The sequence below is a fragment of the Mytilus edulis genome, chromosome 11 (assembly GCF_963676685.1).
Source record: "Mytilus edulis chromosome 11, xbMytEdul2.2, whole genome shotgun sequence".
Classification (NCBI taxonomy): Eukaryota; Metazoa; Mollusca; class Bivalvia; order Mytilida; family Mytilidae; genus Mytilus; species Mytilus edulis.
The window spans coordinates 54,425,564-54,713,921 of NC_092354.1; the positions used below are offsets into that span (position 1 = coordinate 54,425,564).

The 288,358-nt window shown below is 32.6% G+C and overlaps 7 protein-coding genes and 2 long non-coding RNA genes across 13 annotated transcripts in view; 5 read left to right on the forward strand and 4 right to left on the reverse strand.

Moving 5' to 3' along the window:
- LOC139495327 (zinc finger protein 112-like) overlaps positions 1 to 15,880 on the reverse strand; it is a 78,196-nt gene extending 62,316 nt beyond the window's left edge. Inside the window, exons 1-2 of the mRNA XM_071283633.1 lie at positions 15,739 to 15,880; positions 6,074 to 6,244 (exon numbers count right to left, since the gene is read on the reverse strand). Coding sequence (XP_071139734.1) covers positions 6,074 to 6,228 — 155 coding nt within the window. The 5' untranslated portion in view covers positions 6,229 to 6,244; positions 15,739 to 15,880. The remainder of the gene's footprint in view (positions 1 to 6,073; positions 6,245 to 15,738) is intronic.
- Positions 15,881 to 40,122: 24,242 nt separating this feature from the next.
- LOC139495821 (zinc finger protein 569-like) lies at positions 40,123 to 44,464 on the reverse strand. The gene has a single exon (XM_071284207.1). It carries the CDS (start codon positions 42,938 to 42,940, stop codon positions 41,342 to 41,344), a length of 1,599 nt encoding a protein of 532 aa, XP_071140308.1. The 5' UTR covers positions 42,941 to 44,464; the 3' UTR covers positions 40,123 to 41,341.
- A 10,597-nt stretch (positions 44,465 to 55,061) lies between these two features.
- Positions 55,062 to 103,267, forward strand: LOC139495328 (collagen alpha-1(IV) chain-like). Its single transcript, XM_071283635.1, has 43 exons — positions 55,062 to 55,164; positions 56,431 to 56,460; positions 57,323 to 57,346; positions 58,165 to 58,179; positions 58,927 to 59,222; positions 59,605 to 59,896; positions 60,488 to 60,589; positions 61,104 to 61,274; positions 61,817 to 62,158; positions 62,916 to 63,257; positions 63,886 to 64,335; positions 64,551 to 64,640; positions 65,335 to 65,586; positions 66,081 to 66,107; positions 67,017 to 67,106; positions 67,590 to 67,805; positions 68,021 to 68,146; positions 68,733 to 69,299; positions 70,268 to 70,438; positions 72,043 to 72,312; positions 72,485 to 72,535; positions 72,771 to 72,820; positions 73,098 to 73,278; positions 85,243 to 85,254; positions 86,252 to 86,550; positions 86,784 to 87,081; positions 87,764 to 87,862; positions 88,160 to 88,330; positions 88,777 to 89,118; positions 89,408 to 89,749; positions 90,548 to 90,997; positions 91,507 to 91,596; positions 91,909 to 92,160; positions 92,533 to 92,559; positions 93,054 to 93,143; positions 94,053 to 94,268; positions 94,619 to 94,744; positions 95,191 to 95,757; positions 96,547 to 96,717; positions 97,726 to 97,995; positions 99,531 to 99,566; positions 100,564 to 100,616; positions 103,092 to 103,267. The coding sequence occupies exons 1-43, from the start codon at positions 55,098 to 55,100 to the stop codon at positions 103,182 to 103,184; spliced, it is 8,226 nt and encodes a 2,741-aa protein (XP_071139736.1). The 5' UTR covers positions 55,062 to 55,097; the 3' UTR covers positions 103,185 to 103,267.
- Positions 103,268 to 105,538: 2,271 nt separating this feature from the next.
- On the forward strand, positions 105,539 to 183,945 carry LOC139495819 (CD109 antigen-like). 2 transcript variants are annotated; one of them, XM_071284204.1, is made up of 40 exons: positions 105,539 to 105,574; positions 108,728 to 108,816; positions 109,483 to 109,643; positions 110,527 to 110,552; positions 112,604 to 112,754; positions 113,627 to 113,697; positions 114,758 to 114,889; positions 115,162 to 115,201; positions 116,898 to 116,982; positions 117,330 to 117,453; positions 121,281 to 121,505; positions 122,204 to 122,431; positions 123,226 to 123,324; positions 124,297 to 124,359; positions 125,311 to 125,502; positions 127,494 to 127,643; positions 136,016 to 136,081; positions 137,418 to 137,472; positions 139,169 to 139,312; positions 140,557 to 140,700; positions 144,512 to 144,625; positions 147,045 to 147,177; positions 149,797 to 149,914; positions 151,488 to 151,601; positions 152,534 to 152,638; positions 154,073 to 154,201; positions 154,985 to 155,123; positions 155,921 to 156,097; positions 157,312 to 157,393; positions 157,663 to 157,813; positions 159,063 to 159,137; positions 161,330 to 161,504; positions 162,761 to 162,972; positions 168,494 to 168,640; positions 169,859 to 169,924; positions 170,292 to 170,401; positions 171,273 to 171,420; positions 172,355 to 172,457; positions 173,187 to 173,274; positions 183,826 to 183,945. In XM_071284204.1, the coding sequence occupies exons 2-40, from the start codon at positions 108,737 to 108,739 to the stop codon at positions 183,827 to 183,829; spliced, it is 4,626 nt and encodes a 1,541-aa protein (XP_071140305.1). In that variant the 5' UTR covers positions 105,539 to 105,574; positions 108,728 to 108,736; the 3' UTR covers positions 183,830 to 183,945. The 2 variants fall into 2 exon arrangements, with proteins under 2 accessions (XP_071140305.1, XP_071140306.1); XM_071284205.1 differs by lacking the exon at positions 105,539 to 105,574 and adding an exon at positions 107,952 to 108,024.
- Positions 183,946 to 191,030: 7,085 nt separating this feature from the next.
- LOC139495830 (uncharacterized) lies at positions 191,031 to 195,793 on the forward strand. The gene is made up of 3 exons (XM_071284217.1): positions 191,031 to 191,208; positions 194,202 to 194,318; positions 195,099 to 195,793. Exons 1-3 carry the CDS (start codon positions 191,143 to 191,145, stop codon positions 195,696 to 195,698), a joined length of 783 nt encoding a protein of 260 aa, XP_071140318.1. The 5' UTR covers positions 191,031 to 191,142; the 3' UTR covers positions 195,699 to 195,793.
- A 6,682-nt stretch (positions 195,794 to 202,475) lies between these two features.
- On the reverse strand, positions 202,476 to 203,679 carry LOC139494888 (uncharacterized). The gene is made up of 2 exons (XR_011657198.1): positions 203,597 to 203,679; positions 202,476 to 202,810 (listed from the first exon to the last, which is right to left on the reverse strand). It is a non-coding gene; the product is annotated as an uncharacterized lncRNA (long non-coding RNA).
- Positions 203,680 to 208,512: 4,833 nt separating this feature from the next.
- LOC139495817 (uncharacterized) lies at positions 208,513 to 214,962 on the forward strand. Of its 4 annotated transcripts, none has more exons than XM_071284199.1 (3): positions 208,513 to 209,241; positions 209,426 to 209,684; positions 213,167 to 214,962. In XM_071284199.1, exons 1-3 carry the CDS (start codon positions 209,203 to 209,205, stop codon positions 213,766 to 213,768), a joined length of 900 nt encoding a protein of 299 aa, XP_071140300.1. In that variant the 5' UTR covers positions 208,513 to 209,202; the 3' UTR covers positions 213,769 to 214,962. The 4 variants fall into 4 exon arrangements, with proteins under 4 accessions (XP_071140300.1, XP_071140302.1, XP_071140299.1 ...); XM_071284201.1 differs by having other exon boundaries at positions 208,513 to 208,725; XM_071284198.1 differs by having other exon boundaries at positions 208,513 to 208,725; positions 209,426 to 214,962.
- A 3,066-nt stretch (positions 214,963 to 218,028) lies between these two features.
- LOC139494889 (uncharacterized) lies at positions 218,029 to 233,152 on the forward strand. The gene is made up of 3 exons (XR_011657199.1): positions 218,029 to 218,238; positions 232,313 to 232,431; positions 232,913 to 233,152. It is a non-coding gene; the product is annotated as an uncharacterized lncRNA (long non-coding RNA).
- A 14,565-nt stretch (positions 233,153 to 247,717) lies between these two features.
- LOC139494385 (GTPase IMAP family member 8-like) overlaps positions 247,718 to 288,358 on the reverse strand; it is a 41,886-nt gene continuing 1,245 nt past the window's right edge. The window contains exons 3-11 of the mRNA XM_071282549.1: positions 288,111 to 288,167; positions 268,217 to 268,267; positions 267,095 to 267,145; positions 265,963 to 266,013; positions 263,692 to 263,742; positions 256,020 to 256,070; positions 252,119 to 253,138; positions 249,298 to 249,309; positions 247,718 to 248,343 (exon numbers count right to left, since the gene is read on the reverse strand). Of these exons, the coding sequence (XP_071138650.1) occupies positions 247,718 to 248,343; positions 249,298 to 249,309; positions 252,119 to 253,138; positions 256,020 to 256,070; positions 263,692 to 263,742; positions 265,963 to 266,013; positions 267,095 to 267,145; positions 268,217 to 268,267; positions 288,111 to 288,167 (1,970 nt within the window). The remainder of the gene's footprint in view (positions 248,344 to 249,297; positions 249,310 to 252,118; positions 253,139 to 256,019; positions 256,071 to 263,691; positions 263,743 to 265,962; positions 266,014 to 267,094; positions 267,146 to 268,216; positions 268,268 to 288,110; positions 288,168 to 288,358) is intronic.

Sequence of the window (288,358 nt, forward strand, 5' to 3'; positions counted from 1 at the left end):
GTTTTGGGTGTTCTTTATACTCGTAAAAGTATCTCATGGTTTGATGCACAAACGAATTCATGGCCGACACTCGGCTAACCCAGAGTTTGGTCGGTTAATCTATATTTAGTATGCGGCTATATCGGAGGTTGGTCTGCTAATCGGGTTGGCTAAATAGTTATCAAAGGTACCAGGATTATAATTTAGTACGCCAGACGGGCGTTTCGTCTACATTAGACTCATCAGTGACGCTCATATCAAAATATTTATAAAGCCAAACAAGTACAAAGTTGAAGAGCATTGAGGATCCAAAATTCCAAAAAGTTGTGCCAAATACGGCTAAGGTAATCTATGTCTGGGATAAGAAAATCCTTAGTTTTTTTCGAAAAATTCAAAGTTCTGTAAACAGGAAATTTATAAAATGACCACATTATTGATATGCATGTCAACACTTAATCGCTTAAGTGTTGACTACTGGGCTGGTGATACCCTCGGGGACGAAATGTCCACCAGCAGTGGCATCGACCCAGTGGTGTAAATAGTTATCAAAGGTACCAGGATTATAATTTAGTACGCCAGACGCGCGTTTCGTCTACATTAGACTCATCAGTGACGCTCATATCAAAATATTTATAAAGCCAAACAAGTACAAAGTTGAAGAGCATTAAGGATCCAAAATTCCAAAAAGTTGTGCTAAATACGGCTAAGGTAATCTATGCCTGGGATAAGAAAATCCTTAGTTTTTTTCGAAAAATTCAAAGTTTTGAAAACAGGAAATTTATAAAATGACCACATTATTGATATGCATGTCAACACTTAATCGCTTAAGTGTTGACTACTGGGCTGCTGATACCCTCGGGGACGAAACGTCCACCAGCAGTGGCATCGACCCAGTGGTGTAAATAGTTATCAAAGGTACCAGGATTATAATTTAGTACGCCAGACGCGCGTTTCGTCTACATTAGACTCATCAGTGACGCTCATATCAAAATATTTATAAAGCCAAACAAGTACAAAGTTGAAGAGCATTGAGGATCCAAAATTCCAAAAAGTTGTGCTAAATACGGCTAAGGTAATCTATGCCTGGGATAAGAAAATCCTTAGTTTTTTTCGAAAAATTCAAAGTTTTGTAAAAGGAAATTTATAAAATGACCACATTATTGATATGCATGTCAACACTTAATCGCTTAAGTGTTGACTACTGGGCTGGTGATACACTCGGGGACGAAACGTCCACCAGCAGCGGCATCGACCCAGTGGTGCAAATAGTTATCAAAGGTACCAGGATTATAATTTAGTACACCAGACGCGCGTTTCGTCTACATTAGACTCATCAGTGACGCTCATATCAAAATATTTATAAAGCCAAAATAGTACAAAGTTGAAGAGCATTGAGGATCCAAAATTTCAAAAAGTTGTGCTAAATACGGCTAAGGTAATCTATGCCTGGGATAAGAAAATCCTTAGTTTTTTTCGAAAAATTCAAAGTTTTGTAAAAGGAAATTTATAAAATGACCACATTATTGATTTGCATGTCAACACTTAATCGCTTAAGTGTTGACTATTGGGCTGGTGATACCCTCGGGGACGAAACGTCCACCAGCAGCGGCATCGACCCAGTGGTGTAAATAGTTATCAAAGGTACCAGGATTATAATTTAGTACGCCAGACGCGCGTTTCGTCTACATTAGACTCATCAGTGACGCTCATATCAAAATGTTTATAAAGCCAAACAAGTACAAAGTTGAAGAGCATTGAGGATCTAACATTCCAAAAAGATGTGCCAAATACGGCTAAGGTAATCTATGCCTGGGATAAGAAAATCCGTAGTTTTTTCGAAAAATTCAAAGTTTTGTAAACAGGAAATTTATAAAATGACCACATTTTTTATATGAACTTAATCGCTTAAGTGTTGACTACTGGGCTGGTGATACCCTCGGGGACGAAACGTCCACCAGCAATGGCATCGACCCAGTGGTGTAAATAGTTATCAAAGGTACCAGGATTATAATTTAGTACGCCAGACGCGCGTTTCGTCTACATTAGACTCATCAGTGACGCTCATATCAAAATGTTTATAAAGCCAAACAAGTACAAAGTTGAAGAGCATTGAGGATCTAACATTCCAAAAAGATGTGCCAAATACGGCTAAGGTAATCTATGCCTGGGATAAGAAAAATTCTTAGGTTTTTCGAAAAATTCAAAGTTTTGTAAACAGGAAATTTATAAAATGACCACATTATTGATATGCATGTCAACACTTCATCGCTTAAGTGTTGACTACTGGGCTGGTGATACCCTCGGGGACAAAACGTCCACCAGCAGTGGCATCGACCCAGTGGTGTAAATAGTTATCAAAGGTACCAGGATTATAATTTAGTACGCCAGACGCGCGTTTCGTCTACATTAAACTCATCAGTGACGCTCATATCAAAATATTTATAAAGCCAAACAAGTACAAAGTTGAAGAGCATTGAGGATCTAAAATTCCAAAAAGTTGTGCCAAATACGGCTAAGGTAATATATATAAAAAAGAAGATGTGGTATGATTGCCAATGAGACAACTATCCACAAAAGACCAAAATGACACAGACATTAACAACTCTAGGTCACCGTACGGCCTTCAACAATAAGCAAAGCCCATACCGCATAGTCAGCTATAATAGGCCCCGATAAGACAATGTAAAACAATTCAAACGAGTAAACTAACGGCCTTATTTATGTAAAAAAATGAACGAAAAACCAATATGTAACACATAAACAAACGACAACCACTGAATTACAGGCTCCTGACTTGGGACAGGCACATACATAAATAATGTGGCGGGGTTAAACATGTTAGCGGGATCCCAACCCTCCCCCTAACCTGGGACAGTGGTATAACAGTACAAAATAAGAACGAACTATAAAAATCAGTTGAAAAAGGCTTAACTCATCAGATGGACAAAACTACAAGTAGACGTGGCCGCGTACTGCCTGGGATAAGAAAATCCTTAGTTTTTTCGAAAAATTCAAAGTTTTGTAAAGAGGAAATTTATAAAATGACCACATTACTGATATGCATGTCAACACTTAATCGCTTAAGTGTTGACTACTGGGCTGCTGATACCCTCGTGGACGAAACGTCCACCAGCAGTTTCATAGACCCAGTGGTGTAAATAGTTATCAAAGGTACCAGGATTATAATTTAGTACGCCAGACGCGCGTTTCGTCTACATTAGACTCATCAGTGACGCTCATATCAAACTGTTTATAAAGCCAAACAAGTACAAAGTTGAAGAGCATTGAGGATCTAAAGTTCCAAAAAGATGTGCCAAATACGGCTAAGGTAATCTATGCCTGGGATAAGAAAATCCTTAGTTTTTTCGAAAAATTCAAAGTTTTGTAAACAGGAAATTTATAAAATGACCACATTATTGATATGCATGTCAACACTTAATCGCTTAAGTGTTGACTACTGGGCTGGTGATACCCTCGGGGACGAAACGTCCACCAGCAATGGCATCGACCCAGTGGTGTAAATAGTTATCAAAGGTACCAGGATTATAATTTAGTACGCCAGACGCGCGTTTCGTCTACATTAGACTCATCAGTGACGCTCATATCAAAATATTTATAAAGCCAAACAAGTACAAAGTTGAAGAGCATTGAGGATCCAAAATTCCAAAAAGTTGTGTCAAATACGGCTAAGGTAATCTATGCCTGGGATAAGAAAATTCTTAGGTTTTTCGAAAAATTCAAAGTTTTGTAAACAGGAAATTTATAAAATGACCACATTATTGATATGCATGTCAACACTTAATCGCTTAAGTGTTGACTACTGGGCTGGTGATACCCTCGGGGACGAAACGTCCACCAGCAGTGGCATCGACCCAGTGGTGTAAATAGTTATCAAAGGTATCAGGATTATAATTTAGTACGCCAGACGCGCGTTTCGTCTACATTAACTCATCAGTGACGCTCATATCAAAATATTTATAAAGCAAAACAAGTACAAAAGTGAAGAGCATTGAGGATCTAAAATTCCAAAAAGTTGTGCCAAATACGGCTAAGGTAATCTATATAAAAAGAAGATGTGGTATGATTGCCAATGAGACAACTATCCACAAAAGACCAAAATGACACAGACATTAACAACTCTAGGTCACCGTACGGCCTTCAACAATGAGCAAAGCCCATACCGCATAGTCAGCTATAATAGGCCCCGATAAGACAATGTAAAACAATTCAAACGAGTAAACTAACGGCCTTATTTATGTAAAAAAATGAACGAAAAACCAATATGTAACACATAAACAAACGACAACCACTGAATTACAGGCTCCTGACTTGGGACAGGCACATACATAAATAATGTGGCGGGGTTAAACATGTTAGCGGGATCCCAACCCTCCCCCTAACCTGGGACAGTGGTATAACAGTACAAAATAAGAACGAACTATAAAAATCAGTTGAAAAAGGCTTAACTCATTAGATGGACAAAACTACAAGTAGACGTGGCCGGGTACTGCCTGGGATAAGAAAATATAGTTTAACATGTGACTTTCCCTGAACGAATCAAATAAGTTAAAATATACGAATTAATAATACTGAGTAAGATAAATAAAATGTATAGAAAAGTGACATAACAATTTAAAGAATACAGAAATAAAACACTACCCCCAATTCGGATCATCATGGTATACACGAGAATCTGGATGGTGACGCAGAATATAGAATAGTAGATAAGGACAGTAGAGATTGATGCATTGCTAAAAAAGAGAGAAAAAATAATAATTGTTTAAGAATACAGACATGAAACACCCCTGGGTGTTGAAACAGTAACGGATTGCGATGTACTCATATTGGTGACGAATTCTAGAAGTTTACATGCGGACAACTGCAGTTCTCCTCTGCACTTATGTACAAAGGAACTAAACGGAATAAAATGAATTAAAACTTAAGTTAACAAAATGTAGCTGCGTTCGCTCCTTTCCATTTACTTCTTTAGAATGATCTGAAAACAACATATGATTAAATAAAAGAAGAAAAGAACTAATTGGATGATGCTGACGAATTAGGGGTTAACGTCCAGTGACAAATAGCATGTGCATATGAGAACGACAACACGTTATATGTACCCCTGTGTTGTATTAGAAAGACACTTTCAGTCGGATTTGAGAACGTGCTACTTTGAACAGATTAAAAAATTAAGGCTGATTGAAAACGTTGATATTAAATGCAGGCATATTCCAGCGGCCAATCCATATCATGCTATATTGAAGTGACACACCCTTCAATAAAATGCAAAGAAAGTCAAAATAAAAATGCTCTTACTAGAACGATACTGTTGCACCGTGTTGTCATTCTTTTTTTACTCAAGAACATGTCATTCTTTACTTTTTCAATGGGAAAATATAAATGTAGCAAAACTATTGCCGTTGCTAAATAACTCTTAACTGACACAATTTCAATTGTCCAACCCATTAACAGACTTTATTCCCATAATTTTCACTAAAACGTGGTGTTATTCACGTTATATTACAATTATGAAATATTTACTAATGTCAATTTATTTTATAGAACCAAAGTACTATTTTGTGTCCTTTTAATGATATCTAAAATTGTTTGTTTCGCCTTTTATTAAAAAATTGCTATGCGTATAAGTATAAATTACATACTTGCGCGACGCCTTTTAGTTTTACTGAGAACTGCGCAGACTATGAAATGTTTTTACAGGTGAAAAATATTCTATGATAGATATCACTTTGTCAGACGATTTTCTTTTCTTGATTTGGTTCTGATAACATGCCAAAAATCTGTATATTTGATAGAGTTTAACATAAAATTGTGCGTTTTACTCTTAACAGACGTATAACCAACCCGATAAACAGACCAATCGCCCATACAGCCGCATACTCAATATAGATTAACCGACCAATCTCTCGGTTAGCCGAGTGTCGGCCGTGGAATTGGTTAAACACGCTTTATGTAGGTCTTAACAATTCAATAAAGATTATTTTCCGGGAACGTCTCACTTATTAGACAGATATTTACATTTCAACTGATTGCTTTTATTTCAAATACTCACAAAACTTTTATTTCAAATACTCACAAAAGTGTTGTTGTATTTGGAATTCCAGACGGTACTGTCGTTAAGCTTTTATAGCTGCAATAATACTTCGATCCATAGCAATAACACGGTGTAGAACATCCAAAGACTGTACTTAGCATAACTGAGCATACTATTAAAAAAAATGTGTGGCGCATTGTCTCCTCAATACACCTACAATACAGCCATTGCATTATTACAAGCAAATAATGTTAACCAATCTTTTGAAATCAAACCAATTATGTTAAATATGATTTTTGAAATGCAATAACTTACAGTACTTGCAACCTTAGGCGTTACTATTTCAGCGATCAGTCAGCGGTCATCGATCAGTCACCGATCAGTCAAGTTCGCGTCAAACTCACGTCAGCAATCCGTCAGACTTATAGTAAAAGTAATTGACTGATCGGACTGATCGGACGGATAGTACCGATCGACCTTGATGACGGATTGCACTTTAATACGTCACATGATAAACTAATACAAATTACGGAATCTTAGTTTCGTTTAATCTAATTAAAATGGCGACTCTTGAAAATCGAACGTTCAATGATACATTTTGTTTATCAATTATTTAGCAAAGTTTTATGAATTGAAATGAAAAGAAATGTACAGATAAAACCTAAATTAAAATATCATCATTAAAGAATGGTCTTTTTCGTTTTATTTAGGTTATATATTTTCAAAACCGGCGAGTTCTAAAACGGCCGGTGTCTACATCGCGATTTTTATTTCATTATTTTCCAAACATTCTCGGGAAAAACAAAATGAAAGAATCAGTTATTGAAAAATGTAGTCTATTTTTTTTCAATATTTTTAATTTTTGTATCCTTTTTATATCATCATAAAATTCTTAAAAAAAAATCATAATCACGGACTTTCTATATTCTCGTCACAATCGAAGCATTTAAAATAACAAATTACAAAAATAACTGCTGTATTTTTTAACAAGAAATAGAAATAATTTTAAACAATGCAAACAACATTACATTATATTTTTCTGATAGTTTTTTTTTAACAAAATAGATATATAACTGCTCCTAAACAATAAAAAGTACAAAAATCAAATGTTGGTAAACATAAATATATTTCTTAAAAAGAAAGAAATAAGCAGATTTATTTTTGAATAATTCACATTTTCTACAAAAAACATATGAAAATCATTTATAACAACTGATTGCAATTGAAATTACAATAGTTTCCAATATGAGAAGAAATATTTGCATTTTTGCATACACGTACAAAAAAATAATATCTCTTTCCTTAAAGTAAACATAATTTATGAAGAACAACCAATCCTGATGGACAAAAAGTAATGCAATCATTTATTTTAAGTATTTTAAGTCTCATTACATCTCAATTCTAATTAGCAGACTTGTCTCAAGATGGTAAAATAACTGATTTCAAATAAGATAGTATCATCTTTAATAAAAAGAAGAATAATTTTGGTTATTTTAAACAATGCGAATAAAATTTTAGTATGATTTCTCTGACATTCCTTTAATTTTATGAACAAAAAAACTATTTTAAACTATAAAAAGTACAAAATCCAATGGCGGTCAATAATTTTCAGTAAAATGAAGAAATATTTGCATTTTAGGTAACGCGTACAAAAATTTAATATCTTTTTCCTTAAAGTAGGCATGTTTTATGAAGAACAGCCAATCCTGATGTACAAAAAGTACTGAAATCATATGACGGTTAATAATTTGTATCAAAATAAATCAACAACTGCATTCTTATTCCACAAAAATAAAAGTTTAAGTATTTTAATTCTCATTATATCTCAATTCTAATTAGTAGACTTGTCTCAAAATGGTAAAAATAACTGATTTCAAATAAAATAGTATCATTTTCGATAAAAAGAAGAATAAATTTGATTATTTTAAACAATGCGAACAAAACTTTAGTATGATTTTTCTGATATTATTCTAATTTTATGAAAAAAACTATTCTCAACTATAAAAAGTACAAAATTCCAATTGCGGTCAATAATTTTCAGTAAAATGAAGAAATATTTGCATTTTAGGCAACGCGTACAAAAATTTAATATTTTTTTCCATAGAGTAAGCATATTTTATGAAGAACGGCCAATCATGATGTACAAAAAGTACTGAAATCATGTGACGGTTATTATTTGTTTCAAAATAAATCAATAACTTCATTCTTATTCCACAAAAACAAAAGTATAAGTATTTTAATTCTCATAATATCTGAATTCTGATTAGAAGACTTGTCTCAAGATGGTAAAAATAACTGATTTCAAATAAAATAGTATCATTTTTGATAAAAAGAAGAATAATTTTGATTATTTTAAACAATGCGAACAAAATTTTAGTATGATTTCTATGACATTCCTTTAATTTTATGAACAAAAAAACTATTTTCAACTATAAAAAGTACAAAATCCAATGGCTGTCAATAATTTTCAGTAAAATGAAGAAATATTTGCATTTTATGTAACGCTTAAAAAAATTTAATATCTTTTTCCTTAAAGTAAGCATGTTTTTTGAAGAACAGCCAATCCTGATGTACAAAAAGTACTGAAATCATATGACGGTTAATAATTTGTATCAAAATAAATCAATAACTGCATTTTTATTCCACAAAAAATAAAAGTTTAAGTATTTTAATTCTCATTATATCTCAATTCTAATTAGAAGACTTGTCTCAAGATGGTAAAAATAACTGATTTCAAATAAAATAGTATCATTTTTGATAAAAAGAAGAATAATTTTGATTATTTTAAACAATGCGAACAAAATTTTAGTATGATTTTTCTGATATTATTTTAATTTTATGAATAAAAACTATTCTCAACTATAAAAAGTATAAAAATCCAATGGCGGCCAATAATTTTCAGTAAAATGAAACAATATTTGCATTTTAGGCAACGCGTACAAAAATTTAATATCTTTTTCCTAAAAGTAAGCATATTTTATGAAGAACAGCCAATCCTGATGTACAAAAAGTACTGAAATCATATGATGGTTAATAATTTGTATCAAAATAAATCAATAACTACATTCTTATTCCACAAAAACAAAAGTATAAGTATTTTAATTCTCATAATATCTGAATTCTGATTAGAAGACTTGTCTCAAGATGGTAAAAATAACTGATTTCAAATAAAATAGTATCATTTTTGATAAAAAGAAGAATAATTTTGATTATTTTAAACAATGCGAACAAAATTTTAGTATGATTTTTCTGATATTATTTTAATTTTATGAATAAAAACTATTCTCAACTATAAAAAGTATAAAAATCCAATGGCGGTCAATAATTTTCAGTAAAATGAAACAATATTTGCATTTTAGGCAACGCGTACAAAAATTTAATATCTTTTTCCTAAAAGTAAGCATATTTTATGAAGAACAGCCAATCCTGATGTACAAAAAGTACTGAAATCATATGACGGTTAATAATTTGTATCAAAATAAATCAATAACTACATTCTTATTCCACAAAAATAAAAATTTAAGTATTTTAATTCTCACTATATCTCAATTCTGATAGGAGACTTGTCTCTAGATGGTAAAAATAACTGATTTCAAATAAAATAGTATCATTTTTAATAAAAAGAAGAATAATTTTGGTTATTTTTAACAATGTGAATAAAATTTCAGTATGATTTCTCTGCCATTCTTTTAATTTTATGAAAAAAAACTATTCTCAACTATAATAAGTACAAAAATCCAATGGCGGTCAATAATTTTCAGTAAAATGAAGAAATATTTGCATTTTAGGCAACGCGTACAAAAATTTAATATCTTTTTCCTTAAAGTAAGATTATTTTATGAAGAACAGCCAATCATTATGTACAAAAAGTACTGAAATCATATGACAGTTAATAATATGCATCAAAATAAATCAATAACTACATACTTATTCCACAAAAATAAAAGTTTAAGTATTTTAATTCTCATTATATCTGAATTCTAATAAGAAGACTTGTCTCAAGATGGTAAAAATAACTGATTTCAAATAAAATAGTATCATTTTTGATAAAAAGAAGAAGAATTTTGATTATTTTAAACAATGCGAACAAAATTTTAGTATGATTTCTCTGACATTCCTTTAAATTTATGAACAAAAAAACTATTCTTAACTATAAAAAGTACAAAATCCAATGGCGGTCAATAATTTTCAGTAAAATGAAGAAATATTTGCATTTTAGGTAACGCGTACAAAAATTTAATATCTTTTTCCTTAAAGTAGGCATATTTTATGACGAACAGCCAATCCTGATGTACAAAAAGTACTGAAATCATATGATGGTTAATAATTTGCTTCAAAATAAATCAATAACTGCATTCTTATTCCACAAAAATAAAAGTTTAAGTATTTTAATTCTCATTATATCTCAATTCTAATTAGAAGACTTGTCTCAAAATGGTAAAAAATAACTGATAGCAAATCAAATAGTACAATATTTGATAAAAAGAATATTAATTTTGGTAATTCTAAACAATGGGAACAAACTTTTAATATCATTTCTTTGACATTCTTTTAATTTCATGAAAAAACAACCTATTCGAAACTATTAAAAGTTCAAAAATCCAATGGCGGTCAACAATAACCATTTTCGTAGAAATAAGTTCATGTTAACAGAGTCATATAATACAATTATGTATTATATGTCTCTGATGTTTATAATATTTAATACGAAAATATTAATCAACACAAACAATTTAACGCTCTAAGCATCTTATTCTGTTAAACTATTTTTACTTTTCTATTGCAACTAATTTTATTACAAATTATAACGTGTAAATTAAGGTGTCCTCGTAGAGGTCCGCGTTCATCGATTGTAAACACTGTGGAGTACAGTTTACATAAGAATTTTAAATATATACGTATCCGTCCGATCCGTGCATAAATTTAATTTACTGATCGATCGGTGACAGTTGTCAGGGTAACTCTCACATAGGTTATTTGACTTATCTGACGGATCCTATGGGTCACCGATCACCGATCACTCATCGATCAGTCAAACATCCGTCACCGATCATTCACCGATCAGTCAAGTTCACGTCAAACAGTAACGCCTAAGGTTGCAAGTACTGTAACTATTGAAAACATATGGAGTTGTTAGCTGAAACTATAACATAAAGACAGAAAACTGTTTCCTCCAGTTGCAAGCAAAAAACCTGTTATGTCGGTTTTGGTTTCTCACTCCATTCTGCCAAAATAATGAAACAACTATCATACATGTGGGAGGGTATGCTGGCAATACTAACTACCTTTAACTCTCCATTTTTTTCCGATAATGTCTTTACCAAGTCAGGACTGACAGTTGTTTTCCACTCGTTCCGTTGGTTGCTAAGGAATGGAGGTCGGTATTTCTGTTTTACTTTTTTATATGAGTATTTTCTAAGACAAGCGTCAGCGTAAACAATCAACTATACTTCAAATAGCATATTTGATATTGCTGTAGAATTCAAGATGTGGGCATACAGATTTTAAAAAAACCACGGTTCAAACTACCGCATGTAAATATTACCTTAGATGAACTTGACTATTCCTATTCAGCCATTTTTGGTCATGACGAATTTGAAGTGATCGGAAACATTTACATTTTTGGCTTAACATTTTGTGTTGGAGTGTTACTGATGAAGGGAATTAAAAAAAGCCCAGTAGTGAGAGCTTCGGTTCAAGTATGGTTTATAACTTAACGTTTTTAAATTCTATGCAATACAAATATACAAACTATTAAGAAGCTAAGGATCAAAGTCCATCAAGTAAATTTGACCATGTTGATCCTAGATAGATTTCGCTTTTTTTTTCCAGAAATCCAGAAAAAAACACTTCAAGCGCAGTTCATTTATGGGGGGTGTTATTTTCATTTCAGTCATAAATGCAAATACAGGTATCGAAATATAGGTCTGTATACCCCAGAATGGTATGTATGAAAAAAGATACAAAGATCTGATACATACGAATTTATACATTTAGTTTTAAATTGCAGTTATAAATCCATGGCGAATAAAAATATACGTATAGATTATAGAACTGTCTGCACCGTCTTGTTATGTGACACATATGGGCACAGATGCGCAATCCATTTCAGGTAGGCGGTAATGGAAGCCTTTTCCTCAATTCCTCCACTCATATCGTAAACTTGGATATGTATGAATACTCATTTCGAAGCTGAGACATTTTCACATATGTGGTTAAATTTTCGAGATACGAAGTGAGATTCATTATTCCGTAAATTAGCACACCTCGAAAATTCTTTTGTGATGTGGCTCCTCGAGGTAAAAAATCCCTTTTTCACACAATAAGTTCTTTGAAAATAAGTTCGTATCATACATTAATAACTCCATAGTTTTAACACATTTATTCTATGGTCCTCTACTCTCCAAGTCAGCACAAATGGTTAAGCTCAGTCACTTGTTAAAAATTGAAACATGTCCAATTTGACTTTTGAGTTCCTCAATTTCAGGCGCATTAGGGATATTGCCCCATATTGAAATCCATAGTTTTCTTTTTTGATCTTCGGTATGACTTTCTGAATACATTTGTGTATTTTTGTCTATTTCTGAAATAAAATAAATTATTACAGTACTATAAGGCATTGACCCTTTTATCGCTATATTCATTTAATACTTAATACAATGTGTAATTATGATTGATTTCTTCCAGTATACCTTCACAGGTCACAATATGGATGAACCTTCAATTACATTATACAGACCCTGTTAAAGCCCTTTCACATAATTCTATTTAAAAAAATGTGTTTTTTTTAATGTATTTCAGTAAAAACCCTTTATCAGTGAGAAATGCACATTATGTTTTAAAGTAAACATTATGACATTACACGTATTATAATGTCATTAAATAACGACCCATTAAAATAATGCTAAGCACAGTTTGCAGTGTTATATAAAAAACAGTTGTTGCAGGGTTTAACTCAAAATGTTGAGTCGAAAGGATCAGTAGCTAAGCATTTTTTTATAATATCAAGACATAGCGACAATTTTCATATTAGCATATTTTAACATTTTGATTTTAATTTCAAATTCATAAATACCATAAATGAACAATTTAGACCTTGCCTAATAAAACAAAATGCTAACCAGTAATTGAGAACTTTTTTAAAATCTCTAATTTGCCGTCTTAGGTTAAACTGGAATGATGTCTGAAACTGAAATAAGACAAAAAATTAATTAGTTGTGTTATCATTTCATTTAAATACAAACTTTATTATTGAGAGAAGAAAAATAAATTCTTCAAAGTTTTATCACAAAAAAAGAGAGATTCTTCTCCGTTTTAGCTGTACAACCTTCATTTTAACCTTTTTTATTAGGAGTAATCAGTAGTAGCTAAATAGCTGAATAGGTGAAGCATTTTGTTTTTAAAAGGTTTAACCCTCCCCTTTTTTCACTAAGAAAAGACACTATCTTGTGATTTATAATTACTGTGCATTAAAATATAGCAATTGGTGCTCTTCTTAAAATATGTTTGTCTGTTTATTTGCATGTTTTAGTGACCAGCTGCTAATTAATGTTGACTTACAATTTACCAATATTGAATGTTTCAATAAGAAGTTTATTCCTTTTTCAAGTCAATGACATGTGGATTTTAGCGTCTCATGTAAACAAAGATTGTTGTTGCCTCGTGCCCGTAATACTTTAAAACTGATTGCTGATCTTTATAAAAAATGTTAATCTAGAGCCAGCTGTGATACCTAGCAATTTATAAAAGACAACTAACCTTCATTTTCACAATTTTCTCTGGTGTACAAGATGCAATCATGCATAACACAGTCTAACAACTTCTAAAAAATCCTATACGTTGGGCACAGATGCGCAATTCATTTCAGGTAGGCAATAATGGTAGCCTTTTCCTCAAATCCTCTGCTCGTAAACTAGGATATGTATGATGGCTCATTTCGAAGCTGATACATTTTCACATAGTATGTGGTTAAATTGTCGGGGTACGAAGTGAGATTAATTATTCCGTAAATTAGCACACTATTAAATTATTTCATTGTGCGGCCCATCGATGTAAAAAAATCCCTTTTTTCACACAATAAGTTCTTTGAAAATTTAGTTCTTTGCATATATTAAATAACTCCACAGTTTTAACACATGTATACTATGCTCCTTTACTCTCCAAATCAGCACAAATGGCTAAGCTCATTCACTTGTTAAAAATTGAAACATGTTCAATATCACTACACAGATATATATTTTTTACGCACAACTTTTGAATTCCCCAATTTGAGGCGCATTAGGGATATTGACCCATATACCCGAAATGAGGATGCAAAAAAACACAAACTAAATATAATATACTCTAAACTTAAACATCAAATGAATAATTATCACATGAAAGTATATCCTTAAATTATCGAAATGAAAATAAGAAAAATTCGAGGTAAAGCTTAAGAAATGTTTTATCTTCTCATGTTTTCAGTTTATCATTGACTCGTATAAATATTAAGTCTGATATTAATTTGTTGCGTTTTTTGTTATCTTCTGAAAAATGAACTTGGCATTTCAAAATCCCAAATCTTATATTAAAATCCATTCAAAGAGAGAAAAAAAAACGCCAAAAGGAACACCTTACTGTTGATCTATGACATCTATATATGCTTTGAAGGTAAACTAATCATGATGACTCCCGTATAACATTCGATGAGAAGACCTTAACTTTATCTTTCATTACAGCTACTTCGAAAATTTAACACAAGGATATGAAAAATAAACATGTCTGTCTTCCTTCAAACAATAATTGAAGATTTACTGACTAAATCTCACTTTTATTAAATTTTGCAGTATAGGAATAATTGTTCCACATGATAAAACTAGTAAAATATTGTACAAATCGTAAAGTAATTATACTGTTTCTAGTTACGTTTTAAAACAGAAAATATCACTAAACTAGAAGTCCGAGAAGTCAATGACAACTAGCCATATAGAAAAAATTGAAAAATGTACACTTTTTAAGCATAAACCAACAGATGAGAGCAACATTATCAAGAACAAGAAAAAAAAATCTTGCACTATCATCAGTCGGAATTAAATAAATTGGAACACTGTTATGCATTTTACAAGACTAAGTTTGATCTGTAAAATTAGGTATTGTTCAAATTATTTTAGAAAAAAAGCAAGGAAGTCGGCTTTATTTTATTGGCAAATGTACAAAGACGATGTCACAAAAAGGACAAATTGTATCGTTACTGTGAGACCCCTAAACAGGATTATCTGTTAAAAAGTTAGAAAAAGACGATGTTTTTTTGTTTTTTTTATATTTGAACAAATTATGTTATGAACTTCCGATCATCACTTGTTTCGATAAATCGTAAAAACTATAAAGTTTTATTTGAATATTAAAATAAGGTGAAGAAGTTTGATTACCAAAAGGGAGATCCAAGGAACTATATGTCATTATTCGGCCTTTAACAATGAGAAAAACTAAAATCATATTGTGAACTATAAAAGACCGCGCCATGACACTATTCAAAACAGGTAAAACGTGAAAATGAAAGAACAGATTTAGATTAAAAACAACGACAACTTCATAAGTCATTCCTGTTAAAAGAATGTTCAACCCGCCCCTAAACAAGGACAGTTGTGCAACAGTTCAACATAACTACAATTTGTAAAAATCAGTTGGAAAGGGATAGACTAGACGTACCATTTCAAATGTGGACTTACCTCGGAAGATACTAGATAGTAATTCCTATAGCCTTTAAATAAATTTGAATATGTAGTTTCAATCGTTAAATTGGTTGCTTAAATACGGCGTACACTGCCACGGTTGCATGCTTTAAAATTTAATTGTTTATATAAAGATATGCATTCAAAAGATTAGATTAGATCATCAACACGGATATGTTTTATTTTAAATTAACGTGATCACATGAAAGCTTTTTATAGGATACCTTATTTGAGTATAAAATGCCTGTCCAAATGCAACCTAGGTCTGACATCACACTTTACATACTGGAAATGCACGTATTTATCCTACGATGAACACCAATCATAGAATATGCTATATTCAAATACAAAATAAGGGTAAACAATAATACCCTTACAAACACTCGTAATAAGAATCTGATAAAGATTTGGTACACTGAACTATTTAGGTACTTATTTTAAAGTAGAAGTGTTTGATTTCATATTTCAACTGATTTACAGACTTATCATATTCTTGACAATTCTGAAGTAAACAATTTGAGAGCCTACTTGATATACAGTATGCATTTGGTAAAGGTACTACATTAAGGCATTGTGCATCTTATCGGAAATGTAGTTTATCATAATTGAAATATAATGTGCCTTGATTTAAATTATGTAATATGCTAGTTATTTTAATTAATTTATTTTTCATTATGTCTATGTCCATAATAAAAGAATAAATTTCCAGTCGAAATACCAACAAGAGACAAAACGAAAAAACGTTCTTAACGAAAATTCACCCATTCTTAAAAAAAATAATGCCAATGAAACTATCACTGTGTCTTATGTCTCTCTTAAGCAGTAGAGATATAAAATATTCCTTTCACAATAGAAAACAGGTGCGAAATTGAAAAATTGTTAAATTATACAAACAAGAGATGTCACAATTTTTGAAAATGCTATATTTATTCATTTAAAAAAAATAATCAACTGAGTCATTTTTAATACACTTTAAAAATCAAATATGTATGAGTGATTTTATTTACTAAGTGTGTATTGATCAATTGTTTTTCAGTGTAAAGTTTGATTGAACTGAATTTAACACTACGACACCGGCAGTATAATGAGTCTTAGTGTTTAACTGGGGGTGCTATTTAGTTTAATCGGTCTTTAACCAGTCTTAAATCCTTGTCTGAAGTCGCTTTTTAATTTCAGCAAATGTAATTTATGTATAACTATAAATGTATCGAGTCATGCATTTCGTTACTTAAATTTAACTAAAACTTTTATAAAATGTTTTGATAGATACACATATTTATTTATGTTGTTTAGCTGTATTTCTAATTCTTATAATATCACATATAGATGGAGTATTTTATAGCGCCTGGTAGTTTAGATACGATTCCTTGTAAAACTCATTGATCCATTGAATAAACATCCTTAATAATTATCAATTGTACACCAAAGTAAAACTTTTAAATATTGTTCTATCGATTCTACCATTGATTTTGATTTTGGAAAATGAAAATTTACCTAAACATATACGGATATAAAATTATAATCATGAGTACTCGTAATCCTACATCCTGTTTACTTATATTTTGGCATTGCACACAGTTACGGTTTATCAGACTGTTTATGACGTTTTTACACTCATTTCGATGGATGTGTGTTCTTATTGATACTTTTGTCCTGGAGATCCTGACTAAGTTTTGTATGGGTGTAAACTAGCTTATAACTTATAAACCACACTTGCTTATATTCACATCACGTGTATAGTTTTCTCGTTTTCACTCATACAACATCTCCTTAATTTGTATGTATTAAATACATTCGAATGACATTAAGGGGATCTAATGTCTTCTCCCCATCATGTACGCTTCGTGTAGTTAATATGTGATGAAAGTAGTTATTTATCTTAAATAAATGAATCAACTATGGGTCAGGAGCCTGTAATTCAGTGGTTGTCGTTTGTTGATGTGTTACATAAAATTGAGAAAGGAAATGGGGAATGTGTCAAAGCGACAACAACCCGACCATATAGCAGACAACAGCCGAAGGCCACCAATGGGTCTTCAATGTAGCGAGAAACTCCCGAACCCTGAGGCGTCCTTCAGCTGGCTCCTAAAAAATATGTATACTAGTTCAGTGATAATGGACGTCATACTAAACTCCGAATTATACACAGGAAACTAAAATTAAAAATCATACAAGACTAACAATGGCAAGAGGCTCCTGACTTGGGACAGGCGCAACATTGCGGCGGGGTTAAACATGTTTTTGAGATCTCAACCCTCCCCCTATACCACTAGCCAATTTAGAAAAAAAAACAAACGTACTAATACGCACAGTAAAACTCAGTTTAAGAGAAGTCCGAGTCCGATGTCCGAATATGAAACAAAAGAAAATAAACAAATTGTTTGTTTTTCATTCATTTGTTTGTACATAAAGGCCGTTAGTTTTCTCGTTTGAATTGTTTTACATTTGTCATTTCGGGGCCTTTTATAGCTGACTAAGCGGTATTGGCTTTGCTTATAGTTGAAGGCCGTACGGTGACCTATAGTTATTAATTTCTGTGTCATTTGGTCTCTTGTGGAGAGTTGTCTCATTGGCAATCAAACCACATCTTCTTTTTTTATATTAACTATAAAAGGGGTTCCTCGCTGCTAAAACTCAGGATAGTAATATTGTTGTCAAATATATATGTTTCAATGATGTATAACATATACAAGTTATCGAAAATTAAGATAGGGCTTTAGGTTAGTTTTGAAAATGTATGTACATGAGACATATTAGCAATTGACATGGGAAGACATTGCTGAGTCGACGTACCCAGTATATGTACATGAGACATATTAACCATTGACATGGGAAGACGTTGCTGTGTCGACGTACCCAGTCTATGTACATGAGACATATTAACCATTTACATGGGAAGACGTTGCTGTGTCGACGTACCCAGTCTATGTACATGAGACATATTAACCATTGACATGGGAAGACGTTGCTGTGTGGACGTACTCAGTCTATGTACATGAGACATATTAACAATTGACATGGGCAGACGTTGCTGTGTCGACGTACCCAGTATATGTACATGAGACATATTAACAATTGACATGGGAAGACGTTGCTGTGTCGACGTACCCAGTCTATGTACATGAGACATATTAACCATTGACATGGGAAGACGTTACTGTGTCGACGTACCCAGTATATGTACATGAGACATATTAACAATTGACATGGGAAGACATTGCTGTGTCGACGTACCCAGTATAGATCCTCCTGGAGTTGATCATATTCCTGCAGTTTCTGTTTAGTTTTTGAACAGTATACATAGTAATGGTTGATATGGCAAGCAACTGAAAAAAGTGTGGAAGGGACTCTTTTCTTTATTATGATCTATCACTTAAAAACCTTTAGAAATTCAATATATAAGGTAGTTGCAATGTAGTTCATGTAATACCATTTTGGTGTGCCAAAGCATACTTTTCTCATTTTTAACCAGTTTTCCTATTTTTGCAATGTTTTACCTTATTTTATGGAAATATGAAGAGATACAAAAATTTGTATTTCAGTTTTTTTAGAAATACAAATTTTTGACCGAAAGGACAAGTGAGCTTATGCCATCACTTGGCGTCCGTCGTCTGTCGTCGTCGTCTGTCGTCGTAAACTATTTCAAGAATCTTCTCCTCTGAAACTACTGGGCCAAATACTTTCAAACTTTAACTGAATGTTCCTTAGGGTATCTAATTTATAAATTGTATCCGAAGTTTTGATCTATCAACAAACATGGTCGCCATTGCTAAAAATAGAACATAGGGGTCAAATGCAGTTTTTGGCTTATAACTCAAAAACCAAAGCATTTAGAGCAAATCTGACATGGGGGTAATATTGTTTATCAGGTCAAGATCTATCTGCCCTGAAATTTTCAGATGAATCAGACAACCCGTTGTTGGGTTGCTGCCCCTGAATTGGTAATTTTAAGGAAATTTTGCTGTTTTTGGTTATTATCTTGAATATTATTATAGATAGAGATAAACTGTAAACAGGAATAATGTTCAGCAAAGTAAGATTTACAAATAAGTCAACATGACGGAAATGGTCAGTTGACCCCTTTAGGAGTTATTGCCCTTTATAGTCAATTTTTAACCATTTTTCGTAAATCTTAGTAATCTTTTACAAAAATCTTCTCCTCTGAAACTACTGGGCCAAATACTTCCAAACTTTAACTGAATGTTCCTTAGGGTATCTAGTTTGTAAATTGTATCCGAAGTTGTGATCTATCAACAAACATGGTCGCCATTGCTAAAAATAGAACATAGGGGTCAAATGCAGTTTTTGGCTTATAACTCAAAAACCAAAGCATTTAGAGCAAATCTGACATGGGATAATATTGTTTATCAGGTCAAGATCTATCTGCCCTGAAATTTTCAGATGAATCAGACAACCTGTTGTTGGGTTACTGCCCCTGAATTGGTAATTTCAAAGAAATTTTGCTGTTTTTTGGTTATTATCTTGAATATTATTATAGATAGAGATAAACTGTAAACAGCAATAATGTTCAGCAAAGTAAGATTTACAAATAAGTCAACATGACGGAAATGGTCAGTTGACCCCTTTAGGAGTTATTGCCCTTTATAGTCAATTTTTAACCATTTTTCGTAAATCTTAGTCATCTTTTACAAAAATCGTCTCCTTTGTAACTACTGGGCCAAATACTTCCAAACTTTACCTGAATGTTCCTTAGGGTATTTAGTTTGTAAATTGTATCCGAAGTTATGATCTATCAACAAACATGGTCGCCATTGCTAAAAATAGAACATAGGGGTCAAATGCAGTTTTTGGCTTATAACTCAAAAACCAAAGCATTTAGAGCAAATCTGACGTTGGGTAATATTGTTTATCAGGTCAAGATCTATCTGCCCTGAAATTTTCAGATGAATCAGACAACCTGTTGTTGGGTTGCTGCCCCTGAATTGATAATTTTAAGGAAATTTTGCTGTTTTTGTTTATTATCTTGAATATAATTATAGATAGAAATAAACTGTAAACAGCAATAATGTTCAGCAAAGTCAGATCTTCAATTAAGTCAATTTGACCAAAATTGTCAATTGACCCCTTTAGGAGTTATTGCCCTTTAAAGACTTTTTTCACAATTTGTTCATAATGTTGACTTACTTTAAAAAATCTTCTCCTTTGAAACTGCTGTATCAATTTCAGCCAAACTTAGGCTAAATGAGTTTCAGAGTATCTAGTATAAATTTTATATTTTATTTCCTTGTATGTCAAGAAACATAGCTCCTATGGCTAAAATAGAACATAGGAGAAAATGATTATTTTTTTTGGCTTTTGAAGAAAATAGGACGATCCAAAAAACATTTAAATAAATTGAAAAGCCAAAATAATCATTGATGAGAGATTTAACCAAAAGAATTAAGGTGAGCGATTCAGGCTCTTGAGAGCCTCTTGTTAATACCAACATAGTTCTAGACTTTCAAAAAGGTAGTTGAGGCATAAGTGTTGTTTTCTGCTGGAGATTAATAATTGAAAACTGCTAGAAACAGGATTTTTTCCCATACATTCTATCGAAAATTCGCCTTATGAGCCCTTCTATTGATTTGAACTAAGTCAAATTCACAAAAAAATTATAAAAAAAAATTATTTTCCCAGTCAGTATGTTATACTGAGTTCGAAAAATATATTTTTTTTTTATTAAATTAAGGTGGGTTTCTTTTTGTTGAATACCCCTGCCTGGTGCTCTCTGGCATTGCTTCTTAATATATTTCAATATTTTCGATTGAAATAACTATTACAAAAAATAACGAGTTTTTCACACATTACAAAAATCAATATAGTTATTTTTAGAAAAATTACATTAAAGTTTCAAACTACGTTTATAGTATCTTTTTCAAAGTTGTTTGCCAGCTTAAATTGAAATATGAAGCGCTATCATATTTCATTTTTAAAATAATACCTACAAAAAGAAAATAATGGTAAAAGGTATTCATACAATAGTTTGTAAGGCTCGTGTAAATTGGTTTGTTTTCCTCTGTTCTGTTGGAAATTCACTATATCGAACTAACATGTTCTACATACCATCATCAAAGCTCAGTTCACTATTTCAAGAGCTCAAAAACACTTCCGTTATAAAAACAAATTTTTGGTAAGTTCACATATCTAAGCCAGAAAATTGGTAATATCATTAATGGTACCAATCTTACTTCACCAGATGCGCATTTCGACAATAAATGTCTCTACAGTAAAGCGCAAACCAGATGAACCGAAGCTGAAGAGTTCATCTGAAGAGCACACGGGTTTCTAACCCTTTCAAGATGCCCAAGGTTGTTGATGCTTTATCTTCTCTCTTTACAAAAAAAAAGTTGTCATACAGACAAAAGCTCAAACAATATAGTTTTGATATGCAGAATAAAATTGAGAATGGAAATGGGGAATGTGCCAAAGAGACAACAATCCGACCATAGAAAAAAACAACAGCAGAAGGTCACCAACAGGTCTTCAATGTAGCGAGAAATTCCCGCACCCGGAGGCGTCCTTCAGCTGGCCCTTAAACAAATATATACTAGTTCAGTGATAATGAACGCCATACTAATTTCCAAATTGTACACAAGAAACTAAAATTAAAATAATACAAGACTAACAAAGGCCAGAGGCTCCTGACTTGGGACAGGCGCAAAAATGCGGCGGGGTTAAACATGTTTATGAGATCTCAACCCTCCCCCTATACCTCTAGCCAATGTAGAAAAGTAAACGCATAACAAAACGTACATTAAAATTCAGTTCAAGAGAAGTCCGAGTCTGATGTCAGAAGATGTAACCAAAGAAAATAAACAAAATGACAATAATACATAAATAACAACAGACTACTGGTCTAAGGACACAGTTATCGTCCTTTGGTTTTCGTTGTTTACGAATATAGTCCCTAGGGTAAACAGTGTATAACTTGCATGTTTTATTTAATACACTTTCTCAATTTATTTCTTGATATTAAATGCATGAAATTTTAAGTAGGGGGATGTAATTACATGTTAAAAAAATTTGGGTGCTGAATCTTTATGTTAAGTAGTGATTTGGTCCAGTTCAAAAAGGTCAAATTTTATCACGTCTGAAGCTGTCAAACTGAATTTTACACCCCCTTAACACAGAATTGTCAATATTTTGAGTTAGAGCTGGTAGAAGTTTCTATAATTTTGATATTATTTGTCTCTCTGGTAGTACACTACACTGTAAAAATCTTTTTAAGAAAGAGCAGGTGCGATTTTTTAATTTGAATTTATTGTTTAAAAGAAATGCACTACGAAATAACTGAGTTCTCGGGCCTACTAGCAGTTAACTGACATGCCAGCTCCAGACTTCAACTAAACTGACTGAAAGATTATGATTTCATCATATGAACATCAGGCACAATCCTTCCCGTTAGGGGTTTAGTATCATACCATCATAACATATATGAAAAGAACATAACCCGTGTCATGCCAACAACTGTTTTTTGAATAAATGTGTTTAGTTCCGATGCAAAGACCCTATAAGTGAATCAATATGAACGCCAAAATATGCAATCTTTAATGACCTGACAACAGTATCGTAACTATATCCCTTCTTAATAAGTCTATTCAAAGGTTTTGTTAGTTTTTGAGGTGAATACTGACACCTTTGTGCTTTATAAAGAATATTTCCATAAAAAATTGGATGTGAAATACCTGAACGTATAAGAAGTCTGCATGTTGAGCTATATTTACGAATGATGTCCTTATACCGATGATAAAATTTAGTAAATGTTTTGACTAGTTTGTGATATCGAAAACCCTGGTGTAATAATTTTTCAGTAATACATAAATTTCTCTCGTTAAAATCTAAAACATTGTTACATACACGAGCGAATCGTACAAGTTGAGATATATAAACACCGTAAGATGGTGACAAAGGAACGTCACCATCTAAAAATGGATAATTAACGATAGGAAATGAAAAATCATCTCTTTTATCATAAATTTTAGTATTCAGCTTTCCATTAGTGATATAGATATCAAGATCGAGGAAAGAGCAGTGGTCATTGTTAGTATTAGCTTTATTTAAAGTAAGTTCAAAGGGATAAATTTCTTTAATATACATACTGAAGTCGTCATTATTGAGAGCCAAAATATCATCCAAATATCTAAAAGTGTTATTAAATTTGTTTATCAGATGTGAAGTCTTTATTTGGAATGTCTAGCTAGTATAAATTGAAATTCACAACAAAACTGAAAATCCCACATATACCTCCACAGTGAAATTTTCTCTCATGGGGATTGGATCTGGTGTAATTCTAGGCGCATGGTCATCGAAAGTTGTAAAATGGTTTAAAGTTCTTCTCTCGAGCGATGTCTTAAAAATCAAATTTGTGTGTACAGACGATTTTTAAAGGTGACAATTATTATGATATTGTTTGCTTAAACTATAAGGTATATATATATTATAATCTAATTATCCTTGCATCTTAAGTACATCTTAAATGATTCGATGGGTAAGTTGGAGGCCATTTGTTAATACACCATCATAGACTGATAACCTATAAATAGAATTCAAAATTGTATTGGTATCTATATATTAATTATATTTAGATCCATATGCCTGCAGCGGATCGAAATCCTAGTAATTTAAGCTTCAAATACTGTGTATGAAACAGACAAGTCATTAAAAAGCTTTCGTAATAAGCAAAAGTAACACTACCCCCGTGAAACTTCCTTTTCTTGGGGATTAGATCTGGTATAGCGGTTATCACCCCTCTGTCTGTCATGCTAGGCGCATGGTCGTCGATGGAGGTAAAAAAGGTCTGTCGAGAAATGACTTAAAAATCAAATATGTGTGTTCAAACAATTTCAATGGTAACAATTACTATGATATAGTTTAGTTTAACTATAAGGCCTATATATGTAAGACTCAGATCGACGTCCGGTCTCTAATCGACGTCCGTTCCTCAAATCGACGTCCAAATCTGACGTCACAATAAAATATCCATCCAAATCGACGGCCAATTTTATGCCTATCTAATCGACGTCCATTTTTTGACATTCTCTAATCGACGTCCGATTTTGAGCTTCTCTAATCAACAGCCGTTTTTGACACAGAATACAAAACTGAAGTGAACCGATAGTATATGAAACATTTAAACCTTTAAACATATTATGTTGTGATATTAATTTTTAAATTTTAGAGATTGGTATGATTTTCAGAGAGACAACTATACACAGAGTTCAATTAAAATGGATGTGAGCAATTATAAGTTATACGGCTTTCAACAATGATAAAAACCCATACCACAAAGGCTATGAAAGGCCACGACAGAAATAATGTAAACAATTCAAATAAGAAAATTAACGGTCTTCTTTATAAAATAATTACACCTTATCTAAGAATACTGGATTTTGATTGGTTGATTGCCAGTGTATTTTTCACCAATTTACTTTTATCTTATAAATATCGCTCATTTTTTAACGGCGCCGGGGTATATGGAAAAGAATATATGCCAGTTTTACCCTCTCTGCCGTGGTATTTGCCAAAAAATACTCTATCCGACTGGACGCTTGTAACGTCACGATCATCAAGGCGTTAACATTCGGTGTAATTAAAAAGATATATCATGTTAAGGAGGGTATTTGAGAAAAAAAGTCTTGAGAATGAATTTCCTTCGCCTTGCGGCTGGGGAAATTTACCATTTCCTCAACTGGTCTTTTTTGCAAGTACCCCTCCTTAACATGATATATCTGTTCAGAAATCCCGAAAAACAAATATGACAGACATAAACCATCAAAACCAATGCACTGCAGGTCCATACAGAATATGTCGGGGTTAAACATGTGAGTGAGCACCGCATTTAACCTAAAACAGTGGTGTAACAGCACAACATAAAACATAATGCCAATTTCTTGCGTTTACGTTTCACTCAGGTGTAAAACTCAAGAAATTTGTTGGAAAAAAACCCGAATTATAATATTCTCAAAACAATTGGTAACGTGCTTCTTTATTTTGTCTATTGTTGAAGACTGAATAAAGCTCCTAGATTTAGTTTGGTTTTCTTTGTCGTTTGGTTGCTTACTAATTGCCATACATGTACATGCATGTAATTTATTATTATGAATAGGAATGACACACTATTATGTGGATCAATTGATTAACTTTTTTCAAGATAAACATTAATATGCATGTTTTCTGGTTGAAGAAATGTATATGAAAAGTATGTATAATGTTTGAAAATTTAGTTGTCATAAGAACCCTACAAAAACATGTATATGTATAAGTGTAAATCAAGTCCATTAATTTATTATTTATTGATATTGAACATGGATTAAAGACGACCACAATCAACATCAATCGGACTTCGTTTTGGGCAATACATTACGTCCGATTAGAGTATAAAAATATTGGACGTCGATTTGAGAATGTGACGTCAGATTTGGACGTCGATTTGAGAAACGGACGTCGATTTGAGGAACGGACGTCGATTAGAGGCCGGACGTCGATCTGAGTCTAACATATATATATAGATAATTTAGCTGATCTGTAACAATAACATCTTCATGCCTTATATATCATGTACTGTAGTACGCCGCTAGATTAAAACTGACGAGGAAAGGTTACACACGGCCAGCGAAAGCTCTTTTATTGAGAGCCCAGGTGGTCGTGTGGTCTAGCGGGATGACTGCAGTGCAGGCGATTTGGTGTCACGATATAACAGTAGCAAGGGTTCGAATCCCGGCGAGGGAAGAACCAAAAATTTGCGAAAGCAAATTTACAGATCTAACATTGTTGGGTTGATGTTTAGACGAGTTGTATATAATATATATATATATATATACTTATAATATATATATATATATATATATATATATATATATATATATATATATATATTTTGATAAATAAAAAGTCCTTGGTACAGAAAATATAATTTAAAAGTAAAAAACACAAAAAATCACATCATAAATCGAACATTGTTTCTGTTAGCGCTTTCACCGCATCTCCAGCGGTTCATCAGACAGAATTCTGGAGATGCGGTGAAAGCGCTAACAGAAACAATGTTCGATTTATGATGTGATTTTTTGTGTTTTTTACTTTTAAATTATATATATATATATATATATATATATTATAAGTACGTCTGAGTCAGTGACAACTCTACAACAGAATTATCCATCGGATCGCCATCAATGATGGTGATACATGGCTGTGTACATTATGTATATACAACTCGTCTAAACATCAACCCAACAATGTTAGATCTGTAAATTTGCTTTCGCAATTTCTTGTTCTTCCCTCGGCGGAATTCAAACCCATGCTACTGTGATATCGTGACACCACATCGCCTGCACTGCAGCCGTCCCGCTAGACCACAAGACCACCTGGGCTCTACAAAAATAAAGCTTTCAGTGGCCGTGTGTTACCTTTCCTCGTCAGTTTTAATCTAGCGGCGTAGTACAGTACATAATATATAAGGCATGGATTGCGTTGGATAAAAACCGCAATTTTTTATACGTGTGCATGTAAAACAAATTTCGTTGTAGAAGGGTCTAAATACAGCACAAACAACATTTTCCAAAAGACTAAAAAAGTGAAAAAGTATATTTAAACAAAACTAATTTGACTAACAGGTCGAACAACTGATGTTCTTTAACCCTGCTGACTGCCATTGGCGATTGCCAAATAAAATTGATCACAAGATGTAACAAAATGGATCTTAATATAAATTTTATATTAAACAGAAAAAAATTAACTTGTGGCCACGATGTTATGCCACAAACATACGGTGTCAATATTTTTTTAGTACACCAGATCCGGATTTCGACAATAAATGTCTCTTCAGTGATGTTAGGGATCGAAACGGTATTTGGAAGGCCATATAAAAAGTACCCTCATTTTTAGAAAAAGTACCCTCATTTTTAGATAAACTCTTGAATTTTAAGAGTCAATATAGGATAAACGGATCATATAAACCGAAGGGAAAATATATATGAGTAAAAAAGAAAATATATATAAGTACGTCTGAGCCCGTGACAACTCTACAACAGATTTATCCATCGGATCACCAGCAGTGATGGTGATACATGGCTGTGTACATTATGTATATACAACTCGTCTAAACATCAACCCAACAATGTTAGATCTGTAAATTTGCTTTCGCAAATTTTTTGTTCATTCCTCGCCGGGATGCGAACCCATGCTACTGAGATATCGTGACACCAAATCGCCTGCACTGTAGCCGTCCCGCTAGACCACAAGACCACCTGGGCTTCATAGGCATTTTACAAATTGAGTATTTTTCATTAGGCATTTTGTAAAATGACTGAAATTTTTAGGCATTTTCTAAAATGCCTGGATGATTTAGGCATTTTACATTTGACTATTTTTTTCAGGCATTTTATAAAATGCCTGAAAAAATTGTAAGGCATTTTGTAAAAGACTCAAAATTTAACGACTAGAAATATCAATAAATAATTTTATTCTATCATTAGATATTGCATGAAATTTAAACAGTAAAAGCTTTATAATTGTAATTTAATCATTTACATAAACATTGAAGATGACAATTATTTGTTGCTACATGTAATGTTTGGATGACAGCGACTGTTACACATTTGTCCTGACTTTTTGCAAAGGCAACGTTTAGTGTTACATCTAGTCTTACCACTAGCACTACAGTCACATTTTGTTTAACCCTGACCATCACACAAAGAAACTTTACTGACAGCTTTTCTAAAGGATATTTCATTATTATAATTTACACAATGAATAGCAATAAAATTACTGTCTGATAGTTCAAACTGATTCCTGGTGTAAAGTCCACGTAGTATTCCTTCTTTAATTCCAAGTTTATAACCATGCTCCTCCTTTCCAGTAACAACAGTCATAAGGTTACGCGGGTCTCCTTTCCCTCGATCCACATGGGAAATTGCAAGTTATACATTTGCTCCAACATCCACCTCTGTTAAAACTCTTTCCGATAGATTTTTCATCCTGACAGCTTGTTTTGTCATTGAGTCTGATGCATGCTGTCTCTCATTTCTGATGACCGCTTCGTTTGAACACAGGTGACAAGTAATAGTATCAGATATGTTTCCTTTTGAACACAGCTTATGTATGTACTGTGCTCAAGTAGAACACTTGATATTCGAAAAATATTTTTTCACACACGGCACACACAAGAACATCTAATTCTGTTTCCTGAGTTTCAGATAGATTTAATGCTGCATTAAGCTGGCTTTCCTCGTCGAGTTCGTTTAGCTTATTAGAGCTTAACTCATTTGGCCTGTCATTGCTTATCTCATCTGGCTTATCAGAGCTTTGAAAATGCTGAATCAGATCTTCCTCAGTCTGTAAAGGACCAAGAATCTCTTGAGGTAGTGATGATGACGATAGTCCTATCTTAGCATCACAGCCAAACATTGCCTTGTATGGTGATCTGTTAAAACCAGAATGATGACTGTTGTTTTTTTTTCAAACTGAAAAAATTTCAACCCTATATTCCACTTTTTACTGTTGTTCTCTCTCATCCAGGTAACCAGCATGTCTTTGGTATCTGCATTTCCTCTTTCGACACTTCCTTGTGATTGACGATGTCGAGGTTTTCTATGAACTATTATACAATCTGTCCACATGTCTTTCAGTTCTTTGATATTATTGGCCGTAAATTCACGTCCGTTATCCGACTGCAGGATATGTGGGGCACCAAAAAGTAAAAATATATCAAGTAGCTGATAGGCAACTTCTGAGGCGTGCTTTGATGTAAGTGCTCGCAATATAGCAAACTTGTTCAGATGATCTTGATAATGCATGTTAAATCTGAAATCACCATCTCTCATAGACTGCATGTCTACTAGATCAACCTGAGCTCTACTGTTGAAGTCCTTACTTATCAACGTCTTAACAACTAGACTTTTACTGGCAATTTTCCTTTTTTTTTAGTTGACATTCTTCGCACATTTCTTTAAACAAATTGAGAGTATGCCTTGTCACATTCGCGTACTTCTTGTTGACCTCTTTTTACATTTTATCTCTTCCACCATGTCCAGTGTTCAAATGTGCTCTCATTATAATGCTGTATATTTCCTCTGCATATGCATAATATAGAATAGGATCTGTCAATGACTGTCGCTTTTTAATCAATTTTTCTACATCACCAGAGTGTAACACATCAAATCTGCAATTTCAAAGTATATGAATTTGTTAATTTTTCAATGGTGGCCTTATACAATTAGCTTAAAAAAATAATTTAGTAGCAGAAAAAAAGAAAGAAAAACAAAAAGTCTCAATGTGTTGTCAACTCAATTTTTATATGTGATCATGTACTTTTTTTACTTGACCATTTGTTAAAATGAGTACATCAATATTTTGCAAAATGAGCAATTCATAGGAGCCTTTAGATTTTCTTATCAACGCTTGTTATGAAAACTTTAAAATAAGTTACAGCTCAACAGAAGAAATGGACCTACCTCTGCATATGATAATAATCTGACGAATGTCCTTTAATCCAATCTTAATTTTGTTCAAAATAGTTTCATATTTTTCTCTGTTCCATATAATACTTTTCTAATTAGAATCAGAATTTTCAATTAATTTATTTTTAAATCTTTGTTCTGGTGTAAGGCCTACATACCCTTCTGCCATGATGAAAAGAAGATCATTAATGAAATACAGAGTGAGTAATTACTCAAAGTTGTTGCTCTATGGAGTTTCTAATTATAGACAATAAAACTAGTAAAACATAAAAACTTAACCTGCAGACTAGATTTATTAAGAATAATCTTAAATTTATTTTAAATTAATCAACACTTTTTTGTAGGTTTACAATATATTTCCATCATCTAATTCATGTATTGCATATTTACACAATTTGCCTGAAACAGGCCAGGCATTTTGTGTAATATTCATTTAAAATTTCAGGTATTTTACAAAATGACTAGGTTTTTTTAAGGCATTTTACAAAATGCCTGTCAACTTTAGGCATTTTCTAAAATGCCTAAAATTTCAGTCATTTTACAAAATGCCTAAATTTAAAAAATGCCTGTAACATATATAAATATAAGTCTTAAGGTTTTTGCAACGATACTGCTATAAGATAGTAATATACGGACAAGATGTAATTAAAAATATTTCTACTCAACAAATGGCCTTTTTCGGTGTCAATGTTTTTTTGGTTTTTTTTTATCAAATGCAATACCATAGGTCTTAATGTTTAAATATAACTCAGTAGTATAGTTTAATTTCAAACTATTGATTTGATCTGAAATCCGCTACTTCATATAACAACACAAAACTCAATACTATGCTGACGTGGCTGCGTACTTTTACATCCAAAAATAGCAAATGTAGTAATTCGTGTAAATATATATGAAATAATAGATGAACACCTCTATCAACGAAAAATTCTAGTACTTCCTGTTGATTCAATTTGGATGAACTACATTAAGTGTAATTTATCCAGAAGCTTTCCCGAACCACTCGCTGGCATCATTCCCGTGAATATTTTGTTCAATTACAAGGACTTTCATGCGGTTAAAGTCGTAAAGTTTGTGGTCCGACTGTCTGACCTGTTGGCTAAACAGAAGTGACTTCTTAGTGATAACACTCCTATAAAATTAAACTATAAAATATTTTGCAAAGTTACCAAATATGTTGGCGAGTCAAAGCAACCATTCCATAAACGTCTCCATGTTCATAGGAGTGATATCACTAAGACGCCACTCCTCTTAGTTAGCAAACATTTCAGGCAGTCGGACCAAAAACTAGACGACTTTAACCGCATGAAAATCCTAGTAATATGAAATTGTATGACAGACTGGTTTTCGGACTTATTAGTCAAAAACGTTTTCGTGAAGACTAAGTCACATACTAAATGTGGAGAGGTTAAACATATTTTTGAGCTCTCAACACTCCCATAAAATAGGACATTGGAACAAATGCACATCATTGAACTGATTAGTCAGAAAGGGTTGATTCATCAGATCGGTAATAAGCACACAAACAAATGATAAAAATACATAGAGTACTATTCTAAGTTACCGAAAGGCTAATTTCAGTAAATAAATCCCTGTTTTCCAAGACTAAACTTTCAAATGGTACATCTCAAGCAAACATTTGCTCCATCGTTTGACGTTAACATATCTCAGTAAATACGTTACGCTCGTGCATTTTCACACTATGCGGACTTCATTAACAGGGGTATGCTTCTTACACAAAAAACTGCTTCAACAGAGTTATGAGAAAGACAGAATGAAAACACGATATAAGTTTTAGGGTCACCATCACGAAATAAATGACCGATACGATATGTCGGTGTCTCAACCCACTAGCGTCATGTTTTCTCGGTCTTAGATCTTTAGATATCAGTAAAGTCGACTGATCTATTTATATGTTTATGGTATAAAAAAAAAAGAAAAAAAAGTAAATTAGGAAAAAAGGAATTGACACATTAAAAGTAATTTACAATTAATTCGCAAAACAAATATTTTTCATCGTTATCAACTGCCAGATGAACATGATGATAAATGTCTCCTTATTTCTTTTGATGTCTGCAAAATGGAATTAATCTGGCTTTCTGTGTATGAATGTACTTTGATTTATATTTAGAAGCGTGAAGAAGATATCTTTTCTTTAACATACGTCCAGTTAGTAATCTTATTTAAATCTCGAATTCTTCTAAATCATAGGCTACTATTCAAAGTATAACAAGTGCATACAACAAGTCATCGATCATGGCTTCATAATAACGTTAAAGGTATAATGTCTATTTAAAACTACCCCCATATGTAATTTATCCTCATATTAAAAAAATACAATTATGTAGTAAAATATTAAATAATTAACATTACTAACATAAATGTTTAAACGCTAAATTGTTTGTCGGAAGTATTCTATATAAGGTTCTCTAGGTACTCGTCTAAACATCAACCCAACAATGTTAGATCTGTAAATTTGCTTTCGCACAAAATGTTTTGTTCTTCCCTCGCCGGGATCCGAACCCATGCTACTGAGATATCGTGACACCAAATCGTCTGCACTATAGCCGTAACGCTAGACCACACGACCACCTGGGCTTCATAAAATGAAGCTTTCGATGGCCGGGTGTTACCTCTTCACGTCAGTTTTAATGTAGCGTCGTACTACAGTGCATGATATATAAGGCATGGAGATGTTATTTTTACAGATCAGCTAAATTATCTATAGTAAAGGATCCTACAAATTAATGTAAGATATATATATATATATAATATATATGTTTTTCCAATACGATTTTCATTCGCTAGCACTGAGTCATTACCTCTGCTGGTGAGATATTAGTCCAGAGTGTATCAACAACTCAGTAGTCAGTGCTTTAGTACAGATATGATTAATAGCAACTTTTCTTAACTTTTCCCTTGATTACCTTGAGAAATTATTAAGAAACATAAGGTTTTAACTCCCTCAGGCAAAGTTGACCTTATATGAATTTGGCTATTTTGAAGGTCCTTTTTGATCATATAACTAATATCATGTGTAGGTTTTGTACTTCGTTAGCTTTTAACTGTTTGGATTTGAGCGTTTATGATGACCGTTAATCCAGAAAATCGCTTCGGACGCACGAAATAAATAGTGTTCTTTTCATTTAAACATATAACTTACGTCCATTTAGTAATCTTGTATAGGTATTGAATGCTCATAAATCAAAGGCTAACTTAAAGCATATGTATATCATGTGCATGCAACAAATCATCAATCATGTCTCATAAATAACGTTAAAGGTTTGATGTATTTTTAGAACTATCCTCATATGTATTTATTATCAAATATCTAAAGTTATTATTTATTAAATTGTTAAAATTATAAACATAAAAGTTTAAATGCTAAATTGATTGTCGAAATTATTCTATATTAGGATCCTTAGGTACTTCATATATTTAATTTACCAATCCTTTAAAATGTTCATGGACGGCCGACTCTTATTATTCTTCAAAAAAAGAATCATTGTTTGAACGATTGCTGATATGATGCAAATAACTAGTAATGTGAAGATGAGAGCAGATTTTGATGAAGTTATTGTAAAATTTATGTGTGACTTCCTTCTTTATGTTTTATCATCTGTCTTGCTCCATTGATGTCCTGTGTTTGCTTGTTGTAATTGTCATCTAGATTACGACGATTCTCCACTTCCACTAAGTGTTAGTATCACTATAGACTACCTTGGTATAATGCAGCTAAAACTAAGTTATCGTGATGTTTCTACCGAAACAAGTATCACTATAGACTACCCTGGTATAATGATGCTAACACTAAGTTATCGTGATGTTTCTACCGAAACAAGTATCACTAAAGACTACCTTGGTATAATGAAGCTAAAACTAAGTTATCGTGATGCTTCTACAGACACACGTATCACCAGACTACCTTGGTATAATGAAGCTAAAACTAAGTTATCGTGATGCTTCTACAGACACACGTATCACCAGACTACCTTGGTATAATGATGCAGAAACTAAGTTATCGTGATGCTTCTACAGGAACAAGTATCACTATAGACTACCTTGGTATAATGATGCAGAAACTAAGTCATCGTGATGCTTATACAGGAACAAGTATCACTATATACTACCTTGGTATAATGATGCAGAAACTAAGTTATCGTGATGCTTATACAGGAACAAGTATCACTATATATTACCTTGGTATAATGAAGCTAAAACTAATTTATCGTGATGCTTCTACAGACACAAGTATCACCATAGACTACCTTGGTATAATGATGCTAAAACTAAGTTATCGTGATGCTTCTACAGACACAAGTATCACCATATACTACCTTGGTATAATGATGCTAAAACTAAAGTATCGTTATTTATCTACAGGAACAAGTATCACTATAGGCTACCTTGGTATAATGAAGCTCAAACTAAGTTATCGTGATGTATCTACAAAAAGATGTATCAGTATAGACTACCCTGGTTTAAATATAGTCTTAACATTGGCTACACTTAATCAGTATTTAGGAAATGTTTCGCACTTATTGTAATACGAAAACAATACTCAGCAATTTTTAACCGGATTTTTGTGACAAAAATGTCGGTTATTGATTTGGGGATGTACGGCGGGCGGCCGGGCGGTCGGGCGGGCGGGCGGCAATCAAATGTTGTCCATGCATTAACTCATGAACCGTTCAACCAAAGCTTTTAAAATTTTAATATGTTGTTACTGACAACTAAATGAAGGTCAAGTTCAATAATGGCGATTTTGACTTTTACCGTTCAGGAGTTATGGTTCTTGAAAGATTGAAAAATGGAGTTTCCAGTCGTGTCCGTGCATTTACGCATGAAGTGTTCTACCAAAGCTTTCCAAATTTTAATATGTTGTTACCGATGACAAAATGGAGGTCAGGTTCAATAATGACGATTTTGACTTTTACGGTTCAGCAGTTATGGTTCTTGAAAGATTGAAAAATGGAGTTTCCAGTCGTGTCCGTACATTTACGCATGAACTGTTTTACAAAAGCTTCCCAAATTTTAATATATTGTTACTGATGACAAAATGGAGGTCAAGTTCAATAATGACGATTTTGACTTTTACCGTTCAGGAGTTATGGTTCTTGAAAGATTGAAAAATGGTGTTTCCAGTCGTGTCCGTGCCTTTTCTCATAAACCATTCAACCAAAGCTTTTGAAATTTTTATATGTTGTTACTGATGACAAAATAGAGGTCAAGTTCAATAATGACGATTTTGACTTTTACCGTTCAGGAGTTATGGTTCTTGAAAGATCGTAAAATGGCGTTTCCATTCACGTTGTTGCATTTACTAATAAACCATTCAATCTAAGCTTTTCAAATTTTAATATGTTGATACTGACTACAAAATGGAGGTCAAATTTGATATTGACGATTTTCACTTTCAGCATTCATCAGTTATGGTTCTTGTGATATTGCCAGGACACACATAAATGTTAATAAATCCGGTTTGCTGTCGTTGTGACAGCCTCTTGTTATTCTTATAATCCCATTAAGAACAGAAAGTAAATTCATGTAGATTATGAATATTGTTTTTCATTCGAACCCCCCCCCCCCCCCCCCCCCCCCCGGTAAATCGATCCATTGTCACAAAAGCCTATGTCTACTTTTTAGGGAAAATCGATAATTAAATAGGGAAGCAGTATTTTGCAATATCAATCTCAAATATAGTACGATTAAACCTTAAATTAAAACTCAGTTTTAATTAAATAAACTCATCATAGATACCAGGACCAAATTTAGTATTTACGCCAGATGCGCGTTTCGTCTACAAAAGACTCAGCAGTGACGCTCGAATCCAAAAAAGTTAAAAAGGCCAAATGAAGTACGAAATTGAAGAGCATTGAGAACCAAAATTCCTAAAAGTTTTGCCAAATACAGCTAAGGTAATCTATGCCTGAGGTAGAAAAGCCTTAGTATTCAAAAATTCAAAAATTTGTAAACAGTAAATTTATAAATATAACCATATCAATGACAATTCATGTCAGCACAAAAAGTGAAAGATGGACTGCTAGTTTTTGTTGTATGTGTTTAAACCAAAGGGTCAAAATAAAAACCAACCATACAATCTACTTGAATTCGAATATGTAAATGATACATTTAAAATTAGTGTTTTTCTGTAAACTAACATTTATTCATTCAGTAAAAATGGAATTCGCTATTTTACTTTCTTGAAGACAAATTAGATATATTATTCTAAATTAAAATATAAAATTCAGATTTTGAACCACATGATCTTATCATTAAATTACGTAACTATCTTACATGAAATTTCCATTTGAATGATAACATAAAACCAGTCAAAAAATAATGACATTAAATATCAGAATATATTTATAGACGATACATACAATCCCTTTGATGTAATTTTCCTTTTTCACACTTCAATCAAAATAATGTCTTTTCTTTTATCATTCTAATTTTTAATGAAAAGTGTTTCTTATATATATGCAGTTCATCAACCATTTCACATACGTTTGAAAATCATTTAATAATTATTATACACTTGATAATCGTTCTTCAAATAACTTAATCACTTCGATTGCATCTACGGGGTCTGGAGACGTAATAACATTTTAATGTTGTTATAATAACTGCATATTTTACAGTTTGAACTTAGCAATAAGAATAAAGCAAAATGTGGGGCATATGTTAATGACGCAGCAAATCAGCGATGATGAAACATTACCGAATCTAAAGATGAATAAACAGTCTCGTTACCTGTAGGGTACACTTTGTAAAAACAGCTGTTTCATAAACTACGCCTCTTTTGAGGAGATGTAAAATATTCATAGATATTTTGTTTTGTTTACCTACTGGTTCCCAGATATGATCTCAAAAAAAAAAATGTAGGAACAATTTCCCTTATTTGTTGATTGATTGTTTCTTATTTATTTAACGTTCAATTGTGAGCTGTATTTACGAAGTGCAACCTACAGGTCACGATACTGTATATCGATCTCTAATGGTTTTACACTAGTCATTTTTGGGGCCCTTTATATCTTTCTGTTCGGTGTGAGCCAAGGCTCCGTGTTGAAGACCGTACTTTTACCTACAATGGTTTACTACTTTTATAAATTGTGACTTGGATGGCGAGTTGTCTCATTGGCACTCATACCACATCTTCTTATATCTAATTACATAGTAAAGTATGGGAATTTTATTTATGCGTTATATTTTTGTGATGATAAAACAAAGGATCTTATATCATTGTATTATGTATGTTGTATCTGATACCACAGGATATCTGTTTAGGAAAACGCCTCGTGAACAAAATAATCTGATCAAAGCAAATGACATGTTGTTGTTGTTCTGGATCTGTACTGCTTTGTATAGATTATTTCGTCCCCGAGGGTATCACCAGCCCAGTAGTCAGCATTTCGGTGTTGTCATGAATATCAATTATATGGTCATTTTTATAAATTTCCTGTTACAAAACTTTAGATTTTCTAAAAACTAAGGATTTTCTTATCCCACGAATAGCCGTATTTGGCACAACTTTTATATCACACACATGATGTTTATCTATATATGAGGGCTATCTCCAACATGTATTCCTATGTGTTTTTAAGTTGACAAGCCGACTAAACCCTTTACCAAATATCACATTAATGAATAATAAATTTATGAAATTATCTAGCACAAACATTAAATTGGTGACATTTATAACTACTGTTTGTTTCTGTAAAGTCTCATTCTCACTAATGCCTCTACCACATACATCACATTTATCATGTTTATAAGGTTTTCGCCAGTATGTGTTATATTGTGTCTATCTATATATAAATAACAACTCACACTTAACACCCCACCACATACATCACATTATAAGGTTTCCGCCAGTATGTGTTCTAATGTGTCTATCTATATATAAATAACAACTCACACTTAACACCCCACCTCATACATCACATTATAAGGTTTCCGCCAGTATGTGTTATATTGTGTCTATCTATATATAAATAACAACTCACACTTAACACCCCACCTCATACATCACATTATAAGGTTTCCGCCAGTATGTGTTCTAATGTGTCTATCTTTATATAAATAACAACTCACACTTAACACCCCACCTCATACATCACATTATAAGGTTTCCGCCAGTATGTGTTCTAATGTGTCTATCTATATATAAATAACAACTCGTACTTAACACCCCACCTCATACATCACATTATAAGGTTTCCGCCAGTATGTGTTATAATGTGTCTATCTATATATGTATAAGCAAAAATTACAACTCACACTAAAGCCTCTACCACATACATTATATTTATAAGGTTTTCGCCAGTATGTGTTCTAATGTGTCTATCTATATATAAATAACAACTCACACTTAACATCCCACCTCATACATCACATTACAAGGTTTCCGCCAGTATGTGTTCTAATGTGTCTATCTATATATAAATAACAACTCGTACTTAACACCCCACCTCATACATCACATTATAAGGTTTCCGCCAGTATGTGTTATATTGTGTCTATCTATATATAAATAACAACTCACACTTAACATCCCACCTCATACATCACATTATAAGGTTTCCGCCAGTATGTGTTCTAATGTGTCTATCTATATATAAATAACAACTCGTACTTAACACCCCACCTCATACATCACATTATAAGGTTTCCGCCAGTATGTGTTATAATGTGTCTATCTATATATGTATAAGCAAAAATTACAACTCACACTAAAGCCTCTACCACATACATTATATTTATAAGGTTTTCGCCAGTATGTGTTCTAATGTGTCTATCTATATATAAATAACAACTCGTACTTAACACCCCACCTCATACATCACATTATAAGGTTTCCGCCAGTATGTGTTATAATGTGTCTATCTATATATGTATAAGCAAAAATTACAACTCACACTAAAGCCTCTACCACATACATTATATTTATAAGGTTTTCGCCAGTATGTGTTCTAATGTGTCTATCTATATATAAATAACAACTCACACTTAACATCCCACCTCATTCATCACATTTATAAGGTTTCCGCCAGTATGTGTTATAATGTGTCTATCTATATATGTATAAGCAAAAATTACAACTCACACTAAACACCCCACCACATACATCATATTATAAGGTTTCCGCCAGTATGTGTGTTAAGGCAGCAACCATTTGATTTTCGGGGGGGGGGGGGGGGGGGGCTATGGGTTTTTTTTCTGGACAAATGTTTTTTTCGCCTGCGGCGAAAAACAATCTATTTTTTTCGCGACAAGTCGAAAACATTTTTTTTTTTCAATTTTAGCATTACATATAGTGGCAGCTGAGGGTAAAACAAACATTTTTTTTTCTCAGAATCAAAAACAAATAATTTTTTTTCTCCAAAAACTGGAAACAAACTTTTTTTTCCAAAAAAAAACCATAGCCCCCACAGAAAATGAAATGGTTGCTGTCTAATGTGTCGATCTATATATAATTAAATGTTACAACTCACACTTAACCTCCTACCACATACATCACATTAATTAGGTTTCCACCAGTATTTGTTTTAATGTATATATCTATATATAATTAACAACTCACACCTAACCACCACATACATCGCATTTACAAGATTTCCGCCAGTATGTGTTCTAATGTGTCTATCTATATATATAATTAAAAATTACAACTCACACTAAACATCCCACCACATGAATAAACAATTCATGGTTTATCTCAAATATATACAGATATATATGGATATATATAAAAGAAGATGTGGTATGATTGCCAATGAGACAACTGTCCACAAAAGACCAAAATGACACAGACATTAACGACTATAGGTCACCGTACGGCCTTCAACAATAAGCAAAGCCCATACTGCATAGTCAGCTATAAAAGGCCCCGATATGATAATGTAAATAAATTCAAACGAGAAAACCAAATACATGTATGTGCTTATGTTCTTACATTTACACAATCTTTATCAATGTTAACTGATGAATTAATTCTTTAAAACAAACATCTTTTTAACGAGTTTTGCCCAAGTTTGTATTCTACAAACATGCTAAAGTGTCTTTTTAAGTCACCAATTCCAATAAATTCTGCAACACATGCATTAAATTCCTGTGTATACATGTCTTGTAATGTGTCTCTGTAAATAACAAAGCCGATTTAAACTTTTACCACATATAATCTCATATATTTGTTATCATGTGTCTCTGCACATTTCTAATATAAATAAAACTGTGAACACCAACATCACAGTAATGAGATTTATCTCCTGTATGTGTTCTCATGTGTCCCTGTACATTTCTAATACATGTATAACTAAAACTTTTACCACCAACATCAAAAAGAGATTTTTCTCTTATATGTGTTCTCACGTGTCTCTGCACATTTCTAAGATAACTAAAACTTTTACCATCAACATCACAGTAATGATATTTATCTCCTATATGTGTTCACATATGTCTGTACATTTCTAATATATAACTAAAACTTTTACAACCAACATTAAAGAAAAGAAATTTTTCTCCTATGTGTGTTCTCATGTGTCTTTGCACATTTCTAAGATAACTAAATCTTTATCACCAATATCACAGTAATAAGATACATCTCCTGTATGTGTTCTCATGTGTCTCTGTACATTTCTAATATAACTAAAAAAAATGACCACCAACATCACAGTAATGAGATTTATCGACTGTATGTGTTCTCATGTGTGTCTGTACATTTCTAAGATAACTAAAACTTTTATCACCAACACCACAGTTAAAATAAAGATTTATCGACTGTATGTGTTCTCATGTGTGTCTGTACATTTCTAAGATAACTAAAACTTTTATCACCAACACCACAGTTAAAATAAAGATTTATCGACTGTATGTGTTCTCATGTAAAATTGTTAACTACTAAGATGGTCGACTCCTTTACCGCATACATCACAAATACAAGGTATATCGCACGTATGTCTTCCCATTTTTCTGTTTATTAATAAGATGCATAAATTCTTGACCATATATGTCACAGTCACGAGATGTGTTCACATGTTAATCTATATATTACAAAGTTTACTAAACACTTAACCACTTACATCTTTGATTTGAGGTTTATCACATGCATGTGTTCTCATGTGAACCTGTAAAACAGTGACTATTTAAATACCATGCTCACTAAACTGTTTCACGGATACATCACCGATATAAGGTTTAACGTCATTGTGTGTTTTTGTGTGTCTCCGTAAATTATCAGTGCGACTAAACCCTTTACCGCATACACCACATTCATGAGGTTTATCACCTGTATGTGTTCTCATGTGACTCTGTAAATAACGACGCTGACTAAACCCTTTACCACACACATCACAGGCATGAGGTTTATCGTCCGTATGTGTTTTCATGTGAGTCTTTAAACTATTAAGCCGAGTAAAGCCCTTACCACATTCGTCACAGTTGTAAGGTTTATCACCTGTATGTGTTCGAATGTGATTCTTTAAACTACCCGGCTGACTGAATCCTTTACCGCATACATCACAGTAATGAGGTTGATCACCTGTATGTGTTCTCATGTGTGTCTGTAAATAACCAAGACAACTAAACTTTTTACCACAAACGTCACAGTCATGAGGTTTATCGTCCGTATGTGTTTTCATATGACTCTTTAAACTATCCATCCGAGTAAAGCCCTTACCACATTCGTCACAGTTATGAGGTTTATCACCTGTATGTGTTCTCATGTGTGTCTGTAAATTACCAAGACGACTAAACCTTTTACCACATACGTTACAGTTATGAGGTTTATCACCTGTATGTGTTCTAATGTGATACTTTAGTTTACTAGACTGACTAAACACCCTACCACATACATCACAGTAATGAGGTTTACATGTATCACCGGTATGTTTTCTCATGTGATTCTTTAAACTACAAAGCTGATTGAACCCTTTACCGCATACACCACAGTCATGAAGTGTTTCACCTGTATGTGTTCTCATGTGCCTCTGTAAATAACGACGCTGACTAAACCCTTTACCACATACATCACATTCATGAGGTTTACATGTATCACCGGTATGTGTTCTCATGTGAATCTGTAAATTAGTAAGATGACTAAACTTTTTACCACATACATCACAGTCACGAGGTTTAGCCCCTTTATGTATTGTCATGTGCCTCTGTAAATAACGACGCAGACTAAACCCTTTATCACATACATCACAGGTATGAGGCTTATCGTCCGTATGTGTTTTCATGTGAATCTTTAAACTATCCAGCCGACTAAAGTCTCTACCACATACATCACAGTCATAAGGTTTATCACCTGTATGTGTTCTCATATGTGTCTGTAAATTATAAAGATGAATAAACGTCATGCCACATACACTGCAGCTATGAGGTTTATCGCCCGTATGTGTTGTCATGTGTCTCTGTAAACTACCCGACTGACTAAAGCTTTTATCACATACACCACATTCATGAGGTTTATCGCCATTATGAATTCTATTGTGTATTTGTAAATGTCCAAGGTAACTAAATCCTTTACTACATATGTCACATTTATAGGGTTTATCACCGGTATGTGTTCTCATATGAACCTTTAAACTACCTGACTGACTAAAGCCTTTACCACATACACTACAGTCATGAAGTTTATCACCTGTATGTGTTCTCTTGTGACACTGTAAATACCAATGCTGACTAAACCCTTTGCCACATACATCACAGACGTGAGGTTTTGGGTGTGTTTGTGTTGTCATGCCTTTTAGTAATTACTGACGTAATTGAACCTTCAAACATATATACATTACTCCAGCATGTGTTCTCATTTGTCTCTTCAGATAACTATCACTTTTTATCATTATACCATTACTCCAGCATGTGTTCTCATGTGTCTCTTCAGATAACTGTCACTATTTATCATTATACCATTACTCCAGCATGTGTTCTCATGTGTCTCTTCAGAAAACTATCACTATTTAACATTATACCATTACTCCAGCATGTGTTCTCATGTGTCTCTTCAGAAAACTATCACTTTTTATCATTATACCATTACTCCAGCATGTGTTCTCATGTGTCTCTTCAGATAACTGTCACTATTTAACATTATACCATTACTCCAGCATGTGTTCTCATGTGTCTCTTCAGATAACTGTCACTTTTTATCATTATACCATTACTCCAGCATGTGTTCTCATGTGTCTCTTCAGAAAACTATCACTATTTAACATTATACCATTACTCCAGCATGTGTCCTCATGTGTCTCTTCAGATAACTGTCACTATTTATCATTATACCATTACTCCAGCATGTGTTCTCATGTGTCTCTTCAGATAACTGTCACTATTTAACATTATACCATTACTCCAGCATGTGTTCTCATGTGTCTCTTCAGATAACTGTCACTTTTTATCATTATACCATTACTCAAGCATGTGTTCTCATGTGTCTCTTCAGAAAACTGTCACCATTTAACATTATACCATTACTCCAGCATGTGTTCTCATGTGTCTCTTCAGAAAACTATCACTATTTAACATTATATACCATTACTCCAGCATGTGTTCTCATGTGTCTCTTCAGATAACTGTCACTATTTAACATTATACCATTACTCCAGCATGTGTTCTCATGTGTCTCTTCAGATAACTATCACTTTTTAACATTATACCATTACTGCAGCATGTGTTCTCATGTGTCTCTTCAGATAACTATCACTTTTTAACATTATACCATTACTGCAGCATGTGTTCTCATGTGTCTCTTCAGATAACTATCACTTTTTAACATTATACCATTACTGCAGCATGTGTTCTCATGTGTCTCTTCAGATAACTATCACTATTTAACATTATACCATACTCCAGCATGTGTTCTCATGTGTCTCTTCAGATAACTATCACTATTTAACATTATCTATCACAAAATTTAAATTAACGGCATTAGTCATCAGGAAGTGTGGCCCTTTTATTCAGTTCCTTGACTAAATTATCCAGCGCAAACATCACATTAACGACAGTTTTCATCAGTATGTATTCATGGTATTCTCACATATCTCTCTAGATCTCTCTAAGACACCTGTTTGGCTAAATTCTCTGGCAAAATCATCACCTTTATCAAGATAATACACAACCTATATTCAATGGGTCTCGGTACAGTACCATTTATCACTTAATCATTAACACATTTATCTTATCAAATGACAATGAGGTTTATTTGCAGTAATTTTGGTTTTTTTATCAATGAGGTTTATCTTCTTTAATTGTGTTCTTGTTCTTGTTTAACTCTGTAAGGAAAAAGGAAACAAATTTAAGACTAATTACTTAAACCTTTCGATGCCGCTCGATAAATTACATATAAACTGTCTTTGTTGTTTTGGTGTACAGAAACATACATTGTACAATGTGCTTCACATTTATGTATCTGTATGTTTGGTATGGGCCAGCTGAAGCCCGCTTCCGGTGCGGGACTTTTCTAACTGTGTTGAAGACCCATTGATGGCTTTCGGCCGTTTTCTGCCATTTGGTCGGGTGACACTCTTTGACACATTCCCAATTTTCTTTTTCAATTTTATTTTATTACATGACATTAAAAATTGAAATGCACTACACCTTGACCCAGGGAACAGGGTCTCGAAATAGTTGTTAAATGTATTATTTTTTTTATAGTAAAGAGTAGTGTAACATTATATAACATATCATTGATATGTCATAGACATAAGTAGTTCCTATCAAAATAACTTAAGCAGAAAACTTGACTTTAAAAATTACTTATTCATTGACAGTCACTGGAGAATCACCTTGGGGCAGGGCTTCAAAATAGTTGTCAAACTGAGATGTATTGACATCAATGTAACTTTATCATATTTATCATATTTAAAGCTTAGCTACTTAATAGTTATCCCACAGGACGCAGTGTGTCAGTGAGGGCCCTCATGGGGTTTTTGATTATGTGATTACTTGGCCGGTTTTTTAATGATTATTTGATTATTAAGCCAAATATTTCATGATTATTTGATTACCTAGGACTGTATTTTTAGTTTATGATTATTTGATTACTAAAGATAAGCAAATATTTAATGATTATGTGATTATATTGGCAAAAAAATGGTGATTATGTGATTACTAGGACCCCCCATGAGGGGCCTCGTGTGTCAGTGTAAGATCACACCGATGATCAAGTCCGAGTGGGATAACTATTTTACATTCCAGCTGTTTTAGATTAGACGAAAAACCATTTTTCAATTAATAATATCTAGTGTAGAACGCCACACAACCATTATTACATACTTTATATATAACTGTATAATGTATATCCTTTATGACCCCCGAACACGATGAGTAGATATAAAAAAATGTCAACTCGCCCCACTGGCCAATCGGTCCACACTAGATCGCCACTTTATGAAAGAATCGTCCCACTTTTGAAAAAGTGTAAAATCAAATTAAACAATCCATTTGACAACTTTCTTATGAACGAAAAGTGTTTTAACCCAAATGGTTAAAGGTCTACTAACTCGCCCCACTTATAAAAATATCTTGCTTCCTAAAAGTATGTTAAATTACTGATAGTTGGTATCCAGTCATCCTGGTGTAGTGGTATGCGTCGTGGGTTCATACACTATAGGTCTTGAGTTCGAATCCCAGCGTATACACTGGATTTTTTTCTACGTAAATTTTAATAGTCTTTTCCGTATAATTATTTTTTAAGTATTATAGTGGATTTGGCATTCCCGCCAAAACGTTACGGAACAAAGGAAAGCATGCAAAACAAAGAAACTCAAACTGGGGTGATCTGGTAGGGGTGATCCGGCTCAGATAACCCCTGTTAGAACAAAGGAGCTGGGATGTAATATAAGCAATAGGTCTACTATAATTGGTGTATGGAATGATTGTAAGGTGTACATGTCCAACTGACAGGTGTCATCTAACCTTAACCTCATTTTCAAAGTTCAGCGGTAAAAGTTATGTTTTTGAGTTTTTCTCTTTTTTTCTAATACTGTCAAATGACTGTATGCAATCGATCAACTATATTTGGTGAGTAAATATCTTATGATGTACATGTCAGTCTGGCATGTTTCATTCGACCTTGACCTCATTATCATAGCTCATTGCTCAGTGTTCAGTTTTTGTCTGTTTTTCTTAATCTCTATGCAATATGTCAACTATATTTGTTATATAGAAGGATTGTAAGGTGTGTATGTCTGTTTATCAAGTATCGTCTGACCTTGACCTCCGTTTTATGCTTCATTGGCCAATGTTAAGTTTTCATCACATGGTTAATTTTTTTCTAAGATACTATAAGCAATAGGTCAACTATAATTAATGCATAGAATGACCTTGACATTATTTATACGGTTTATTGGTCAATGTTTAATTTTTCAGTTTAAGTCTGTTTCTTAGAAACAAAAAAGCAATAGGCCAACTATTATATTTGGTCATGTTGGTGTATTAAATGGTTGTCAGGTGTACACAGTCTATAGAAGAAGCGTATCGATAAAAACTTTTCTTATATTACATAGCGATATTGTCTAATATCAATTGTAAATATGCAGACATTCCATGCGGAAAATTTTGTTTTCGGCAACGAAAAATTAAGAAAATACTAACTTTAAAACTTATTGTTCAAATATAAACAACAATTGAGTCTAAATATACATTCAGAAGTTAGTTAGAAGCTAATGTTGATGTCCGTGTAAAATTTGAAGTGCTGTGTTTTTCTTATATACATAAATAAACAAATGCTATTTGTTCTTATATCAATGCGATACTTTTAAAATATCATAGCGGTGTTTTTGTTATATCAATATAAGTACTAATTAGTATTCATATTAGACTGCTGTACCCATATTTTGACAATTTTACCTATTATGTCTGTTTTGTTCACGCATCGTTGTAAATATGACAGAATTTGACGAGACTGTCATACACGTGAGAGGTTAAGTGCTATAAAACCAGGTTCAATCCACCATTTTCAAAATTTGAAAATGCCAGTACCGAGTAAGAAATTATTATATGACAGTTGTTATACATTCATTTGGTATGTTTTATCATTTGATTTTACCATTTGATAAGGGACTTTCTGTTTTGAATTTTTCTCGGAGTTCAGTATTTTTGTGATTTTACTTCTTACATGTAGTAGTATTGTATGTAAATAAGCAGTTTTGAGACCATTGCTTAAAGGGGCACTAGCTGTCAAATTCATGGTCACCGATTTGACTCAAATTCTCATATTTGATTTATAACAATGTAAAACATTTATTCAAACTATCAAAAGTCTAAAATAAACAGTTTACAGAGCATGGGGTAGATAATATACAGGTTCGTTTCGTGTGTATTTTAGTCCAGACGCCATCTAATTAACTATCAATTTGACCTCAGATGACCATATAATTGATGTAAACATAAATAAAGATATGAATAGATTAAACCAACACGTGCAGTTTTGGATTTTTATAGGTCTGTTTGATTTTATTTTATAGATTAAAAATAGATGTTTCTCATTGTCTTTAATCGTATAAGAATGATTTTATGTGCATTGAATCAGTAATCAAATGATTTACTGTAGTTTCACTTTCATTATTGACATTCTTTTTCTTTAAATAACCAGTACACGTACAATGCATACGTTGTCAATCTCTAGATAGGGGTTAAATTGAAGTTCACATGAATACGGATTTAAAGAGGTCGACTATTCACTTGCAAGTGAATATCTAATTATTATATCAATGTTTCTTAACGTAATTTGACAAAATTGAACTTTTTTGGCTGAAAAAAGCGAATTGTTATTTCACTATTTCACTTTCATTATTGATTGAACAGAAAAAAATCAAACTTTAGATTTTTTATATATCTCGTAGCTAGTGCCCCTTTAAATTCAAATTGTTTTTGGTAACATCTTACAAATTTCTCAACTGGTTTTGGAAGCAAAACTAATCAAATAAGGGTTTAAAAAACAATGTCGTAATCAAACAGCTAGGTATCAAAATGATTGTTCACATATATAACATTTAGCAAATTTTATAATGAACGCACCGAAATAATATATATCCGATATGCTCGCAACGCACGCATGGAAGACTTTCTTTATTGATAACAATGAAACTAACTTGTGACAATTAAAAATGAATCATACTTCCTCGTTCATATTGATTCGACAAAATCTGACCTGTACTTTTGAATCTCCTTTTTTTATATACAAATTAGACCTGTTTGAATGGTTTAACATTAGTAATGTTTTTCTTCCTCTATAGCGTGGTGTTAGCTGTGAGCCAAGGCTCCGTGTTTAAGGCCATACTTTGATCTATAATGCTTTACTTTAAACAAATTATTACTTTGATGGAAAGTTGTCTCATTCGAACTCATGCACCATCTTCTTATATCTATAAATCTTTAAAATTTCCCATTATAAATAAATGCTTTCCAGTCCTCCAACTGAACGATCTAAATTTATAAATATAGAAAAGATATATACACATTTCTAACGTCAAAAGACATTTACATCTTATTTATTTGTGTTCTAAACATTTTATTTAGTACTCATTGAAGAAATGTATTTATAACAAGCGATACGGATAGTTATTTTGCAGTAATAAATGTTCGCGTATTTATACGATCGGTTACTAGTCAAAAACAATACATCGGAATGCCCTCACGGACATCGCGATGTAAAAGAGCGTCCGCGCGGCGAGCTGATTATGTTCATAGAGATATCGATTTACCAACGGGAAAAGTCTATGATATCCAAAAGAAACTGTATTTCAGCCAGGTTATAATTAGACTAAATTGACAGTGTATACATAGACTTTGATTAATACGGCACGAACCATTCTGCTTTTTGATAAGATCCTCAGGGCATGCATGTTTTTTCTCTATTATTTGTGACATTTATTTCACGAAAAACAAGAATGTGTCCAAAGTACACGGATGCCCTACTCGCACTCTCAATTTCCTTGTTCAATGGACCGTGAATTTGGGTAAAAAATCCAATTTGGCATTAAAATTAGAAAGATCATACCATAGGGAACATGTGTAATAAGTTTCAAGTTGATTGGACTTCAACTTAATCAAAAACTACCTTGACCAAAAACTTTAACCTGAATCTCCCACTATCATTTTCTATGTTCAGTGGACCGTGAAATTGATTGGGTAAAAAATCTAATTTTACTATAAATTAGACAGATCATATCATAAGCAACAAGACATTAGTGAACTAAGTTTCAAGTTGATTGGACTTCAGCTTCATCAAAAACTACCTTGACCAAAAACTTTAACCTGAAGCGGGACAGACGGACGAACGGACGCAACGCACAGACCATAAACAATAATGCCCCTCTCCTATCGTAGGTGGGGCATAACAATATTAGCACAGGTAAATTTCGAAAAACAAAATAGATTTGTTTTCTTTAGCATGTTAAGAGACATAAACAAGAATATTAGATTGCCACTGAGTTTATAATTTTGGTGTTATTTTATGTATTTTCTAACCATGACAAATATAGTCAAGTTGTCAACGTATCATATATTTGTTCTGCCTGACAGATGTTCCTCTAGCAACTTTTTTATAAACAATGACATAATATCTGAAATATGAGGGTCTTATTGGGGGTACCTTCATGACGAATAACGGTAAAAAATCTTGTTCAATGACGTTTACGGTCATATTTGTCAGATATGTACACTTTGAATTTCTTTTTTACGATAAAAGAATCTACCAGGTTTGACAAATCACATTAAATGTTGTCCAAAAATAACGATAACGAGAAATATTTGAGACCTATGACCAATCACGATAAGGAATTTGACGAATCACAGTAATATGTGTTACATATTTGTTTTTCGTTCATTTTGTTTTATATAAATAAGGCCGTTAGTTTTCACGTTTGAATTGTTTTACATTGTCATATCGGCACCTGCCCCCTCCCTTTTTTTGAAAAAAAATGGTTGCTTATATAGGGAATCATTGAAGCGTGACTGGAGCGGGCCCCCTCTTAGGTCAGTCAGTGGGCCCCCACTTATGTAAATTTCTGGATCCGCCACTGATCGGGGCCTTTTTTAGCCGACTATGCGGTATTGGGCTTTCCTCATTGTTGAAGGCCGTACGGTGACATATAGTTGTTAATAATTATTATGTCTGTGTCATTTTGGTCTTTTGTGGACAGTTGTCTCATGGAAATCATACCACATCTTCGTTTTTATATATACTGTAATATTTATTCCAGTTGAAATAATATTCCAGAATACTTTTTCCATTTGGAACTTTTTTTGTTTGAAGGAACTTCTATTTCGTGAAAATGTTTCATGTTTGATTATTTTGCTATCTTCTGCAGACTGGAAAAATGCACGTCAAAATCCAGGTAAGTAATTTATTTTCTAGAACATAGACTTCATATAACTTTTATATATCTAGGTCTTGCCATGCCTTAAAATTTTCCTAGATGCACAAGTTTTTCTGTACTCATAGTAGATTTTAGGGTGTAAAAACGGCCATTTTTTTCAATTCCTTCAGATGAACCTTAAAAAAAGTTCCTAACAACCTTTTAAATCCAAAAAGCCTCGTTCTGAGTCACTAAAGTCGAGCGCACCATAGAAGGTGTACTTGAATTGGTCCATATTTATATTTTGTTATCTAAATTTACAAACTTGTTTTAAGGAAATCATTGCTAGCACTGCATGCAATCATTCTCTATCTACCAAGCACCGATTTGCCAAATACGAGATTACAATGGGAAAGGCGGTGGATTTTCTATAAATTTTACATGTTTAGCATTGAATGAACACAAGACAAGGGTACATTCTCATCTTTAATTTTCTCTATTTCTAGGCAGTGTTTTATTTATTTGTTTATCATCTTGCACAGTTGTATAGTATGTCATGTATTTTGTACACTTTAAGTACGCAATGCCCGGCGTATATGATAGGTGCTTTATTAAAATATTTGAATTTAAATTTAAACTTACTTTTTATCTGCAACATGTGCCGAGAGAATATAAGTCGAGGGAATGAAACCAACGTTATCACGGGTTTGGCAGTTTTTATATGGAACGCCACACCTGTCTTATTTGGTACTCTGACATTACGTTATGCTACATATGATTATTACTTGATGATATTTTGTCTTTACATACTATGATTTTGACATTACGTAATGATATGTTGATATTACTCAATACGGAATAGTCAGTTTAATTATATGGTTTCGTATAGACTTGATATAGTTTTGTCATTACTATATATCGTATAGTTTTACATATTTTAAAATGACGTGTGTTTTAGGATAATTATCATTATTATCTTTATTACGAATTTCTAATCTCCTTCCCTTGTCATCAAACACTAATGTATATACGCATTAAAAGTATTCCTTTTAGCAAACTTGCATTGGCGGATCCAGGGGAGGGGGGTCCGAGGGTTGGAACCCCCCTTTTTGGCCGATCAATGCATTCCTTTGAATGGTGACATATAGTTGGACCCCCCTTTTTTGTCTTGGGTTGGGAATCCCCCTTTTTAGAATGGCTGGATCCGCCCCTTCATTAAAAGTATTCCGTTTAGCAAACTTGAATCTAGATGTAAATTACTTGAACAGGATACTAGCTAGAAGCATGAAGAAACAACTTCAGACAAATAGAATACTCTATGAACTACAACACAAATTTACAGCAAAACGCTCATGCAAATCGCAGGTTATATATCTCTTGCACACCAAATAGCTAACTAGCAGAACACAATGATAATAAAATGCTCCACAGGGAACAGCTGGATACGACGGCTGAGATCGAAACATGAACAGATGGGACAAGTGTCGAAACTGCATTAATTAAAAGCTCGATACAGCTCTAAATTTGGATTGCGAAACATGATAGGTTTCTGACAGAGAATGAATGAACAGAAAAAAATAATTTGACTTTAAAATATTATGGTCTAATATCCAAATCTAATCCTTGGCGCTTTAATGAATAAGTCGCAACCGATTTTTTGTTGTAGAATTTTACTAGAAACTTTACAGAAATTGGGATATGAGAGTCATATGACGTTAATTGAATTCCGAGACCTGCAAAGAAAGCATTAAATAGAATTAACTGCAGTATGTAGACCCTATACAGAACAACACAGATAAGGAAAACAAAATCAAATACTGATAATGAATAGTAGTCTTGGACGAGTAGTTCTACTATTGAGGACATAATCAGAACGTATATATATTCATTAAAAGTTTTTCCAAAGCAAATATGAACCTAGATTTTACATGAGTATTTTTTATAATATATAACTGTTTTGTGCTTCTTTATACGTCTGCTTCGGTCATATACTTCCTAAATATACATCCCTACATGGCTTTTTTTTTTAGCGTTCCTAGAGGTTAAATTGCGATAACCAGTTTGGACGTACTACATTTTGTAAAGTAAAATGTTGTTTCTTTGAAGACAATAGGTTGTCTCCCATATAGTTCATGTTTCCGAAAAAGTCAGATAACAGTTAAAAGTTATCTCCCTTTGACTGAAACACATTTATAAGGTAAAAGGATAAAACAATTGTTATATTTTATTGATTTGATATCGTGTTTATAATCTCATTTTAATAGGCCATACATAATTTATTTATTTACAGTTGATTATCCTCACAAGAACAAGTCTAGTATAATTCTTTGTGTAACTTGTTCAGTTATGTTTGTAGGTTAACATCAGTGCTATTCTAATAATCTGTTTAAGTAAATTTGCTTGAAAATGGTAAATGCATGTTTACGTTACATAATATTTGATATAACACGTGATATGAATTGAAGTAAGACATGAATTTGCTGTTTTCTACTTTTATTTTATTAAATATGTTAACTTCGACGGCTCGTTGTTTTTTATTTGATTTTTTTTTTTATTCTCTGATGGATTTCATTCTCAAAGATTAGACCTTGAAAAATATAGTTGTCGCTATTGATGTATATTGATTAAAAGGCTTTCTTTTTAAAAAAGATATTAACATTTATGTAATAGTATACAGAGTGGAAACGGGGAATGTGTTATTGGGCCCAATTAAGGCCACCGATAGGACTTCAACGCAGCGATAAAATCTAGAACCCAGAGGGGTGCATCAGCTGACTCCTAAGCATTAATGTATATAATATTTCGGCAAAATGAACGCCACATTAATCTTTGAAACATGTATACGAATGAACCAAAATTTAAAATAAAATACACACAAGATTAACGAAGGCTAGAGGTTCGTGACTTAGAACAGGCGCTAAAAAAATGAGGTGGAGTTCCACTAGCTTTAAGCGATCTCAATCCTCCCCTATATCTCTGGACAATATAGAATAAACAAACACACAGCAAAATAGAAACAGATTGTTAAAATACGTTAACCTTATGTTTGACCTTTGACGCTTATGACAGTAAAAATCCTTTTCCAATTCGTTTCTGTCTCATATCTTGTGTACCGCAAATCGTGCTTAACCACACGTCGAGGGTTTTCACATTGTTCAAGGCCATTCAGTTGTCTATAATTGCTTTCTTCCACTTCATTTGAACTTTGGTGGATATATGTCTTATTGCCACAATAGTACCACATCTCCTTATTTTTATATTGGTACATGTATATATACAGTTGCACGAAAGGCAGGTTGTGTTCATATACTAAAGTAAGGTAACTCTGTCTCTCCAACTTGGCTAAAAAAAACCTAGCCTGATTCTTGTCTTGCTCATAACTTTTGTACCATAAAAAGGTACTAGTTGGTTGACCAAACTTTGTATGCTTCAAAACATCACGGGATGGACGTATATCAAAGTCAGATCACTCTGACCTTGAATTCGACATTTGACCCCTAGAATAACAAAACATTGTGTGGTTTGTGATGGTGTGCATAACTTTTTTACTGTAGCACTTTTTAGATTGCCAAGATGCATCTTACTGACTTTGAGCCTTTAATTTTGAATTTGAGTAAAGAAAAAACTACGACTGTCTTTTCTGTGTTATTTTAATTCTTGCAATTTGACCTATCAGTAACCACGTGTCAATAACAAGATGAAATGATTTAATGAAATAAATGGATGAAAACCAGAAATCTCAATACTCATTACTGTATGTTTTTATGTATAGAATGGAAATAAAAAAGGGAAACATGGAATGCGTCAAAGAGACAACAACCCGACCAAAAAACAATAATCAACGCAAAGCAACCAATGGGTATTCAACGCACTTGAAGGTGGGCTTCATCGGTTCCCTTAACAATAATATATACTAGTTAAGCAGAATGGACGCTACACTATACTTCTAAACATACAAATAAACCAAAATAAAATAAGAACCCACGAGACTAACAAAGGTTAAACTTTAAGGTTTGACTAAATGTAACTACTAGGGTCTATACACATTCTTTGTTTTTCTTCAAAAAAAGCGGTCACACTGTTGAAGACCAGAAAAAATTCATAAAAAATGATACAATATCTCAATAGTTATCATTTAACAAGAGCTTGCATCCCCTTTCTCACATACTCTATTATAAAACTAATAAATTAGGTATTGTACTATTCAATGTACTAGTCGGTTCGCTGTCTGTGACTTAGCCAGCCTTATGTTTCATTATGAGGTCAGATACTATCACAAATACATACTATGCGGGTTCAATAGACTTAGACATAGGATTGTCAATGAAGTCAAACTTGTTGAGAATTAATTACTCGTATTTTTTTTTCTAATACTATACACCTTTATTTGATGTTGTATGAAAACAGCGAAATACCTATATAATTAACATTGAGGTGTGTGTTAGTATTGTTTCAGTTGTAATCCCCTTTAAATTGATGTACTGTTGAACAAACTCAACAGTATATCTAACAATATCTCAGAGCACCTGTTACATATAAAATAGAGTCGGTATAAAAACAGGACTCTGAATTTTTACCCTTTGAATTACGGACCATCATGGCGCTTCTATCCGCCATTATTGTAACATTGACTGTGTTCATACGCGGAAGTGTTGCAGCTCCAAGTAAGTCAGCATAGCTTAATATATTACTATTTTTATGTTACCGGATTTTGACTTCGAAGTTTATATTTTTCGACAGGTTACCTACTTTGTGGTAGGACATCCTGGTACAAAGTCAAGTAAGAGCAACGTAAAGAAGTAAAATCAATCTTCCAATCGGTACAACTTTTTTAATAGATATTAACTGATTTTATATTTTCTGTATACGACAAAATCAGCGGGAAATTATAGTAAACTTAACCCCTAAAATTGCACCGATTATAATATGCTTGATTTTTTTTGGGTGCTCTTATACTATACTGGCTACAGGCACTTGTCTCAGAATATTTCCCCCTATATATTAAGGTATATAGGAATTATTTTTTTCTGAGACAAGTGCCTGTGCTATAGAATGTCCAACCACTGGAAATGTAACCTGTCGAAAAATAATATAAACCGGAGTCAAAAAGTCGATAATATGAAAAAATTATAATTGATACTTTAAATGATGAACATAATTAAGGTGTAAACAACATTTTCCATTGGTTATCTTTCAATTGTGGCATCTCTTATATTTAATATCCAGATATTTTGGATTAAAAATAACGTTTCATAATATTACATGTTCCAAGTGTAGCAAGTAACTCAGTAAGTATGAGACCAACTCGTCAATGAACTAGTAGAGTATGGTATCTCTTATATTTAATATCCAGATATTTTGGATAATAAAATTGAATTTACTTTTCATATAATTATTACATGTACCAAATGTAGCAAGTATGAAACAAACTCTACGATGAATAATTGGAGATCTGGTCTTGCGAACATTTTTGTTTGTGATTATATTTTTTTTTATTTTATGCACCATTTTGATTATGTGAATTATTGACAGTCAATGAAGATCAATATAAACTTTTCAGTATAAATGTTCCAAAGTATTAATGAGTTTTTTTAGTATTATGATAATATCCTTCAAAATTGTGTATGTGTTCAACGTTTGTGTATGACCAAAAATTAACAAAACTATGATCATAGCAAATTTGTGTGACTTCTGAACAAACTACATGTATATGGAATTTTAGGACAATTTTCTCACTTTTAATTTCTTATTCATCATTTTTTTTCTACTACACGTATAATAAAATTCAACCCTCTAAAGAATTACATGTATGAATTTCAACATTTTTAGAAAGATTTGGCGTATTGCCATTCAACACTCTTTGCTTTTACATATTAGATACATATTAGATACATCATAATTAAACTGATATTATTTTATTACATTTTCAGCACAGGTCACAACCTGGGCATCATGGTCAAGTAAGTCACAATCTTTTTTGTATTTAATCTTACTGACGATAGTTTCAAGATGGCAGCTGTTGCTTTTATGCTCTCATGCTACCTCACATTTAACCATAGAGTGAAGGATCAATAGGAGGGATTCAAGGGCTGGCCGGTTAAAACACCTTTTCCTTTTTGACGATCAATGTATTTCAATGCGGACAAATATTTGGCAACCCTTTCTACTAGGTTGAAACCACCTTTAAAATTGACTGGATCTGCTTTTACCATGTGTTCATTTGACAGAAGTAAAGTTATCAATCAAATTCAATTATATTAATGTATTCAGTTAAACAGCACAATAATACCATTTTTCAATGTTCTTATAAACCGTAAACCACGTTTAGAAACAACATAATATGCTTTATGTTCTTCCTCGTTATACTCATACGAACATAAAAATTGTCTTAATAATACATAAATAAAACAAAAAGCAATTTTGGATGAGAAATTGTACTGATCAGTTTAATAGAAAAAAATTGTGACAACACTGTTCATGTAAATCATGGTCTCTGGATCTCCGAAAAATGGTAGGAAATACAAATATAAAAATGTTAAATCAGAAAAAGAGATATAACTGCAATTACATATCATGAATGCAAAATATACGTGTCGATCTGATCAGTAATTTTTTCTCGACAAGAGAAGGGCGCGAAATCTGGATATATACATTGTATGTGTGAAAACCGAATTACTGATTTAAGCGTATGCGAATATTTATACGCCAAATTAAGAAATGAATTTAGCTGGAGATGTTATGATGGATTATGCATGTCACATTTATATTTATAAATATTTTATTTTGAGTTTTGAATAATATTTTCATCTTTGGACTTTTTAGGTTGGTCCTCTGGTGGCTCTAAAAGTAAGTTTATTCATACAAACATATGTTTATCTGAGCAGCATAATATTCGAGGATATACCGGAGAAAAACTGTTTAATGATATATAAAGATATATTTTATTCTAAATTAAGAATATTATTTTACAATGTAGTTATAAAGCAAACTTTTTCATGGCTTAAGGTGGTACCCAACACTTTCACTAAAATTAATTTGGCTCGTTTAATTTTCATAAAATTTTGTCAAAGTATTTACTTTGAGACTATGATAAAAATATGAATGAATATGAACCAACCGTTTTGTCAGAAAAATTACACTGGTTATATACAATGTAGCACGTGTAGCAATTTGACAAACACCAATTTTGATCATTGAGAAGCTTAATATTCCTTTTACAACGTTTAACTGACTTTACAGAGTTATCTCCTTGTAGTGTTATATGTAGGTACCACCTTAAATCTTCCAAATTTTCACCTGCATCTGTCGCCTTTTTTTCTGCATGTTCTGAACATTTTTTTTGCAAATGCATTATCGCTTAAAAGTGAATGCATGTCAAATTAATTTTTAAAACGCGAATGCGATTATGTAATATTTATATTGATTCAGAAATGTTAAAATCTTTTAGGTATTGTTTTAAAAAGAGGGACGAAAGATACCAGAGTCAAGTGACTGAAATTTTCGGTAAAATCAACGTTTGCAATACTGTTTGAAATAATTGAAAACTATGAATCGAACTAAACGTCGTGGAAATATTTGAAATTATTGTTAACCTACATTTTTTAGACTTGTATAATCTTTTATTAATTAAATGTAATGGCTAATTTATATTTTTTTTAATTTAGCACAGTATGGATACAGTAAGTACTTGTAATTGTTAACCTAAGAGTACCTGAAATAGTTGCCATTGGACTTTAAACAAACAGCAACTGTATGAATAATTATGATACTTAACAAATACCAATTACCGACTGTATAAGACCCTCGTGGGTAGTAAAAGTCGTTAAAACACCCTTCATCCTCATCATAAGTATTAAGAATATTAAGAACATTTAAAATAATAAAATACTACAAATTCGTGTGCCTCAACTATTAAAGATCAACCTTCAAAAGGCAATTCAAATGTTGCTATCTAGAATTATCTAACAATTTTTCATGCTTTGTCGAAATTGTAAAAAAAAACCGAGATGTATAATTGGTTTAGGACACCAATCTAGGTTGTCTTATAAAGGTCACCTGATTGACAATATATCAAACAAAAAACATATATCAGACAGCGCGCGATCAACGAATCACTGAATTACAGGCTCATGTTTTTGAACACATACATAGAATGCTATATATATACATGGGGTAATTAGTGTCACTAATTAAGTAAAATTCCTATATAAGACTTAGTAAAACAAACCATAGTTATATATATATATATAGTCATAATTTAGTAAAAAAATGTCCAATATCAGCTCTTTCAAACATTTTATTTTATCATTTTAACAGAAAACAAGTGTTGTACTGCCAACGCCGATGTTGTTTTCCTGCATGATGACTCAGAAAACTATATTTTATAACTAGGTTCTTTCCAAATTTTTATTTTATCTTATTTACAGAAAACAAGCGTTGCACTGCCAACGCCGATGTTGTTTTCCTGTATGATGATTCTGCAAGCATTAGTAATAACAATCCAGCCAACTTTGGTTTGATGAAAAAGTTTATGAAGGATGTGGTCGATAAATTTACTAATGTTGGACCAAAAGGAACACAGTTTGGTGCTGTTTGTTTTGCACAAGACGCCAGGAAACATTTCTATCTAAATACATACGATACTTGTGCTAAAGTGAAGACCGGTATTGATGGTATCTTACCTATAAGTGGTTTTGCTACTAGAACTGGACTTGGAATTCAGGTAATTTTGGACAATTTAGAGTTAACATGTATTTATATGATACTAATTTAGTAATATCCCTAATAATTGAAATCAAGGTGTATTAAACAATTTGATTTGTGTCATGTTAAAGCGTTTTTTACAAGACGTTTTTCTACTTATATATTTTTTTCCGCGTGAACTACAAAATAGAAATTTCATTGTCTTGTATTTGGTGCTCCGATCACAATTCATTTTTTTTGTTATTTCCATAAAAAGACACAAAAAACACCCAACACACAAACAAAAAGTTGTAGCACACAGTGTACAAAAAAAAGGAGGGATAGCGTACTAGTTTTGATTATAATTTGTATTATATGGGAATCCAGCATTAATGTAATCTTTTTCGTTATATTTTTTTAAGTTTGTATCGAAAAATATGTTTAAAACAGTAAATGGTGGAGGACGTACAGGAGTTAGAAAACTGGTTATCGTTCTTACTGATGGGAAGGGATCTGGTACCCCTACATCACAGGCAGCAGCTGCTGAACTCAAGGCCACTCACAGCGCCACCATTGTCGCTATTGGAGTTGGGTCAAGCATCAACTTGGATGAGCTTAAGCAAATAGCTTCACATGAGAGCTTTGTTTTTACTACAGATGATTTTGCGAAATTGTCAACGATTTTAGATGTCGTTGTTGCATCAGCTTGTCAAGGTAAGTGATTTTATTTTATTTGATCCTATACGCTGTGTTCACATGCAACTTTTACGTCCGAATTGCATTGTGCGTCAAATTCGCTTTACTGTCTGAACGCCGCGAGCTTTTGATTTGCATTGTCAATTTATAAATTATAATCTATTTCGAATACATGATGTTTTAGAAAATGTCCACCACAGTTTTAACTTCAACTCGAACTAAAGCGAATTAACTAAATCTCGTTAAAGAAAACGCATTTCTGATGCGAATTTGATAATGCAAATTCGATTCGAATTTGAAAAAATAGAGTACGAGAGTAGCGAATTCGATTCGAATAAATGTACGTGCGTAAGAGTCATTTATGGATTAGTAAGAATGTTTAACTACGTTAATTAAATGCGAAATATGTCTCGTATAGCAAATATGAATGCATAAAAGTATAAAACTATAAGTATTGATAGTTATTTTGTATAAAAAAAAAACAACATGTGTTTCGTTTCGAGTTTACTTTTTGTCAAGTACCTATCACAAAGTCAACATATATGGTAAATGGTTATCAACCTTTACAACTAAAAGAGAATATTAATAATTACATATTCTCGTTGATAGGTTGTACTGGTGGATCATCAGGACCACGAGGTCCAAGGGGACTACCTGGGGATAGAGGACCACGTGGTGATAATGGACGAGTTGGTGTTCCAGGCATGCCCGGTATGTAAAACAAAATACGGAAAATGTCCCTAAATACTGACAATAAACTTCTGGTTGTCTTTAACTTTTTTTTATTTTTTCATTTTGACCAACTATTTTAAAGTGTACATGTATGTAGATCGGTCTCCTCCGATAAAAAGTACTTGAACATGTCGATTTTTTTGCTGGAAAATAATGTCTTTGGTATTATAGGAACAATAGAATTATCAGCTGAATGTTCGTATAGTATACACTTTAGGATTTTGGTAATACATTCATTTTATCCTGGAGTTTTATTTTTTACAGATAAATTGCGGAATAGTAAGGATTGCTAGACATATATGTAATTTTTGTTTTCATCGTCTAGTAAAAAGAGAAAAAGTCAAAATATCAGAAGCAGTGGAAGATATTTTCTAATATATAATTATACTACAAAACTAAGGTTACATGCAATTTTTAATATTTGTAAGATTTCATACGTATAAAAATCTATCTTTTATAAAACTGGCGTAATATCAATGACATTACACTGCAGGCGACAAGGGAATGAAAGGTACTGCTGGCAGTAAGGGAATGACTGGTGACAAAGGAGCACCCGGAAAACCTGGAAATAATGGGCAACAAGGCGAACCTGGCCCTGATGGCCCAGCTGGATATAAAGGGGGACCTGGAGATCAAGGGGCACCTGGCAAAAATGGAGCACAAGGTTGGTATTTTTTCAAACAATACAAATGGATTCGAAATATAATTGCGTCTGAAAAAGGTTATGCTAAACATTGCGAAAATGGGACGTACAATTCGTCAAGTCTAAGAAAAACATGATATAATTTGATACTTTTAAGTCATGCTTGTTGTTGTAAGTTACACATTAAGTTACTTGAACCTTAAAATATAAGTACAGTACTCCACTACTGAATAAATAAGAATAAATGTATGGGGTATGATTGCAAAAGTGATACACTATATTGTGGACATCCTTACAGCAATCAAACGATACCTAAAATAAAATAAAAATGTCTTCAATTAAGTTTCGAATATCGGTCGACTCTTACTGAAAACTAAGAAAACATATATTTGCTGCGTTTCTGTTGCAAAAACAAATGTAAACTTGAATTAAAAAGTACTCTCTAGACTTTCTAGTCCATGTTGAGAATTGGACCATGAGAATTACACATTTTATTGCTAAATAAATGTATTACTAAGTTTGTCTAGAATAATTTTTAGTATTTTTTTTATTCATTTGACCAGGAAATCAAGGGCCACGTGGGTCACCAGGAGAAAAGGGCAAAAAGGGAGAAAAGGGAATGACAGGAGATATGGGCCCAAAAGGTAATAGAGGTCCCGATGGAGAAAAGGGACTGCAAGGAAATAGAGGAGAACAGGGAGACGCAGGAAATCAAGGAGAAACGGGTGGAGAAGGACCATCAGGCCCTGATGGAGATAAAGGAATGAAAGGAGACAAAGGCGCTGATGGTGATAAAGGAGAAAAAGGGGACGATGGAGATACCGGCAATTCAGGAGAACAAGGAGATAAAGGCGACAAAGGAGAAAAGGGAGCCACTGGAGAAAAGGGAGACAAAGGAATTCAAGGTAAAATGCTAAACGTTTTTACTTGAATCGGAAGATGTTTTGTTAGTAACCACATACATTGTAACCCTTGTACATTCCGACATTTTTTTTAATACATTAACGAGTCGATCACCAATGGTAACATGTAACACAATGATCGAGAAGGATATCATAATCCTAGTTTAGTTTATGTATTAATTGAGTTGATAAATCATTACTCTTTTTATGCCCCATTTATAGGCATTATGTTTTCTGGTCTGTGCGACCGTTCGTCCGTTCGTTTGCCCGTCTGTTCCGCTTCAGGTTAAAGGTTATGGTCGAGGTAGATTTTGATGGAGTTGAACCTCAATCAACTTGATGCATGTTCTCTATGCTATTATCTTTCTAATTTTAATGCCAAATTAGAGCCATTATCCCCTTTTTACGGTCCACTGAACTAAGAAAATGATATTGTGGATGGGGCATCCGTGTACTAGAAACACATTTTTGTTTCATTATATATTAAGTAATGTTTTATTCGTTTTCTTCTTCGCAACAAGGAATTTTATGCCGAAAAGTCAAAAACAACAATCAATCTAGATAAGATTCCTGATCTTTTGAACATTTTAAAACGTATGGAATTTGAGATAATTTTTTTTTTTTTTAAAGGGGAGTCTTTTAATGGGCAGGGATGTGTTTTGGCTAAAACGGGTAATAAATATTTGTTTTGTTTTACCTAATGAATGCATTGATATGAGATGTTAATTATAAAAAACTTTACTTTTCTAACTTTAAAAAGGTGAACAGGGTGAAACAGGTACAGCAGGCGACAAAGGGAGCAAAGGCGAAACTGGCTCACAAGGAGAACGAGGCAATAAAGGAGCTAAAGGTTCCAAGGGAGAAAAGGGTGAACAGGGAATGAAAGGGCAGAAAGGTAACCAAGGAGCTGACGGAATGATGGGTAAAAAGGGAATGAAAGGAGAAAAGGGAGATAAAGGGGATAAAGGACTTATAGGAGAGAGAGGAAACAAAGGATCAGATGGAATGGTTGGGCAAAAAGGACCACGGGGAACACAAGGAATGGTAGGAGAACAAGGAAAACAGGGATCTAATGGTGACAAAGGAGAAAAGGGAAGCAAAGGTATGCATATAATTCAGAAAGTTTTGCGATGTTTTTGCATTTGCGAAATATGCGACGGAATAACAATCGCAAAATGAAATTGGCATTCACGATGAAGTTATAATTAACTATCGAAGTGTTCTCCAATTTTTAATTTTCAATAGTCAACTGACATAATTAATACATCAGTAGCAATAAGTATGACTAAATATGTCAAAAGTCAACTGGCCTGATTATATAAAGAGTTTCTTGTGAACAAAATAGACTTTAAAATTAGTTATGCATAGATCCATTTACCGTTAGAAATTCAAATTTTGACAAAAAGTATAACATTACATCTATGGTATAACTTTCTACGGGATAACAAGTGCCCATGTTTTCATTTGTGATTAGCAATGTGCTATACGGATTTTATATCATTTAGATACAAACTTGGTGATGCCTGAACGCTGTTGAACGTATTCAGTTACATTCCAAACTGTATAATAAACATAGGCACGGAGGAATATATAATAAAATCACACAAACACAGTTGAGTTAAGCCCAAAAAAGATAGGTTTTGGGTTCATATTGAAATTCGTATAATGCAGATCATCATGCAAAACTCGTAATAATGTTGATTTTTATGGGGGATACAAATATCATTTAGGTGAAACTGGAATGAAAGGAGAAACGGGTAACAAAGGTGCGACGGGTGAAGAAGGTGCAAAGGGTATACAAGGAGATGCAGGTGAACAAGGTGAAAAGGGAGTTCAAGGTGTAAAAGGAGAAAACGGCGACAAAGGACAGGCTGGTTCTACTGGGGGAATAGGTGACAAAGGAGCACAAGGAGACAAAGGCATGAAAGGTGACAAGGGAGATCAAGGTTCTCAAGGAGTTCAAGGTGACAAAGGTAACAAAGGAATGACGGGTAACAAAGGCCCTGATGGAAATCCAGGACCGCAAGGTTTAACAGGTATGCCGGGAGACAAAGGACAACCCGGTGATAAGGGAACTCCAGGAAACGCAGGAAATCCAGGTAACCAAGGACCTATTGGTGAAACAGGGCCGAGAGGATCGAAGGGGGAAACTGGACCAATAGGACCGAAAGGAACCCAAGGTAACATTCAATGAACGTACTGACAATTGTTAATACTAGTAGGTTGTTTTTTAAAAGTTTTTTTTTTAAATTGATATATCTTATTTTAAAGCTGATTGATTATTGATATAACGAAAGCTCACAATCCCATATGTTTACATATCATTTTACTCATATGACTGAATTATGGTCCTGGCATTAATAGTAAGTTTTTTTTTTATCATTCATTATTTTAGGTCAGAAAGGTGAAAAGGGTATGAAAGGAGACACTGGCGACAAAGGTGAAAAAGGCGACAAAGGAAATGCAGGATCTGATGGAATGACAGGTAAACAAAAAAATATAATGTATTTCCCTCTGTATGAAACAATACAAATGGCTAACTTATTAAAGTTTCCACATTGAAATGAAGAAAGTGTGTATACGAATATATATGTCAATATGCCTTTTTTCAAAAATGCAGAAGCAATAATTGTTGAATTTTACGCACATATGTATACTGAGTCATCTTCATTCGTTACTATTGTAAATTGTCCTTTTATTTGACAACAATCTTAGCGTTGTAATATATATATGTAAACGTTTGTAAGGCTAAAACAATAGATATAAGAAGATATAAGAAGATGTGGTATGAGTATTAATGAGACAACTCGCCATATAAGTCACAATTTGTAAAAAAAAAACAGTATACATGTAGGTCAAAGTACGGCCTTCAACATGGATCATTGGATCATTGGATCACACCGTACAGCAAGCTATAAAGGGTCCCAAAAATAACTAGTGTAAAACCATTCAAACGGAATCGCCGTACAGACTATAATGGAAAATATTCTCAAGTTTAAATAGTCTATACCAATTTGTTAATGGGTATACATGAAAACTTGGAGCAGGAAGTAGACAGGAAATACAGCTTATTATTATTTTTTTTAAACTTAAACATTTTTATTTTTTTTTGCTTTTTTTGCGATAAGTTATCCATTATAGTTAATAATACAATACTTAACATTTATTTTGAATACTAGGTTCTCCTGGAATCCAAGGCCTTACAGGCCTACAAGGCCCAGAGGGTATGAAAGGAAAACGTGGCAAAAAGGGCCCACGAGGTGTCAAAGGAGACGATGGAATGAAAGGACCAACTGGAGACCAGGGACCAGTAGGCGAGAAGGGCAATACAGGAGATAAAGGTTCTACGGGTGAAGATGGAGCACAAGGTCACAAGGGACCAGTCGGAGATGTTGGACCACAGGGAGCACAGGGTGACAAAGGAGCCCCTGGTAAGGAAACATTTATCCATATCAAATAATTGTTTACAAGCAAGACATTTTCTATACTAGTTACATCTAAAGTGGGTACAAGCGTTAAGCAACATATATTGTAAGTAAATTATCATTTCCAAAATTGCAGAAATGAATTTAACTATCTAGGTATTTTCGAGAAAATATCCAACCTCAAGTTCATTGTCACGTGCATAATCATGCGTTAGTTGTTATTTTCCCGGAAATAGTTTTTTTTTTTTTTTTGAAATATAAAATTAAAAATATTTGCTGCTAAACTTTAATGTTAATGGGTGTATGAATTTACATAAACACGTTGTGGTACACAGATTTTTCTGCTTAATATATTTTTAAGAGTAAGCACATATGATATGCTTACATTTTAGCATGTAAAGCTTGCATAAAGTTGCGATATATTAAAAAAAAATTGCATAAAAAACCACTACATTAAATATTGATAAACTTATCTTTCTTTTTTTTTGTTATCTTTGCAGGTAATCAAGGAGTTCATGGAGATCCAGGTAAAGTAATGAAAACAAAAACCGATTTTATGTTAGTTCAATGTATTGTTAATTACACTAATATTAAACGGTACCACTCTTAATGCATCAGATATGTATTTCGTCTATAATTAATCTTGTATCTTCAGATGTAGAAGTCCAAAGTAGTGAAATAACTTAATTCAGAACTCAAGAATCCATTTGCCTTTTTAGTCGATGGTATTCAATGGTATAAACAATATACTATTAATGTTTAATATTCAGGTAAAATTGAGAATGGAAACGGGAAATGTGTCAAGTAGACAACAATCCGACCAAAGAGCTGTAGAAAACCGAATGACACCAAATTGTATATACAGACGTACAAAACCAGTTACAAACAAATGTATCTGAAAATCAACTTTGAAAATGAATTTGAATACGTTTTTAATCACTTCTCTCCGTGACTATGTTTGAAATATTTGCCACTGGACGTTAACCAAACAACAATCAAATAATGAACATATTTTAGATAGATCTACAGATTTACAATGTGTACTTAAATCAATCACGATAATAATTAATATAAACCGTAACAACCAATAAGATTAAGGCAAACATGCTTCATTATGTCATTACTGATTGGAGACTGCAAAATATAGCAAAACGTGTATATCCAGTGGCGGATCCAGAAATTTTCATAAGTGGGGGCCCACTGACTGACCTAAGAGGGGACCCGCTCCAGTCACATTTCAGTGATTCCCTATATAAGCAACCAAATTTTTCCCCAAAAGGCCCCCCCCCCCTAAATCCGCCTCTGATATCAGAAAACAAAAAATGTTTTAGTCATGCAATCTAAAACAACACAACTTATATGTGGCATAACATTATTATGTACATGTTTATAAACACAAATTGGTACTTAATGTTTTTAATTACAAAATCTTAAAGGCAAGAGGGGCGACCAAGGAATGAAGGGAGAAAAGGGGGATACTGGACTACCAGGTATACAAGGACAACAGGGAGCTATCGGAGACAAAGGTAAATAACAAAGACATGCTTAACAAAATTTGTAAAGTGAAATAAATATAGAAAAAAAGGTTTGAACAATAGAAAGATTATATAATAAACTAAGAAAAATAATTTGTAATGGAACTAATGTATAATTTGGTGCATCAAGGTTTTATGCTGTTTTTCATGTGGTTGAATTTGACAACATCACATTCATTCCAGCATATTTATAAAAACTACAAAAATAAAACTAATAAAATATAGTGATACGACAAATGACTGTTTGCGCTCTAACAAAGTCCAATCCTTTGATTTGTTTGGTAATAAAACTTTCAACCTAAACGAATTTCATATTTTACATACAAGGTCCTTTTGTCTGACAATTCGTTCTGTACATGCATGAAAGTTGGTCACTGGACGTTAAGCATCCACAAATCTATCAATCAACCTTTCCGACATACAATGCACTTCTCTTTTTCATCAATGTTAATCTACACATGTATACTCATTTAGGCAAGACTGGCAAAACCGGTGACAAAGGCATGACGGGTGATAATGGAATAGCAGGTAGCGAGGGTGGAAAGGGAGAAAAGGGTAATAAAGGAGCAACTGGGGTTAAAGGAGTTCGAGGTGATGTGGGGCCACAAGGCCTTCCTGGAAAGCCTGGCAAAAAAGGCATGGACGGAAAGCAAGGGCCTGATGGCAAGCAGGGACCACAAGGAGACAAAGGTCAGTTATAACAAAAAGTCCTTTTAAATATTAAGTTGTTTGAGAGTAAACAAGGTACATTTGTACATACATGTACATGTATGTATTGTTCCAAGTATAAACATAAATGAATTGAAATGTATGCTTCAAGTATGTTTTCGGAGTCCAAACATTGTTTTCAAGATCCAGTTTTGTTTATAGCTATTGATATTTTCCGATCATTTGGTATGTTTCAGGAATTATTGGAGAACAGGGATCACAAGGTCCAAAAGGTCACAAAGGGGCTAAAGGTGATGATGGACCTCTTGGAGAGGTAGGACTCCGAGGTCCACAAGGTCCAGTAGGAGACAAAGGAGATAAAGGTTAGTACGTCATGTGACTGTCATGTGATATAAAAAACATTTACAAATAGATGAGGCTCATATATTAATGAGACAGTAAAACAAAACACAAACGAAATAAAAATATTAAAGCAATCAACCAATCAATCAAGATCAATATAAAACATTGTGTGATGAACAATAAGAATTGTTTTTCATACAATATACACAAGTATACGGCGATAAAAAGTAATAACTCGAAGCCACATTGGTATGATTGCATATACACACTAAAATGTTCGCATTTAATTAATTTCCTGATATCTGAATTAGATTGTTGCTATCTACTGATAGAGTTGCTCGTGCATGTTTACGGTTAACCCAATTCTTTCGCGGATACTTTACTCCGCGTTATTTAAGACCTTTCTAGCACATTTCGCGGTGATTTGTTTTAGCGATTTGAATTTCACTTGATATAGTTAGATACGGAAAGATCCAAGTTTTATATTTTCTTCACGATTCATATATGTGTCATTTTTTACTCGCGAAAGTGGCAAAAAATTAAGAGTTATTTTGTTATGTTTGTTATCACAGATTTGAAACTTTTAAGGATAATCTTTTTGTACAGGTGAACAAGGAATGAAAGGCCCACAAGGTAATCCAGGTACAAATGGAAAGAATGGTGCTCAGGGCAACAAAGGGGAGAAGGGCATACCTGGAGACCAAGGCTCTCCTGGAAACCAAGGCCCAGTAGGCAAACGTGGTGCTCGAGGAAATAAGGGTATGCGAGGGGATAAGGGTGACACTGGCGATAAAGGCGACAAGGGATTACAAGGAGACAAGGGTCTAATTGGAAACAAGGGTGCAACCGGTGATAAGGGTGATCAGGGCGATAAGGGACCACAGGGAAATGCGGGTAAACAAGGCAATTATGGAGCCACTGGAGAAAAAGGAGACAAGGGAATGCATGGAGAAAAAGGAACGAAGGGAGAAACCGGAAATAAGGGGGCAAACGGAAACAAAGGAATGGAAGGAGAAAGAGGCGACAAAGGAGCAGATGGAAACAAAGGGGAACAAGGAATGAAAGGCCCGGATGGTGACAAAGGACTTACAGGCGCTAAAGGGGACAAAGGAGCTAGGGGCGACAAAGGAATGCAAGGAAAACAAGGAGAACAAGGAGTCAAGGGAGATCAGGGTAGGTTTACCAATGTACACGTTATATGATTTTAAGATCTGTAGGTACCATCTAAGAAAATAGGTTTAAAATATGCAAACAAGTTGTACCATGTTCAAAGTCAGTTGAAAGAATTTGTTAATTGAAGCTGAATGTTGACAATAACTTATACTTGGTTTTGTTACCCTAAGAACATGTTTAAAATAGGTTGAAAGAATTTGTTCTCAAAAGTAATCACATCCGCTGAATGGGGACAATAACCTAGTATTATTTTGTTATACTTGTTGTTTTACCCTAAGCGATGTCTAAATAAAGAAAGGGATATTTTGATGTTTCATTTAACTTTCATAGACACAAAGACCGAAATAGAATTGGGCGTCTTTTTAGCCATAGTAACCGTCCATTTTTTCTTCATCAAATCTACAAACAAACTACGTAACCTTTTTATAAAACTCCCCAAAGCTGAATATAAAACTAACACGTCTGATGAAGAAAGCTCTTCGTGACATTCATTTTAAGATTAACAGATTAGCGCACTTTTGGGAAGACATTGAGTATTCTGCATACGACCCATTACACACATAGGCCATCCTCTCTATTAAACTCTTAATAATCGCGCGTTTGTCTTAAGCAAAGTTATAGGAAATAGCATTCTAGTTTCCGAACATTATCCCAATGTTAACACTAGGGCTATCAAAAGCATACAGTTAAAGCCTATCGCGTTCAAAACGACCTTGGCATATGAAAATGGAAACGAGTCAAAGAGACAACAATCCGACCAAATTGCAGAAATCATCCAAACATGTTCTGCTACCCCATTTAAAATACATATTGCTAACTACATATACAACAACATTGGAGAATAGGAGTAGAAGTTGGAAATGTAAATACCTTAATATGACAGATGTGTGCCGTTTAAATATTTGTTTTCTACATTCTGTAATATGGACGAATTGTTTATTGAATATCGTTGCCCCTTATAACTATAGGTAAATCCGGAAAGGATGGTAAAGATGGAATGAGGGGAGACAAAGGAGCAAAGGGGGACAAGGGAAACAAGGGACACATTGGAGAAAAGGGAAACAAAGGAGAACACGGAGAGAAGGGAGATAAAGGAGACAAGGGTGAACAAGGTCATAAAGGAGCACTTGGAAAGAATGGTGCGTATGATGTATCAATTAAAAGCAGCCTGCTTGTAATGTTTATTCAAATTGAAGAACAAAATTGAATTTTGTACTTCATGTACACATTGACTGTTGTTGTCAATCTAACTTGAAAAGATAAATAGAAAAATGATCAGATATAGCATCTTTAGATATAAATTGAAAATTCAGCTTTCTTCACTAAGCTATTTTTTCTTTGATTTATTTTCTGTCGAAAGTAACGAATATCACTAGAAAATGAAATCAAAAGTTAAGAAGGAAGATACCAACCAGTCAGGATGCTACTTCGTCAAAATTATCTCCCCATTACGCAAGTTCATTTCCACAATCGTAGAAATGGGAGCCATTGTATTTGTAGGGATGACGCGCTGCCAATTTTCCCTTTGAAAACCGATAAATTTAGCCACATAGCACCACTACGATCCTTATATGTCAGTTGTATTTTAAAAGACAAATGTATCTACTAGCTAATGATCATCAGTTAATGATCTTGTCTGCATTGATTCAACTTACAACTATTGTCTTATCGGTTGTCAGGTGGAATTAAAAAAAATCTAATTAAATATTTCGTGAAAGGGCAGACTAAAAATTGTTCAGTGGTTGAAGATTATAAACCCTAGTTATCACACACAAAATATAAAATATGCATTTTCATCATCCATCTTAAAAGACTGTCGTCAAGTACTTTTAGTAAAAAAATAGCTATTCGAACACACCTACACTATTTTTGTGATTCATTAGATATGTTATAAAGTCAACCTGTAGCTTTGATATATAAAAAATGATAGAATCTGAAGCGAGATGATATATCAAATACTCTTGGTTTGTACGTTTTAAAGACAAAATATACACCTGAAAAACGCCCTAACATAAAATGGTGCACTCGATTTTCTCTTTTCGATACAATTGTTACCCATTTTTAGGATTTTTTTCTTGAGTCACATAATGGAAGGGCAGACACGAAAATTACTGAACGAATAGATTGGTATGTTCTCCGTCCGTGGTAAAAAAAATAAAATCGGAGGTTATTCATTTTCTACATCCATTAACCAACTTGATAGATACCCATTTCGTCGACTTGATATCTAATTGTTCTGCATTACTCTGTAATAGATAAATTGAAAACTTATGCAAATGGTGTTTTTAGAATAAAACACTCTTGGTAATTAAGAAGAAAATTGTCTTTTTATTTGTTTCTATTAACTTTTTAACAAAATGTTTGTTACTATAGTAAACATTACAGTAAGCATTTATCGTCTTCTCTAACAAAGAGCTTCGATTCTTTTGTTCTATTTCAACTGGGTTCCCGCCTGCAAAAGAAAATTCTTATCAGTGGGAGGGGTGTCGACAGAATCACAGCTAATAACGGAAAACGACGAAAAACAACTAACAATGGTCTACTAAATAAAACATACAAATTTAATGACTAAACGACCAGTTTGCCGGAAGAGTACTCAGTTCCTGCTCCCCAAACCTGCATGTGGCCCCTAAATTTTTTTAACACTATCTGTGATTTTAATTGTGGTAATAGCTGTTTAATATTGTTACCTGTTTGAGATTATGAGGGATCATCTTGTAGTTTTTGAACATCTTGGTTATAGGTAATGATGGTGCAAAAGGAGAGAAGGGCGACAAAGGTGACAAGGGTGTAATTGGAGACAAAGGAATAAAAGGTCAACATGGTGAAAAGGGTGACAAAGGAATCAAGGGAGCTGTCGGAGATCAAGGCGAGCGGGGCGACAAGGGTGCCACAGGAGACAAAGGAGAAAAGGGTGACAAAGGACAAAAAGGAGATGTAGGAAACAAAGGATTCAAGGGAGACCAGGGTGCACCTGGAGACAAAGGACCGACGGGAGAAAGAGGTCTTATGGGTAATTATTTTTCGGCAATTTAGGCGTTTTGTTACTCACTTGTAGCTTATATTCATTTCAATGCAACTACTAACCCGTACTTTATACAACTTTAAGACTTTAAAGAAATGTTGCTTTTTTTATTTCAAATATGACTTGCACACTTTTACTTTTAGTGTACATTTATTTACAGGTTTCATAAAAGTTATATGGTCTGGTTATGGATGGACAATGAAACCATTCGGTATGTACATTTTACATTATTGTAAAGTTTGTTTTAGTAAATATAGACTTTGTTTGTGGTGATAACTGAAATCCTATATTCAGATATCTCTTAAAGGTGAAATGAAACAGTTCATGATCAGTAGGATATTTTGACTTCACTTTTGTTTCAGTCAATACAAGCATTATTAGGTTTTGTTTGTTTGCGTATTGTATTATTCGAAGCATAAACTAAATATTTATTATATATTTTATAGTGAAAGGGTACCCTCCAACATCATACAGACCCGCAGGAAAGACTGAGCAGGTATGAATTTCAAATTTCAAAATGCTAGTGGCCTCGCTTGGTAGTATCGTTGATTAGTTCGTATCAAAAACTATAATGCCATAATCTGTATGTCTATACAACAAATCAAGCTCTTGGTAATCCCAATTATGAAAAAGGAGAGAAAATTAAACAAAAACTATCAACGATCTGCCATCAACAACCAATTCCCCGATCTGAACAAAAACCAATAAATCGAGAACATCAAGAAAAGGCCAGCGGACGCACGAAATTTGTAAAATTGTATTTTTATTTACAGGCAACCGCTGACGGACTCGCTGGTATAAAGACACAGATCAACAATTTCATTGCTAAAGGTATTCCGGGAGTCCCGCCAAATGGGTCCAAAACAGGAGGAGCCAGTACAGGAACGAAAACAACAGGAACCAGCGCCGCTTACCCCCATCATATTGAGACAAAAGTTGTAGCCAAAGCATACTAAAACTAACTCGACATATTTTGTACATAACTTTGTTGAATATAATAAAATTATCAATGATAAATACAATTGTTTGTTTGTTTGAATCAGTAAAATAGTTCGTACCATCAATCAAAAATTATAGTTAACTGACATTACAATAACAAAAAGTAGTAGGTTGTTTAAATGATCATTTGGAACCGTAGTATGTTGTTATGTTATGGAATATGTTTTCCCGTAACTTGGAATGAAAATCTGCTTTATAGATATAAGTAGATGTGGTATGAGTGCCAATGGTAAAAGTAGGTTTAAAACGCTTACAGGTCAAAGTACGGCCTTCAACATGGATCATTGGCTCACACCGAACAGCAAGCTATATCATGCATATTTTGTGATAAAAGAAGATGAGGTATGAGTGCAAATGCGACATCTCTTCATCCAAGTCACAATATGTAAAAAAAAAAAGGTAAACCATTATAGGTCAAACTTCAAAACGGAGCCTTAGCTCAACAACAAACTGCAAGCTATAGCTATAAAGGGCACCAAAAAGGACCAGTGTAAAAACACTCTCAAAGGAAAACCAACGGTCTAATCTTTATAAAAAAAAAAGCCCGATTCACATCAACAAACTACTGACCATCAGGTCACTGACTTTGGACAGTTGCGAACAAATGATGAGGGTTGTCTATATGTTCATCCTAGATGGCTGGTTATATCGTTAAGTGTTTGTGTTAGCCTGGTACTCCGGCCCGATATCTAACTGCGCGTCGTAATACTGACAAGATTAGCCCGGACCGCAGGTTAGTGTTTGTGTTTGTGCAGTATTGATAACGGGTTTTCAGCACATCATTGTTTTATGTAAGTTATCAACTTGTAGGTCACAATAAGTATTATTTAAACTAGAAAAACCATTTAACACATTACATAAAAATGAACACCTGTATGAAAAAAAAATACCAGCAAAACCAAAAACCAATACCAGGAACCAAATTAAATACAAACTCTTTTTTCTTTTCATTTTCTTTTACAAATGTCTGGCCTGGAAAGGGGTGTGCAGATGTTAATATAAAAATAAGAGGATTTTGTATGATTACCATTAAGACAACTCTTAAAAAGAGATCAAATGACATAGAAAGTAACAGCTATGATATATAGGTCACAGTACTGCCTTCGGCAATGGGAAGACCCATGCCGCATAATATGCAATAAAAGGCTTCGAAAAAATTACACAAATGTGAAACAATTCAAACGAGAAAACTAGTTGGCTGATTTATGCACAAAATAGTAAATATTAAAAATATATAATAAAATGAGGAATATGTAAGTATTGTCAATGTGATAATTATCCATAAAGAACACACCAGTCAGTTGGTCTGCGAGATAAAGCAAAAAAAAAAAAAAAAACCCAAAAAACAACAACAACAACAACAACAAACAAACAACAACAACAACAAAAAACAAACGAAAAATAATAGCATCGCCATGGTCAACCAAGGACAGAAATGGGATATAATGAACTGAACCTGGCTATGAACAGACACATAAACATTGTGGCGTGGTTAAACATACATATGCTTTCCATCTTAATTAAGAAGTCTATCAATTTTCGACTTACTTCTACACCAAGCAAATAATATATGAATACATGACTCATAATAATATTCTGTTGTACTAAAACTGACCTTACAATTGAAGACTAAATAAATATAGATTCTTAATTTTAGACTTAGAAAAAACAGGCATAATAAACTTACCGAAATCAAATGGAATTCAAAAAGGGTGGAGTCCATTAAATCTGACAAAATTACACGTTAGATTGTGTCAGTTACTAGAACGTATAAAAAATAGTCGTCATAATCAGCCTGACTTGGTATATGAATTTTCCAAAGAAAATGGTAGATAAGCCAGGTATAATACATGTAGCTAGCTTAACCTCCCATTGTATGGCATTTGTTTATTGTTCTGTTATATTAGCAACCACAAAAAGACATACTAGGTTAAAGGAACTGTGTAAATATACATCACAGACATACAATACAACTGACTGAATAATCAAAACAAACATACAAAAAGTGTTGCAGTTGACAATTCAAAAGATTATATAACTCTTGACCCTCTTGTGCTATTAATGAAAAAGACACGGATTATTTACATGTATCGTGTAGTCTAGGTAGAATTTGAAGAACCTTTGAGAAAAAAAGGACGAAACGCTCTTTGACAAAACCCTGGTTATAAATATATTACCTCGACACTGACGAAATATATGTACGCAGCATATGAGAAAGGGGGTGATGTATTGCTGCTTTAGAGATGATGACAATTAATGATTTAAAAAATTGACCATAAATTCTGGTACTGCTTCTATAGTCAATAGAATATATAATTGAAACTGAAAATGTGTCAACGACACAATATCTTACCTACAGAAGATAACATTACAAGGACACAAATGTAGTTCTGCACGCATCGAGAGCAGACTTCTACACACTAATGTATTTCAGCTCAGCGATATAAACACCACACTCAACTTTTAAACATGTAAAAAGTAAAATCACAAAAATACTCCGAGGAAAATGTAACAACCTCAGTCCTATGGATCAGGGAATTATTCAATGTGCTAAACTTAAATATTGCGAAAAACAACTTCAGTATGTGATGAGACAGATGGACAAGTAATACAAAAAAAGGATACGAAATTAAAAAAAAAATCATTCTAATTTTACAGGCTAGATGATATAAGTGACAGTGATCATAAAAAAAACAATGATGAGATACCTCTTGCAGTTATTAAAATAACCAAAAGTGTTGAATATGGTAGTTAGTCATTTCCATAAATGAGGGGCAAAGATAACAGAGGGACATGACGGGCGTAAAATAACAGAGGGACAGTCACATTCATAGATGGAAAATAAACTGACAACGCCATATCTAAAAAAAAAAAAAAAAAAAGACACACAGACATACAGAAGAACATGTGCACTACACAAAACATAAATAAATAAAGACTAAGTAACAGGAACCCAATCATCCTGCTCCATATGTGGCATCCGTCGTGTTTGCTCATATTATTACAAACCCGGTATATAGTCTAGATTGGTAGGTCACATTTGTGGAGAGAGACCATTTCGTACCCAAAACTACTATTTCTTACCACGAAATTGACTTTTTGTACCATGACCATGAACCATTTCGTACCATATAAAAAAAAAGAAAAAAATTCGTACCATATGGGAAATTAAAAATCTACAAATTGTACCATATGGAAAAACTGATTTCCCACTTCGTATCATATGAAAAAATGCTGTATCATTTTGTACATACTTGGTACCTAAAAAACATTCAGTTTATAACAATCATAATCTATTTCATCTATCTACCAAACAAATGATATGAATATAAGGAGATTATTTGAATTAACCGTCTTGCAATATCAACCTGCGATACACAAACTGCAGACTGGGACGTCACTGCTAATGAATTTTGGAAAATGATAATGGTGAAAGTGAAATAGAAGATGATACGGTTGATACATTAGCTGAAGCTCATGTTATGGTAGAAAAAACTGAAAAAGATTGCCATAAAAATAACAACGCTAAACGTTTAATTCATTTAAATAATCAAGAGAAGGATATGAACAACATGTCCATGGCTATCAAGTAAATTCACAAAATTACCGATCTACGAGGACAATTCTACACAGAAAGTCCTTAATCAAAATTCAAATCAAAAGTGCAAAAACATCAAACGAATGGATAATAACTGTTATATTCCTGACTTGTTGCAGGCATTTTCTTATGTAGAAAATGGTGGATTAAACCTAGTTTAATATTCTGTGTAAGGTGACATTTGACATTTGTTAAAACCAACTCTGTTGTATATTGTTGTGCAAAATATTTGTTAGGACTTTTAAATATTTTTTTAGCATAAAAAGTGCCATGATATCAAAGTGCGTCTGAATTATTTTAATATATTTTAATATAATGCTTGCATGCATATTCAAACATAATTTTTTGTCTATATCTTAATAAACAAAAATTGAAACATGTTTGTCACTAAAGTTTAGCTATATTGAGAAAAAAAACCCAGACAACTTATGATAACAGTGATAAATTCAAGGAAATATACAAAGAATAAAGGAAAAAAACACTTTATAACTTAGACATATCATTGGCACTCACACCACATCTTCCTATATCTATATAAAAAAAAACTATGCAGTTTTGTTTATATATTACATAAAAAATGTAAAATAGTAATAAATTGAATATTACAAATGGTAAAAAAAATGGTGTAATTCAATAACAATTTAACAAACTTCAATAAAATTGAGAATGGAAATGGGGAATGTGTCAAAGAGAAAACAACCCGACCATAGGACAGACACAAACAGAAGGTCACCAACAGCGAGAAATTCCCACAACCGGAGGCTGGCCCCTAAACAAATATATACTAGTTCAGTGATAATGAACGTTCTGAAATGCCAGAGGCTCCTGACTTGGGATAGGCGCAAAAAATGCGGAGGTGTTAAATATGTTTATGAGATCTAAACCCTCCCTCTATACCTCTAGCCAATGTAGAAAAGTATATGCATAACAATACGCACATTAAAATTCAATTCAAGAGAAGTCCGAGTCAGATGTCAGAAGATGTAACCAAAGAAAATAATCAAAATGACAGTAATACATGCATAACAACAGACAACTAACATGCCTGCTCCAGACCTCAATTAAACTGATTGATAGATTTTGTCATCATCATATGAATATCAGGCACAATTCTTCCCGTAAGGGGTTTAGTAGCATACCATCATAAAAATGAGGATGAAATTGGGAATGTGTCAAAGATACAACAATCCGACCATAGAACAGACAACAGCAGAAGGTCACCAACAGGTGTCCAATGCAGTGAAAAATTCCCGCACCCGGAGGCGTCATTCAGCTGGCCCCTAAACAAATATATATACTAGTTCAGTGATAATGAACGCCATATTAAACTCCAAATTGTACACAAAAGACTAAAATTAAAAATAATACAAGACTAACAAAGGCAAAAGGCTCCTGACTTGGAACAGGCGCAAAAATGCGGCGGGGTTAAACATGTTAATGAGATCTTAACCCTCCCCTATACCTCCAGCCAATGTAGAGAGTAAACGCATAACAATACGCACATTAAAATTCAGTTCAAGAAAAGTCCGAGTCTGAAGATGTAACAAAAGAAAATAAACGAAATGACAATAATACATAAATAACAACAGACTACTAGCAGTTAACTGACATGCCAGCTCCAGACTTCAATTAAACTGATTGACAGATTATGTCTTCATTATATGAATATAAGGCACAATCCTTCCCGTTAGGGGTTTGGTATCATACCATCATAACATATATGTGAAGAACATAACCCGTGTCATGCCAACAACTGGCTTTGAAATAAATGTGTTTACCGATGCAAAGACCCTATAAGTGAATCAATATTAACGCCAAAATGACCTGACAACAGTATCGTAGCTACATTTGTACATGTATATCCCTTCTTAATAAGTATATTTAAAGGTTTTGTTAGCTTCTGAGTTGAATACTGACATTTTTGTGCTTTATAAAGAATATTCCCATAATAAAAATTGATGTGAAACACCTGAACGTATAAGAATTCTGCATGTTGAGTTATATTTACGAATGATGTCCTTATACCGATGATAAATTTTAGCAAATGTTTCGACTATTTTGTGATAACGAAAACCCTGGTGTAATAATTTTTCAGTAATACATAAATACGTATATAGATATAGGAAGATGTGGTATGAGTGCCAATGAGACAACTCTCCATCCAAATAACAATTTTAAAAAAGTAAACCATTATAGGCCAATGTACGGCCTTCAACACGAAGCCTTGGTTCACACCGAACAACAAGCTATAAAGGGCCCCAAAATTACTAGTGTAAGACCATTCAAACGGGAAAACCAACGGTCTAATCTATATAAAATTAAAAAAAAAACGAGATATATGACAAGAACATAACCAATGTCATGCCAACAACTGGTTTTTAAATAAATGTGAACCAATATTAACGCCAGAATATGCAATCTTTAATGACCTGACAACAGTATCGTAACTATATCCCTTCTTTAAAGCTTCTGAGGTGAATACTGACATCTTTGTGCTTTATAAAGAATATTTTCATAAACAAAATGGATGTGAAATACCTGAACGTATAAAAAGTCTGCATGTTGAGCTATATTTATGAATAATGTCCTTATACCGATGATAGAATTAGTAAATATTTTGACTAGTTTATGATATAGAAAACCCTAGTGTAATAATTTTTCAGATATTATACATAAATTTTTCTCGTTAAAATCTAAAACATTGTTACATACACGAGCGAATCGTACAAGTTGAGATATATAAACTCCATAAGACGGTGACAAGGGAACGTCACCATCTAAAAATGGATAATTAACGATAGGAAATGTTTGTTCCTTCTGGTCATAAATGTGAACCTGTATTCAAAAACTGACACCTTACCGGATAGGTTGAAGGGACGCTGCTTCGTACATGTACATGTACATCCCGAACAGGCAGATGGACGTCTCACTATGGCAAAGGCTTTTACCGCTGTCGTTCGGAAGAAAGCCCGTAGTGAATGTAATTCTTTTATTCAATCACCCTTGGGTTTCATTGATATTTGAGAAACATGCACAAGTTTATAAGATATCACCCTTTACGACACGCTTAACAAGACACTACAACTCATATTAACATGACATTACATAAAATGAGGAAGAACGCTCTACCTGCCAATATCATTAAACTCACAACGATTTTTTAATTAAATGTATGTCCTTGTAAGTAATTTTTTATGTCTGAAACAAAAAAATCAGGAAGAACCAATTCATTAAAGTGTTCAATAAATAGCTGGTAGGTATGCGAATTGGTGTATTGATAGGTCTGTACTATCGTAATGTAAATTTATGTTTCAGATAGTTTGTAGTAGTCTAAAAATTCTGTTCCGATAAAGATAAACATGGCAAAAATTGTTGAACAAAACGAATGTTATTACAAACTCAATAAAATAAAACATTTGATGATTATGTAAATTATGAATGTTAAACGTCCTGCGGCAAGTTAAATGTATATTCAGGACGAGAACATGTTAAAGTAAAATGAATATTGATTTACCCTGTTTTATATAAGACAGCCTAAATTTTCAACATCCTATTTTGCAAGGTTACAGTACGCACGAGGAAGACATGTCACCCATTTTTAGGATTCTGAGTCTTTGCTCTTACCGCTCTATGGCACATGCTTATAATGGAGAAGCAGCAAATTTCAATTTTAAGTCTTTGTTTTCACCCAGCCGGGTTCGAACCAACAACCCCCACACTCGAGGCGAACACGCAGTTGCTACGAGAAGACCATCCAATTTGAATAGCGTAATGACTATAATAACTACCATGCAAAATAAAATCAAGGTTAGTGTTTATAAATGTTAGCTATAAAAAGAGAGACAACTCTAAATTGTTGAATGTACTAATTCGTAATTTTTTTACACAACATGATCATTAAGAATTAACAAACTCCTGTTTGGTAGTTCATTGATAGCTGTGGAAAAATCTATAGAATAATATAAATAATCCCTAAAGCGAGTCCTATCAAAAAATGAAAAACAATTTAGCCTATACCAATGTGCGGTCAAAGGTCCACAATTAACCCCAAATTAACCTAAAAGAGGGCCAACTACGTTTATGAACCCTCTTTATTGAGATGGGAACATGCAGAAGACTATACATTATAAATGTATCATACTTCATGTTAAAATGAAAGAATTTGATTGGTTAATACGAGGGAGTTAATTTACCTTATCCTATGGCAAATACTAGAAATTACCCTTCACAGAGACGCTCGCTCAAGTGTGTGCCATGTTTAACTGGATTTCCTTGTGAGAACCAACCCTCTATCAGGGAAATCACGGCAGGGAATACACGCCCGAGAATATCGTATTAATCGCTAGATATATACTCCGTATGCAGGCGTTGCTGGAATATTGCTATATATAAATGGAAAGTTCACAACTGGGAATTAAAGTGAAATTGTCTCTTTTGCCTTAAAGTTTTCAACCGATCCTCATTGTCAATTTCTAGATACAAGTCAAGATGTAACTTTAAAATATCGTTATAAAATTGAGAATAGATAAAATTAATGTTTTACACATTCTCCACCGGGTTATTTGACAACTTTCATAACAATTATACTTGATGGAATTCTGCAAACCTCGAAGATTAAATCGTGCATTTAGATCAAATATATCTATGTGGTTAAAATGATTTCTATTATGTAGGTCTAAACACATTATGTCGGAAATCAGTAGCAAATCGAGAAAAATTCATAAGGAGGGGGCACTGACTGAGTTTGAGAATCCAGAAACATTCATAAGGAGGGGACACTGACTGCCTTAGAGAATCCAGAAACATTCATTAGGAGGGGGCACTGATTGCCTAAGAGAATCTAGAAACATTCATTAGGAGGGGGCACTGACTGCCTTAGAGAATCCAGAAACATTCATAAAGAGGGGGTACTGACTGCTTTGAGAATCCAGAAACATTCATAAGGAGGGGGCACTGACTGCTTTGAGAATCCAGAAACATTCATAAGGAGGGGGCACTGACTGCCTAAGATAATCCCGGTCATAAGGAGGGGGCACTGACTGCCTAAGATAATCCCGGTCATAAGGAGGGGGCACTGACTGCCTTAGCGAATCCCGTTCAAGTCATACTTCAGTGATCCCTACATTATCACTCCGACCCCACTGTGCAAGCCTATGGGAAACAAAAGATGAAAACTGTACTTCAAACTTGCATGTATTTCAGAAATATATTTAGTTTCTCATTCTGTTGGTAGAAAGTTCGATAGAAATTTTTTTCTATACGTATTTTTTGTTCTTTAATTGTGTTATTACAAGGTACGTCAATCTGTACATTCATTGATTAATTGATTGTTGTTTGCTTAACGTACAGTGGCAAATATTTCGTGCATGATCAGGACGATATTCTTTACATACAATTACACTGTGTTTAAGTACTTTCTTATAATTTAAAAATACTTAGTTAATAAGTTAGGAACTGTTTATGCACTAAGCCAATGACATTATTTAAACGGATTTAAAATATAAGATAGATGCATTAAACGAAATCCAACTCAATGGAGTTCACAGAAAGATAGTATTTTTTAGGATTGGCTATTAAAGAACGTAAACGTGATACATGCGGTTTATAATATGCAGTGTTGTTCTTTTTAATGACCTCAATAACAAGTCCATGTGAAGGAGATGAAAACATGCTGATCTATCGATAATCGGACATGACTAGTTCATTTCTTTTGATACCTACTTACAACAAGTATTTAATTATGTATTTTTGCATTTAATATACTAGTTCATTGTTCTAACAATTATCCCAAAGTAATTGTTTTTTTTCTAATAAGAAATTCAATTCTGTTTTTCGGATTACGCTGACAGCATCTGTTACTACTTTGTACAGTCAGTTCATATATTTGAGTATAAAAGCTATTTTTTCAGTCTGTATCCTCAACATTGACGGACCAACATGACGCACTTTTCCGCCATTTTAGCGGTACTTACTGTACTTATAAACAGTAGTCTCGCCAAACCAAGTAAGTCTCGTAGTATATTTTTAACTTTTTGCACTAAATCCGGAGTAGGCAAAAACTATAAAAATATGTTCGTTTTTAATTTCTTTGCTATTTGGTCTTTGTTGAACTGTCTCATTCGCAAGAATACCACATCTTTTTGTTTTTATATTATAGTATAAGGTTAAAACAAATTGCAGAACGATTTACATGTTAGTGCTATTGAAGTTTACAAGTTCTATTTTGATTTGATATTCTAAATCACAAAGGAAAATAAAAAAATGCGCCGTTAATAAATAAAAATATCTTTAAATGTTACTAAATATGTGTTTTCCGAATTATTGTCTGCACAGGTTTATCAATATAAAGTTAAATGAATTTTTTAGATTATTATGAAGGATAAAAATAATACAATGAAAATATATTTTAAGAACAGAACTGGTTATATACAAATAAAGTGAATTATTGAGTGTAAAGCAGAAAGCTCCACTACAATCTATCGCAATTGTTTGGAATATAGCCTATAAATTTAAGGGACGACTTCAAAAGTTCAATGTAGGATAAAAAAAACTTAATTCACATAGTTTTTTTCACTGACACCCCCACCCCCTCTTAACTTAATTTGGAAAAAATTGATTTACCAATAGGGATATATGTAAAAATCGATTTTAGGTATACAAAACTTGTAGAAAAAACCCCCACCTCCAAATTTTTTGATTTAAGTTTTTTATCCTACATCGATCTTTTGATGTCGTCCCTAAACATGTGACATTTCCCAAACATTTACAAAGCCTTTTGTGTTAGGAATAACCTTCTGGATATAATGAAGATTTCAAATTTGGTTGTAGTTTTGATCTAGAAGATATTGAAATGTGCGTTAAAATGTATGCAATCGTTGTAATTTACTTTTAAATTAAAATGGTGTTTCGTTCAATTTTATTTATATTTCATTTACTGAATTTATTACAGTCTTTATATGATATCATGTTCAAAGAAATTATCTGTATACAAATCGTCTTTTTTTTAGCACAACATTCGTCCTGGGCGTCATGGTCAAGTAAGTGTCTTCTATTATTTCATTTATTGTTTCAGACCTTTACAAAATGAATAAGACCAAATAATCTAATTTAGAATGGAAAAAGGGAATATGTCAAAGAGACAACAACCCGTCCAAATATTAATAAACCATCCTTGTTTTAGATGTTTGTACTTGATATGCAGAGAAATAAGCAAATATAAACAAAACAATCAAGATAAATCGAGTAATATATTAAAGAAGGTAGAAACTGTGTCATCGTACTATCGACATAATGTTGTGTATCTTTTGTTTTTTCTAGCTGTTGTTTTTTTTTAAAATTAAAATATACTGTGTAGTGAATCCGATTTTTGTTTTAGGTTGGTCTTCTGGTGGAAAAACATATAGTAAGTTGACTATAACATATCATTCGTGACTTTTAAAAAAAAATCGTTTCATAACTTTTCTTGTAAACACATTACATGATTCATAACAAATTTTATAAAGAAACACACAGATACAAGTACGATAAAAGCAGCACCTATTAAAAAAAGAAAATACTCGCAGTTATTGGAAACAAGCACAAAGCAGAGAACATAACATGCTGCTAAGCAAAAACTATCAGCAGTTGCACTATTGAGCAGATTTCATACACCAATTTAATAAACATTGCAGAAATCCGTCAATCGTCACCACAAGATACTATTTTTAGTACTTAGAACTGATGATTATCACTATTAAATTATGTAGTAACTACAATTCCCTTCGGGTTTGTAACAACATGTTCAACACGACAGTCGCCACATGTGGGGCACGATCTGCGTAAACCCTTCTGGAGCACCTGAGATCACCCCCAGTTTTTGGTTGGATTCATGTACTCCTATAATATAAGACGCTGCATGTTCATATCATTTACATTCAACGTTTTTTTATCGGATATTTTTTTTTAGTATCAATGTTGAACCGCAAAATATCCGATAAAAAATGTAAATGATATGAACCTGCATCGTCTTATATTATAGGACTAAGGTTCATGTAGCTTTGTCTTTAGTTTTCTATGTTACGTCTTTCGTACTATTTTTGGTCTATCTGTCTGTCTGTCTGTCTGTCTGTCTTTTCTTTTATTTTTTAGCCATGGCGTTGTCAGTCTATTTTCGATCAATGAATTTGGATACCCCTCCGGTATCTTTTGCCCCTCTTTTATGCACCTGCGCATATGAAACATTTCATGAAACATAATATGACATACATGTACTTTGCTACATTTTTTAAGTATTGTTTGATTGTGTATTGAAATAAAGATTTAACTAGAACTTTATTTTACAGCGTATGGTTACCGTAAGTACATTTGTAAACAAGCAGTATCCTCATCTTTTGTAACGTTGATTTGTTCAATTATACCGTTAGAACTGGTAGCTAATTTTATGGGATTGTCAACATTGAAAGTGAAACAAAGGTAAATTATTTGATTGAGTGATTACTAGCTGTCAAGTTCATGTTCACCGATTTTACTCAAATTCTGATATTAGATTTATAACAATGTAAAATGTTTATCCAAATTATAAAAAGTCTAAAATAATCAATTTACAGGACATGGGGCTAGATTATATGTAGCTACGTTTCGTGCGCATTTTGGTCTAGTCGCCGTCTAATTAACTATCGAGGTGACCTACAAAGACATATAAGCGATATTAACATAAATATAGATATGAATAGATAGCGAACTCGTGCAATTGAATTATCTAGATCCGTTTAATTTCCTATATAGATAAAAAAAAATATATATATATATATGTAAATCATCGTTTTTACAAGAAGTCTTTTTTTTTTTGTACAGCTAATCACTCAATCAAATAATTTACCTTTGTTTCACTTTCAATGTTGACAATATTTTCTTTACATAACCGAACACACACAATTCATACGTTTTCCGTCTCTTTCTAAGGGGTTACGTACAAATTCTCATGCATACGGATTCAATGAGGTCAAAATATTACTTGAAATATACATGTATAACCTAGACCAACATATTTTAAAAGGAGAAAACAAATCTCTTAATAATAGGACAAGGGATGGCAAAAAAAAAAAAAAAAAAAGAAAAGAAAAATGATATCACAAAATTTGAGTGAATAATTATCATCAGAAAAACAAATGTATGCAAAACATTCAGGACAATCATCCAGATTTAACAAATCAAAAATAAGATGAAATTGTATGTCACAACCATGTCCAACAGTCTTAAAATCAAGAAACTAAGTCTCCTACTTCAACACCTCTATTAACTAATATCATACGGGTTCCCCTTTTTGACTGACTTCTTATTATATATTTGTAGATAATAAACAATGTACAGCCAAGGCCGATATGGTATTCTTGTTTGATGAGTCTGGTAGTATCAGCAACAACAATGCTAACAACTTTAACATCATGAAGACCTTTATGAAGGATATTGTTGGAAAGTTTACATCATTTGGCACCACTGGAATGCAAGTCTCGTCTGTGTGCTTCGCTGATGGTGTCCGTGAACATTTCCCGCTCAATAAGTACGATACTTTGCAGAAGATACAAAACGGTATTATGTCGGACATCAATCCTAACAATGGGCCCGCAACTAAAATAGGAGCTGGTATTAAGGTAAAATAGTTTATTTTTGATCAAAATATATGATGAAATTAAAATTGATTTGAAATAATCAAATTGGTCAAATAACCTTGCAAAATAACATGTTTTAAATTGACATTAATTATCATTTTAAAACTTAACAACATCTGTTCAGAGTAAAGAAGTGAGCCAGTGCGTTGTTCTATGCCTTCACTGATCATTTGTCCAATTATTTATAAATACAGTCCCAACGATCTTTATTTCAGTACGTAAGACAAAACAGTTTCACAGCAGCTAAAGGTGGAGTCAGAGCAGACGCTAGGAAGATTGTTATTGTCATAACAGATGGCCAAAACACAAGCCCGCCGAATCCTCAAACCGAGGCTGCATTACTCAAAGCGTTGGCACCGAACGGTGTAACAGTAATTGCCATTGGTGTGGGGTCTGGTGTAAACAACGATCAGTTGAAATCCATTGCTACACAGGATAGCTATGTTTTTACCACAAATAATTTCCAGGAACTGTCCAACATACTTGATGCTGTAGTCGCTGTTTCATGTGGAGGTAATGCATTGAATATTTACCATTCAGGGGCATCTAATGCATCTAATATAAATCCAAGTTAACCTATGTTATATCTTGTGGTTTTGTTTATTACTACTTTATTGGTTCAAAGATACAACGAGAAAACAAGTATTAGTAACTATTTCTGCTTAAGGAAATGTCTGTCTCAAATCAGGAATGAAACAGTTGTTTACCATGCGTTTTATGTATGTGAGATTTTGTTTTCGCAATTTAACAAGGTACTTTCCGTTTTAAGTTTTCCTTGGAGTTCTATATTTTTGCTATTTTGCTTTTCATACGTATAAAATAATAATGCCAATCGTTGTACAGAGAATCTGCAGTTATGTAGACCTTTCGCGGCTTAATTTGTATTTTTTTTTAGTGTCTTCAGTTCTCATATATTTTTGGCACAATTTTGCTGATCCATTTTACTATCTTGTTCCAATTGATTCGTCAGTTGCAATATGTTTTGAAATGGGTCATTGAAAAACAATATATTAGTAACCTTTTTTTGCATTCATTTATTATTCATTACCAATTTCACATGAAAGAACCCTTTAAAATAACATCCATGCAAATTATAAAAATCCTTTCTACAATCAGCATTGTTCTCTAGGTTTTCGACATGTAATACCATTCATTTTTTTTGAAAAAACAATACTGATTTTTTTTTGTCTTCTAGCTTGTTCCATCCAAACATCAAGCCCCGGTCAACCTGGACCACAAGGACCAAAAGGGGAACGAGGAGAAAAAGGCTATACCGGAGCTCAAGGGGCACCAGGTATATATAATTAGTTCTTAGATTGGAATTATACCAGTTATACATGTATCTATTAAACATCTGTCATTTTCAGATATCGTCAAATGAAATTTATCTACGGATGTGTACTTACGAGAGCAGCATAACGAAAGTTTTTTTGCCTTGACATCTGCATGTTTTTTTCAAGGTAATTACCATTTCCTCAATCTGAATAAATTTGAAAACTGCGCTTGCGCTGCTCCACACTCAGATAAGAAACTTTATAAAATATTTGTATAATGCGGTTATTTCAACATCAACTGCGTTCCTTTCTTACAGGTAATAAAGGCATGAAAGGGGACACAGGAGATCAAGGTATGCAGGGAAACAAAGGCATGACGGGAGATCCCGGAAGAGATGGTACCCCTGGAGGACCGGGTCAGAGAGGTCAGCCTGGAGCAAGAGGTGAAACTGGTAGCAAAGGAATGAGAGGCACAGATGGAACACCAGGTATTTCGGATACATAAAACTTGTGTCACATGTACCATCTTGATAAAAATAGATTTTTCAAAATATAATCAGAATTAACGGTACCAATTTTCCTGCACCAGATGCATAGAGATATTCATAAAAAAAAGTCTAAAGCAGAAATATTTCACTTACCACTTTGTATTTAGAAGTTCCCCTTTTTTAGGTTATAAGACCACAAATGATTATTCAGGTCACTACATTTGTATGTCATTCATTCCTACATGTATATATGTAATGGTTGTTTTTGTCATGCAGCTTTTTTCTTTTTTACACCATTTACATGTTTCTATTACGTATATTGTCAACATTTAAAAATCTTTTTTTTTATTTTTTTAACGAAAACATATAATAGGATTTTAAAACACAAATACATGTAGCCCTAGACGAAAACTTTATACGTTAATACTTATAATAAATATTGACAGGCACTCCAGGACGAGAGGGTAATCCAGGACCCCAAGGACCACAAGGCGACCAAGGAATGACTGGAGGCAAAGGTCCAACAGGTAATAAAGGAGACCCAGGAAAACAGGGTCCAGTAGGAAACCAAGGTCCGGATGGTAAAAAAGGAGAAAAGGGAGGACCAGGAAATGTAGGTCCACAGGGTAAACCCGGGAACAAAGGAGAAACCGGCGATAAAGGCGAAGCTGGAAGTAAAGGAGAAACCGGGGACAAGGGAGATGATGGAGCTACTGGAGAAACCGGCGCTAAAGGCGAAAAGGGCGATAAAGGAGATGTCGGGGAACAAGGACAAAAAGGCGAAACAGGTACGAAAATAAGAAACCATGTAAAACAAACTATTTAGTTTGTGTTAAACAGAACTAGATGAATTGTTTGTACAAAGAAAACTAATGATTTAAGTGTTAATAGTTTAGTTTTCTAATTTAAATGTTTTTCATATTGAACTTGTAATTGAGACACAGTTAAAGACAGAGTCGAATTTTGTTTTACAAAACTATATCCTAGTCCTCTTATTGGAAAATATACGTTCATTGTTGAGATAAAAGTCAACCATCAAGTGTAAAGACTTTTAAAACTATTAATATATATAATAAGGTGACCAAGGAGAACAAGGGAAAACCGGAGAAAAAGGTGAAAAAGGAGAAACAGGAGACGGAGGCGCAGATGGACAAAAAGGCGAAACCGGCGATTCAGGAGAAAAGGGTTCAACCGGTTCAAAAGGTGAACAAGGAGACAAAGGTTCCGCCGGAAAGCAAGGCAAAAAAGGTATGACTGGTGACAAAGGCGAAAAGGGCGACAAAGGCGACATGGGCGATCAAGGACTTAAGGGAATGGTCGGGAATGCTGGCAAGAAAGGCGAAGTTGGAGATCCCGGTGAACAAGGTCAAAAAGGAGGACAAGGAATAGATGGAAACAAAGGAGCACAAGGAGACAAAGGTATGATGTTTGTCATTTGTTTTCTTTTCTATTAACTCCACACACAGCTCTATATGGAACTCTGTTACATAGGTCAAATAAAAAAGTATGTGTTGTTCCAGTTACATCTGAAAAAAAGCTAGGGTAGGCAGGTAGGGATTTTTTTTTACATTGAGTCCATGGGAGCAACATTCTGACTTTAACAGTGCTTAATGAAAAATGACAATAAAATCTTTAGGGTAGGCTATTTTTAAGCCGAAAAAAGTAGGGACGGTAGGGTTACTGGAACCACACATATATTTTTATTTGGCCATAGCGTAAAATGATAGACATTTCGAACGAATTTAAATGTTCGTTAAAACATTTCTAAACTTTTAGGACAAAGGCTTATGCTATTACAATCAAACTAAATTTGAGGTATAACACTTAATCTTGTGTTTCAAAACTTTATAATGTTGTGATAAAAACCAAATCATTGACCATATATTTCTTTTACTTGTTGCAACACTGCCAACATTTTTCAATAAAAAAAGATTATTAATCAGAGCAGGTAGTATGATAATATGAAACAATAAGATTTTACCACGTTTTCGGCTCTCTGTATTCGAAATCCAAAATCCTTTTGAATTTGTCAAAAAGCGTACTGCAGAAATTAAAAAGAAATTGGTCTACATCATCAATCATTAGTATTTCTTTTTTTTTCTTTTTTTAATTTTGTCATAATATTTGCATTTGAACTTTTGCCGAAAAATAAACTACAAAAAATGTCAAAAACCTAATCTGGGTAATTATTGTATAGATTTTAATATTTATACCTAGGTGATACTGGAATGAAAGGAGAAACCGGAAACAAAGGAGAAGTGGGAGGTGTTGGTGCACCAGGCAGACCAGGAGATAAAGGCATAAAAGGAAACAAAGGAGACCAAGGGGACCAAGGTAAACAAGGGGAGAAAGGTTCAACAGGAAACCCAGGAGAACAGGGACCTAAAGGAGCAACAGGAAACAAAGGAGAGAAAGGATACAAGGGAGACAAGGGAGATGTAGGTATGGCAGGGGAAAAGGGTGCAAAGGGCGACGATGGTAACAAAGGAGCAGATGGTATGCCTGGAACCGATGGGAAACAAGGAGCCCAGGGAGAGAAGGGATTACAAGGCGATAAAGGGGTAGCAGGTGATAATGGACGACCTGGTGAAAATGGAAAGACAGGAGACCAGGGACCAGGTGGACCAAAAGGAATGACAGGAGATACCGGACCACAAGGACCATTAGGTACAAAGAATTTATAAAAACATAACTTAATTAAGCAGAAAACGTCTGGTGAATATAATGTTGATATTACAAGGAACTTGCTAAAGAATTTCTTATACAAGTAATATTTTTTATTGCTGAATTTAACTTTTTGCAACCTGCTTTGGTATTGATTGAAGATTGTATTATACATACGGATTTTGTAACATTATACTATTGTTGTTCGTTTTACGTAAAAAAACCATAAAAATGCAAATCTTTTTCAATTATTTTGTTTGTATATAATCAAACTGTTAATGTCAATCATTGAGATTCTCACTGGTAAATGCAATGTGGTTACTCCAACATTTGAATACTTAGAGATAAAAATACCACAGAGGAAAGCTCCATATTTTCTGTAGAGATAAATAGCAAGCACACAATGGTCATTTTAGTGATTAATGTAGTCAAGACAACCATACATCATACCTCTTTGCATGAACATATTTTTGTTTATTAAATAACTTAATTTAACTAAAATCTTCAAACAGGCGATCATGGAACGAAAGGCGATCAAGGCGAAAAAGGCGACAAAGGCGAAAAGGGCGACAAAGGTGATAAAGGAGATGATGGAAAGAAAGGTGAGTTAAATGATTTTTATGTACATTCAACAAACTTATTTTCACGGATAATTTTTACGCGTTCAGTCGTTTCTAGGCAATTTCACGCGAATTTGTTTTAAAGAGAAGATGCTTTATTGACACGAATGCAATGTTATTTATCCGCGTTTCATCTCAACTCGAGAATATTACTTATATAAATAGCTCATAAAAAGAAGACTACACGTACATATTACTGAGAAACAGACAGGGTAGTCCACAGTGGGTAAGGCATCCAATTAAAAAAAAAATTTGCCATGCAGCAGTAATCAATTAATAATTTGAAACTTTTAGGAAAAGACGGTGAACAAGGGAAGCAGGGAGAAATGGGTAAGACAGGAGAACGAGGAGTAAAGGGAGATCAGGGACCAGATGGTAAACAAGGTATGAAAGGAATGAAGGGACCAGATGGAGACAAAGGTCCAGTTGGCGATCAAGGTGCACATGGAGAAAAGGGAGCACAAGGTGACACAGGAAAAGCTGGAGAGAAAGGAGTTGTTGGTGATCAAGGACCGATCGGTGCAGTAGGACCGAAAGGACCACATGGTATGTAAATTGCATATAAACAATTGTTGCTGTTATTACATGTAAACGATGGATGCTTGTTAGATTTAAATGTCTCTCTGAATGATTTGTTTTTAGTTTGTTTTTAAATCCAAGGAACCCTTATATTTATACCCATTTGTATGCTATAATTTACACTAAAGGCAATTTTTTTCTCAAATATGGGCAACTATGATCAATTATAATTAGGATTACAATAAATAATTTATATTCTTTTTTTTCAATTTACAGTACAGCAAGAAAATAAAGTCAGAATTGAAGTTAATAGAAATGACTTCATGATACATTGTACAAGACTTCAATAACAAAGTTTGTTTATATTTTAATGTTATAATAAATAATTATATTTTTCAGGTGATCCAGGAAAAGATGGACAAAAAGGTATGTTCTATGCCTTTATTTATTTAAAAATGTATAAACATAATTTAAATGAACATCAGGTTTTCAAGTCAAACTAACCCGTAGAATACAAGCTCTCATATGCACATCTTTGTGATGTATTCAGCTCTAACAAACAACGCGGTGATACGAGAATAACGTAGCAACTGAGTCGAGTGATATAAGTAAACGGAAATTTATAGTAAAATAAGTTTGGCCTCCTTTACAAAGCAACATCTAACTGCTAGTTCAAGACGTCTGATCTCATGGCATCAAACGGTTCGCAGACTGTAGAACAAGAAATTCGAAAGATGTCTAGTTTTCGATTTTCATCAATGTTATTCCAATTGTCTGTACCAAACTAATGATCATCATCTAGGGAACAGGAAACACACATGTCTTGTTTTAACCGGATTCTGGCTTCTATGTAAATTATGTTATCAATGGCGTATTCCGCCAGTTTTTTACTCATTTTGCAATATATTTTTTTCACACAGGAGAAACCGGAGCACAAGGAGAGAAGGGAAAAAAGGGAGACAAAGGAGACATTGGAGAACAAGGCAAACAGGGACCAGCAGGAACGAAAGGTAATTAACATTAAAACTGTTGCTTTGTAACCTGTGTCATCCGACATACTGAGGGAACAGAAAAAAATGTCGGATATAACAGAGTGTCAGAATACTCAGTTTTTTTCTGCAAGGATTGGCATATTTTGGGACCATGAAAACGTGTCGCTTAAAGCAGGATGTTGGAAAATTCAGTAGTCGGATAGGGAAAATTACACTGTAATGGTAAAAAAAAACAAAAATTGAAAGATAACCTTTTAAGTTGTAATTCAATGTTCATTTTTGATTCAGACATTATACCAAGTTCTAGGAAAATATCACACACTTATCATAATTACTGTTGCTAGTCCAGTTAGAAAATGTTTTGCTCACTAATGAGAATAGTTCAACAAAATATAAAAGGCAGATATTTGATATGATTTTAATTAGGACAAACATTCAATATGAGATTCAATGAAATGGGTTTACATAAATATATACCAATTGTACGTCGTCAACAAATGACAACACCCATACCGTTTATATATATATAATTAGTCAGCCACAGGAAACTCTAACGTGACAATATTTGAAAAGGTTACACATTTTTTGTAATATTTTAAATGAAAAAAGCTACTAAGATAGCCATTATAAGTATAAAAGAGGGACGAAACATACCAGAGGGACGAAACATACCAGAGGGACATGCAGCCAAACTCATTGGTCGAAAACAAACTGACAACGCCATGGTTATAAAAGAAAAAGACAAACAGACAACTAATAGTATACGACACAACACAGTAAACTAAAGACAAACAACACGAACCCCATCAACAAATGGGGTGATCTCATGTGCTCCAAAAGGGGTAAGTAGATCCTGCTCCATATGTGGCACCTGTCGTGTTGCTCTTGTTATTTTAGAATGTGATGCAACTGTTCAATATTTTTCAGGAATGACAGGGGATCAAGGCGCTAAAGGTATGATTGGCGACAAAGGTAAGCCCGGAGATGTGGGACCAACTGGAGCCCCAGGAGAAAAGGGTCACGAAGGGGATAAGGGATTACCAGGCGATATAGGACCAAAGGGACCAACCGGTGCACCAGGAGAGAACGGAATTGATGGAGGAAAAGGACCAGATGGCAACCCAGGACCAATAGGACCAAAGGGTAATATAAATAAAGTACTCGCCGTAGTCTCGGTATTGATTTCGTCAAGGTACAAGATTTTGAAAAAAATAATTTATACCTAGGAATTTAAATGTGGAAATCCATTCTTTAATACAATTTTATTTTCTTTTAAAATCTCCTTTTTTTATATGCTCTAGTTTCCAAATAAATAATACGTAATGTTTAAAAGCATTTTTGATGTTATAAAAATTGTGAACTAAAAAAACGAAATTAAATGTGGAGCAAATACATATTAAATTTAATCTTGACAATATTTCTAATACAGTTAGTCAACAGTTCTGCCTCAATGTGTATCTCACTTAATTTATACAATGATTAATATTACATAGGTGAACAAGGGGACCAAGGACCAAAAGGAATACCTGGCGACAAAGGGGAACCAGGAGACCAAGGAGCCCATGGAACACCTGGTGCTCAAGGAGTACAAGGTCTAGCTGGCCCGAAAGGACCTAAAGGTAGTTGCTTTTTTTGTACAGAGTAATTTTCTTGTTGTACATCTTGTAAATTTTCATATGTAACTAAATGATACGTGTGCATTAAACGGAAAGTGACATTTTATATAAAGAAAATACATTTGTGAAGACATAAGACAATCATTAAACCTTAATAGGACTCAGCACAATGAATCTATTGAAATTGATTTCGTTATACTTGTTATTTACTTAAAAAAGTTTGTATAAATTTTTTTGAATTAAAAATTAATAGATTTAAATAAGAAAAAAATGAAACACAAAAAACACATTTGCTTAAAATTGTTTATTAGTTTCCTCTGAATTTCCGCTTAAGCATCATAAAATAAGCGAATAGTCTTGCGTTTTAAATTTTGAATTTATATACAATGTATATTTATAGTAAGAGATAAAGATGAATGTTTACTAAATCTATATAACTCATTTCTTAGGTAATGCTGGAATTAAAGGACAAACAGGAGATAAAGGAGCTGATGGTAAGAATGGAATTGATGGAAAGAAAGGCGGAACTGGTGACCCAGGAGAAAAAGGACCACAGGGTAAACAAGGCCCAGACGGACTTCAAGGACCAAAGGGACCAAAAGGAAATGACGGTATGAAGGGAATGAAAGGAGTTAAAGGTGACAAAGGAGACCAAGGCGACAAAGGAATTCAAGGAGACAAAGGTGCTGATGGTATGAAAGGTCAGAAGGGCAACAAAGGAGCAGTTGGCGAAAAAGGTATGCAAGGAGAAAACGGAAAAGATGGACAAAAAGGAGCTAAAGGCGATACAGGTGAAAAGGGAATGAAAGGAGACACTGGCGACAAGGGACAAGACGGTATGCAAGGAGCTACCGGAAATAAGGGAGACAAGGGCGAAACAGGAAACAAGGGCATGACTGGTGCTAAAGGAATGACAGGAAACAAAGGAGTCCAAGGTGACGTTGGTGTCAAAGGAGAAACTGGCGACAAAGGCATGAAAGGAGTGACTGGCGATCAAGGAGCACAGGGAATCAAAGGTATAAGATTTACATTGATCGAATTTGATTGTTTTGCCAAGCTGTCAGTTGGTTCCTGGCTACTGGCTGGTTTTCCGAAAATGTCCTTTAAATATTTTAATACTGTGAACTATAGGGAACATTTTTACTTTATTTAAATGTATTCCTATTTTAGTACATGTATGTAGAACTCTAAAAGTTCGTGAAAATGTTTAGGTCGAAAAACTTTCAAGGGTATAAGAAAGTAGTATATCAACATTATTTGCTGAGGATACTTTTCCAAATATTATCCATATTATAGAAAAAAAAGGATATATGGGGAATCCATCCATGACATAAAAATTAGAACATTCACAGCAAAAAAAAAGATAGCGAAAAACAAATCCAATATATGGTCTTTACAATTTCAAGTAAACATTTCTGTACTCATGAAACATAGTTTGTAACACTTTGAAAAATCTCCAGCGAAATGAGTGAACAGTTCATTTACTCGTTTATAAAAAACAACATAACGTTTACAATTTATGATTTTATAAACATATCTAATTCTAATAAAAAGACATATATGTTACTTGTGCAAATAATAAAAGAATTAGAGGAGAGAATGTATCAGTTCAAAATTCAATAATTTCATCTTAAATTACATTGCGCAGTCTGAGAAGCCTGGTCACGTTACCTTCGTATTTTATGCTTTTAACCAATCAGAAAGCCCAAAAGCATAACATTTCCAAATTGTAAAACTGTTAGCCATTGGCTCATATTATTCACCGTTTGTTTAGATATTGACAATCGATTATTCTATTTCAAAAGGCGATACAGGTGATGCTGGAAAAGATGGATCCAATGGTGCAAAGGGAATGACCGGAGAAAAGGGAGAGAAAGGGGAGAAAGGAGAAAAAGGACACACCGGCGATACCGGAGAAAAGGGAATGAAAGGTCATAAAGGTGACAAGGGAGACAAAGGAGAAGCTGGTGCAGACGGTAAGAACATAAAAAACGGTAAACAGTTAAACATGTTAATTCATAACAAAAATACCAAACTCGGAGGAATATCCAAAACGGAAAATTTGTAGTCAATAGAACAGGCTATTATTTAAACTTGGAATTATTATTAATTATGGAATTTTCATAATTTCCTGTGCTTGAAATTTCTAGTAAATACCATGCTTATTCTGTACTTCAATGGTCTGTGCTGCGCACAACACTTTCTTTTACAAAGAAGATAGTACATTTTCAATAGAATGTACTGTGCCGCGCACAACACTATCTATACAAAATACATTATATGGAAAGTGTTATGAACCGCTCAAAACATAATTATACCAAATAAACATGGAATTTATTAAAAAATTCCAGCACAGAAAATTTTGCAAGTTCCATAATTAAAAATAATTCCAAGTTTAAATAATAGCCTGTTATAGGCAAAATCAAAAGCTCAAACACATCAAATTAATGGATAACAACTGTCAAATTCTTAACTTGGTAAAGGAATTTTCTTGACTTATGTAGAAAAATGGTGGATTAAACCTGGTTTTATATATACTTCTGTTAAACAGAATAAATAAGTTATTGTGTTACTAATAAAATATAGGAATAACCACAATAAATCACGAGAGAGAGAACGAGATTCCTTTATTTCATAAATGAAAAAAACTTTCTTGGTTGCGTATGCCAATGAAAATAAATCTACAATATTTATCATGTAGATAATGTCGTCATAAAATATATTCACTCCACAGTTGTATCGTGAACTATAGTACAAAGCAATATGTTTCAATTTATGAACAACATGTTTATTTCGTATAAAGCTGTTGATCATTCAAAAATAGAAATATTCACATGAGTACAGCCTTCAAAATCAATAATGGTTTTGAAGGTGTTTTGAACTAAATTTAATTAAATTAAATTGTCATGCTTATTTTAATGATCTTGAATAAAAAATGTCTTACCCAAGGACAGTTTACTTTGATTTCAAACGTATCTATTAAGGCAAGGACGGCAAACATGGCCATAAAGGTATGAAAGGAGACAAAGGACACAAAGGAGAAAAGGGACACAAAGGTGACCACGGTGACAAGGGATTGAAAGGTCACAAAGGAGATGCAGGTCATAAGGGCAAACAGGGAGAAAAGGGCGCGACAGGAGACAAGGGACCAAAAGGTGACAAAGGTCATACTGGAGACAAGGGTTTGAAAGGTGACCAAGGTGACAAAGGAGACCAGGGCATCAAAGGAATCATTGGAGATATGGGACCGAAAGGTTAGAACTAAACTATGACTATATATATGTGTACAAAATAATTCAACATGGTTAGAGATTTATAAAAAAGTAAACAAAAATACTTCTTAATAAGAAAAACATCAGATAATAAAATATTAAAATTACTGAACCATTCATGAAATAACATCACGAAAAGTAAGGATATAAAGCATAAACATCAATGAGGAAATAACCACAAAGAGGTAATAAAGGACATCTCAAGGGTTATAGCTTAATAAAGGACATCTCAAGGGTTATAGCTTAATAAAGGACATCTCAAGGGGATAGCTTAATAAAGGACATCTCAAGGGTTATAGCTTAATAAAGGACATCTCAAGGGTTATAGCTTAATAAAGGACATCTCAAGGGTTATAGCTTAATAAAGGACATCTCAAGGGGATAGCTTAATAAAGAACATCTCAAGGGGATAGCTCAATAAAGGACATCTCAAAGGGATAGCTTAATAAAGGACATCTCAAGGGTTATAGCTTAATAAAGAACATCTCAAGGGGATAGCTTAATAAAGGACATCTCAAGGGTTATAGCTTAATAAAGGACATCTCAAGGGAATAGCTTAATAAAGAACATCTTAAGGGTTATAGCTTAATAAAGGACATCTTAAGGGGATAGCTTAATAAAGGACATCTCAAGGGTCATAGCTTAATTAAGTACATCTCAAGGGGTTAGCTTAATAAAGTACATCTCAAGGGTTATAGCTTAATAAAGGACATCTCAAGGGTTATAGCTTAATAAAGGACATCTCAAGGGGAAAGCTTAATAAAGGACATCTCAAGGGGATAGCTTGATAAAGGACATCTCAAGGGTCATAGCTTAATAAAGGACATCTCAAGGGTTATAGCTTAATAAAGGACATCTCAATGGTTATAGCTTAATAAAGGACAGCTCAAGGGTTATAGCTTAATAAAGGACATCTCAAGGGTTGTAGCTTAATAAAAGGACGAGAATTTTAACAGATTTCAGATTCTTCATTTCTTTTAAAACCAAGTTAATGGTACGAAGAAACTACAACGGCTTCCAGCAATTAAAAAAAATCCAACACCGTATAGTAAGCTGTAAAAGATCGAGCGAAAACCCGAATAGGAAATATTTAAAAAGGAGAAAGTAACGGAAAAACAAATTTAAAAAACAACGACTTACTATTTAGAGCAAATGAATATAACTGGTTACAATGCATATATTGGGTTGTTTTCTATTTTGTTATGACGAAAATTTGTGTTTATGACATATGAATTTGAGTTATACATTTTAAAAGGTTTAAATCGACATAGAAGACTCAGAATATCTATTGTTGAAAGTTTGGAAAAGGAATTTCCCTGGATTAATATCTTCTTACAAAATATGTTATCTTCTTGAGGAATTTATATCAAGAACATCGCTTCAGAGGCACATTATTGCTATTTTCAAATATACTCATTGTTTACATACAGAAAATGTCAAACACACAATATGTAAGTGGTAAATAACGAAAAATGATGACATCATACAAATTATCATTGTTTACCTTTTTATTGTAGGTTTCATCAAGGTTATATTTGAGTTTCCACAAACAGGTGAGTTAAATGCATTAAAAAGAAGGACGAACGCTACAAGAGGGACAGTCAAACTCATAAATCTAAAATAAACTGACAATGTCATGGCTATAATGAAAAAGAAAATCAGACAAACAATAAATAGTACACATGACACAACACAGAAAACTAAAGAATAAGCAGCACGAACACTACCAAAAACTAGGGGTGATCTCTGGTGTTCTGGAAGGGTAGGAAGATCCTGCTCCACATTTAACACAATCCTCCATCTTGTTTCAAATCTACGTATGATACAACCAGAGCTGGCTGGACTGTAACAGGCATGTTGTGTTTTAATTTTATCATTGATACAGTCTTTAGACTATGGATTTACTACAAACCCTTTGGAAAACTGTCCCATGCATTATATCCTATTTGTATCTAGATATAAAAGCTGAAGAGCAAAATTATATCTAATTTTAATTTTTTCGGCATTGAAATTTCGATATGAATAAATAACCAGAATAAATGCATACATTTCTGAGTTGACATTGTTTATGTCATGAAATCAACAGCAGTTTGGTTATTTCAATGTACCTTTCTTTACGATTATCAGTGGATTACAGTCAAATGACTTAAGCGTGTAGGTTCAAACAAAATCTTAAGTTAGCTTGCTATTTAGCTAAACCGTGATGTTAATATTAGGTCAGGTATACTACCTTCCATTAAGAGTAGACTAGTCCGACAAATAACCAATCTATCTGTCTGTATGACTTCACTACTCTAAAAGAAGGGAAGCATACCCAACTAATGATTTCAAGGTTCAGCTAGCAAGCAAGGTAACCGAAATTGTTGATTTAACCTACACAATCAAATAATTTGGATGGAACGCTTTAAGCATAAACTTGACTTTATTTGTCAACTAAAGTAAAATATTGTCTGAAAACCAGACATATTGGTTTAGTTAGATTATAATTTTATCAAAAACAGCAGCTGTATATTTTATCAGGTTAACATGTTTTTTTTTAATTTTGTATAGGTTATGCCGCCCCAGCACCACCAAAGTATCCAACAGGAGGAACGGTAATCAAGGTAATACTTTTATGATGTCATCAATAGCTATAAAAACATAATCATGTCTCAAACGGAAGAGAAAACAGAATTACGTCACAAATGACCGATAAAACATTATGATGTTACCAACAGCCTATTAAAACATCATTATGTAATCAGCGGCCGATCTTTACATAATAATGTCACATCTGGCCGATCAAAACATCAACATGTAATCAGCGGCCGATCTAAACATAATTATGTCAAATATGGCCGATCAAAACATCATTATGTTTTCAAAAGACAATCAAAACAGTATTATTTTACCGCCGGCTGATCAAACTTTATTATGTCAGCAGCGGCCGATCAAAACATCATTATGTCATCAGAGGCTGATTAAAAACAGTAATATGTCTCTTACGGCAACTAAAACATTATAATGTCACCGAGGGCCGATAAAGCATTATTATGTCACCAAAGGCGTACTAAAATATCATTCTGTAATCAGCAGCTTATCAAAACATTATTTTGTCATCAACGGCCGACAAAAAAACATATTTGTCACCGACGGCCGATAAAACATAAGTATGTCACCAACGGTCAATCAAGACATTATTTTGTCATTAACGGCCGACAAGAAAAACAGTATAAAGTCACTGACAGCAAATCAAACAGTTATATGTCACCAACGGCCAATCAAAACACTATTTTGTCATCAATGGCCGACAAAAAACCCCAGTATTATGTCACTGACGTCACGGCCATTCAAACATTAGTATGTCACTGACGGCCATTCAAACATAAGTATGTCACCAACGGCCGATCAAAACATTATTTTGTCATCAATGGCCGACAAAAAACCCCAGTATTATGTCACTGACGTCACGGCCAATCAAACATTAGTATGTCACTTACGGCCATTCAAACATTAGTATGTCACTGACGGCCATTCAAACATTAGTATGTCACTGACGGCCATTCAAACATAAGTATGTCACCAACGGCCGATCAAAACATTATTTTGTCATCAACGGTCGACAAAAAACAGTATTATGTCACTGACGGCCAATCAAACATAAGTATATCACCAACTGCCGATAAAAACATTATTATGCCATCAACGGACGATCAAAAAAGTGTTATGTCATCAACGGCCGATTGAAATATTAGTTTATCTTCAACGACCGATTAAAAATCATTATGTTAACCACGGCCAATCTGAAAACAAAAGCATCATTATCATAATATTGTCATTAACATTTAACATTATATTGTCAACGAGAGCCTATAAAAAATTATATAAGAATACTCAGAATAATAGCGGGAAAAAAATTACGACAATTGATGAAACATGATGAAAATGCTATCGTTCTAATACATTTTAAAGGGGGAAAAAGTGCCAATTTTTTAGGAAGTTTTTGTTGTAATTACACCTTATTTAAGAATACTAGGTTTTAATTGGTTGATAGCCAGTGTATGTTTTACCAATTTACTGTTATCAAATGAATATGGTTCATTTTTTAACGCCGCCGGGGTATATGCAAAAAGGATATGCCTTTTTTACCCTCTCTTCCGTGGTATTTGCCAAACAATACTCTTATCCGACTGGACGCTTGAAACGTCACGATCATCAATGCTTTTTTGAACTGTAACATTCGGTGCAATTAAACAGATATAGCATGGTCTTTAGGGATATTTGCGAAAAATAGCAGTCTTTAGAATGAATTTCCTTCGCCTTCGCTCTCGAAATTTAACATTCTGTCGACTGGTAGTTTCCGCAAATACCCCTCCTTAACATGATATATCTGTTTAATATTTGTAAGTTGAATTAAAGTTTCTATACAGAAATTCAGGTTGTGGCTATCCCCTCTGTGCAGTAATGACATATACTGAAATTTCAAAATCGGAATGAATTTGCGATGTGCAAAGTTGTAATAGATTTATCACCTTCAGGAATTTCGGGTCTTCAGTGCTATTTCAATTTGTACGCAGTTTAAACATATTTATTTAAAGTGGATTGGGAAACAAGTTATTACAACTTACATTGACCCGTTTTCACTTATCGGGTGCGAGTGTTGCCTTGTAGCAGATTTATCCTGCTCTTTTACTTCTACGAAATCGACAAAGGTGTCTTTTACCAGCAAGATATATTGCTCTCTTTTAACGAGGTCAGCCATTAATCTCCAATTCCGACGAATTCTCATCATTTCTAAAAATCATACTCTCAAATGGTGCCAAGGGACAGCAAATAAATAAGTCTCTGAAATATCCAGAACGATGATCAAACCAGAAACCTTGGTGTTCGTAGTCCGATGCCCTCTCCTAAAATTCGTACTTTATTTGGCCTTTAAAATATTTTCATGAAAACGTCACGTGAGACTAGTCTTTGGAGACGAAACGCATGCAAAACGTACACAAGAAAACATGGTACTTTTGATGAGTTTGTTTTATGATTATTCTCATAAGCGCTGATAACAAATGAAACGTATGATTGTTTTGTTTTTCTTTTTTTAGACAAGCTATGCACCAGCAACCGCATCAACAGGAACACAAACCAACACAGCGGTGCACGGTATTCAAACAAAGGTGACAGCAAAGGCATATTAAAGACTACAACACATGAGATAAACACACTATATTTTATTTATACGTATTATTTGTTTAATAATAAACACAGAGTATATGTTTAATTGTTTCTTGTTTGTTAAAGTCCTAATATATTTTGAGTGAAGAATAACTATCTAGACATACGCTACACAGGTTTGGCATACAACAAAACCAGGTTCAATCCACCATTTATTTTAATAAAATGTCCGGTACCAAGTCAGGAAAATCACAATTGTTATATTTTAGTTCGTTTCTGTGTGTGTAACATGTCAGTGTTGTGTTTCTTTTGTGTCATAGTTCTCCTCTTGTATTTGATGTGTTTCTCCTCAGTTTTAGTTTGTAACCCGGATTTTTTTTTTAATCGATTTATGAATTTCAAACAGCGGTATACTACTGTTGTTTTAATTGATACCGCTGCTGGTAGACAATTAGTCTCTAATGATATCATCGGATCAGAAGTTAGTGCTTCTTTATTTTTATTTGCAAAATTATGAAGTATTTTTTTCTTTCTTTCCTGCTTACAATCACACAATTAGTTAAATGAAGGACCCAATCTTTCTAATTTGTTTGTTGTTTTAGTTTGTGGCATAATTAGTTGTCAAAGGTACCGGCTTATAAAACGATACGTCAAACGCCTGTTTCGTCAACATGATACTAATCAGTGACACTCGGATCAAAATAGTTAGAAATCCAAACAAGTATAAAGCATAACAGAACACCACGAATACCCAATTTCCAAGCGAGAGGTTTGGCTAGCTATTAAACCAGGTTAAATCCATAATTTTCTACCTGTACCTAGTCAGGAATGACAGTTATTTATCTATTCGCTTAATGCATTTGAGTTTTTGCTTATGCCATTTGATAAGAAAATTGTCGTTTAGAACTCTCCAAGTAGTTCGATATTGCTTTTATTTTAGGAATACCGGTCCTGTAGTTGAAGAGTTGCCACCACCAATTGTTGAATTGACGGACGCAAATGCAGTCTTATTGGCGATGCGTAGCGAAGACAGTAAAACGGAGATTTGCGACGTCAAATCAGAATTGACCGTGGCAAATCTTCAACTACAGTACTGTTATTCCGATTCAAACGCATTACAAAAAGAAATAATACGTTAAAGCTTGAAAAATGTATAAATTTCACATGCAAAACCGATTTCGCGGAACTTCATGAAAGATTTTGGCGTAAAGACGTCATGACTAAACGTGACGACATGCAAATGAAAAATTGAAAACAGCACGTATAATAATTCAATGCGTCCGAAGCGCTTTTCTTAATTTACCTTCACCAGGAACGCTCAAAGTTAAACATTTGAAATCCGAGGATGTATACGTGAAAACTTACAAACTAGATGTTTTAACATTATTTCTACGATTCAAATTCGGATAAAATTACAGCAAAAACATGAAAAAGGCGAATTAGAGGTATTTATTGTTATGTTTTCAATGATATTGTAGCAATCGAACATTTGTTGATTCAATCAATTCAATATCGCCTGGTCAACTGTTAATTTGACGGCAACTTTTAGCCAATGAAAAGAATGTAATATAAAAATTGCATTAGAACTTCCTTCTCACAATTATTATGGTCATGAGAAACGTGACAGATGATATTGTAGAAGCAGAAACTGAAAGACTCCTAGAGCACTTGAAAAACACAATAGACAAGGTCATCGACTAAATGGTTGTATAGAACTCATCTTATATATAAGGATTGAAGTTTTTTACACGAAGTGCGCGTATTGACTACCTTAGACTCACCAGTGACGCTAGAATAAGAAAGGTTTAACAGGTATAATAGAGTTCGAAGTTAAAATAATTGAGGAACAAACAATTTTTCCAAAGAAAGCTAAGGTAATTTATTTCTGGGATAGAAAATCCTAAGTTTTTCGAAAAATTTAAAGTTTAAGTTGATAAACAATTTTTTTCATAGAGCATCTTTTATATTTCTGAAAATTTTGTAAAATTGTGTAAACAGTTTGTCAGTTTACCATTATTAGTTGGGTTTTCCACAACGTTTCATAATACATTTATAGCCCGACTCAGTTGACTTAATTGCACGTATTTCATAGAAATTTGTTCAATAATTGACTTCGTTTATGTTCTAGATAATATAAACACATTGACCTATAATGGTTTACCTTTATAAATTGTTATTTGGATGGAGAGTTGTCTCATTGACACTCATACCACATCTTCCTAAATCTATATCTGTTCAGACAAGGAAATGTCAATAGATGTAAGTTCAAATTCGACAGCCAATCATATGCAAGCAAGTTTCTTTAACGTGCCGAGTTCCATTAAATAATACACGTAAGATAAACATTTTCCGGGTTCATAATTTGAACTGTTTATCACGACTATCTTATCAGTGTTTGAATGTCAACCAAAAGGTAAGGAATATATATCTAGTAAAGCATAAGAAATAAGTGAATTATTCATTTTACACCTTTAAAGTCAATCAGAATTTCATAATGATCATACTCTGTAAAATACAGTGAAATCTGTTTAAACCGAACCTCTTCGGGACTTCAGATTTTGTTCGGTTTGGCCTATGTTCGGTTTATCAGGTTCACAACGCATACAATTTGATATGACGGTTCTTAAAAAAATATGTTTATTTTATACTGGTTTTCGTTTTATGCAGAATTCGGTTTAGCCAGGTTTCACTATATTTTTTTAAAGCTGAGAAAAACATTGCTGTAAGTACTATACATCTGTGTCTCAACTCAAAATCGACATGACACTAATCTGATCTTACACTATACCGAATATGTCTTGTTCCCTATTTTGAACTTTGACGGAATTAAGATTCGCTTGAGTGGTATTCTATGCGTAGCAGGAAACACATTCTACATGTTCTGTATCGACATATCCGGTTTCCCTTTGTTTTGAGTTCATATTCTATCTTAAGTTTTATCTTGCTTTGTCTTTTTAAATATGATTGATAAGTTTTCAACATTCGATATCCATATCATATTAATTTGCTGAATAGGTTATTCGATTATAGTCAAATCTGTACATTCGTCAGCAGAAAGTGAGATTAACAGTCAATTGAAATTCAAAATGCATAGATATTACTTGGACGAGAGACGGGTGACCTAATAAGACGGATTTTCGTTAAAAAAAGAGGGGCGAAAGATACCAGAGGGTGAAAGGGACCGTCAAACCCATAGACTGAAAATAACCTGTCAACTAAAAGATGAGACACTAATAGCAGAATTGACTGTTTATATATTAGAAATAAGTAATATGGAACAGATATATATTGTAATCCAAATTATTTTCTCGGATACTTTATTTCGCGGTTCACCCTTTCCACTTCACGGTTATTTAATATCGTTTTTCCTAATTTATTTGATGTAGTTCGATAAGGGAGATCGATGTTTTACATATTTGCGACGATTTCTATTCGCGTATTTTTTTTTACTCGTTAAAATAAGTTGCTTTTCCAGTTACCTATTCAGCAAATTAATATCATATGGATATCGAATTATGAAAAGACAAAGCAAAATAAAACTAAAGATTATTTAAAAAAAACATCACACGTTCAAGGATGTTTGTTTGTCTTGTTTTGGATTTTTTGTCAGATTTTCGAAAACCTCTGGTTTTATCCATTTGAATGCCTTAAAAAATTTTGCCCATGGACCCCCATTTTTATTTTTATTAATCTTTTAGTTATAAGCCATTTGTAAAAATCTCATAAAATCTTAATTATCTTTTAATTATTTTTGAGAACTTTAACTGGTCAATGATAAAGCTTTGAAAAGTCAAGAGAGAACATTTTCCCGCCAAAACTACAATGGGTCATATCTCGAAAACAAGCACATTGACCCCTATATTTTATTTGCTCTTTTGATTCCTCATTTATTTCCCTATAAATATATACTAGTGTTAAGGAAAGTTATGTATTTCGAAACTGAGCAGCGAACTTCCTTAATTAAAAGAATAAAAAATGTATCGATAAGATGGAAGATTTGAGAAGCTAAACATATGATACTATATTGTTATAGAAATGCATAATGAGGTTATTCATTATTACAGTAAGACATTTCCTGGAGAAAATTGAATTGAATTAAGAAATACTTGAGCACAGTATGTCTGTTTGTTACCTTCATTGTCACTGGTTTTATATTTGCGTTATATGTAGTGGTGAACAGATTCGAGGAAATTGGAATCAATCAAGCTCTCTAAACGTCGGTATTGACATGATTGAATAATGAACGCTAAATGTTAACAAATGTAGATTTATTTGTTGGACTAAGTTTACGTCCAGGAATTTGTCTTGCTATCATACATCACATAGATGATCATAGACGGAACAACTTGGTTAAAAAATTATTCGAGCCAATTTTTTCCGGGTTCTAAACTATTATCTGCCCTCTGTGTTAATATTGCTAGTCTTTATATGTTTTATGTTTGTCATTTGATTGAAACTTCGCGTATTGTTATGATTTAATTGATTTAGTAAAACATGTAAGATCATCCCTGATGAGTTCTGCGCAGATACAATGCGCGTCTATCGAATTAATTTCTAAGCCTGATATCTTGAACATGGTGTCGTCGTTTATTGATGTGGTTCACCTGTGTTTCTCGTTTCTCATTTTTGTAAATATATTATATCGTTGGTTTTTCCCGTTTGAATGGTTTATATGAGTCATTTTAGGGGCCCTTTATAGCTTACTGTTCGGTGTGAGAAGAGACTCCGTGTTGAAGGCCGTAATTAAACCTATAATTGTTTTTTCTTTAATAAATTAGGACTTGGACTTGACACTCATACCACATCTTCTTATATCTATTTCAACAACATCGGAAAAATATCACTGGTGATATTCGTATACTAGTAAGTGTATGAACTGTCGAGGGTATTACTTATGTTATTTCAACTGATCGGGCGGAGCTTACGTTTTAATTTGCATAAAGACAGTCTATTTGAAGATGTATATGATAAGGGTGAATTCCGTTATAATCTCTATTGATTTCTAATCACCTATCAGTGTCACCAAATGGGTATACAAATGATCTGAGTGAACATTGTGTATGATATGAGATGAATAACTGGCACTTCATTGACGAGTTTATTCCAAAACACCTGTCTATAAATGGACATGTCTTAAATAATCGAACCGGATAAACTCCGCCCAGTCAAGTGAAATAAATCAAGTAATACCAACACCCCAGTAGTAAATATTAGATGCTTATCATACTTATATTTCTGTGTGATGTCACGTTGGAAGTTGTGCGCCCAATTTGGCTTTTAACTATGGTGTTGTTTAACGTTTTATCATGATTTATACGGCTTAAATTGAAATTGTAATTATATCATAAGGTATGACTTGTCTATTCGAAATAACAAAAAAAAAAATTAAGTTCATACTTTAAACCCCTAGTTTTTTGGTGGGGTTCGTGTTGTTTATTCTTTAGTTTTCTTTCTGTGTCATGTGTGCCGATGTTATCCGTGGTTATTTAGATTTCACAGTTCTTTTAACCTTGTTAATAATGTGTTATTTTGAATTATCCATAGAATTGAATGCTATCTATTTCAGTAATTCTATATGAGAACTATTTTGAAAAAATCAGGAATGCTTCATATAGTTATCATAGTAACTTTACTGTCAGTTGGACATGCTAAAAGGTTAGTTTTTTGTAAGTGTCTATACTTGTTTTATAATCTTTTCGGTATTTGGTTTTTAAAAGATTCTTGTTTATTTTATAAAACGTTTGAAATGTTTTTGTTGTTCCAAAAAATCATTCGTAAGAATTATTCGTAAGGTCCATGATATTACTAACCAATTGGAAAACATTTCTGACATATAATGATCGATTGTTGAATGTTTAACGTCAGCTCAAAATTAGCAACAACCGGCACCCAATTCATAGTTAATTGTTGCTAAACTTTAAGGGTGAAACATTCTATGATCCAAGGCAAGTTTAACGACAAGAGCCATACATTTATGAGTGAAGCATGCTCAACGTCAAATAGCACACATTTCATGACTGATGGTTGCTTAAAATCAAATGTCACACATTATTGTAATATCATATAAATTGATACTGACAGCCGTGTATATGTTTTATAACATATTGTACATTTATTTGTAATCTCATCTTTGGTTACATTGCTACATACATAGTATCAACAAGAGCGCCACAACCATAAAAATCAACTACAATGTCATGAATGTAAATAAGATTGAGAATAAAAAGTGATACATTAACTATTTGTTTTATGGTAAACTTACAAATTCTGCTCTTATATCATGTATATATTTGATTAATTTACTTGTTTTTGTATTCTAAGCTCATACCTTATCCTAGCACCAAAACAAGTACAACGTGGAGTAAACTTTGATATTAGCGTTACTGTATTGAATGCCTCCAGTGATGTCACGGTTAAAGCTAAATTGGTCACCACTATAAATAGTTCATTTATCAGTCAGACATCAGGAACATTTAATAGAGGTAACTAATGATGAAGGACATTGTCTACATTTTTACACAGAATTTCTGTATACTAATGAACTTAATTGAGGGCCGTACGGTGATCTATAATTGTTAATTTCCTCTGTCATTTGGTCTCTTGTGGAGAGTTGTCTCATTGGCAATAATACCATATCTTCTTTTTTATATTCCCTGTAAATTATAGAAAAGCATTTTGACGAATTGTTTTGAATTCTTTCAAACATATTGATATTTGTTTTAAGCATTATATCTGTAAATATAATGGTTCTCAGTAAATAAAGGAAACAGAAGTATACCGCTGTTCAACAGTCATAAATCAATTTAACTGAAACAAATCTGGGTCAAATGTGGTGCACACTGTTTAATAACCCGCTACGCGCGTTATTCAGTGTGCACCAAATTTTTTATGTTATTTCTTCATAGACAGAAAAAATATTACAGTCATTCCTTAAATATATTTGTTAGTTTGTCATACTACTATTCATTGAAATGTCGTAAACAAAACTAAATATTTAAAAATGATAAATTCAAATCCGGGATCAATTGACTTATGTTTAACAGCTGGAACGGTTACAGGTGTTATATACTAACTAATTTAGTCATTAAATTCTTATAATGAATGCTTGTCGATTCTAAATACCTGACTCCTTAATTTACATTTAATTTAGGTGAATTTTTGGACTGTATGGCACTTTTCAAGTATTTGTTTAATTCATTTTATTTCGTTACTACAACAGGTTGTTTGTTGACTTTATTATGTTACTTACAGATAGGAAAATGCAAAAAAAAAAACCAAAAAATAAAAAAAAAAATACATATAGATTTCGGGAAAACTCAATTAATATGTAATTTCAGTTATAAAATCAGGATTCATGTTTTTCAGAGTCTACAAACCAAATAAGTCTACATGTAAGATACTATTTACAATCACTTAAAAGATTTCAATTATCATAGATTCATTTCAAGAAACTCATATTATAATGATAGTTATGAAAGCTTCGGAAAAAAACCCGACTGACACAAAACGTCAAAACAACATGTTTGGATAGGGATATTATCAGCTTTGACTAACAGTTTAAAATTTTCTATGAAATTACTTTAATATTTGTGATCATTCCATAATCTTGAATTGAAACTTTTTGACACTAATCAAAGCTAATATTGTGCATAGAATCTACAATTGCTCAATATACAAAGTGTCAAGTTCAATCTACCATTTTCTACCTCAAAAAATGCTTGTACCAATTCAGGAATATGACAGATATAATGTGTCAAGTTTAATCCACCATATTCTACCTCAGGAAATGCTTGTACCAAGTCAGGAATATGACAGTTGTTTTCCAGTTGTTAGATTTTGTTGTTTATACTTTTGATTTTATCATTTTTGAATTTCCCTTGCAGTTCCGTTTTTTGCTATTTTTACCTATTTTCACCACCAAACATTTTGACACACAAAAAAAAAAAAAACACTTTCCAGAAAAAGAAGAATAAGATAGAATTCATCACGAGTTGGTTGATCGTTATGGAATAAGACAGGTAATTACAGGTAATATCGGATCTGCTTTTTACGTCATAACTACAATCCCCCTTCCTTTTCATGAATATGACCTACCGAATTAGACTATTTAGCAGGTTTGTAATAACATGAGCAGTGCGACAAGTGTTAAATTTGGAGGCGGATCTTATTACCCTTCAGGAGCACCTGAGATCACACCGGTTTTTGATGGGTTTCGTGTTGCTCAGTCTTTAGTTTTTAATGTTGTTTCTGATGTACTATTATTTATCTGTTTGTCTTTTTCATTTTTAGACACGACGTTGTCAGTTTTTTTTCGATTTATGAGTTTGACTGTTCCTTTGGTATCTTTTGCCCCTTTTCAACAGGATCGATTTTAAATAGTTCATATTTATATTTAAATTACCGATTGAATTAAAATCTATAACAAATAAGAATCTGTTTGAAAGTATGTATATCAGGCTCCAATGAGCTCATGAAATTTTAAAATACAAGTGTATGTTTTACAGATTTTCACATGTAATAGAAATAGGGAGTTACGTTCAGTGAATCATAATCCAGTGAATTCTAATGAGGCCTGAAAAGGAAAATAAATTAAGAACAATCACTCTGATAGCGATATAGACATCTAATTAAAAACACTTTTGAATTTTCATTTATCGATCAAATGTTCACGTAGGTAGACTATGGGTATTGAATGCAACATTTACTGTTATATCAATGAGTTCTATTATTAACAATTCTAATATGACGTTTGTCAAACGCTTAGCATATAAACCTTTGGTAAGTCATGAATATATCATTTAGGCTGTTCCGATCACACTCACATGTCTTATGGTTTTTTATGAATGAGCTACACAACGTCATTGAACGATGACGGAAGAAGCATTTTACGGGAAGCAAGAAATTATTTAACGTGGTGAAAAAACTGTCATATTTGTCGTTTAAGTATAGAAATAATTCATGGGGGGGGGGGGGGGGGGGCTTGAATTTATACTGATTTTACCACGGGTTTGCCCTTTATACTATCGTTCATGGTAAAATATTTAGCATAAAGGGCCAACCCATTGTAACATCGGTAAAAATGCAACCCCCTATGAATTTTACTATCGCTCTTGGTAAATTGTATATATATATGTGTCAATGAATATGCCTGCCGCATGAATATATTTTTTGAATAACGCAAAAGTATGTGCTCAATGAAATTTGCTATCTGATAACAGGTAAACTACAAAAACTCTTATAATCATTCAAACAACTGTGTTAACGTCGTTGTTAGTATCGCCGCCATCTTGTTTACATTGGTTACGAAAGAAGTTTGGTCAACGTCGTCTATCGAAAAATAACCAACGTCATGATCACTTACTGGAAGTCACCTCGACCAATCATATCAACGCTTTTCCTAATATTCAAATCAAATAAAAAATAATGTATGATCTCATTCTAGGTACCAGATTCTTTGGAACAAGATTGTAAGCTCATTATAACAGGAACTGGAGGCTTGTCTTTCACGGAAGAGACATACATATCATACCGTGCTAGAACTGTATCCTTGTTAATCCAAACTGATAAGGGAATATACAAAGCAGGACAAACAAGTACGTACTTATAATGGTAATTCATTTACTTTATGGAACCCAGTACCTAAAGGTTTGGTTTCGATTAAAAGATAAGGGAACAGTTTAGGGTTATGGATCGGTAAAGATTATAGTTAAATTTTAGGTCTAGTGCTAGTGGAAAAGTCAAGTGTAGATAAGTTATAGCTTGGGTCGCTAGTAGACAATTTGATCTGAATAGCTCTAAAACGACTGAACAATACATTAATTAGTCATATTCAGTTTTTTTTTATCATGTAATCGTCCAATTATTGTCGAAATTCGTGTTACGAATGTATATAGATACATATAAGCTAAACTACACAAACGTAATTATAATTACTGATAATGAGATTGTTAATTGTCGAATTTTCTTCAAAAGTGACCCAGCAATGACGATGTATATATTAAACCTTAATACAAAAAATAGATAAACACAATATACTTTTTTTGGGGGAAAACATAAGTTACATTTATACTCTCTTGCCAATCCCGCTTTTGCTCCTGTATATGCATCCCATTCTGTTGAAAAAAAATCAGAAAATGTAGGTATACTGTTTAATTTATATTGTTTAAATAAAGTCATCAGTAGTATAACACTGTTCAATAGTTATATGTCGAATAAGCTCAAATTAATCCGGGTAACAAACCAAAACCGAGAAGGGAAACATATTAGATATAAGAGGGAAACATCGGAACAACATAAACACTGAACTGCTACAAAACCAAACACTAACACATTTAGAAACGGATTATTTAAACAACTGCCATATTTCTGACATGGTACATGACATTTTTAGAAAAAAATTGTGGGTTGATTCACAAGTGGTTCTAGCGATCTAATATTACGTGTATAATTCTTTATTTCATTACAGTAAACTTTCGAGTATTTGCCTTATACAGCGACCTCAAGGTGTATTATGGTCCTTTTCATATCTACATGCATGTAAGTTTTTTAAGATAAAACTCTACCAGTCATGTTGTCATTTTTTTTTAATTGTACTTTATCTTTCATAGAAAGAAAGGTGGGCAACTGATGATGTTTGGTTGTCATATTTTGAAATTTTTGTCAGATTTTCGGAATCCTCTGGTTTTATCCATTTAAATGCCTTAAAGAATTGATTATTTATGAATAGTTTTTGAGAACTTAAATTTGTCAATAATAAAGCTATGAACAGTCAAGAGAGAACATATTCCTGCCATTATTTCAATGGCTAATATCTCGAAAATAGGCTTTCGGGGAACGATTATCTTATATCTAAAACATGGTATGGTTTTAAGAACATTTGCATAACAGTTTGTCTTGAAAAGAAGGAACTCACAAAAGCACACAGTTTACACAAAAGTTAAATTACTGTCAACAAAACTGAAAAACAACACAAACAGAACATTAAAAGTTGACCATTGATCTAAGGTGATCTTGTTGATAATTAGTTTTTGATGCACCGGTTGAACCTTTCGTATTGTGCAACTACAAATATCATATTAGGTCGTTGATATCATTACCGAAAAACGAAATCTTATATTGATGCTACTACAAATGGAACATATACGGTGGATTCATTAGTGGACACCAGTTTTCGTGGATTTTGTGGGTAAATATTGACCACGAATTTTAATAGTCATCTAAGTGCAAATTTTATATTGGCATATATGCAGACTTAGGCGAAGCCATGAAAACAATATCCCAAAAAACACAAGTTATTTTGCATGAACGAAAAAAATATCCAAAACAATAAATTATTCCACTGACCAAGCCATTTATCAATAAGTTCATGAATTTTAGAATATGAATTACTATTTACATCAAAACACATTGAAATGATTGATCGTTCAACACAATACAAAACGTTTCTTGACAATCATCAGTTACTGTGCGGCTTTCAATACTGAACAATACTGTTATCGTAAAATATACCATTAAAGACACCAAGTAACACATATTCTCTATAGTGATTCACGTATTTTAGATATTAATAATCATAGATTTTACACTAATTGAACAGGATCCTAAAGGAAATATGATAAAACAGTGGCGAAATGTCAGCCATGACAGTGGAGTTTATGCTGGTTCCATGGTGATGACAGATAACCCTGTTCTCGGTGACTGGACAATTAAAGCCACGTGCACATCACACGTATGTTTTTATGTTAATGTCTTATATCTTTACATACATGCTATGTACTCAAAAGAAATAAGATTAATACATTGAGGCTACTCCAACTCAAAATTATTTTACAGTTTCCAATTGCAATTTTGGAATTATATTAAGGTATTATATATTTACATATATACTGTGTACTGAAAAGATATAAGATTAATATATAAACACTTTGCTGCTACCCCAATTCTGAATTATTTAATGGTAGCCATTTCATAATTCAAAAACGTTTTCTTTATAATTTATAGGGAGTTTCTTCAAACAGGACAGTTGCAGTTGACCGATACGGTGGGACATTTCATAGAATATATCTGATAAGATTAAACAGATGTGGAAAGATTTTGAATAAAACATCTATCCACCAGATAGCTTAGGTTGTATTTTTTAAGCTGCACTAGACGGCCAACAATAAATTTATCTAAAATCGTGAGACATTCGTAACATAATTGTGCAATTGCATCAGAAATGTTTCACTCATAAATTCATCAAAATTAACTGTTTGGAAAAGAAAATAGTAAGATATATTCGACAGATATGCATGTTTATGATACTAAGTGTTTGGGCAATACGCAGTATTCCAATCGCAGTAAATAGCATGTACAACTAGAAGTACAAGCCGACAAGCTGCAAATATGTTCACTTAGTTCCTGTTTCTACCCCTCAAAATATCATTCCGAAAACAAGACAATACGACGAGAAGAAAAAAAGGTGAAATATACTACAGGGACAATCAAAATCCATATGTGGAAGTTATTCCGACCAAAACAGAGCAAAATAAAACGGAAAATGACTAAAATAACTCTTTAAAGAACCACATAAAACAATATACTGTTCAACTTGCCCCCATCTAAGACAAACATAATTGATTTACATCAGGTGCATCGAAAGGTAGGTGGATCCTGCTGTTTTTATGGCACTTCTTAGTAGTGTTATTAATGCTTTATGTATCGTCTTGGTACCTGTTTTGACGCGGACCAGAAATGACGCACCGATTTATTTTTCGGTTTTATATTTCTAAACAAAAGCCGTGACGTCATCAACATTTACCGTACATAACATGTTGGTGAAGGTCATCTGACCACAACAAAGATGCCTTAAACTCTGCCCAGAAATGTTATTATTACTTAAAATATTAAAGATGATGCAAATTCCGCCATTTTATTAAGGCCAAAAACATTCTACCCTTCCCTGGATGATTATCAGTCCTACATCCACTTTGGCCAATAAAAATATGTAACCACATGCTTCCCCATTTTGTGTTTTTGAAATCACATGACTGTCATGTGACATGGTTTTACATTTAAGCGGGAATCACAGTAGAACAAATGGTTGTCGCTTATATAATTTTATATGGTTTATCATTTTTTTTTCATTCAATGTATGAGGTAAACATCGATATATGTATTATTGTCATTGTTGTTTTATGAATGCAATTACTTTTTATTTTCAAATATATGGAATATATATATCAATTTCATAAATTTTATACAATTTTATGATAAAATTGAAAGAAAAAAAATAATTATAAAATTTTGTTCTATTTGCCCCATGATCATTAAAGTGTATGAAAATTTAAAAAGTTGTAAATAAAATAGAATTTGTTGAACAGTGTTAACTTTAAAGAATCCAGATTGAAGCAATTTTTCGATTATCAGGCACGAACAAGTGTTTTTTACTGGTTTGTTTACAGTGCGTCATTACTGGTACCCAACATTTTTTGACAGTCCGTTTGTAATCTTAGCAAACATGATTTGTATTGCTTTTAATATTTCAAATATCTACTGTTTAATGATTGAAATATATTAACAAGTAATCAATCTATTATTCCATTCCGTTTTTCTACTTCTTTTAAATGGTTGATTAAATGCAGAGACAAACACAACCTTAGGTGCGTCATTACTGGTTCCTCTGGGATAGTATACTTATTTTTGTTTGTTGATATTGAGCCTTCTATTACAACTTAAAGGTGTATATATTTTTGTAGTTTTACCAAAGTTTGAAGTGACAGTCCATCTTCCTTCCTTCATTTTAACGAATACTCCTCAAGTTCAGGGAATTGTCGAGGCAAAGTATGGAAAAAGTTATTTTAATCACTGATAAAATACTAGTAACTGCATTCAAAACAATTGTTTGTGTATTATTTTGAAAACTGAACCATTTTGCATCGTTATAAAATGAATAAATCTGTATGATTTGACTAATTTCAGTGCTCATATAATACATGTATTACAATATTATTATTTTTACCATATCATAGAGGTTCAACATAAAATGCAATGCGGATTTAAAAGCAATGACGTATTTTCTAAGAATCAGAAATTAATTCAATGAAAAATATAACATTGAAAAATAATCATAAGCAAACATTTTGCAATCCTTACTATCGTTGTAATGGCAATGTGTATTTTTTTTCCAGATATAGCTATGGAAAACCAGTAAGTGGTAATGTCGAGATAGAGGCCAACCTACGGTATTCCTACAATTCATGGAACTATCAAGGATCTAAAGCAATTATCAGATTACATAATATAACAATAGGGGTATGTTTTCTCCAATATCAAGTGCTGTAGCTGTAAAATAACTATCAAAATCAATAATTTATTATCACCCTTTTTATGGTATTCACCAATAAGTGTGTATCTTTTTACTTTGTCATTTTGTCCTTTCCAAATATGTTTGAAACAACAGCTTTTATAATGTTTTAGGTAAATATCTGGAACTTTGCACGAAGTGGTCAAACAATGTAAATTTTGAAGATTTTATGATCAATAACACTAATTATGATTTCTCCTTACAAACAACATAATCACTAAACTACTCTCCTCAATACAGTGCAATACAAAAATTTGAAATTTATATCAAATTTTGTAGACATGTGCAAATACCAGTCTACCTATTGGTAAAAAATAAAAACCATAACAGTATTTAGGTGTCAGACCACCAATTACCCTCTCCAATTTAGAACGTATGTAAAAGTATCCCTACTCTGACACAACATAGTGGTTTTGGTGTCATTGTTTACATTAACTAACCAACAAATTAGCAAAAATTACACTTTTAGTGAAAGGGAAATATATCTAGACTATTTTTTAGCCAAAATTCAGTTGTCTATGAGTTTGCATTAAAAATGCAGGATTAATTTTCATTTAAGATTTTCAAAAAAAAAAAAACAACAAACAAACGGGAGTTGTACCTGTATTTTCAAGATCAGAATTTTCTTATAAGACTTTAAACGTGGGTTGAAAATTGGCATGTAGGAAGGTGCTACATGTACAATTCAGGATATAACTGTTTTTTTCCTTGAAAGTGAACTTAAGATAAAATATCTAGAAAGCTGTGAAAATTGCAAAATTTTGTTGAACAGATAGGGATTTTTAATTGGTGGTCTGACACCTTAATCGAAATGCCATTAAACCCCAAATTCAGAAAACAATTGATTTTGTTTGTCTGAACTGATCATTTGAAATAATAGTAGTCTCATTTCAATCATTTTGGGGACAAAAAGTCAAATATTGTAAAGGAGTAGGTTCAGTAAGACCCCTTTTTGGCCAAAAAATATAGCGGTCTTAAAAAATTGAGAAATTATAATCTTTTAGCTATTTATTGAAAAGTAGAATGTTTCTGCTACACAAATATGGGCTGTTTTTGACAATACAATGTACATATATCGAGTACTAACAACAATAATTCATGCTAAATTACTGAAATCTACACAATTTTAGCATTTTAGTTATATTTATGACGGATTCCGTCTTAAATGAAAGTGGCCGCATTCGTGTTCATTCATAATATTGAAATGTAAGTTGTATTTGATAATAATACATAACATATATAAAGGTTGAAGATGAACACGGATGCGGCCACTTTCATTTTTGATAATAAAAACATCTGGAAAGTGACGTTTGTGTTTGCATGTTTGATAGATTTTGCATCTTTAAGCTTGAATCGGAGCGTTTTTAAGGACTAAAGCAGTTAAAATCTATCACATAAACTTATTCTATTAATTGAAATAGACACTTAAGTGTTTGAAAAGTGTTCTAAATTTTTCGTTCAATGAACCTGAAATTTGAGGCCAAAATCGGCCCTTACCGGACCTACTCCTTTAGAGCCTTAAATCTGAATTTGTGCTATTCTTAGCTTGTCGCACCCTGACAATATGCTTTATTGGTGTCAGTATTCACCTCAGAAACTTAAAAAACCTTTGAATAGACTTATTAAGAAGGGATATAATTACGATACTGTTGTCAAGTCATTAAAGATTGCATATTTTGGCGTTAATATTGAGTCACTGATAAGGTCTTTGCGTCGGAACTAAACACATTTATTCTAAAAACAGTTGTTGGCATGACACGGGTTATGTTCTTCTCATATATGTTATGATGGTATGATACTAAACCCCTAACGGGAAGGATTATGCCTGATGTACATATGATGAAATCATAATCTTTCAGTCAGTTTAATTGAAGTCTGGAGCTGGCATGTCAGTTAACTGCTAGTAGTCTGTTGTTATTTATGTATTATTGTCATTTTGTTTATTTTCTTTGGTTACATCTTCTGACATCAGACTCGGACTTCTCTTGAACTGAATTTTAATGTGCGTATTGTTTTACTTTTCTACATTGGTTAGAGGTATAGGGGGAGGGTTGAGATCTCACAAACATGTTTAACCCCGCCGCATTTTTGCGCCTGTCCCAAGTCAGGAGCCTCTGGCCTTTGTTAGTCTTGTATTATTTTAATTTTAGTTTCTTGTGTACAATTTGGAAATTAGTATGGCGTTCATTATCACTGAACTAGTATATATTTGTTTAGGGGCCAGCTGAAGGACGCCTCCGGGAATTTCTCGATACATTGAAGACCTGTTGGTGACCTTCTGCTGTTGTTTTTTATTTGGTCGGGTTGTTGTCTCTTTGACACATTCCCCATTTCCATTCTCAATTTTATTTCATATAAAAACATGTCCTAAATTGTTGTAAATGCACATTTAGTTGTTTCTGTGGTGTTCAGCATTATAAGACTTCAAACGTGGATTGAAAGTTGGCATGTAGAAAGGTGATACATGTAAAATTCAGGATATGCATCGTTTCTTTGAAGTTAAACTAAAAAGATAAATATTTAGAAAGCTGTGAAAATTGCAAAATTTGGTTGAGCAGTTAGGGATATTTAATTGGTTTTCTGACAACTATAAAATAGATATAGGAAGATGTGGTATGAGTGCCAATGAGACAACTATTCATCCAAGTAAAAACTTATAAAAGTAAATCATTGTAGGTCATGGTACTACCTTCAACACAGAGCCGTGGCTCTCATCGAACAGCAAGCTATAAAGGGTCCCCAATAATTAAATCTGAATTAATCGTTGTTAGGTAAATTCATTGACACAGTATTTCACACAATTCATGAACAGTCAGACTCTAATGTATGCTGTACACACAAAATATACGAGCACTACTAACGTATCTTTGAATCAAAATGTTATATGCTAGAAATGAAATAGAACAAATGATTATTGGGAGTTGTGCAACTTAAAATGTTGACTGTTTCGTTACATGACTGTATTTTGTTTTAAAAGTTTTTATGCAGTTCCCCTTTTTGAATTTATCTTAGAATATTTTTGGACATTTTTAAACGGTTTAAATGCCTTACATTTTATTTTTTGTTGTGTTCTAATATAGTATAGTCTGAACGTCAGAAGGAAGAATTATAAAAAAAAAATAAATTGGGTTTTCATTAACTATGTCTGTTGTTCTGTTGTGGACATTTGTCTTATTAGAAATCATGTCAATTCCACCACCTTTATAAAATATATATGTTTAAAGAAGTTATATACTTATGAAGACTCATTGCATATGATTAGATAATTTGCCTGCAGTCAATCAAGACAAATCAAGTATATCTTCAGACTGTAGAGTTGTTGTTTATAACAAATTATTCAATTGTATGAAAGAGGGACGAAAGATACCAAAGGGACAGTCAAACTCATAAATCTAAAACAAACTGACAACGCCATGGCTAAAACTGAAAAAGACAAACAAACAACAGCACACACGACACAACATAGACAACTAAAGAATAAACAACACGAACCCCACCAAAAAAACTAGGGGTGATAGCAGGTGCTCCGGAAGGGTAAGCAGATCCTGCTCCACATGCGGCACCCGTCGTGTTGCTTATGTGATAAGCTACAACTGAACAGAATTAAATTGACTACAAGCGAAATGATCGTTTTTTTAAAATTGACTGAAAGACGGAAAATGACTGAATAATGTATTGTTCGGATATTTCAGATAATGCCAAGATAAAAATTATCGTTTAAGACTAAGATTTATTCACTACTTTATGCATCATATAATACTTAGCTTTATTTTAGTCGGATGGAAAGGCGAGGTTTGTTATACCAATGGCCACCATAAGACCCAGTTTTGGGATATCAACTGGTCAGTACTTGGTTGTTAAAGCCAATGTTACTGAGACCCTGACTGATATTACTTTTTCCGGTTCCGAAGAAGTTACATTTAGTTACCAGACCAAAAAGATACTGTTCCTATCAACTACAAAAACCACATTTAAACCAGGTCTTCCATATAAAATAGACGTAAGTATTTATTTTCAATTTCAAAAAGTTTTTATCAAGAATATTATGATAAGGCAAAAATAATTCAGGTAGAGCGCTCATAATGTATAAATAAATTATATCTTCTTGAGTTGGTATCTTTGATATATTTTATTTTATTTATAAATCGGCATGGAAAGTTTGAAAAACAAACCATAGCGCCAAAATAGATGATACTACATTTCAAAATGTAGACCTTACATTTCCATGTGAAGTTACATTATAACTAAATATTCTTTCAATGTTTCAATATGCTAAGATTTAGAATGGTATCTTTTTTTAATATTTTTGGTTTCGTACATTGTTTGTTCAGTGTTCATAGTTTGTTTAGATATGGTTTAAATGAACCAATTATTCAATTGAAATTGCATTCGAACTTAATCAATTATTGTGTGAATGCGAACCCTTGAAAATCATCACGAACCAAGAGACATTTTCCTTAAAACTGTAAAAGTATTCATTTAAACATTTTCTATCCTTCCTAGTTCATTTTTCTTTTTCTCTATTGCATGTATTACTTAATAAATAAATGTAAAAATGTGAGTGAATTATGCCAATGGATTATTTACAATTTTAACGATTGCCATATTGTTTTACTATATACTGTAACTTAAACTTGACCGTGTACTATGGACACATTATTGTAATTTCGTAATTTCAGAAATTGGTATTTATTTCAGGCTCAACTTACAAAAATTGATGGCACTCCAATCACAACTTATGCACAAGGCATTTTACAAATCATAGTGTTCTCCAAAGAACCAATCCCATCGACTACACCTCAATACTACTATGGTCCTACCGTACACACCTACAATTTAAATGACATTCGTTTGAATGTCTCAACAGCAGGAATCATATCAGAATTAATTCATATACCAGATAATGCAACTAAAATTCAAATAAAGGTACTTTTTAAAGAAGTTGTCCCATATTTATGATATGATACAGCTCAAATGATAGGTGGTTTACTATATTTTTATTATTACTCTGGAATCACTAATTTTCGTGGCTGACATATTTTATGAAATGAGGAAAACTTTCGTAGACAATTAATTGTGTGTGTTCAATATAAAAAAGAAGATGTGGTATGATTGCCAATTAGACAACTCTCCACAAGAGATCAAAATGACCCAGATATTTACAATTATAGGCCATCGTACGGCCTTCTATAATGAGTAACGCCCATCGCTATTATTTGTCAGGCTCTGGATAAAAGCTTTTATCTCTCTGCTAAACTTTTAAAATATGTAACCATGAAAACTCTAATTGTATAAGTATTTCATCAATTATATTTCAAATTCAAAAAAATGGATGGTATACATCATAGCGTAAAAGAACATCTTGATTAGGATTTATTTTTTTCACTTTTCTATAAGAGTGACCAACAAACTCAAAATATCACTAAACATGCTGAACACTAACTTTACATTATCAAATTGTGTCATTTGTCCTTCGTATACATGTAATACAGAAGACAATACAATATTAAAGATATAAACTGATAACAATCCCTAATCACTTGTGTCGGTCTTGATTGGGTCCTTTATTTCTGTGTCTGTTCTATAATGATTCATATTGAATATTTCTGTTAAGATTTTTATGATGTAATGCATTTTTTATTATATTAATTGAAAATGGAATTTATATTCAATCAGAAGTGATTCGTACCAACTAAGAGCTAATGTACTAATAACTTCAGATTTCCTTTGACAATATTGCGGAACATACGGAGGTAACAAAATATTACTCACCAAGTAACAGTTTTATTCAACTGAATGTAAAATCTAAAGAAATTATGGTAAGTAAACTACATGAATTAGGCCGTTAGTTTTCTCATTTGAATTATTTTACAATTTCATTTCGGGGCCTTTAAAGCTAATTTTGCGGTGCTGAGTGTTGAAGGCTGTACGGTTACACATAATTGTAAATGTCTGTGTAATTTGGTCTGTTGTGGAGATTGTTTAATTGGCTATCATACCAAAGCTTCTTTTTTTTTTTTTTTATATAAACCAAGTCATAAGAAAACATGTCCTTTGAAATTCATAACGTATGTTTAAAGAGTAACAAGACTGATGTCACATGTGGAGCAGAATTTGCCTTCTTTTCCAGAGCACATGACACCACTGTTTTTCGTAAGGTTCGAGTTGCTCAGTCTATAGTTTTCTGCGTTGTGTTTTGTGATTTTTTTCGTTTTTGTCGCCATTGGATAGTCAGTTTGTCTTTGTCTTATAGGTTTACATATCCCTTTGGTATATTTGGTGCCTTTATAAGTTCTCTTCATCAGGAAAGATTAACACATTTAAATTAAAACCATAGACATTTATCACCGTAAAACGGAAATAACAATAAAGACCAACTTTATGTTAGGTATAAATTACACGAGGGAGTTGATTCACAGTTTCACAGTTTCATGATAACTACAGAAAAAAAAAGTATCATGATTTCGATATAGGAAATTCCAGGTTAAGTGTTAGTGTTGTTTTTAGTTCAAATTGTTTTGTAAAACTCAAGATGAATTATTTATACTTCATACAACACAGTTAATTTTTTTTGATGTTTTTGAGCTTTTAATTATGTCATTATATCAAAGACTTTCTGTTGTGAATTTCCCTTGGAGTTCGGTATTTTAATTGTTTATCCTTTTAAATGGTATTTACAGATACCATGTATAACTCCAGCTTAAATAGTATATAATTATCCACATCTCAAATAATATAACAATACATGATACATGAATAGGTTATATTTCAAACCATCTTTTTAACCATAGACAGGTGATAAAGCAGAATTCAGCATTCAGTCAACAAGACCTTTATCATCAGTTGTTGTTCTGGTAAGGAATTTTTGTAAATTATCATAATTGACGGCTGCCTTTAACAAGTTACTTCAAACATTTATTCGATATTGTATAACTTTTATAACACATCTTTATAAACCCTATATTAACTGATCATAATGTGCCTTTCAGTGGTCACTCATAAATAAGTTGAGAACGAAAATGGGGAATATGTCAAAGAGACAGCAACCAAAAGAACAGACAACAGCTGAAAACCCCTAATGGTTCTTTAACACAGCGAGGAAATACTGCACCCAGAGTAAGTCCTCAGCTGCCCCCCTAAGATATATTGTGTACTAGTTCAGGGAAAATGGACGTCAAATTAAACTCCAAAATGTATAAATGAACTGAACATTAAAAAAAAACATACAAGACTTACTAAGACCAGAGTCTCCTGATTTACAGACGCAAAAATGTTGCGGGGTTTAACATGCTTTGTAAGATCTCAACCCTCTCCTTTTACCTCTAGCTAAAATAGAAAAAAGAAACACATAGCAATACCCACTGTAAATGTCAGTTTAAAGCAGTCCTTATCAGAATAGGTAACAAAATAAACTAAGCAAATGATATATTAATTAACAGTTGACTTCTAGCAGTTACTGACATGCCAGTTCCAAACCTCAATTAAACTGATAGAAAGATTATGTCCAGCATATGAGCATCAAGTAAAATCCCTCCCCTTAGAGGTATTATACCATCATAAAATATATGAGAAAAACATTACCCGTATCATTCCACTAACTGGTTTTAGAATACATGTGTTTTCGATGCAAAGACCCTATGGGTGAATCAATATTTTAGAAACACTCAAATATGCAATGCTTAATGACCTGACAACAGTATTGTAATAAGTGTCGATGTTCATCTTAGGATATAAATCGTATTATATCAATTTAAGTATGGAAAACAATTTCTTGTCTTTATTTTTGTCGATTTTTTTATTGGCAGCTTTTAGTTCATGGAAATATCCTATATTCCAACATAATCAATGGTATGCAACAGAAAACAGTTAATTTTCGTATAACTATTTCCAAAAACATGGGTCCCGAGTGTACTGTGATGGCTTACTTTGTTCGTCAAGATGGTGAAATAGTTATTGACCATGCATTGATACATGTTGATAATATTTTTGGAAACCAGGTAAACCTATAATTAAGATAAAAAAGAGTACCAGAATATGATATTTGATATTAGTCAATGGAATCATTACCAATTGCATATAAAAAGAATTCCCTTATTCCTGGCAAGTCAGGAGCCTGTAATTCAGTGGTTGTCGTTTGTTTATGTGTTCCATATTTGTTTTTCGTTCATTTTTTTATATAGATAAGGCCGCTAGTTTTCTCGTTTGAATTGTTTTACATTGTCTTATTGGGACCTTTTATAGCTGACTACGCGGTATGGGCTTTACTCATTGTTGAAGGCCGTACGGTGACCTATAGTTTTTATTGTCTGTGTCATTTTGGTCTCTTGAGGACAGTTGTTTTATTGGGAATCATACCACATCTTCTTTTTTTTATATAACTTCAACATTGTTTATGAGAGTTTGTATGCAGCTGACACCTGTGAAATGTTGTGTTCGAAATGTACTTAATTAGTATAAATCAATAAAGCAGACAAATAAGATGTATGAATTATGCTAACTAATTAAAAAAAAAGTAAACACATGTATTCAGTTGAAGATAAACTGATGCATTGAGAGTTTAATATGATAGTAAAAGTCGAGATGTTCATTAATTAAGGATGTACTTAGGTGAGGTTTTGGAATTTGTGTCAAATGTTCGGATTCCTTGGTGTTTTACCATACAATACAATGTAAAATATTTTGCCCCATAACACCCATTTAGTTTTTTATATAAGACTTAGTAGCTCATGAAAGGTCATTTACCAAAATTTTGAAGATTCTTGATTTTCTTTCTTTTGTTTTAAGACCCAAATAATACCAATGCAAATAAAAGGTAAAAGTCCGAGTCAGCCTTTTCCCGCCATATTTGTAATTTAAAATATCTCGAAAAGGAGGTCCATAACCTATCAATATTTTTAGATTATTTTTATCCTTAATTGATGCTCTAACAGCTTATAGTATCAATTTTAAATACTTAATTGATTAAATTTCGCCTAACCTCACCTAAGTATATCCTTAAGCAGTGTTATGGCTATACATATATTGAAATTAAATGGACTTTTAACACGAACGCATTGGTCAAATAAGAAATGGTTAAAATTTCAGCTTTGAAACGCATTTCTTTAAATATATTTTTTGTTATTAATATCATTATCAAATACCTAACACAAAGTACGAAATCTCAGCCACTTATGCGTACTTTTTCGATGTTTCATTGGAACAACACTCTTAGAAGTATAATTATAAGATTTAAAAAAAAAAGATTTGCTGTAATCTTTTTTCAAGTACATTAAAACTTTGACCTAAGTATAAAGCATTACAAATATAACCGTTGATACTGGAATCTGACTCCGTCGAATCACACAATTAACAAAATAAGCGCCCACGTTTTATGTCCCATTAATAGGCATAATATGTTCTGGTATGTGCGTCAGTTCGTCCGTTCGTCCGTTCGTCCCGTTTCAGGTAAAAGTATTTGGTCGAGTTTGTGATGCAGTTGAAGTCCAATCAACTTGAACATGTTGAAACTTATAACATACGTTTTCTATGATATGATCTCTCTTATTTTAATGCCTAATTAGAGATTTCCCCAATTTTCACGGTCAACTGAACATAGAAAATGATAGTGCGGATGAAGCATCCGTGTACTGGGGACACATTTTTTGTTACATTACTGTTCTGTATGTTTACGAGTCAAGTCACCTGTACGTACGTTTGTTTGTGATCACGTTTGAAACTACAAATAAACTAAGAATAGAAACCAGGATTGGAATTTCATATATGCGCCAAACGTGCGGTTAGTCTACAAAATACTCATGAGTGATGCTCGAATAAAAAAATGTCAAAAGGCTAAACAAAGTACAAAGTTGAAGATAATTGAGGATCAAATATTTCTAAAAGTTTTGCAGCTTAAATAATCTAATTCTGAAGCAACAGCAGTTTAACTGTCGACAACCATGTATAAATTGACGAGATTGTCGGTCAAAAAACACATTTCATGTTTTTTCAGGTCTCTATAAGGTTTAACCAATCAAAGGCCAAACCAGGAGATAATGTGACAATTAGTGTTGCTGCAGACCCTAAGTCATATATGTACATGCTCGTTGCTGATGAAAGTTCTTCATACCTTCGTGAAGGAAATGATATCACAAAAGAACAAGTAAGTTAATGAATAACAGATACAAATATCATAACACGTTTATGACCAGCATTTGTTTGTACTGAATGATATACAATTGTAAAATCATATGTCCGACACTCATAATTGGAGAAGACGTTACTAAGTTGTAAAACTTGTGTCTGATCCTTTTGTCATTTTGAACAATAAAATATGTTTAAACTAAACTTGTCGGTGATTTAGAGACAGTTTAACTTACGCGTCAAACGTTAACACTACTTTTAACGCCGTTTCCATTCACATTGTTAACGTCATCATTTCTTCTGTTAACTTTGTTCTATTGTTATGTATCATGTTACTATATTGAGTTGAGATTATACGATCAAACGAATCAGACGTTGTTTTTCTGCCTGTCCAGACTTTTAGTTAACCCATCCGTCACATTGGTGTCGTGACCAGAGGATATAATGACGAAAAAGAAAGCCATTAGAGTGGGCCATCGAGGAGCCACAAGGAGATTAATTTCAAAGATTGAAGAGGTATTAGAGAAAGAAACAACACAACGCGACGAAATAGAAAGCCTATGTGAAACCTTGAAGAAGAAGAGGGATATTCTTTCGGAAATTGATAATGAAATATTAGAGGAGATTGCAGAGGAAAACATGGAAGCAGAGATAGAAGACTCAGATCGGTATGTTTTAGTAATAGAACGAATTTTGACAAAAGTACGCAATTCATCAAGTTCAAAACAGAAAAACAAATCAAATGAAACTAGCTCTAATCAGAACTTAAATCCAAATGCAGCAGATTGTGTTTTTATCAACTCCACATCTACACGTCAATGAGCGCAACAAATTCTAGCATCTACCACAAGCTACCAAAATTGAATCTACCATATTTTAATGGCAATTTGTTAAACTGGCAACCTTTCTGGGATGCGTATCAATCAACAATACACGATAACCAAACATTAACAGACGTGCAGAAATTTACGTATTTGCAAAATCAAATTCAGGGAATAGCCTCGCAATGTATCGCCGGTTTACCACTCACAAGTGCAAATTACTATCAAGCCGTATCAATACTAAGAGAGAGGTTTGGTCAGAACCACAAAATCACGAACGCATATATTCAAAATTTAATTGATTTACCCGCACCGAGGTCAAACGCAGACAGTCTGAGAAACTTTTCCGACAGAATTGAGTGTAGCATACGCGGATTAGAATCGTTAGGAACAAACGAGAGTACATTTGGAGCCATTCTTACGCCTATTATATACAATAAGTTGCCGTCCGATGTACGAAAAAACATAACCCGAGACCGCGGAAACGACGACTGGGACATCGAATCATTGAGAACAGCCATAAAGAGGGAAGTATGCGTACAGGTCGCAGGACAATCTACAGGTACAAGTAATGAAGATTTAGAAATTTTACCGACCGCTTCGTTTATTGCCGAAACATTTCCCGGAAAGAACAGAAAACAGTCACGTAAGAAATGTTTATTTTGTGAAGAATCCCACCATCCAAATACATGCAAAAAACGTGAAATATGTTGAGAAACGAATAGAAATTGTGAAGCGAAAAAAGGTATGTTTTAACTGTTTCGGAAGTCATAGAGTAGCTGAATGTAAGTTTGAATTTAAATGCCGCCAGTGCGGAAAGAGACATCACACGAGTATACATGTCCAAGTACAGAACCAAAGAGCTTGACCGAAAACCAGTATAGTACACAAAAGACCGTAGCACATACCGCCGTAGAGAAAACGCCACTGGAGCTAACCACATCCTTACATTCCACTGTTACTGCACATACAGATGTTTTACTGAAAACTGCCGTAACTCCAGTTTGGTCCGAAAATAGATCGATAATGTCAAATATTTTACTTGACGAGGGTGTACAGAACTCATTCATAACTGAAGATTTAGCTGGAAAATTAGAAATTGAGTCCACCGAAAAGATTGCACTGAAAATATCTGGATTTGAAGGAAACGAAGGACAAGTTCGTCATCTTGACAAAGCAAACATAGCTATTGAAACAGTTGATAATCAAAGAATAGAAATAGAAGTAATAATTGTACCGAAAATTGCCGCTCCTATTCAGACAAAATCACAAAAGGAAATAAAAGCACTGCCATACTTACATGGTTTACGACTCGCACATCCGATATGCGCAGAAGACAAGTTTAACATATCTTTATTGATTGGCACAGGCTATTACTGGTCAATAGTTGAAGTTGAAATAATAATAGGAAATGGACCGACCGCAGTTAAGTCGAAAATTGGTTATCTCTTGTCAGGACCCGTACTAACTAAGAACGGAAGTACTTCAAAACAATCGGCAATGATGAATATTTTGACTGATCACAGAGCCGTTGTTTGCGACTTGGAAAAGTTTTGGAACTTAGAATCGTTGGGGGTTTCAGGAAGCGATAATATTATAAGTCAGTCTGAAGTTGTAAGAGAATACAAAGAAAAGTCTATTATACTAGAAAATGGAAAGTACACAGCTAAGTTACCATGGAAACCAGATTTCCTTCCGCTGTCGCATAACATGGAACTGGTTAAACAGAGGATAGGTAGCGTTATTAGGCGTTAAGCAAACAAACCCGATTTATTAAAAATGTATGGAGAACTCATAATGGAGCAGGAGAGGAGACACTTTATTGAAAAGGTTGAGGAAACAAAACTTCCTACCGATCGACCCGTACACTATATCCCACATCACCCTGTTGCCGAGGAATCATCTACTACGCCAATACGCATTGTTTATGATTGTAGCTGCAAAGATGGAAGAGATAATCCAAGTCTAAATGAATGCTTAGAATCACACCCACCTGTTATGAATGACATTACGGGAATACTTATGAGATTTCGCGCTAAGAAATATGCTACAACTTCAGATTTAGAAAAGGCATTTCTACAAATACAGCTCGACGAGAAAGACCGAGATGCAACGAGATTCTTATGGCTTAGCGATCCTACAAACACATCAAGTCCGCTTATAACATATCGCTTCAAGTCCGTACTCTTCGGAGCTACATGTTCGCCATTAATTTTGAGCGCCCCACTTCTCAAGCACTTTAAGGAAAATCCGGGGAAACTTTCAGATACACTTGAAAATGGGTTGTATGTGGACAACATTTTACCTAGCTTTGATAACGAAAATAGCGTAATAGATTATTACAGGAGATCGAGAGAATTACTTACGAAAGGCGGATTCAACCTACGCTCTTGGAATTCAAACAGTCCAAAATTACAAGAAATCGCTAGCAAAGAACAAACCTTAGACAAAAATGAGCTTACTAAAATTCTTGGTATGCAATGGAACGCTAAATCGGACAAGTTGTTATATCAAAGTAACACGTTCGAGATGGACAAAAAAGGAAAACTGACTAAACGATATATTTTACGACAATCATCCAAGATTCTCGATCCGTTAGGACTATTAAGCCCAGTTACTGTAAAAGCGAAAATCTTTATGCAATCACTTTGGAAGCTAATTTGGAGTGGGACGAAATATTACCGGAAGATATCCAATCAAAATGGATATTAATTTCACGAGATCTGGCATCGAGCTTAGAAACAGAGATTCATCGAAGTACTCAAACACAAAACGAGAATAACAGAAATTTACCAACTCTTCATGTATTTACCGATGCTTCAACTCATGCGTACGGCGCATGTGCGTACATCATGTATGACAGAAAACCAACAATAGTAATGGCAAAGAATCGAGTTGCGCCTATCAAGACTATAACTTTACCAAAACTAGAGCTCATGGGGGCTGTAATTGGAGCAAGACTTGCTGATCATATTTGCAAAAACTTTTCGGATACTTTCAGTGAAATACAATTTTGGAGTGATAGTCAAATCGTACTGAGTTGGCTTGCATCCGTAAAACCACAGAGACAATTTATCAAAAATAGAATTGAAGAAATTAAAAGTTTGTGTGGAGATAATGTATGGAGATACTGCCCTACGAAAGACAATCCCGCAGATCTGCTAACACGTGGTATAGCATCTGAAGAATTGCAACAGAATGTAATATGGTTTAGTGGACCTAAATGGTTAAACAGCAAAGAAGATTGGCCGACATGGAACGGAAACAATGTAACGTCTAGTGTATGTACAACAATGTCGGAGAACGATGACAAAATTGAAACAATGGAGAATAATCAAAATGTATGTATTGGTATAGGAGAAATCATAGATATCGAACGGTACAATTCTTATAGAAAATAAACCCGAATTACCGCATATGTAATGAGATTCGCAACAAACTGCAGAGCAACGGAAACTGAACGAAAGAAAGATTTATTACGTATTGATGAAATTGAAAATGCAAAATTCCTATGGATAAGATATAAACAAGATAAAATATTTAGTGACGAAATAAATTGTATAGATAATTCTACAAAACACTTGTGCGACAATTAAAGCTCTTTCTAGACGAGAAGCAATTATTACGTATTGTGGTGGCCGCCGAATAGACAATGCGACAGTAGGAGAAACAGTCAAGTTTCCATATCTGTAACCGGCAAAGGACCGTCTTACACATTTGATAGTGTTAGAAGCACATGAGAAAACACTACATTCAGGTATAAATATCACTCTAGCATACATACAACAACATTTTGGATTCCGAAATTAAGACAGTGCGTGAATTCTATATTGATGAAATGTGTAACGTGCCGAAAAGTAATCGGAAAATCTTATCCCGCACCAGAAATTCCACCATTACCAATGGAGAGAGTTCAAGATGCTACACCCTTTAGCATAACCGGTGTAGACTTCACAGGAGCGCTAACGATAAGAAACAGATACAACGAAGAATCGAAGGCTTACATTTGCCTATTAACATGTGCTGTCACTCGAGCAGTACACTTGGAATTAGTTTACGATCTCAGCGAAGAATCTTTTTTATTGTGTTTCCGGAGGTTTATAAGTCGACGATCAGTGCCGAAAATAATGATGTCAGACAATGCGCTAACATATAAAGCTGCTTCAAACGAAATTTCACGACAGAATTATGGCATTGAATGGAAATTCATTCCAAATAGAGCTCCATGATTCGGGGGCATGTGGGAAAGAATGATTGGCTTAACAAAAACATCACTTAAGAAAATATTAGGACGTGCACATGTCAACGATGAGACTCTAAGGACTGTATTAACAGAGATCGAAGCCACACTCAACGATCGACCAGTGACGTATATTTCAACAGATATCAGAGATCCGGAGCCGCTTACATCATCCCATCTTATACATGGACGAAGAATAACAACTTTACCGTATGTATCGTCAAATAGTACTATTGACAATCTAAATGTTTGTGAATTAACGCACACAAAGTTGAACTATCAAGCGATACAACAGAGACAACTGATTGAGAACTTCTGGTCAAGATGGAAAGGAGAATACCTTACTTCATTGCGAGAATATCACCAAAGAGCTGGAGTCGACGTTCGGAAGATTAAAGAAGGCGATGTCGTTCAGATACACGACGAATCGAAGCGCGTGCATTGGGAACTTGGAGTTGTGCAGGACACTATTAAAGGCAAGGACGGTTTAGTTCGCGTTGCTATGGTACGTACCAATTCAGGAGTTACAAATCGACCCGTGACGAAACTCTACCCATTAGAAGTCAACAGCATGGAATGTTATCTGAGACGAAGTGAACGAAGAAACTAACGTGTGTGAACAGACTTTTACGTAATCTAATAATTTAATATTTTTTTAATTATTTGTGAGATCAATCTATTTTTGTTCTCTCCGCATACCACTATATTTCACAGCTAATGGACATTGCATCTGGTGGCCCCGAGTATGTCGGTGATTTAGAGACAGTTTAACTTACGCGTCAAACGTTAACACTACTTTTAACGCCGTTTCAATTCACATTGTTAACGTCATCATTTCGTCTGTTAACGTTGTTCTATAGTTATGTATCATATTACTATATTGAGTTAAGATTATACGATCAAACGAATCAGACGTTGTTTTACTGCCTGTCCAGACTTTTAGTTAACCCATCCGTCACAAAACTAAACTCATAATATTTCACCAATCATAGTGTATCACCATGTAGATAATGTCGTCAGTGCTACACTTGACAATACTTTTGATTAATAAAGACATATATAAAATGTTTGCTGCGATTGTTTGCAACTGTCCTTAGTCAGGAATCTGATGTTCAGTAGTTGTCGTTTGTTGGTGTGGTTCATAAGTGTTTTTCGTTTCTCGTTTTTTTATATAGATTAGACTGTTAGTTTTCCCGTTTGAATGGTTTTACACTAGTTAATTTTTTGGGCCCATTATAGCTTGCTGTTCGGTGTTGAGGACTGTACTTTGACCTACAATGGTTTACTTTTAAAAATTGTAACTTGGATGGAGAGTTGTCTCATTGGCACTCATTCCACATTTATTGTACCACATCTTCTTATATCTATGAATTTTTACCTTTTCTGATTTATCATATATCAATCAATAAAAATAAACTATACCGTATTATGTATAATAAAAAGTAAAAAAAAACCCAAATAACCAAAACATATTCCAAATATCTATTCAAAAATACCTTTCTCAAACCTATCTCTATACAGATGTATCACTCATGAACGGCTTATATAACACCGCTACATACAAGATAAACCTGTAGATAGCATTGGACTGCATACCTACTATATGTAATATATATTATATTTCAAAAATGTATAACTATAATACCGAACCAAGGAAAATTGGAAGTCCATAAAAGCATGGCACAATCAAACATTTTCAAGCAACCGACCGAGTGGAAAAAAACTGCCCTTTTCACAACTTAGTACAAGTAATGCAGGAATGTGATGGGAATGCAATTTTAACAATGACTTCTGACAAAACCATTTGTGGACCTTAATTAAACAATCAAAATCCCTGAAAAAAAATTTACACCAAGGTAAAAAATTGGACAAGTATTACACCAAAAGTCGATGATGTACTTAGTCAACCAGAAGGGTTGTCTTAAGGTAGAGCAATAATATGAATAGTTGTGCTGGCGCATTACATATTGGTTAAAGAATCAGATAATTTTAGTGAAATGCATATATTTCGAAGAAAAGGTTATGACGAATTTGCCAATTTATAAAGCGAAAAGGCTGAAATATGGAAATTTTCGTACTGTGTTACGATTCTTTAAACCGTATTTGAACTCTTAGCGTTGTAAATATTATTCACAGCTGCTGTTGTAAAACCTTCAGGTTTCTCGGGAGTAACCACATAGTCTAGTCAATGTTAAATGTTTCAGAAATGGAGTCGTCTAGAACAATATATAAAAAGATTATTAATAAATGACCGACGTAAACTGTATATTTTGTCATTTAGTACATCTTTTCTTGGTACCAGCATCCAGTAAAAGGCCTATATACATTAGACAATGATTTTAGTTCAGTTGAATTATTAAATGTAACAGAAGAATAGAGAAACAAAACAGAAGTATTTTTGAAAAGCGTAGAATTTGCTTCAAGGAAATAACTTAACTGCAGCTGAATTGTTGTCCAAACAATTTTTCAACGACTGTGTGTATCATGACTATATCAATTCTCTTTAAACTATCTGCATGTGCAGCGTGTTCACGAATTAATGTCATTCTAACAGATTCTTGTTACATTGCAATTAAACAGAAGAAACAAGCAATGGCTTGACAAGCCTGAGATAACTGCAATTTGTAGATTATTACTATGTCCTCTTCTTGATGAACATAAAGAAAACTGGTCGAGTCGAAAAATCTACATTTTATTTTAGTCTAGCTAAAAGATAATTAAAACTCAAGTGTGATTCCACGTTGTAGACGACTGTTCTGCAATAAAAGTATCGTAATTACGATTTTTAATATTTTGCTTATAAATCTTTAGACGTTTAGCTTAATTATATAAATGTGGCATACACATGTTATTATAGGGTACTATGTTTTACTGAAGATACTGTTTTACATAACATTTTGTAACCTTCTATAAGTGAATTTGGTTGATTTTGGTATCTCAGGGTGGCTGTTTTTGAATGAAAGCCGCCATTTTTGAAATTTCAAGTTTTTTCAATTTACGAAGCACTAAACAGTAAAAAAAAATGAAAAATTTGAACTAAAATAAAGAAAATATTTGATGTTTTTAGTAGCGGCCATCTTTCGAAAAGTTGCCATATTGAATATGAATTTTCAATTTGCGTTCACAGTTACTCTTTTTCTCAACACCAAGCACTACTACCCAAATTTCCCATCAAATTTAACTTTATATAAATGATATATGTTGTTTCTGGTACTTTATGGCGGCCATCGTAAAAAAACAGTCTATTTTGATATTCCAAGGTGGGTCCATAGCGAATATTGTTTGAAACTTATCTTTTGTGTAATAAAATGATTTCTTTATTTCATTTAGGTTATAAATAATCTGCACTTAGATGATAGGTGGTTTGACAATAGTAATTATGCGTGCGTGTTGTTGGTATGTATTCAGGATATATATTTGACCAATATTTCTTACATCTAAGATAATATAGTTTTGTTATTGCGTTTTCACTGCAGTGTTTGTTCTGGTTAAAAGTTGACAAAAAGATATAGTTAGTGCAACATTGTTAAATAAGAGAACACACAGGATAGAAGGTAAACATGGTAAAGGACAACTAAACAAATTTTATGCGTCGGAGAGGGTAGCTATCAATGGGAAATTTAAAAGTCAAAGAGAATACCATACTAACTACAGTCGTCAAATCACTTCATAAAACAACTTACGATCTAACAACGCGAACCAATAAAAAATCCGAATATTATTAGGTGATCAGGAAGGGTAAAATAATCCTGATCCACCTTTGCAAACCGTCGTTTTGCTCATGCTTATAACTCATTTCTTCATAAGTTTCATTGTCATAAATAACTAGAAGCAAATATTAACATGATTAAGTTCAATGTTGACTGCAAGTAAAAAAATTTAAACGTCTGATCGTATATCGTAAAGGTGTGTCTGTACTCACAGAATTTTATGGGCTATATCCATATAGCCTTTATTGACATTCATTATGCATATGGTTAATCTTAAATATAATTACATTGTATATAAAAAAAAATGTGGTATGATTGCCAATGAGAGAACTATCCACAAAAGACCAAAATGACACAGACATTAACAACTATAGGTCACCGTACGGCCTTCAACAATGAGCGAAGCCCATACCGCATAGTGAACAGTAAAAGGCCCCTATAAGATATTGTAAAACAATTTAAACGAGAAAACTAATGGCCTTATTTATGTAAAAAAAAAATGAACGAAAAACAAATATGTAACACATAAACAAACGACAACCACTGAATTGCAGGCTCCTGACTTGGGACAGACACATACATAAATAATGTGGCCGGGTTAAATATGTTAGCGGGATCTAGACTGTATAAATTATTTTTAAAAATGAATCATTTCACAAAACTTCCTTTCTTACCTATGGTCTGGATTGAGGGTCCTTCATTTCATTCCTATCTACTCTATACCATTTATCTCTATTTATTTTTTATTTTATTCCATTTTTCTGTACTTCTGATAATTTAAAACCCCGTTTTTCTTAATTGTTAAATATGTATGTCTATTTTCTTTATTTACAAATGTATTGTGAACATTACATGCATTATTCTCTATTCTGTAAAAAATTCTCCCCCTAACCTGGGACAGTGGTATATGTTTTGTTTACTGTAAATGTCATTGATAATTCAAGTCTTGTATGCGGATTAACTAAGACAGCTTTTAATCATATCATGTACTTTGAACTTTCGAAAATGTTTCTCTTTACTAGGGTTCATCATTTAACATAATGACAGATACTGTAGACAATTCCCACATGCAATGCTGTGAGTATAGATTTATTATGGAATAACTAATACAATTATTCAAATATAGAATAAGATATTCAAAAAGTGATTGAACAACACATTAATTCTTGAATATGTGTGTAATTTGGTAACGATATGAATATTTTTCGAAACTTATATCACGGAATTAGTTATTGAGATTTATGTGAATTCGCCTTTTCACAATCTGAAGAACTATGGGAAATCTCATTGTTCGTACACCAAAATGAGAATAACGTTACGTCATTGATTGAATTTCATATGTTTAGAAAGTTTTCAACCAATCACAACGTTTTGGTGTACGCGTTAAAAAATATTATCCAGAATGCATTATATTCTTAACCGGCCAAATATAAGATCAGAAAGATTAAAAACTACAAAAAACAAAGGATGTTTCTAAAGGAGAAATTACTTTTAATTAGGATGACAAAGACATACGGATGACTCTGATATGTACGACAGTTTTTAACTTGGGACTGTGTTGTACTAGTGATTTAAACGTCACTTACTTCTGGAATAGATAACCTTAGATAAATTCGGCAAAATTTTTAGGAATTTTGGTCCTCAATTGTCTTCAACTTCGTACTTTTTTGGCCGTTTTAACATCTTTTGATTTGAGCATCACTGATGAGTCTTTTGTAGACCAGAACGCGCGTCTGGCGTTGATATATAAATTCATTCCTGGTATCTATGATGAGTTTATTTGCGCCGTATTTTTTAAATTGTTTCGTTGTTCATTTAAAATAATTGTTGGATTGTGTGTTCGAACACGTTAAAAAAAATGAACAACATCTTCTTATTTTATGGTCAATTTACGCCTAATCATGTAGGTGAACATGTTTGCATTTACATGTAATGTACTATTTGCATTTTGAGATGAATGTATTGTTACTGTAATGAAAGTGAAATGCATTTCCAGGTCATATTTAACAGTGCTTTGTAAATCTGTCTTCAAAATTTCAAAAATATGTAAGCTTAGCAACGGGTCTATTATCAATTTGACTCATAAACTGGTGGAAGTCGGCAATTTCGATTATTCTTTATATTCGCTACATCAATTCCATAATAAAGTTGAAAACGTATGAGTAATATCGCGATAAAAAACACATTGTTCTTCGGAAGCAATGTATGCAACACTCTTTCATTTTGATATTTTCTTTGTTAAAAGACAGATTCATAATATTTTATTGCTCATTTTATCCCCTAAGAACAGACTGAAAAGTATATTTTTCTCTATTGTCGGTAAACTCGTAATAAATACCAGGATTCACATTCTGAACGTTAGACCCACGTTTTTTTCTGCTAAAATTCACCATTGACGCTCAAAAAGTAAAAACGACCAATTAATGTACGACGTTGAACATTGATGACCCAAATTTTGATTTTTGTATTAGCTTTTCATGTAATCCGTCGATTTGCAACTTGTAACTGTAATAAGATACAAGCCTCCTATGTTGACACATATTATTTTTTTTTAGAATAGATCAGTTTATAGAGTCCTCTTGCTTTAAATCCTCTCAAGGACTACTGGTCTTCTTAACATTAAAATATAGCGGTATCGTTGATTCAAGACACCAGCAAACTCATAATGATAAGACCATAAAGAAAAACAACATCAGGATTCAATATGTGGCTTTTTTTATTTGAAATGTTGTCAGACTTTATAAACAATCTTTCACTCCATTTTTTTTTTTAGATAATTGCAAGGATAAAATTTCCAACTGTGCAGAGTATGGATATACAGTCTGCACAGATCCAAAATATACAGCATGGACGGTGGAGAATTGCCAGAGAACATGTTTTAAATGTCAGATAATAACTGAAATACCGTTTTTTCAAGGTAAGGTGTTGGACGTTTCGTCCCCAAGGGTATCACCAACACAGGAGTCAGCACTTTGGTGTTGACATGAATATCAATTATGTGGTCACTTTTATAAATTTTCTGTTTACAAAACTTTGAGTATTTCGAAAACCTAAGGATTTTCTTATCTCAGGAATAGATAACCTCAGCCGTATTTGGCACAACTTTTTGGAATTTCGGATCCTTAATGCTCTTCAACTTTTTAATTGTTTGGCTTTATAAATATTTCGATATGAGCGTCACTGATGAGTCTTGTGTGGACGAAACGCGCGTCTGGCGTACTAAATTATAATCCTGGTACCTTTGCTAACTTTTAATGTACGATTACGAGAGTCACATGTAAAACATTAAATCCTAACCCTTTCAGTACACCTGAGATCACCCTAAGTTTTTGTTGAGGTTTGTGTTGGTCAGTTTTAAGTTTTCTATAATGTGATTTATATACTGTTCCTTTACCCAGTATTTACTTTTTTGGCATGGCGTTGTCAGTTTGTTTTCAAAGTGAATTTGAATCTTTATTTTGTATCTTTTGTCTCCTCACTAGGTATAATGCCTTACCGTGGTAGTCTTAGGTTAAGTCACTATTTGCTTTCTCAGCGTTTATAGTAGTTTGAGGTGGTTTAAAGATAAGAGATTAAAAAGGTTATTGAAAAAGAAAAATGAGACCAAATACCACATATGCAAGTTTTGCTGTTGTATTAAAATATTTGCAATGTAAGACAATTTTTTTAGTAAAAAAAGTTAAAACCAGCTTTTGCACTGATAGAGTTGTAATTTCTAAGGAAAATGGTGGTTACTAGACACCGAATTTACCATCGTCGGAATTTTACTATCAGACGAGAATTTACAAATAAGTTCAAGTATATCTGAGTCATTATAGCTAACAGTATTTTTCTTCCAATTCATTTCTTTTTTATTTATTTTCATGTAATCCGTCGATTTGCAACTTGTAACTGTAATAAGATACAAGCCTCCTATGTTGACACATATTATTTTTTTTTAGAATAGATCAGTTTATAGAGTCCTCTTGCTTTAAATCCTCTCAAGGACTACTGGTTTTCTTAACATTAAAATATAGCGGTATCGTTGATTCAAGACACCAGCAAACTCATAATGATAAGACCACAAAGAAAAACAACATCAGGATTCAATATGTGGCTTTTTTTATTTGAAATGTTGTCAGACTTTATAAACAATTTTTCACTCCCTTTTTTTTTTTTTAGATAATTGCAAGGATAAATTTTCCGCCTGTGCAGTCTTTGAATATACAGTCTGCACAGATCCAAAATATACAGCATGGACGGTGGAGAATTGCCAGAGAACATGTTTTAAATGTCAGATAATACCTGAAATACCGTTTTTTCAAGGTAAGGTGTTGGACGTTTCGTCCCCAAGGGTATTATCACCAACACAGGAGTCAGCACTTTGGTGTTGACATGAATATCAATTAAGTGGTCACTTTTATAAATTTTCTGTTTACAAAACTTTGAGTATTTCGAAAACCTAAGGATTTTCTTATCTCAGGAATAGATAACCTCAGCCGTATTTGGCACAACTTTTTGGAATTTCGGATCCTTAATGCTCTTCAACTTTTTAATTGTTTGGCTTTATAAATATTTCGATATGAGCGTCACTGATGAGTCTTGTGTGGACGAAACGCGCATCTGGCGTACTAAATTATAATCCTGGTACCTTTGCTAACTTTTAATGTACGATTACGAGAGTCACATGTAAAACATTAAATCCTAACCCTTTCAGTACACCTGAGATCACCCTAAGTTTTTGTTGAGGTTTGTGTTGGTCAGTTTTAAGTTTTCTATAATGTGATTTATATACTGTTCCTTTACCCAGTATTTACTTTTTTGGCATGGCGTTGTCAGTTTGTTTTCAAAGTGAATTTGAATCTTTATTTTGTATCTTTTGTCTCCTCACTAGGTATAATGCCTTACCGTGGTAGTCTTAGGTTAAGTCACTATTTGCTTTCTCAGCGTTTATAGTAGTTTGAGGTGGTTTAAAGATAAGAGATTAAAAAGGTTATTGAAAAAGAAAAATGAGACCAAATACCACATATGCAAGTTTTGCTGTTGTATTAAAATATTTGCAATGTAAGACAATTTTTTTAGTAAAAAAAGTTAAAACCAGCTTTTGCACTGATAGAGTTGTAATTTCTAAGGAAAATGGTGGTTACTAGACACCGAATTTACCATCGTCGGAATTTTACTATCAGACGAGAATTTACAAATAAGTTCAAGTATATCTGAGTCATTATAGCTAACAGTATTTTTCTTCCAATTCATTTCTTTTTTATTTGAAAAATTTAAGAGGTGGTAATTAACCGTACCGTCTTATGGAAAAGGCAAAACTACAACAAATCCTTACTTTAAGATTCTTTATTTGCTACATCAATCGAGGTAGACGTCCTTACATTGGTAGCATTTTACTAGCACAGGTCTTGTTATTTGATGCAAAATATACTTTTTTTATAACTATATCACAGACGACACAAAGGTGATCAACCAGATAAGTATTTCTTAACAATTTTATGATATCTATCAACTAATAATGTACATGTCATTACGAACTATCATTTGCTCTTTTTTTCATTACATTGACCCTCTGTTATTTTTTTCTCTCTACATATAAATACTTCTTTGTAACATAGTCAACCATGCTCGTCAAAGTCTCATATAATTACTCACCAAAACGTAATACTAAAAATAAATTAAGGACTACATTAATATTACATATTTATAAAAATAAATTAACAACTGAATAATTACTACATAAGTAAGCCGCCTACCAAAACCAATAACAACAACAATCGTACCGTCTGCCAAAATTTATAGATCAATTTTGTTTAAACATTTGTTAAAGATGGTTCGTGTTGCTCTTAGTGTTAAGTGTTGCTCTTTGAGCTAGTTATTTTTGCAAAATTTGCATTGTTGTACCGAGAACAGTCTTGTCTATCACTTTCTATGAAAAACGTGATTTTATTCAGTTTTTTTTATTTCACATCCGGTCAAATTTGAGGGTTAGAATAATCTATATATTTTAACGTTTTTTTATGAAGACTTGCTTTAGAGTATATAAGTAATTATCAAGTGTAATAAGACGGGTCTTACATTTGATGCAGAATCTGTTAACCTTTCCTGAGCACTAAATCACTTATTTCTAATTACATTCAATTTAGTCACGTTCTTATTAACAATCCGGTTGACTCATGTACTTTGTCATTTCTAGAAATGAAATGTAATTAATGTCTGAGAGTAACTGACATTATTATTGAATGGGAAATGGAAACGGGGAATGTGTCAAAGACACAATGGCCCGACCAAAGGGCAACCCCCCACAAAAAAAAACCCAGCACAAGACACCAATGAGTCTTCAACAGAGTGACTAAAATGTAGCACTCGGATGCGTACCTCAGCCGGCCTTCTAACAATAATATATTCTAGTTCAGCAAAATTAACACCAAACTATACCCCGAAACAAACAGATGTACTAAAATTAAAAAACAAAACAAAACAAATAAGACTAACAAATGCTAGACGTTCCTAGCTTGGGACAGGGAGGCGCCAATATGCGAAGGGTTAAGCATGTATAGTGATATCTCTTCCTCCCCCTAAACATTTAGCCAATGGAGAGTAAAAAAACACACAGTAATACGCAAAGTAAGTTATTGTGTATGGTGTTATACTGGTTGAAATTGCTATAATTGTACGACGTATAATAGAATGATCTACTTTAGTAACATTATTTGGAAATAAATAAACATGAGACACACAAAATATCGCAAATGTCGTTGCAGTAGCTAGATAGGGACAGTTGCTGAAAAAAGTCAGGAATACTTTGTGTTAGGAAAGGTGCAATCAACCATGCAGCATGTTAGCATGTTTATGCTCAGACATATTTTCTGTTTTTTTATTTTGTTATTAAGAGAATGAGAAAATACAGTGGATGGGTGTTTTTGACATTTCATGTTCCGTCCGGTACAATTTTGAAATCTTTTATTTTTCCTGAATCAGACAAACACTTCTGTCTTCGTTTTTGGTTTCAATAGATAAAAAATCATTACTATTCGACAATAAAACCCAACAAAACCAAAATGTCAACAAACTTCTCTAAGTCGGAAATATATTAAAGACTGTTTTCCAGACTCAGTTGAAATGTAAGAATAGGTGTACTCTAATAGTTTTAACTTTGCTATCTTTGTTTTCAACAGCAGCATAACAAAGGACAAACGAGTGCCAAGTTTGTTTTTGTTATGCAATTATTATAATAAAAACTCAGGAATCATTATGTATGGACATTTGTTTTTCGCAGTGTCGATAAGTATCTCCTCTGTTCCGAGACTGGTACTATTTTCATGGAATTGTAATATAGAGTAGTGCACTGACAATGCAGGGATCGATCCAGCCATTTTTTAAAGGGGATTCCAACCAATGATAAAGCGGGGAGGGGGGTGTCAGCATTTAAAAAATAGTGGGTTGAACCTGGTTTTATGACTAGCCGAACCTCCACTCTTTTTGACAATGTTGAATATACCGCTTAAATGGCAACATTACATGATAAGAATACAGTACAAATAAATGCAAGAACACACAAGATAGAGACATACATAAATAATTATTACACTATTGAAATGAAAATTCACTCTTTAAAGAAAAATGTAATAGATAATGAATGGAGACAATCGAACTTAACAACTCGAAGATATACCAATAAAGTATGTCAAAAACGATAAGATAAACAAAAGTCTATAGAAGAGGGACGAAAGATACCAAAGGGACAGTCAAACTCATAAATCTTAAATAAACTGACAACGCCATGGCTAAAAATGAAAAAGACAAACAGACAAACAATAGTACACATTACACAACATAGACAACTAAAGAATAAACAACACGAACCCAACATGTTAGAATATAACACTCAGAGTTCTACGACTGAGCAACACTATCCTAACTACTAGTAAATGCCGTTGAAGAAGCACTTAGCTTGGCCAGGACGTCTAATTTTATTAGACTAAGCACATGTCCTCAGTGAAAGTCTAAGTCGTACACACGGCTTTCATAACAGTTAATTTTAAAACAACAAAAAATCATTTTAACTCAATTTTATAGAATCACAACATAATGCAATAAAGAACGTTAACGCAATCCGTTTATATTATTCCAGGCAGTGCTTGCATAGATAGAATACCGAATTGTAGAGATTTTGGAAACGATGTATGCACTGGTGTGTACAAATCATGGGCAAAGGAACATTGTGTAGGATCTTGTGGATTTTGCAGTAAGTAATAGTTATAATTGGATCATATCTACGATCTAATCTATAATTGTAGTTGTATCAATTTATATGATTTTATTGCTTATTTCACATTTTTGTCTAATAGTCCATCATAATAATTATTTCTACCTCAGGAATAGTTTACATTAGCTAAGAATTTTTAGTCCTCAACCCTTTAACTTCGTACCTTTTTTGGCCTGTTGTTTGTTTATTCGAGCGTTACTGATGAGTTTTTTGTAGACGAAACGCACGTCTGGCGCAACAAATACATTCTTTCATCCTGGTTTCTATGATGAGTTACACATAATAAACCGATACTCAGAGGAAATAGTACATGTAAATAGTTTTATAGTTTCGCAGATTAAACCTTGTATGTACTTAAAATAAAAAAATATAGCATGCTGACGACGATAAATGATAAAAAAACATAAGCTAAACAATATCAGTTATGTCATTTGGATATTGTTAGATTAGCTTAAAAGCTAGCACTCATATTGCAGTGAACAAACCAATTTATCTGTCACCCCTATAATGTGGATTCATTTATTTTCGTGGGTACCAATTTTCGTGGATTAAGAAAAACTTGCATATTCATGGATATTTAATTTCGTGGTTTTGCTGAAGTCTGCATACAAACCTATAGAAAAATTATCATTCGTTGAATATTTAATTTCGTGGTTTGACTGTGCCAACGAAATCCACGAAAATTGGTATCCAACAAATAATAATGAATCCACAGTATATCTAACAAGATGACGATACGAAAAATACGCTGTTGTTTAATCGCAAATTGAATTATTTGGTGATGTTTGAATTCTTTGATAACCAAAGTTGTTTTCCTTCTTATATCATTTTCTTCCCTGTCTTATATCTTTATGTATCAATTTCTTGATTAGACCCAATATTGTATTAAGTCAAAGGTGCAACATTAAGTAATTTCGCGCACGTGCTAAATTATGGGTTTATTGGATCATGAACAGCATCATGAAAAAGGGGCAAATGATACCAGAGGGACAGTCAAATTCATAGATCGAAAATAAATTGACAATGCCATGGCGAAAAAGAAAAAAGGGACAAACAGACAAGTAATAGTACACTAGACACAACAAAGAAGACTAAAGACAAAGCAACACGAACCCGAATAAAAAATGGGGATGATCGCAGGTGCTTTGGAAGGGTAACCTGCTCATTTTGTATCACCCGTTATGTTGTTCATGTTATAACAAACCCGGTTAAAATAGTCTATTTCGGTAGGTCACATTTGTGAAAAGAGAACGGCATTTTAGTAACGACATAAGGAACATATCCGATATCATCTATGAAACAGATATTTCAAAACGGTCAAACAACTCGTAATGGCGTTCGTAAAATTAACGAAGGAATGATTTCAACTTAACCATTTGGAACTCTTGATTTACATTAATGAAAAGTCTATTTAATTGCAACCAATGTAATACAAAAGGGAGGCACGTCATCACGTACAAAATGGGTATCTTTCCTTCATGGGTACAATTATTACTCTCTTATCTTTGAACTAAAACAAAAGATCTTTAAACAAGTATTTCAATGTATTGTATTGATTGATTGTCGGTGTTTTAATGCCACTTTTGGGCCATTTCGTGGCGGCCAGTTATCATTGGTGGAGGAAGCCTAAGTGCTCGGTGAACATTACCGCCATTCGATAGAAAAACTGACAATCCTAGTCAATTAATATTGGAATCGAGTGCACCCACAATCACAGTGTTTACTGACTAGGGATTTCAGGAGTAGAACTACATTGACCTTTTTACCATCGAGGCTCTTCAATTTGATATATGTTTGGTACGTGAATCATTGACATGATAACATGATAACATAACATTCGATAAACTTATTATACTACATATTGTTTTAATTGGCAAAACGCTGAATATTTCTTAAATTGCTTCTTACAAAAATCAGATACTACTTGGTTACCAAATAATATAATTGACATGCGTGAATAAACCCCTGAATTTTAAACCGTTTGAAATTATTGATATGCTTATAAATCTCATATAGATATAAGGAGATGTGGTATAAGTGTCAATGAGACAACTCTCCATCCAAGTTACAATTTGTGAAAGAAAAACCGTTTTAGATCAAAGTACGGTCTTCAACACGAAGACGTGGCTCTCACTTAACAGTATAGTAAGCTATACAGGGACCAAAAATGACGAGTTTCATATCAACATAAGTGAACACACACTGAACGAACAACTTTGATTTATTTAACAATATAAATACAAAATCAATAAAATAAGGGGTGACTGAATAACGGCAACAGTAGTATACAGCTGTGAAATGTTGAAAAGTTACAGAAAGTAAACCATAACCTTGAACAAATAACCTTGCCGCCAAAAAGAATATTGTACAGAAGTAAAAGATGACTGTTTTATTTCAGTGAGTTTACAACATGGAGCAGGTACTGCGACTGGTGGATCCATTACAGGAAACACTCATCCACTTTTCAAACCTGTAAAAAGAACGCGGAAAAGATTCCCGGAAACATGGATGTGGTCATCTCACTTAACTGGGTAATTCTAAAAACGAAAGTTAAATTAGATAAGCTTGAAACCAAACGTTTAGATAGTAAAACACTAAATATATAATCTCTTCAGAGTATTTATACTCAAAAGACTTGCACAAAAAACTGTTCAAATCGTTCCTTGACGCTTGAAAGAGTGGCAGACTCCGTCTTAATTCGTCCGTTTCAGATTATAAGGCATTTTGGATAATATGCGTACTTCAAACCGCTGAAGTTGCCGAACAAACGTTACAAAAATAAACACCGATATACAACGTCACTATGTTTTTTGATGTTTTGCGTTCAAACAATGAAATACCCTACTGTCCTGTAATTCCAGCTATGGTAAGGTTTAAGATTCAATATGTGTATAGACAACTTGACATTATGATCATTAAGGCATTATTGTGACTATTAAGACGCAAAGGTTCTTTTTATAGATTATTTCATAAAATCGTCTTAAACTATATGTGGTACTAATACTAATAAGTATACAATGCTTCAATATCAGATTCCGATATAAAAAAAATACGAACTCAAGGAATTTTCCGAAGTTAATAAATCCCTCACCTTGTTCCCTATATGACGGTTTTTTGTAATTCTGTTATATTGAGCAAGTGTGTTGAGCAACCTATGCAGACAGTCTTTGCATTATATCTGCATTTAAATTTCCATAGGTACTTAGATTGAAAATATTGACTACCAAAGGACCATGCAGAATGTATTGTTCTCATTAAAAAGCGCTGAGACTCATTATATTAATTCACCATACATGGGTATTTTTAAAATTGTATCAAAACAAGTAGCTGGATTAACAAAACAAATAAAGGTATACAAATCACCAACCTTGACCAATGTTTACTAGCACTAACGGCGCCATTCAAACGCGATAAAATATGACTGTGTGTGATGTTCATTGCTGCCATTATGACTTTCGGACAGTAAGAGGAAATAAAATTGAGAATGGAAATGGGAAATATGTCAAAGAGACAACAACCCGACAACAGAGCAGAGAACAGCCGAAGGTCAGCAATGGGTCTTCAACGCAGTGAGAAAATCCAGCAACCAGATGTGGTACTAAGGTGGCTCAAAGTAAAAGTACGGTGACATATAGTTGTTAGTTTCTATGTCAATTTGGTCTCTTTTGGAGAGTTTACTTATTGGCAATTTTATCACATCTTCTTTTTTTATATAGTTCATTGAACATGGATGTCATACCTACCAAAAAAGCATTTATATAATCTATAATAACAAAAACCTACAAAACTAACAAAGGCAAAGAATGACCTGACTTGTCTTACTGACAGGCGCACACATGTAGTGGTGTTTTTGGAGATCTCAATCCTCCCCTATACCTCTAGCCAAAGTAGAATAAAGAAACACTTAGCAATACGCACCGACAATCTCAGTTAAAAAAGAAGTACGAGACCGATGTGCATTTTATTGTTATGATCAGTGATCACAGTGGTATTAAACAAAACGTATCTACATAGTACATAATAATATATCTGATTATACACAAAAGTACCAAATGCATAACGTTTCCGCTGCATGCAGCATAAATGACGACAACCCTTTCTCCTATCTTTCGTTTACAGCTGCAATAAATTCACTTTTGACATTCCTATTTCAATCTTTACTTATATAGTCTGATCTAAAATCTTGCAATCTTTTAACAAACAAGAATGTAATTGTATTAAAATAGAGAACATAAACATCATGTATTCCTTCAGCCCGTACACTAAAACGTTGGATGTAGCGACAACAATTTGCAAATAGATAAAAGAATATTTTGCATAAGTACCAATGAGACAACTCTTCATCCAAGTCACAATTTGTAAAAGTAAACCTTTATTTGCCAGAGTACGACCTTCAAAAAGATACCTAGGCTTTCACCTATTTTTGACATTTTCCCGTTAAAGTCTGATTATTTTGTTCGAACATCGTTGTCAATAATTTCAACAACATGTTGTCATACAAGTGAGAGGTCTAGCTTACACTAGAACCAGATTTGCTATGGGCTTTGTTCATTGTTGAAGGCCTTACGTTGACCTATGATGTTAATTTCTAAGCCATTTTTGTCTCTTGTTGATAGTTTTTTTCATTGACAATCATACCACATCTTCTTTTTTATATTTGCTACACCATTTTCTATATAAGAAAATTCCTGTATCAAGTCAGTAAAATGAGTTGTTATCTAATCGTTTGATGTGTTTGAGCTTTTGATTTTGCCATTTGATTGGTTACTTTCCGATTTGTATTTTCATCGGAGTGTTTTTGTGATTTCTCCTTTTACTGAAAAGCAAGCTATAAAGGGCCCCTAAAATGACAGGTATGATATCTTTCAAACTGTATAGTATATATATGTATATATATATATAAGTCTGAAAATTACACCAAACAGTGTTGGAGTTAGATTTCTACTGACAAATTTTTTGTCCGTCCCTCAGCGGGATTCGAACTCACACCTTTGATACACTACAGCACCAATCGCTTTGCCTCATGTCCAGCGCTCTAGAAAATTACACCAAAACAAGATATGTATGTATATATATATATATATAAGAGAAACGCGTATGAATCACACATAAAAAACAAACACTTAACACCAGGTTCGTCTTTATTTCAGAATTGATGGTCACCTTAATATCACAGCTGTCCTACCTGATACTATAACTGCATGGGTGGCCAGTGCTTTTGTAGTAAACAAACTTGCAGGGTTCAGCTTAAGTACCTCTGCTGCAAAGGTCACTATGTATTATGTTACGTTTCATTTTCATCAGTAACCAAGTCTTTGTCATATTGAAAAATGTGAAATATAAGTTCGGACCCATTAACGTTAATAAAATTATGACCTTTTTCCCTGGTTTGAACAAATGCATTGTATACTTGGATTTGCAATGGATACATATAATTACCGCGCATTTGTGCTTTTTTGGTAAAATTGTTTGTTTTAAAATTGTAACACAGTTATGACTGGTGTACCCATATTTTGACTATTTTATTTATTATGTCTGTTTTGTTCACGCATCGTTGTAAATATTACGGAATTTTTTTAGACTGTCGATCACTTGAGATGCTTAGCGTTAACAAACAGGTTCAATCCATCATTTCCTACATCTGAAAATGCCTGTACCAATTCAGGAACATGACAGTTGTTGTCCATTCGTTTGATGTGTTTTGTCATTTGATTTCACCATGTGATTAGGTACTTTCTGATTGAATTTTTCTGGGAGTTCAGTATTTTTGTAAATTTTTTTTATCAATCGAAAGAATACAAAAATATGTAGTTTTATTGCCAATGAGACTCTCAACAGGAGACACAATAACACAGAAAAATAACAGCTATGTCTTGCATGGACTTTAATTCATATTGTAAGCAATGATTTATCATTTTGGAATTCGCTTAAAGTTTTCCTTTTAAAGGCCGTTTCTTCAAGTAAAAATATCCATATTAAAACATGTTCTGCAATTATTGTAATAATATTACTGGATAATTACAGATTAGACCTGATAATTTCATACACTTTGCAACAGAATGATAGTTGATACATTTGTCGGGCTTCATGCAATCGAAGACATTATTATTCCAATTGGTTTCAAAATTCCATGAAGATCGTGTTGGTTCTGTCCGATTTACATTCTAACAAAGGACACTGCGAAATGTTAAACTCTGCATCCTATTGTTACTAAAAACATTCATGTAGTCATTGCCAGTTAAATAAGTAAATGTTTGGACGAAAGATATGATTCCCTGTTACTCACTTTAAACTTCATCACACCGTTTACAATGAAAGAATGTCTGTGTCACACGTCATTTGCACGTGACACTATGTTTTGTCGAACAGTCATGATTGGTGTCATTGTTTTATATAAACTTAATTTTCGATTAAAATTCGATGTAATGTATATATTGGCATTTGATTACACGACGCGTGGCTGGATTATACATCTGATAACGCTTTATTGTTTGAAATGAGAAATTCACCCAAATGTCTATTATTCAGTATTTGAGTAACTTAAATTCGGTCATCTTCCATCAAAATGTATCACTAGATTAACATAGCTGTAGTCACCAAAGGAATTGAATATGCTCAGCGTTTTTTAGCATGCTAATTTCAGGTCTTTTTATTTAATGTTAATTTATTATATTTTTGGTTTAATTTCTTTTAATGTCATATTATTAGCTATTTCATCGACTTTCTGTAAGTCTATCTTCTGGAACCCCTTCCTTATAATTTTGGTATTTGCCGGTTAACACGTATTACCATGAACATATTTTCTCTCAGTCTGCCCTCATAAAATAATTTCATATTTTAGATTGTGGGATTCAAAGACTTTTTTATAAGTCTCAATTTGCCGTACTCTGTTATCAGAGGGGAAGAAGTCGCCTTGCAAGTTAATCTGTTTAACTACCAGAATACGAATATGTCGGTAAGGATTATTTTTTTGAATTTGAAGAACCATAAAAGTGACGTTCAATCTTTGCGTTCTTAGTATTAGCATATTATAGTTATTTTGTCACTATAATCATGAACATAAATTAAAATCCAATCCCAAATTCGATTTTAAACTTAATTGAGTTAACCTATTTCGAATATAAATGTTGCAACATTAAGCCCAACACTCTAGTTCTGTCAAAGTAGTGGAATCTATTCATGGAAATGGGGTATCTAACCGACATCAAAATTGACTCTTTTGTTCTAGCGTATTTGATATATCAAATTTAAATTGTACCATATTTCTCAAGTATTATACTTTTACGTAGAATTAAAACAATTAATATTTAATGTTGATGATATATATTTGATCTAAACGTACTTTTAAACTACATTTCTTAATTGATGACGATTATGTGCTTAATCTTATGTACAATAGTTGTCGTCTGTTTATGTAATTAATACGTGTTTCTCGTTTCTCGTTTTTATTAGATTAGACTGTTGGTTTTTCCCGTTTGAATGGTTTTACACTAGTAATTTTCGGAACCCTTTACAATTTGGTGTCCTGTTTGAGCCAAAACTCTGTGTTGAAGGCCGTACCTTGCCCTATAATGTTTTACTTTTAAAAATTATTTGGATGGAGAATAGTCTCATTGGAACTCATATCAAATATTCCTATATTTATTTATAATGTATCATGGGATGAAGTTTCTATGTTCTTTTATTGCATCTTATAGAAGTTACACCATATCCCATTTTATCCAAAAAAGGGAATCGAGTTATGGTTTACTAAATTGAACATAACTATCGAAAGTCTCCCATCACCATCAAGTCTTTTTGGTGATATATACAATTAAAGCTATGAAATTTTAAAAGATTAAAAAAAAAAAAACACCCGTAAGATTCTTGCAATTTTTCGTGTTTTAGGTTTTGATTGTTCTGAAGAAGAATGACGACTTCCAAAATGTTGTAAAAACAGTAAATGGAACGCAGCAGTTGATGTTCTCAAAAACCCAGTCAGAGAATACATTTGTATGTACATTTTATTCTGTTGATAATTAATTCGTTAATATAAATCAAAAGAGGGGCGTAAGATTCCAGAAGGATATTCAAATTCAGAGATCGACAATTAACTGACAAAGTTAGGGCTAAAAAAGATAAAGACAAACAGACAAATAATATTACACACGACACAAAAACGAAAACTAATGAATGAGCATCTCGGAACCCACTAAAACTGTAGATGATCTCAGATGCTCTGGAAGTATACTCAGATCCTGCTCCACATGTGGTACCCGTTGTGTTGGTCATGTTTTTACACACCAGGTAAATAATTTAATTCGGTCGGTCACATTCATGAAAAGGGAACAGGATTAAAGTTATGATATAAGTAACATATCTAACCAATATCATCAACGTGCAGAAATCTTATACGTTCAGGTCTGTAATCCTTACATCTTAAATTGTAGCATTCTATACAAAACACATGCAAGTCATCTTTTAGCTCGAAGGCTACGGAAGCGTTCATAAAAACTTATTGAGAAGGAATATATACACATATATGTATATATATATATATATATAAAGTGCCTATAAAATCAACGTAACGATGTTAGAGTAGATTTGATTCGTAACTTCCTCCCCGGCGCCGGGGCTGGAACCTGTACTTTTTTTCAAACATATATACGATATAGCTACGTTACTATTATGAAATCATTAAAGATGCCAAATTTTTTTCACAACATCTTCTCATAGGGTCTATGCGTTGGAAATAAGTTATGGATTCAGTTATTGAAATTATACGGTATACTAGTATACTCTTATGATGATATAATATTTTACCCTTACGAATCGGATTATTGAATAAATTTTATATGACATAGACATAATCTTTTTTAGCTGGCATGTCGGTAACAACTTATATTCCTATCTTAAAATAACAATACGCATCATTGTCATTTTGCTAGTTTCTTCTGTAACCTTATCTTACACCGGAATCGGACTTTCTTAAGACTGCGTTTTACTGTGCGTTTTGCTTTGGTGTTTTTTTTATTCAACATTGGCTAAAGGTATAGGGAGGGGATGAAATCAATTCAAAAACAGGTTTTGATTCTCTGCATTGTTGCGACTGTTCCAATTTAGGAACCTCTGGCCTTTGTAAGTCCTGCATCATTGTGTTTATTTTTTTTACTTTGATTCAATTACAATTTTTCTGAGTTTTGTGTGACATCAATTTTGCTGAACTATTACAGTTATGCACATTTTAAGGGACCAGCTGAAGCCAACCGCCAGTTGCAGGAATTTCTCACCATGTTGAAGTCCCATTAGTGGCATTTGACTATTTTCTGTTCTTTTGTCGGGTTGTTGACACATTCCCCTTTCCATTCTAATTTTATTTTATTTATTTCTGAATATGCTTATTGTGCAATTCATTATCACTGTATATGTTATGGTGTTCTCGTGTAGGTGTCGGCAGGAGAATCTACATCAGTTTACTTCCCTATCGTACCACGGTCATTAGGACCAATATATATAGAAGTAACAGCTCAGTCTTCAGAGGCCGCAGATGGGATTCGTCGAGAACTTCTTGTCGAGGTACGTTTTAATTTGATGATTTAACACTGGTTTTGTTGTTGTCAGCGAATAAGTTATATTAATAATAGATTGTTGAAGACGTGAAATGTCTAATATACTGTCCATCAATAAAACTTTCAACCTGTATATAAAACAACAATGTCATTTGAAGTTTTTATGTTTTAGAGTTACTGGAGGCATTACAATATTTGTAAAACATAGTAAATTTTAAACATTACCGGTTTATATTTATGATAAACAAGTATAGTAAGAATACTTTAGGAATTTAATGATAACAAAAAAAAAAAAAAACCTAGGCAAATTTTCATGGAAAGTCCGTAATCAAATGGCAACATCATAAACTGAAATATACCAAACGAATGGATACAACTGTTAAAATCCTGACTTGGTATAGGCATTTTTTTATGTAATTAAAGATGGCTTTAACTTGGCTTTATAGCTAGCTACCTTGCCTTTGTATGACAGTTGCATAAAATTCCATTATATTGACAACTATGTGTGAACAAAACAAACACACAGTATAGGTAAACATTTCAAAAATAGGGGTACAACATTGTGATACTATAAAAAAGTCGATGGGTTGAAGGCATTGTGCTGTGCACGTTTATTCTTAATAGAATATTAATTTAACTAAACATTATGTCGATCATTTCAATTATTGGTTATAATATCGAAAGCATATTTAGTATGATAATGAGCCATGTTACAACATTATTATCTATCGTGTGAAATAATACAGTACAATACCTGTGCATACGTTTAGTTTTGTTTAAATACTTACAGCCTGAAGGAGTTTTACAGGAATATAATACACCAGTAATATTACAAGTAAATCATAGCCACCCTGTGCAAAGCAATGTTTCTGTACCAATGCCATTGTCTGTTGTGGACGGTTCACAAAGAATTCGGGTATCAATTATGGGTATGAACATTGTGTGAGATTTATAAACATATATAATATAAAAAAAGTAACTATAATTTCAAAGAGGGAACTAAAACTCATAAATCAATGAAAGACGCCACTACTCCTTGCAAAAACAGATGAGAAGACAAATTAATATTAAACGGCTTTAAAAATAAATGTGCACATTTTTGTATTTCATCACACAAAAATCGAGACAAAAACTGTTAAAGAAATACTATGCAAACAAACGGAATTGTTTGGTGTATTTCGTGTATTGAATAAATTACAGCACTATTTAGGGTATAAGTCAAGAGATCGCTTCCATAATATAAGTATAAGTGAAGTCGTTATTCAGGTAATGAATAAGCAACATGGCAGATTTCCTTAAAAACCAGTTTAGAAAGAAAGCAAAAGTTACTCTCTATATAAAGTAAGCTCATATTATTTTATGGATATTGATTTTCAATTACAATCATTACTCAACATACTTAAAATAATGTAGAAAAGTATTTAAAGACTGTTTATTTTTATACTATATTTATCATTAGTGGCGGGCTAATGCGGCGTAAAGCAATCCACACTCAATCAATCAATCATTAGTGGCGGATCCAAAACTTTCCATAAAGGGGTTGGGGTTTTGGGCGCTAACCTTCCTAATGGGGGTCGCCCCACCCATGCTTCAGTGATTTCCTATATTCATGAATCAACCAATTTTTTCCTGCCAAATCCCCCTGGATCCGCATATGAAAATTAGGGTTAATCCAAAAAAGCTTCCGATACATGCATTTAAATGATTGTTTTTGTCATTTATTAAGGGGATTTTGTTGTACCTACTTTACACAATTTGGATCGATTGATTCGGTTACCAACGGGTTGTGGTGAGCAAACAATAGTTAAACTGGCTCCTGACGTTTATGTTGCAAACTATTTGAAAAAATCGAACCAATATTCTCAAGAAATGAAGGAAAAATTGACATCGTATATGGAAAAAGGTTTGTAGCCTACAAAAAAAAAACAATTACAGAAATATTATAGTATTTATAAAAATTAATAGAATATATTTGGGAAAGTATTGGAAGTTTTAGAAGTATAAGGAGTAGAATAGTTTATATGTTATAAATAAAAACATCAGTAGTATACCGCTGTTCGAAATTCATCAATTGATTGAGAAAAAAACAAAACCCGGGTTACAAACTAAAACTGAGGAAAACACATCAAATATAAGAGGAAAACTGTAAAAGCTGAGTTGGAGACAAGAAAGTTGAAAAGACTGTCAGAAAAAATGTTTTTCTTTAAATTATTAACATGAAAATAGATATTAAAAATCAGTAGGACATATAACGATAATGTTTATCTTTAACAAGTCTAATTATCAATGAGGCTAATTAAAATAACTAAAACTCCTGAATTTACGGCAGACGCGCGTTTAATATACAAATCACTCATCAGTAATGCTCGAAATTAAAGAGGTTAACAAGGCCAAATAAAGTAGAAATAAAGAACATTTAGGACCAAAAATCCAAAACATTTTTTCAAAATTCAGCCAAGGTAATCTATTTAGGTAAAAAGCCTTAGTATTTCATCAATTCTTAGTTTTGTTAACAGTACAGTAATTTATAATGAACATATCAGTCGCATCTGGGGCTTAACACATGTATATGTCTTTAATATCATGTAAGATTCAGCAGGACTATTTTCAACAGAATTCTACATTCTCCAAACAATAATGCTCTTTGTCAGTTTAAGTAAGAGTAAAATGTAACATGCTATACGTTTAACATACGCTTCAGAATGTTCGCTTCTCTTCTTTTAAAACTTTTGCCAAATATTCGGAATCCTCTGGCTTTTTTCATCTAGTGCCATCGAAAGATTTTGCACTCTAACCCCTATTTTTCTTTTCACAACTATATTTGAGATGTAAAATTCTTTTATTTCTTTCTAGTTTTTGAGAGAAAAAATGTGCCAATATTAAAAATCTTGAAAGGACATTAACAGCAAAATTTTCAATTGCTTATATTTCGAAAAAAAAACCATTCGGACCGACCCATCGGTTTTGTTTGCTTATTTAATTCCTTCCAGTATAACAATTAATAACAATCTTTTCAAAAAACTTTTTTTTTAAACAGAGTAGCAAATATCATTAACTAATATTAAATCACATTATAATAAATAAAATGCAATATTTTGTCATCTTTTTATGATCAAGGATACCAAAATGAATTAAGATACCAACGTACAGATGGGTCTTTTAGTGCATTTGGTAATTTTGACAGTCATGGAAATATGTGGTACGTTATTCTTTTATTGTGAAATACAAGAACTAGTAGGGAAAGGTATAACAATCCAATAGTACAAAATATAAAACAAAATTTGATGTTGTTTTTTTTTCTATTTTTTTTATCTGGTTCTTTTTTTTTGTACTTACAAAACGTTTTCATTTTATAATTTTTAAACGACAGAGTTTTTTTTTCTTAAAATTCGAAATATATTAAGTTTAAAGGTAATCAAAATCAAATTCAGTCGCATCCAATTCGATGTTTTTCACTTTCTGTTATAGGTTATCAGCTTATGTTATTAAGACTTTTCAAAAGGCAAAGACGCATATTTTTATTGATGATAATGTTATTATCAAATCAGTCAAATGGATCATATCCCATCAGTTATCAGATGGTTCATTTCCGGGCTCAATGTATACATACTATATGCAGGTAAGATTTTTTATACACTTTCTTAACGTATAAGTCCGTTTTCATCATTAAAAGAAAAATCAATTATTAACTACAGTAACTAATAATCCACTTTCTTATGCAAAACCCCTTGTTAAGATATATGTCAAAGGCAACAACCACAACCAATTGATACAAAGCAAACAATAATCCAGGAAATCGACACAAAAAAACAAAGAAACAGCAAGATCCAGGGAATTTATCTCGGTTGCTCCAAAAGGATAAGAAAATCCTTTTCAACATGTGGCACCATGGGGCTGCTAGTATGAGGTATACATTCAGTGTTAAATTTAATTTGGTAAAGTCAAAATCGAGAAAACGTTTTAAGAATGACATTTATAATATTTCCTTGGCAACCAGCTTTATTAAATCAACCATCCACCAAGTAAATTGTAATTGAAAACGCAAGTTTTGGAATAATGTGTCAAGTTCAGACATGAAAATGTATGCACAATGAAAGAGATAACAGAAAAATTCCAAAAGAACAAGATTCTAAATTGCAGTGAAAGATGCACTCATCTCTTTTGTATAAATATTTTGTTCACAAAAGTATTCTGAATATACACGTTAATAATTTCAATTAATTTAACTGTACAAAAGACCAGACTTACCATTCTCTTCCAGCTCATTTGAAAACAATGACAAACAAACAAAAAACAAGCAACAACGACTTCTATATTTTATTATATACCATTTGATAAGAGTTCAAATTCGTGTAATCTTAATTTCAATTGCGAAGTTAATCTTATTTTCCATACATGACGTAAAATTTTTTAATGTATTTTAGGAATTGCTGTTCCTCTTCGCTCTTAAGGTCGTACCTAACACAACAGGGAGATAACTCTGTTAAATCAGCTAAACGTTTTGATTACGTTGTGTTGTTAAGGGGATATTAAGCTTCTCAGTGATCAAAACAACGGTTTGTCAAACTGCTATATAACCAGTGTAATTTTTCTGATAAAACGGCTGGTTGAACTTTTTTGATTTTTTTTATGTTTTTGTCAAAGGGTCAAAGTAAATACTTTGTCAAAATTTTAAGAAAATTAAAAGAGCTAAACTAATTTTAGTTAAAGTGTTGGGTACCACCTTAAAATCCGTATTTAACATTTTTAATTCGAGATTCACTGATGAAACCCGTGTTTAGATTTTGTTTTATTAATATAGTATTGTTAGCGTTGTATCTACAATTATTTTAATTTTTGTTTATTCTTATTACTATTTTCTTTAATAGGACAAAACAGCAAATGAAATAAGTCTGACTGCATTTGTGTTGATTGCTCTAAAGGAAAATTTACATTTGCAAGGCGTAAGTTATTCGAGACACCATATTGCGAAATGGTTAAAGTATTATTCAAGTGTGTACTTAGCTGATGCATCAACCTATAACATGTACCGATGTGGATTATAGCTATAGAAGTTGCAAAAAATAATACTGAAAAAAGAGCAGTGAAGGTTTTTTTTTAATCTTAGGAAAGTTTCTCTGTAGCTAGCAAAAATACAAATGAAAATACTCCTTTAAGGAATTACTGAAAAATTTCGTCTTTATTGTAGGTAATCTAAAAGTATGCACTACATCTCGAAAATTATGACAAGCAAATTCCTTATGATTTAATTTTAAACTCTCCTTTTAATGAGTAAATCATAAAAAAAGATGTTAGTGTCAGGTTCACTTGAAAAATCAATGGCTATGAACTGATAGCCTATCAGAAGAACTGTAATATTCAAAACTATATCATTTTACGTAAACAGTAACATACAAATAATATCGAACCCTGAGGAAATTCCTTAACAGAAAGTCCGTTAACAAACGTCAAGATCAAAACGTCAAACACATCAAACGATTTGATAACAACTGTCATATTCCTGACTTGGTACAGACATTTCTTATGTAAAAAATGATGGATTAGATCTGATTTTATATCATGTTAAACCTCGTCATATAATGTACACTTCTGTGTGTAAATATTATTGCATAGCTATTGACTATTGTTAATGGTTGAAAAAAAAGTAACTATGATGAATATTATTTGTTTTAAAGTTGTCTGCGCAAATGAAACTAAACAGAAATCATTTTCGTAATTATAGTCAATTAATATAAAAGTAAAATAGAGAATGAAAACGGGGAATGTGTCAGAGAGACAAAAAAACGATTACAAAAACCGGCCTTTTGGCATCAGAGTTAGTAGTAATTGTTATTTATAAACACAAAGCATGTATTTGTTGTACATTGAGTCGTTCTAGGCTTACCATAAAAAAAATAGTGATAAAGTTCTCATTTAAGGGGGTTCGCGGGTCTAAATCATTTATATAGGATTTCTCTATATTTTTCTATAAATGAACTTTATCTTATAATTGATAGAAAAATAGAATAAAAAAATGGGGTCACGGTTCATTTGCGCTCACAATCTGCCTTCGAAAGAAGCATACATCTTTGTAAAAGTGTTTTTTTTTTCTGTTGAACTAATAGGAGATATAAATGTAATATCGAAATAAAAAAAGAAATTTATTACAGAAATCGCTCAAATTTTACAATAATTTAGTTTAAGTACAACATATATCGAAATTAAATTAAAAAATATAGGTCACCGATGAGTTAAAAGAGATATTTCAATTTTAAAGCCAAAAATGGCATTTTTCCACCAAAGGGAGATAATTTGGAACTTTTTTAATGTTGTTTACATTTTAAAAGTCATCTGAAGCCAACACGAATTAATTGTTTTGAATGTTTTTTGTACCATATGATAAAGTAACAACTACAAAAGGTAATAAAAAAAATTTGTAATGAAAAACAAATGTTTAATTTTTTTCTGAAATTTTTATACCCTCGAGCCTCCTTAATTGTCAATGTGCAAAATGTGTAAAACGAAAAGGACCATAATGCAATAAAATATTCAATGAATTTCCGTATAAATTGCATAAGTCAACCATTTTACAAACACTTTTTGTGAACAATGGCGTTAAACGCATACATGTGTTCAGACACTTCCGCGAGCTCGTACATTATGATGGTACATGTACACACAAGAATAAAAAAAATAACTGACTAAATTTCGGAAAGTGTAATTGTAGATTTTGACTTGGAGATGCACTCCTAATAAAAATGAAATATTACGATGAACTAGTTGTATACGAGATCTCAAGGTCTACCTCCGATAACAGAATCTTGAATTATATTATAGAAATATGCTTAAAAAAGTAAGTCGTGTACACCTTTAACATTCCGGCTCGTTTTAATATCTAATTTAACCGATTAACTCATATATGCAAAAAGAAATATATTATTGGTTAAGATTACAGTCTTTTGATTTTTTAACTCAGTTTCGATTGAGAAGTTCAAAAAATCACCCTTGAGAAATAGATATATGGAAAGAAATATTATGCTTCAATGCAATTCCTAGATACGTTCATATATGTTTTTTATATAGGGTTATGTCATCTTATTGGAAATCTTTAATACTTGTTAACATTTTATTTCTTTTTATAAATTGTATCTTATAGATGACACATTCAATTACTGATGCCGTTACGAAGGCGCAACATTATCTGGAAACTAATATCTATACAGTAAACGACATCTACTGCTTAGCCATTACTAGTTATGTTTTGGCCATACGGAACAGTTCATATTTTGATGCAGTATTTAAGAAGCTTGGAACACATGCTGTTGTAAGAGGTAAGAACACATGAAACTCATTACGTTTGACTCTTGGAACAAATGCCGTTGTAACAGATATGAAAACATGAAGTTTATCACTTTTGTCTATTGAAACGCAAGCCGTTGTAACAGGTAAGAAGGTTTAAAAATTATTATTTTCATTACACCGGTCTCTTGGAACACATGCCGCTGTAAGAGGTAAGAACACATGAAGTTTATTACTTTTGTCTCTTGGAACATATGTCGTTGCTAGAGGTAAGAACATATGAAGTTTATTACGTTGGTCTCTTGGGACACATGCCGTTGTAAGAGATAAGAAGACATGAAGTTTATAACTTTGCTCTCTTGGAACACATGCTGTTGTAAGAGGTAAGAACACATGAAGTTTATTACTTTTGTATATTGGAACACATGCCGTTGTTAGAGGTTAGAAGACATAAGGTTTATTACGTTTGTCTCTTGGAACACATGCCGTTGTAAGAATTAAGAACACATGCAGTTTATTACGTTGGTCTCTTGGAACACATGCCGTTATAAGAGGTAAAAAGACATGAAATTTATTACGTTTGTCTATCTCAACCAAACTTCTGATCAAAGAGTCGCTGTTTGAAAACACATGTACCTAACCAGACATTACATATTTTATTAATACACATTTATCAATCGAAATTATTTCGTTTATATTATGAAATTGACATTTAAAATGGTTTAATAGTACTTGCATTTTATATTTTAAACATCAAAAACATTATGAAAATTATTAATAATGATATTATTTTGTTTTGTTCATGTAACTTTACCCTTTTTACCTCATCAACAGAGTGTAAGTTGCAATTACGACATTTTTTCTTTAAAGTTTGGCGGGAAAGACAAGTTTATATTGACTCCTGAAAGTTTAGGACACTTTTTCTGTAAATTGTTTGATAATTTCTTATAATAAAATGTAAAATCACAAGAAATACTGAACTCCGAGGGCTATTCAAAAGGGAAAGTCCCTCAGCAAATGGCAAAATCATAGGATCAAACACATGAAACGAATGGATAACAACTGTTATATTCCTGAGTTTGTACAGGCATTTTCGTATTGAAGCTGGTTTCATAGCTATTTAAGCTCTCTCTTGTCGCATACAATTCTATTATATTGACAAAGATGCGTGAACAAAATAAACAGAGACAATGGGTAAAAATGTAAAAAAAACAGGGGCACAGCATTCAACATTGTGTTATTATCTTAATCACTTTAAAACGTATTATAATAATTTATTCTCATGTAGATGACATGGAATATTGGACCTACGCCTCTTCATCATCATCAAACGGGAATTCATGGTCATCACCTTCTGTCCACGCAACTTCGATTGATATTGAGACATCAGCGTATGCTCTTCTTGCATATACAGGACGTAATTTACCTTTAGATGGTTATCATGTTTTGAAATGGATAATAACGCAAAGAAATTCGAATGGTGGGTTTGCATCATCACAGGTATTTGTTCTAAACAATTTTGCACATCTTTCTTTAAAGAGGGCACCAAATACTACTCATTGCTTGATTTATTGTTGTTTAGTGTATTTTCATTTTTATAGGCTTTTTTGTTGTGGTCAGATTTTATTATGAAAGGATACAAAAATAAATTTAAAAAAAAACACACCGAACTACCTTAACAACATGAAAACCTTAGTACTTATCAAAATCAAACACAATACGGGTTAATTTATAAACAAGATAACATGGACATTTGAATTAGCTGAATAAACAAGAACATACGAGCACATATCACATAGATTCAAAACAAACATTAAATTATTCATTGCTTGATGATTGAACTCTGGTTGGCGATATTGATTTAGCATACATTTATATTTTGAGGTTAAACAAAATGAACTCGTACACAAGCACTTTGTTTTAATTTTGTTATACTTTCCTACTTTTTCAAATAATCTATATCTTTGTAATGATATCATTCACCGATAAAATCCTAGTTGTTGAATCTAACATCGCTGATAAGCTTGGAATTTTCAAGAGGTATCTTACGCATTATGTTTGATTAAGGGGGCTCGCGGGTCTAAATTAAATTTCTATTTAAGGCGAAGTGTACGTAATTAAACTACACAATGGATTTTTTAAAAATTTGACATGTATATTCTGCTTGTAAAAATAAATCGGAAAATAAAATAAAAAAGGGGGTAACCGTTTTCGTTTTTGAGATACGAGCTGTTGAAGTTAACAGCATCATACACCAAAATTACAAAGGATATATAGGGAAAATCTTGAAATTCGGCAGGAATTGTTACATTTCCAAGATTTTCTATTATATAAGACAATCGATTTTTTTTAATTGATGAGACGATTCTTAAATGTCTGAGGAATCGATTGGTGCAAAGAAAGTCCTTAGCAACCGTGCTACTTTTCAAGCTATACCCTGTTAAAGTTGAATCTTGAGTGTAAAAAAACAAAAAACAACGACAACGTTATTGACGTCGCCGCAACAGTTACGACGCTTCATATAGTTCTATACTTGTATGAAATATATATCGTTTTGTTTGAGTTCGTGTTGCTCGGTCTTTAGTTCTTTATTGTACGTTTTGTGTACTATTGTATTGTATTTGTCTATACTCGGGTGCGTGCGGAGATCGCCAAGCTAGAAAACGGTTGACATTTTCTTCATTATGAACTAGAACTATTTTTTGACCTTGGTGCCTTATTTTTTGTTAAAATCTAAACACTGCGACGTGTTTTCAAAAGTTTTGTTCCTAAAAAACTTCATTTCATCAAGGTCTCTTCTCAGAATATCAGCCATCTGTCTGGCACAGGATAACAAATCAATATTTAAGTAAATGTAAGTTGTGTGGTAATTCTTAGTACCTTTTGGTAAATTAATCTTATCTTTGTGATAAGCATCTCTATAATTTAACACATCCCTGAGCCACGACATTATATATTTTATGCATTGCATGCGCTTCTTTTTATCACAATCCAGACCGGCTAGTAACCGTTGATTGATTGATTGTTGGTTGCTTAACGTCCAGTGGCAATTATTTCATGCATATTCAGGACGAGAACAAGTTCACAATAAATACAATAGGTAGGTTGATACGATAGAGGCCATCTGGGATGATGGTCGGGGAAATTTGGACTGCCACTGGAAAATGAGGGTATCTTGGATAGGGACAGAAATTTTACCTTGCAACAGGCCACCTACGGACCCCTCAAAAGAGTTGTTGAAAGGGTTATTAACGTGAAAAGAGCGTGGCACTCTCTTTACACGAGGCATCGGATTTAACGTCTCCCTTCTGACCGGACGTGACTGCGTACTTGATACATCCCGCATGGCCAAACGGACGCCCAACTTCGGCAAGCGTTTTACTGCCGGTCGGGAGAAGACCAAGTGACCATATTTCTATACCCCAGTCACCCTTGGGGGGACTAGTAACCGTTGTATAAATTTACACGTCTGAAAACATATATTTGCGTGAAACATTTTTGTATGAATTTTATTTCTGGAAATCAATCTCAAATCTACAATAGTCCATTTCCGAAAGTCGGGCTGGACCTTTACTTTTATGTGCATTCGGGATTTACACAAATTGTAACCCGAATAATTCAGTCGTATTATTCCGCTGATGTACGAATGCTACATTTCTCGTGTGGGAGAAGATCGGACATGAAAAGGGCTTGAATTATTCGAGTTACTCAAATTGAAACTCGGTAATATATTTCTAGCTGTTCGGAATTTTCGCGGAAACAAATGATTGTTTTTCGGCATTACGGTATTGAATCAATAGAGATACCAATTATTTCTTTTAACAAATTCGAATACCAGTCAGTTTATAGGACTTCAGTTTTAAATAGGGGCGGCAATCCATTCTTTTTATCTAATCAATTGGAAAAGGGGGGGTCAACATTGATAGTCAAAAAGCCTTGAAATATTCGATAAAAAAACGTTGAATATAAATTATATGAACTCTAAAGTCTCATATTATAAGACTAGTAAACCACAGGCTTCTCAATTCTTGTATGATCATGAACTAGGTGAAAATCTAGAGCTGACCGAGTGCGAGATCCTCATGGCTAATCATCGAGGTCGTTAAACACTCCTTGCAGTAAACTTTGGTTAAATTTAAAAAAAAAATCGAAATGTAATAGTCTGAACACATTTCACCTCTCATTCCACTAAATATTAAATTGAAGTTACAAGTATAACAAATCTTCCCTGACCTCTTTTCTTCAACCATAATAGAGGGAGGAGGGAAGGAGGGATCCAAGTCCAGAAATCCCTGGCTTAAAAACACGAAATCCGGCGAGGTCCCGAATAAAAAAAAATTCAATCACGACTACCCGAAATTCGGAAATGGAGTTCCCGGATCTCGAAAGGGTCAATCCCGAAATCCCGAGCTTAAAAACACCCGATCACGGAGTTCCGATAAAGGTCCTACCCCCCCCCCCCCCCCCCCTCCGTAATTCTATATTCTATTCTTCATAATCTTGAATTGAGACTTGATACTTCAAAATTTCATTCTCTAATTTTGAATGATGCACACAGGCACTATAAAAGAAAACAGATTTCGCTATATATATCTTCGAAATTGGAATTTGTGAAAGAAGAAATGACATGTTATATTTTATTTTACATGTGTACTTTCAATTTCATATGGTTCTAAATTTAGATTTAGTTTTCCCAATTTATTGCGGACGGAATAGAAGACACCTGTTTATTTTCTGCACATGTAGAAAAAGTTGAAAACTGGGAGTTGAATGACATAATTTTTACTTATTTTAAGATAAATCTTAGAGTGAGACAATTTTTAAGTTACTGAGTAATTTTTGGGGCATAATTTATTTATTTTTTGTTTGTTTTCCGTCTTTGTTCTTCCGTCTGATAAGTTTTGCACTAGTAGTCAAATTATACTCTTGGTATCGTCTGATTTCTTATATGAATATAAATCATGTTCTTAAATTTTCAATTGCACAAAATACGAACATTTCAACGTTTTTTTTAATAAAACAATTAAATTCACACGTCTTTCATTAATTTTTTGTAACCCGGCTATTATAAAACTTTACGTTGAGTACTGTGTTTTTCGTTCAAGACTACGGCTTTTTTAAAATGATATTGTTGGGTCAATTCAGGTTTCATTTTAATTAAATGATATCAATAGAAGAAAAATTGTTACATGTTTCTTTGTTTATAATTTTGTTGTGAGGCGTTTTTTTCTTTCTGTTGATATCATAAACACGAAATGCCTTCTCCTACGCGTCTAAAAAAAGCCAGTGTTTTTAAGTCAGGCTGCACACAGAACAACGTACAGAATGCTGTGATTTCTAATTTGAGTTATTTAGATAATTTCAAGACAGCACAGGCGTGCTTGTTGGATTAATTATAGACCGCAGACTAGTTTCTCTTACATGTGCCCTTTCTTGGAGTAAGGGAGATAACTTGCGTAACTAACGACGAACGTTTTTAATCCCGTATTCCGCTAGAGGCGTGCAATTACGTACACTTCGCCTTAATATAGGATTTCTCTATATTTTTCTATAAATGAACTTTATCTTATACTTAATGGAAAAAAGAAATAAAAAAATGGGGTCACCGTTCAGTTACGCTCAAAATCTGCCTTCGAAAGAAGCATACTTTTTTGTGTATGTCTTTTTTCCCCCCTGTTGAACTAATAGGAAAAATAGCGGCAATATCGAAATAAAAAAAGAACTAAATTACAGAAATCGCTTAAATTTTACAATTATTAAGTTCATGTACAGCTTACTCGAAAACAACAATAAAAAATATAGGTCACCGATGAGTTAAAAAATATATTTCAATTTTAACGCCCCAAAATGGCATTTTGGCACCAAAGGGAGATAATTTTGAGCTTTTTGAATGATATCTACATTTTAGAGTCACCTGGGGCCAACACGAATTGATTTTTTTGTACCATATGATAAAGTAACAACTACTTAAGGTAATAAATAAAATTTGTAATGAAAAATGAATGTTTATTTTTTTCTGAAAATCTTATACCCGAGAGCCTCCTTAAGACGACTCAAATATTCTGATTTTTTTTCTAAATTGAAAAGGGAACTTTGGTCAAATAATACACTAATACTACTAATATAAAATGAAATTCAATAGAAACCGTAAAAATCTAACAAAGAAAAACAATATTCACAAAATGGGCGAGAAGATCCGCTCAACCTTGCAAATCCGTGGTATATTTTGAACGAAATAACGACAAATAGGACCATTTTAATAGTTTAAAAACGGACAAACCATAAATAATTTGGAGATAATTTTTGCGTTATTTAATTGTATTTAGAGTCATACATCTAGGTTGGTAGTGTGATATAATCTAATACGTTGTCTGTATTGTTGTGTTTTCGTTGTATAATTCCATATTGTTTTGGTTTATTTTATGGTAAAAATTAACCATTTGATATTCAAAGAATGTACGTTTTCAATTTACAAAGAACAAAAATGGAGAAATAGTTTCTGTAAAGCAACACTCCATAAAATAAGGTAGGAAGCAATGAATTGTGTACAACTTGCATTTCATTTTGTGAGAAAGTTGATAAAAGAGATTTTTGTAACAATTTTGTACAGAGGGGATAAGGAATACAACTAATTTTCATAAAAGTCACATATTTTGAAAAGCTTCTTTCTGTTCTAGAAATAAAATGATCATAATAGTCAAAGTATAAGATGCAATGTCAGTATAACATTTACAATAAAGCGTTTTGTGAAAAATCAATAATTGTGTTGCCTCGTTGCAATTGCGTTTTGAAATAAAAATAAAAATAAAAATGTAATATGACCTTCTCTAAATGGTTAACTAATACAATTTTTTGTTATGGAGCCATCCTCTACTACCGGTAATATCTCACTGTGTTGAAGACACTTTAGTGGACTTGGCTGTATTTTTCTCTTTGATTGGGTTGTTGTTTCTTTGACACATTCCCATTTTCATGCCTTATTTTATGCTTAGTATTTCTTTTTATGTTTCTATCATTTCAGGATACAGTAGTTGCATTAGAGGCAATTACTGAGTTTGGATTGTTTGTTTCGAGGCATACAGACATGTTAATTTCAATAACATCTGGACAATTCTCCAAACAATTTACGGTTGATTCTGCAAATGCTATGGTTTTGCAGACTATTGAGGTAAGCAGTTTACATATTCAGACGTGAAAACCAAGATTCAATCTTTTTGTCGATATAATGGAATTTGATGGTACTGTTATACAAGTGAGAGGTTTAGCTAGCTATAAAATCAGGTTCAATACACCATTTTCTACCTAAGAAAATGCCTGTTCCAAGTCAAGAATATGACTTTCAATTCATGTGTTTGAGCTTTTGATAATGTTGATTTTGCCATTTGCTTAGGGACTTACCGTTTTCGTTTTCCTCGGAGTTCAATATTTTTATGATTTAACTTTTTTCAATCACACATGTACGCTGCATCAGTTATAGTTGAACTTTCAATGCAATGATGTTTTCGGCTGGTTGGAAAATTTCACATGTAGGATACGTTTTGTATCGCAGCACTTAAATGCAAAATTGACAGGTTATTTGAATGAACTCTGAAAAATTAAATTCAGCAAAACAAATTAGGAAACATGTCGTAAATATTAGCAGACAAAAATTGCATGTCCTTTTAAAAAAAGAAGTTAAAACATACCACACTAATCAATCCCTTTTAATATTTAAGTATAAACATGAATAATAAAAATATCGAATAAAATTGCGAATGGAAATGGGGAATGTGTCAAAGAGACATCAACCCGACCAAATAAAAAACAACAGCAGAAGGTCACCAACAGGTCTTCAATGTAGCGTGAAATTCCCGCACCCGGAGGCGTCCTTCAGCTGGCTCCTAAACAAATATATACTAGTCCAGTGATAATGAACGCCATACTAATTTCCAAATTGTACACAAGAAACTAAAATTAAAATAATACAAGACTAACAAAGGCCAGAGGCTCCTGACTTGGGACAGGCGCAAAAATGCGGCGGGGTTAAACATGTTTGTGAGATCTCAACCCTCCCCCTTTACCTCTAACCAATGTAGTAAAATAAACGCATAACAATACGCACATTAAAATGCAGTTCAAGAGAAATCCGAGTCTGATGTCAGAAGATGTAACCAAAGAAAATAAACAAAATGACAATAATACATAAATAACAACAGACTACTAGCAGTTAACTGACATGCCAGCTCCAGACTTCAATTAAACTGACTGAAAGATTATGATTTCATCATATGAACATCAGGCACAATCGAATACATTTAATTAATAGATTTCTGTTAATATTTAATACATTATTGATTAGATATTTACGGTACATATTATTTTAAGTCAACGTGGTTTTATTCTTAAGTTACCAAAGCCATATCCACAAAAAGTACTGATTGAGGCCACGGGAGAGGGAACCGCTCTTGCAGAGGTAATATCCATTATAGTTATACTCCTTAGAATATTGTACTGAAAATGTATTTGATTCTTGAGTTATAATCATTAAATAGTTTGATAGTTACAAAACTAAAACAAATCTTAAATATATATCTGATCTTTTATGCCGATGTCAGTTTACAATGTGCAATCTAACCCTACACACTGGGGGACCAGACAAAATGTCGGATTAAGCAAGGTGTCGGAAAAATCAATTTTTATGTCAAGGTCAAGCATATTTTGGGACAATGAAAACGCGTCGTTTATACCAGAATGTTTGAATACGCAGGTGTCGGATAATGCAGGTTACACTGTATAAACGTGTTTCACTACCAACCATGTGTTATTATTATTATATCCAGGTAGCTGTTTATTACAACATTGAACAGAGTCATGGTACCCAGGCGTTTCACGTGTCTGTAAATATTGATCAGGAAACCTTTGTCTTGTTAGAGACAAATACGTGTGTAAAGTATGTATGGAGATATAAATAATTCGTTTGAAAAAAATATTTGGTTAATGAATAGAATATATAGTTCTTTCAAAAACGTTACCATTTTTTACCAACTGTAAAGCCATGCATTTAAATGTATTATTTTCCGAAAAGAACACATTTAAATGTTACGGCCTTAATTTACACATCCTTGGCTTTCAATTGTTTGGCTTTGATCGTTCGTGTTGAATATGTTTAAGACAAATCCAGAAAAAACTCTTCGAACACATGACGTTATATAGTATTGTTTTCAAGTTTTATTAAAGGATAACATAAAAAAAAGTTTGTTTCGATTTATTAGGTTAATCAAAATTACAATATTTAGCTTTTGTTCGAATCCATCAACCACAATAACTAGCATTAAAACAAAAGCACCGGCACACAACATGTTCAGATTACCTCAAATACTCTGTATAAGTAGAGAATATATTAGCATGCGTACTAGACAAGGCAAAGCAATGACTGTTCATGCAATAAATTGCAATAAAAAGACACGCGGAAAACAAATTCAAAAATATTAAAAAACGAAACCAAAAACAGATATTAAAAGTAAAATAACTCCAATACTCGGAAAGACCCTTATCATATGACATTGTCATTCTCATCAACCACATTAAACGATTGGAAAACAACGGTCATATTCCTAATTTGTAAAAGGCATTTCCTTATGTCGAAAATGTTTGATTACACCTGCATTTTATTTCAATTATTTAACATTTATATATTAAAATAAAAACATCAAGAAAGGAAGGTATACTATAACCTTAATGCGACAACAACTCAAAGAAAACAACTCATGATCATCTGTACTTGTGTCATCAGGTAGTAAATTTTATTATATGTTTCACAGATGGCTTAGGCGAGGGAAAAGTGGAATGGCTATTTTAGAAATTGGAATTCCGACTGGATTTCAAGCAAAGCCTGATAAAATTACTCATGTTTCAACCCTTAAGAAGATTGAGGTGGAGAATAGGAAACTTATACTTTATTTTGATGAGGTAATTTATAGTTTCACTACTTTAAATCGTTAAAATAAGGATGGATGTGGCCAGTTTAAAGTTGAGTGCGTTATCTTGTTGGAAAAGCAATCGAGATGAATTTTGAAGATTTTAATTTAATGGAAACTGTGATTGAAATCCTTTCAGACTATAAGAACATTATTGTTTTAATTAGAAATGTGCGATTAAAAAAGTCACGCTAATTATCATACTTTTTTTTGCAAATTTGATACGAGAATTGAAGCATACTTAGGTAAAATATAATGAGGATTATGCGCTTTTGTCGCTATGAAAACAGTCATTTCCTTTGAGGAGTTATCCTTTGTCGAGAGTGAATAAAAAAACATACAATTATATTTGTATAAGTATAGATCTAAAACATATATGTTCTACAGGAAAAGTTTCAATCAGAAAACCTACTTTTTTTCATTGAGATTGCTTGTGTAAAATCGTATGTGAAATTTAATATAGTATATTTATTAAATTTTTTAAAGTCTAATTCTTAATATATGTACATGTATGTATCATTTTTACTTTTTTCCATAGTGTTCCTAAATAATTCTAATCCTTTTTTTGGCAATGCGGACTAGTGAATAATGAAGTGTTAATTGCTCTATTGCATGGAAGTCAGTGCAGTTATTTAGATAGTATGCATTCGACCTGTCAATTATATATGGTTCTCATGAGCAGGCGAGTCGTAGTGCAAGTTTTGTTTACGCCCTCAAATCGATTTATGAAACATATACTTGCAGTCCAATTTGAAATATTATGTATGAAAAGGTCTTATGATTTAGATGATCAATTATTATTTGTTCTGAAGCTACATCCACCCTGCATAAATGACGATATAATAGTATTTTTTTGTTTTTTTCTACCATTTTCGAACTATTTAACAAAACTTACATATTTCTTACATTATAACCTTGTTTTATAGATATCAGGTTATCCAGTCTGCATCAAATTGAAAGCCGTTCGTACAGGATTGGTGGCAAAAACGAAACCATCTGTGGTCAGAGTTTACGACTACTATAAACCTGGTACGTATACACATTGATAAATTATTCAACTTATGACATTATATCAATATGGTCTTCAGTAATGGTGTTTAACTCTGAGAGGAGAAAATTATAGCCGATGCAAAAAGGTTTGCATGCCAATCAAGTTTATCACTTATCGGGTTTAATAAAGTTTATAGAATTTGAGTATTTTCTCTAGAACTTTTTTTGTTAGATTCTGACCGAAAACAACTGATTGATGAATGTTAATCTAGTGTATTGTAACTTTGAATAATAATCACTGTGAATACAAAGTTAAATTTTATCAACTATTGATAAAGCATTAATTCTAGAATAATTTTCACCAAGAAAATATCCTTTAAATTTTCTAAATTTTCAATTATTTACCATTTTTACAGCAGACTTGTTTTTTGTGTCGTCTAGTGAATATTTAGAACGTTGATTTTTTTTGTTCGTATCCTGTTGACGTAACTAGGTTTCCAATCTCCGCACGTCATGAATCCAGGCTTTTCTCATTCACTAAAAATTAAGCATTTTTCCACTTAAACTTTTCTTTCATACAAGACAATAGTTTGTGCCACCAGCCGTTATGTAAATAAAACATCAAGGTATAATTATAGATACTTTCAATATTTACGTTATCATTACTTATTTGTCTACAAAGTCAATGTATGAGCTACATCACAACTAAATCTATATTATTTTTAAATATATATACAAGTAATGTAAATTAAGCATTATTAAATTTAGAACTCCAGTTTACGACGTTTTACCAATCTGGTGTCCTACAGAAGTCTAACATTTGTGACATTTGTAAAGAATGCAAACACTGTAGACAGTAAGTATATAGGTATTTGATTGTAGGGTCAATATCAGAAATGATTTTTTTAACCACACATCCAATGAAAAGTGAAACATTTTGATGAAACGAAGGTGGTCTATTTGGAAATGTGAAATGAGAAATGGTGTTTTGTGCAGTAGAAAGTAAAATCAGAAAACTCATCTCCGAAGGAAATTTTAAAAAGTTCCTAAACAAATGGCAAAATCAAAAGCTAAAACACATAGAACGAAAGGAAAACAACTATCATATTCCTGACTTGATACAGACATTGTCTTATGTAGAAAATGGTAGTGAATGATTACTCATTGTCCTTCGTTCAATGCGCAATTGTGTAATGGGAAAAAGCGTAGCGTGCGATTTCTAAATGTATAAGTTGTTCACGTCTTTGGTATTATTTCGAGTTTTCTACACAAAAAAAAAGTTACCACTCAGTAAGATTCTATCAGAATAGGGTAGTCATGAACTGTGTAATCGAGTAGTGTGTTAGTGGAAAGTTTATACGAACGAATATATAAAACAATAAACTACACTTTGTAGTTTTATCTTTACGTAAAACATTGTTGTGACGTCATTCTATTGTTTTATCCGTTCTTTATTTCAGTGATTGAACTATCATCTACCTGATAGAAACCATTATGCTACCTTTAGCTGTTCAATATTTTTAAGAATATACCTCCTCTTTCCCCTAAAAGTATTGGACAGCTAAAGGTAGCGTAAATGATTCTTACAGGTAAATGATAGTTCAATCACTGAAATAAAAAAAAACTATTAATTACCCAAATTATTTTCATCATGTAATCAAAAATACAACAAAAGAACAAATGACAATAAAACAACCATTTTAATAAAGTAGCATTCCAATACAATACTTTTGTCACTCGTCAAAACGGTTTCTGGAGGAGAAAAATCCCTTTCAAATTGATTTTTAAAACTACCAATACAGTGGAGATCAGTTCTAACCTCTCATAAATTCTGTCAGAATCTGTCAGGAGAACTGTTCTAGAACAGTATGTAGAACTGTCAGCCTGACACCTTTTAGTCAGTTCTAGGTTAGAACTGTTCTAGCTAGAACTGATTTGGTCAGGGGGGGGGGGCATTATTATTTCATTTATTTTACATTTGTCATTCGGGGAGTCAGGATGACTCGTTTTACATAACAAAATTATCTGACCTTAATGTAATACGTTATTCGGGCCCAAACCACCAGGGACGGGTCCAGCAGTTTATAAAAAAGGGGGGGGGTCCAACTAAAATTTATTGTCCTCATTCAAATGCATTGCTCGTCCCTAAAAAGGGTGCTGTACAGAAATTCAGTTATAATTTTAGGTCAAGAGGGACTGTAATATATACAAGTTATAGCAATATTGGAAAACAATGACCTCAAAATTTTGTACGCATGAATTTATAGTGCCAGCATGTCCTCTTTTTATTCAAAGTATTGAATCGTAAACAAATATCAGTAGTTTTCATATTTCAGACTGAGTCGTGTAATAAAATCTTTTGACCGCATCAATCTAAACAGACCTTATTTGCTCTTTCGTTCTGCAAATCTATATAGCTGTACAGAAATTCAGTTATAATTTTAGGTCAAGAGGGACTGTTATATATTATATACAAGTTATAGCAATATTGGATAACAATGACCTCAAAATTTTGTTCGCAGGAATTTATAGTGCCAGCATATCCTCTTTTTATTCAAAGTATTGAATCGTAAACAAATATCAGTAGTTTTCGTACTTCAGACTGAGTCGTGTAATAAAATCTTTTGACCGCATCAATCTTAACTCACCGTATTTGCTCTTTCTTTCTGCAAATCTATATAGCTGTACAGCAATTCAGTTATAATTTTAGGTCAAGAGGGACTGTAATATACAAGTTACAGCAACATTGGAAAACAATGACCTAAAAATTTTGTTCGCATGAATTTATAGTGCCAGTATATCCTCTTTTTATTCAAAGTATTGAATCGTTAACAAATATCAGCAGTTTTCATACTTCAGACTGAGTTGTATAATAAAATCTGTTGACCACATCAACCAAAACTGACCATATTTGCTTTTTTTTTTATGTGAGTCTATATAGTTGCACAGTACTTCAGTTATATTGTTTTTTACTGTAGTATATATAAATAACTGAAATATTGGAAATTGAACAAACTTCAGTAGTTTTCATACCTCAGACTGACTCATGTAACAAAAATATGTGTCTGCATCAATCAAAACTGACCATATTTGACAGCATCAACCAAATCTGACCATATATGATGACTGCATCAGCCAAAACTGATCATTTTGCTTTTTTTAATGTAAAAATGTGCGAAGCGGGTTTTTTAATAGTGTGCACCACATTTTTTACGTTATTTCGAATAGACAGAAAAAAATGATAAGTCATTTCTTATAATTTAATTCTAAATTCCATTTTAAACCTTGCCAAACCATGAAAAAACGTTGATGACATTACGGTCACATGACTAACTTATGTCTATGGGCGCTGATAACACAATAACGACAGAAGACCCGTTACATCCAAACTTAAATTATTAAATAATGAACCGTCACAAAAAGTGACTTTTTAAGTCAGTAGTTCATGATGTTTTTTTTTTAAACAAAACTATTTAACGGCATCATCCAACACTCACATCACTGATTCATATACTTTATTTTAAAATGAAAAGTACATGTATGAGAAGTTCTCTTCTTGGAAAGGTATACTGACTTTACTGTTAATATAATTTGAAGAAGGAAAATGATTGGTTCTGTTTGTAGCCTTACATCCAGTGGCAAATATTTCATTCCTTTTCAGATCGAGTATATTTTTCTGACGTTCCAGACTCCCAGATATTATTCATTATCGTTATGGATAAGTTTGGCAACGAGATAATGCAAATCTGAGACCTCAATGCAAATGTACATAGTTTTCTTGCGTTTAACAACACTCACGCTGTTCATTACTATGATATCCCATAATTCATCCACTGTACAATTTTCGTTTGAACATTTGTCAAAACAGAATCTTAAATGTAAATCCAAGGCAAACAAGGTAAATTCAGATTAAATTTACTTGAATATTAAATGCAGAGTTATATTTACGAAGAGACTGTTAAAAACGGGGAACGAAGTAACGTAAACAATGATGTTTCATTTGCAATCTCATAAAAATGTTTCTCCGATGAGTTGGATAACCTCCTATCCACTTCGATATTTGTACATGTAACTTTTGATCAGTAAAAAATATAGAAACATCTGCTATTATATATAGTAAAGTAATTGGAACTGATTTTTTCTTCTAAAGTATAAATTGCCCTTTCTGCAGTGACGTCATTTAGAACTGTTCTACAGTCCTGACTGATTTAGTCAGTTCTGCTGACAGTTCTACGGTTAGAACTGGTTTGGTCAGTTCTACCTAGAACAGTTTTAGACAGTTCTACTCTAGAACTGGTCCTGACAGTTCTACCTAGAACTGATTTAGTCAGTTCTACCTAGAACTGATCCTGACAGTTCTACCTAGAACAGTTCTAGGGTAGAACTGTTCTAGCTAGAACTGTTCTAGGACAGGTTAGAACAGTTCTATGACAGAATATTCTGACAGTTCTAATGAGAGGTTAGAAGTGATCTCCACTGTACTTATATCACAGCCATTTTTCTCATGTTTTTGGGTTGTCTCTTTTAGCACCAAGTCAATAAGTTGATTATGCTCGTTGTAAGTCTTGTTTTTGTTGCTTTTATGAATTTCTTTTTTTCAAAAGATTTATTCTCGTCTGTTTTTAGGTAATCAAACTTGGCCTCTGGTGTAGCTATTATTCTTCCTAACATCATTTTCAACTACAATAAAAATGAAAAAAGCAATTAAATAATGCTTCTAAAATGTGATAGATCATGCCGCAATGCAAGGGTCATGAACAACCTAAACCTTATCCTGTGTACAAAATGCGAATCTAGAACTTCCTTTATAAAAGAAGGACGAAAGATACCAGAGGGAAGTCAAACTCACAAATCGAAAACAAACTGACAACGCAATGGCTAAAAATAAAAAGGACATACAGACAAACAATAGCACACATGACACAACATAAAAAAACCAAAGAATAAACAACACGAACCCCACCAAAAACTAGGGGTTATATCAGGTGCTCCGGAAAGGTAAGCAGATCCTGCTCCACATGTGGCACCTGTCGTGTTGTTTATGAGATAACAAATCCGGTAAATAGTATAATTCGGTAGGTCACATTCATGAAAGGGAAGGGGATTGTAGTTACGACGTAAGGAACATATCCGATATCATTTGGGAAACGGTTTGTTAAGGGTTTTTCATGAGCTAGGGGACAATAACAGTTTTATAATTTTCAGGTTTCGGCGTTGATTTACAATTTGTTGGTTTTTTTTAGTCAGATATAATTGCTTAAATATGAATATAATGCAACACTTCGCTTATGAACGACGATGAATATGGGAAGCGGAATAAAGGAAGATATTACCGCATTTTATCTGTCACACAAACCAATCGTGTGTCCGATTCCCACTTTGTTCGCATTCCTAGTTTTATAAAAGATTTATTTTCAAAAGAAAATCGAGACAAAATTACGTTTTAGTAACATTTAAAAAACACAAGGGACTCTATACACAAATAAACGAAAAAAGAGCGACACGACCTTGCGGAAAGAAAAAAAAACAGAAAAGGGGGGAAAGGGGGGGGGGGGGGTTCAGGTTGTACCGTTTGGGTAAACAATAACAGTCTCTTGAAAATTTCAACAGAAGAATATAACAGATTGCATGTTGTTTCTCTTCATTTGTTCATATTAATAATAAATTTGAGATAAAACGACTACGGTGCACTCGATATGGTTCAACAAGAAACTGTCTTTATATGCTAATTTTTTTTCTCATTCACCTAGTAAAAATAAAAACTAAGAGGAAACAAAACACCTAATAGCAGAGGACTACATTTTTGAAATATAAAATATATAAAACTTGCTATTATTATCTGTTTTGACTATGTCCTCTTTGTAATCCACATTGAAATAATGTATCATAATAGATTCTGTATACACATTTGATTTTAATCCAAAGTTAGAAACATCACAATCAATAATATCGCTTTCTTCGTTTTTGCATTATAAATATACTTTATTTACTTTATCATTTTTGAAACACAAAACCCATGTAAAAGTGTTCACGGAAACTATGGCTATGAGCGGAAATGTGAGTAATCCTTGCGCACGAAAAAATCATTATACGCATACCCTGTGCCTTATTCTCCGTTTAGCAATACATGTTGAACTTTCTTTTTGTCTATTTTTTTTTAAAGTTGAGCTACTGTTCAAAGGGGTCAACATGTACGAATTTTTTTGATGTAAAGAAAGTTCATTCACAAAACAATTTTCATTCTTGATGAAAATAAATCTTTGCTTGCTTTTTCTTTTGTTTGACCTTTTTGGACGTGTTAACCAATGTTTTAAGTAAGATATAAGCCTCAGACCTGTTCAATATTTTACAGAATGGACTGATATCGGCTTATATCCCTTACATGGAACGGGGACCCAATTATTTGCCCCATTGGAACGCATTGAAAATCATAGTAAATACATAGGGTCCTGTTCAATAAATAATTTTGATAGCCACCTTGGGACTTCTGGTTCATGTTAGGCATTCATTTAGAAGTGTCTAAGTGCAATCTCAGTGCCTCATGACCGGCATTCCGTTGCAAAATTTTGTTTTTATTGACAACAGGGTCAGTCTGTCTACTTCCGGGAAAGAATAAAGGCTAGAATTTAGGCAATTTACTCTATGTACTGACGCCAGATTACATTTAAATCAATCAAAATTTTTACAGAAATTCAAACTAGAAAGCCTACCCTTTCAAATAAAACTACATTCAGTTACAGAACTAGTGAAATAATAACACTACACAATTTATAACAAAAGTTATATATTTTTTTTAAGAACTACATTCGTGGGTACCGGACTGGTTGCCCTAACTGGGATCCTATTCCTGTCAGACTTTATTTTTTTTCCCAGACTTAAAACTGCACTTTTAAAATAAAGATATACATCTCAGTAGTTATTGTGCAAAGTTTCAAAAAATTTGATCAAACAGTTACAGAATTATAGATCCTTATCTATAACATCTCAAATACCAGAAAATTGATCGGAGAAAATCTTAAATTCATGAAGAAAATATGCTAAAAATCAGCAAAACTTTTTTATTTCAAGAGATATTTACATTCTGTAAATTGCATAAGGTAGACAAATTCATTCTTTGTATGGAAATCTAGTTGAAACCAAAATTTGTTTAAAAATAAATTAAAAATATTATTTTTTTCAATTAAAATTAAAAAATCTTCTGTTTTAAAGAATTACATATGCAAAACAAGCATACCCCATAAACAATGGTATAAAATATGAGACAAAGTCTTCAAATAGTCTGCTTAGTTCATTTAAAATACAATATAAGAGGCTAGATGCAGAGAAGTTCTCACTTGTAGCTAAAACCAGTCAAACAGCACCTCCTATAGTTTAACAGATGTGAAGGGAAATCCTTGATCTTCCTGACCGCCTAACGCTACTGTGCGTTGTTGTACTTTTGACTGCTCTAAATGTCCCACTAGTTCATATGTGTGTTCTCTTGGACACTGAAACTGTTGGTGGCTGGGATCCATGTACTTTAGTCCAAGTTCACCAACCTGAATATAGATAACAAAGACAAGTTAATAATGCAGGAACTTTTAAAAATGAAACTTAGGAAAGAAGCATTAATTAAAATGAAATTCAAACAGTGAAACTATTAAAAGAGCACTAAGTGTTTCCTTAACCAGAAGCAGATCTCCAAAAGTTCCAAAACCAAGGAAGATATAGCTCTATTCATTTACTGCTGAAATAGATACAGATAAAATTAACGGTCCTTTTAAGGACCATCAAAATCTTTAAAAGGGAGTCTTAAATTGTTGTACATTGAGTTTAAATTGCTTGTATAAGCTATATTATAGCCCTACCCCTTAAATATCTTCCAAAAAATGTAAAATTAGAGAGCCCCTGGCAAGTGTTTCTGAGTTCACACAATAATATGTGGCTATGTATGTGATGCGGCTCTAAATAAATGTTAGCTGGATTCGCACACAACTTTCATAACTGAACCGTGGCACTTAAATGATTTATTTAATAGCCACAATTTATCAAAAACTTATTAAAAACCTAAAACTGAAACTATGGGTTTATTTTCTGTTTCCAGGTCCCAGAAATAAGATATTAGAAAGAAATAAGCCCATATTTTCCATCTTTCACTGTCCCCTGATCCCATATAACACATTTATTATTTCTTTCCCTGTGACTTTTTCTAATACTATTTGCTGATATTTTTCAAAAATCCCTCCATTTTAACTTGCAAGTGTAGGAATACATATTACAGACAACTATGACCTTTCTGTGACCCCCTTTTAAACTTTAAATTGAAAAACAAACTTTTTTAAATTTCATAAATTTCAATTTCAATTTAATTTAAAAAGTTTAATTCAAATTTTAAAAATAATTACACCATTGTTTTCCTTATTAAATTTTGAAGCCTGTAGCCAAATTTCATCCATGAAACTTTAAAAATGAGCTGACAATTGCAGATTAAAATGTTCAAAACATGCTCTCTGACAGGAACGGGGACCCAATTATTTGCCCCATTGGAACGCATTGAAAATCATAGTAAATACATAGGGTCCTGTTCAATAAATAATTTTGATAGCCACCTTGGGACTTCTGGTTCATGTTAGGCATTCATTTAGAAGTGTCTAAGTGCAATCTCAGTGCCTCATGACCGGCATTCCGTTGCAAAATTTTGTTTTTATTGACAACAGGGTCAGTCTGTCTACTTCCGGGAAAGAATAAAGGCTAGAATTTAGGCAATTTACTCTATGTACTGACGCCAGATTACATTTAAATCAATCAAAATTTTTACAGAAATTCAAACTAGAAAGCCTACCCTTTCAAATAAAACTACATTCAGTTACAGAACTAGTGAAATAATAACACTACACAATTTATAACAAAAGTTATATATTTTTTTTAAGAACTACATTCGTGGGTACCGGACTGGTTGCCCTAACTGGGATCCTATTCCTGTCAGACTTTATTTTTTTTCCCAGACTTAAAACTGCACTTTTAAAATAAAGATATACATCTCAGTAGTTATTGTGCAAAGTTTCAAAAAATTTGATCAAACAGTTACAGAATTATAGATCCTTATCTATAACATCTCAAATACCAGAAAATTGATCGGAGAAAATCTTAAATTCATGAAGAAAATATGCTAAAAATCAGCAAAACTTTTTTATTTCAAGAGATATTTACATTCTGTAAATTGCATAAGGTAGACAAATTCATTCTTTGTATGGAAATCTAGTTGAAACCAAAATTTGTTTAAAAATAAATTAAAAATATTATTTTTTTCAATTAAAATTAAAAAATCTTCTGTTTTAAAGAATTACATATGCAAAACAAGCATACCCCATAAACAATGGTATAAAATATGAGACAAAGTCTTCAAATAGTCTGCTTAGTTCATTTAAAATACAATATAAGAGGCTAGATGCAGAGAAGTTCTCACTTGTAGCTAAAACCAGTCAAACAGCACCTCCTATAGTTTAACAGATGTGAAGGGAAATCCTTGATCTTCCTGACCGCCTAACGCTACTGTGCGTTGTTGTACTTTTGACTGCTCTAAATGTCCCACTAGTTCATATGTGTGTTCTCTTGGACACTGAAACTGTTGGTGGCTGGGATCCATGTACTTTAGTCCAAGTTCACCAACCTGAATATAGATAACAAAGACAAGTTAATAATGCAGGAACTTTTAAAAATGAAACTTAGGAAAGAAGCATTAATTAAAATGAAATTCAAACAGTGAAACTATTAAAAGAGCACTAAGTGTTTCCTTAACCAGAAGCAGATCTCCAAAAGTTCCAAAACCAAGGAAGATATAGCTCTATTCATTTACTGCTGAAATAGATACAGATAAAATTAACGGTCCTTTTAAGGACCATCAAAATCTTTAAAAGGGAGTCTTAAATTGTTGTACATTGAGTTTAAATTGCTTGTATAAGCTATATTATAGCCCTACCCCTTAAATATCTTCCAAAAAATGTAAAATTAGAGAGCCCCTGGCAAGTGTTTCTGAGTTCACACAATAATATGTGGCTATGTATGTGATGCGGCTCTAAATAAATGTTAGCTGGATTCGCACACAACTTTCATAACTGAACCGTGGCACTTAAATGATTTATTTAATAGCCACAATTTATCAAAAACTTATTAAAAACCTAAAACTGAAACTATGGGTTTATTTTCTGTTTCCAGGTCCCAGAAATAAGATATTAGAAAGAAATAAGCCCATATTTTCCATCTTTCACTGTCCCCTGATCCCATATAACACATTTATTATTTCTTTCCCTGTGACTTTTTCTAATACTATTTGCTGATATTTTTCAAAAATCCCTCCATTTTAACTTGCAAGTGTAGGAATACATATTACAGACAACTATGACCTTTCTGTGACCCCCTTTTAAACTTTAAATTGAAAAACAAACTTTTTTAAATTTCATAAATTTCAATTTCAATTTAATTTAAAAAGTTTAATTCAAATTTTAAAAATAATTACACCATTGTTTTCCTTATTAAATTTTGAAGCCTGTAGCCAAATTTCATCCATGAAACTTTAAAAATGAGCTGACAATTGCAGATTAAAATGTTCAAAACATGCTCTCTGACAGGAACGGGGACCCAATTATTTGCCCCATTGGAACGCATTGAAAATCATAGTAAATACATAGGGTCCTGTTCAATAAATAATTTTGATAGCCACCTTGGGACTTCTGGTTCATGTTAGGCATTCATTTAGAAGTGTCTAAGTGCAATCTCAGTGCCTCATGACCGGCATTCCGTTGCAAAATTTTGTTTTTATTGACAACAGGGTCAGTCTGTCTACTTCCGGGAAAGAATAAAGGCTAGAATTTAGGCAATTTACTCTATGTACTGACGCCAGATTACATTTAAATCAATCAAAATTTTTACAAAAATTCAAACTAGAAAGCCTACCCTTTCAAATAAAACTACATTCAGTTACAGAACTAGTGAAATAATAACACTACACAATTTATAACAAAAGTTATATATTTTTTTTAAGAACTACATTCGTGGGTACCGGACTGGTTGCCCTAACTGGGATCCTATTCCACATATTCAGTTTTCGGTCAACCAAATATACAGAAAACCTGTTTTAACTTCCAAGAAATACTTGCAGACTACCGCGTGATATATACTTATTTTCAAGGCAAAAAGCAAGTTTGCAATATACATGTAATGTCATTAGGGTTAAATATCAAAGTATTGTATGTTTGTTAAATACGGAAAATATGTATTCATATACAAGGTATACGTGACATAGTATTACTTTCTTCCTTCACAATACACTTTGTATCTTTATTGTATATATTAATTTAAAGTAGTCCGACACTGATCAACCAATGTCTATTCAGTCAATATAATGTTGTGTTATTCTGCTGTTTTTCAGATGAATTGACAAAGACGAAGCTGACCTCAAACACAAACAATGAAACTGGCTTAATTGATTTCTTAGGGTTTTATAAAAAATGATTAAATATTAAAATTTACACAACTCTTACCAAAAAAACTTGTTTGTTACTTGGCTAAAAGGCGTACTAGTATGACATAACCATATTGCCTCGCCAGAATTTTGTTGCTTTATAGATAAAATGTTATACGCCTTCTAATATGCATTCTTTTCGCATACCAAATGTGCAAATTTTATTATCACACCTTGTCTATATGTAAACGAATCAACAATTAATACTTCGTTTTTACAAAACCGTTGGTTTGCTACCAATCATCCCCTCACCTGAGACAGTGGTGTGTCAGTACAACAAGTGAACAAACTGTACAAATCATTCGCAAAGGTTTCAAGTCTTCAGATCGACACAAAACATAAAAATAAGGCAAATTACTGTTTATTCCTTTTAAAAAACATAATTTGCAAGACTTGCTACATATTTTATACTACAACATGATCATAAAAACATATTTAGACGTATGTTATAAAAGACAAAAGTTTCCTGTACTGTTCGATCTGGAGTAACTAACTTACAAACTGTTTTTTTATTGAACTAATTTTTTTCTACCTTGGTTATAATTAAGGTCTACACTGCTTGTGTCTGACTCGTTCTGTCTTATGCTTTCTCATCTGCTTCGTGTCTATTCTTATTCATATTTCGCCTTTCGGTCTGAAGTAATGAATTAGCTTAACTTCTATGGGGGGTGAAGCTTACATGTAATATATCCGTTTAAATAAACAAACTATACCCATCAGACCATAGATGACCAGTGACCTTGACCCTAGTTTATAAGTACCTATTCCAACTTGTAAATTGGAAGGTTACTAAAATTACATTTATCTTGTCTATGATTCAAGACAAGTGCTTATGTTAATTAGAAATAATAATTTCTTGTCTACGATGTATGACAAGTGTTGGTGGAAATGGATTAAAAATGCCTTGACTACGATGTAGTTTTTTTTCATTAAAGTGTTTGCCTACATTGCACGGCACATTTGTTACTTTATTAACTTACTTCTGTTTTTTGAATGGGTAGATTTTTTTTTACCTGAAGGTCGTGTGTACTCTTCAGAATTTATACGTGTTTTACCTGTACAGGTATCATTTTATTACAATGGCTGAATTTGATAATGCAGATGTATAGCTTTTGAAAGATGTTGAAAGATTTTGATACAAATGAGGATCATTTCAGCTATGATATTCATGACCTCTGGGTTGATGATAAAATCAAAAAAAGATTTTATGGAAAAACTAGACGTAGTTTGAATAAACCTTCTTCTGAAACAGTTAAAAACACTGATATATTTATAAAAGCCACTATCATTGCATATGACAAAACATCAAAACCTGTCAAAAGAAAGTCGTAAAGTCCAGTGCTACTTTTTTTCCAAAGAAATTTTTCTCCAAAGGAGATAGTCCTGTTGAGATTTACAATGGGCATGCCTATTGATACATTGACTCATCTTATTTAGATGGTTTTATAATTAAAGCATGTAAGAACTACGAGGTGTGAGACTGTTTCTCTACCTTCCACCTCAAGCAAATATTGTAGAAAACCCTACTGTTGTATTCTCTATCAGTCCTATGGTGCCATTAGGGGCTTAATTTGATGAAGATTAAGTTCTTGATTTTGATCTGGATTACTTTGATGATACAGGGTCTGTAACCCCTTCTGGGGTTTGTGCCATGGCTGATAATAGTCCAGGCCCAGCTGAATTTGATACTTCTTTTGATTCTGCATTTGGGGTTTCAGGTGCCCATGGGGCTTCTCTCAGTGAAATTAATGGTCCAGTATCTGAGCCTGCTGTTTGACAGTTTAATCATGATTTTGCTTGGGAAATCCCAAAATTTATTACAAAAGGATAAAACTGGGTCTAAAGTTTCTTCTGTACTTTCTTAGACTGTTAATACTGCCATGTCAGTGAAAATAAAATCAGGACAGTATCAAGTTGATAGAGGGGAAATACTTTCGTCCTGAGAACTTGGAAAATTTTACTGTGCCTACGGTAAATAAATACATCTGAACGTCTCTGCATAGACAGGCTCACACTGTGATTTTAAAGATGCTTTTTAAGGAGTTGCCTGTCACCCCTATTGTTCCGTTGGCTAATTTTTGTTGTAAGAATGAGCCATAAGTTCTTGATAATACATGGAATTCATTGTCAGATACTATTTGTTCGTTAGGCCATGGGTTTCTGGTTAAACACAAAGGAGACGATTAGCTTAATAATATCTAAATGATAAGTTCAAACCAATTTGCAATTCAGATGTTTCTGTGGATTGATCACTTTTATGGTTCTCATTGCATAGAGCAAGTGAAGGAACTTGGTGATTACACCAAGATTCGTATAGCAAATCCTAGATTCCTTTCAAAGATTCCAGGTCTAACAATTTTATTCCTCCCAGCAGGAGATACCAATATCAGTCTTTTAATTCCTGGGGATATGTTGGTCGACAGAGCGCTTGGTTATTCCCTCGATGAGAGGGAGAGGTTTTCCAACAGGAAACAGAGGATTCCAATGTGGTCACAGTTCTCAACCAGTTCCTATATACCAGTGTATACAGTAGAGAACTTAATTATTATGTTTGGGAAAAAACTGCTAATGATCTATTGATATTAGATACAATAGAAATGGTCATAACACTAATCTTAATGTTGTGCCACAAAGTTTATCATTTAGCATAAAATACATTTCCCTTTACAAAAGGATGAAATCATTTCAGATGTCAAAAAAATTGATAGCTAAGGGGGCTATTAAAACAGTTGAATCATTTGAGAATCAGTTTATTTCCAATATTTTCTTAGTTCCTAAGAAAGATTGGTCTTCAAGGCCTGTTATCAATTTGAAAACATTTAAACAAACTTGCGGCTTATCATCGTTTGAAATAGGGACTTTTTATCTTTTGTTTAGATATAATTGAAGTAATGGTTATCTGATATCCATATTTTAGTCGTGCATTAGGTTATGTTGTGGTTGTTTCCTTGTGGAATAATTATAAACGAAAAAAAAACTATGCCATTTTTGTTACACATAACAACGAATGTGTGCTTCCTAACGATGTTAAAAAATTCCGCGTTGTCTCTTATAATTTTATGGAAAGCAATACAAAAATAAAGGTGCAGATTCTACACTGATCAGTTGCTGTCCATCCGTTTGATGTGTTTTATCATTTGAATTTGCCATTTGATTATGGACTTTCCGTTTTGAATTTTACTCGTAGTTCAGTGTTTTTGTGGTTTTGCTTTTTATTCTACACTGATGAACAATGTAACATCATGTACATTGTAGAGTATTATTCTTAATCAATATAAGGCTCTAACATTTTGAACTGAAGATATCAGGTTATAGTTTAGAAATACAAATAAGAATATATGGTATGAATGGCAATTTGAAAATTATCCATGCAAGTCAAGATCTGTAAAAAAGTAAACAGTTATACGTCACAATATATATGCAGGTCGACCTTCAACATGGAGCCTTGACTCACACCGAACTGCAAGCTATATATTATTGATTTTAAAACATGTGGTCTCTCTATGTAAATAACATTATCTTTAACATGTTTAATACATGTATCTATTAATGGTAGTGATTACTTCTTTTCTATGACTTATGCATTTAGAACATATTGATACCGTATAGTCGGTGCATAACTTTATGAATGTGTTACTTTATTAGCTCAGAACAAATTGTTTATTTTATAATTATAGAATGATGAACAATCTAAAAGTCGTTTGAAATATGTTGTCTGCTCTATGGTCGGGTTGTTATCGCTTTGACACATTCCCCATTTCCTTTCCAATTTTATTCTGTATAAAGATAAAAAAAACTCTTGAAAATCTTGAAAATAATGTTAAAAAAATATGATTAGAATTGGATTCTTAATGTTGACTTGATAATAGGTACTGTATCCTCATGTAATGTATACATTTTTCTTTTGATGTGTACACCCGGATAGTGTCAGTATCAGTCGACAAGTCATGATAAATAAAAAAAAAAATAAAAAAAAAAATTTGGACAGTTCGTTATTGACATGCGCGAGTACACCGAGTAAAGATCTAATTCCCTTTTCACTCACGAAATCATGCGGTGCATTGCTTTTTTGTTAAGCAGAAACACACGAGTTTTTTGGTTCACTTTTTTATTCTGAAAAGTTAGTTAAGGTCTTATATAGATTATATCTAATGTTCAACTGTGTTTATTTTAACAGCAACTGTAAGACAACACGATAAACGTTTAAAAATTGAGTTATCCACAATATTTTCTATTATTTTTGCTCACCTTTCTATTGAATCTAAGACAGAGTTTCATTTATAAGCAGTACTGTTGGGCTAGTGTTGTACCAATGTGTTGTCCTTTTGGTTCTCGAGAAGTATTTGTTCAACCTGTTTAGTCACTAATTAGTGTTACAAATCATATTTTGACGCAACCCATAAATAGTAACCAAAAAGGTACTGCTTCCTCACGAGAAAAGCTAAAAAATACAACAAAAAAATGTATACACTTTCGACATTGGTTGTGGGACATATTTAGATAACTATTCATAGATCAAAAATCAAATAGGCGAAACACTAACAGGTTACCGTATGATACATATTTTTGTAAATCAAACGACAGGACTTTAGAAATATTCCGAAAAGCAAAAATAGGTAGACCGAAGTTTAGTTACACATTTTTGAAAATAGAAATGATAAATAACAGTTAGCCTATAGACTCCGCGACAACACCTAAACAAAATCAAAGTGTCTGATTAATCATTTCTCTCTAAACAAAAACCAATGTGATCGTCCTGTTGTTCGTGAATTTATTTGCTATTTTACAGTACTAATGTCAATATCGTAAAGAAAGTCCTCTATGTTACACTAGTTTTATGGAACTCATACTTACTCTTAACATGGACAAATGAATTATTACACACCACGATTATAAATTTTCAAGGAAACTCATACTGAAATTGCATGGTTATACTTCATCTGATGAATTTTGTAAAAATACAGTCGTTACAATGTTAAAAGTAAGCGTGGTGTAACATATAGGACTTATTTTTACGATACTGAAATTGCATGGTTTTACTTCAACTGATGAATTTTGTAATGATTCAGTAAATGCAATTGTTGTACATTTTTCAGTTAAAGTTTTTCTTTTACTTTGTTTAATCTATTGTTAATGTTTGTCAAAAGTAATTTATATAAAAGAAAATCATGTCATTAAAAAGGTATATATGGCTTGATTTATTAGTGATCACACCGTTTCTCGTGACGTGTCAAGAATTGTGTTATATTGAATTTAGGTATCAAACATTAAAATTTTATAAAGTATTTTTTGTGAAGAAATTAATAAAAACAAAACTTGATAAATTTCATGTGTCAAATGTACAAAATCATAAGACTAATGTTTTCAATTTTATAGTTTAAAAATAAGAAACAAAAGTGAAGTTGCTTTGATAGCATTTTTTACACAATGACAATCAACTGCTTAAATTATGCCTTTTTTCAAATGTGGGTTTTACAAGCCAAACAAACGCTCCTTCTTATTTATAACTAGTCATAGTAAGAGGGGAAGGCTATACTAAATTATACCCATAACAATACCCGAATCAAAAGCCCAAATGTAACTTAATTAGGTTCTGTCTTCTATATAAAGGCAAATAGATTTAAGTATTTTTGTTTACGTAAATGGCTAGTAAAATGTAGGTCTTGATTTTATCAATAAAGCTTTCAAAAAATTGATATTAAAGTTAAAACAAAACAAAAGAAACGAAGAGATAATAAAATGTATTTGCAGTACATCTTACCATAGCAAAAACAGTCCATGGTAAACAATCATTCATCTCAAGTAGATGACCAAGTGCTGATGTGCAAGCCACAAATGAACCTTATACCAGAAACACCAGTTATATAATTGTATTATCATAATTTGAAAATAATTATTGATCTCAAATAGAAAAGTAAAACTTAAAGGTTAAACACACATACAAACAGAATATGAATTATGCGTTCGAAATACAACAAATACAACAAATCATGAAAGCCTTCACATGCTTAACTTATATTATCTCAATTGTTTTGTTACCTTTTTATGTTTTAGACGACAAAACCGTTTGAAATAACTATAACCCTCAAGTTATATCTGGCAAAAAAAATAACATATTCAAATATATAGATAATGCAATGTGATTTCAAATAATAGCATGAAGCGGTTAGTCATGAGAACAAAAGTTAACAATATGAAGCACCTTCAATATTCCTTTTGAGGAATTAAATTTGCTGTTTTAAAGGTTAAGTTTTACTCTAATGCATTATAAACTTCACAGTAAGTACCAACATGTGAATAAATTGTGGACATGATGTGTACTTAGTTCACTTTGCTATTAAATTCATATTTCCTGTTTTCTAAAGTAATATTGTTGACATGTTTTGATTTCTTTTTTGTTTCAAAATATAAACTTAAATACGTGATTGTAAAACATTTTGGATATGTTAAGTGTGGAAAACTGAATACTTACTTTTATTCCAGGGTTAACGTTACGGAGAAAGGCATGAATTAAAGTGTTTTGATTTTTGAACAAGTCTTTATCATGTGTGAATATTTTAGATAGACTGACAAAATCAAAACACATAAATATCACTGTCTACTTTAAAAAACACTTATAATCCTTTTAGAAGGCGTTATCTAATTTATTTCGTACTTTTGAAAACGTGAACTCAGTTTGATTCTCCAAGGAATAAATTTAAGAATAAACAAGACATTGCTGTTTTTTTTCAAGTAAGATCATGTGGAGATAATATGATTTACAATATTCAAGCAGCCTTACAGTAAACTTCGAAATGTTCATAAACATATAAGGTAATCCCTCATCTTAAAGAATGGCTTCATATTTTTTTCTAGAAGGAGGAGGTATAGCGCCTAGCCAAAATCCATATTTTCTAACTGTTTTGAAAACACATTTTAAATGTGAAATAAAGTTTAAAGTATTTGCATTTGTTTTAAAAAAAAGTATATAAAATAAAGATATTGAGTTTAAGTCATTATCCTTGTTACAGCATCATCTCATTTGATCCATTGAGTGAAAAGTTGCGTAGTAATACATTACCAATGTAACTTTTTAAATAAATATATGAAAAGAATTCTGATATAGTTTTTGGAGGTACACGTGAATAGATTGACAGTCAGTTGATAGTTGTGCATATAAATACCAATTTATTCTAAGAGGAACAGTTATATACACCCCTCGAACAAAGGAACTATCTTATCCGGATGACGACCGATGACCAGAAACAGCCTATACACGTTGAATTTCTGATTGTGACAGACTTAGCAATGGTAAGTATGCAACAGTGGTAAACACAAAAGTCAATACAAATTTGAAAAAGTGTTATACATTGTGACATTTTCTACAATAAAATCTTTACGAAACTTGTGGTGATCATTTCGAAAGTAGTTATATTATTAGAAATAAAAACTGGTCGCCATTTTTTGACAAATAATTCAATACAAAAACAGTGTAAAAGTTGCTTTATAGTTAGTTAGTGTACTGGAGAATATACAGCTTGATATTCATCGTATGTTTTTTATCTTTCAATTTAATTTGTTACGTGTCGTTGTTTGTTTTGTATTTTTTTTCTTTCAAAATCATTATTAGGAGGAAGAGAATAATACAGTTAAATGAATTCTAAAAGCTCCGAGAATTATATTTTTATTTTCATATTTTTTATATACTAACTCAATATATGTGAAAAACAATCATCATTGAAAATATTTTGCATATTCAAAAAAGCAGATATGGGCAACACTAGTTTCGGTTTGTTTCGTTAAATATCGGAAGGTACATGCGCAGTGCTCGAATTGTTTCTTTTGTTTTTTCACAGGTACATACGTCGTAGTGTTTTGTTTCTGCACTTAATGTATGGGAATATCTTTACAACACTAACTAAAGTATTAAAGTAATATGTTTTCAGTAATTGAGTACGTTACTATAGTTTTCTATGAAACTGATTTTCTATGAATAGATTGAACTTTATTTTATGTTATTATTAAAACTTATGTGACCATGATATAAATAGTTATATTCATATATATAAACATTCAGCACATCAAAATAAAAAATCCTATCTTCTATCAATGTTGACTTTCTTTTATGCAAAGTCATAATGTATTTAAATATTTTATTTTCTAAAATATAATGACGTAGTCCTTGACGAAAAGGTGAACATTTTGGAAAGTTTCCAAGTATATACGTATGAATCAACCTGTATATTTCTGAAAACCCATAAAATGAATTCTTCTGTTCACAACAAACGATCCTTTAAATTAGAGTTTTCTGCTACTCCTTTATCACAAAACTTGAACAAACTATTACCGACAGTAAAAAAATTTTTTTCTTTTTCTATACGTTTGTTTTCTGTTTATTTAACGTCTTAAAGTAATACCCTTTTTTTCATTCTTTTTCTTAAAGTAGGATAAGGTGGGAGTGAGAGAGGGAGATTAACCACGTTTTTCGTTTGAAATTATACATTACGAACAGTCTCAATACCTATCTTAAAGTTTAAAACTCTTAGTATATAATTATATAGATATCTTTTAAACATTATTCATTAACAGAAATTGTAGCAAAAATATCAATTCATTATTTAAGATAATGTACTTGTCAATTAGGTAATGATTCCCTAATCCTGTATTCGTAATATAATATCATAATGAATCCAGATCCGCAATATCAGAAATAATTAAGTCGTTAAAGTTTTTCTTTTATTTTGATTATCATAAGTTGATAATAAATTGAATCCGTCATACCATGACTAAATAGCATAAAATATATATTTTGTTTTGTCTCAAGTAAATACATTTTAGATAAAAAGAATATTATTTATCTTATCAAAATATAAATGCTTACCTTCATGCGCAGTAAAATAAGAAATATGAAATTGGTATTTTAATGTGTTAAATATATCTACCCAACGTTAACAAAGTAATCATTTACGTATATACCCGTAATAGAATACTTTATTTACCATATATACTTACTGAGACAGGTATTGATTTACACAAACAATAAAGTTCTTTTTGTTACCCTTTAAATCCCAGTCACATTTATGTTAATATTTATGTTTTTCATGGTTACTCAATCGATCATGATACAGCATATTTTTCGTATCAAGAGTCGAAATTTATCATTACTTTCATATGTATTTAAATTTCTTTTACTATAATGAAATGTCAATACACTTAATAGTTTTAGAGGTTAGTGTAACCTATTCCTACCAGCAATATTTTACTCGCTACTGTTACGTCCAGTGAAGTAAAAGAATACAAAATTTGCATATACATCTTAGTGAAGAGTGATCCGATTTTGTATAAGCAATATTCAACAATGTCTCTTTTCCATATATGGATTATCATCAGATGTAATTGAATTGGTCAATATGTGTATACATAGTTATCAATTGCATATAATTAAATACGCAAGACGCGCGTTTCGTTTACATAAACTCATCAGTGACGCTTAGATCAAAATAGTTATAAACATGATAAAGCCAAATTCCAAAAGGTAATCTATGCCTGGGATCAAAACATCCTTCGTATTTCGAAAATATCATACTAAAAAAAAACCAGGGAATTTATCAAAATGACCATATAATTGATATGCATATCAACACCGAAGTAATAACTACTGGGGTGGTGATACCCTAGGCGAAGAACACGCAAGCTAATCAACAGGTTTAGGGTTTGATAAACTTAACAAACACCTACAGAACTACTGCCGAAAAAAGTTAATAGGTATTTACCCGGTTTACATTATTGTCCATTGACATATGTCCCGTACATCTGTTCAACTGACTTGACATTTTTACCGGCGCCAAAATGGTTCAAGAGATTGGGTGAATGTAGATTTTGTTTTTCGTTTTTAAAGTATAGATTCACTTCATTATCGTCAAATGAAAAGTAAAGTTTTACCAATTATGAAAGTGATCTGTCTGAGTAAATCTTAGTTAAAGGAGATACACGACAATGTTAACAAAAATATTGATAAGCTTATTTTGATCAATAATATAGATCTTTCAATTTACTTATATTAAGGTTGTTTCAATGAGTTAGATCTACATCGGTGTACCTGTTTAATCATATCTATATATGCGTATATTGTAGTATAAAAAAAAAAAATATTTTTAATCATACCTATATATGCGTATATTGTAGTATAAAAAAAATAATATTTTTAATCATACCTATATATGCGTATATTATAGTATAAAAAAAAGAATATTCAAATACAATACATGACAATTAATGTTACTATCAATTCTGACTCTCCATAGGCTATTCCATCTGCAGATGAACCATCGATTAAAGATCGAACGAAGAGAAAACGTAATGGACTTTACGATTTGACAAAACAGTTTTCAGTGAATGGACGAAAACAACTAAAACTCCAGGTAATCTTTTTTGAACATTCAGCTATTTTGCAGAGCAGTCTGACAATATATATAAAATGAAGAGTTGATACAGATGACAGATTTGTGGAATTTTACCTATAAAGCTGTCAAGCATGTATCTTGAAATACATAGTATAATGTCTACATTGATACTTTTCGTAGTTTGTTGTTGAATTTATGTAAGACAAGTCCGATTTGATTAGGTTTATTTTTTGCTTAATTTCAAGGCCATTATACTATTTACATGTATGCTTGAATCACACATTGTTGTTATTTTCATCGTAATGGTGGAATCTTGATTTCATACAATTAATCAATCATATCAGATATAAATATAAATATATATAAATATAAGATTTGGTATGATTTCCAGTAACACAACTCTCTATTTAAGACAAAATGGCAAAGGATTCAACAAATGATGCTGATCTCACGGTCCTCATTAGCGTAACTCATACTATACAGCGTAAGAAGCTATATAAGGTCCTAAAATGAAAAATATTAAACAATTCAAACTTCGAAGGGTACGAAGACCCTTATCCATGAAGTGCATACGTCGTGTTGTTCTTTACATTACCAACCCGATTATAAAATGCTCCATTTCGGTGAAAAAGGATACGGGATGAGATTTTCGATAATTGGAATATATATCCGTTGTCACATGTAAAACAGATATCAAATGAAATATATCATTATATTATACCAATAAAATCTTATCCGAAGATAAGTTCATGTATACATATTATATATTTTTTAAAGTTCTTTTCCTTCTATTTTAAGGTTAAAAATGAAAAGAGCAGAATGTTTTCTAAAATGGACCACCAATGGATAACAAAGAAGAATCGTCATCTCCTCAGAAGAAGACAAATTAAGAAAAAGCAAAAACGAGAAATACAAAAAAACAGAAAAGAAGATAGAATTGGATGTATGCATACTTGTCGAAAAAATAAAATTAACAACTTTCCTTACATCGGGAAAGGTTTGGGTCATGTTGATTTCATTGACACGCAAAACGATTATGAAAAGGGGCAATCATTTTGTCGGGTTTCTTCAAATTTTAGAAATATTTCCCATAACGAATACCCAATCAACTTCAACATCTCCGAAGCACGTGGTTATACATATGGTACACATATCATCAATGATCCGATGGTTGGTGATCTGAATTTACGTCGTAATAGATTTGGAAGCACCTTAGTATGGAACGAATTAAATCTAGGGCACACCATACCGTTCGAATCGCTGGCGTTTTTGGATTCGATACTCTCCTATGATATTCCTCCGTTTGGGAATACAAGAATTATAGATTCTATGGAAATAACACTTGGACACACTTATCCGATCCCAGTCTGTATGCTTGGACACACTCGACCATTTTGAGAAGATAACAGTAGCTTATGCAGTTTAGTCTGAATTCGTGTATGTTACGGGACACAGTAGTCCACGAGTTGTCAGAAAACGCCCATGTAATTATCGCTGCTTAATTATCATAAATAATAGAAAAAAATGTCGGTTGTTGAATATAACGCCAATTTCCTTTTTAATTATTTATATATGTTTGATTATTTACTTCAGGCTCACCAATCATGACAGTTGCCAATAATCCTCCCAGAAAAATTGTATTTTCAACCCAGCTTGCATTAACATCTTCTTCTGGGGTTCGTGTTGCTTATTCTTTAGTTTTTATATGTTGTGTCATGTGTGCTGTTGTTTGTCTGTTTGTCTTGTTCATTTTTGGCCATGGCGTTGTCAGTTTATTTTCGATTTGTGAGTTTGACTGTCCCTTTTGTATCTTTCGTTCCTCCTTTGTAAATGCCTTATATGGTGTTCTATTTATGAGATCTTTCCAGTATATTTTGAATTGTGAAGGGTTTCATCTGCCTCAGACATAACTCTTTAATAGTTTTGATTATTTGACGACGAATATGTTCTAATTGTAATAACAATAATCTCGACCCCTTCACCCCTAGTGACATACCGAATTAGACATGTCACCGTTGTTTTACTTACATAAGTAACACACATGTGTCGCATGTTGTAGTAGGATCTACTCACCCTTCAAAAACACCTACGTTCAAACCAATTTTTTGTTGGTTCGTATTGATTAGTCTTTGGTTTTCTATGTTGTTTTTGTGTACTGCTGTTTGTCTTCTACCGACTCCAAAGTCTTTAAAGATTTTAAAAAGTTATTTGGTAGACATCCCGAAAATATGCAAATGTTAGTTATCAAAATGCAAATTTGATACGCTGGTAAGACCTAAACTAATTATTTTATGTATCAGGAAATCGGTCCAAGACTAGGCATGATAACTCAATTTGAAAATAACTCTAGTTATAGATATAAACTACATTACAGCTTATAATCTTACAAAATTATCGATTTGAAAAATACTGGGATTAACATTTTCAAACAGTTTTCAATGATTCGAAATTAATTTTCAACATATTGTTTTCAGGTTATGAGTTGTCTTGCTGAGACAACAGGCAGGTCAGAGGTCAAACAATGACGAACAACATGAACTCTTGGCGAACATATTTGTATTACAAACAATCAAAGGAACACTGTTTCCAACAACCAATGTTCTACAACTGCAATACATTTAGATTTAAAAGAAGTCTATTAAATCAATAACAGGCCTTATGTGAGTCTTCAAATATGAACGGAAAACATGTCTTTTTTTTTCGTTCATACTTTTTTATGGTTTTTCTCTTTACAACTCATTGGTCCTGCCATTGCAATATCTTTTAAAGGGGATTCTCTAACAAATAAGTGAACTAGCGTTGTTCAAATTTTATTTTTCTGTGGTGAAACATACCATTTGCACCTTGGTCTCCTTTTACATATTTACCTTTCTGACATTACTGGTTGATTGAAAATAGGGGCGGGTGATAACAAAGGTATATTCAAACTCACAAGTCGAACAAATTATCTAGAAATTTAAATATGAATTTTATATTAAATTTGTGGTTTCTTTGTCTATTGTTTGTGTGAATTCTACGACATTGATACAAAGGTACATAATTGTGTAAATTTTAATGGAATGTGTATGCTGCATGAAATTTGAAACTTGACACAGACACACGTATAATCAAAATACTAATACAAATGTAGAAGGTTTTAATTCACGTATACAATTATTTTGAATACAATTGAGATAGAAAATAGAGAATATGTCAGAGGGACAACAACCCGACATAAGACATTGTAAGAGCAAACAACAACCGAAGGCCATGAATGGCTCCTGAACCCAACGAGAAAATCTCGTACCTAGAGGAGGTCCTTAGCTGGCCTCGAAATAAAATTGTGTACTAGTTCAGTGAAAATGGACGTCACACTAAACTTCAAAACATACATTTGACCTGAAATTTTAAAAAAAAACAAACATAGAAGACTAACAAAGGCCAGAGGCTCCGGACAAGCGTTCACTAAAAAATAAAAGTAAGATTGTTAATATGAGGCAGGCATTACCTGTAAATGGGGACGAAGTCTGTATGAATTATTTTTTTGTAACTTAAGTATTTGTACTCCGTCCCCATATAAATAGAGTGTTTAAATCGAGAATTTTTTTTATTAAATAACCAATCCTCATTCAGGACCAATTATGCAGCATGTCATTTGCCATTACAATAAGTTTCACAGCGCTCTACTTTTCCTTTACAATCTTGTCTACATGGTTTGTCGAGCAATCCTTTACAGTAGCTTTCACATTCCCAGCGAGATTCCTCACACACACCCAGACAGTTAGTGCCATACCCCAATATAACTGAGAACATCATTGTTGCTATGATTAGCAGTGCAAAACCGTTTGCCTGGAAATACAATAAAAATATAATATATATTATAGTACTGGTGCCTTTTTACTATGATTTGCCGTGTAGAAAAAAAAACTCGTTTTAGAGAGCGATTAAACGATTTTTAATACCGATAATTGGAATATCGATTGTATTTCTTTACTTTACTCATTGTTGAAGGTCGTAGATTATATGCAGTGAATAAAATAAAAACAGCATCAACAATTTGAAAAAAAATAGTATGTTCTCTTTAGAATTTTGTGGTGTTAGAAATAAAGAACAGAATTTCCTCGGGTAAATGAAAGAACACCAAGCACAAAATAGCATTTTGATCAAGTCCGTTGTATGGGTGTTCTCTGTGTGATATCTCTGTAATCACAGCTAGATATTTGAAATCATAAAATAGAGAAAATCGCATTAGTAATCGGACACAATTAGGGAATATTTTGATAATAAAGAAATAAAATAAATTATTGATTAGTTGTTGGTTGCTTAACGTCCAGTAGCAAATAATAAATACATGGTCATCTCAATTAAATGGCTATACTTAAAATAAAACGTGTTAAATGATTTAAGACGTGTGCCATTTTTTTTTTCAACATATCGAATTGTATATATACGCAGATGCTTTGGGTTTTGTCCTTCGTGTTTGGCTCATTCCGATATATGGATTGTAGATAAGTCTACAAGTCTACATTCGTCTACTCTACAACGCATGTCTTGTCTTGTGCTTATGTTGTGCTGTTACACTACTTTTCTGCATCATTGGATGGTTGGGCGCTCACAAACATGTTTAGTTCTGTCACACTCTTTATGTCCCTGTCCAAAGTTGAAAGCCTGTAGTTCACTGGTCGTAGTAGGTTCGTGACTCATGTGACTGTCATATTCGTTTTTCGTAAATCGTTATGAATTAGGCCGTTATTGTTTCCTCTGAAATGTTTCACATTTTTCATATCGGAACCTTTTTTTATAGCCAACTATACGGTTTGGGATTCTCTCATTGTGAAGGTGGCATTGTGGCCTCTAACTTTCTATGTGCTTTGTCTTTATGCCTTGTTATGTTTTTTTTTAATGTAACGTTGCTCTGTTCTTATACATTCTGGCATTGTGTTATTGTTCTATGATAATTTGTGTATTCTTGTTTTTCATTTTTGATAATGTGCTTTGTCTATATGCATTTTTGTGTTAATTTGATACATATGAGGTGGTTCTGTACTTACACACACTACGTCATTATGTTATTGTACTATTGTAATTTTTTGTATTCTTTTCTTTCATTGTTGCTAATGTGCTTTGTCTACATGCCTTATTGTGCCTCTTTGCTATGTATTTGTTTGTTTTTATATTGATTAAGATTAAAACATAATGTTGACTGATGTTCCCCTGTTTTGAGATGTTTACCTTTTATGTCTGTTTTGTTCAAACATCTGTGAATATAATGGAATTTAATGCGACTGTCATACAAGTGAGAGGTTTGGCTAGCTATAAAACCAGGTTTAATCCATCATTTTCTACATAAGAAAAATGCCTGCACCAAGTCAGGAATGTGATAGTTGTTGTTCATTCGTTTGATGTGTTTGAGCTTTAGAATTTGTCGTTTGATTAGATATTTTAATTTTCTTCGAAGTCAGTATTTTTGCGATTTTACTTTTTACATCCACCTAATTCGAACTTTGGTCGATAGTTGTCGTCTCTTTAGCAATCATACCAAAGCTCGTTTTATTTAAATATTGTCAAGGACGTGTACCAAATATATACATTTCAACTCGTTCTTAATTCAAATTTATCCCACTAGATTTTAAGAGATAACAAACAAGTTTTGTGTTTTTATGTTGCTGCGCATCAAATTCTTAATAAAAACGCTGTAAATGATTGTTCTTTGTAATTAATACAATTTGACTACGATTTCGAGATTATTTCCTTGTATTGCAAGAATGTAATGAACTTATATATTATGGACAATTCAAACGGAATTTTCTTCTGCACCTTTCAAAATGAAAAAAAGCTTAGAATTCCTTCTAGATTTTATAATACATACATGTAAGTGTCTTTCTCATGTAATTCTGATCTTTTGTGTTAATTTGCTTGACGTTTTGCTTAGCTATTGACATGAAAGCATGCCATTATTTTTGTATACAACACGTACATGAAAGATTTTAAGTGATAAACGATCTTACCTTCATTTCCGCTATTTTTATTATTTATCTCTTCTCTATATGAGATATTTTGATGGCAACTAACAAGAAGGCAGTTATGATTTCAATTTTACAATTATCCACTGATCTTGAATATGTGTGCTTACTTTTACGCCTCGTTCAAACGAACCATGAAAACAAGATATAATCAAATCTCATTACTTATTTAAATGATACAGATGAAATGGTTCTTTTAAGATTAATTTTATAATGTGAGTTAACACCATGAATACAATATTAAAGTCACATTTATGGATACTTATCTAATTAGAACGCCATCATTAAACATAATTATTTTTGAATAGGCCATGTGATATTATATTGTCAGTGACACCTGTTACTCGCTGTTGTCGGTTTGATCCATTTTTAAACACCCACTTTAGGAGTAATGGGTATGCCATCATATTGTCCGTCCGTCAGTTCGTTAATTCGTTCTTTGCTGCCAAATGGATTATGTAATTCCTGGGAAAAGTGACGAAAAAATATCAAATAAATATTTTTTCGTCACTTTTCAAAGGAATTGCATAACATATCTGGTAGCAGATACACGGTAATGGACGAATCGTAACATATGCAAACTGTTTGGATCTGCCAACTAAAATAAAATATCAGTTACATAGTGTGCTAGTGACCCTATACGGTATATATGGGGGTCAGTAAATTCCATATGGGGTGAGAGCGAAGCTCGAGTCCCCATATGGAATTCACTGACCCCATATATACCGTATTACGTCACCAGCACACTATGTAACAAACTTATCTTACTGACTATCTTAACGTGTGAAATTTAGACCAGTGACCTATCTATCAAAATGAGCAAGTATTCAATACTCAAAACTGTTAGCATTAAGAAACTTCATCCATGGATCCTACAAATCAGATGCCAACCATAAGAACTAGTTAGGTTTAAATGTGTTTTAAGAATTTATTTCAATCTGAATCATCAATTTCTTCATCTGTTGTTAAGAAGTACCTTTTTGTTTTTATGAAGGGACGTACTAAGCGTGTATGAAATAAACTCCGCCTCCCTTCTAACCTAATATGGAATATAAAGGGACGTAACACCTCTACTGACCGTGAATGTCTTAAGCCCCGCCTCCCTTCTAATTTTATATGGAATATAAAGGAACGTAACACATATAATGACCGTGTATTTGTCTCTCGTGGACAGTTGTCTCATTTGCAATCATACCACATCTTCTTTTTATATGTATTAAGCCCCGCCTCCCTACTATTCTAATATAAAATATACACGGTCTCCTCGCGGACCGGACGCCTTTAACCAATCAAATTTCTCGGAATGTGTAGGAGGTAAGATAATACATATTCCATGTTAAACTTAATTTTGTTAGTCACACTTTCCTGTGAGACAACTACTACATGTGGAGGAGGATTTGGTAACCCTTCCGGAGCACCTGAGATCATCCCAAGTTTTTGGTAAAGGTTTTTTGTGTGGTCCGTGTTGCTTAGTCTTTAGTTTTTTATGTAGTTTCTTTAGTAATAATTACACCTTGCACTCATTTAATGAAAAAAGTCACCTGATGTTAATATGCTTATATTAAATGAGAAACAAACCGAAACACAAACGCTAATAATTAAACAATGAACCATAAAATCAAGGTCAGATGAAACGAAACGTGGTAACCTAGGAGATCTGCAAGAAAGGTACGATGCATTCTGGTCTTCTCACCTCTGAATTATGAAACCTCAAACACAAAGTTTGAACCGACTCAGACATTGCAGCCTTTTGTCTCAAATTCTGGTTTTTGAGTGTAGGATATATTGTATATTCAGCTGAAGGCAGAATGTTTCCCTCCGGTATACATGTAGATGATGTTTGGTTTGTTTTTCGTTGGATTGCTGTCTCGTTTGACTTATTTCTAACAAACTCATATATATAGTTAAATGGACGTTTGCTTCTGAATTCAAGAGATCGAAATCAGGACAATCTAAGCAGAAACAAAATTAAAGAGAGGCGAAGGAAACCCAAGTGCCATTCAAACCCATAAGCCGAAAAAAACACCTGCAAAGTCATGCTTAAAAATGTTAAAGACAAACAGACAAACAACAGTACACAAACATAACAAAGAAAATATGAGCAACGCAAACACAATTGTAAACTTGGGGTCATCTCAGGTGCTTTGCAACATAAAGCAATTAAAACAAGCTATGATTTACAGAATGATTTATTTCATATAATTAAAAAAAAGTGTATCCATGAAACTTTAACAGAACTTTCTATTCTTCGAAATCTTCTTCCTCAAGATCTTCTTCGACCTCATAAGGTACATGCACGTTGCGTTTCTTGTTAAATTTGCAAATCGCCATACAGTCTTTCTTAAGTCTATTGCACTTCTTTTTGCAAGATTTGTCGCTGTGACTTAAACAAAACTCCAGCTTGCAGACTCTGACCTCGTCGTTACAGATCATCTTACATTCTTTACTAGCCATCACCATCGACACCATTGCAATGGCAATAACCAGGACCAATACAAGTGCTTTAGTCTGAAATGAGATGCATAAATATATGTAATACTTACAATATCTTTTTAGTCTAATGAAGTTGTGGTACGAAAATTGCAATGCGATTATAAATTAAGAACACATTTTATTTCTGTTATGCTATTTGCGATTTTTGCAGAATTAAACTTATTCTAAGAGTTCTTAAAATGGGAAATATGTGACGTCCACCATTATTTTAATCGTAATAACAAAACAGATGGTCAGAGACCACAATTATCGTCCCTTGATTTTCGTCGTACCGGAATATAGTCCCTAGTGTTGACAGTGGGTTACTTGCCATTAATTTTTATACCCCTTCCCAATTTATTTCTCGATGTTTAATGCCTCAAATTGCCTCAAATTGCAAGTAGGGGGTGAAATTACACTGAAAAAAATTTGGGTCCAGAATTTTAAAGGAAAGTAGTGATTTGGTCCACCTGAAAAAGGTTAAAAATTAGCACTTCGGAAGCTGACAAACGATTTCAAGACGCCCTAAACATAAAATTGTCCATATCAAGGGGTATTTCAAAACTCGAAACTGCAATACTAGATGCTAATATTAAAACAATAATCAACAATAAAACAGAAAAGAGAAAAAGGCCTAAAAATTTAAAAATACAGAAAAAGGTCCATAACATTAGTGTGTTTCTTTTCACTTAAATTGGATTTGCACAATTGTGCACTCGATATATTTATTCTGATTGAAAATCTTCTACATTAATACCCCTTGATAAAAAAAAATGTGAAATTATTACTTTTAAGTTAAACTAATACAACTTGAAGGCTTACCTGCATGATTTCTGTGTTGTGAATTTAACTGTTCAAATCGCAAATTGGAATTGAATCCACCAATAAAATATATCTGAATATTTATACTATAACTAAAATAGCTTCCAGAAATAATTAACCAATGTAGATAAAAGATAATAAATTTATTCGCTAGACATATGTTGTATGTTTGTCCCCACTTTACAACATACGGGTATTTCAACTAAACAGATAAAACGGACAGGTGGTTACTCGGTATGTATATGGAGCGATCAGATATTATTTTCGGGAAATACATGTATATGACACGTGGAGCGTTGCAAAACTTTATGAAGATCTTAACTTCAAATGAAAATTTGAAATGATATACTTATCAAGCACCAATACTTGTATGGATTCATTGAAAGGAGTTCGCCCCTTACGATTCTGAAAAAGTTTCATGGAAAGTGAAAACTACCAAATTCTGATATTTATATCGTCTTTTAATGCCTTAGCTAGAGGAAAGAACCGAATACAAGATAATATCTTAACGTTTCAGAAACCAAAATGTGGACTACCATGCACAATGCAATGCAGAAGAGCTCACCGGATATAGTGCACAGTTGTTTTTCAGTTATAAAACTACTCTGGAGCTCATAAAATGAAGCATTATAATCAACATTATTGTCATCCGAGATATATAATCTTATTTCTACCATTGTAATGAAAAAGCAAACACAAACTGCCAATACACTTGCCCTAATTGACCTTTTCCTTGAAAATCGATAAAGCGAAGGTTTGTTTTGTCAACTATGATACCATGGTAATGCTTATGTTTTTCTAATGTTGTCTCGTGCTCATCAACCCAAAATGCATACATGTAATACCAATATTGAAATATAAATATAAAAACATATCCACATTTTGGTACTTATGGGTGGGAGAGGGGGGAACTTATCAATAACCTCATCAACCCAAACAGGCAATACATAACAGGCAATATGTATTGCCTGACCAAACATAGCCCTTAAACCAACCACCACTTGGATATTGAAAGAATGAGGATGTATCACATGTACTTCCGCCAAAGATATCAACCAATGAGGTTATACACATATCCTCAGTGATTGATATAATCTTGCATCCAGTTCATGTTAAGTTATGGGCATAGAAAACTCTATAGTCCATAGAGCATATTTGCAGGCCAATCTCAAAATACACCACTAGCAAGACTTTCCCTTAAGGAATAGTATTCCCAATACTCAAAACAAATTCAACACTTTTATTAAATATTATTCCTTTTAAAATTACTTTAAAACACTTCTAAACATTTAAAGATGCATATAAACAGTTCTTTATAAATCGTTCATAATTCAATAAATTCTCATTTGACCACATACGGACTTTTAAAAGTTGAGTTAAGGCAATGAACTCATATCAAAATGAACATTGTCATTATTCTAATAACATCTTCAGCATGTGGAAAGCTTGTAAGCAAAGGGACTTAACCTCCAAGTGTAAACTATGCTGGCTTGTCTCTTTCTTTACTGTTGTTGAATAAAACACACTCTTTACTTCATAATCAGGAACATTGACAATTGTAATTCCACTCGATTCTTCACATGTCTGCTGAAAATATATTAACCAATAACAAATTGTTTATTTGTACTAAAGACAGCATTAGTCACACTTTGAAAAGGAAAAATCCCTTTGCCTACAATCCACGTGGAAAACCACTAGGGAATCAGTGTCCCTCAAACTGTAGACAAAGAAATTTAAATTAAAAAAATAAATCAACCATACATTTTAAGTATACATTTGTACCAGTATACAAAATCATTCAACATTATATTTATTTATTAATTTAGATAAAACAAAACAAAATAAAAATATTGCAAACATTATTTAATCTCCCATGACAAAAAGATTTTTGTGACATGTTTTAACACACCAATGAAATTAAATACACATCCAATAGAAAACATCATGAAATCATGAAATTACGGAAAAATTATTAGCATTATTTTTAAATAGGTTCATTTGAACATTAAAGCTGCTTCCATCACAGATTTTTTTTTTTTTTAGTACCGTGCCATATTGGCATCTTCTGCCTTTCTCAACACAGACATACATAATTTAGTGTAGTATCAATATTTTCCCCATTCATTATTTTCCTATTTTCAGAAATCAAAACATTACTTCAATTGCAATTTGTTCTCACCATATTCTGATTACAAAAAATCCTTTCCTTTTAAAAAGGTTGTTCGAACTCATTGACATGAATCATCGTGCAATGTCATATTACTTTTCTTTCATTCGTCACCCTGTCAAAGCTGTAGGTAACACCATCTGAAAACAAAAACATTTTATTCAATTCTATGTACAATCAAAAAGACCGCTGAACTCGGACCTCGATGAAGACACCTTACAGTTCAATACACATCACTCCGATAAAAAAAACATGAATATCAAGTGACATGTCACACTAAATTATTCAACTTTCTCAATAATTCTATTCTTTTCTAACAAAGTCTTTAAAAAGCATTTCTATCAGTATGTACGATGTAAAAATAAATAAAAACTCCACAACACAGTCAAAAGTAACAAAAGAAACTATTTACCCTATAAACAATTTATTATTCTCCTTTCAACTACAATTTTCCAAAATGGCCAGAGTCCCCACTTCCACATATATTTTATATAGCGATAGCACTTTGCCCTGCGTTTAACCGGAACACGGCATAACAAATATCTGACCACCTGGGTTGATAATAACTACCTAAGGTCTAAATCCCAAAACATTTTGCTACCAAGGTCAAACATTACCATCTAGTTCTATCAAGAAGCCGCCAAGGCGAATATAAATGACACCAAGGTCTTGACGCCCCCAAGGCTAGTATTTTTAATTCATTGTTGCCATCAAGGCAAATGTAAAATATCATAAAAATGACCACCTAAGTCTATTGCCACCAAGGCTATAAAAATGACCACTTAGGTCTATTGCCACCAAGGCATATATAAATGACCACCTAGGTCTTTTGCCACCAAGGCATATATAACTGACCACCAAGGTCTTAAAGCCACCAAGGCTATATTGCCACCAAGGCAAATGTAAGTAAAAGTTAAAGAATATAGTTACTTTACCGACAACACGTGGAGCACGACCTTCCCACAGCTTGGATATTGAAAGAATGAGGATGTATCACATGACTTTTTTGTACTTCCGCCAAAGATATCAACCAATGAGGTTATAAATCGTAACCAAACTTGATTTCAAGCAACAGGTTGCGAAAATTTATAAATAAACTATATTCATGTTACCGCAGTTTTAATTTTTCGACATGTTGCCTATATAATGTACTCTGTTGTTGGACATCCTGGTACTCAGTCAAGTATGAGCGACAAAATAAAAAAGAATATTAATCAAATATATAATTATATAAAATAAATTCCGGAGTCAAAAGTCGGTTATTTGGAAATGGTATATTTTTTAAAAGTATTAAACAGGAAAATGGCTTATTTGGTTTTTTGACTGGACGTAAATATGGTATACAAATGTCCGCCGTCCGTCCGTCCGTCTGTCTGTCCGGCGTCTACATGTCGCACCGTAACTTGATAATCACTTATTCAATTTCATGAAACTAAATATAGTTGTTTCTTATGATGATCAAACGGTCTATCGAAAACAAGATTTAGACTTTCTGAGTTGAGGGACTTTATAAATAAAACAGGGTGTGTTTTTTTCACATGTTGCGCAAAATCTAGAATTGATTTCTTATTTTTGCTTAAATCTTTACACACTTCTTAGTTATATTAATCAAAATTGTTTTTATATTTTTTGGTGATGATTCAAAATCATTTTTGAGTCAGAGTTTTTCGTTAAAAAATAAAGGGGGGGGGGGGGGGTCACATGTCGCGCCGTATCTCAAAAACGATTTCTGATTATTGCTTAAAACTTTCCCCACTTCTCAGTTATAATAATCTTATGAACTGTATATTTTTTGGTGATGATTCAAAATCTCATTTTTAGAGATAATTAGTTTTTTGGAAAATAAAAGTGGGGAGATCACATGTCGCACAGTATCTCCATAATACCAAGGAGTATTGCTGAAAAATGTACACTCTTCTTGGTTATATTAATCTAGAGATCTGTTTACTTTTTGGTGATGATTAAAAATTTGTTTTAGAGTTATTGAGTGTTTTGTAAAAAAGAGGGGTTTTCACATGTCGCACTGTATCTCAGAAACTAATTATGATTATTACATAAAACATCACACACAAGACGACGAGCATATCATGCGATCGTGGCGCAGCTGTTTATTAATTAATATAAGACACTCTTTCGTAAAACGCTTTAAAAAAGAAAAAAAATGTCGGACCACCTTTCTTTTTTCTTGCACTGATACAAAATAGACAAATTAACTGTTCAATTCATTTATTAAATATAACATGGATTGTCCCCCTTCATAGTCACATGTATAAAAATGCGTTCTGTATTTGTCGAAAAAGATAAATAACAATAATAAAAATAATAAAAAAATAAATGAAACAGTCTACATTATCATATAAAATTACACAAAGTCTATGCTACTTTTCATGAAAAATCTAAGCAGATTATTTTCTGCAATTTTACGATCCAACATGCACACAATTGTGATTACAAATATAAACTTCATCAATACAGAAAACTATCAAATCTAGATCAATTAAATTACAGATGTTGATAATATTTATGCATAAAACATGCAGAACATGGCTAATAATAAAACAAATGAATAAACAAAGGAAAAATAGAACGAATATTTTCTATAGATGAGCTTGAATCTAAACATAGTAAAATGTGTTTTATACTAAACATAAATATTAGATAGGTTAGTGTCTTATTTTATTTTTGAATGACCTATTTTACTAGTATAATGACAAGTTAAATTTAGAATAACCCAAAAGGATTCAAAATCTACAATTTTAAAGCCCGTTATCCATTGGGTACAAACTCGAAGATTTTAATTTGGGCAGGTGGTGGTTCACTGTTGGGTATTTAACATTTGTGTTTATTAGTTTGATCGCAACCTCGCTTTGGTCTTTTCGAAATACGTCGGCAAGATTGCAGCAGACGAAAATTGGACGAGAAAATAATCTTCTTAAAAAAGTTGAAATAACACCTGAAATAGGTTTGATAAAGGGCTATAAGTTTATTTTGATATACGATAAAGACGGATTGATATCGATTTAATCCCGATGTCTTGAAATTTTAGTTAAAAACGACATTTAAAAACATACAAAAATTTAATGTGCAAATGAATGTCGAATTTAAGTAAACGGTCACAGCCAAAAATAAATCAAACCAAGATTGTGTTAGACATTATATTTTTATGCAATTTGAAAATGTGAAGGAATTTATAACTGTTATTGCCGTACTTTAGTGATATAAGGGGTTTTCAAATCAACCAAATATTTTCACAATGAAATTTTGAAATAGCTTATTGTCAGCATATAAATTGATGCAGTCGATAACTTAGTTCATCTAAATACAGGACAAAAATGAGCAAAAAGTTGAGTGTTTCGACTCTATTTATTGACAAACTTGTAATGACAAACTTCCGGTTAACGGTGGGCATAAAAACCGGAACCGGCTTTGATAAACTCGTATGTTTCGGATTTGCACAAATGGCAAAACAATCATTTTAGTAAGTATTAATTGATTCTTAGTTTATATATCCTGAGAATAACACGAAAGAGCAAACTATAGGCATATAATCGGAGAGAGATTTGTGAAATACGTATGTTTTTGGATATTCACTTTTAATATTTTATATATATATATAAGGTAAAGCACATGTATTTGAATGAAGATAACACATACACTTTAAGTTTCAGATCATGTATAGGAGGTCCGGCAGAAAAAGGGTGCCGACAAGCAGGGCAAATAATGGAGGCGCAGCGGCTGCTGCAAAGAAGTCGAAACAGCAACAGGAAGAGGCGACTGCTAATATTGCAGATAGATTACCTAGAACAAGTGGAACACCACCTGTACAGCTCGGCTCAAACACAGTGACAACTAATGTACTACCACACAGTCCAATAATGATCCCAGCAACACTGCCAGCAGAAACAATTTACCCTGCTCCAGGTAATACAACATTACACCAACCCCTAATTAACACAGGTTATGCCTTACCCATTGAAACGGTTAAGGCGTCAGATGACATAGCGCGAAACGTATCGCAAAATGTCAAACAAAAAGTATAATAAATGGGGAATATGTAGATATGGGCAGTTTGTTAAATAATTCACAAAACATAACAGGAGTGAATCAAACACTTACATTTAATCAGGGACAGATTATATTACAACCTAAGCAACAGGATACAAGAATTAACACAATAGGTATATGGACGGATGCCTTTTTAATATATATCAGTATTTATTGTACTATACATACATCTCAGTTCCAAGAACTGTTGAAGTATATGCAAACTGTCAGGTTAGGGGCTAAACGCTATGCAGGTTTAGGATGGAAATTGTATGATGAACAGTTTAGACTACGTAGATCACAGGAGCCTGCTGGATCCTGGTCTGTCATAGACACTGAGCTATGGTTATTGTATATGCAACCAGCAGGTCCAATTAATGGGCCAGAGTTCAATATTGCACAAAAACCAACAAACAATTTTCTTAAATGCTATGCATATAATTATAATGGGACGTGCACCCAACAATATTGCACATACAAACATGCTTGTTTAAAATGCAGTGGGGTACATCCGGTTATATATTGCACTAATAGCAAAGTGACTAACTCTAATAATCCTCAGTCACCTGGGATTGTTCAGAGATTCAGATCAGCCCGGCCTCAAGCACCACAAAAAACAGCATCTAATTTTCAACCCTTTGCACCTAGGCAAATGCAAAATAACACAAGATTCCGTTCTCCTGGAGCATTTATGGGACAAAGGCAAAACCCCAGTCAAAATTAAATCTTTAAGAGAATTACTGTCAAATTATGAAAACAAAACTGATGCAGCAATGTTATTATTGGGATTTATAGAGGGGTTTAGATTAAACTATACTGGTCCAAGGATCTCGAGTTTTGCAAGCAATCTCATTTCGGCAGAAGTTCACAAAACTGAAACGAATTTAAAATTACAAAAAGAAGTGCATCTTGGTAGAATGTTGGGCCCCTTTTCAAAAATACCAATTTCAACTTTAAGAATATCTCCTATTGGGGTAGTTTCAAAAAATGACGGTGGATGGCGTCTTATAACTCACTTGTCATATCCTCTAAACTGGAGTGTGAATGATTTCATTGATCCAGAAATTTGTAAAGTAAAGTATTCTTCTTTTGATAAAGTGGTTGGGATGATCTCTGAATTAGGAAATAACGTGCTTTGCGCAAAAATGGACATTAGTCAGGCCTTTAGAATTTTATTGGTTCACCCAGCTGATTTTGACCTTCTGGGAATTTTCTTTGATGGGAAATATTATATTAATAAATGTCTGTGCCTGAAGGCTGTTCTATATCATGTGCCCTCTTTGAAAAATTTGCCACTTTTTTGCATAAAACAGTTGCATTGAAAGCTGGCATTGAGACTTTAGACCACTATTTGGATGACTTTTTCTTTGCTGGTGAAAGTTCAACGGATAATTGTACCATTTTGATGGACACTTTTAATGAAGTATGTAGGCAGCTAGGTGTTCCACTAGCAGAGAATAAAACAGTAGGTCCTACCACATGTATCACATTTTTAGGCCTTGAAATTGACACAGTACTTATGTTGGTTAGAATCCCCCCTGAAAAACTGGATAAACTTAAATTTATGCTTGATCAGGTCTTGTCGAAAAAGAAAATGGCACTGAAGGAACTTGAATCAATTACTGGTTTAATGGCATTTTGTTCAAGGGCCATTATATCAGCCCGTGCTTTTATTCGTCGTTTTTACGATTTGATAGCTTCAGTTAAGAATGGAAAGCCTTATTATACTGTCAGATTGAATTCAGAGGTCAAAGCAGATGCTAGAGTTTGGCTAAATTTTCTAGATCAATTCAATGGTCAGTGTTATTTTCCTGATAGATTTTGGTCGACTAATGAAAGTCTGGAATTATTCACTGATAGTGCAGGTAATGTTTTATTAGGTTGTGGAGCTTATTTTCAAGGTCACTGGGTACAATACCAGTGGCCAAGTAGTTGGGCTGATACTAGCATTTTATTGGATATAACATGTTTGGAGCTTATTCCCATCGTGCTGTCGTTCATGATATGGGGTCGTTCATTTAGAAATAAAAAGATTCTGTTGAGAATAGATAATCAGGCATTAGTAAGCATTGTGAACAAAAGAACATCAAAATCAAAGAGAGTTATGATATTGATAAGACAACTAGTTTTTCTCACTATGAACAATAACATACAATTTAGGGCACAACATATTGAGGGTGAGCATAATGCAATCGCAGATGCTCTTTCTCGATTTCAGGAACAACGTTTTATGGACTTGGTCCCGAATGCAGACAGTTCTCCAGCAGCAATCCCACAAGAATTCCTGTCGATGATTTCAGAACTGAAATGAATCATTTACTTATAAATTCATTAGCACCCAGTACACAGAAAGCATATTTGCATAGCATGGACATATTTGTTAAATTCAGAGAAAATCATGGTTTTTCTGATGTCTGGCCTATTCCGCTTGATGACTTGACATCATTCATTGTTTATATGTTTAGAAAGAAATTGTCCCACTCAACAGTATCTGGCTATATTTCAGGCTTAAGTTGCTTTAATAAAATCAACAATTTAGAAGACAATACACAGAAATTTGTTGTCAGAAAATTGATTGAAGGAATAAAAAGGTTGGGGGGCCCAAATCAAAAGGACACTAGATTACCCATAACGAGAGATATATTGGAAAAATTATTGAGGTCACTGGCGGTGATTTGCAAAAACGGGTATGAGACAAAACTGTTTATGGCTTCATTTTCGCTAGCCTTTCATGGTTTTATGAGAGTAGGTGAAATAACAGTTGATTGTAAAAATAAGCAGATGCATACTGTAAAATTTGAAAATATAAAGCTTTGTGATGCAAGATTAGAGGTTTTATTGACGTCATCTAAAACTGATCAGTTTGGTTCTGGAACAACAATCGTTATTTCTAAGCAGAAAAACAAAAATGTATGTCCAGTACAAATAATGGCTAATTTTATTAAAGTTCGCCCACCTTATCTGGGACCTTTATTTTGTCATTTTGATGGATCCCCCCTTACAAGATACCAGTTTTCAGCATTATTAAAAAGGTCTCTGTCAGTAATTGGTATAGAAAACAATGGATTTAAGTCCCATTCCTTTAGAATTGGCATGGCAACTACATGTGCATTAGAAGGTATTTCTGATGAACAAATTAAAGAAATGGGACGTTGGAAGTCACAGGCCTTTTTGCGTTACATTAGGATTTAAATGCCTGAACATCATATATGTACATTTATTTGTGTAAATATGTTTCTATATTTGCTTATTTTGTAATGCAGTCTTGAGCTGGCATTTAAATAATATTGTATTATGTAAATAAATGGTATGTCCTGCATCAATATAAGCAAGTAATAATTGCTTTCTAAGAATTGCAGGACATGCTACAGTTTGGATCGTTGGATCCTCGATTATTAAGCATGCCTTTGGGGAAGCCAGAGGAAGACCGGGAGGGGTAAACTTGGGGCTGCAGAGGATGGGAGTAAATATTTGGTGGCAGGGAAAATGTGGAGGTAAAGTGCTGGACATGAAACAACAAATAAGAACCATGTTAAAATATGAAGATCCGCCAACTATATTAGTTTTACATATTGGAGGCAATGATATAGGGGAAAAAAGTTCAAAAACTCTTTGTGAACTAATAAGGAAACAGTTCAGTTGGATGCGTCAACTGATGTTGGACACAGTTTTTGTCTGGTCTCAAATTATTCCGAGATCAAGTTGGCGTTACTCTGACAATATTAATGCCATGGAAAAATGTAGAATGAGGGTTAATACCTCTATAGCATCATTTTTAACCAAAACAGATGGTTGTTACCTCCGTTACCCTGATATAAAGGCTAATGAATTATTCTTAATGAAAGATGGAGTGCATTTGACGTCTTTGGGAAATAACATTTTTTTGAATACCCTCCAGGGAGGATTAGAAATGATCATCAGGAATCTTGGCATTAATTTAACCTTCCCCGACTGTAAATAGATACAACTGTTATGTTAACATTTTATATCTGACGTTTCAAGTAAGTTACTAGGAAGTAACTTGAAAGTTAATATATTAAATTGTATTTGGCACAGCTTCGCGCAGCTACACCCCCTCTTTTCAGTGGCGGTTGTCCAATCAGATCAAGTTGTTACCCTGATCTTATCGGACAATTTGGCACATTTCGCTGCGCTGGATTTAACATTCATATATTCAGTGAACAGTAATGATAGCCTCTGATTACCAGGGCTCATCAGTCAACTTCTCGTACCAGACATATTACTTAAATATATTTATATTAGTGGTTTGCCATAATTTGCGGTAGCCACATTATAATTTACATATATATTAAATACAGACATTGATAAATATATTTCAGAGCAAGATTGCCAATTTAAATACATATTATATATCATATATGTTATATTTTATTCAAGATAAAGCTGTGGCCAAATACTGCCAAAACCTTATTATCTATTTGTTATGTTTTGGGCCTCGAGGATAAAAGGATTTAAAATCTACAATTTTAAAGCCCGTTATCCATTGGGTACAAACTCGAAGATTTTAATTTGGGCAGGTGGTGGTTCACTGTTGGGTATTTAACATTTGTGTTTATTAGTTTGATCGCAACCTCGCTTTGGTCTTTTCGAAATACGTCGGCAAGATTGCAGCAGACGAAAATTGGACGAGAAAATAATCTTCTTAAAAAACCCACCACCCTCCCAATGTAAATTAATTTTGTGTTACATGTGTATTTGTTCTGAATGGAAGTAAGAAACCAGATACTGCTTTTAAGTTTATATTTCAGCTTAATTCTGCTAATGGTACTGAGATGGGAGAGTAGGAGACAACTAGTGAACACAATGTAGATGTAAAAGTGGACATTGGCAGAGCACATTTGGCACATTTCGCTGCGCTGGATTTAACATTCATATATTCAGTGAACAGTAATGATAGCCTCTGATTACCAGGGCTCATCAGTCAACTTCTCGTACCAGACATATTACTTAAATATATTTATATTAGTGGTTTGCCATAATTTGCGGTAGCCACATTATAATTTACATATATATTAAATACAGACATTGATAAATATATTTCAGAGCAAGATTGCCAATTTAAATACATATTATATATCATATATGTTATATTTTATTCAAGATAAAGCTGTGGCCAAATACTGCCAAAACCTTATTATCTATTTGTTATGTTTTGGGCCTCGAGGATAATAAATATACTATTGTTCGTACATCAAGAGGTTTATGGTAATCAACTGTTCGCGATCTTGTTTTATATATATACATGTATTTATAAATAGTGACCACAGGCCGAAATCTTTCATCGCATCCACCTGTACTATACAACATAACATCAATGTAAAGCCCCAGTCACATATGTCACGTTTCAAGAGCTATGTTTTACTACGTTTTGAAAGCGTAGCGAAACAGAAATATACGTAACAAAGCGTATTGAAACGTAGTAATCCTCTGTTCAAAATGGGACCTGCCCCGTATGTTTTGAAAATTCGACAACAAACGTACCGAAAATTGAAATGAAGTAGAAACCTAGTAAATACGTTAAAAAAAAACTTTGCGGAACGTAACAAAACGTACTTACTACGTATCGAAACTTATCAATGCGTGGTGGAAACGTGGGTCTACGTACTAATGCGTAGAAAAAAGTGATAAGAACGTAGCACAAACCTAGTAAAACTTATCCTGGTTCCCGGTACTACGTTCCAGGTATTAGCTTTTAGCCATACTCTCTCAAGAGATATTGGTTTATGTGTAACATACATGTTCTTAACATTGCGATCGGGAACCAGTCTAAGTAAAACCTAGCTTTTAAAATAACGCACAGCCAAGATGGATTGAAAATGAATATTATGCATCACAAAATGCACGATAGATCAGAACACAAAATGTATACAAAAGGGAAAATGAATTTCCGCGGGGCGTAAGCTATTTTTCTAAAAAAAAAAAAATCTGTTAAAAGCGTCATGGATTAATTTGCGCTTCTTTTGTGTTCAAATTCATAAGACCAGCCATTTTTTAAATATGCATCAATCGGGAAATTGACGAACCTGTCTTTCATGGTACATGATACATGTACAAACCATAATCATAAACATTAAATTGCGGCTTTATTTTTTTTAATTATTTATTAAAAATTTGAATATATCAGTGTATCTTTAAAAGCTTGAATTGTTTAACATTTTGTTTTGTCGGTTCCATTTAAAACTTACAAATTCTATATGGTACGATTTTTGCTCATTGTCAAAGCCTGTAAGATGACTTGTCGTGACTTTAAATCATGTCACTGGATAAATAGTTCAATTGAATGATTGTCGGTTACTTCCAGTGGCAAATATTTCATACATATTCAGGACAAGACCACATAAACAATAACAACAAATGAATTACATATGAGTAAGGCCGTCTGGGATGAATGTCGGGGATAATGTAGACTACCACTGTCAAATTAAGGTATATCAGAGAGGGACAGACATTTAACCGTGCCATAGGCCACCTACGCATCCCTAAATTAGTTGTTGCTAGTGATCGTAACGTGGCATCATATGTAATGTCCCTATTCTAAATAGACGTGGCTGCGTACTTGTACATCCCCCACAACCAAACGGACAGAAGTTTTACTGCTGATCGGAATAAGACTAAGAGTTACAATATTTCTTTTCCTCAGTCACTCTCAGGATGTTTGTTGTATGGTGGATAGTTATTTCATTGGCAATCAATTCATATTTCCTTATTCTAAACTTTCTAAAGTATGTGTAAATATTAGACATGTTACGAAAAGGTATATTCACGACGCTAAGGTTGACAAATTACAATGTAGATGTTGAGAATGTGTCAAAGCACAAAAGAAATTACCTGTGTATACATTGAGTATTATTTAAAAACTACATTGATCCTTTTGGAGGCAATTCCGTATGGAACGAATATTCAATAACACTTTTACCACAAGAAATATAAGAAATAGATAGTAATGCCAAAAAATAGGGGAACGGTCATGTAAATGCAGTAGATGTGTTGGGCAACGTAGATACGGGGATCTTACGTGTGTGAAATTTTCGGCGAGCCCTTAATACACTACCAACAATTTGACTAGCGTTTACATGTACATTAAATGCCGCTATAAAAACAGTACTTTGAGGAAACATTACTAATCAGTACATTAAATGCCGCTATATAAACAGTACTTTTAGGAACATTACTAACCAGTACATTAAATGCCGCTATATAAACAGTACTTTTAGGAAACATCACTAAACAGTACATTAAATGCCGCTATATAAACAGTACTTTGAAGAAACATTACTAATCAGTACATTAAATGCCGCTATATAAACAGTACTTTTAGGAAACATCACTAAACAGTACATTAAATGCCGCTATATAAACAGTACTTTGAAGAAACATCACTAAACAGTACATTAAATGCCGCTATATAAACAGTACTTTTAGGAAACATCACTAAACAGTACATTAAATGCCGCTATATAAACAGTACTTTTAGGAAACATCACTATTCAGTACATAAATTTTTATATCATTTTCAGTAATGTTGAGAAAAAGTTGTTTACAGTACTGAAAATTTCAGTCATTTATCAGTACTGAAAATTTCAGCCATTTTTCAGTACTGAAAATTTCAGCCATTTTTCAGTACTGAAAATTTCAGTCATTTTTCAGTACTGAAAATTTAAATCATTTTCAGTACTTAAACTTTTTGTCATCTTTAAGTACTTCTACACATACAATATAAGGTCAATGTCAGAAAAATAAAAAATGTTTTTATACTGCAACTAGTTGTGTTTATTTTATATAAAATATTGTAACAAAGCTCTATTGTGTACGATGTCAATTTCATCATGGCACACTTTCTCCACAATCAGGGGTCCATGAAGGGATGAAAATAAGTCTTTCGTTTGTGTTACGATTTGAATAGCTATCAACTTATTAATTTATGTTGCAGTATAAAAGCAATATTAGGTCAATGTCAGAAAAATATAAATTTTTTTTGTGCTTGGCGCAAAACTGGGGAAGGGCTCGGTAGAACCTCGTCCTTCCCCAGTTTCTTAGCCTCATACAAAAAATATGTATGAGACTGCGAAACTGGGATAGGGCAAAATTTTACTGCGCCCTTCCTTTCCCCAGTTTTATTCAGAATACTAAAAAGTTTATATCTTTATGACATTGACCTAATATTGTTTTTTTCTTACTGTAACCTAAATTAAAATTGATTTTTAAATCGTAACTGTTATATATTATTAGCATGAATATCAAACTGTTTGTATCCCTTAATGAACCCCTGATTGCGGAGAAAGTATTGCATGATGAAATTGACATTGCATAAAATATAGAAATCAACGACAAATGAAGCCCGCAATGAACGGTGTTTTAATCTTTTGCTGACGACAACTTCCAAATCTACTTAGGACCAGGATTTTTGAAGGTAAAAAGTTACGAAATATATCAAAGTAGTTCACATTTCATTTGGTTAGTATGGTGATCACGAAATCAAAAAACGTGTACAAACTTGGGGCATTTTAGTTGGTTGCAGAACATGTCCGTCCTGGGACAACTCGGACCGTCTAAAAAAGACAGCTAGGACCATCTATAATGACAACTCAGACAAAGACAAAAGGAACATGTTTACTAAGTTTCAAGTTGATTGGACTTCAACTTCATTAAAAACTACCTCGACCACAAACGTTTACCTGAAGTGGGACAGACAGATGGAGGAGTGCACGCACAGACCAGAAAACATAATGCCCATAATTGTAAAATAACAACTTTAGAAAATTATGTATCAAGTATATTGCAGCAAAATAGGCTAGAAAGGGCTAAAAAGAAAAACAGTATCAGCGAATACATTTGTTGACAGAAAATTAGACTTTGAAATAAATAAATAAATAGAAGATTTAAGGAAAAATAACGAGTCTGATGAGAAATATCTAAATTGATACTTCTTTTTTATTCCAATTTTGAGTATATATAAAATTATAACGTAAGCATTAAATTTGCCTCAATGTAGTTACTGCCCTGTAATAAAAGTGAGGTATGTGTATCTGACACAATATAGCTCAAGTTAAATGAAACCCTTTTTCAGACATTTCAAGTATATTTTAAATAATATTAATAATTTTATTATATGAACTTTTCGGAAGTGTTTCACGACTTTTTTTGGGAAAAAATGAATTTTATGAAGAATCTGTTGCCATCTAATAATTTCGAATAGACCCGCAGAGTTTATTTTCAATACATTGTAAGTCAGGTTATGTATTTTGAAACTACCACAGAACAAACCATTTATTTTTGTGATTATCAAGGCCCCCCCCCCCAGAATATTAAACAGTTGCCTCCTTAGAAGGACACTATATGGACAACTAGCTGGATAAATAATAAAACACACGGACAATAACAGTAAGGGTACGACCTTTTGTTATTCTAAGGATGGGAATGGGGCAGCACGATTTTTTGCGGATTTTTTTAATTATTTTTAAAGTCTTAACTTGTCGCTAAGCATGCCTATTGATTCCAGCTCTTACCAGGCCACCATATTTATATTCAAAGACCTTCCTGCCAGCTCACCCTTTTAACCCCAAACATTAATTTTCTACTTATTAAACACGAGTTTAAATTGATTGATTGTTACGTGTTTGCTTTTAACGTCAAGCGACTAATATTTCATATATAGTTTAGACAGGACGCGAAATTTAAAGTCATGTACGAAAAATGTATACAATATTATAACAAGTAAGGAGATGTGGTATGACTGCCAATTTGGCAACTATCAACTGGAGATCAATGAAGTAGTATTGTCAATTATAACCAACCGTGCGGCCTTTGACAAAAAATGACAAATACCCATACTGTATATCAGTTATAAAAGGCCACGACAAAAAAAAAATGTGAAACAATTAAGACGAAATAAACTAACGGCCTAAGGGACGACATCAAAAGTTCAATGGAGGATAACTAGAGGCTCTTAAGAGCCTGTGTTGCGCACCTTGGTTTATGAGTGTATTAAACGAAGGAAAACGATGGATTCATGACAAAAATGTTTTTTGGTGATTGTGATCTGTTCGTAGATCATACTTTACTCATCATTCTTGCTACTTACAATTTTCTCTTATCTGTAATTAACTTGGCTCTTTAGTTACAGAGGAACACATTTTGTAAAAACTTACCCAAATTTACCAAATTAATGAAAATTGTTAAAAATTGACTATAAAGGGCAATAACTCCTAAAGGGGTCAATTGACCATTTCGGTCATGTTGACTTATATGTAGATCTTAATTTGCTGAACATTAATGCTATTTGCAGTTTATCTCTATATATGATAGCATTCAAGATAATAACCAAAAACGGCTAAATTTCTTTAAAAATTACCAATTGGGGGACAGCAACCAACCAACCAGTTGTACAATTCATATGAAAATTTTAGAGCAGATATTATTAGTTACATAGTGTGCTGGTGACCTAATACGGTATATATGGGGTCAGTAAATTCCATATGGGGTGAGAGCGAAGCTCGAATCCCCATATGGAATTTACTGACCCCATATATACCGTATTACGTCACTAGCACACTATGTAACGAATTTATCTTACCGACTATCTTAACGTGTGAAATTAAGACTAGTGATTCTCAAAATGAGCAAGTCTTCAATACTGTTAGCATTAAGAAATACTTCCAATGATCCTACAAAAACAGATTCCAGCAATAACGACTTGTAAGGTTAAAATGTGTTTTATGAATTTATTTCAATCTTCATCAAATTTCTTCGTCTGTTGGAACTTTTAAGTTTTTTTCTCAGTACCGTTTTGTTTTTATAAAGTGACATAACATCATTACTAACCGTGTATGAAATAAGCCCCGCCCCCTTCTTACCTTATATGGAATATAAAGGGACGTAACTCCACTACTAACCGTGTATGAGATAAGCCCCGCCTCCCTACTAACCTAATATCAAATATACACGGTTTGCACGCGGACGCTTTTAACCAATCATATTCTTGGAAATGTATAGGAGGTAAGATAAATAAAAATATACTTTAATAATGATTTTGGCTCAGTTTTGTTGAATTTGGTCCAGTAGTTTCAGAGGAGAAGATTTTTGTAAAAAAAATTACGAAAAATTGGTAAAAAAATGACTATTAAGTGCAATAACTCCTTAAGGGATCAACTTACCATTTCAATCATGTTGATTTTTTTGTAGATCTTACTTTGGTGAACATAATGGCTGTTTACAGTTGATCTCTATCTATAATAATTTTCAAGATAATAACAGAAAACGGACAAAATTTCCTTAAAATTACCAATTCAGGGACAGTAACCCAGTAACCGATTCATCTGAAAATTTCAGGGCAGATAGATCTTGACCTAGTTAACAATTTTACCCCTTGTCAGATTTGCTCTAAATGCTTTGGTTTCAGAGTGATAAGCCAAAATATACATTTAACCCCTATGTTCTATTTTTAGCCATGGAGGCCATCTTGGTTAGTTTGGTTAGTTTGGCGGGTCACCGGACACAATTTTTAAACTAGATTCCCCAATGATGATTGTGGCTAAGTTTGGTTAAATTTGGCCCAGCAGTTTCAGAGGAGAAAATTTGTTTATAAGTTAACGATGACGGACGCTAAAAATTCGGATTTGTGGACATTTTTTTCCTGTCGACAGGAATACATAACTTTTTTGTATTAAAAGATAAACAGATAAACATAATCTGTTTTATGTTGAATTATTTGTAAATTCTGTTTTATATATAAAATGTTCTTTAAATGTGTGTAATTTGTTGTTTTTTTTCTTCAAATCATCCATATTTTTTTAACGAAAGTTTACTTTTGAACACTATTTTTATTTGTTTTTTTAAACTGAAAAAAGTTTTAAATGTCTGAATATCTATATTATTTCTTTTTATTAAACATAATTTGGCTAATTTATAAACTCTGCACTTTCCCTCTTTTTTGCCAAATTGAGTCCTGTTACCAGGAAATGGTAAACATATGGGGCTAAGGGAAGTAATATTTTTTTGTTAAGCTCATGTGGCTCTATTGAACTAATAAAGTTTAAGTCCGCAGTCACACTAGGCAACGATCGCACTACGATCTGTGAAAAAAATGCAAATGTTGACGATCGTAGTGCGATCTTGAAGATCACAGTAAGGTCGTATCACGGTCGTGGTGAGGTCTTCAAGTTCGTGATGAGCGTATACAACTTTGAACATGTTCAAAGCAATCGTGGTGGAATCAGGTATTAGTGAGTTCGCACTAAGGTCGTGGTAAGATCGCAAAGGTCGCTGTTTCATTATAGCGAGAGCGTAGTGAAAGCGTGATTCTATTCGGAGAGACCAGTACCATAGTGTGGAAACGGAACTGTACGGTTTTCTAATAATTTGGTCATTCGGGAGACTGTCAAAAGGGGCCCCGACATTTGCAAAATAACAAGTTAAGTTGCTTGATGAAAATTTGATGAACTCTTATGTTACTATATATAGCTATGTAATTTTTCTGCTTCAAGTTTTGGTAGCTAAAATATTCTTATAAAGAACCAATAAAATAATAAGAAAGCTATGTGCATCCAAACGTTTTCCTTAGAATGATGGAGCTCCATGTGAAACGATCAAATTTGTCACACAACAGCGATCAAAAATGTATAAAAAAAAACATCGAAAAATGTCAAAAAAAAACATCGAAAAATCAATATTTGCTACCTGAATTTTCACATGTACCTTTTCTGATAGTCGTACCCGTCTGAAAGTTTTGAAGTCATTGTTCCAGTAGAAATTCAAATATATTCATTTTCTCCATGTCGGATATTTTTATTGACTGTACAATCGCTTGCAAGTTTACTGTACAATCACTCTGAGCCTTCTTGAACAATATCTATGAGAAGAACATAAACCGTGTACTATCTCTTCTGCCACATTCATGATTAGTTTATGTTTTCCATGATACTTCTGTCATATAAATATTTATTAAAACTACTGTAATCCAATGCTGCAACACATGTCTGGAATGATTTTATCTCCTTTTCTGTTACAATTTATTATCTTACCTCCTATACATTTCCAAGAATATGATTGGTTAAAAGCGTCCGCGTGCAAACCGTGTATATTTGATATTAGGTTAGTAGGGAGGCGGGGCTTATCTCATACACGGTTAGTAGTGGAGTTACGTCCCTTTATATTCCATATAAGGTAAGAAGGGGGCGGGGCTTATTTCATACACGGTTAGTAATGATGTTATGTCACTTTATAAAAACAAAACGGTACTGAGAAAAAAACTTAAAAGTTCCAACAGACGAAGAAATTTGATGAAGATTGAAATAAATTCATAAAACACATTTTAACCTTACAAGTCGTTATTGCTGGAATCTGTTTTTGTAGGATCATTGGAAGTATTTCTTAATGCTAACAGTATTGAAGACTTGCTCATTTTGAGAATCACTAGTCTTAATTTCACACGTTAAGATAGTCGGTAAGATAAATTCGTTACATAGTGTGCTAGTGACGTAATACGGTATATATGGGGTCAGTAAATTCCATATGGGGATTCGAGCTTCGCTCTCACCCCATATGGAATTTACTGACCCCATATATACCGTATTAGGTCACTAGCACACTATGTAACTAATAATATCAGTTAGTTATTTTGTATTGTTATCAATTTTTTATACCTAAATTACACACTCAAAAGTTGAGTCTGCCTGAGCGGATCCGGCATGAGGGGAGAGGGAGTGTTGGTGATTGAAACCCCATTCAAGTTTTTCGATTTTTTTTTTATTTTGTGGAATTTCAGGGTGTTCCGTGGTTTAGATCCCGCACCTGATCTGATATCGTCATTGATAGTATTAAATGATGATCCGATCATTCAACTGATTTTTTTTTATAGTTTGGTCTTGTGTTGTGATAGGTTGTTTTTTTTAGAAATGAGCGCACAAAGACATTTTTAACCCCGCCAAATTCTGTATGTACCTGTTTTAAGTCAAAAGCCCGTAGTTCAGTGTTTGTCGTTTTTTCGTGTATGTCATACATATGTTTTTCGTAAATTGTTTTATTATGAATTAGACCGTCAGTTTGTGTATTAATTCTTATTTTTCATGTCGGAACCTGTTATTGCCGACTATATTTGCTTAAATCCATTTATTTTTTTAACTTTGAAAATCCTATCACATCTCCTTATTTTTATATTGAAGATATAAATATGGTTTGATAAAATGTTGTTCTCACTAAAAAAAAACTTTTTCGTTAATTTGTCGGATTCTATAGTTGGGAATATTGAAAAGTTCCCGATATAAAAAAAATCATATTGTTTTCTCTGTCTTTCAGATAACAAGGCCTCTCCAATCCTTGATAAAATATAATTTTACTGGAGCTTTTTCTTCCAGTAGTTATAGCTTGTAGTAAACAGAAATCTCATTGGAAATTATACCACATCTTCTTATTTTAATATCGTGTTTATTGACATATAATACGTGTCTTTTCTTGGATCCGTGGTTAGCTACCACCATTTCACATTCGAATTCCTTTATCAAGTTACAATATCCCGATCCTATGATGAAAAATTCTTTGTTTTATTGTTCAAATATGTATTTATTATTTTTTTTAAATTGCTGGTCAAAAACATATTAAGTAAAATTCGAAATATGCTAATTACCCTTGCAGAGCATCTAGTCACCTTTTTTTATATATAAAAATTTATTTTGTACGAGGATTATTTTCATTTTTATTTTAGATTAGATTCTTAACATATTTTGTACTGTCCTTTTCTTTTTGTCTTGTATACTTATTCAGTGATTGTTTGTTTATGTGTTCAATGTTTTGTACATGAATAAGCCGTTAGTTTTCTCGTTTTACATTGTTATTTCGGGGCCTTTTAAGTTTTATAGCTGACTATGCGGTATGGACTTTGCTCATTGTTGACGGCCGTGCGATGACCTATTGTTGGTAATTTCTGTCATTTTGGTCTCTTGTGGAGAGTTGTCTATTTGGCAATCATACCACATCTTCTTTTTTTATATCTATTGTATACATTTTGTTTTTGTCTCTGATATAGTCACCTTAAAAGGGTTCCTTGATAGGATCTTAATTGTTAAAATGACTGGTTTTGTGCTTATTTTCATTTCAAATACCATATATGAATATAATAGGACAGACAAGGAATATGGAACGCCATAGCTGTGTCACAGTGGAAAAATGGACAAAAATTGATTTTAATACTTTTTGGACATTTTGGTAAAGATTTTGTAAAACCAGTGATTTTGTTATATTTGCAATATTTTACTAGCGATTTTGATATTTTTATTGTGCAAGATAATTTCATGTTTTAATTTTTTTTTTTAAATGGCGACATTTTACTTCAAAATGATCTATTATTCCTGAGACTACTATAACACATGTTATAGTAGTCTCAGATTATTCGTATTTGACAAGCCAAGGCTTTAATCCCATAAATAAGTCTGTATGTTCTATAATTGTTAATTATTATATACATGTATGTGTTAATTTTTCTGTTATCCCTTATTTGAACTTTCTCACTCATTTAGAGAAACATTTGTCAAGTACAAGTAGTTTTGGTTTGTTATTTAAACTATGTTGTTATTTTGATGTGGCAGATTGGATTTAGTATTACACTGAGCAGTTCCAACTCTGTACATTTGTATTCCATGCTGAACTTATTAAATTATACATCGTGCTAACCAGAGTCGTCTTTTGTTACAAGAGCTAGTTCCAGAGTCAGAGTCCGTATTGTTTATTGTGTGTGTGTGGTTCCAGACCAACACATTTCCCAGTCACAGATACACCCAGAATCTATTTGTGATAGCTGTCTCCCGTTGTTCATATTTAGTATATGCTGTGAACATTTAATTATTAGTATTTTCAGCGTTTTTTTTCTCGATTATGAGTGCCCTTTTTATTATGTTCACATGGTTCAGTAGTATAACAATTATGTTGAGCAATAACATCATACTGATCAGTAGAATAATCATTATATTGTGCAGATCTGGTATTATATTCAGCACTTTAATCAATATACTTTTGTCTTTATATTCAGTACTTTTGAAAATATCTTCAACATATTATTATATTATGTAGATTTCTCATTATGTTGATTACAGAAACCGAAATATTCAGTGGTCAAACACACTATTTATACGCCCGTCGTCTTTAGACGGGACGTATTATAGTATACCGTTGTCCGTCCGTCTGTCCGTCCGTCGTCCACACTTCGGACAATAACTCAAAAACGCTTTCACCAATTTCCATGAAACTTAAGTGAATTGTTTATATCTATTGACATAAAAAAAAGGGGGTCCGTCGTCCACACTTCGGACAATAACTCAAAAACGCGTTCACCAATGTCCATGAAACTTTGGTGAATTGTTTATATCTATTGATGTAAGCTCCCTTTCAATTTTTATAAATTTCAGATTTTAAGTTTTGGATTTATGGGGCTTTATCCATAAAAAAGGGGGATTTTTAATACTTCGGACAATAACTCAAAAAGGCTTTCACCAATGTCCATGAAACTTTGGTGAATTGTTTATATCTGTTGATGTAAGCTCCCTTTCAATTTTTATAAATTTAAGATTTTACATTTCCGTGTTATGAATTTTTATGCTTAAAAAAGGGGGGATTTTCCAATTTTGGGACAATAACTAACACTTTCAAAAACAAGTTAAAAGAGCAACGGGCGTATCATGCACTAAAGCGCAGCACTTAATTATCAGTACTGTTATCATTATGTTGAGTGAAATAAATATTATGTTCTGTAGACTGATCATTATGTTCAGTAAAATAAATATTATGTTCAGTTCAAACAACTTTATGATCAGTGGTCAAAATGTTTTATGTTTGGTTCAAAAAAATTATACTAGGTGGTTAATCAATTACTTTCAGTGCTTTTTTTCATTATGTGGTGGTGGTAGACTTCCGAAAATAACCGAAAACATGTATAATTTTTTCGGGTTTATTTTCATACTGTCAACATGTCGTCTGCTATACAACGTGCTCTTGCAGAACTTAATCTGCAAATCTTTCAAATTAAAAAGTTTAAAGATGATAGGATAGAAGATGACACTTTTCAGCAACTTACTGATCAAGACTTGATCAGACTAGGTGTTGAAACTATTGGTGATAGAATAAAGATTGAGGGAAGCGATGAGGATGACTCTGTGACCATATGACACAAACATTAGCAACTATAGGTCATCATAATGCCCCCAATAATTAGAAAAAGCCCCCGCATAGTCAGCTATAAAAGAGGGAGGAAAGATACTAGAGGGAGTGTCCCCGAAATGCTGTGTGATAGACAGTGTTATTAATTAATTATTAGCGCCCTTGGTAAAACTTCAAATTTCATAATTAATGTATTTCATTGTTAAATAATTAACATGAAGCTTATATAAGTATATATTTGTTAATTGCATAGCTTTTGCTATTTGAATTCGTTGGTTAAAGATATTCATTTATATTGTAAAGTTTAATATTTGCATCGTCGCAAAATCTTTGGTTACCCTCTTTGTATACATTCAGTGAGAAACTTATATATTTTATAGATCATCCAGACACCAAATTAGGAAATTGATAATTCTTGTCTATCCTTTTTAGTGATGCGTTTTGTTATATTGATTTAGCCATGTGATTATGGATGTTCCAAATTGAGTTTTCTCTTATACCCCAGTCCCACTAAGCCACGATTGCACTACGATTTGTGGAAAAAATGCAAATTTTGATGATCGTGTAGGTCGCAGTAAGGTCGTACCACGGTTGTGGTGAGATCTTCAAGATCGTGAAGAGCGTGGCCAACTTTGAACATGTTCAAAACAATCGTGGTGCGGTCGTGGCGAAATTAGGTCGTGTTAGAAGCGTAGTGAAAGCGCACTAAGATCGAAGTAAGATCGCAAAGGTCGCTGTACAAATACGTTGCGAGAGCGTAGCGAAAGCGTGTTTCTATTCGGAGAGATTGCGCTACGATCTCACAGCGATGTTATCAGTTCAGTATTTTTGTGATTTTACTCTCTACTCTGTTACCGGCCACAAAAGAGCTCATCAACCAGAGAATTAAGTTAATAAACACAAAGCTGTAATAAATTCCAGTAATTTTAAGTTTTGGAAGCTCTTTGGTATTGTATGAGGTACTTTAAATGAAAATAAAAGTTACAAGTAACATATCATATTAGTTTAAACGAGTAAACACTAGGGACTATATTCGTGAACAACGAAGCGAAGAAGAACAGACAATTGTGGTCTCGGTCGTATATTGGTATGACGTTGTCGTCGTCGTCGTCCAAAAACATATGGTGTTTTCGCACTTTAATAATAATAATAATAATAATAATAATAATAATAATAATAATAAATTCTTTATTTAAAGAGGGTAACTCAATTAGAAATAGTCTAATTTTCATTGAGGCCCTCAAACAAAATACATGCATACAGTTAACATTCATACATTACTACATTAATTTACAATATATATTACTAGTATATACACAATTCAATCATTGAAATATACAAAGGGTAATAAATGACAATATTTGATATAGTTTTGTTAAAGGAAAACTTAGTTGACTTGCATATAATTTTCAAGAAAATGATTATAACTATGTTTCTTGAATAATTCCACATTAGGACATTTTTTTATTTTGAGTGGTAAATTATTCCATACTTTGGTTGCAGAATAATGAAAAGATTTTTTATAAAAATTTGTATTTGGTCTTGGAACAAAAAGATCATTATTAGAGACAGATCGTAAGTTGTGGCGTTGCACATCATCAATATTTAGTATTGCTAAGTAATCAGGTGTTAGCCCATTTACAATTTTATACATTCGAATTGATTGTTGGTATTTTATTCTTTTGGTAAAAGATAGCCATTTTAAAGAAGAAAACATGAAATTAGTTGGAATAGAAATATCGCATTCCAGTATAATTCTTGCTACTCTTTTTTGAAGTTTTATGATTCTATCTGAATCTTTTTGTAATAAATTTCCCTAAACTGAACTACAATAGTCTATATATGGTAGAATAACTTAAGTATAAGTAAATAGAAACCTGTGAAATTTAAACACAAGATTTATGACCATAAAAGGAAGGTTGGGATTGATTTTGGGAGTTCTGGTCCCAACAGTTTAGGAATTAGGGACAAAAAGGACCCAAAATAGCATTTTACTTGGTTTTCGCACAAGAACTTTCAGTGAACAGAATTCTATTAAATTTTAACATAAGGTAAATGACCACAAAAAGGAGGTTGGGATTGATTTTGAGAGTTTTGGTCCCAACAGTTTAGGAATTAGGGGCCAAAAACGGTCCAAAACAAGCATTTTTCTTAGTTTTTGCACAATATCTTTAGTATAAGAAAATAGAAATCTATGAAATTTTCACACAAGGTTTATGACGACAAAAGAAAGGTTGGGATTGATTTTGGGAGTTTTTGTTTTCGTATCAAGCTGCGCCCTGCGGAGCATCTGGTTCTTTTAGTGGCCCAAAAGCGTGGAATTCATTATCCAGTGAAATAAAAAAATAAAAAAGTATATCTACTTTCAAATACTCTTACAAGTCATTATATTTTTTTAAGTGTCAAATGTATGAGTTAAGCCACAATGTATTATACTATAGGTGTTTTTTATACGACCTCAAACATATTTTTGGATCGTATAATGGTATGATGTCGTTGTCGTCTGCGTCGTCCGAAGCCCAATTGGTTTCCGGACAGTTTCTTTAGTTTAAAAAAATAGATCTTAATGATTTTTTTTCTGAAGGGTCAGCACCACATAAGGAAGGTTGGGATCGATTTTGGGGATGGGTGTCCAACCGTTTTGGAATAAGAAGCCCAAAACAAGGATTTTTCTAGTTTAAGGATAATAACTTGTGTATAAGTATTTCATTTGCTCTGAAATTGTACCACAATGTTAAAAACCACAAGTAGAAGGTTTGGATTCGTTTACGGGGTTATGGGTCAAAAGTTTAGGAATGAAGGGCCAAAAAGGGACAAAAAGCAGGCATTTTTCTAGTTTCAAGACAATAAATTGTGTGTAATTGTATTGACCTCTCTAAAATTGTACCACAATGTTCCACATAACAAAGGGGAGGCTAGGATTAAGTTTTGGAATAATTGCCCAAATAAGTAGGAATTAGTGGGGCCAAAAAAGGGCAAAAAAGAAGCATGTTTCTAGTTTCCAAACACAAATTGTTTAGGTGAATGAATCTCTCTGAAATTGTAATACAAGGTTCCATACTACAAGGGAAATGATGGGATTGAGTTGAAGGGTTATTGCTTAAAAAGGGGGTTTCAATAAGTTTTTTTTTAGGGGGGGTTAAATTTTTTAAGGGATTCCTTTTTTTCAAAATTTTTTTGAAATTCGAATTTTGAAAAATTTCAAGAAGAAGCCTTCAATTGCACAGTATTGTACAGTAGATTTGTTAGATCTCTGGCCACATTTATTTTGTGACAAAAACCTTTATTATGACAAAAATTCGATCACAATCCAAATTCAGACAGTATCAAGCTTGAATATTGTGACCAAATTTGTTCCAACCGTTCAGGGTTGGACCACTGCGGTCGTATAAAGATGTGCCCTGCGGAGCACCTGGTTGTTGTTGTAATTATAGTTTGTTTATTTAGATCTATTGTTTACATTTGTATATTAGTAAATTATTCATTTATGTAGTTGATATTGTATGTAGAGAGCCTTATTGAAATTTGGTTTAATCCTAATGAGTTTTTATTATTATTATTATTATAACTCGCAACTCAACTTTTAAAACTCGCAACAAGACTTTTGTAACTCGCAACTCGACTTTTGTAACTCGCAACTCGACTTTCGCTACTCACAACTCGATACTCGCAACTCGACTTGGCGGATTAAGGGGGGGGGGGGGGGGGGAGGATGGGCAGTCAGCGGGCCCCCACTTATGAAAATTACTGGATCCGCCACTGGATGTTGCCATCAAAACTGTGTCACTTAATAATTTGTCTCCGGGTATATTATTATGCAATCTGTAACTTTACTACAATGGTTCTTTTATGGTTGCCATGGTAAGGGTTGTTTTGTTTTAAGGGGACAATAACTTGATGGGTTTTTTTTGGGGGGGGGGGGGGGAGTTGACGAATAGATCTAATCATTTTGATCTGTTGCTACGAAAGTTTATATTTTACTACAGCAAAGCTTCATTTTTACTTTTTTATACGCCCGTCAAAATTTTGACGGGACGTATTATGTTATACAAATGTCCGGTGTCCGTCCGTCTGTCCGTCTGTCCGGCGTAAACATGTCGCGCCGTAACTTGAGAACGACTCATCCAAATTTCACGAAACTTATTGTACTGGTTTCTTATGATAGTCAAATGATCTGTATACTTTTCGGTCAAAATAAGATTAAAACTTTTTGAGTTACGGCACTTTGTAACTAAAATAAGGGTGTGGTTTTTTTTCACATGTCGCACGGCACTGTATATCCAGAGGTGTGCCTGAGACAAAGGTTTTATATACATACTAATATGTGAAAACTGTTGTTTCTTATTTGTGTTTGTAACTATGTGTTGTTTATTATATTTGTAAACGAATATTATATTACAATGATATTATATTATGCTCTTCTTCTTCTTCTTCTTCTTCTTCTTCTTCTTCTTCTTCTTCTTCTTCTATATCAAAAACAATTTTTGATTATTGCTTAAAACTTTACACACTTCTTAGTTATATTAATTTTAAGATCTGTATACTTTTTGGTGATGATTCAAAATTTCATTTTTCAGTTATTTAGTATTTTGTAAAAAAGGGGGAGGGTATTTTTACATGTCACGCCGTATCTCAAAATCAATTTATGATTATTGCTTAAAATTTTACACACTTCTTTGTTATATTGAACTTAAGATCTGTATACTTTTTGGTGATGATTTAAAATTTCATTTTTCAGTTATTTAGTATTTTGTAAAAAAGGGGGAGGGTATTTTTACATGCATGTCACGCCGTATCTCAAAATCAAAATTTATGATTATTGCTTAAAACTTTACATACTTCTTTGTAACATTAATCTTAAGATCTGTATACTTTTTGGTTTTGATTCAAAATTTTATTTTAGTGATATTTAGTTTTTTTGGGTTCATATGTCCCTCTGTATCTCAAAAACAATATATGGTTGTTGCTTAAAACTTTCTCAAAAATTATTTATGATGATTGCATTAAACTATCACACAAGACGACAGGCGTATCATGTGCTCATGGCGCAGCTGTTTGTTTTAATTTGTACACAATTTAGTTTCTGCATTTTAAGTTGCAAAGAGTTAATTTTCCTCATGCTCTGGGCATGTTGGGCAAAATAATTTCTTTCAAGTCTTATCAGCCTATAGTAAAGTTTTAAAATATCCATTTAAAAGAATTGGTTGTCATATTTGTTTTAGCCCACTTTGCTATATTCATAAATTTTTATCCGTTATCATTGTCCGTTAACTTATCTAAAATTGTAAAAACTGTTTTCCTCTGCATACTATTAAATGAGCTTAATTATTTTACCAAACTAGGGAACAAGAAATCTTCATAGGGATACATAGATTGAACATTTTCTAAATGGATCCACAGAACTCTGTGTCTCACCTGCAGTTGCTGCTGTTAGTGTAAAAGTGTGATGTTGACTATAAAAGTGAGTATATTTATCAGTAAAATACAGAATTTAAAAAATAATATATGTGCATGTATCATACTCCATCCATGAACTATGGATAATTAAAACAATGTTATAGCAATAACTAAAAAATATTCATAGATCTAATTTTAAGGGTTAACTTATTATAGCTCTTCATCTTTTATATACGCTTTGGATTTTAAATATTTTGGCCAAGAGCATCACTGAAGAGACAAGTGTTGTCGAAATGCGCATCTGGTGCAGAAAAATTTGTACCGTTAATGTTATTATTAATTTTTTTATCTTGTTCTAGTTTATCATGGAGACTGCAATGATAAATTATAAATCACAAAAAATCCTTAATCTCACCATTGCACATGTCAGAAATGCTAAATATATGGACTCATCTTTAAATTCCTTAATAATAACCCTGATTGGTAAGGTTACCGTAGTATTTGATGATTATTTAAGAAAATTGTACCCTGAATTTTATTTTTAGATTTCAGCAACAGAATGAAGAATTCCAAGAGTCTAATACGGTTTATTAAACATGATTTTATCATTGAATCAACATCCTACAAGAATATAACATACAAATAAGTAATTATGTGCAGGGAAGAACATTTAAACAATGCCTGTGATATGCGAAAGATACAGATAACAATCCTACGGCGTTAGCTATTTGTATTGAGCTTGATATTTCATATGGTAATTGACTTTAACTGGAGTCTTCATACCTTGTGGCTTATACATTATGTACATGTATAACGAAAGTCTGTATTATGTCTGTTGGCCTTGACCTCATTTTCATTGTCATGCAACTGCTTGAAAACAAATTTCTATTTTTATTATGTTAATTTCTCACTTACCTATTAGTGAACTACCGAATTGGACTATTTACCGGGTTTGTAATAACATGAGCAACAGGATGGGTGCTACATTTATATGTGGAACAGGATCAGCATACCCTTCAGGAGCACCCGAGATCAAACCCATGGTGGGATTCGTGTTGCTTAGTCATTAGTTTTCTATGTGTCTTGTGAACTATTATTTGTCTAATTTGCACAGGTCATTAGTCAATGTTAAATTTAGTTTTTTTGTCTATTTCATTTAGCAATACTAGTAGATAATACTAGATATAGTGTATGAAATGATTTTATGATTTAAATGTCTTGTCTAGCAGGGGTCATCTGACACGTCACCTTGACTTTATTTTTTCATGGTTCATTGGTCAATATGTTATTTTCATTGTTTTGGCTGTTTCTTGTATGAGATAAGCAATAGAAAAACTATATTACGTGTGTATAATGATTGTCAGCTATACATGTCTTTCTGGCTTAAATTGGTTTATCTCACATTGACTTCATTTTCATGGATCTTTGACAATGTGTGATGTATGTGACACCTGTACTAAAACGCTTTCCTTGGTCTATCAGCATAAAATCAATTCGTGAATATAAAAGCAGGCGACACGTTTCAGCTTGAGCATTCTCCTTGCATCTTATAAGTTGTATTTGTCTGAGACATTATTGGTAAGAGCTTACAGGACTGACTTTAATTGTCGAGGACCAAGAAATTTGAACAACAAGAAAGAAATAAAGAAAGGTTGTATAAAACATGCTCACGACCAAAAAAAAAGTCATATTTACTTTCTATAATATTATCTACAATATGTTCAGTTACTGTTAAATTCTTGTGAAGACTCGATTCGTGTTCATTTCCAATTAAAAAAAAATCATGTGATAGATCGATTCACTTTGCGTTCATAGGTAGAAAATTTGTCTGTAGTTTAGATCTTTTACACTAACCGTGATTTTGAAAGTGCTTTAGGTCAAGGACAAAAAAAATCATTTTTTTGCAATTGAACACTCTTTTACTTGTAACGTAAAAGATGAAGAAAACCGAATAAGACTCCAATTAGTAATAGACTGAAATATCTTTTGTAGAAGTGTTACTGTTTTGTGGAGATTTAACTAACATTTCTTTTCATATTTAGAATTATGTATTTTAATTGGATTCTGCCTTACTACCCTAAAAATTAGTCCAGGTTTTCATTCAAAATCTACTGCTGTCAAAATTCTTATGCTATATTAAAACCACACAAAGAACAATACGAAGCAAAGTTCTATTTTCTTGCCGTTGAATAGAAAATATCAGTGTTGGTAAAAATAAGGAATGTTGTTATAATTTTCAATGATACAACTATAATAATTTACCAAAGTTTTAGGTAGATATACGCAATTGTAGTCGACTGTACGACCTTCATAGAGTGAGTAAAAGTCGCTATAAAAGGTTTAAACATGTGAAATATGAATATGAAACAATGCATATCAGAATATTAACTGCCTAATGTACATGTATAACAAAACAATTTACAAACAATACATATGACCGAAATGAACCAACCACAACCACTAGACTACAGGTTCCTGACTTGATCCAAGGTTAATGTTATAAAAATATCTTGAAACGTGTGCTTATTCTTTTAAATTACTTTTAAATTATTACTGATAAAAAACTGTCATGGTATCAAAAGAATCTTTTCTATCTATAGGAGAAACGTGAACTATATTAAAGACGTCATTGCATTTCAAGTGCTACAAGAAAGTATGAAAGAGCAACAGTTTTAATATAGACGACTGCATATATATAATCTACATATTTAGTTCTATTAATAAAACAAGGAGATGTGGTATGCCTCCTAACTAACAACAACAGAACAAGGATACTATATAAATAACCATAATGTTCAACGTCAGACGTCGACAAAATCGGTTTAACCCGCCATATTTATATGCACCTCTGTCCCAAGTCGGACAAAGTCATGTTATAGATATGTCTTTGTGTAGTTATACATTTAGTTTGATGAACGATATTTTGACATTGTGCTTTACATCTAGATGACATCTATTTTTTTTCTCGGAGCTATTCAGAACTTCTTGTATGGTGCTGACTGCTTAATATTGAAAAACTGTATTGGTGACCCCTGTCTGATAGTTTTGTATTTGTTGCTAATGTGATTGAATTTGACTGTTTTTATGACAGCTCCTTTTCCACCTTTCACATAAATCAACAATGAAAACATCATTGCGCATGGAAAGCTGTAAAAGTCATCTTGATAACTAGCGAAACTAATCGTCAGGAAAAAAAACCCGCACTGGTTTACGCCAAAAACATTGAATAACACCAATTATGACATACAACAAATAACGACAATCAAAAATGAGAAGTCGTGGCTTGAAACAGGCACCTAAAGAATGTGGTCATAAAGTTCATCAAAAGAATCCTCTTTAATGTATTAATGTGTTGAAATGAAAGAATACATATAGCCATGGAGTTTTAAAATAAAATTCTTGTTTTTATCCCAAACCAACTTATGATATTTGTTGATGATTAATTTTTATTGATTGTTGATTGCTTTATGTCCAGTGGCAAATATTTCACGATGGTTCTGGACGAGAACAAGTTAACAATAAATACAACAGGTACTAGTAGGTCTTGTAATAATAGAGGCCCATCCCGATGATGATCAGGGGGAATTTCGACTTCCACTGGAAAATAAAGGTATATAAGTAAGGGACAGAAATTTTGCCATGCAACAAGAAGAGTTGTTGCAAGGGTTCTTAACGTGCAGAGATCTTGTCACTCTCTTTACTCGAGGCATTGGATTAAACCTCGATATATGCATTCTGACAGGACGTAGCTGCAAACTTGATACATCTTTCACAGCCAGACGGACGCCCCACTTTAACCAGCTTTTTACTGCCGGTCGGAACAGGACCAAGTGAGCATATTTCTATTCCCAACTCACCCTTGGGGCTTATGATATTTGTGATAGGGCTCCTTGTGATAGCATAACCGAGTTTTTTTTATTAGGTCTTGAATTTGACTACAAATTTCTGTACTTAAAAATGATTGAATTTTCAGTACTGTAAAATGACTTAAATTTTCAGTACTGAAAAATGACTGAAATTTTCAGTACTGAAAAATGACTGAAATTTTCAGTACTGAAAAATGGCTGAAATTTTCAGTACTGAAAAATGGCTGAAATTTTCAGTACTGAAAAAGGGCTGAAATTTTCAGTACTGAAAAATGACTGTAATTTTCAGTACTGAAAAATGACTGTAATTTTCAGTACTGTAATCAACTTTTTCCCAACATTACTGAAAATGGTATAAAAATTAATGTACTGAATAGTGATGTTTCCTAAAAGTACTGTTTATATAGCGGCATTTAATGTACTGATTTGTAATGTTTCCTTAAAGTACTGTTTATATAGCGGCATTTAATGTACTGATTAGTAATGTTTCCTAAAAGTACTGTTTTTATAGCGGCATTTAATGTACATGTAAACGCTAGTCAAATTGTTGGTAGTGTAGGTCTTTCAAATAATCCGAAGTGTTATAATCTATATTTTATACCTACTCGTGAATATATATGTAGCGGTAATTTTTATATAGTTATGAACAGCAAAAGAAGGAGTGTATGCCATCTACATTTTTATTTTTTTTAAAACACCTTAAACAGGATTATTATACAATTTCAACTTGAAACGTGTTGCATTATAGTTTTAGGAAATAAACTCCCGGCCATAAATCTTCTAAGACATGCATTTTCTTCCTTTATTCCCTTCCAATTATTCTTAATTTACATAGTTTCAGTTCGATTTTTATTTTCTTAATAAGGGGTTTGTGATTGATTGATTGATTGTTGGTTGCTTTACATCAGTGGCAAATATTTCATGCATGTTCAGAACGGTAAGATGTTTGTGTAATATTTGACTCACTACTCACTACTCACTGGTTGAACATCCCTGCAGCGTTTCAAATGCAGACTAAACTAATAAAAGGTCCGGACAGAGTAGGGCGATAAAAAAGGCAGGAAATATATTACAAAATCGTTATAACGACCGCAATACTTTTCATTGGCTTGTTTTAAGGCAGGGGCCTGCAGTTCAGTGGTGGTCGATAGCTACTGTCTGTCATATTGGTTCATCGTAAATGGTTACCCCCTACAGACGCCATCAACTAAGAGCTAAACCAAAAGTAGAAAGAAGAAAATGTAAACAAATGAATTGGCGTATATCAGAGTGTCGGATATATGTCGATCATGCTATAAGGCGCTTGAAAACTTTCAGTCATTGGAAGCTTAAATAAACATCCAAGAAAAAAATCAACCAGACTGTAGAGTTTTGTGTGGGATTAGTGGAGCGACAGAATGAACTTTTCCAAGAACTGTAATGCAACAGTAAAACGAATATCTAATAAGTTTACTATGTATTATATATTATCAATCTGGAATCGAATGAACTTGTATAACTTACAGCCCCCCTTTTTCTAACCCACCCACTCCTGCATGTGCACACCTTTCATGTCTTATGATAGCCAGCAATATCACAAAAGCAATTACCATATAGGATGTCACATTATGCTGTTTTAGATAAATGCGATTTGAATTTACCAAGAGGCACATTGGTACAGGATTTAAGTTTACCTATTTAAATCTATAATCAATGTTTTGACACCGTCCCCAAATTTAAAGTATAATTTGTCAACCTCAGCGTCGAGAATATACCTTGGCCGTACGGTGACCTATAGTTGTTAATGTCTGTGTCATTTTTATCTTTTGTGGATAGTTGTCTCATTGGCAATCATACAGTGGAGATCACTTCTAACCTCTCATTAGAACTGTCAGAATATTCTGTCATAGAACTGTTCTAACCTGTCCTAGAACAGTTCTAGCTAGAACAGTTCTACCCTAGAACTGTTCTAGGTAGAACTGCCAGGATCAGTTCTAGGTAGAACTGACTAAATCAGTTCTAGGTAGAACTGTCAGGATCAGTTCTAGGGTAGAACTGTCTAAAACTGTTCTAGGTATAACTGACCAAATCAGTTCTAACCGTAGAACTGTCAGCAGAACTGACTAAATCAGTCAGGACTGTAGAACAGTTCTAAATGACGTCACTGCAGAAAGGGCAATTTAGAATTTAGAAGAAAAATCAGTTCGAATTACTTTACTATATATAATAGCAGATGTTTCTATATTTTTTACTGATCAAAAGTTACATGTAGAAATATCGAAGTGGATAGGAGGTTATCCAACTCATCGGAGAAATATTCTTATGAGATTGCAAATGAAACATCATTGTTTACGTTTCTTCGTTCCCCGTTTTTAACAGTCTCTTCGTAAATATAACTCTGCATTTAATTCAAGTAAATTTAATCTTAATTTACCTTGTTTGCCTTGGATTTACATTCATGATTTAAGATTCTGTTTTGACAAATGTTCAAACGAAAATTGTACAGTGGATGAATTATGGGATATCATAGTAATGAACACAGTGTTGTTAAACGCAAGAAAACTATGTACATTTGCACTGAGGTCTTAGATTTGCATTATCTCGTTGCCAACCTTATCCGTAACGATAATGAATAATATCTGGGAGTCTGGAACGTCAGAAAAATATACTCGATCTGAACATGAATAAAATATTTGCCACTGGACGTAAGGCTACAAACAAAACCAATCATTTTCCTTCTTCAAATTATATTAACAGTAAAGTCAGTATACCTTTCCAAGAAGATAACTTCTCATACATGTACATCTCATTTTAAAATAAAGTATATGAATCAGTGATGTGAGTGTTGGATGATGCCGTTAAATAGTTTTGTTTAAAAAAAACCCATCATGAACTACTGACTTAAAAGTCACTTTTTGTGACGGTTCATTATTTAATAATTTAAGTTTGGATGTAACGGGTCTTCGGTCGTTATTGTGTTATCAGCGCCTATAGACATAAGTTAGTCATGTGACCGTAATGTCATCAACGTTTTTTCGTGGTTTGGCAAGGTTTAAAATGGAATTTCGAATTAAATTATAAGAAATGACTTATCATTTTTTTCTGTCTATTCGAAATAACATAAAAAATGTGGTGCACACTAGCTATTAAAAAACCCGCTTCGCACATTTTTACATTAAAAAAGCAAAATGATCAGTTTTGGCTGATGCACATAGCCAGAAATGAGTAGTGGTTTTGCTAATTAATATTCATAATATGTAAATGAGAATTGTACCACGTGATAGTAGTTTGAACTGGACTGGCTTGATAGGCTTGATATCATTAAAATCTTTAAAACACGGATATTATAAGTTGCCCGTCACAGAGTCCTTACTTACAATCACTTTGATATTTCCGTAAAGTTGTCAGGCGGTCAAAATCAAAACAATGAACGTGAATTTAGTGATTTTTTCGTGCTTTCGTGAGTTTATTCTTCTTGAAATAGTGACATTTTAATTTTACGTGGGAACCTAGAGTTCAACGACTACACATACAAGGTTTGGACTTGCTTATTCTTTGGAAATTCAAGTTTCAAAATCCACCCCGGCAACATGTTTTTGTAATGACCTTGTAATCCAATTTTCAACACGAAGTTGGAAAATTTGACGTTTCAGCCATTTTAGCCTGTATTTTACACTGCAATGTTAAAGGCCTCTCGCTTCGATATTTAAAATAGCTCAGGAACCTGTATTTTTGCAACAACAGTCATAATGTTTCGTTTAAATGGTGTATATTGTTGTGTATATTCATTTTCTGCCCCGGCAACCTGTCTATCACTTAAATTAAAATTAAAAAAGGCATTTTTTTCAAAATTCCCTATCATTTTTAGTAATTTCCGTGACCCGTATCCGATTTCTTTAGTATAATATTCAAATAAGCAAAGTGGCGTTGATTTCTGGATATGAGTCATATATGGTCAGATTTGGTTGATGCTGTCAAATATGGTCAGTTTTGATTGATGCAGACACATATTTTTGTTACATGAGTCAGTCTGAGGTATGACAACTACTGATGTTTGTGCAATTTCCAATATTGTAGTTATTTATATATACTACAGTAAAAAAAAATATAACTGAAGTACTGTGCAACTATATAGACTCACACAACAAAAAAGCAGAAATGGTCAGTTTTGGTTGATGTGGTCAAAAGATTTTATTATACAACTCAGTCTGAAGTATGAAAACTACTGATATTTGTTTACGATTCACTACTTTGAATAAAAAGAGGATATACTGGCACTATAAATTCATGCGAACAAAATTTTGAGGTCATTGTTTTCCAATATTGCTGTAACTTGTATAGTACAGTCCCTCTTGACCTAAAATTATAACTGAATTACTGTGCAGCTTTATAGATTTGCAGAAAGAAAGATCAAATAAGGTCAGTTAAGATAGATGCTGTCAAAAGATTTTATTACACGACTCAGTCTGAAGTATGAAAACTACTGATATTTGTTTACGATTCAATACGTTGAATAAAAAGAGGACATGCTGGCACTATAAATTCATGCGAACAAAATTTTTAGGTCATTGTTTTCCAATGTTGCTGTAACTTGTATATTACAGTCCCTCTTGACCTAAAATTATAACTGAATTACTGTATAGCTATATAGATTTGCAGAACGAAAGAGCAAATAAGGTCAGTTTAGATTGATGCGGTCAAAAGATTTTATTACACGACTCAGTCTGAAGTATGAAAACTACTGATATTTGTTTACGATTCAATACTTTGAATAAAAAGAGGACATGCTGGCACTATAAATTCATGCGAACAAAATTTTGAGGTCATTGTTATCCAATATTGCTATAACTTGTATAGATTACAGTCCCTCTTGACCTCAAATTATAACTGAATTACTGTACAGCTATATAGATTTGCAGAAAGAAAGAGCAAATAAGGTCAGTTTAGATTAATGCGGTCAAAAGATTTTATTACATGACTCAGTCTGAAGTATGAAAACTACTGATATTTGTTTAGGATTCAATACTTTGAATAAAAAGAGGACATGCTGGCACTATAAATTCATGCGAACAAAATTTTGAGGTCATTGTTTTCCAATATTGCTGTAACTTGTATATTACAGTCCCTCTTGACCTCAAATTATAAATTGCTGTACAGCTATATAGATTTGCAGAAAGAAAGAGCAAATACGGTCAGTTTAGATTGATGCGGTCAAAAGATTTTATTACACGACTCAGTCTGAAGTATGAAAACTACTGATATTTGTTTACGATTCAATACTTTGAATAAAAAGAGGATATGCTGGCACTTTAAATTCCTGCGAACAAAATTTTGAGGTCATTGTTTTCTAATATTGCTATAACTTGTATATATTAGGTGCAGAAAAATTGGTACCGTTAATGTTATAACAGTCCCTCTTGACCTAAAATTACAACTGAATTACTGTACAGCTATATAGATTTGCAGAACGAAAGAGCAAATAAGGTCAGTTTAGATTGATGCGGTCAAAAGATTTTATTACACGACTCAGTCTGAAGTATGAAAACTACTGATATTTGTTTACGATTCAATACTTTGAATAAAAAGAAGACATTCTGGCACTATAAATTCATGCGTACAAAATTTTGAGGTCATTGTTTTCCAATATGGCTATAACTAGTATATATTGCAGTCCCTCTTGACCTAAAATTATAACTGAATTACTGTACAGCACCCTTTTTATGGACGATCAATGCATTTGAATGAGGACAATAAATTTTAGTTGGACCCCCCACCCCCTTTTTTTTTAAACTGCTGGATCCGTCCCTGGTGGTTTGTGCCGGAATAACATTAATACATTAAGGTCAGATAATTTTGTTATGTAAAACGAGTCATCCTGACTCCCCGAATGACAAATGTAAAATAAATGAAATAATAATTTATAAATCAATTCTAGCCGTAGAATTTATAAATCAATTCTAGCCGTAGAATTTATAAATCAATTCTGGCCGTAGAATTTGTAATCAATTCTAACCGCAGAACTGTTCTAGAAGTAGAACTGACCAAAGATTTGGTCAGTTCTAGGTAGAACTGTCTAAAACTGTTCTAGGGTAGAACTGTCAGGATCAGTTCTAGGTAGAACTGTCCAAATCAGTTCTAGGTAGAACTGACCAAATCAGTTCTAGCTAGAACAGTTCTAACCTAGAACTGACAAAAAGGTGTCAGGCTGACAGTTCTACGTACTGTCCTAAAACAGTTCTCCTGACAGATTCTGACAGATTTAATGAGAGGTTAGAAGTGATCTCCACTGTACCACATCTTCTTTTTTTATCTTTTCGTAACATGTCTAAAATAGTACGAAAACGCGTGAAGTATCATATCATAGTAGCCTAAATATGTTTTAGTCATGATTTTGCGTGTAATATTTGCCACTGATAACCAATAAATCTGTGACAGCCTATTTACTGTGCCTTGACCTTCAGTAATCAGGTATGCTCCAAGACAAAGTTCAACATCCTGACACAGATTCATGACGACCTTAATAATATTTTAAGTACACAAAAGTTCTACCTACATTTGAACTTCACGTACCTGAAAGATATGTCAGGCTCTTGTTTTTTTCTTCTATTTTTCCGTTTTGTTTTTTAATCAAACTGGTAGTTTTCTCGATTACATTTATTATTTCTCAAATCCCAAACCATGTAGCAAGCTATAAAGGTCATCAGCATGACAAACAAGTACACCGGAGGATCGGGATTTTTTTCTAGTCTTTTCTTAGTTGTAGTAGCGGCCTTGCACTGTGTTCTCCTCTTTCCGGAGGTTGTTGTCTCTTTTACAAAAAGTTACACTCCCGTTTCCATTATATGTCCATGCTGTATTCATACAGAACACAAATCCTACCACACACGTTGAAAATCTCAATTGATTAAAGTTCCACATTTTAAAGATGGTATTTGACTTGTCTTTTATAAAGCAGCATATATGATTTCCTGTATTACACCCATGCATTAAGGAACATACAGCTTTTGAATTGTCCTCTGATTTGATTGTTTTTATGTAAAGTAAATTCTACGTAGAAAATCTTTTAAGGTATTATACAGGACTATGAAAATAAGAGGGTGCAGTATGATTGTCAATGAGACATCTCTACACTAGAGACCACATAACACAGACATTAACAACTATAGGTCCCCGTACGGCCTTCAAGAATGGAAAAATGCGTACCGCATACTCAGCTATGTCTTTCTGAAATGTCATGACTACAGGGAAGTGCTATAGCCTAATTGATATAAGTGTAGACGGTATTCAATTTTGCTGTATGTTCCTAATTTAGAGGCAAAAGATACCAAGAGACATATCAAACTCATAAATCGATATCAAACTGAAACTGGTAAATAAAAACGAGGAAAATACAAACAGTAAGCATTTACGATATGTGTAGATGAGACTAGGTTTGTTTGATATTATCCATTGTTTTTGTTTATCCTGGACTGTTTGTATCGTACACCTTGTGTACATGTACTTCAATTGATTGAATATATAGTTTTACACTACACGTGTCAGTGCAATATCATTTTTTAATACACATGTACATTTTTTGAGGAATTATCGGTTGATAATCTTTGGGAAATAGTTAACGTTACGATATCCTTGATCTATGATAGTCTAGTCTAGTCAATACAATGTCTTTTCTGCATGTGGAAGACATTGTTGGTCTTTTGTGGTTTGGTTGCTGTGTCAATGATATACATGTATTAGCTGTATTCTTTGACGAATATATCTTATCATGATATGCAAAATAAAACAAAAAAACTAACAAACAAACACACATAGTAATGTTACATTCGACTTTTTTACATGGAACTTTAATAGCAGCTGCTAAATGTTATACAGCGTGATTATTGTATTGTATATTTTCTAGTTGTTGGAAGTCATTCTTATGATGGAGGTAAAAAAATAACTCTGCTGGTAGGCTATCAGTCCCCAAGGATATTATCAGCTCAGACGTCAGTACTTCGGTACTGGCATGATTTATAACAAGCCTTTCTTATGTTGTTCTTGAGAATGTGTTTTTGAAATTACAAAAAAAACAAAGGTTTAAACTTCCTCACGCAAAGTTGACCTTGGGAAGATTTGGCCTTTTTAAAGGCATGTTTTGTCATATAGCTGTTCAACTGTTTCGGTACTTATACATCCTCGGATTTCAAATATTTGACATTGAGCGTTCCTGGTGAAGGTAAATAAAAAAAAAAGCCCTTCGGTCGCATGACATTAATAAACGTGTGGTTTTCTATTTTTATATAGCACTGGGCCAATACCTCTGGTTATGGACTATCATTTCCCGCGGCCATCATCAGCTCAGTAGTCAGTTCTTAGGTTCTGACATGATTTATAACAAACCTTTCTAAAATTGTCCGTTGATTAATTTGAAATTATAAAGACTCTTAAGTTTCAACTCCCTCAGGCAAAGTTGGCTTTATTTGGATATGTTTTTTAGGTATGTTTTGTCATATAGCTTTTCAGCTGTTTCGGTACTTGTTCGTCCTCGGTTTTCAATGTTTTAGCTTTCAGCGGTCCTGATGAAGGCAAATCCAGAAAAGCGCGGCGAACGCATGAAATTAATAAACGTGTTGTTTTCAATTTTTTTATGCCGATGTTTATACGCTGTTTTATATATTTGATCATTAATAACATCGTCAGGAGACCAAAGGAGGTACACAAATAGGTTCGTTATGAACCATAACTCCATTAAAAAGTTGGTCTTGATTCACTTTCGATACCACGTGTTTTATTCCTAGTAGGAAAAATAATGATCAAGAGCAAATTTAAGGAAGACAAGAGCTAATTTATCAAAATTACACATTGTTAACAATCCTTAAGCCTTTTCATTTTTTTTATTCACTTATTCAACATTTATATAATATTACTAATAACCACTAACTCTTATATATATATAGGTTATAACATGGCATTTTTCATATCAGACCCCTCATCATGCTCATCAGCCCTAGGTCATGAAAAACTGTGGATTTTCTTATCCCAGGCATAGATTACCTTAGCCGAATTTTTGGAATTTTGGATCCGCAATGCTCTTCAACTTCGTACTTGTTTGGCTATATAAATATTTTGATATGAGCGTCACTGATGAGTCTTATGTACACGAAACGGGTGTCTGGCGTACTAAATTATAATCCTGGTACCTTTGATAACTACCCGAGAGCCGACAGGCTTAAGGGATGATTTTGACCATGGGCTAATAAGGGGTCTGATATGAAAAATGACATGTTATGTTCTTTTTATCATATACTTAAACAGAAGACATACAGACACAAACTATTTTAAAAACTTTGAAAAACATGCTTTTGTTGTTATGTTTCTTTCCCATTTTTCAATAACATATTTTCCTAATTCTTAATTTTTTTTTGTATCCAACTTTGTTGTGTTTCCCACAAAAAAACGTACCAGTGAGGTATATTTTCCGGAATTTGCCGAATGACGTCGAAATGTCATCTGATAACGTTACAGCAAAGCATGCGATAATAACCCGAAGCAGTTGATAATAACCGGAAGCAGTTGATATGAAACGGAAGCAATTGATATAAACTAGAAGCAGTTGATAACAAAAGTCATATCACACGGCTAAGGCAGTTCTTCAAATTTAATGAATACATATATGTACAAATAAGTTTTATCATGGGGTACAATTATACCATTATTTTCTATAAGTATATGCTAAATATATATATCATTACTAATGTTAACGAGGACAGTACAAGGTACCAGTAATCGATGTTTTAAAGTATTAAACAAATGTAAAGATTTCAATAAATATATGAATCTTAAAAAACAATAAAAAAAAATTTATACATTCTTCACTAATCAAATATCTCTTCAGGTAAGTTATAAAAGGTTTTAAAATGTTTTTCGATAGTCTTATAAGGTCAACATTATTGTTTAATTGTTAACGTAATTCCTTTGTTTGAAAATACAAAATCTTGTATATGAAATTATAAAATGAAATTGACAAACACTAACTCTTACATTTTCATCTGTGTATGATTTAATTAAACCAAACATAATCGACGTTATTAATTTTGTGAAAAGCTAAGGTTGATGCGAAAGAACTAAAGCGAAAAAGTATCAGATGTAAGCTATGCTTGTTTTTTAATAAAGCACCGATGACGATAATTATTGAAAAATATGTTCAATTCTAATTTGACGTGCTTCTTTCGCTTAATTGTGAATAAACCCATGCTCTATATTCAATAAAATTTGTTTGCATATCCGTATATTGACTTTTGCTGAATAATGGATTTATCAAATTATGATGCATCTAATATATTTCATTAGCTTAAAACACTTCCAAACTCTTTAATGATGTTGTAAGTAATTCATTTATTATGACTGTAATGTGTTGAAAATGGAAATTAACATATTTGACCTAGATACGATAGCCTTTGTATGCTGGCTGTTCAAACTCCTCCGTCTGAAAAGTCACATAGCCAGTCGTTTGCTTTTTTACAGACATAAAAGTAAAGTTAATGGAAGGGCTTACACAAACACTGTACACTTATATACATCAGACATAGATATTTCCTTAATTGTCCTAATCAGAATCGAAATAATTGATGGAAGCAATCTATATTGTAGTTTTACCATGGGTAGGCATACTATTCATGTTATTTTAGCCTTCACTATCGCTCGGGCAAAAATAAACACGAATATAATGCCTACCCATGTTAAAACTATAACAGAGCTTGCATCAATTATTTCTTAAACGTGGATACCTATATAAATCTGTTAAAACAATTTTCAAGTTGATGATACAACACATTTTATATAACTTGCTTTTAAGTACAATGTTGAATTATTAACAAATGAAATGAAATAGAAAAAAACATATATATCAAGAATAATCTCCCTTGGCACTAGTCTATCATATTTATGGTTATGCGTTTATTGGAGGAAACATGTAGTAATGTGTGCAATATATGGTGTTTCTTTTGAAGAGATATCATTGCGCACCACATTATGTAAATGAAACGGAACTAAAATCACATATCCCACAATCTGGTTTAAACCTGTCTCCAAGTACTATACACTGAACGATAAAGGGTGCTGAATCATTCGAGTTGATGAAAAATGTGTGTAATTTTAAAGCAGTCCTAAACGGATTTTTTTATATAATTAAAAATATAACAATATCTGGACGCCTATATTTTCGTCTCTTCCAAAAATAACGCAAACTCAATATTAAGCATAAGCATGGATGATAAATGCACATATACATTGTACCTTAAGGGCACAGTGACATGCTTATAAATTTATTGATGAAGGAAGATAAGCAACACATGATATGAGGTCTTCTCATTTAATTGTATAGACACAGGACTGCTTCTGTTATGTAACATGAAGCAATATGCATTTAAATAAGTTGAAATACTGGTTATAATTCAGGTTTGATCACTTGAGTAATACATAACTTTCACAATTCATTTCCTGTGCTATACTTTTCATGTTTGTTTTCTATTTCCCAAAAGATTTTTCATAGCACAAACCTGAATTTTGAAGGAGCATTTGTTCGATGATCTGAAACAAATTATCAACTTGATTTCTTTTTATCACACCATTTGCACAATTATCAAATCCTACACATCGATGATTACAGCGACGTAAAACCCTTCTCAAATAACGTGGAACTGTCTTAATATACTCTTTGATAGACATTTTCGAGACTACAAGATCATCGATTCGGGTAAAAATAATGATCGTAAACTGGAACATTTCCTCTCCAAAGGTACTAACAAGACGTCGAACTGTATTTTCTTCTTCGGTCGTGAATCTACCAATTCTAATAACAAGTAGAAAAACGTTCGGACCAGGTGATGCAATTCTTACACATTCAGTAAGTGCGTCGATAACTTTTGAGTCTTCCATGCTAGTATCGAATAATCCAGGAGTATCAACAACTAAAATGCGCTGTCCATGCCTTATAACTGTTCCTTTTGTGCACTTGTCTGTTTCGGAACTACCGGAAGAAACAGATACAAACAATTGACGATCTAAAATAGTATTTGCGGTTGCACTTTTTCCAGAACCTGTTCTACCTATCAATGTCATTCGAATATCATCTGCATAATGTTTGACAGTGTCTAAAATATAAACATTGATATCATAAACTCAACAACATATTCTAAATAAACTTATTTTTCTCGACATTATTATACAAGATTTGAATTATTGTAATTTTAGGAAAAAGCTACAGACAAATATATGTATATATATTTGAGATCTTATTACTGTCATACTTGTAAGTGTATGGTCCCATTATTTGCATAAATCAAAGCACTGCAATAATATCTGAATTAACAGTATTATTGTGAATTTAAATTTCTACACAGTGTATTAAGTGCATTTCAAACCCCTTGATTTTGTTTTGTTCCAATACCTTTAATATATCCTGAGATTTCTGCAAACGTGTTTCCAATTCAAAAATTTAAAAAAACAAAATGTTTGATTAATTATTCTTCTACCAGGTCTACAATAACTTACTGCAAATAGACTGCATATATAAACATAACAACAGCATCGTATATATATATGCTAATAAAATACTGTCATATGCTGAGTTTGATTGCAAATTGAGATATATTATATCATGACGATAAAATAAAGTCAGTTATCACGTATTTGTTACAAATACGTTGGGTTTTGCATATGCGATAACCCAAAAATTGCCCGGGGCAAAAAAAAAGATTATTAGTTATTGTGGCCTAATTCCAAATGACGTGACGTCATTGTGCAATAACCTCAAAATTGCCCGAGGAAAATAAGAGGTTATTGGTTATTGTGCCCTGATTCCAAATGACATTCCGTACTTAACGACTATTTTTAACACTTTTGTGATAAAGATTTTATCAGTTATGTTTCATTCAACTGTTATTATTGATTTGTTTTGCTCTCAATTTTGCAAAACTTAATATGTGATAAATAGGTTACATGTCTTTTCCATATTAGCCCTGGTATCATCCCTCGAGGCCGATATGGGAGTCTCGGGATGATAACAAGGCCAATATGGAAAACGGCATGCTATAATCTGTACTTACTTCTTAATACTTCTGGAATCAAAATATATTTAGCATAATATCAAAAGAAATACTGGCGTTCTAAATTAAAATACTGGTACCTTTGATAACTATTTAAACCACTGGTTCGATGTCACTACTGGTGTACGTTTCATCCCCGAGGGTATCACCAGACCAGTAGTAAAGGCTTCGGGGTTGACATGAATATCAATAATGTGGTCGTTTTTTTTTTTATTAATTTCCTATTTATAAAACTTTGAATTTATCGAAAAAGTAAGGTTTTTCTTATCCCAGGCACAGATTACTTTAGTCGTATTTGGCACAATTTTTTGGAATTTTGGACCCCAAATGCTCTTCAATTTTGTACTTGAGCGTCACTGATGAGTCTTATGTAGACGGAACGCGCGTCTGGCGTACTAAATTATAATCCCGGTACCTTTGATAACTATATAAGCAAGACATTTTTTGTTTAATTTGTACAAAAAGACCAAGAACAAAACACAAACAACATAGAAAGTGGAAAGCTGGACTGCTTTACATGTTGCAATTGTCGTTTTGCTCATGTTAGTAAAAATACTGTAGCAAATTTGATATTCCACATTTTGAAAAAAGGACGTATCCGTAATCATCTGTAAAACTGTTATTATATAACGGCTAACCGTAGCGATATTGTGTGTAAAACTTACGAAGGCATGATTGAGACTTCATCAATTGGAATCTTGGTTCTCTTGGTTCAAAAGCTTCATTGCTTCATTATCAAGGAAATGCAGATAGGAGATACAAGCCTTTGACTATTGTAGCAACTTGGAGACATATACTCCCAGTATACACACTCAAGCCCTATGACTACAATTCACGTTATGATTTTATAACTATATAATGGTATTTCTGTTTTAATTCGTATAATTTTTTTTTAAGAACAAAGAATAAATTGTTAGGATTCACTTTACATCATATGAATAAAGATTTTGTTATTTCATTAAATATCTATTGAGTTTCATTTTTTTCTCACTTTTTCAAAATTTGGTGTTTTTTGTTTTTTTTTATTTTTGATGCGCATATCTGTTTCTGCTCCACCGTCTATTTGTTTTTAATCGACATATGGAGTGTTAATAGGGTTATATATGGCAGTTTAAACAAGTGACTTTACCACATATCCATCCATCGGATCGCAAGTGAAGGGGATAAAAGGCACATTTTCACAACTACTCCAAATATAAGCACAGCAATTGAAAAGCAATTGTTTGTTCTTCCCTCTCCGGAATACGAACATATGCTATTAAGATATAGAAACAAGACGTTGTTTTGTCTTTCGCTTTGTTTGTTGCGTTTTATGTATTACTGTTTGTATGTTTGTCGTATTCTTTTGAAGTCAAAACGTTGTCAGTTAATTTTTAAATAACCCTTGCTATCTTTCTACCATCTGTTGCTGTCACATCAAATGGTGCTAAGAGATAATAACAATCAAAAACAAGGAGTAAACAAAGACTCACAAAACCAAAGGACATTTACATGAACAGTTATAAATAATAATTAAGAAACAACACGAACTCCACTAAAAATTATAATATGAAAAAATAAAATTCGTTACAGGTAGCCCAATATAATGTCTTATGCTAGCATGTTTGTAGCAACTTATGGTTGCGTTTAATAAACACCGCAATTTTTATACGTGTGCATGTAAAAAAAAACATTTCGTGCTAAACCACTCGACAACCTAGGCTTAGACAATAAAGCTTTTGGTTGCCTGGTGATACCTTTCCTTTTATCATTTGATTAACAAAAACCGGATCACTAGTAAAACTATTTTGTAAAAGGTCTTACACAACTTTACTAAACATTAACTCCTTTTCGGTCTCTTTTTGAATTTTCATTCTATAAACTGTCGTACATCAAGTATCATTCTGGAATTGCACTCGCAGTCCATTTAGATCTTTTGTCAGACAGTACAGTTGTAATAATTTAACTGCACACATCAGCATCAACTAAACTGTTCTAAATAAGCAGAACTGACTTGATCAGAATTTTGTTTAATTAACAGTTCTGAATTAATCGCAGAAGATAAGAATGCAATATGGCTAATATCAAACACCAGTGAACAATTTTGTGTTCCAAAATTACTGATTATGCTGATGTCAAAATGTCCGTATAAAACTAAAATTAATTTACCAGACGGAAAAAGACAAACCTATAGGAATCCGTTAAAGTAACCTTTTTATTGATACATTGGTCATAATTCATATATATTTATAATGTATATATATAGATTCTACCACTGCATCGAGTGTGATACGATATTTATCCACTCAAGAAAGATAAATTTTCAAACTTAAAACGCGAGGCTCGTCGAGCGTTTTAAATATTTAAAATTTAACTGTCGAGAGTGGATAAATATCGTATTACACGAGATTTGGTGGTAGAATCTGTTTCTCTAATGATTTTCAAACAATATGCAGGCAAACGTTTTCCTTCTTTTCGAATGATCTGCAAAAAGATGTGTTCTTTCTATGTGACGTCATCAGGCATGGTCGCCTTTTTTCATGCCGTCACAATAGGAAATTTAGAGGAAAGCAAGGAAATTCGACGTCATAATCCGATTTTAACCAACGAAGAACTGAGATCAAACGAACCACACATTGATTTTTTTTTATACAATGGGTGCAGAAAGGGATAAATTGACGAATAATTAGAAAAGTATATGTATATATAACTATAAAAACGAAACTATATGCACTTTTTAATTTGCTATTCACATTAAGTGTACGAACACACAAAGGTATGTTAAAAAAGGTTACAAGCTTTAATAATTAGTCAAATAAGCCTTTGAAAAAGCCGAAAATACCACCAACTACTGCTCCAATTGTAGCACCTATAGGACCAGCGACTGAACCAACTGATGCACCTGTAAGTGCACCCGTGCATGCACTGTTTAAAGCACCACAAAACGATTTGAGAACACTTTTGTCTTCTTTCTGGATTTTCGTTCGAATCTTTGATCGTAGTTCATTTTCCGAAGGTTCATTTCTTTGATCAGGAATTTGCAGCTGTCGTTCACTATTGTGCTGTTCTGTAATTTCTTCCTGTTGCATTTGTAGTTTTTTTATTTGTTTTTGATTTTGTGTAATGGTGTTGTAAAGAGGTCTAGAAACATGTTCTACTAATTCTGCCTTCTCTTTCTCATATTTCATATTAATTTTTCTTCGTTCAATCTCCATTAATTGCTTAATTTTAGCCTCTGCAGCTTTATACATTGCATTTGAGTAAAACGATCCACCATTCAGACGAACCGTTGCTTTGATCAAATTTATCAAACTCTTTACTTGCAATATTTTCTCTTTACCTATAGCATTGTTGTCGAATGCAATATAACGATTTCCACAGCGATGGATTATGTGTTTAAGCGACTTAGGGACTCGCCTGATGTAATCTTTTATAGAGATGGATGATTTTTCAATATCATCTCGCCGAGTAAAAAGTACTATCATATAGTTCAGTATTTCCTCGCTGAAGTGTTTTATAAACAGATTGACAGTATTTTCTTCTTCTTCTGTGAAGCGACCAACACTCACAACCAATATAAAGGCATGCGGTCCAGGGGATGTCATACCAACACACTTTACCACTTCTTGTAAAACTCTTTTATTTGTCATATCAGTGTCAAACATGCCTGGTGTATCGACTACTAAAACACTATTTCTGCTGTGGCATGTTGCACCTATTTGACATTTTTTCGTCAAAGATGTACCGGATGGACAAGATCGAAATTTATCAAAACCAAGTATTGTGTTTCCAGTTGCACTCTTACCAGATCCAGTGCGTCCAATTAGAACAATCCTTATTTCATTTTCTATTGAACTGACGTCTGAAAGAAATATTGTTTATCATATATTTACTTAATAGTTATCAAAAGTACTAGGATTATAATTTAGTACGCCAGACGCGCGTTTCGTCTTCATAAGACTCATCAGTGACGCTCATAACAAAATATTTATAAACATAAAGTTGGAGAGCATGTTAACATGTTCACCTAATGTTGATAAAACAAGGGAAAGAACAACAATAACACAGCTGGTGACTATACATTTTTTTCGAATATTATTGAAAAGTTTTTTGGTATATTTAACAGAAGAAACGTACCGAACTGAACAGTAAACTACATGTATAAAGGGACAAACAATTACTAGTGTAAAACCATTAAAATAAAAAAACAACGGCCAATATTTATATACTGTACAAAAAGATATCCAACGCTGCAATTTTCACAAAGTTCACGTCTTTGTCGCACATATACATAGATAACATCATACATGCTTTTATCAAGGTTGAATATGTCCGAAGTCCGTTAAAAAAATAAAAAAGGCCAGTATTTCCATTAGAAAAAAAAAACGGACTTTGCAAAGTCTAAAACAAAATGAAACTACAGCTGCTTGCTTCATTATCTTTAGAACAAAAGAAACAGTCTAAAATACTGAAAAAGTCAAAAATCAATATTTATAGATTTTGGGAACACGAATTCAAAAATCTCTTGTTAAGTTTTGATAAAGGTAGCAAAACACAGGTAGAAGTTTAGTTTCGCATTATGGCCATTGTGAATGTTTTAAGTATGAAAGTTTCTGTACAATAAAATAGATTTTTAGATATTTGAGGAATGATATAGTCTTCTTAGTGATTAAAGAAGATAAAGGGGGTGTTTAAAAATTATGAGTGTCAATTTTTTTTCCTAACTGTGTATTGCTAACAAAAGTATGGTACAACTATCCAATTAAGTTCAAATGAAATGAATGTAAGGAATGCTAGGCAAACGTAATGCATTCAACAATGAGAAAAACTCATACCATGTAATCGGCTACTATATAAATGGCATTGACTGATGATTATACGTAGTCGTTATTGTTTCTTAGGCACAAATTTACGAACACATACTTCTCCTCGAGTTCAATTACTTTCTAATCATAAAAGAAAGTTTAATGTATGATATAAAATTAAGTTACCCAACAAATTTATCGACGGCTAACTGTACACATCTAGTAAGTTTGTCTTATGGGTTACAGACTTTAATTGTATTATTCACTGATGTTTCGCGGTTGTCTCGATTTCAGAATATTTGAAATACATTTGTTATAAAATCGTTTATGTGTTAAGAAAAAAGAAACTTAAGTATTTCCAAATTCGTATAACCTAATATACATGCTATAATATGATGATAAAACAAGGTTCGAACTAACGCACAGCTTGTTAAGAGGACACAGAGCTATACACCAACAAAGATAAAAAGTATATCCAAATCCCGTCAAGGGGAGATACAGTCCAATATTTTAAATGATTTCAAAATGTTTATAACAGGATATTTCAATAAAACAAAACCAGTGTGTTCATGCCAGCACTGGCTATTGTTGTTGTATCAAAATCGTTATAAATACGAATGACTTGAATATATAAGATTAAGAATATTGATGGCGCGTAGTTCTAGTGAAAAATTGATGATCGATTAACTTCAACAACAGAACTAACAAAAAAGACTGTGCCTTGAGATACCTTTCTGTAAAACAAATACATGGGTCAAACCATGTTGAATCTCACAGACAAAACTCAAAATTGAATTCCATTTTTAGAAAAAAAAACACTTCAGTTTAGCAAATATCATGTACAGATAGTTAAACCGGGTGTATGGATGTTTACAAATTTAATGTTATACCAGTGTACATTACATTAGATGATGGTAAACATGTTTACTGTACATGGCGTTTGATGTGAACACGGCCTTATTTAGAGATGACATAAACTATGAAATTAAATTTGCTGATACCATACAAAATGGCGTCTCTGACAAGCAATAGTCCATTTTCAGTTTTAGTTAATATTTACAAAACTGCCGGATATATAGTTAAATGTAAAAAGAAAATATAATTTTTACAATTACAAATCGTTTTGCTACTGATAAAAATAAAAATAAAAAAAATATGTGTTCAAAATGTTCAATAAAAATCCAAAATTCCCCAACAAGCTAGTTAATTGTATAATCACATATTTGCAAGTCTTTTTTCAGTAGATATCAGGCCTTTTATGTTGATATCAGTTATCATTAAAATTATCATAAGTTATAACTGGGTATTGGTCTATCTACAGTTTGAATTTTCAAAATACCGAGAGTGATCTACCCCACGTCTCATAGCTGTAATCTTCAAATTTTCGGAACATTGTGTTTGTTGTCATTGCTACTCATCTTCGTATTCGTCTTCACTTGCGGTTTTATATGTTACGTCAAACGCGTTTTGCATACGAAATTTGGTACCAATTTGAAAGTTGTAGGTCATAAATCCTACATTTCATTACAGTACAAAATGTCTGGGTCATAAAGGTACATCTGGGGTATTCCAAAGCACCACTATACTTAGGATTACAGGGTTACTAAAGATTGTACACAAGTAAAACAGTGGTGAAAATTCGATTGGTTAACTCTAAATTGGTTATCTTCTTATATGCAATTGAACGTTATGTGAAGTTGTGTATATAGAACTAGACAGGATAAAACTTACTAATGCCAAATATTTCTTAATTGAACCAAAGATACATTATGCAATTGTTGGGGGAAAGTGCACATTTAAGAAATACTTATAGGGGATATATATAAATGGAGGTTAAACTATGATTCTCGTCATTAGTCATAGTCAGAAGTGATCACTCTTTCAAAAGACATCAATGCATTAGTTTTTTTCTATCTTTTGAATAAAACGTGTATTTACCTCCTATTTTTCTTGACTGACGTGATGAGTGTTTCCTCTTGTCTAAATGACCTGCAATGAAATATTATTTCAGTAACGATCAGGGTAAGGTTAACAAAAGTCAGAAGGATAAGCTAACAAACTATCTTCTGAAAATAACCTTTCAAATTAAAATGATAAACTTTGTATAAAACCCAAATTAAAAAAAATGTCATTCTCTGACTTTATACTTTATTTGATACAGCAAATATTTCGATGCATTTATGGTTGAGATTATATAAACCTGTGATGAAATTTAGACTCAAATTGAATAATCATACTCAAACTCAGTTTTGATTATTGTGGTTGTCATTTCGGGTAGTAATACATATAACATTTAGTGGTGTTGGTAGCTAAGTACTGTAAATAGTTTTTCTACAGTCATCCATAGCCTGAAAACCCTTATGTTGTAAAATCTAACCCCATTCATGTTTGTTCGTACGAATAAGTACTTGATTAGCTAGGGTTTTTAGTTTCCATACAGACAGTCAGTGGTTCGCGTTAGACTATGTTTTCCTCAACCAACAAAAACGGACTCTTTATATAAGACTGAAATTAGCATTGAAAATTGTCTATCAAATATCAAAGATTTGGAATCTTGATAATTTTAGACATTTGATTTATACACTTTGAACGAAATAAAATTCACCTTGACATCCATATTTTGAATTTGTATTCATCCTGTTTACAATAACTTCACTTTTTCTATCAAATACTATAATAAACACCACAATTCAAATGATGAAATTAAGATTTACATTTTGAAAGTACAGGCGTTCGAAGTTTTCTATTTTTAGTAATATCCGAACTATCTTATATTTCCCGCCTACATATATCAAGACATAATGTACAATTTTAGATTGGAAGACTAAAACAATATTTCAAACTTCCATGAATAATTCATGTTTAGTATACAATATCATGGTTAGTAGTAATTTCCGAGAAACAGACCTTTTAAAGAGATAAACATTGATGTTTAAAACAAACTTTAATAAAACAAATCACAAAGTTGACAATTAACTCAACAATGTTAACGCTTTTGAAGTAAGCAATAACCTCTAGAATGCTTATTTGAATTTAGGGATATGCAACATTGAATCATGGTTTAGTTTAAAATACAAATGAAAAGCTAATGCTTGCGCCAATGTTGGATTAAATATAAATAAAATATGAATTGGACAGTATCTCAACAAGAACAAATACTTTTTCGTGAGCTGTATGAACGTGTTTGATACAACTGCCATTAATCTTAAACCAACATATCTATATAAGTGCGCATTCAAAAGAATGTACAGGTATTGCTTTTAGAGACGGGGTAGGGGAATCAACTTGGTTGTATCATGAAATAGAATTTCATATATTGTTTTTTTTTGCGATAAACTGCAAACATTATGTTATGTCTTTGTCAAGAGTGTTAAAACAAATGTAGTTTTGCTGCATTGCCTCTTACTTGATTTGCTTATGTTTTCAAAGGAAAATAGTTGAATTTTATTACTGGCGGATGCATTTGATTTTAAGTGACATCAACGAACGCTTATTAATCAATAGTCAAATGAAACTTCAATTAACAAAAATATGATGCATACATTTTTTTTATTTAAAAAAATCGTCGGTTTATATTATGAAACTTGTATACATACATTTTTTTTCTGAAGAAAATACTTTACTTTTTTCAATTTAAAAGTTTTTATCATTTTAATAAGCTTGCTTACCTTCGATTATGCTTGATTTTTGACAATGTTGACAAGCGGTTAATTTCGGTATCAAAACTCGATCATTAGTTGTCTGCCATTTTTGCACAAAAACACTGACATAGTAAAATATTTTTTGACGAAAACATAATCTGGATACGTGAACAAAAATTAAATCGTTCACAGAGGACTTAGTTTATGATATATGCATGCATTGGTTCAATAATTAGATTAATATTATTTTCACCAGTTTTTCCGAGTCATATGACTTTAGATATGTCATTTGTATTTATTTACTCTTAATAGTAAAAATAAAGAAAAGGTTAATACAGATAGTCTTGTTTAGCTTTAGAACAACATACTTTGTTAAGAGGTAGCGTATACAATTTTATAGGTTTACCAAGATGGTTTACAATAAAAACTAGAGAATTGTATATAAGCAACTATTGGTCCGTCAAGAGTAAGGCAAATGTGTTTTATTTTTAAAAAATTGCTTTTCTTTTTTGGAATCTTAATATACTTATATTTAAGTTTGTTTTCAGTAGAAAGCGAGTCTATATTGATTTGAATTTTCTTTGCAATCATTATGATTGTAACTATTTGAAATAATCTATTTAAATAGATATAGGAAGATGTGGTGTGAGTGCCAATGAGACAACTCTCCATCCAAATAACAATTTATAAAAGTAAACCATTATAGGTCAATATACGGCCTTCAAAAGCATATTTAGTTAAAAAAAAATCATAACCTTAATAATGTTCTACCTCAGAAAAAGTCTTATAGGTGATATCTGCCAAACTTTCAGAATGTTCGATCCTCTCCTCCTTCTTTATCTGTTTATTTTCAAATTAATTTGATTTGAGATTTACGAATTATTTTTTGACGACGAATAGCGGATCTGGTATACTAACTTGTAATGCAAGTATTTATAATGTGTTAATTCCCATAAAGTCATAGATTCTCGTCAAAAGTCAGAAAGAACACTTTCTCAAAGGGCAACAAGCCATTTGTTGTGATATTTTGTTTGAATAAATTTACCTTCATCAATTCTCGCATGACGAAACTGTTGCCTTGTTTTTTCTAATTCATCTGCAACGAAACATTATTTCAGTCACGGTCGAGTTCAGGTTAGAAAACAATAAGAAAAACAAGCTAACAAATCATCTCATGAAATAGGCTGTAAAAGTAATATGCTTGTACAGAACCAAATTCAAAAAGATGTAATTCTCTGATAGTTAACAAGTTTTTAAACACAAATGATTCGCTGCGTTAGTGATCAAGACTTTATCAACATGTAATGCTATTAAATGTAAACTCAGATTGAATTTTACATTGAAATACTGCAACTAAGTTCTGCTTTATATGGTTATCAGTTAGGGTATTGCTACATGAACCAAGTATATTTTGGGGACGATGGTAGCTCAGTAGTCAAAATAGATCTACAACTATTACTAGCCAAGAAACACTGATGTTGTATGTTCTAATCCCACCAGTATTTAGTGCGTTTGAATACGTTCTTTATTTACTATGAGGATAGCTTGCATGCAGACAGTCCGAGATACCAATGATTTCCTACAACCTAAAAAAAATGGACTCTTACGATATAGACGAAAAGGCGGAAAACAGCAATAAACACCAACAATAAAGACTAATAGTCTATTTGAAATCATGACATTGCAAGACAGTTGATGTAAACGCAAAGAAAGCAATAAAAAAAAAAAAAAAAAAAGCAAAAACCCGTCGAAACAACATCTGTTACAAATATTTAACAATACTTTTAGATATCTGGATGATATATTGGCTCTCAAAAATGACGACTTCAGTATGTATACTAAAGACATTTATCCTGTTGAACTAACGTTGAATAAATTAAATACTATTAATGAACACTTCTCTTTTTCTCGATCTTGATATCTTGATCATTAACGGGAAATTTATAATAGAAGAGATGATTTTTCATTTCTTATAGTTAATTATCCATTTTTAAATGGTGACGTTCCCTTGTCATTATCTTATGGTGTTTATATATCTCAACTTGTAGGATTCGCTCGCGTTTTCACAACGTATCAGATTTTGGCGAGATATTTTTTTGTATTACTGAAAAAAATATTACACCTGGGTTTTCAATATCTCAAACTGATCAAAATATGTTCTAAATTTTATCATCGGTACAAGGACATCATTCGTAAATTTTGTTCAACATGCAGACACGTTATACGTTCAGGTATTTCACACCAATTCTTATGGTAATATTCTTTACAAAGAACAAAAATGTCAGTATTCACCGCAAAAGCTAACAAAACCTGTAAGCAGACTTATTATGAAGGGATATAGTTACGATACTGTTGTCAGGTCATTAAATATTGCATATTTTGGCTTTAATATTGATTCACTTATAGGGTCTTTGCATCGAAATTTAACATATATATTCTAAACCCAGTTGTTGGCTTTTGTTCTTCTCATATATTTTATGATGGTATAAAACTAAACATCCGTAACGGGAGGGATTGTTTTTGATATTCATATGATGAAGACATAATCTTTCAATCAGATTTATTGCGGTCTGGAGCTGTAGTGTCATTAACTGCTAGTAGTCTTTTGTTAATTTATATAATATTCTCATTTTGTTTAGATTCTTTTGTTACCAATTGTGAAATCGGACTCGGACTTCCCATAAACTAAGTTTTACTATGCGTATTGTTGTGCGTTTGTTTTTCTACATTAGCTAGATGTATAGGGGGATGGTTGAAATATCAAAACACATGTGTAACCCCGCCGCATTTTTGCGCCTTTCCAAAGTCAGGAGCCTCGGACCTTTGTTAGTGTTTTATGATTTATAAATCAGAGTTTAGTATGACTTTAATCATCACTGAAATATTAAAAGATTTGTTTAGGAGCCAGCTCCTCTGGGTGCGGGAGCTTCTCGCTGCATTGCAGACCCATCGGTGATCTTCGGCTGTTGTCTGCTCTATCATCGGGATGTTTTCTCTTTGGCACATTCCCGATTTCCATTCTCAATTTTAAACATGACTATCATGAGCACTTGAACAATAAAAATATAGTTTCCCCCTCTGACGTCTTTTTAACAGCAGAATTACATGTAATAAGATTCAAAAAATAACTACATGTAATTAAAAAATAAAAACAAAATAAGTGATTTAATAGCCATTATGTGGATATAAAATACTCATAATTTTGTATAAGTTGGCAATAATCTTAGAACCGTTCCATTTGTTGATAATCCAATATTCTGTCATGATGCATAGCGTTGCAATGTATCTTCTAATTTTTAACAATAATCAATTGAAATTTGAATTATATAAAACGCTTCGCTATTCACAGTATTTATATTTTGGTGTGTTCGTGATTTCATTTGTTTTTTTTTGTTTGCTGTGCAAACATGTATTCATTGTATATACTTTAATGAAACAGGACAGGTGTTACACTGTGAGGAAGATTTGATAACCCTTCTGGAGTATATAAAATCAGTCGGAATTGTTTATCGTATCGCATTGTTGTTGTTCTATGCATTGTCGTTCAAGACTAACATGACTTATGAGTTTGTGTATTCCTTGTGGCCTCTCTTTTACTTTCTATAGCGGCAAAGTAACAACCGATGAATATATAACAAAACCCTAGACGCAACAAGTAAGTACATTGTCATAGTTTTCTGTTAACTTGTGTTTGTTTCATTTGTATTTAACTTATCTGATCACGCTTATTTAAATATTTACCGTAATACTGGTTGTTCCATGATAAAGTGTTTGCTGGCTCATTCACAGATTCTTAAATTTAAAAAAAAAGACAAATGCAAACTTGAACATGTTCTACGATGGATATCGTTTGTAGATATGGTAGACATGCTTTTGTCGTAACTGGGTTCATATATAGATAAGACTGTCGACTATCCTATTTGGATTGTTTAAACAAGTCGGTTGACATTGTGACATGGAGAAATGATTCATTGGCAATCAAACCTTATCAATTTATTTCAATATTCTTGCTTTAACACCTAAAATCACGCCAGTCTGTTCAGGATACATCTCTTTGGCAATGAAAAATAAATTTGATCAGCTGAAAGATGTCTTACTAAAAGAAATACAATATTGACTGTATTGACCTTATACGATATATATGGGGTCAGTAAATTTCAAATGACCATTACTTGTTGATCTATACAAATAACAAAGGTGAGCAAAAGTAACAACGAGCTTGCTTTCAATGAAATCTTTATTTTTTTTACTCCTTCATCATTCATTTCGCCATCTGTTGTCGATGCGATACGTTTCAGATTTTTATTAACACTGTAATATTTTCTTGAAGGAACGTAACACCACTACTTACCGTGTATCAAATTGAACCTGGTCTTATAACATAGTTTTAAATGAATACGTTTTAAACATAGTCGCTTTTAACCGTGCAATATCACGAACAAGAGATTATCGAAATATTAACGTCTCAATGTATGCTCTGTTTTATGATGTTTTTCTCGGCATTCAATTGATGAGTAAGTATATTCCAGTTATATATTATTGTATGTTTTGATGTGTTAGTGTTAGTGTTAGTCATCAAAATCATTTATAATAAATGATTGTTCTAATACTATTTGTTACTAAGGGAGGTTCATTGACTGATAAAGATTGTCTCACTCCAGTCATAATTCACTTTTGCTGAGTCCCGACATGTATATAATCAACCATATCAATATGTACAATGAAAATGACGTCAAACATATACAATATAACAACATGATGTTCTTCTCTGTTGTTTAATGTAAACATAGTTCCATTGACTGTTTTTAATACAACTTTTGTACGTATGTGCGTAAACTATCTAAAGATTTAAGAAGATGTGGTATGAGAGCCAATGAGACAACTCTCCCTCCAAGTCACGGTTAGTAAAAGCAGACACATGTACACTATTAAATGTATCTAAATATGTACTCTTGTCTTAAAAGTCCATAGTAAAGCAATACTTCAACATTCTTTTTTTAACAATTAAAAAACACCGAATGATAAATCAGCAAATACTCCTTATAAACAAAAATAAAGGTTTTTTTCTGCCCATTTGGTCTGATTTTTGTCCCTTTAACCTATTCCCTATTTCGATTCTCAATGTTATGTAGTTTTGAATATATTTCATTGATTAATAAGGTATATATGCAGGGCCCATGGGAATAGTCTTTTTCAAATGAATCGAGATATTTATATGTATCACACGTAATACAAGTATAACCAATTGTGCCCGTATCGGGTTTGCACACTTTTAATACGTTGTTTCCTTTTTTTGGTATTCACTAAAATTTCCTAATTGTTTACACTTATTACATTTGACAAATCCTTTGACTCCTGGCCTGTTTTATCTTTCATTGTCTATATGATCCCGATATAACGTTTGCATAATGCGTATTAAACTTGTTGAACTTGAAACATGAAATAGGAATACTTGATAGAAATTCACATCATTTACGCTAGTATGTGAAAGTATTATTATGGATTAGAGGAATTCATATGAGTAATTTCTTTATTTTACTGATAAAATGTTGTGAGCACTTGCACAATAAAAATATAGTTTTCCCCTCTGACGTCTTTTAAACAATACAATTGCATGAAATAAGATTGAGAAAAAAATAACTACATGTGCTTAAAAAAAAGAAAAGTGATTAAAGTTAGCCATTATATGGATAAAAAAAACTTTAACTTTTTTATGAGTTGGCAATAAACTTACAACCGTTCCATTTTTTTGTTCTATGCATTGTCGTTTGTTCAAGACTAACATGACTAATGAGTTTGTGTATTCCTTTGGGCCTCTATTTTACTTTCTATATCAGCAAAGTGACAACCGATGAATATATAACAAAACCCTAGACTCAACAAGTATGTACATTGTCATAGTTGTCTGTTAATTTTTGTTTGTTTCATTTGTATTTAACTTATCTGATCACGCTTATTTAAATATTTACCGTAATACTGGTTGTTCCATGATGAAGTTTTTGCTGGCTCATTCCCAGATTCTTAAATTGAAAAAAAAAAGTAAAATGCAAACTTGAACATGTTCTACGGTGGATATCGTATGTAGATTTGGTCCAATTGTGCCCGTGTCGGGTTTGCATACTTTTAATTCGTTGTTTCCTTTTTTTGGCATTCATTAAAATTTCATAATTGTTTACACTTATTACATTTGACAAATTCTCTGATACCTGACCTGTTTTATCTTTCATTGTCTATATGATCCCGATATAAAGTTTGCGTAATGCGTATTAAGCTTGTTGACTTTGAAAAATGAAATAGGAATACATGATAGAAATTCACAACGTTTACGCTAATATGTTAAAGTATTATTATGGATTAGAGGAATTCATATGAGGAATAACTTTATTTTACTGATAAAATGTTGTAAGCACTTGCACAATAAAAAATAAAGTGTTACCCTCTGACGTCTTTTAAACAATAAAATTGCATGAAATAAGATAGAGAATAAAATAACTACATGTATTTAAAAAACAAAAAAAAGTGATTTAAGTTAGCCATTATGTAGATAAAAAAACTCCAATTTTTTTATGAGTTGGCAATAAACTTACAACCGTTCCATTTTTTGATAAAACCATTATTCTGTCAAGATGCATAGCATGTCAATGTATGTTCTAGATATTAACAATAATAAATTGAAATTTAGATTATATGAAACGCTTTGCGGTTCGCTGTATTTATAAATTGGCGTATTCCTGATTTCATTTTTTTTTTCGTTTGCTGTGCAAACATGTATTCATTTGATCTACTTTTAACGTAACACGACTGGTGTTACATTGTGAGGAAGATTTGATAACCCTTCTGGACTATATAAATTAAGTCGGCATTGTTATTCGTATCGCCTTGTTGTTGTTCTATGCATTGTCGTTTGTTCAAGACTAACATGACTAATGAGTTTGTGTATTCCTTTGGGCCTCTATTTTACTTTCTATATCGGCAAAGTGACAACCGATGAATATATAACAAAACCCTAGACTCAACGAGTATGTACATTGTCATGGTTTTCTGTTAATTTTTGTTTGTTTCATTTGTATTTAACTTATCTGATCACTCTCATTTAAATATTCACCGTAATACTGGTTGTTCCATGATGAAGTGTTTGCTGACTCATTCCCAGATTCTTAAATTGAAAAAAAGACAAATGCAAACTTGAACATGTTCTACGGTGGATATCGTATGTAGATTTGGTCCAATTGTGCCCGTGTCGGGTTTGCATACTTTAAATTCGTTGTTTCCTTTTTTTTGGCAATCATTAAAGATTCCTAATTGTTTACACTTATTACATTTGACAAATTCTCTGATACCTGACCTGTTTTATCTTTCATTGTCTATAGGATCCCGATATAACGTTTGCGTATTGCGTATTAGGCTTGTTGACTTTGAAAAATGAAATAGGTATACTAAATAGAAATTCACAACATTTACGCTAATATGTTTAAGTATTATTATGGATTAGAGGAATTCATATGAGGAATAACTTTATTTTACTGATAAAATGTTGTGAGCACTTGCGCAATAAAAACAAAGTTTTCCCCTCTGACGTCTTTTAAACAATACAATTGCATGAACTAAGATTGAGAAAAAAATAACTACATGTATTTAAAAAACAAAAAAAAAGTGATTTAAGTTAGCCATTATGTGGATGAAAAAAAACTCCAATTTTTGTTATGAGTTTGCAATAAACTTACAACCGTTCCATTTTTTGATAAACCAATATTCTGTCAAGATGCATAGCATGTCAATGTATGTTCTAGATATTAACAATAATAAATTGATATTTAGATTATATGAAACGCTTTACAGTTCGCTGTATTTATAAATTGGCGTATTCCTGATTTCATTTTTTTTCCGTTTGCTGTGCAAACATGTATTCATTTGATCTACTTTTGACGTAACACGACTGGTGTTACATTGTGAGAAAGATTTGATAACCCTTCTGGAGTATATAAAATCAGTCGGCATTGTTTATCCTATCGCCCTGTTGTTGTTCTATGCATTATTGTTTGTTCAAGACTAACATGACTAATGAGTTTGTGTATTCCTTTGGGCCTCTATTTTACTTTCTATATCGGCAAAGTGACAACCGATGAATATATAACAAAACCCTAGACTCAACAAGTATGTACATTGTCATAGTTTTCTGTTAATTTTTGTTTGTTTCATTTGTATTTTACTTATCTGATCACGCTTATTTAAATATTTACCGCAATACTGGTTGTTCCATGATGAAGTGTTTGCTTGCTCATTCCCAGATTCTTAAATTAAAAAAAAAAGACAAATGCAAACTTGAACATGTTTAACGGTGGATATCGTATGTAGATTTGGTCCAATTGTGATCGTGTCGGGTTTCACACTTTAAATTCGTTGTTTCCTTTTTTTTGGCATTCATTAAAATTTCCTAATTGTTTACACTTATTACATTTGACAAATTCTCTGATACCTGACCTGTTTTATCTTTCATTGTCTATAGGATCCTGATATAACGTTTACGTAATGCGTATTAAGCTTGTTGACTTTGAAAAATGAAATAGGAATACTTGATAGAAATTCACAACATTTACGCTAATATGTTAAAGTATTATTATGGATTAGAGGAATTCATATGAGGAATAACTTTATTTTACTGATAAAATGTTGTGAGCACTTGCACAATAAAAATAAAGTTTTCCCCTCTGACGTCTTTTAAACAATAAAATTGCATGAAATAAGATAGAGAAAAAAATAACTACATGTATTTAAAAAACAAAAAAAGTGATTTAAGTTAGCCATTATGTAGATAAAAAAATCTCCAACTTTTTTATGAGTTGGCAATAAACATACAACCGTTCCATTTTTTGATAAACCAATATTCTGTCAAGATGAAAAGGATGGCAATGTATGTTCTAAATATTAACAATAATAAATTGAAATTTAGATTATATAAAACGCTTTGCAGTTCGCTGAATTTATAAATTGGCGTATTCCTGATTTCATTTTTCTTTTCGTTTGCTGTGCAAACATGTATTCATTTGATATACTTTAAAGTAACATGACTGTTGTTACATTGTGAGGAAGATTTGATAACCCTTCTGGAGTATATAAAACCAGTCGGAATTGTTTATCGTATCGCCTTGTTGTTGCTCTATGCATTGTCGTTTGTTAAAGACTAACATGACTAATGAGTTTGTGTATTCCTTTGGGCCTCTATTTTACTTTCTATATCGGCAAAGTGACAACCGATAAATATATAACAAAACCCTAGACTCAACAAGTATGTACATTGTCATAGTTTTCTGTTAATTTTTGTTTGTTTCATTTGTATCTAACTTATCTGATCACGCTTATTTAAATATTTACCATAATACTGGTTGTTCCATGATGAAGTGTTTGCTGGCTCAATCCCAGATTCTTAAAATGATAAAAAGACAAATGCAAACTTGAACATGTTCTACGGTGGATATCGTATGTAGATTTGGTCCAATTGTGCCCGTATCGGGCTTGCACACTTTTAATTCGTTGTTTTCTTTTTTGGCATTCATTAAAATTTCCTAATTGTTTACACTTATTACATTTGACAAATTCTCTGATACCTGACCTGTTTTATCTTTCATTGTCTATAGGATCCCGATATAACGTTTGCGTAATGCGTATTAAGCTTGTTGACTTTGAAAAATGAAATAGGAATACTTGATAGAAATTCACAACATTTATGCTAATATGTCAAAGTATTATTAAGGATTAGAGGAATTCATATGAGGAATAACTTTATTTTACTGATAAAATGTTGTGAGCACTTGCACAATAAAAATAAAGTTTTCCCCTCTGACGTCTTTTAAACAATAAAAATGCATGAAATCAGATAGAGAAAAAATAACTACATGTATTTAAAAAACAAAAAAAAAAGAGATTTAAGTTAGCCATTATGTAGATAAAAAAATCTCCAACTTTTTTATGAGTTGGCAATAAACCTACAACCGTTCCATTTTTTGATAAACCAATATTCTGCATAGCATCGCAATGTATGTTCTAGATATTAACAATAATAAATTGAAATTTAGATTATATGAAACGCTTTGCAGTTCGCTGTATTAATAAATGGGCGTATTCCTGATTTCATTTTTTTTCGTTTGCTGTGCAAACATGTATTCATTTGATCTACTTTTAACGTAACACGACTGGTGTTACATTGTGAGGAAGATTTGATAACCCTTCTGGAGTATATAAAATCAGTCAGAATTGTTTATCGTATCGCCTTGTTGTTGTTCTATGCATTGTCGTTTGTTCAAGACTAACATTACTAATGAGTTTGTGTATTCCTTTGGGCCTCCATTTTACTTTCTATATCGGCAAAGTGACAACCGATGAATATATAACAAAACATTAGACTCAACAAGTATGTATATTGTCATAGTTTTCTGTTAATTTTTGTTTGTTTCATTTGTATTTAACTGATCTGATCACGCTTATTTAAATATTTACCGTAATACTGGTTGTTCCATGATGAAGTGTTTGCTGGCTCATTCCCAGATTCTTAAATTGAAAAAAAGACAAATGCAAACTTGAACATGTTCTACGGTGGATATCGTTTGTAGATTTGGTCCAATTGTGCCCGTGTCGGGCTTGCATACTTTTAATTCGTTGTTTCCTTTTTTTGGCATTCATTTAAATTTCCTAATTGTTTACTCTAATTACATTTGACAAATTCTCTGATACCTGACCTGTTTTATCTTTCATTGTCTATAGGATCCCGATATAACGTTTGCATAATGCGTATTAAGCTTGTTGACTTTTAAAAAATGAAATAGGAATACTTGATAGAAATTCACAACATTTACGCTAATATGTTAACGTATTATTATGGATTAGAGGAATTCATATGAGGAATAACTTTATTTTACTGATAAAATTTTGTGAGCATTTGCACAATAAAAATATAGTTTTCCCCTCTGACGTCTTTTAAACAATAAAATTGCATGAAATAAGATTCAGTAAAAAAAAAACTACATGTATTTAATAAAAAAAAAAAAAAAAGTGATTTAAGTTAGCCATTATGTGGATAAAAAAAACTTTAACTTTTTTATGAGTTGGCAATAAACTTACAACCGTTCCATTTTTTGATAAACCAATATTATATCAAGATGCATAGCATTGCAATGTATGTTCTAGATATTAACAATAATAAATTGAAATTTAGATTATATAAAACGCTTTGCAGTTCGCTGAATTTATATATAGGCGTATTTCTGATTTCATTTTTTTTTTGTTTGCTGTTAAAACATGTATTCATTTCATATACTTATAACGTAGCACGACTGGTGTTACACTGTGAGGAAGATTTGATAACCATTCTGGAGTATATAAAATCAGTCGGAATTGTTTACCGTATCGCATTGTTGTTGTTCTATGCATTGTCGTTTGTTCAAGACTAACATGACTAATGAGTTTGTGTTTTCCTTTGGGCCTCTATTTTACTTTCTATATCGGCAAAGTGACAACCGATGAATATATAACAAAACCCTAGACTCAACAAGTATGTACATTGTCATAGTTTTCTGTTAATTTTTGTTTGTTTCATTTGTATTTAACTTATCTGATCACACGTATTTGAATATTTACCGTAATACTGGTTGTTCCATGATAATGTGTTTGCTGGCTCATTCCCCGATTCTTAAATTGAAATGAAGACAAATGCAAACTTGAACATGTTCTACGGTGGATATCGTTTGTAGATTTGGTAGACATGCTTTTGTCATAACTGGGTTTATATATAGATAAGACTGTCGAGTGTCCTATTTGGATTGTTTAAACAAGTCGGTTGATGCCTTTAATGGCGTTCAGATCGATGTGAGCCAAGGCTCAGTGTTTAAGGCAGTACTTTGCCTTATTGATGAGTACATTTTGCACATTGTGACATGGAGAAATGATTCATTGACAATCGTACCTAATCATTTGATTTCAATAGTCTTGCTTAAACACCTAAAATCACGCCAGTTTTTTTCAGGATACATCTCTTTGGCAATGATCAGCTGAAAAATGTCTCATTAAAACAAAAATACAAGTTTGACTGTATTGACCTTATACGATATATATGGGGTCATTAAATTTCATATGACCATTGATTGTGGGTCTATACAAATAACAAAGGTGAGCAAAAGTAACAACGAGCTTGCTTTCAATGATTTCTTTATTTGTTTTACTCCTTCATCATTCATTTCGCCATCTGTTGTCGATGCGATACGTTTCAGAGTTTTATTCACACTGTAATATTTTCTTAAAGGAACGTAACACCACTACTAACCTTGAATGAAATTGAACCTGGTCTTATAACATAATTTTAAATGAACACGTTTTAAATATAGTCGCTTTTAACCGTGCAATACCCCGAACAAGATATTATCAGTGATATTAAAGTCCAAAGTCTTAATGTATGCTCTGTTTTATGGTGCTGTTCTCGGCATTCAATTGCTGAGCAAGCATATTCCAGTTAGATATTATTGTATGTTTTAATGTGTCAGTGTTAGTCATCAACATCGTTTATAATAAATGATTGTCATAATATTATTTTGTTCATTAGGGAGGCTCATTGACTGATAAGGATTGTCCCGCTCCAGTTATGATTCACATTTGCTCAGTCCCGACATGCATATTATCATCGATATCAATATGTACAATGAAAATGACGTCAAATAATTACACTATAACAACATGATTTTCTTCTCTTTTGTTTGATGTAAGCATAGTTCCATTGACTTTTTGAAAACAACCTTTGAACGTATGTGCGTAAACTATCTAAAGATGTAAGAAGATGTGGTATGAGAGCCAATGAGACAACTCTTCCTCCAAGTCAAGGTTAGTAAAAGCAGACAAATGTACACTATTAAATGTATCTAAATATGTACTCTTTTCCTACAAGTCCATAGTAAAGCAATATTTTAACATTTTTAAAAAAAAATTTAATAATTAAAAAAACAGCGAATGATAAATCAGCCAATACTCCTTATAAACAAAAATAAAAGTTTTTTTCTGCCATTTGGTCTGAATTTTGTCCCTTTAACCTATTCCTTATTTCCATTCTCAATGTTATGTAGTTTTTAAATATATTTCATTGATTAATAAGGTATATATGCAGGGCCCATGGGAATAGTCTTTTTCAAATGGATTGGGATATTAATATGCATAACAAGTAGTACACGTATTACAAATTTTGATCGTGTTGGGTTTGCATACTTTTAATTTGTTGTTTCCTTTTTTTAGCATTCAATAAATTTCCTAATTCTTTACATTTATTACATTTGACAAATCTTCTGACTCCTAACCTGTGTTATCTTTCATTGTCTATAGGATCCCGATATTACGTTGGCATAATGCGTATTAAGCTTGTTGACATTGAAAAACGAAATAAGAAGACTTGATAGAAATTCACAACATTTACGCTAGTATGTTAAAGTATTATTATGGGTTAGAGGAATTCATATGAGGAATAACTTTATGTAACTGATTAAATGTTGTGAGCACTTGTACAGTTAAAATATAGTTTTCCCCTCTGACATGTCTGACGTCTTTTAAACAGTAAAATTACATGCAATAAGATTGAGAAAAAATAACTACACATGTAATAAAAAAAAAAAGTGATTTAAGTTAGCCATTATGAGGATAAAAAATACTCCGATTTTTTATAAGTTGGCAATAAACTTACAACCGTTTCAGTTTTTGATAAACAAATATTCTGTCAAGATGCATAGCATGGCAATGTATGTTCTAGATGTTAACAATAATCAATTGAAATTAAGATTGTATAAAACGCTTTGCAGTTCGCTGAATTTATATATTGGCGTATTTCTGATTTCATTTGTTTTTTGTTTGCTGTTAAAACATGTATTCATTTTATATACTTTTAACGTAGCACGACTGGTGTTACACTGTGAGGAAGATTTGATAACCATTCTGGAGTATATAAAATCAGTCGGAATTGTTTACCGTATCGCAATGTTGTTGTTCTATGCATTGTCGTTTGTTCAAGAATAACATGACTAATGAGTTTGTGTTTTCCTTTGGGCCTCTATTTTACTTTCTATATCGGCAAAGTAACAACCGATGAATATATAACAAAACCCTAGACTCAACAAGTATGTACATTGTCATAGATTTCTGTTTATTTTTGTTTGTTTCATTTGTATTTAACTTATCTGATCACGCTTATTTAAATATTTACCGTAATACTGGTTGTTCCATGATAAAGTGTTTGCTGGCTCATTCCCAGATTCTTAAATTGAAAAAAAAAGACAAATGCAAACTTGAACATGTTCTACGGTGGATATCGTTCGTAGATTTGGTAGACATGCTTTTGTCGTAACTGGGTTTATATATAGATGAGACTGTCGACTTTCCTATTTGGATTATTTAAACAAGTCGGTTGATACCTTTCATGGTGTTCAGTTCGGTGTGAGCCAAGGCTCAGTGTTTAAGGCAGTACTTTGCCCTATTGATGAGTACATTTTGCACATTGTGACATGGAGAAATGATTCATTGACAATCATACCTAAAAATTTTATTTCAATATTCTTGCTTTAACACCTAAAATCAAGCCAGTCTTTTCAGAATACATCTCTTTGGCAATGAAAAATAAATTGAATCAGTTGAAAGATGTCTCATTAAAACAAAAATACAAGTTTGACTGTATTGACCTAATACGATATATATGGGGTCAGTAAATTGTATATAACCATTCATTTTTGGTCTAAACAAATGACAAATGTAAACAATGATAACAACGAGCTAACTTTCAATGAAATCTTTATCTTTTTTTCACTTCTTTATCATTTATTTCGCCATCTGTTGTCGATGCGATACGTTTCAGATTTCTATTCACACTGTAATATTTTCTTAAAGGAATGTACACCACTACTAACCGTGTATCAAATTGAATCAGGTCTTATAACATAATTTTAAATGAACACGTTTTTAAACATAGTCGCTTGTAACAGTGCAATACTACGAACAAAAGATTATCAGTGATATTACAGTTTTAATGTATACTCTGTATTATGGTGTTTTTCTGGAATTCAATTGCTGAGCAAGTATATTCCAGTTAGATATTATTGTATGTTTTAATGTGTTAGTGTTAGTCATCAACATCATTTATAATAATTGATTGTCAATATTATTTTGTTACTAAGGGAGGCTCATAGACTGATAAGGACTGTCTCGCTCCAGTCATGATTCACATTTGCTCAGTCCCGACATGCATATAATCATCCATATCAATATGTACAATGAAAATGACGTCAAATAATTACACTATAACAACATGATGTTCTTCTCTTTTGTTTGATGTAAGCATAGTCTCATTGATTTTTCTGAATACAACCTTTGAACATATGCGCGTAAACTATCTAAAGATGTAAGAAGATGTGATATGAAAGCCAACGGACAACTCTCCCGCCATAGCACGGTTAGTAAAAGCAAAAAAATGTACACTATTAGATATATCTAAATATGGACTCTTTTCTTTAAAGTCTATAGTTTAGCAATACTTCAATTTTTTTTAATTTTTCAACAATTAAAAAAGAACGAATGATAAATCAGCCAATATTCAATATAAACAAAGCTAGATGTTTTTTTCTGCTCTTTGGTCTGACGGTTGTCCCTTCAACCTATTCCCTATTTCCATTCTCAATGTTATGTCGTTTTTGTATATTGTATTGCTTAATAAGGTATTAATGGGAATAGTCTTTTGTCAAAGAATCGATATATATATATATGTATAACACGTATAACCAATTGTGATCGTGTCTGGTTTGCAAACTTTCGATTCGTTGTTTCCTTTTTCTAGCATTCATTAAAATTTCCAACTTATTAAATTTGACAAACCCTTTGACTTCTTATCTGTTTTATCTTTCATTGGCTACAGGATTCCGATATAATGTTTTTGTAATGCCTATTAAGCTTGTTGACTTTGACATACGAAATAGGAATAATTGTTAGATGAATACTACATTTTCGCAAGCATGTAAGAAAATTATTACGGGTTAGAGGAATTCATGTGATGAATAACTATGTGTAACGGACAAAAATTCCTTTGCGGTTCAAAACAGATTTTTTTTGGCAAAATGTATTTATAGAATGTGCGTATTAATTAAGTACTCCAACATTACTCATGTTATTGATACATTACGATCAAGAGTTGAAAGAGTTCAAATGGACCTTTAAAAGTATAGCAACATTATGAAGAAAGGTCAAGCATTTGCATAAGGAAGTTGAAAATGATTTGTACAAATAATATCATTTTTTGGTTATATTTTATTTAGCATATGCATTTCAGTATATTTGTTCTACTCCATATATTGGAGACCAAATCGGATCACATGAATATCTTTTAATGTTTTAGTTTGATTTTACCCTTTTGTTCTTTATTTGTGTATTATTTCACCCATCCAACAACAAGGCTACTTTATATGTTGTTGGAGAAAAAAGAAGTAGCAACTGATCGGTACAAAACAAAACGTTGTTAAGTTCTTTTTTTTTTTTAAATTTTGTATATTTTACCGTAGTTTTGACTGTCCCATGCTAACTCGTTTCCTTGGTCATTTCCATAGACTTAAAACAAAAGACAAAAATGAATGTGTAGAGCTCTAGAGCACTAAAAATTACACAACGCTTCTCATATAACGTTTTTTGAACAACGGAATTTATTAGAGTAAGGAAAACTACTAAATTAAAAAAATATGAAAATTGTGATCGTGTTCAAGCATTATGTGGTATATATGTGAATAATAGATATTGCTAATTTGGCAATAATTAAAAAACAAAACCACTAAACTCTGAGGAAAATTCAAAACAGAAAGTCCCTAATCAACTGGCAAAATCAAATTTATGGCTTGTTTGGCAATATTTGTTCTAGATGATAACACTAGTTCATTGAAATTAAAATAAGAGAAACTTTGTATTCATTTTCAATTAACTAATCTAACAAGATGACTGGTGTCACATTAGAAGATAATTTGAATAACCTTCCGGAGCAGCTAAAATCATTCGTGATTGTTTATGTTTTCAATCATTTTTCGGTTTAATTTTGCACTACATTGTTGTTTGTAGAAGACTAACGAACTTGTATTTCCTATTTGTATCTCTCGCCTCTCTGTGTCTTTCAATAATGTCAAAGTTACTTTCGATAACTAAACAACAAATCCAAAGAAACAAAAACATGTACACTGCTATGGTTAGTTTCCTGTTGATCGTTGCTACATGTATGTAGTTCCTTCACCTTTCGGACAATTGGTTTATGCTTATTCAAATGACTTACCATAATTTGGGCTGTTCCATGATAACTGGTTTGCTTGCTCATTTTCAGATACTTTATTTTAATAGACAAATATAAATGTTTTAAAAGTCTTGAACAACAAAAATCAAGCAATTCTTTCCAAGGGGTGTCTTTTTTAAAACGAAAACAATTGACTCAGCGAAAAGATGTCTCGATATATAAACACATGGAAAACAAGTATTGCAACACCAACTTGAAATTCAAATTAAAAAAAACACTCTTTATTTTTGTGTGATATAATTTGTTGAAATAGAACTAGTTTAACATTATTCAAATCTTACCTCAGTTTAATCAATAAATATCGACTCGATAAGTTAATATCTGCACATGCAGCTATTGTACCCGTAAACAGCAAAACAGGTGTTTTTATCCTCATTGTTTTCAACACTTCAAATAACCAAGTTTATAAAATTATGTTATTGACACCTTGGAATTGGTCATCCACAACTCTTATCTGCAGCAAGATGGCAGATTATCAGCACGAGAGCAGCAGGTATGTCACTTTGACAATTGCACGTATTGTTGGTCATCACTATTCCACTATAAGTCGTTTTGAGAATAAAAAAATCAGGCAACAAACGATGTAAAACACCTTCCGAGATCAAGAAGACCCCGTATAACATCTGCTAGGGAAAATCAAAGATAATGAAGGTTGGTAAGAAGGAAATCCATTGCAAACAATACAATCCTAAAAACAGAGTGGTGGCCATACAGAAGCCTTTAAACAAAAACTGTTCGAGATCGACTTATCGCTACTGAATATCGTGCGATAAGACCATTTCGTGGAACTTTGCTTACGAACAGACACACTGTTGTCCGTATCCATTGTAGTGCAGAGCTAGCCAAAGTGGGAAATTACCATCGTGGAGGAAGATCCGTTGTTCCAATGGAGTTCTGTGTATCTTCCTTGGCTCGATCGTACCCCGGATTTGAACCATATCGAGCATATATGGGACACTATTGAGCGTAAAGTGCGCAAAAGGATACCCCAGTTCAAACACGTCATGAAATAAACAACGCCCTTCATCAGTAACGGTTCCTGCTACCTAAGCAACAAATTAGTCGTCTTATGGCAGGAATCAGAAGACATTAAGAGGCGGTGCACAAAGTACAAATTTTGCGTATAACGATCAACCATGATGTAAACAATCATTTTAAGATTTATTTTGAAATGTCTTACATTGTAAAGTTCGACTACAGTAAAAGTTTAAAATGCTTTTTTTTTGTACAAAAAACACTTCATTTTGTTATCAAAATTGTGATTTAGATAAAAACTTTTTTTTATTTTTTTTTTCCTTCGTTTTCATGCCAATATTATCATTAACTAGGTTTCAATATTATTTTTCAATTATTTTATCATATTCCATCCCAAATAAGAGGCTGATTTTTCAAGTTAAAAAATCAAGGTGTTGCAATACTTTTTTCCATGTGTATATAAAACAACATATGGCGTAATTGATCATGTGATGTGATCTTTGGATATTACATACTTAGTATCTGATTTAATTTTTATTATCAGTAAAACTGCGTGCTAGTGACCTAAAAAGTAATGTAAGAGGTCTGTTAATTCCATATGAGCATTGGTCAATTTAAAAATGAATGCCCACAATTACAACTTGTAAGCTTAAAATGAGTTTTCCGCATTTGTTTTTATCATTCGTCAATAATCTCGACAACTGTTGTCAGAGCAAAACGCTCCTGATTTTTCTCTAATTAACGGACTTTACACCACTGCTAAACGTGTAAAATAGGACAAATTATAAGTTTATATTTTGTTTAATTTTTTACTGTAAATTGAAGGCATACCTGGCTGCACAATTCATAAAACAGTCGAACTATTAATGTATCTCATTCTTTGATCTAATGACTGCATTGTTAGGCTTTATATTCGATTATGTAATATTGTTATTATATTTGACTTTTGAAATTGAACGCAGTGAATAAAGACTATTTATCAGAAAAAAGATTTTACTCTTTTCAGGCCTTTTTACCTTTTTTTAAATTTTGACGATTTGCATCCTATTGTATTATTTTGATTTCAATCGATAATTACTTTTAAATCCATTTGATTCTAGAGGCTTGTTTCTGTGAGTTCATAGTAGGACATGATAATATACTTTGTCATGGATAGATGCATTTATTATCATGAGTATTATATTCAATCTTTAAAAAACAATTAAAAAAAATTAATGCTACTTTTAATGTCTTACCGTTATATTGGCTGTATGAATATGATCCACTAGCTAAATTGTTTCCACGTCCTTGAAGTAATAAGAATGACCTTATATTGATAATAGCAGTAACATTTTTTTCTTGGTCGATATTTTTTGTTGTTAAAGCTTGTTTTTTTTTTTTTCGTTTTAATGGGGTTTTTTTTTTAAAATTTGAAGCAATAAGCTTTGGATAAGTTTCTTTTGTTAGTTTCAGTTTGCACTATCATCAGCAAGGGAGTATCAATGATGTATGTGTTATACTGGTTTGTTGCAATTCCATTTCTATGAAATTATATTTCATTTATATTTCAGTTATATATTATTATATTTTTCAAATAAATGAGTGTTAGTCATCCGAATCGTTTACAAAAAATAATTGTTGTAATATTTAAAACTTTTTCGAAACATGCAGATGCAATATCTACTTGAACATGAACAAAATATGGCAACATGATTTATCTTGCATTTTGTATTATATAATATAACGTGATATCATGTTCCTGTATTTAAATTTGGAAGGCACTTGGAGTTACCATATATTTACACTAGTATATGGATGAGCATTGCTTTCTGAAAAAAAGCAATCCTTTAACCGATTTTCATTTTTTACCAATAATAAGGATTAGCAAAAGGTCCCTTTTATAAAAAAAATGCTTTGTTTTTTAGATAGTATTTAAACATGTTCAAGTGCCTTATATATTTTTACAAGAAGGATCAATTAGAATTGTCTTTTTCAAATGCATACTTAGAAATTATGAGCATAAAAGTCAAAAAGTAATATAACATAAATACTTAACTCTGAGAAAAAATCTGACGCCCACACGCGTAACAAGGAATGTGATTTTTTTAATTAGATTGATGGTTTTTGTGTTTTTGTATATAGATGCATTACATTATAACTATTCTTTTTTCACTGCCTGTTAATTTTCTTAGATGTTTGTGAGATTATGAACTTGACAAAGATGCATCAATACATTTTCATTAATGTATTAATACAGCTCTTTTCCGTCTTTTCAAACCAGTAAGATCGGAACCTTTACATGTACATGAGGAAAAGAGGAAATGTCTTCTTGTTCACTTCACCAATAGAGGAATTGATGCAATAAACATCTGGAACGTTCTACATCCCAAAGAGGTAACATCTTAAATTCCTATCTATTTTCAAAATCAGTCTGTTCATATTGTATCCTACGTGAATGATTGACCAAAGTCCGTTTTCAGTGACAAAGAGGCCGTGAAATGTCTATTATCTCTTCATGACAAGCATTTTGTTGTTCCGGCGGACAAAGCTTCAAATAATATTGTCTTTGTACGTAAATCGTATTACTATAAATGTCTTAGGAAAAAAGAATTAGGAATGAATGAGCACTCAGGTAATCCCATATACAAAGTCATCATTTGACAAAGATTATATTTTGGTAAATCACAAGTCCTTCATGGTTTAAATGAACATTATATTGAACAACAAATCAGAGGACATACCTTGTTTGTATTGGATACCTGAACTTCACACCATTTCGTACAAACAACGGTACAGTGCATGTTCCACTAAAAAATTGTCCATTAGATTTACTACAATTCTGTCCATAGCGAAATAAGGTCTTAAGAAATACTGTGAAACTGTTTACTCGAGTAGTATGCTGTTTACTAGCGTAGTGGCGTTAATCATATGTGGATTTTTAAAAATACGAAAACAACTTCTAAATTATTTCAAATTTAGGTCTCTTTCTAAAAATAGTTCCATCAAAACTTTTGATTTTCAACCCTGTATAGATGTACTACCATTCCCCATGTGAAATTAAAAAATTGCCTGAAAAAAATACTCCACAATGCCTTTCAGCATAAAAATAAAAGCATATGGTTTAAATTTATTACTTTGGGATATCATAATAAAATTGAGAATGGAAATGGGGAATGTGTCAAAGAGACAACAACCCGACCAAATAAAAAACAACAGCAGAGGGTCACCAACAGGTCTCCAATGTAGCGAGAAATTCCCGCACCCGGAGGCGTCCTTCAGCTGGCCCCTATACAAATATATACTAGTCCAGTGATAATGCACATTTTGTTAACGGTGAATAAAAGGGTACACGATGCTACACAGAGGACTAAGTGATCAGTATGCTGGATTTTTTTGAATTTGTTGAATTTGGAAGTAGACTTTTTCAACGAATTGTCGGCATTCCTATGGGAACGAACTGTGCGCCTCTCCTTGTTGACCTCTTTTTATTTTCATATGAATCGAAGTTTTTTCAGACACTTGTCAATAGCGAAAAGATAAAAGAAGCCAGATTATTAAATTTCAATTTTAGATACATTAGTGATGTACTTTCCATTAACAATTTGAACTTTTCTTATTGGGTTCCATTAATATCCGACAGAACTAGAAATTAAAGAAAAAACAAATACGGCTTCTTCCGCGTTATTTTTATACTTATATCTCGAATTTAACATACACAGTCATCTCAGTACCAGAATCTGTTACAAACAAGACGATTTTAATTTTGAAATTATAAATTTACCCAACTGAGTAGCAATATATCAACTTAATCTGCATATGGGATATACATTTCCCAACTTATTCGATGTTCAAGAGCTTGCAGCTCCTACTCAGACTTTGTAAAACGTCATTAGTGTCTGGAAGAAAGTTGATGAACCAGGGGTATGTAAAAAAAAGCCTCGTTTTTTTTTCTCAACAAAGTTCATCTGAAGGTACCAAGACCGTGTTGATAAATATTCCGTATCCATCTTCGGATTTCAAATGTTTGGCCTTGAGCGTTCCTGATGAAGGTAAATCCAGGAAAGTGCTTTGGACGCAAATAATTATTTAACGTGTTGTTTCCAATTCTTCACAAATAATACCTGATGATCTTGATGAACAGATTCTGCGTACTGACGTTGTTTATAATCTTAACCTCGTGATATATTGTTCTTTTATTTGTCTTGCTTGAACTATTATCATTACTTTAACTGTTTGGTCTGTTTTATGTGATATTCATTGAACGTGGCTCGTTACTTATACATCCCGTCAATGTGGTTTTTTATTATCTTTCATTTTTGCTAGGTGGGATTTGATATGCGTCTTTTCGGTTTCCTTGTTTCTTATAACGTGAATATGTACACTTAAAGATCCCGGGATTGTTCTATTATATGTGTTGATAGTATTGTTCTGTTATCAAGTTAATAATAGTTTGAACGAAAAATGAAAAAAATATTTCATTCAAGTAGTAGTAATAACGATATATGGATTCTTATAAATTCTAAAGAACTGCTGGATAAGTTTTAATCTCGGACTTTTTCGGTAATTGATTCTAACATAACTTTTAATTTTATAGCTCTGCAAAAGATAATCGTTTAATAAACTGAATGTGACTTTTCACTTTGTAATACTGGTTATTTCAAGTATACTGTCAAGTTTTGTCATAATCAGTTCAATGGTTTGAGAAAAATCTAGTATAATGAAAGACGACATCTACAGCGATTCGAGCAACATTTTTTCGACAAATCCAAACCAAGCCGCATCAAGACAGAATATAGTTTGGACCAATGAATGTTCAAATATTTACCTTATCTGCGTACAAACAGTTTAATATGATACACAAGATGATTTGAGGAACTGTTCAGGCCAATATATAAAAATTATGGGGTAACTTTCACTCATGAATGGTAGAAATGTTATTAGAAATGAGTAATTGAAATATTTTAGCAGAATAAACTATCAATATAAAAGTTTACTGTCTCCATGAAGGTTTCAATAAGTCCTTACGTAAAAAATAAATTTACGCCGCGTTTCAGAGGGGGACATAAAAGGCTTCTCTTTTAGTGAATTATTTGTCATTACAGCATTAAGAAAATTTTTACTGACTTATAACTATATATTTATTCAATGTTTTCCTAGGAAAATGTTCTATCATAGCAGAATATAAGAAATAAGGAGAAAAAGACCCCCCCCCGGAAAAGAAATAGACTTAGTATGGCTTGTTCTGTCAACTGAAAATTCATGGTAGAGTCCTATTTCAAGAAAATTTTCCCATAAAATCTGTTTTGGAGACTTAATCTACTCAGAATATTTCGTTTTTTTTAATATTTCACTTAAATAGCGAGAAATTTTAACACATGAGAATACTCACAATGTCAAACGTGCATGTACAGCGTTCCATATTAGGTGTAATACCACCATTGATTTCCCCCATTATTCTTTGTTAAAGGAGTAGGTCCTGTAAGGACCGATTTTGGCCTCAAATTTCAGGTTCATCTGACGAAAGATTTTGACCACTTTTTAAACACTAAAGTGTCTATTTTATTTGAATTAATTAGTTTATGTGAAAGATTTTAACAGATTTAGTTCTTAAAAACGATCCGATTCAAGCTCAAATATGAAAAATCTACCTAATATACCAAAAAATGTCACTTTTCAGATGGTTTTTGGTAAAAATGAAAGTGGCCGCATCCGTGTTCATCCTCAACCTTTATATATGTTATGTATTATCATAAAATACAACTTACATTTCAATATTGAGGATGAACACGAATGCGGCCACTTTCGTTTTACACGAAAACCGTCTAAAATTTAACTAAAATGCTAGAATTATGAGGATTTCAGTAATTTAGCATGACTTAATGGTGCTAGTACCGGGTATATGTGCATTGTATTGTCAAAAACAGCCCATATTTATGTAGCAGAAGCATTCTACTGTCCAATACATAACTAAAGGTTTACATTTTAACAATTTTGTAAAACTGCTATATTTAGTGGCCAAAAAGGGGTCTTACTGAACCTACTCCTTTGCACTTTTCAAAAAAATGTGCAGAATTTATCTTTGATACAGATAAAGAAATAATTTGCATGAGTAAAGTTTTATCCTGTCCAGTACTATAGAAAAGATTCCAAATCACATGTCATTGCATATAAGAAAATAACCATCACTGGACGTTAACATAGCAAATGTGTCCTTTTAATCTAACTGTGTAAAAGGTTTAGTAACCATGTAACATCAAGATTACAAAATATTCTATAGAAATCCCCAATAGAAAAATAATGGTGTTTTGAAATATGTCTATGACACAAATGTTTTACTGCAAGAAAAGATTGTAAATTCTTATTGCGATAAGACGTGTCACGGTACTTGTCTATCCCAAATTCATGTATTTGGTTTTGATGTTATATTTGTTATTCTCGTGGGAGTTTGTCTGTTGCTGGGTCCGTTTCTGTGTGTGTTACATTGTAGTGTTATGTCGTTGTTCTCCTCTTATATTTAATACGTTTCCCTCAGTTTTAGTTTGTTACCCCAATTTTGTTTTTTGTCCATGGATTTATGAGTTTGAACATCGGTATACTACTGTTGCCTTTATTAATAACCTACAAATGTCAAACTCAAGGGAATATTTCTTTTCGACCTACTTTGGTATACAACCGGATGTGACTTACCACGATTTGGTAGTATTACACCTGCATACCACCATTCTCCATGTGGAATTGTAATTGTTTTGAATAGACATTGAACGACAAAATTTCTTTTTAGAGATGTTTGCAAATTTCTTACGCCCAATACGCGACACAATGTATGTGTTTTTTTTTTAATTTGATAGATGCATTTTGTGTTTTTTGTATTTGTTTGTTTGTCTTGAGATTTTAACACAGTGATGACTGCTGTAACCATATTTTAACTATTTTACTGATTGTGTCTGTTTTGTTCACTCATCGTTGTAAAAATAACGGAATTTGATGCGGCTGTCATAAAAGTGAGATGTTTAGCTCTATACAAACCTGGTTTAATCCATCATTTTCTACATTTGAAAATGTCTGTACCCAGTCAGGAATATGACAGTTGTTGTTCGTTTGATATGTTTTATCCTTTAATTTTACCTTTTGATTAGCGACTTCCCGTTTTAAATTTTCCTCGGAGTTCAGTATTTTTGTGATTTTACTTTTTACAAAGCGAAAAATTCCTGATTAAATGACAAATTCAAAAGGATGTGCCGAAATTTGATTTTTTATATTTTTTAGATAAATGATCAGAGTTCAAGAAAAGACAAATGGCATTCAAATATTTTTTCCACTTTAGAAAATAAACACATTACATAATTTAAAATTTCTCCTTTTTGGCAGTTTCGTAAATTATTATTAGACCAGAGTGAGCAAATATATGATTTTTTTTAGGTATTAACATATTTTGCAGTTTACAGTACTACAAAATTATCTTATCAATAAATAGTAACATGATGATAAACATTGATATTTTCAGCTTTAACTGCTACAATTGCCTAATTTTCAGCTGTATTTTGACCATAAATTGATATTTGTAGATATCCGTTTATAAAGAGACAACCATTGAATATTTAAAAAAAAATTGCAGACAGTATTTGTCATGAAGGTATTATATATGCAAAATGTCAGGTCAATATGATAACATTGCATTTGGAGCCTATCGCATAGTTTTCTGAAATACTTGCTCTTAAGAATAGTTAACTCATTTGCACAAATAAAATCATTTTTTGGTAATATTTCATTTAGCATATGCATTTAAATATATTCTTTCTACCTCCTATATAAGATACCAAATCGGATCACATGAATATCTTTAAATGTTTTAGTTTGATTTTACTCTTTTGTTCTTTGTCGAAACAAAATAACAGAAATATTAAGTAAATACTTAAAAACTTTCATGGATATATGCTTTCTTGCTTATTTTCAATTTGAATTGTAATGGCTCCTTATCATTTTTATTAAGTTCCTTTTGTTTTTGAATTTTATATATTTTACCGTAATGTTGACTGTCCCATGCTGACGCGTTTCCTTGGTCATTTCCATATACTTTAAACAAAAGACAAAAAATAATATGTAGAGCTCTAGAGCATAAAAAAAAACCACAAAGCTATATGACATTTTTTGAACAATGGAATTCATTGGAGTAAGAAAAAAATTATAAAAACTGTGATCATGCTCAACCATTATGTGGTATATGTGAATAATAGTTTGCAATAATTGAAAAACAAAACCACTTAACTCTGAGGAATATTCAAAACAGAAAGTCCCTAATCAACTGGCAAAATCAAATTTATGGCTTGTTTGGCAATATTTGTTCTAGATGATAACACTAGTTCATTGAAATTAAAATAAGAGAAACTTTGTATTCATTTTCAATTGACTAATCTAACAAGATGACTGGTGTCACATTAGAAGATAATTTGAATAACCTTCCGGAGCAGCTAAAATCATTCGTGATTGTTTATGTTTTCAATCATTTTTCGGTTTTAATTTTGCACTACATTGTTGTTTGTAGAAGACTAACGAACTTGTATTTCCTATTTGTATCTCTCGCCTCTCTGTTTCTTTCAATAATGTCAAAGTTACTTTCGATAACTAAACAACAAATCCAAAGAAACAAAAACATGTACACTGCCATGGTTAGTTTTCTTTTGATCGTTGCTACATGTATGCAGTTCCTTTACCTTTCGGACGATTGGTTTATGCGTATTCTAATGACTTACCATAATCTGGGCTGTTCCATGATAACTCGTTTGCTTGCTCATTTCCAGATACTTTAGTTAAATAGACAAATATAAATGTTTTAACAGTCTTGAACAACAAAAATCAAGCAATTCTTTCCAAGGGGTGTCTTTTTTTAAAACGAAAACAATTGACTCAGCGAAAAGATGTCTCGATATATAAACACATGGAAAAAAGTATTGCAACACCAAATTGAAATTCAAATTAAAAAAAAAACACTCTTTGTGTTTTTGTGATATAATTTGTTGAAATAGAAGTAGTTAAAACATTATTTAATTTTGTAAAAGGAGGCAATAATTGAATCACAAAACCACTGGACTCCGAGGAAAATTCCAAACAGAAAGTCCCTCATCAACTGGCAAAATCACGTAAATGGCTTGTTTGGCAATATGTGTTCTAGATGATAACACTAGTTAAATAAAATTTAAATTATATAAAACTTTGTATTCACTTTAAATTAACTAATAGAGCAAGGCGACTGGTGTCACATGTTGAAGAAGATTTGATTACCCTTCCGGAACACCTAAAATCAGTCGTTATTCTTTATATTTAGGTCTTTCCACTTTTCTGTGGAAAGACCTATTGTTTTTCTTCTGATTATTTTTTTTTTTCTTCCGCCTAATTTTGTTCTTGCGATAAACATTTGTTTCGCAATATGTCGCTTAGATATTTTGTATATGATATCGAACAGTTTATGCGCTTTTGAAATTTACCCTGCGTAAACGAATACTTTTCTTTGTAGGAGTTATCTCCCCAAACACTGTTTTCCTTGTTATGGCATCTCCTTCGCAACCGTTAAAGATTATGACAAATTTATTTTACAAAATTGTTCGTTACATCCTCAGTAATTTTTGGCGTATTTGGATCGAAGCGATTCGAAGAAATTTTATAGGAGTTATCTATCTTTTCGGAATAAATTTGTCGGTATGTTTTTTTAACTCATAAACCGTTAACCGTATAACCCTGGAATGTTTTTATTTGAGTCCCCTGATTCCTAACTTAGAAAATTAGGTCAAGGTCAAAGGTCAAGGTCATATTTTAGATTTTCATATGTCTTTGATTTCCCTATAACTCTTGAACGGTTATAGATACAAAAAAATTAAGCAGTGAAAAATGCTTGGTACTTCAAGGGGCAACTTTTTTTACATTATGACTATATTGATTTTACCATCATGTAAGGGACATAACTCCCATCGATGGTTTTTAAAAGGCCATTTTTAGGCAAAACTCTTAAACAAAAGGTCCTTGACCCATAGGGTCTTTTGCAATGACCTTGTGGAGCAATGACCTTGACGAAGGTTACAAGGTCAAAGGTCAAGGTCATCAAATTATGTGGTTTTGGCACTATCTAAACAGTTTTATGTGTGTTTGAATTTCAACCAACCAACCAACATACCAACCAACCAACCAACCAACCAACCAATCAATCAATCAATCAATCAATCAATCAATCAATCATGATCATGATCAATCAACCAATAATGATCATGATCAATCAATCAATCATGTTTCCGTCTCATGTGTTTCTTATAGGGTTCAACCAACCAACCAACCAACCAATCAACCAATCAATCAATCAATCAATCAATCATGATCATGATCAACCAATCATGTTTCCGTCTCATGTGTTTAATATAGGGTCCAAGATCTTCTTTGTGTCTTTTTCCGTGTTTCAATTGACCCTATCCAATGTGTTTAACCAACCAACCAACCAACCAACCAACCAACTAATCAATCAATCAATCAATCAATCAATCAATCATGATCATGATCAATCAATCATGTTTCCGTCTCATGTGTTTAATATAGGGTCCAAGATCTTCTTTGTTTCTTTTTCCGTGTTTCAATTGACCCTATCCAACGTGTTTAACCAACCAACCAACCAACCAACCAACCAACCAACCAACTAATCAATTAATCAATCAATCAACCAATCAATCAATCATGATCATGATCAATCAATCATGTTTCCGTCTCATGTGTTTAATATAGGGTCCAAGATCTTCTTTGTTTCTTTTTCCGTGTTTCAATTGACCCTATCCAACGTGTTTAACCAACCAACCAACCAACCAACTAATCAATTAATCAATCAATCAACTATTCAATCAATCATGGTCATGATCAATCAATCATGTTTCCGTCTCATGTGTTTAATATAGGGTCCAAGATCTTCTTTGTTTCTTTTTCCGTGTTTCAATTGACCCTATCCAACGTGTTTAACCAACCAACCAATCAACCAACCAACCAACCAACTAACCAACTTATCAATCAATCAATCAATCAATCAATCAATCAATCAATCTGTATGACTGTTTAATCATGACAGTTTATTGAAGGAACAAACTCTCAATTATTCAAGAAAAATTGAAATTTAATATTGTTCTTACGTCACTTCTGAAAAAAAATCCACATGTTCTCTGAAACTACAAGTACAATCGACCTCAAAATTTGCAGTCAGCAGGGCATACATGTACTAAACGTTTATAAAAAAAACTTGGTGCAGATATCTCTCAAAGCTTTTCCTAGAGAAAAGAAATGGCAATGCCGTAAAAATAGCTTGCTAGGTCCGTAAATCTCAGTAAAAACCTACAATAAAATGTCCGCTCCGAGTTTGAAATACTAATCTGTGTTACAAACAGGTGCTGAAAAATGTACATTATCAGAAAATAATCAATAAATGTGTTTTAAAGTTACACCGGATCAATTAAATCCAAAACATGCACTACTTGTGAACTGTCATCAAAATGTCAATTTCCTACAATGACAAAAGAAATTACATTGTGTACATTCCATCTCTATAGATGTTGTCTGTTTAACGTCCCCACCTAAAAAGAAATAAAAAGACTATCTTTTCGTTATTATAAACCCGTGTCACGTGATGTGGCGCGCGCGCTGTACCTAAAATAAAAGAAAAACTTTCCAAACTAAACATGAAACTTCTCCGGTAACAATAATATAGACCCCATACAGAAAGAAACAAACAAACAAACAAACAAACAAACACCCCCCAATTCAATTAATTTTACAGGGGGAAAGACCCCCTACAATTGCTTTTTTAAAGCAATTGATTTATATTTTCACTTATTTTTCGTGTTGGTTTTTCTTTGCAATGCATTGTTTATTGAAGTTTAACGAACTTTGCTATTACCATTTGTATCTCTCGCCTGTTTGTTCATGTTTGTTATTTTCAATTTTGTCAAATTTACACTCGATAAATAAATACCAAATCCAAAGAAACAAGAATATGAACACTGCCATGGTTAGTTTTAAGTTGATCGTTGCTACATGTATGCAGTTCCTTTATCTTTTAATTGATTAGTTTATGCTTACCATAATCTGGGCTGTCCCATGATAACTTGTTTGGTTGCTCATTTCCAGATACTTTAGCTTAATAGACAAAAAAAAAATCTTTCAACACTCTTGAACACCAAAAATCAAGCAAGGCTTTCCAGGGAGTGTCTGTTTAAAAACGAAAACAATTGACACAGTGGGAAGATGTTTCGTTACAAAACAATCAATTAAACTGAATGATTGTGAACTTGTTAGCTTAAAATGAGTTTTCCGCATTTGTTTTAATC

Coding starts and splice junctions, on each gene's coding strand:
- LOC139495821 (XM_071284207.1), bottom strand. CDS start 42,940: ATGACAACACAAACACACCCAAAACCTCACGTCTGTGATGTATGTGGC.
- LOC139495328 (XM_071283635.1), top strand. CDS start 55,098: ATGGCGCTTCTATCCGCCATTATTGTAACATTGACTGTGTTCATACGC. Junction 61,275..61,816: donor TGGCAAAAATGGAGCACAAG/GTTGGTATTTTT, acceptor TCATTTGACCAG/GAAATCAAGGGCCACGTGGG. Junction 86,551..86,783: donor AAATAGGAGCTGGTATTAAG/GTAAAATAGTTT, acceptor TCTTTATTTCAG/TACGTAAGACAAAACAGTTT.
- LOC139495819 (XM_071284204.1), top strand. CDS start 108,737: ATGAGAACTATTTTGAAAAAATCAGGAATGCTTCATATAGTTATCATA. Junction 113,698..114,757: donor CTTTTCATATCTACATGCAT/GTAAGTTTTTTA, acceptor CTAATTGAACAG/GATCCTAAAGGAAATATGAT. Junction 117,454..121,280: donor TACATAATATAACAATAGGG/GTATGTTTTCTC, acceptor GCTTTATTTTAG/TCGGATGGAAAGGCGAGGTT.
- LOC139495817 (XM_071284198.1), top strand. CDS start 211,048: ATGTCTGTGCCTGAAGGCTGTTCTATATCATGTGCCCTCTTTGAAAAA.
- LOC139495830 (XM_071284217.1), top strand. CDS start 191,143: ATGACGACCGATGACCAGAAACAGCCTATACACGTTGAATTTCTGATT. Junction 191,209..194,201: donor TTGTGACAGACTTAGCAATG/GTAAGTATGCAA, acceptor GACTCTCCATAG/GCTATTCCATCTGCAGATGA. Junction 194,319..195,098: donor GAAAACAACTAAAACTCCAG/GTAATCTTTTTT, acceptor TTCTATTTTAAG/GTTAAAAATGAAAAGAGCAG.